Below are 229,258 nucleotides of genomic sequence, written 5' to 3' on the forward strand. Positions count from 1 at the left end.
AAGAAAATGGTACAAGTGCTCTGCCTGCAGAAGTAGAAAACAGGTCTCCATCTCCACACTGTGTAGAAGAGCCTTATGTAAAGCAGCTAAGTGTGCTGTGAAAGGCATATGCTCTGAAGCCAACTTCCTGGGCTCATATTTCAACTTTTTTACATATTAACTGTGTGGCCTTGAACCAGTAACTTAACTTCCTTGTACCTCAGTTTCCTAACTATAAAATGTAAATTAAAAATAGTACCAACCATATATATTGGAGAAGGGCATGGCAACCCACTCCAGTATTCTTGCCTGGAGAATCCCATGGACAGAGGAGCCTGTTGGGCTACAGTCCATGGGGTCACAAAGAGTTGGACACAACTGAAGCGACTTAGCACGCACACATACCAACCATGTAAAGTTTTTATGAGGCTTACAGGCTTCCCCGATGGCTATGGACTTTGCCGATGGCTCAGCAAGTAAAGAATCTGTCTGAATTGCAGGAGACACTGGAGATGTGGGTTCGATCCCTGGGTTGGGAAGACCAGCCCAGGGAAATGGTAACCTACTCCAGTATCCTTGCCTGGAAAATTCCACAGACACAGGAGCCAGGCTGGCTATAGTCCAATGGGTCTCAAAAAGTTGGACACGATTGAATGACTAAGCACACACACACTAAAGCATTTGAAACTAAGCCGATAAACAGTAAGTGCTCAATAAATGTAAGCTGGTAGTATTTCACTTCAATGGTTACTAAAGTCAACACTTGAGTATCCTAAAAAAAAAAAACCATAAACAAAACCATGCTGAGAGAATGCAACTGGAATATTGATAATTATAGATCTCACCCAAAATCAAAATTATCACTTGAAATGTTTTTATCACTTCTTATTCTCTGGCATGCTCCAAGCTTCAACTTAATGTTTTGTAGATTGTTTAATAAATAACTTTTAGTACTATCTGCTTGATACAATCATTATGATTAGAAGTTTAAGAATGCTCAAAATGGGCTTCCCTGGCAGTCCAGTGATTAAGAACCTGTCTGGTAATCCAGGGGATACCAGTTCAATCCCTGGCCCAGGAAGATCCCACACGTCACGGGGCAACTAAGTCCAAGAGCCTCAACTACACAGCTCTTGCGCCTAGAGCCCCTGTTCTGCAACAAAAGAAGCCACTGCAGTGAGAAGGGGCTCACCACACACAACTACAGAGTAGCCCCCACTTGCCACAAGTAAAGAAAGCCAGCCCACAGCAACAAAGACAGAAGCAGCCATAAATAAATAAATACTTTTTAAAAAAGTATACTCAAAAAAAATAAATAAATAAAAAAATAAAAAAGTATACTCAAATGATTATTTCAAGTAAGCACAAAAAAGTTAAATTATACCTGGCATTCTCCATTAAAGATGATAGGGAAATAGGAAATATTTGATCAAAATTGACTATATAAAGCAAAAATGACAATGTACTATGGGTTTTAAAACATGTAAAAGTGAAATGTATGACCAAAATTGTACAAAAAGTGGCAGGAAAGAATTTGAAGCATAACATTAAAAAACTATTACAATATGGAAGTAATATAATCTTAGCTGAAGGTAGACTGTGATAAGTTAAAGACAGATATTGTAAATTCTAGAACAATCACTAAAAAAAATTAAAAAGAGATACAACTAATAATGCAAATAGTAGTAATAAAATGAAATCAGAAATGTGTGACTCAATCCAAAAGAAGGTGGGTGGTAAAAGAGGAGGAGAACAAGGAACTGATGGAAAACAATAGCAAGATATTAGATTTAAATTCAATCATACTAATAGCCACATTAAATATAAATAATCTAAAACACAAAAGTAAGAGACTGACAGATTGAATAAGCAACAAGATCCAACTAGGGGTTGTCCATTTCCTTCAAATAAAAACAAAAGTAAGACAAATAAGAAAAGAGTTGCACGGGAAAAGAATTTCTTTAAGAGGATAAGCATATTTTAAAATGAATCAAATTTTTAAAAATTTTTTTTAAAATTTAAAAAAATAATAAAATAAAATGATCAAATTGGCTTTCTAAAAATTAAATTAAAAAAAAATGGATATATTTTAACATACAACCAAAAAGAGCATTAGTGAACAGGTATAGAGTGGAAAAAATTATCCAGGAATCATCATAAAGAAATAGAGGATAATTGTGAAAGAGAATTTAACAGAAGTTACAAGAGTACAATGAGAAGGACTAACATAAATCTAACTTGATTTCCAGAAAGATATGAGGGAGAGAATTTGGCAAAGAAAATATTTGATGACAGAAGAGTTAAAATTTTCTTAAAATATAGTACTCACTCACAGATTCAAGAAATCTCACAAATTCAAGCAACATAAATAAAAAGAAATCTATCACCAGGTACTTCAAAATAAAACTGCAAAAGACTCAAGTCAGAGAGGATTTAAAAAGTGGTCAGGAGTGAAAAATTAGACTGACATATAACATTCATCTGTGGAAAAAAAAAAGTAAGCTGGAAGACAATGAAATAATAGAGTACTAAAGAACTAGTGTCTCCAAAAATACTTTCGTTAATATGTCTAACAGTGAAATGTTATATTTCCTTTGAGATTGGGAACTGAGATAAGAGTGTTCATTATCACCACTTGTAGTGAATATCATGCTGAAAATAATAGGTCAGTGCCATAATTAAGGAGAAACAAAATTATTATTACAGATGGCATGGCTACAAACACAGAAAATACAAAAGAATCTATGGGCAAATTATGACAATTAATGAGAGCTCAGCAATGTAGTTGAATATAAAATTAACATAAAAAAACGAGCTGCATTTTTACAAACCTGTAACAAATAGATGAACTTTTAAAAATGCCATTTCTAATAATATTTTTTAAACATACCTAAGATTAAGCTATCAGAAGATGTAAAAAAACATTGGTGGAGAAAACCATAAACATATTGCTACATATTAAAGAAGGCCTAAATAAATCAACCTGTACCTCAAATTCCTGGCTTAGAGGATTTATTATTGTGAAAGTGTTAATTCTTAAGAAAGAAGATAGAATTTGCCAATTATCAAGTTTACAGTAAAGTTGTTATGATTAAGACAATGTAGTTTTGGCACAGTAACAGACAAACTATAGAAAAGAATGGAGACCTCTGCATAGACAACCATTTGATAAATGATAGAGTCGATATTACAGTTTGGCCCAATGTAATCATGCAGCTCAGTTTCAAGCGGAAAACTGATCTAAGCAAGAAAGGCAAAAAAATAAAGCTTTAAGAATATCACAAAGGAGAATATCTTTGTGACCTTGAGGGTAATAAAAGGATTTTTTTTTTTTTTAAGATTTTCCTTACTGGACAATTTTAAAGGGAAAGAAAATAAACTCAGTTACATAAAAATTAAGAATTCCTCAAACTGTATCATGAGAGTAAAACGCAAACTGTGAAGAGTTATTTGCAACACATACTAGCACAAATGACTAGCATTCAGAATATATGAAGAATACTATTATATTAATAAATAAAGGGGGAAAATAAGATAAAACTGGGGGAAAATAGATAGATGACAGATTCTATCAAACAAGAAACTCAAATATAAAATACTCAACTTCGTTAGTAAAGAAACGCAGATGAAAACCATAAGTTACCATCACAAACCCACCAATTTTGCAAAGTTTAAAAAGCATGGCAATACAAAGTGTAGAAGCAGTGAATCAATGAGAATTCTTATGTACTTTGCTGGGGGTATAAATAGGAATGACTGCTTTGAAAAGTAATGTCTCATTACTAGTAAACTTGTGCATACGCTACTACAGTTTTAGTAATTTCACTCAACATACATGTCCTCAATCAACTCATGTACCTGAACACCTAAATACAAGTATAAGAATAAAAAAGCAGATTGTGCTCACTAACTCCAAACTTAAAACAACTTAAAAGTTTATAAACTGCAGAATGCTAAATAAAATGTGGATACAACCAATGAAAATGAAGGAACTACATCCACATGCATAAATATCAAAATTATAATGTAGAATAAAAGGAGCAAGTTCAAAGAGTATATACATGATCGTTTCATTTATAGAAAATACAAAAATAGGCAAGACTTAAAAAATAAGCATATGCACATATGGATGGCAAAGATACTTTTTTAAGTGAATGACAGACATGAAATTCAGAGGAATTGTTTTCTTCAGGAAGAAAGGAAGGGAACTGAGAACAGGCTTAGAGAAAAATGCAATACACTCTCAATGTTCTTAACTTGGTTGATATGTGAAAGGGTGTTTATTATTAAAAATTTATATATGCATTTAATGGAGAAGAAAATATCAATCCACTCCAGTATTCTCCAATATTTTTGCTGGACACTCCCATGGGCAGAGGAACCTGGTGGGCTATAATCCATTGGGTCGCAAAGAGTGGGACATGGCTGAGCGACTAACACACACATGCATTTTAAATGCTCTTACATTCATGCGATAGATCTCAAAAGAAAATAATAATAATAATAATAATAAATCTTTACTTCCAGACAAGATAGAGTAACAGAGAAAAGACTACTGCCTGAAATAATGGACTAAAAAATGGACAAAACATATGACACAATGATTGCCAAACACCGAACACCAGGCATAGAAGGAAAGTGATCCCTGAGAGGTGAACCCGACAATTGGCCTAGCTTATTACTTTGACAGAGTTTCTAACTGGAGGAGCAGAGCAGGGTCTCAAGCAGGGTCCAGGAAGAGTTCCTGAGTTGAGCTGTAAGAAAGTCCCCGGAGACCAACATTGCCAGAGTTCCCAGGGCCAAATACCAGGGAGAGCTGCATGGAGACAGAACCCCAGAGATCTGCAGAGTCCCCTCTGAGAATTCATTCCAAATCTGATGAATGCATGCAAGTGAGGAAATCATCCAATTATGGGCGAAGAACCACCTGAAAGGATCAAGGGAATAACACTGGGCATGGGAAAAGTCACACCCTGCAGAATGTTGACTGAGTGTCCTCTATGCTAAGGGAGTTGAAAAATAAGTCTTATCTTTACAAAGACCTGTCAGATAGATAACACTCTCATTTTACAGAAAAGGAAGCTGAAGCTCCAGAAGGGAATAACTTTCACAGGATTACCAAGTTAATAAAAGTCAGTGTCTGCAACCAAGATTTAAGTCTTCTGACCAAAAACACATGCCTTTTTGCATTTTGCTAGACTTTCTTTCTTTGCACCACGGCCTGGGGCTGCAATCTGCAAAGAGAATGAGCTTTTTTTTTTTTTTCCCTTTACTTACTTTTTGGAAATTTCCCTTCTTTTCATAATGACTTGGGAAAAAAAAAAAAAAAATGACCTGAAACTGGCACTCAGCCCTTACAATGCATATACTCAATATTTCTCATAAATGCTTCAGTTTTCCTTCATCCTTTCAAGGTCAACTTTCTTTAGAGGAGGGTTACAATTTTATTCAAATTATTTAAAAAATGAATTGAGTACCTACAGGGCATCAGAATAAACTTTGTAAAAACATGTACATGGAGTCTTAAATATTGGTTTTTTGGTTTTTGCTTCTCATGTTTTGGCTGCACCACATGGCATGCAGGATCTTAGGTCCCCAGTTGGGGATCAAACCTATGCCTTCTGCAGTGGAAGCGTGGAGTCTCAACCACTGAACCACCAGGGAAGTTCCGGAGTTTTTAAAATGATTCGTTTTCTACAAAATCCTTTCTATCTTTAAGAATGTTAGTTAAATCTGGAGGTTTTAATTAAGTCATCCCTAAAAGCAGGCGTTCCTGGTCGCTCAGACGGTAAAGAATCGGCCTGCAATGCAGGAGATGTGGGTTTGATCCCTGGGTCAGGAAGATGCCCTGGAGAAGGGAATGGCCACCCACTCCAGTATTCTTGCCTGAGAAATCCCATGGACAGAGGCGCCTGGTGGGCTACAGTCCATGGGATCGCAGAGAGTCAGACATGACTTAGCCACTGAACAATAACAACAATATATAGAAAAGCACTAAATTCCTTAACTTGAGATATCTGCTTTTCTTTTAACAGTAATCTTTTGGATTCTGACTACCTGGTCTTTTGTTGCAAAAAATCCTTATATATCCTGGCTTCCATTTTTCTTCTACAGCACAGTCTTCCAGAATTATCTGAGATGCTTAAGTTCTGAGTTTTTTCCACCAAATAAAACGTAACTCTCAGCTTTCAGGTTGGGCACTATTTTTTCAATGGACAATACCAAGGAAGTATACTTAATCTGGATAAATGAATCCTGAAACTAGATTCAAAATTTCACATTTTTGTTTGTGCAGTTTTCCATGGGGACACTAACAGCTTTCTTTGGATTTCCAGTGGGGTCTGTAATACAGTTAAGATAAACTTTGACTTGATACTAGTCTCTGGATCAGCAGCAGCATCACCTGGGATCTTGTTAAAATTCCAAGTGCTCAAGCCTCACCTGGACCTGCTAAATCAGAAACTTTAAGAGTGGGGCCCAGTGATGCACTTCTTTTTTAGTTTTACCAGTTTATTGCTACCAACCCATCTGCCCCCACCCTCATGCACACGTGCTCAGTCATGTAACCCCACGTGGTCGCCATTTGTTGCAGGAAGGGGGACCCCCTTCCAGGGTCCGAAACTGGGCTCTTGTCTAACACTCGGAAAAGAATTGTCCGAGGAGACACGTGCTGACAAAGCAAGAGATTTTATTGGGAAAGGGCACCCGGGTGGAGAGCAGGAGGGTAAGGGAACCCAGGAGAACTGCTCTGCCGCGTGGCTCGCAGTCTTGGGTTTTATGGTGATGGGATTAGTTTCCGGGTGGTCTTTGGCCAATCATTCTAATTCAGAGTCTTTCCTGGTGGCGCACGCATCGCTCAGCCAAGATGGATGCTAGCAAGAGGGATTCTGGGAAGTGGACGGACAGGTAGTGTCTCCTCTCGATCTTTCCCGAACTCTTCCGGCTGGTGGTGGCCTATTAGTTCCGTATTCCTTATCAGGATCTCCTGCCATAAAACAACTCATGCAAATGGTTACTATGGTACCTGACCAGGGTGGGCGGTTTCAATCAGTGTGCTTCCCCTAACAACTCCCCCCTGAGAGACTTCATACTCAAGATGCTTCTTGGGAATTGGGGCGGAGGTCTCTTTCTTCTGTAACTTCTTCCTGCTGTGTCGGGGCGTAGGCCTGCCTAGCAGAGCAGAAGTCTCTCTCTACCTTTCCTGAAGCTTGAGGCCTCCAGGATGAGTGGAGCCGGTATTTTATGCCTAAGCATGCGGCTAGGTTTTGGGATATCGTGGCTGTAAATGAGGGCCCATTGTCACTCTGAAGTGACTGAGGCAGCCCAAACCTAGGCACTATCTCCTTCAGCAGAGCCTTACAGACTTCTGTAGCTCTCTCTGTCTCAGTAGGGAACGCTTCGATCCATCCTGTGAATGTGTCAATAAAGACTAGCAAATAAGAAAACCCTTGGGTCTTTGGCATGGCTGTAAAATCTACTTGCCAGTCCTCTCCTGGGTATGATCCCCGATGTTGGACAGGTTTAATTAGAGGAGGTGGCAAGGGTCTGGTTTTTGAATTATTTCTTAGACAGGTATCACAATTCTGTGTGACCTGTCTAACAACCTTAGCTAACTGGGGATGGTAGAGAATAGACTTAAGCAAGATTTCTAGATTATCTCTTCCAAAATGGATGCTCTTATGTAAGGGGTTAGTAATTTTCCAAACCTGAGAATCAGGGAGTATTATTTGGGCCTGATCAGTCTGAAACCACCCATGTGACCCAATCTCCCAGCCCCGCTCAGCACATCGGGAATGTTCCTCTGGGGTATAATCTGGAGTCAGGGTTTCCTTGGGAAAAGGGGGCAGATAGCAGTGGCAGAGGTAGCTTTCCTGGCAGCTCGTTTTGCCTCTTGATCAGCTTTCCTATTTCCCTGGGCCTCTTTTTCTTGCCCCTTTTGGTGACTCTTGCAGTGGATGACAGCTAATTTTGCAGGAAGTTTGACTGCCTCCAGGAGCCTGAGAATGAGCTCTTTGTGTTTAATAGGAGAGCTTCCGGCACTGAGCATCCCTCTTTCTTTCCAAATTGCTGCATGGGCATGCAGAATGAGGAAAGCATACTTAGAGTCCGTATACACATTAATCCTCTTTCCTTCTCCTAACTCCAAAGCTCTTGTCAGGGCAAAAAGTTCAGCTTTCTGGGCTGAGGTGTCTGGGGGAAGAGACCCACTTTCTTTAGTTTCTTTTAGGCTCACTACTGCATATCCTGCTTTCCTCTCTCCTTTTTCTACAAAACTGCTGCCATCTGTGTACCAGTTTTCCTCTGGGTCAGATAAAGGTGTCTCTGATAGGTCCGGGCGAGAAGAGTATAACTCGTCTATGATTTGTATGCATTGGTGATCCAGAGGGGAAGTAGGGGGATCTGGCAGTAAGGTTGCTGGATTTAAAGTCTGGCAGACCCTCAACCTTATTTCTGGAGTGTCAAGGAGGAGGGCTTGGTATTGGGTGATCCTTCCCCCTGTCATCCACCTGTCCCCTTTAGTTTCCAAGACTGCTTGCACCTGGTGAGGCGTATACACTGTGGTGGGCTGACCCAGGGTCAGCCTAGATGCCTCCTTAACCATAAGAGCGGTGGCTGCTACTGCCCGGAGGCAAGTGGGCCACCCTCTGGCCACCTCATCTAGTTGTTTTGAGAGATAAGCCACGGGTTGTAATACGGGCCCCATCATCTGCCCTAACATCCCAAGAGCAGTTTTTATCCTTTCAGAAACATAGAGTCTAAAAGGCTTTTCCAGGTTTGGGAGGCCTAAAGCTGGGGCTGTAGTGATGGACTCTTTTAGGGCATTAAAGGCCACCTTGCAGGTCTCATCCCAGTCGAGTGGCTCTTTCTCTTTCCCCCTTAACTTTTCATATAGGGGTTTGGCCAGATTGCCATAATTAGGAATCCAGATCCTGCAAAACCCGGTCATTCCTAAAAATCCCCTAAGCTGTTTTTTTGTTTGGGGGTACGGGGTATTCAAGATGAGGGATTTCCTCTCGGGGGTCAAGCATTCTTTTTCCTTCTGTAATTATAAATCCAAGGTATTTTACTTGGGTTAAGCTAATCTGAGCCTTCTTGGGGGATACTCGATAACCCTTTTCATATAGGAAATTTAGAGTTTTAATAGTGTCCATTTGAGAGCTGGTAAAATCTGGACTAGCTATGAGCAAGTCATCCACATACTGTATTAGACTACTGTTCGTTAAAGTTAATTCCCTTAGTTCTCTCCCCAAGGAAGTCCCAAAGATATGAGGGCTATCCCTAAACCCTTGTGGTAGTCGAGTCCAGCAGAGTTGTATGGTCTCTCTCGTTTCCAAGTCCCGCCACTCAAAAGCAAAGAGTTTTTGGGATTCAGGATGGAGAGGAATGCAAAAGAAAGCATCTTTAAGATCCAAGACTGAGAAGTACTTGGCTTTTCCTGGGACTTGGGATAGGAGGGTATACGGGTTTGGGACTATGGGGTGGATGGGAACCACAGCTTCATTAACAGCTCTTAGATCCTGGACGAATCGATAAGATCCATCTGGTTTTTTAACGGGCAAGATTGGAGTATTGCAGGGGGACTCACAGCTGATTAGAATTCCGGTATCTCAGTATTTGTTAACTAATGGTCTAAGACCCTCAAGAGCTTCTGGTTTTAAGGGATATTGTCTTTTCCAGGGGTAGGGAGCATTTGGCCTCAGAGAAATCTTTACCGGTGGAACATTTATGGCTAAACCAGGGCTGGAGACATCCCACACCTGGGGATTGACCTCATCTAGGAAAGGGACAGACTCTTCCTTTTTTACCTCTGACTGTAAATATTTAGACACTAGGCAAAGAAAATTATCGACTTCTACCTTTCCCCAAGTCACTTTGGTTTGGAGGCGGCAAAGAAGGTCTCTCCCCAGTAGGGGAGCAGGGCAACCAGGGATGTATAAGAAAGGGTGGGTTCCTTGCCAATTTTCCACCTTACAAGGGAGGGGCTTAGTAAAATTCCGGCTTTGGGGTTTTTCATCTACCCCTATCACCATTTTAGTCTGGGAGTCTAAAGGTCCTAATCGGAAAGGAAGAACGGAGAAGGCAGCCCCCGTGTCTAGAAGAAAGTTTACATCTTTACCTTTTATTTGTAGAGTCACCCAAGGGTCGAGAGGAGTGATCTGGATCTCACCATTCGCGGGGGTTTCTCGAGCCGCTGGGCACCGTCAGTCCTGGTCGCCCAGAACTAACACAGAGGGAGCAGGTGTAGGGGTCGCCATATGCCTTCCCTTAGGGCGATATGGACACTCCCTTTTCCAATGTCCATCCTCTCTGCAGTAGGCACATTGGGTGCGGCTCAGCCGCGGTGGATTGTTAAGATCTTTTTTTTCCTTGCTCTCCCCGGGACTCTCGCATAGTGGCAGGATGAATCAAGGCCAGGATTTTAGCCTGTTGTTGGGCCAAGGCCTGGGTCTGCCTCTCTATTCTCCTATCTTTTTGGACTTCTTTTTGCTCCCTTCTTGCTTCTTCCTCCCGGTCCCTGTTCAAAAACACCCTATTTGCCTCCTCCACCAAATCGGAAATTGGGGTCTCTGGTCCTTTTCCTAGTTTTTGTAATTTTCTCCTTATGTCTGGGGCTGCCTGGGTTATGAAGGAATGGGCCAACAGGACTCGTCCTTCCATACTTGTTAAATCTGTCTCGGTAAAGTTTTTAAAGGCTTCTGTGAGTCTGCCCAAAAAAAGAGCTGGATTTTCATTCTCTCCCTGTGTAACCTCTTTTATCTTATTATAATTAACAACCTTTTGCACACCCTGGGTCATTCCCTGTAGTAGGCAAGTAATGAGGTGTCTTAAGGATTTCTTTCCTGCCCTTGTATTAGGATCCCAGTCTGGCTCTGTCGAGGGAATTGCCTCTTCGGCAGGGGCCAGACTGACATCTACCCGCTGTCTTTCATCAGCCACTTTTTTAGCCTGATCTAGGATTCGAGCTTTTTCCTCATCATTACAACACCGGGTGAGGATGACCATTATATCCCTCCAGGTGAGGGAGAAGTTAAGGCTAAGACGCTCAAATTCATCCTTAAATTTTTGGGGGTTCTCGGAATATGAACCCAATTGTTCCTTGCATTGGGTAATGTCTTGCATAGAGAACGGAACATGAACGTGCATAGTTCCCCCCTCCCCATCTGGTACCTCTCTTAGGGGGCAGATTTTGTCTGAGGATGACCTTTCCTTCTGTAGAGGACAAAGCTTACTTCCTGATCGTAACCCCATGGGGGAGGGGACATATGGAGGAGGAGCCGAGGCGACTGGGAGTGACTCCCCTTCTGATCTCATGTCTTCCGGGCCCGGGGCTCCTGACTTCCGGGCGTGTCTGACCCTCCCTTCCTCGTGGCCTCTCTGCTGAAGCAGGGGAGGTCAAGAGAAGGTCAAGGGGATCTTCTGTTTCAGGCCTTGCTAAAAGGATTTTGGAAGAGCATTTATCGAAGTCCTCAAGCTTATATTTTTCCTTTTTTTCAGAATCCTGGTAGAGGGCCATAAAGGCCTGAACATAGGGAACTTTCTTGTATTTACCCACACGTTTGCAGTATAGACTGAGCTGTAAAATGGTGTTGTGTCCAAGTGATCCTGACTGGGGCCATTTTTCCCCTCCTCCCAGGGAGTAAGTAGGCCAGTACTGAGTACAGTATTTGATAAGTTTTTTCTTTTTTAACCCTCCCAGTTGGTGTCCCTCCCAGTTGGCCAAAAGACAACCGAGCGGGGTGTCTAGAGGGAAGCTAGGCTTATTTCCCATTTTAGCGATGGTATAGCCTATATCTCGTTCCCAAGGGACCAGTACTGGGGCGGATGCCTCTATATCTGACTCTAGAGAGACTGTAAGCTCTCTCCTGGTCCCAAAGGGCCTGATTGTATAAGCGCCAAAGGAAATGTTCGGTAGTAAGCACAATCAATGGGGCTGTAGGGCTGGTCCCAAAAGGTAAATTAACCCCTAAGGATGTATCTAGGGTGTTAATTTTCACCCAAGACCAGGTGCGACTATACTGAACCCCGTCAATCACTTCCACGTGGAAGCACTCAGCCAAATGCGCAATTAAATGGCTGAATTTATAGAAACAGGGCACCCGATGGAGGGCTTCTAACGCCCGATCGTCTCCCCAGGAACAGAAAGCACAGTTGATGGGGAGCAGAGGGTGTAGCCTCTCTGAAAATCTCTTACAAAGACCCAGAACTTCAGGTCCGAGTATTGACAGACAGAGTAAGCGGAAATAACTTGGGTCTTCAAAGAGAGGGGAGAGGGCCAGGTTGAGAGAAAAGGAGTGGGACGAGACAGGAGGTCTAGGAGTGGGGGAGAGAAAGAGAAAAAGGGGTGGCCTTACAGACGTCTCCTGCCACCTGCAGACACCCAGGCGTTACGGGACTTTTCCCTGGGCTTCCAGAGAAGGGAGGACTGGAACTCGGCCCCACCAGAACCAGAATTCGAGTTCTCTGCCAAGAGGAGGTGATCAGTCTCCAATCCTCAGCTTAAGCTGAGGCCCTTCGACCAGATTCCTGCGTCCAGGACCGGGGGACTAGAAAAACGGGAAGGATAGGAAGGGCTAAGGAGAGGAAAGAGAGAGGGAAGGGGAGGGAGATCAATAAAGTCTCTTGTTCCTTACCGGTCGGGGCACTCTGGCCAGTTGTCCGCGTCAGGAGGAGACCAGGGACAAAAGGGTCCCAGTTGCGGCCGCTGGGTCTGGTCCATTGGCAGGCAAGCTGGCCCCTGAGTACCCCGAGTGGTCAGGATGTCAGTCTCAGCGAAGAAGATATCCCTTCGTGGTCGCCATTTGTTGCAGGAAGGGGGACCCCCTTCCAGGGTCCGAAACTGGGCTCTTGTCTAACACTCGGAAAAGAATTGTCCGAGGAGACACGTGCTGACAAAGCAAGAGATTTTATTGGGAAAGGGCACCCGGGTGGAGAGCAGGAGGGTAAGGGAACCCAGGAGAACTGCTCTGCCGCGTGGCTCGCAGTCTTGGGTTTTATGGTGATGGGATTAGTTTCCGGGTGGTCTTTGGCCAATCATTCTAATTCAGAGTCTTTCCTGGTGGCGCACGCATCGCTCAGCCAAGATGGATGCTAGCAAGAGGGATTCTGGGAAGTGGACGGACAGGTAGTGTCTCCTCTCGATCTTTCCCGAACTCTTCCGGCTGGTGGTGGCCTATTAGTTCCGTATTCCTTATCAGGATCTCCTGCCATAAAACAACTCATGCAAATGGTTACTATGGTACCTGACCAGGGTGGGCGGTTTCAATCAGTGTGCTTCCCCTAACATATGCAGCCCACCAGGCTCCTCTGTCCATGGACTTTTTCAGGCAAGAATACTGGAGTGGGTTGCCATTTCCTTCTCCACAGCAATGCATATTTTAACAATCACTCCAAGAGGCATCACTTTGCTGACCAAGGTGCGTATGGTCAAAGCTATGGTTTTTGCAGTGGTCATGCATGGATGTGACAGGCCATAAAGAAGGCTAAGTGCCGAAGAATTGATGCTTTCCCATTGTGGTACTGGGGAAAACTCTTGAGAGTCCCTTTGACAGCAAGGAGATCAAACCAGCCAATCCTAAAGGAAATCAACTCTGAATATTCTTTGGAAGGACTGATGCTGAAGCTCCAATACTTTGGCCACCTGATGTGAAGAGCCCACTCACTGGAAAAGACCCCGATGCTGGGAAAGACTGAAGGCAAAAGAAGGCAGTGGCAGAGTATGAGATGGTTAGACAGCACCACTGACTCAATGGACATGAATTGGAGCAAACTCTGGGAGATTGTGGAGGACAGAGGAGCCTGGCATGCTGCAGTCCATGGGGTTGTAAAGAGTCAGACATGATTTAGCGACTGAACACCACCACCAGGTGACTCTAATGCATACTCAAGTTCAAGTACACGGCTTTCTACTTCCCTTGGATTTGCCTCTAAACCCCACTAGTTCTCATCCTGCTGAAAAAGTTTCCCTTATCTCCTCAGAGAACTCCTCTTTTTTTTGGACCTTGTTCAAGCTCATCTTTAATTCTACTTAATGCTGGATGCTTCCCAAGCCTGGAAGAACTAAATTTGATTTCTTTCGTCATCTGAAAAATAGCCACCTCCCCCCACTCCCAGCCTAGCCCAGCACAGGATATTCACATTGTTTCTTCAAAGAAAAGTAAATAAATACAGAAAACCAGAATCAAAACTTCAAACAAACCACAAAAAGTACTCGGTATGTGTTTAGATAACATGTGCATAAATATGTGACATGTTTATTTTATTGTTTTAGAACTTCTGGACAAAAGGAACTCTCACTTGTATATACTCTTGGGCAACTGAGCAGCTAAATACATTTTTAAAATACTGGAGAATAGCAAAAATAGCCCTAAATCATGACTCTGTCTGATTATCTGCTGTAAACTCAAAGGGCTGGACTGAATCAGTGTTCATGTAATTGCCTGCATTTAAAATGTTCATCAGAGGTTGTATCCCCATGGTGCGCTAGCTACCGCATGGAATATATGACAGCTCTGACCCTTCTTTCCATGGTCGCTTCCCTGTGGCATTCTGGCTTCTGACTTAGCTTTCCTGGGAAGAAAAACTAAAAACTTTCTTGGTCCTGAGCCATGCTCTCATCTGGGATAAAGATTAAGAAAGAGGAAGGGAGCTTTGTTCAGATTATAAATGCCAGATGCTGCCACATTAATAGCCCGACACATCCCCACATTTGCTTTCTTTAAACATTTGGTTCTCAAATCCTCCTCTCTAAAGAATGTGCTGGTAACTATCACATGTCATGGAGGAGTGGCCCCCTGAACGTGTGAACACTTACTCTAAGACTGTCCCCGATAGAACACGGGGAAATCTTCCAGCCTTATTGTGTTCTATCAGCTTTCACGTAGCTCAGGGTTTCCCAGATTGGAGACTTTTATACCCCAGGGAACCAGGAGAACTGTGAAAGGGGCCACCATGGCAACTTCAAGCCAAGAGGACATAAACCACCATCAAGAAAGGCATTTTGCCTCAGAGTGAGTATTGATAATAGGAAACTACCCAGTTATTACAAACGAAAGAGCTCTTGGATTGTTTTCCCTCCAAAAACTGAGGAAGAGTAAATGGGTCAAAGCTGATGTGCAGAAAGAAAGTAACAAAGAGAAATGTGAGTGAGTGATAACAAAACAAAAAAGAGAAAAAAAAAAAAAAACAGTCCAAGGAGAGAATGTGCAGGAAGTAGGCAACGAAGAAAGGAAAATAGTACAACAGAACCAACTCAGTTGCTAAACCAGTGTTTTTAACTACAGGAACAATTTTAGGCATGGCTCCAAGGGAGAAATAGTTTATCAAGGAGTCCAAGTAAGACTTATTGGGTCAGTATTACTGATCTTTCCTTTGGCCTTAAGCTCAAATACGGTTTGGCCAGCACTGTTTCTGATTCTGTCTCTAGGTAAAACCTTGAACTTTTGTTCAGTTGGATTTTGTTCAGATGGATTTTAACTTTTAAAAAAATATTACATTAAAGTATCATTTATCTTGAGTACTAAGATTTTGGTGCCCTTTAAATTTTTCACCCAAAGCCAGTGTCCTATGTATCTTTCCCTAATGCTGGCCCCATAGGTCACACTGTTCTTCAAAATTTGATTTGACACCATAAAAGAAGAGATAAAGAAACAGAGATACTTCTTTCAAGTGGAAAATCTAATTAAAAAATGTTCCGGGTTCAGGAAAATATAGACCTTGGGAAGGTATTTTCACAAATTATACGGTTGGAGAAACGCTGGTACCTTGAAGAATTAGATGTGATGGCTTATCTGAATAAAGTTTCTTCTGAAGGTTCACTTACAGCATCGAGCGAAAGCCAGGCAAACACTCTTCTCATGGCTCTCTTGCTCTGTCACAAATATGAGGCCCTAAAGTGAAACCAAAGACGCTTGTCCTTCCAAGTCTAATGAGAAAGGCAAACCAGGATGTAGCAACTCCCAGGTTTAAACTGCAATGTGAAGCTGACAAGCTTCTCTCAGAAGCCATATAAGAAGGTTCAAGAAAAACATGCTTTGAGTGTTTGTTTATCTGTTCATGTGAGACAGGAGTATAGATGTGGCGGGGGGGCATTCATACATACTGAGTCTGGATCTATAGACTGCAGGAGGAGACCACAGAAATGCATTTGGATGAAGAAAATCCCTGTAGAGTTAGAGTGACCAACTTGAAGAACTCTGATCTCATGCTCCCTTTAAAGAAATGTACAATATTATGTTCATATTGCAAAGACGGGTGACTGAATTTGAGTACATGCAATTAACAATAATAGTGTTTATTATCTTGTTATCATTTGTCAAGGGAACAATGACAGAGTATCAAGCATTTTACTTATGTTATTTTTTTATACTCATAATAACCATGAATGAGAGACTAGACTATCTTCATTTTCCACGTGAGGAAACTGAAGCTTAGAAAAGTGATCTGCCTGCAGTCAAATCAAGCAGTGTGTGAACTGTAGGTGGAGCCAGATTTTTAACCAGAGTCAATCTAATTCCAAAGTCACCGTTGTTGTTGTTGTTGTTCAGTCGTCCAGTCGTACCTGAGTGTTTGCAACCCCATAGACTGCAGCACGCCAGGCCTCCCTGCCCCTCACCATCTCTAGAAGTTTGCCCAAGTTCAAGTCCATTTTGTTTCCCTCTAAACCAGGGGTCTGCAGAGTATAGACCACATGTCAAGTCTGCTATGCCACCTCAGTCTGCAAATTAAGAATGGTTTTTACATCTTTAAATGGTTGAAAATAATCCAAAGAAGTTTATTTTGTAAAATGTGGAAAATTACATGAAATTCAAATTTCAGCATCCATAAATAAACTTTCATTGGAACACAGCCATACTCATTCATTTTCCTGTTCTCTGTGCTGCATGTAGACTACAATGGCCGAGTTAACTAGTTGCTAAAATATGTACTATCAGGTCCTTTAAGACAGCATCATCCTAATTTAGTAGTAGCATTTTTTTAAAGGTCTTTTAAAAAAAATCCCAGCCCTCCCCCACCAAAAAAACCCCATTGAAAAATGGACTGAAGAACTAAACAGACATTTCTCCAGTGAAGACATACAGATGGCTAACAGGCACATGAAAAGAGGTTCATCATTATTAGAGAAATGCCAGTCGAAACTACAATAAGGTACCATTTCACACTGGTCAGAGTGGTCATCAAGAAAAAGTCTGCAAATAATAAATGCAGCAGAAGGTGTGGAGAAAAGGAAACCTCCTACATGGTTGATGGGAATGTAAACTGGTGCAGCCACTATGGAAAACAGTATGGAGTTTCCTTAAAAAAAAACAAAAAAAAATAGAGCTAACATATGATTTAGCAATCCCACTCCTGGGTGTATATTTAGATGAACCTATAAATCAAAAAGATACATACACCCGTATGTTCACAGCAACACTATTCAGGATAGCCAAGACATGGAAGCAGCCAAATGTCTATCAACAGATGAATGAGCAGAGAAGATGTGGTACATAAATACAAAGGAATACTACTCAGCCATAAAAGAGAATGAAATAATGCCATTTGCAGCAACATGGATGCAACTATCCTACTAAGTGAAATAAGTCAGAAAGAGAAAGATAAATACCACATGACATCATGTACATGTGGAATCCAAAATATGACACAAATGACCTTATCTATGAAACAGACATAGAGAGCAGACTTGTGGTTGTCAAGGCAGAGGGAGGGCAGGGAAGGAGTGAATTGGGAGTTTGGGGTTAGCAGACCCTTTCTTTCCTCGTCATAGAGATAACCACATCCCTGTTCTGCTCCTACAAGAGTTAAACCTCCCTGCTTGCACCTCTAGCCTGCAAGAGAAATTTCATTCCCGCTTAATTATTCTACCTATCAAGTTTCTTACTTTCTTCTTTAATTCCAGTCTACACAGAAGAGAAAAATCTAAACAAGCACATAGATGTGACCGCTGGTTTCTTGATAAGTCGTGAATTTTTGCCAATCCCATGACTGATTATAGGAATTATAATGAAGCCAAGAGCAATCACACTTAAGTAGCAGTGAGAGAATATTTTTTTCAAGCTATATAGTTCTATGAATAAAAAATAACAAAATTAAGGCAAGGTAAACACTACCACACCACAACGCAAACGAGACGAAGATGCTATTGCAAAATTCTATTTAAATACCTAGTCTTGAACATCTTCTTCCAATGGATTTCTGCTGTCTACATTTCTTATGACAGTCACTCTGCTGACATGGCATCCCAGACATTGTGCAAAATGTTCTGGGAAACCAAGAGTCAGTTCTCAGCATCCTAGGTCTAGCCCCCAAGCATTATTCATAATGCTAGTGTCATCATCAGGAGCCAATTGTCTTCCCATAATCCCCTTCAAAGAGTGGAATGAAGGAAAGCAGAGAAATGTGGATCCCAGGGACATCAAAGGCAAGGCTGCGAGCAAAGCTGCAGTCCACAATGACCACCGCGAGGGAATCTGTTTCTCTCGCTCTTGCCCTGACTCTCAGAGCATCCTCCTTGGATCTTCCTTCACTTCTTTCCAGTGCTGCCCTCCAGCTCACATTTTTTTTTTTTAATGACTCTTGCCATACACTAAAGGAACTGACTGAACAATAATGAAGTATTATTAACAGAGCTGGTAGAATGCTCCTCCTTGGATAATGAAATAGAAGTTTATGGGCCAAAATAAGTTTTCTTAGGTAGAAATTCTACTCGTTTGCCTAATCTTCAGTGGTTTAATTTTTTCCCCTAATCTGCAGCCTTCATTCAAATCATTGTTTCGCAGGGAAAATATTCTCAGCAACCTAAGTACACAACCAATTTTCCATGAAAAAAAACTCCATTTCTCCATTCCCCTGGCCTCCCAGATTTCTGACACATTTGATATTTTCTAGAGTCTGCCAAAGTCCAGGGAGCACCAAAAATACCTCATGTGCCAGTCTGGTTTTCAGACCGACCTGATAGGATGCAGCTGAATTTTGACAGGCTAGCAGAAAGGAAATGACTTAAATCAGAAGCAGGCTTGGTTTAAAATTGTCTTGTCTGGCTGTTTTCTTTTTTTCCTAGATGGTTCCAGAAAAAATAAATACGATTCTTGTGACCGTCTACTCTGCGAATTGTTTTTTCCCTTCTTTGTCATTCTCTATGTGAATCCCACTGGGCCGCTGAAGAGAATTTTCCAGGAGTGAAGGGAAGAGAAGAGCCAATGAAAAGGCTCAGTTTGGAAAAAAAAGAAAAGACTCAGTTTGCTCCTACTAACCTAACTGTTTGGCTGTTGGGTTAGACAGTAATAGGATCATTGTTGAAGGCTCACTAGGTTCCTTGACCTCAGGAAAAGAAGTCTCTTTTCGTCTAGAACCAAGACCAGTTTGCAAAGTTCTCATTAAGGCTCTTCAGGACCAAACCTTTAAAAGTTAAAGGACGTAGGAAGAAAAACAAGCTTTTAAAAAAAAGACAAATCCCAATGAGAGCAAAGATAACCCTTTAAAATGCCGAGAAGTAGCTGAGTCAGGCCCTGTCAGCAAGCCTCACGGAGGCCTAGGGACTTGTAACAACACGATTTCTTTCTTTTTTTTTTTTTAACTTACACAGCAACTTTGATCCAAGGATCTCAAAGTCTTCTACAAATCGCCTAACGCTGCATGGGGTAGGGACTGTGGTTCAAGGGGCTTGTTTCTCTAAAGTGGGGTTTCTCCTTCTTGGCACTACTAACATTTTGAACTGGATAATTCTTTGCTGTGGGGACCACCCTAGGCTATAAGGGTTGTTTAGCAACCTCTCTGACCTCTACCCACTAGATGTCAGGAGCACCACTATCCTTCCCCTGCTGGTGCCAACCGAAAAACTGTCTCCACTCACTGCCATGTGGTCCGCAGGGGGCCAAAACGACCCCAGTTGAGAACCACTGTCCCAAGCGAACAAACCAAGGCATAAAGCAGTCAATGAGCTTACATAATAGTGTCCAGCCACAGTGAGAGTGTTAATTGCTCAGTTGTGTCTGACTGTTTTGGGACCCCATGGACTACAAGCTTCTCTGTCCATGGAATTCTCCAGGCAAAAATACTGGAGTGGGTTGCCATTGCCTTCTCCAGAGGAACCTTCTGACCCAGGGATTGAACCTGGGTCTCCGGCATTGCAGGCAGATTCTTGACCTTCTGAGCCACCAGGGAACACCTAAAAAAGCAGTCGCTAAACTGCAAAAAGAAAATGATGACTCCCGAGTGCCAAGCCTGTGACCCTGACTGCCACTGTGTCCACCTCGGTGGAAACTTCACAAGTCCCTAACTTATTCCCCTGAGACCCTAATTTATTCCTCGAATTGGTTAGTTCTGAAAATACATCCACTAAGACTGAATTGTCATGATCAATTTTCCCTTGTGCTGCGCTAAATCCCTGAGTGGACTGCTTCTGTCTGACTGGTCTTCTCCTCCCTGGTGTCACTAAGTCATTTCTGAAACTAACTCACACTCAAAGAGAGCAAGTCTGTACAACATGAAATGAACCAGAAGCAACCCTATAACTGAACATGCAAAATCATTGATAGTTTAAATCCTTCATTAAGAGCAGAGCTGCTTGTGCACAGGATCAGGTGAGATGAGGAGCCCGCAGGATGACTGAGCCGAGCAGACAAGTACTTTTCAATGTTATTATCTGATAAGTCCCACAACTTCATTAATTTTTGCCACAGCACTGCTTGAAAATGATTGCAACATGGACTTCTGTTAACTGATTTATTAAACAGAACATATTTGCATAGACGTCCTTTGCTGTGTCAGTGCCTGTGTCTTGATAATTTACAAAAAGCCCGTCCCCTCCCTCTTCCTCACTCACATTGGTGTGTGAACTTGTTGCTCTCCCCAGGTGAGTCAGCGAAGTCAGGTACAGATTAACTGGAGCAATAAACCACCTCAAGCAGTTTGATACCAGAGACAGGTGTAAGAAATTATTTTTAAACCAAACTCTGCAAGACACGCAAGAGAAACAGGCTGGCAAGCTGGTGTAACTATTACACAAAGCTGGGTGTAAGTCTCCATCACTCAGCTCGATATTATTCAGTGAATATACATTGAGGACACACTGGCTCCAAGGTCCTGTGCTGATTCTACGGAGAATACGAGACCACCCACAGTTAGGCTCTGCTTCGACTTTTTTTTTTTTTTGCATAGGCTAACAGATAAGCTATTGCATATGCATAAGTAATTATCCTGTGAGGCAGAAGGTAATCAGTGCTTTAAAGAGGCACATGCATCTGTTTTTGGCATTCACAATTTTGGGTCTCATTATACCACAGAGAATTAAGTTTTTATCATGAGAGGGCAGCTGGGATGGTGTAAAAGGAGCTGTAAATTTAGGGTCCCCAAAAATCTGGGCTGAATCCTGGTTTTTTTTCTCTCTAGATTCACACCTCTGATCATATTACTTCACCTCTCTGGGCCTCCATTCTTTGTCTATAAAAAGAGAAGAATGCCTCAAGGGTAATGGTGAAGCTGTTCAGTCACTCAGTCATGTCCAACTCTTTGGACTGCAGCATGCCAGATTTCCCTGTAATCCACCATCTCCCAGAGTTTGCTCAAATTCATGTCCATTGGGTCGACGATGCCATCCAACCATCTCGTCCTCTGTCATCTCCTTCTCCTGCCTTCTCTCTTTCCCAGCATCAGGGTAGTTCCAATAAATCGGCTCTTTCACATCAGGTGGCCAAAGTATTGGAGCTTCAACATCAGTCCTTCCAATGAATATTCAGGGTTGATTTCCTTTAGGACTGACTGGTGAAGAGCTCAACTTTTGTTAAAATTTCAGCGGAGACTTCCCGGGTGGCTGAGTGGATAAGAATCTGTCTATCAATGCAGGGGACATGGGTTCAAACCCTGGTCCGGAAAGATTCCATATTCCACAGCAAGTAAGCCCGTGGACCACAATTACTGAACTTGTGCTTAGAGCCCACTAGCTGCAACTACTGAGCCCCTGTGCCCAACTATAGAAGCCCGCGCGCCGAGAGCCTGTGCCCTGCAACGAGAGAAGCCACGGCAACGAGTAGCCCCCGCTCACAAGTAGAGAAAGCCCATGTGAAGCAACCAAGAATTAGCAATGAAAAATAAATAAAAATTTTAAAAACTTTCAGAGGAATGTTATCATCTCCAGGGCTAGGATTTCGTCACAGCTATCCTGTTTATTGCTCACCTTGTGCAAAGTCCTTTAGCCATCTTAACAGAGACAACGTCCTATGAAATAGGCGTCCTTTATTTTCTTCCTTTTATAGATAAGGGAATTGAAGGTCAGAGAGGTTAAGTGATTTGTCTGAAATCACAGGTGACATTCAGACTTTTGAGTCAACTGAACCCAGGCCTACTGAACTTGAGAGCATGTGGAATTTCCTCATCACCATGCTGCCATTTCACCATAGTCTCTAGTTTGTGTGAAAGAACAGAAAGTATAAAGAAGCAAGTTAACATGGCACTGGCTGAAAACAACCATCAAGGAAAATCTTGATTTAATATGTTTTAAGAAAAAAAAAAAACCAAAGTTACCCTCAACAAAATTAAGAGAATGACTGAGAAAAAAACAAAACAAAAAAAAGGTGTGAGGATGTTTGCAGAGGTCCTGATTCTACCCTTTCTCTGTTTCAACACTGGAGCAGAATGAGGGCCTGAAAACCTTGGGAGTTTTCCTGGGTTCATGACTGTATTCAGAATCTAGCATGCCTCAAAAGAATGAGAGAGAGAAACAGAGAAAGAAAGGGAGAGAGAAAGAGAGAGAAAGGAAGACCAGGCTATTGCTGTGCTCTGGAGTATGAAGATGAGAAAGTATTTAGCTAGTTCCCCTAGCCAATAAAGATATTTTCTTTTTGGCAGATCATAGTGTGACATATCAGATGGAAATCACCTATTCTTATGCTTTACAGATTGAAAATGGTGCTTTTCTGGGAGAAAATAGGGAGACACCAAATCATGAAAAATACTGAAGGCCAGTAGGATTGAGAGACTCTGGTAGAAAGTAGTCTATCATGGGCTGGCTATATAAATTCATCTCATTTAATTCTCAGGGCAATGTGATGCAAGGCCCAGGCTATATCACTATTTTGCAGATGAAAAAATCGAGGTGCAACAACCCTTGTGTTTTACCCAAGGTGTCTCTGGAGTAGTCACTGGTGTAGCTTTATCAGAACCAGCCTCCATCAAGGCAAGGGAGTCCTCTCTGCCTCCCAAGCTGGGCCTGCCTTGTTGCCTGAGCACAGACTTATCTCCCAGTCACTCTGCGTTGCTCTGCTTGCCCTCCATCAAGCATGCAGAGTGCACCTAGAACTGGTACATAAACAAGTATACACAGGAGTTCCAGCTTCCCAGTTGGCTCAGTGGTAAAGAATCCTCCTGCCAATGCAGGAGATGTGGCTTCAAACTCTGGATCAGGAAGATTCCCTGGAGGAGGAAATGGCAACCCTGTCCAGTATTCTCGCCTGGGAAATTCCATGGACAGAGGAGACTGGTGGGCTACAGTCCATGGGGTCGCAAAGAATCAGACATCACTGAGCACACATGCGCAGTATTTCCAATGACTTATGACCTTGGAACAGACCAACATTTAGCAGCCAACTCCCTGCTGCTGCTAAGTCACTTCAGTTGTGTCCGACTCTATGCGACCCCATAGACGGCAGCCCACCAGGCTCCTCTGTCCCTGGGATTCTCCAGGCAAAAACACTGGAGTGGGTTGCCATTTCCTTCTCTAATGCATGAAAGTGAAAAGTAAAAGTGAAGTCGCACAGTCGTGTCTGACTCTTTGTGACCCCATGGACTGCAGCCTACCAGGCTCCTCTGTCCATGGGATTCTCCAGGCAAGAGTACTGGAGTGGGGTGCCATGTCCTTCTCCAAGCCAACTCCCAGTCATCTGCAAAAGGCTGGCACGTCTCCTTGGCAAACTCCAGTCACAAAGGTGCATTCCCACATACAAGGGAATCCTTCCCACCATAGAAGGGAATCTTCATCTCGGCTTAAGCAAAGAATTAGGAAGATGAATCTTTAAGAAGAAAGGAAACACAGGATGCCTCCAAAGCCAGAGAGAAATCCATTCTTTCTGGGTGATCTATTGACCCTCCTTCATTAAGGCATATCAGTGGGGTTACCTGGAATCTCTAACCTTACACCAGTGCTGAGAACTCTGTATTAATCTATTTCATACACAATGAAAATAAGTCTCAGAGGTTAAGCAACTTGCTTCAGGCCATATAGATGGTAGGTGCCAGCACTGAGTCCCTTCAACCTCGCTTACCTTTGTAGGCCTCCCCGCCCCATAAAACAAACAACAGCGCGCAATGAACAAGAAATACTCCTTCTCTTTGAAAACACGACTAAAAATAATTAAAACTTTGGCCTCCATTATCCAGCCTTATCCCTTGTTGGCTACCTATGGTGAATGTTACATTTTATTTAGGCCTATTTATCCAGTAACTTTCAGGCCCTGTCAATGTACCAGCCCATTTACTAATATTAGCTCCAATATTCAAGAAGCAGGTTGATTCAAAAACCTGATTCCTCAAAGGTACTTACTGTTGCTGCAGGTCCAACAGGACAGAGTCATTCGGACCCACGTGCTCTATAAGCTACGGGGCTTCTGACTCCAGATCTGTCCTTCTCCATGAGCCCGGCAGGCAAAGCCCCTTCCAGCTGTGCCTAGTTAAGACTTAGCCTGGAAATAGGCTTTCCAAGGCCAGCAGTCTCCAATTTTAATCTGAACTAGGAAAACCTTGAGGGCTTTTTACGACCTGGGTTACTGGGCTCTTGTTGTTGTTGTTGTTGTTGTTTAGTCGCTCAGCTGTATATGACTCTTTGCGACCCCATGGACTGTAGCCCGCCAGGCTCCTCTGTTCATAGGATTTCAAGGCAAGAATACGGGAGTGGGTTGCCATTTCCTTCTCCAAGGGATCTTCCCGACCCAAGGATCGAACCCACGTCTCCTGCGTTGGCAGGCAGGTTCTTTACCACTGAGCCACATGGGAAACCCTCCTGGGCTCTACGCACATAGATTCTGATTCAGCAGATCTGGGGGCGGGGGGCGGGGGGCCTGAGGACTCTGGCCTTTCTTTCAAGCTCCCAAGTGATGCTGAGGTACCTGGTCTGGACACCACACTTTGAGGATCACTCTGATAGACCCCCTCAAACCTTGTCTCCAGGATTCTCCATTTCCAGAACAGGAGGAGACAAGATAAATTTGAGGCAAGAGTGTGTTTTTGCACCAGAACAAGAACCAGGCCTGTGCCTCCCTTTCCCAGGGACTTTTATCCCAGAACTTCCAAAGGCCCAAGGGGCCTTTCCAATGACCGGCTAACTCAGTCCCATCTCTTTAAACACGCCACACAGGGGGAGAAAAGGAAAATAAAATTGAAAAGACCATCTGAAGAGCAGAGTAAGTCCTCCTTGCCTCTTAAAGGGGACTCTGCAAGTGTTAATTGCTCAGTCATGTCCTATACTTTATAATCCCATGGACTGTAGCCTCTGTCCATGGGATTCTCCAGGCAAGGGAGGATTGCCATTCCCTTCTTGAGTGGATCTTCCCGATTCGGGTATCGAATCTATGTCTCCTACATTGCAGGCAGATTCTTTACCATCTGAGCCACCAGGGAAATCCTAAGGGGACTTTGAGCAGTAAGAAGAAAATGCTAACCTCCTAGCCCCTCCCCCAGAAACTCCACTCCTTAGCGTGAAGGCCCAGTGACTGTTCTTCCTTTTTGTGGGGGAGCCAGATTAAGTTTAGATGTGTCACTCTCAAGGTTCATAGTCTCCTATGTCAGACAAACTACATTTTGCAAATTACCATAAACTATTCTTTCAGAAGTTTTATTTCACCCTTCCAGAGAATCAGGCACAAAAACAAATCAACACACGCACACATGGTACCTCCCCAGTTATTTTTTCTCTTTAGGCCTATAGTTTCCGAAAGTACTTTCACCACGCAGATAAGAGAGGCTGGGGTTAATTCTACAACTTAGTGGATGGTTGCTGGGCTAATGATTGATTTTTTTCACCTCAAATGACATTCAATTAAGAAACATGTATAAATTATCAACTGTTTCCAGCTTGAACAGTAATTTATAAAGTTGTAGGGACGAGAACTTGTAAAATATTTTGAGCCTGGAAGATGTGTTCCAGGCTGGAATGTCTGTGGGAAACAGCCTCTCCATGAAGATTTCCTGCTCCAAAATGCCTGGATTAATTACCGTAATCAGCTTTGAGGGAAAAGGGTGCAGCATCTCATGTCTGGCAGGACACTGGTAGGGTTCGTTGGAAACTCGAATGCAAGCCAAACGCAGCAAAGCCAGGCCCCTTCCATTCAGCGCTGGTCCGGCTCCAGGGAAACGCCTTGGGCTTGGGACAGCTCTGGAAAGGCTCTGCTCTAGTTGGCACTGAACCCAAGTCCATTTCTTCTTCTGCTCCCAGGTCCCCTGAGAGAATGAGTCAGCTTCAGCCTGGGAGGTGTGGGCTGTAGCTGAGAGCTGGAGGACCCTATCAAGAATAACCCAGTGCAAGGATTTCCCTGGTGGCCCAGGGGTTAAGATGCCAATGCAGGGGGCACAGGTGAGATCCTTGGTCGGGGAACTAAGATCCCACATGCCCCTTGGCACAGCAAAAAAAAAAAAAAAGACATTAAAAAAAGAATAACCCAGTGCCCTGCCAGCTCTTCACTGAGAGACTGTCCTTCCAGAATTCCAAAATGAAATGAAGCACTATGGAAAAGAAATATAGTATGTACTGACAGTATCCTGCACAGATTTTTTTAACATACATTTTCTTATTTAGTTCTCATGTTAAACCTGCAAGACAGAGACTATTGCCTCTTCTGTTACACATAGGGGAAAAGGGTACTCAGAGAGGTCAAGTAATATGCCCAGCATTTCACAGCACATGATTGACAGAACTAGGATAAGGACCAGAGACTGTTTCACTCCAAAGTAATGAGTTGCCTACTAGATCCCTCTAATTATCTACAGGGAGAGGAAAAATTCAAAACAGGTCTACAATATTTATTTAAAGCAATTCATACATTGAGTAGAAAACAGGCAGTAAGCAGGTTTTTATCAATGTCAAGGAGCGATTCCTACTACTAGGTCCTTGGGCAATATTTTGAAGTAGGTAATATTAGGTTTACAACCTTCCCATCTCCCAGCCTCCCTCTCCTTCCACCCAGGGCCTGCATCATCTCCTCTACCAGAGCTCCCTTCCAGCTCCTGGAGTTTTCCAGAACTCTGATGAGGTCTCACATTCAGTCATAAAGACCAGGAAATACTACTAGGGTCTCCTCTACAAGAAAAACAGAACAAAATCATCTAGGGACTTTGCTGGTGGTCCAGTGGCTAAGACTGTGCTCCCAATGCAGGGGGCCCAGGTTGAATCCCTGGTCAGGGAACTAGACCCCCACATGCCACAACTAAGACTTCATGTGCCCCAACTAAAAACTCACCTGCTGCAACTAGAAAAGGTCTCTCATCCTGCAACTAAAACCAGGCTCAGTCAAGTACGTACATAAGATAGGCCAACATCTCAGAGAGACAAACATCTTAAAAATGAATCCTTCCCTTCCAAACATCAACCTCTTACCAATATTTCCAATGCCTCCATATACCCTGGCTCAACTTGTGAAATGAGAGTACAATGCATCTGAGTAATTTGTACCGCTTGAATGACAAATGAGGTCAACTCTTCCAAGAGAGATCTGTATTTTAGAGCTTTCGGTGAATTTCTAATGTTACATGGGGAATTCTATGAGCTGGGAGAGATTTTCCTTCCCGACTCACCAACTTTTCACATTTCCCAAGCAGTTAGGGGACTGCTTGCCCAGACATCAACCATATGAAAGTCTGTCAAATCTGGTTAATGTGACCAGGTTTTGACTCAGTGAACCTTCCCGCGGCTGTTGTTTTCATTCAAATAAACAGATTAAATCTTTTCATGAACACTTCCACCTAGGAATGACATCATGCCAAGTAAACCCTCTGGAGTCAGGGTAGCCATGAGACTTCCTCAAATTCTAGAAGAGTTGAATGGTGTTGTTTCTGCCCCCAAATATTTCATTAAATATCAATATTTATGTAACCAAAATATTAGGTCACCAAACTTTTAATTTTTTATGCAAAGTAGTCAAAATATGTTCTGTTCAGACATGTTACTTGCTTGGGATTGTTGAATAGCTGGTAAGACCTGTCTTGCTTATTAGCATCAGAGCACACACAGCTAGACAGCCAGAGCAATTTTGAGAAACTGAAATGTTAAACTGAGTGTTTACTTGTGAAGCCAAAGCTACACCAGGCTTTCTTTCACTTATTATTAAGGAAAAATTGCCTGTGTGTTTAAAAATTCAATGCTATATCTTCTGAAGCAGAATGGATGCCTTTACTGATGTGGAAGGCCAAATTTGCTTCCTATAATAGCTGGGAATAAAAGGAGGGAGAAATATAAATAGTGGGAAGAGGAAACATAGATATATGTTGGTAGAACATAGGAAACATAGATAGGAAACTCTGCCATTTGCCCTTTATCACCTAATATATATTCTGTTCAATCACTGGTTCTGAAAGATATCTGCTCTAGGGATGTGGTAAGCTGCTGCTGTTGTTGTTGTTGTTGTTGAGTTGCTAAGTCATGTCTGACTCTTTGCCACCCCGTGGATTGCAGCACACTAGGCTTCCCTGCCCTTCACCATCTCCTGGAGTTTACTCAAACTCATGTCCATTGAGTCAGTGATGCCATCCAACCATCTCATCCTCTGTCATCCCCTTCCCCTCCTGTCCTCAATCTTTCACAGCATCAGGGTCTTTTCCAATGAGTTGACTCTTTGTATCAGATGGTCAAAGTATTGAAGCTTCAGTACTATATCAGTAATATCAGAACAGAGTATTGCTCCTAGGCCTCTTCTGTACATGTCATACACTTTAGCACATGCACGCACACGCACTCGCGCGCACACACACACACACACACACACACACCATGCTCCTACCTACCTACCTCTGAGTCCTTACCAGTTCCCCTGTCCTTGGGCCTTTGCTCGACTGTTTCCTCCTCCAGATACACTCATCCAACCCTCAATTTTCCTCCCACTAATTAAATGCTACTCATTTCTCAGGGCCCATTGCAAATGTTGCTTTCTTCAAAATGTCTTTCCTGACCCTTCTCAAGGGGGACACATTTCTCCCTATTTGAGCCACTCAAGCACTATCTTTGGATTTACCAAATGGGCCTTCTATCACAGTTATTTGTGTCAAGAACTGTCATTGGCCCCCTCCTAGAACTCCCACCAGAAAGGGATCCATGCCTCACCCATCCTTGCATCTGTAGTGATGCTCGGCACAATGTCTTGAGCACAGAAGCTATTCAACTGGTATGATACTGAATGAAAGTGAGAAGAAAACTGAGGAAGGGTGAAGATGAGACATAAACCTGGAATATTCTCTAATTTCCCCCTTAGAAAAGAGGAGCCTTTTATTTTTAGGCTTTTTTTTCTTTTTTAATTGGAGGATAATTGCTTTACAATGTTGTGTTGGTTTCTGCCATACATCAACATGAATCAGCTGCACGTAAACACACGTCCCCTCCTTCGAGAACCTCCCTCCCACCTCCCACTCCAACCCTTCTAGGTTGTCTCAGAGCACAGGGTTTAGGCACCCTGCATCATACAGAAAATTCCCACTGGCTATCCATTTTACAGATGATAATGTATATGTTTCAATGCTACTCTCTCAGTTCATCCCACTCTCTCCTTCCCCCACTGTGTCCACAGGTCTGCATCTCCATTGCCGCCCTGCAAATAGGTTCATCAGTACCATCCTAAAGAAGGATCCTTTTTAAATACTTCCCATCTTCCAGGGCTCTTTCCAGCCTTGCTTTGAGTATGAAATTCAGCAGATCATTCTTACACATTCCCTGTAGTTATTTGTGATCCTGAATAGAGGTGAGAATGCTGGTCTAGAGAAGTAAGAGTGGGCAGAGGCCACTGCTCACCATGCAGAACAAGAAGTACCAGGAGGCTAGAATTTCAATAACTGGAACTGTTTGCTCATCCCCCACATATACTTGCATTGTGGCCTTGAAGGTCAATCTCTACATCATGGCTTTATGTCTAGTCCAAAACAATTACAGTTCATTTGTGACTTTTTCGCAGTGGGGAGCTCCAGCAACAGACTCTAGTATCCTGTGGCTTTGTAGTCTCCTCCAAGCAATGTTATATAGACAGACCTAATTTTTTAACCTCAATCTGGGCTCGACTCCACAGAGCAGCATCTCAGACATGTTGGGAAAGATGTTTTGATCCCTAAAATAATGAGGGAAAAGGCCTGAGAGATGTTCTGAACAAGTTTAATATTTCACTAAATGTTGCAAGGTCTCTGAAATCCTTATGGCAGTAAAACGCCAGAAAGAAAATTCTGCATTGCAAGAATGTCTAACCGCTAATGGCTGATCCAGCCATTTATGAAGAGTGCAAAATGGAATACCTGAAGGAAAGGGAAGAATTTAGAAAAACTGGACTTACTACCAAGAAAAGGCTACAGAAGCTTCCCACAAGCATGCAGGCAAATATTCAAATGATACTCAGGATTTCCAATGTTCATGGAAATCATAATCACCTAAAATAATGGACCCAAGGAAATATGTTTGCTTTACCCTTAATTATGGAAATAATTTAATCAGAAATAAAGATTAAAAAAACAAACAAACGTTGACTTAGGTAGCAATCAGGAAAGATTCTCTTTGTTCAGCTTATTAACAGTGCCTGATTACCCTTGGGACATTTTAATTCTACTGAGTAACTTGTTATTTATGACATGACTTATTGCTAAGTCTTATCCGATCAAGACCCCATGGACTGGGCTCCATCAAGCTCCTCTGGTCATGGAATTCTCCAGGCAAGAATACTGGAGTGGGTTGCCATTCCCTCCTCCAGGGGATCTTCCCAACCCAGGAATGGAGCCCAGGTCTCCTGCATTGGCAGGCGAATTCTTTACCACTGAGCCAATTTAGAAGCTCTGGTTGCAATGCAGACATTCCCCTACCAGGCAGCCTCACCCAAGTCCTGCTGCTGTGGCTGTTCTTCCCACAAGTACCACTGCCCAGCGGGGGTCAGGGGCCAAGCCTGCTGTACCCAGAGGGCGAGTGCTCCCAAATGGCCTGACCTACGGAGCAGGAGAAGAAGTCAGTGCGAGGCTTCCAGCAGACTTCGGCCCCTGTCCAGGAGCGATGTGAGGTTAAGGAAAGGCTCACCCTTGGCTTCCCTGCTTCTATCATGGACATTTCTGTGTAGTGTGTTCCAACCCTACCACCCTTCTCTTCCTTCACCCCCCTCCCACCATCCTGTGAGCTTCGCCAACCTTGGCTCCAGCCAATAACTCTCTTCCAGTCCCCCTCTTTGTTAAGGCATAAATGCTAGGGTCGTTGGGTTTCCCTGGTAGCTCAATGGGTAAAGAATCCGCCTGTAATGCAGGACACCCTGGTTTGATTCCTTGGTTGGGAAGATCTGCTGGAGAAGGGATAGGCTACCCACGCCAGTGTTTTTGGGCTTCCATTGTGGCTCAGCTGGTAAAGAATCCGCCTGCAATGCGGGAGATCTGGGTTCCATCCCTGGAATCGAACCCAGAGAAATGTTCTTAAATGATACAAAGGGAAAGGCTATCCACTCTAGTATCCTGGCCTGGAGAATTCCGTGGATTATGTAGTCCATGAGTTCACAAAGAGTGGGACCCGACTGAGCAATTTTCACTTTTTCACTTCGATTTCATTATCTAAGATCTAGCTTGGAAATAGAGAATTGGATGGTATCTATTTCTTCTTCTTCAGCTTCTCTAATTGGTCCAGATTTTGGTAGAATCACAACTTGTTAGTTTTCCCAGGGAAAAGGTCAACTAGAGGTTCAGGATGCAGACCTGGGAGAGCCCCACGACAGGGTCAGTGCTCTCAGACCAGAGGAAGAATCTTTATCCAACCAGGCATCCTCAGGGGCGGCTTCTAGATAAATCAAACCCAAGAGAGGAGAAATAATTTTCTTTTTAGCTAGTCCACAGGTGTGCCTCTCTGGCAGCCCTGCACCCTCACCCCACAACACCATCTGGCTCAGGACTGAATTTCCCAACCTCAACATGAGCCCCTCTTCCCATGCGCCCCCTGCCTTTGTTACCTGGCAACAAAAGCCTGTACAGTATCATGGACCTACTAAACAGCACAGGAAACTCTGCTCAAGACTCTAAGAATCTAAATGGGAAAAGAATTTAAAGAACAGATACATGTGTATGGATAACTCAATCACCTTGCAGTGTACCTGAAACTAACACAACACTGTTAATCAACTAAGTTCCAATATAAAATAAGACTTTTTAAAAAGCCTTTACAACAAACTCTGCCGCTTTCTTACCATGAGTGAGAAAATGCCCCAGCCTCCCCACATCAATGTGCTTTCACCTATGAAAAAGGGGGTGTTCCCCAAGTGATAGCAGCTGGAAGAGAAGCCAAAGGGCCCCAAGACCATGTTAAGTTGCTTCAGTTTCCCCAGGGGCCACCCTATATGATCCTTAGTTCTTCCAAAGTACCTTCAGTTCTTCTCCAATAATAAGAGCTGTTCACAAAGGTACCATGCCCACACATCACACCCCATGGCAGGCGGCATGCTGGCTGGTATGCCTGGAAGTGTCAATGCCCAGAAGCTCCTCAGACACATCTGGGAATTCTTCCCTAGGATGGGAGGAAGGATAATAGACCTTGTCCCCATCTGTTCCCCTACCCTGATTTTCTTTGGCAAATTAGCGAGTTGTTTAGTCACTGCTGCTGCTGCTGCTGCTAAGTCGCTTCAGTCGTATCCAACTCTGTGCGACCCCATAGATGGCAGCCCACCAGGCTCCCCCATCCCTGGGATTCTCCAGGCAAGAACACTGGAGTGGGTTGCCATTTCCTTCTCCAATGCATGAAAGTGAAAAGTGAAAGTGAAGTTGCTCAGTCGTGTCCAACTCTTAGCGACCCCATGGACTGCAGCCTACCAGGCTCCTCCATCCATGGGAGTTTCCAGGCAAGAGTACTGGAGTGGGGTGGTACTGCCTTCTCCGGTTTAGTCACTAAGTCATATCTAACTCTTTTGAGAGCCCTTAGACTGTGACTGCCAGGTTCCTCTGTCCATGGAATTTCCCAGACTAAGAACACTGGAGTGGGCTGCCATTTCCTCTCCAGGGGATCTTCTCCACCCAGGGATCGAACCCACATTTCCTGTGTCAGCAGGCAAATTCTTTCCCACTGAGCCACCTGGGAAGCCCAAATTAGCAAGTACAAAGGAAAAAAGACAAGGGCAGTAGTTAAGGGCAGGGTCTTGAAGTCAGGAAAGTCTGAGCTCAAACTGACAGTGAGAACTCAATAATGGTGGTCATTACCACTATTGTATGAGGACTCCGCTGAGCATTGTCATATGTGTGCGTGGCGCCCCCTGGAGCTGCTCACATCAGTGCCTGCAAGGACATTTTACCCCATAGCTCTGGAGAGGCTATGGAGAGGCTCCTTAATTTAAAAGTCCACATGAAGAAGGTAGACAGCTAGTGGGCAATTCTCAGCAGCAGCAATTCCATTTCCAATTTTGCCCATGTATAAATTTGTTTCAGAGCAATTTTAGAGCTACAGAGGAAGTAATTCTCCTTTACAATTTTTTTCTGTATCAAGGGAATATAATGACACATTCCAGAGCTTACTTAAAAGGAGACTCACATTTTTATTTTTATTTATTATTCATTTTTTAGCTACACTGCTGGGGCATGTGGGATATTAGTTCTGCAACCATGGATTGAACCCACACCCCTTGCAGTGGAAGCATGAAGTCTTAACCACTGGACCACCAGGGAAGTCCCAAGATTTGTATTTTTAATCTAATAAATACTTCGTATGTTTTCAGTGAATACTGTAAAAAATAGAAAGGAACTTTATTACTGTAAGTTCATGTCAGGAGACACTACCTAGAATTTCTGAGTATGAAACGGGGTGTTAGGCATGAATAGAAGAGATGTTATGCAGATTAGATATAATTAGACATAACGATTAGACATAATCGTTATCATCAAGGAGCTTCTAGTGTCAAAAGCAGAGATTCTTAACTGAGGGTTATGGATGAACCTCGGAGGACCCATAAAGCTTCTGAAATTGTATATATAATTGTGTGTGTGTTTGTGGACAATTTCTGGTCAGAAGGCCCAAGGCTTTCTTTAGATTCTCAAAGGGATCCACAAAAAAATGTATGTCTAAAAAAATAAAAAGGTTAAGAACCACAGACCAAGACAAAAGAATCATTAAACTGGAGGAACGTTTCTATGGAATGACACAAAAATAGACTATTCACAGTCATCTAATTTTGGGTTTTGCCTACTGGTATAGATAAAAGACAAGCTTAATTCTTGGCTTGCTGAATTTAAAGATAGCCTGAGTCTTTCATTCCTCTGTAAACATGTGATTTTTCAATACATTTGGATTTCTCAGAATTTGTTCACAAAACCTGTGCCAAGATCTATGGCCCCCTTGGTATCCCATTTGGGCTGCCCTGAGCCTCACAATAATTTAGAACTTTGGCAGCAACACAGCCTTAATGAATGAAAAATGCAAACCTTGCAAATCCCTTTGCATTGAAATCCCCTGGAGTCTGGATGCAGACACAGTTCCAAAAAGCCTGCCTTTCCAAAGATGCAATTTACCGCCCTTAGAGGTTTGCTGTGGGCCACCCAAAGCACATAGGCCTGATTCAAACAGATTTTATCAGCCAAGCAGATATGGGGCTCTTTATGGTCAAATGGGGAAATCTGTTGACATGAGAAGTTTCATGATAAGTCGCATATTATCACTACACACTTCAGTTTGATTTGCACAGGGTCAGCGACAGAACTGATCTCTGCCTCCACATAGCTCCAGTGCATTCCTCCACCATATGTTGAAGAAGGAAGGAGACTTTTAGCTGGTTATACCCTTGTATGGGGTTTTCTTCATAAAAACAAATGTATATTGAGGAAGAAGCCACCACTGAATTCTCACGGGGAGTAGCCAGGAATTTCCTTCCTTTCATAGACTTGAGCTCAGTGAGGTGAAGACTCTGGGGAGATGCTGCAAACAGAAAGGCTGCCTCTTTGTTAGCATATGAAAAATAGGCTTTCCTGGGGCGTGGGGGTACTACTCACCCTAGAAATGGGATTTTTATTTCCCCATGCAGGATAGAGATTATAGTGCAGGTATGGAATCTATTATCCAAAACCCTTGAGGCCAGATGTCTTTCAGGATTTGGAATCATTTAGATTTTCTAAAAGTTAATAGGGAGGAATATACATAGACTAGATAAACAATAAGGTCCTACTGTATAGCACAGGGAACTATATTCAATATTCTGTGATAAACTATAATGGAAAAGAATATATATATGTACATATATATATGGATAACTGAATCACTTTCTTGTATAGCAGAAATTAACACAAAGCTGTAAATCAATTATACTTCAATAAAATAAAATTTTTAAAAAGTTAATATGGAGCATATACTCTACACCACAGGATGGGACAGCACCCCATAATCAGATAAACTTCAGTTTTTCTTTCTGCCACCATCAAAATATTGATCATGTCTCCCCTCGTGCTACCAGGATGGGTACAAGAACTATAAAAATATTATTCTTGTACAAGGACAAACAAGAGAGGGAAGAGAAGGAAACTGATTTCTCCTCATGTCTCTCTTTCTTACCACGGAGAAAAAGTCTTTCCTAAATGCCCCAAGATGACTTCGTCCAAACACTACTGCCCAGAACTGGATCTGAGATGTCATCTAGTACAAATTCTTGGTAAAAATTCATTCCCTACATTTTGAAGGGATTATATCCTCTCTAAGTATGCTGCAGCTATAGCTGAAGCTACTCAGGAAATACGTCAGGAATAGTATTGGAGACCCTGATGCTGGGAAAGATTGAAGGCAGGAGGAGAAGGGGACGAGAGAGGATGAGATGGTTGGGTGGCATCACTGACACAACGGACATGAGTTTGAGTAAGCTCCGGGAGTCGGTGATGGACAGGGAGGCCTGGCGTGCTGCATGCCATGGACTTGCAGAGAGTCAGACACGACTGAGCGGCTGAACTAAACTGAACTGAATGTTATTAGTAGATATTGGACAATACTGGATATTATTAGTGACTAATATTAGTCACTTAGAAGAGTGACTAAGATCACTAATGGTGACTACCACCCAGATTATATAAGATAAGCAAAGCAGGGTCCTAGTTCCTAGAAAAGGAACAGCAGAAACTGCCTAAACAGCATCTGATTAAAGTATGAACCATCTCTGACCTTAATCTATGTGTCTCCTCTAAGAAGCATCTGCGGACACTGAAATTTAGACTTGCTACTCAAGTACACAAACTAATTTTTATTTATATAACCAGTGGCAAATACAGTCCTATCTTAGAACTTGATATTAAGGCATGGTGCTCTACTTGCAACAATGTAAGGGAGGAGGATGATGGTACAGGGAAAAGGGGAAAGAAAGTGGAAAATGAGGTAATAAAGAGACAAGCTATAGACCAGACTAGGTGATCAGCAAACTGTGCCCCTTGGGCCAAATCCAACCCATTACCTGTTCTTATAAATAAAGACTTATTGGTATACAGTCATGCCCATTGGTTCACAACAGTAGAGTTGAGTGATTGCAACAGAAACCATACAGCTTGCAAAGCCTAAACATTTGCTATATAGTCCTTCCCAAAAAAAGTTTGATAATCCTTGAGCTGGATCAACTCACCAAAGCCAGGTATAAGAGAACAAATATAAGAAGAAGATGCTCTCCATTCTCAGATCAAGAACAAGTCCTGGAGGAACTAACAGGGATTCCAATAGATGAGATCACACGGCAACAGGGAATCTAGGTTAAGTGTCCTAAACTAGTCACAGCATAGCCATAGATGCCATAGCATCTTGGAACTCACATGGCCCTGGTCATTAGAAAGAAGGAAATAGCCAGGGAAAAGCTGGGTCCCAGAGTTGACTGCAGGACCAAAGGATTAAATAAATGACTTGGGTAGGAACTCTCAGTGAAAGCCAAGATAGACGCATGGTTCTTCCAAATGGGTTTATAAAGGAGGGAGCAGTGGGAAGCAAATGTGTGTGTTGTGGGGGGCGGCGGGGGGGGGGGGGGGGGCATAAATTCAACTCTGAAGGCAATATCCCCATACTGAGGGTGAGAGCCCCTTGGATGAGCAACTACAAACCAGGAAAATGAGTGGTCAGCTCAGATGTGCAGCGCAGAGCCAGAGCTTGGATATTATATTTGCAATAAACCTGCAAGAGAGCTGAATCGTAATCCTTCGCTGGTTACAGGGAAATCTGGGACTATTAAAATGATTCCTGCCTCAAGTTAGAACCATTCTGGGGAGTATCTGGGACCGAGTGAGCCATATGGGGAGAGCTCAGCAGCTCAGCTGAGAGTCACTGGGAGCAGAAGCGGCAGGGACACTGGGAAGAACAAACCTAACTACTTCCATTGGGGGCAATCACTTGACACTGTTGACCTAGAAATACCACCCTCTACTTAGACAGCATTAAAGAAAAACCAATTATTTTTCAACTCTGTATTTTCAAGATTCCCTTCTACTTGTGAAAGTACAAATCCATCAGCTATATCTTTCTTCCCAACTCTGTACTTTAATGATGTTGTTGTAACACGATGCAAGATGATATTTAGCTTAATGTTTCCTGGTGGCAGCTGGAAAGGCACCTTAACATCAATATTTAAAAAAAATACTTGGAAATTGCATTGTGAGATGGGCTTCTGGCACACAGAGAATCCACCCTATGGGGTGAGGATTCTTACAGCTCCATCAAAGAGGGTGTTCCCTTCCGGCAGGCAGTGTCCTTGACTCTTCCTGTTCTTCTGCAGTCCAGGTCTCATAGGAAAGCTGCCCTAATCCTTGGAGATTTAGGTAAACTTGGTTTGAACTCCCAGAGTTATAGCTTGTGTGAGTTCAGGGCCTCCGAAAGTTTTCCCAAGAATTCCTGGCCTTTTAACCTTCTGGTTCCTTCTGTCTTTGCTCCTACATCTGTTTCTCTAATCTGAATTCCATCCTGTTGTGGGTTGAATTATGTCTCCCCAAAAAATGTGTTAAAGTTCTAACTTCCAGTAACTCAGAATGTGACCTTGTTTGGAGGGAGTCTTTGTAGAAGTAGTCAAGTTAAGATGAAGCCATAAAGGTGTACATTAATCCAATATGACTGGTGTCCTTCTAAAAAGGGGAAATTTGGACACAGGGGTGGACCATCAGAGAGGGTTAATGAAGTGGAGAGATTCAAGGAAAAGATGGCCATTCTCAAGACAAGGAATACCTAAGGTACCAGAAGCCAGGAGAGAGCCTTCTCCAGAGACTTCAGAGGGCGAAAAGCCCTGCTGACACTTTAATCTCCAACTCCTGGCCTCCATATCTGTGAGACAATGCAATTCTGCTGTTTTAAGCAGTCTGACGTGTGGTCCTGTTTTATAGGAGCCCGAGGAACCCAACGGGGATCTTCCCGACCCAGGGATGGAACCCAGGCTTCTTGTGTTACAGGCAGATTCTCTATTGTCTGAGCCACCAGGGAAGTCCAGGAAACTAAAACACATGTCTTATATGCCTGGACTCAGAGCTCTGCCCCTTGCCTTGAGGCGCCAGCAAATCTGCTCAGGCAGGCCTCTCTTGGATTTACCACTGAGGTTCCCCAGAACACTGCAGCCTGTCCCTCACACTCCTTCAGAGACATTTCACTCTACAGGAAACCTCCTGGGAACTAGGAGGTTTGGGACCCTGACCAGGCCCATCTGCCATCTCAAAAACTCCTAGAGGGACCTGGTGGGCTGGTGGTTAACAAACTACCTTGCAATGCAGGGGATGTGGATTTGATCACTTCTCAGGGAACTAAGATCCCACGTGTCTCCGGGCAACTAGACCCAAGAGCCGTAACTAGGGAGCCTGTGCACCTCAACTACTGAGTCCACGTGCTCTAGAGCCCACACTCCACAACTAGTGAAGACCACGTACACATACCACATCCCCCGCCCCCCTCCAAAAAAAAACCTCCTGGAGTTCTAGAAAAGAAAACCTCTCCCTTTCATTTCAGTATCATAAGGTTTAATCCTAGGGTTTAGGTTTCTGTTTAGATTTGCACCTACAAGCTGTTGTCACTCTCAAAACAATGGTGCAGCAAGATCTCAGTGTTCTAATGAGGAGGTGGAAAGGGAAGAAAGTCTAGGACCTTTCCTTTAACTCAGACTTAGACTGACCAGATGGAGGAGCTGGTCCTCAGCTCTCTTTACAATAAACTCTCAGCATGATCAGGAGGGCATAAACCAAGTGGCTAATCAAAAGGGCCTACTTAATCTGTATGAAATACAATGGTCAAACATGCCAGGTCATCTCTTAAGACAAGTTGTCTTTTCTTCTCCTTGATCTAGATTAATGATAAATATCAAAGCAAGATCTTTGACGGTAGCACACCACTGGTTATAGAGATCAAAGCATAAGCTCTAGGGATTTCCCTGGTGGTCCAGTCTGTTAGAATCCACCTTCCAATGAAGGGGACATGAGTTTAATCCTGGTTGGGGAACTAAGATCCCACATGCCACAGGGCACCTAAGCCCGAGCACCACAACTAGAGAAGCCTGTGTGCTGCAGTGAAGACCTAGTACAGCCAAAATTTTTTTAAAGTAATACAATTTAAAATTAAAAAAACGAAAACAAAAACATGAGCTCTAGGAGCAGACAGAACTGATTTTGAATCACAGCTCTACCACTTTTTGACTCTATAACCTTGGACAAGTTCCACAGCCTCTGTTTCTTTATCTGTAAAATGAAAATAATAATAAAAATCATAGGATTATTACAAAAATTACACAAGCTAATCATGCCACATAATATGCAACAAAGGTACATCTAGTCAAAGCTATGGTTTTTCCAGTGGTCATGTATGGATGTGAGAGTTGGACCATAAAGAAGGCTGAGTGCCAAAGAGTTGATGCTTTTGAATTGTGGTGCTGGAGAAGACTCTTGAGAGTACCTTGGACTGCAAGGAGATCAAATCAGTCAATCCTAAAAGAAATCAATCCTGAATATTCATTGGAAGGACCGATGCTGAAGTTGAAGCTCCAATATTTTGGCCACCTGATGCAAACAGCCCACTCATTGGAATAAACTCTGATGCTGGGAAAGACTGAGGACGAGGGAAGAAGGGGGCAAGAGAGGATGAGATGGTTGGATGGCATCACTGACTCAATGGACATGAGTCTGAGCAAACTCATGGAGACAGTGAAGGACAGGGAAGCCTGGCGTGCTGCTGTTCACGGGGTCCCAAAGAGTTGGACACGGCTTAGTGACTGAACAACAACAACAATCATGCCAAGGGTTTAACAGAGTGTCTGCCTAATCCTTCCAGAAGTTGTCTCTTACATATTTAAAAGGGCCATCTTGGGGACTTCCCTGGTGGTCCAGTGGTTAAGACTTCATGCTTCCACATAGAGGGCACGAGTTCCATACCTGGTCAAGGAATTAAGATCCCACAGGCCTCAAGGCAAAAAAAAAAAAAAAGGCCATCTCTCTAGGCTAAGTTGTTGGAGGCTTGGGGGAGGCCTCCTAACTGTTGTTAGGAATTTTGTTTGGTTGTTGATAATAGGGATTTGAAATAATGGTTTAAACAAAATAGAAGATATGTCCTCTTTGTTTTTCTTGCTCCATCTCTCACTTCCTCTCCCCTTTCCCCTCCCTATTTCCCTCCCTCTCCCTTTCAGAGAAATAGAGGGCAGCCCAGGGCAAATATGGAGGCTCACAATCACCAGGGAATCAGGATCTCTACTCCTCTCCTCTTTGCTTGGTCCTCCTCATCACATTGTCTCCTTCCTCATGGTCACGTCATAAGAAAAGATGGAACTCAGCCATTATATGCGCATCACAGACAGCTGTCTGTCTTCTGGAAGGAATCTTCTCAGAGTCTCAACTAACAATTTCTGTTCACACTTCATTAGCCGAACCATCAGTCACATGATCACAGCCAGGTGCCAAATGGGCTAGGAAAGGTAGGCTTTTAGCCAGGCACTTTGCCTTTCCAAATAAAATCAGAATTCTCTTTCTGAGGAGGAAGAGGGGAATGGATTTCTACAAGCTGCTCTGGTCTCTGGAGTCCTTTTCCCTAATTTAATCTTCACACAGGCTTGAAGATGGAAAGGACCTGGGGCTCAGAGAAAAAGAACAATCACCCAGAGGGGCCAAGAGATGTCAGATCTTAGTTCCCCAACCAGGGAGTGAGCCTGTGCCTCCTGCAGTGGTAGGGCGGAGTCCTAACCATTGGGCTGCCAGGGAAAGCCCCTACTGTTCCTCATATTAAAACTGTTCTCCTTACCTGGGATTCAAAGCTCTTCAGAATCTTTCCAGACTTCCTTATCAATGGTCCCTATCCTCATCTTCCTGCATCTGGGCCTTGAGGATAATTATTCTCTCCACCTAGAATGTAGGATTCTGATCTCTTATCTGCCCACATTGTAACCATCCATCAAAGTCCAGCTTAGATTCTACCTCCTCCACGGAGCCTATGCCCACTCTATGGAAAATGTTAGTTGCTCAGTTGTATCTGACTCTTTGTAACCCCATGGACTATAGCCCCCCAAGGCTTCTCTGTCCATGGAATTCTCCAGGCAAGAATACTGGAGTGGGTAGCCATTCCCTTCTCCAGGGAATCTTCCTGACCCAGGGATCAAACCCGGGTCTCACATGGCAGGCAGATTCTTTACCATCTAAGCCACCCGGGGAGCCCACACCCACTCTATAGTTAACACTAATTTCTCCCTTTCTCTGAACACTTCTTAGAACATAATAGCTTGTCCTCGTCTTTCTGCAGTTGGTCTTTATGGCCTTCCTGTCTTACAGTTGTAGTTTTCAAACCTCAACTACTATTTTACCTCTGGGTTTTCCTACTTCTTTCCTCCCCCCACCTCATTTAAGCACATAGTCAGACCTGGCCACAGGAAAGGAAGCAGAAACAAAAGAAATCTCTGGTTTTGTGTCCCACTGATGAAATTTCCAGAGTGATTTTTAAAATGAGATCAAAGTGAGGAAAGACTAACAGAGGATCCCCCGGGACTGGGTGGGGAGAGGAGGAGGAAGCAGTCCTCGGCCAAAAGACATCAGGCAAGTCAGAGTGTTTCTCCACCTGTTTTCAGGCAGAAGCCTGGGGAGGGAGCGAGACCTCTGAGAGGTGTGGGGTCTGGAAGCCACAGGCATCTGTGGTATGCTCACTGCACAGGGCTCCAGGGAGAAGTAAGCCCCCAGAGAAGCTCTCTGAAGACGGGTCTGAGTGGATAAGGACCAGAACATCACAAACACTTTTAATCTCAGGTTGGCAAGAAGGAAGCTGAATAATTCCAGGGCTTTCCAGGCACAGCATGGGATTATTCAAGAGATTTACAGGACCTAAAGGAACCAGGCAGACCTTTAGAAATGAAGGACATCTTAGTGGCCATCTCTATGCAAAAGCGACAAGCATGGTGGACACCACATGAACACATCACTCAAGGAGCAGATGGACCTCTCCCAACACTTGCCCACTATTTATACCCTTTAAATCTTAGATGACTTACAGATGAACTCTACTGGACTCTAAGCTTCTGCATGGCAGAGATAGCAAAAGCTAAACTGTGTTTCCTAGAAATTTGAGTTGGAATCTCCAAGTGGTATATTCCTCTAAACCAACCCACTGATAACCTGAAGCCTGGGTTACTACACTTTGAACTTGGGAGAAAAATAAAAACTACCTTATCCCCTGCAGGCAGTGGCCTGCCGCAGGGTCTAGCAATGCCTGCATGGGACTTTATGAAGGAGGTCGCCATTATGTCATTAACTCCACCAAAATTTGGCCCCAGGTAAACAACAGGGAGGGAACATAGCTCCACCCTTTAACAGAAAATTGGATTGAAGATTTACTGAGCATGGCTCCGCCCATCAGAACAAAACCAGTTTCCCCCTCAGTCAGTCTTTCCCATCAGGAAGCTTCCATAAGCTTCTTATCCTTCTCCATCAGAGGGCAAACACACTGAAAACTCAATCACGGAAAACTAACCAGTTTGATCACATGGATCACAGCTTTGTCTAACTCAATGAAACTATGAGCTATGCCTTGTAGGGCCAACCAGGATGGACGGGTCATGGTGGAGAATTCTGACAAAACATGGTCCACAGGAGAAGGGAATGGCAAACCACTTCAGTATTCTTGCCTTGAGAATCCCATGAACAGTATGAAAAGACAAAAAGATAGGACACTGAAAGATGAACTACCCAGGTCGGTAGGTGCCCAATATGCTACTGGAGATCAGCGGAGAAATAACTCCAGAAAGAATGAAGAGACGGAGCCAAAGCAAAAACAACACCCAGCTGTGGATGTGACTGGTGATGGAAGTAAAGTCCGATGCTGTAAAGAGTAATACTGCATAGGAAACTGGAATGTTAGGTCGAGGAATCGAGGCAAATTGGAAGTGGTCAAACTGGAGATGGCAAGAGTAAACATCGACGTTTTAAGAATCAGTGAACTAAAATGGACTGGAATGGGTGAATTTAACTCAGATGACCATTATATCTAATACTGTGGGCAAGAATCCCTTAGAAGAAATGAAGTAGCCATCATAGTCAACAAAAATGAGTCTGAAATGCAATACTTGGATGCAGTCTCAAAAACGACAGAATTATCTCTGTTCGTTTCCAAGGCAAACCATTCAATATCACAGTAATCCAAGTCTATGCCCCAACCAGTAATGATGAAGGAGCTGAAGTTGAACAGTTCTATCAAGACCTACAAGACCTTCTAGAACTAACACCCTAAAAAGATGTTCTTTTCATTATAGGGGACTGGGATGCAAAAGTAGGAAGTCAAGAAATACCTGGAGTGCATGCTTAGTCACTCCAGTCGTGTCCAATTCTCTGCGACCCCATGGACCATGGCCCACCAGGCTCCTCTGTCCATGGGATTCTCCAGGCAAGAATACTGGAGTGGGTTGCCATTTCCTTCTCCAGTGAAAAAATATGAAGTGAGTGAAGTCGCTCAGTTGTTTCTGACTCTTTGCGACCCCATAGACTGTAGCCTACCAGGCTCCTCTGTCCATGGGATTTTCCAGGCAAGAGTACTGGAGTGGGTTGCCATTTCTTTCTCCAAATACCTGGAGTAACAGGCAAATTTGGCCTTGGAGTACAAAACGAAGCAGGGCAAAGGCTAACAGAGCTTTGCCAGGAGAACGCACTGCTCATAGCAAACACCCTCTTCCAATAACACAAAAGAAGACTCTACACATGGACATCACCAGATGGTCAATACCGAAATCAGATTGACTACATTATTTCCAGAAAAATACGGAGAAGCTCTATACAGTCAGCAAAAACAAGACCAGGAGCTGACTGTGGCTCAGATCATGAATTCCTTATTGCCAAATTCAGACTTAAATTGAAGAAAGTACGGAAAACCACTAGACCATTCAGGTATGACTTAAATCAAATCTCTTACGATTATACAATGGAACTGAGAAAGATTCAAGGGATTAGATCTGATAGACAGAATGCCTGAAGAACTATGGACGGAGGTTCATGACATTGTACAGGAGGCAGGGATGAAGATCATCCCCAAGAAAAAGAAGTGCAAAAAGGCAAAGTGGTTGTCTGAGAAGACCTTACAAATAGCTGTGAAAAGAAGAGAAGCTAAAGGCAAAGGAGAAAAGGAAAGATATTCCCATTTGAATGCAGAGTTCCAAAGAATAGCAAGAAGAGATAAGAAAGCCTTCCTCAGTGATCAGTGCAAAGAAATAGAGGAAAACAATAGCATGGGAAAGACTAGAGATCTCTTCAAGAAAACTAGAGACACCAAGGGAACATTTCACGCAAAGATGGGTTCAATAAAGGACAGAAATGGTATGGACCTAACAGAAGCAGAGGATATTAAGAAGAGGTGGCAAGAACACACAGAAGAACTATACAAAAAAGATCTTCACAACACAGATAATCATGATGGTGTGATCACTCACCTAGAGCCAGACATCCTGGAATGTGAAGCCAAGTGGGCCTTAGGAAGCATCACTATGAACAAAGCTAGTGGGGGTGATGGAATTCCAGTTGAGCTACTTCAAATCCTAAAAGATGATGCTGTGAAAGTGCTGCACTCAATATGCCAGCAAATTTGGAAAACTCAGCAGTGGCCACAGGACTGGAGAAGGTCAGTTTTCATTCCAATCCCAAAGAAAGGCAATGCCAAAGAACGCTCAAAGTATTTCACAATTACACTCATCTCACATGTTAGTAAAGTAATGCTCAAAATTCCCCAAGCCAGTGCAATCAAAATGTCTACAAACAATAAATGCTGGAGAGGGTGCAGAGGAAAAGGAACCCTCTTACACTGTTGGTGGGAATGCAAACTAGTACAGCCACTATGGAGAACAGTGTGGAGATTCCTTAAAAAACTGGAAATAGAACTACCATACGACTCAGCAATCCCTCTGCTTGGCATACACACCAGGGAAACCAGATCTGAAAGAGACACGTGCACCCCACTGTTCATCGTAGCACTGTTTATAATAGCCAGGACATGGAAGCAACCTAGATGTCCATCAGCAGATGAATGGATAAGAAAGCTGTGGTACATATACACAATGGAATATTACTCAACTATTAAAAAGAATGCATTTGAATCAGTTCTAATGAGGTGGATGAAACTGGAGCCTATTATACAGAGTGAAGTAAGTCAGAAAGAAAAATACCAATACAGTATATTTACGCATATATATGGAATTTAGAAAGATGGTAACGATGACCCTATATGCGAGACAGCAAAAGAGACACAAATGTAAAGAACAGACTTTTGCACTCAGTGGGAGAACGCGAGGATGGGATGATTTGAGAGAATAGCATTGAAACATGTATATTATCATATGTGAAATAGATCACCAGTCCAGGTTTGATGCATGAGACAGGGTGCTCAGGGCTGGTGCACTGGAATGACCCTGAGGGATGGGACAGGGAGGGAGGGGGAGGAGGGTTCAGGATGGGGGACACATGTACAACCATGACTGATTCATGTGAATGTATGGCAATAACCACCACAATACTGTAAAGTAATTAGCCTCCAATTAAAATAAATTTTAAAAAAAAAGAAATAAAAAAAATTCTCCAAGCCAGGCTTCAACAGTATGTGAACCATGAACTTCCAGATGTTCAAGCCAGATTTAGAAAAGGCAAAGGAATCAGAGAACAAATTGCCAGCATCCACTGGATCACTGAAAAAGCAAGGGAGTTCCAGAAAAACATCTACTTCTGCTTTATTGACTGTGCCAAAGTCTTTGACTGTGTGGATCACAACAAACTGTGGAAAATTTTTTAAGAGATGGGAATACCAGACCACCTTACCTGCCTCCTGAGAAATCTGTATGCAGGTCAGGAAACAACAGTTAGAACTGGACATGGAACAACAAACTGGTTCCAAATCAGGAAAGGAGTACGTCAAGGCTGTATATTGTCACCCTGATTATTTAACTTATATGCAGAGTACATCATAAGAAATGCTCAGCTGGATGAAGCACAAGCTGGAATCAAGATTGTCGGGAGAAGTATCAATAACCTCAGATATGCAGATGACACAACCCTTATGGCAGAAAGTGAAGAAGAGCTAAAGTGCCTCTTGATGAAAGTGAAAGAGGAGAGTGAAAAAGTTGGCTTAAAACTCAACATTCAGAAAACGAAGATCATGGCATTTGGTCCCATCACTTCATGGCAAATAGATGGAGCAACAATGGAAACAGTGACAGGCTTTATTTTGGGGGGCTCCAAGATCACTGCAGCTGGTGACTGCAACCATGAAATTAAAAGACGCTTACTCCTAGGAAGAAAAGTCATGACCAACCTAGACAGCATATTAAAAAGCAGAGACATTACTTTGACAGCAAATGTCCATCTAGTCAAAGGTATGGTTTTCCCAGTAATCATGTACAGATGTGAGGGTTGGACTGTAAAGAGAGCTGAGAGCAGAAGAATTGATGCTTTTGAACTGTGGTGTTGGAGAAGACTCTTTTGAGTATCCCTTGGACTGCAAGGAAATCCAACCAGTCCATCCTAAAGGAAATCAGTCCTGAATATTCATTGGAAGAACTGATGCTGAAGCTGAAACTCCAATACTTTGCCCATCTGATGGGAAGAACTGACTCATCTGAGAAGACCCTGATGCTGGGAAAGATTGAAGGTGGGAGGAGAAGGGGACAACAGAGGATGAGATGGTTAGCTGGAATCACTGACTCAATGGACATGAGTCTGAGTATGCTCCAGGAGTTGGTGATTGACAGGGAGGCCTGGCGTACTGCAGTCCATGGGGTTGCAAAGAGTTGGACATGACTGAGCGACTGAACTGAACAATCCCACTGCAGGGAGAGAAAATGATGTCAGCACTGTAAAGGTCCCCTCGTTTCTCTAAGGAACAGGGGCTGCTGAATGGGTGTACAGTGGCCACATCTCACCTTATCACAGTAGGGCATGTGGTTCTTTGCAGTGACGACCATCTCAACCAGGCCTCAGAGCTCCCACTTCTGCACCAGAGAAAGTGGACTAAGGGTCTTCACTGAATGTTCTCTTTTTATACTGTTGTTAATGTATAAGTTTCTATCAATTTACTGATATTTTTTAAGTATCTAAAATTGAAAGTGTTGGTCAGTCAGTCATGTCCAACTCTTACCCCATGGTCTATAGCCCATCAGGCTCCTCTGTCCATGGAATTCTCTGGGCAAGAATACTGGAGCGGGTTGTTAATCCCTTCTCCAGGGATCTACCCAATCCAGGGATCAAACCCAGGTCTCTTGCATTGCAGACGGGCTCTTTACTGTCTGAACCACCAGGGGAGTTAAGGGCAGGATAAAAGAAAGAGAACAAAGAAGTTTCTTGGTTGGAATACAAATGTGTGTGTGCTCAGTCACTTTAACCATGTCTGACTCTTTGTGACCCTTATGGACTATAGCCTGCCAGACTCCTCTGTCCATGGGATTCTCCAGGCAAGAATATTGCCATTCCCTTCTCCAGGGGACCTTCTTGACTCAGGAATCAAACATGCATCTCCTGCATTGTAGGTGGAGACATGCTAAACATGCTCTTTACCCACTGAGCAATCTGGGAAGTCAGAATAATACATTAGTGCTTATATTTAAATGACATTAGAAAAAAATATGTAAAAAAACTGTAAAAGTATGCATGGGTTATAATAGTTTCATTCTCCAGTACAAAACTGCATACATTTTTGCAATAATTGTATGAAAATTCTTAAGGTATGAAATAAGAGGAAAAAACATTGGCTAGAAAGCAGTGCCATTTTTGGAAACTGCCAAGTCGTATACAGATTTTAAACATTTTAACTTCGTTTTTATTGATTCAAAATGGCCCACAATTATAATAAGATAGTAACTATGGTTTTTGTTTCAGCCTCTGCTCATGGCCAACTTCAACTTTTTGTCATGCAACTAACAATTTGAAGATCATTAATCCCTTACCCAGGAATTCAAAGCTGTAAATGTTTCCAGATAAATACATCATTGTTTATCTTTGAGAAAATCTCTGGAGTTAACATTCTCATAAAAAATGAAAGAAAGTCCACAATAAAACATATGGCTAAATTATCAGCTATAACTTGTACAAAAATAATTTTGACAATGAACATAGATAGACATTGGGCTTCTCTGGTGGCTCAGAAGATAAAGAATCTGCCTGCAATGCAGGAGACGTGGGTTCAATCCCTGGGTTGGGACAATCCCCTGGAGAAGGGAATGGCAACCCACTCCAGTATTCTTGCCTGGAGAACTTCATGAACAGAGGAGCCTGGCTGGCCATAGTCCACGGAGTCGAAAAAGAGTTGGACACAACTGAGCAACTAACATTCTCATAGCTAGGCACTGGGTTTCAGAAACCACACTTTTTAAACCAGGGAGTTTGGAAGTCTGAGGTGAAAGAGCTGACAAGCATCTCCATGGCAACCAAACACTGTTGGGGTCTTCTGTGCACCCCCTTACCAGACTTGCACTTTGGATTCTAGTTGCTATTTAGATTTGGCATCTCCTTTTCTTTCATGCTTCCTGAGCGTGGCTCTTTGAAGATTTATAGGTCGAGTAATAACCTAGTCTTTAGTGGCTCTGTCTTTGGTGCTATCTGGATCAGCATATTTATTTTATTAATTCATTTCTTTTAAAAGTATTTATTTGGTTGCACTGTCTTAGTTGTGGTACATAGTATCTAGTTTCCTGACCAGAGATTGAACCTGGGTCCCCTGCATTGGGAGTGCAGAGTCTTAGCCACTGAACCACCAGGTAAGTCCCTCAGTATTTCTACCAAGCAGTTTGGAGGAAGGTGGAGGTGAGGGAGAGGCTTTCTCCAAGGTAACGAGGTCAGTGAGGACAATCAGGCAGCAAAAGTCATTCATTCATGCAGACAAGAGCAGTTCTAGGCTGAGTACTCTGTAAAGAAAACTGGATTCTCCAAACTTCCCTCCTGTTTTACTGAAATTTCTATCTGTAGTTGCCCCAAGTTCCAGTTATTCCATGTGGTTTGTGATTCAGTTTTGTCCCTGGCTACAAATTTCTAACATTCCCATCTCAGTACCTTTTACAAAAATATCTGCTGCTGACTCGGCTGTCTGACCACAGTCCAGCCTTCTAGAAACTGGGCAACATATGATACCCAGTTGAAACTCTAGTCACTGGCTATGCTCCCCAGACTGAGCTTCAGACAAGCCTAAGCATGCTAGAGTACAATAGAACAATGTTTTCAAATGTGTGGATGACACAAATTGAGGAGGGATGGTGAATGTGATGGAGACTTTAAAAAGCTCTTGAGAGGCTGGAAGCCTGATTCGAGAGCAACAGAATGAGATTTAACAGCCATGAGTTTGAATTCCAAATACCATCTCATTAATATAGATGATGGAAAAAATGGCTTGACTATTTTATGTGAAGATACGGGGTGTTTTGTGGATCTTAAGTTCAGTGTGACGTGACTTAGCTGCTCTAAAAGCTAATCTTCTTGTGGGCTGCATTAATAGGATTGTGTCCAAATCACGCCAGGCAATAATCTCCGTAGACTCAGCTTCAACTGGTCAGGCAACAGCTGACTACTCTTGTTGTGACCTCCGTTCTACAAGGGGGTCATTACCAACCACAGATAATTCCAGGAAAGCAGACCAGAATGGGGAGATCTGGGCTGTCCACTGCACAGGGAACTGTTGCACCAACTGTTTAGCCTGAGCAGTGGCTCTCTTATCTGTTAAAACTTTTAAAAAATTATTTATTTATTTATTTGGCTACACCAGGTCTTAGTTGTGGCATGTGGGATCTAGTTCCCTGCCCAAGGATCAAACCCAGGCCCCCCTGCATTGGGAGCTCAGAGTCCTAGCCACTGGACTACCAGTTTTAGGGACACCCCTAAAACTCCTTTGGCTCATCAGAAAACTCAGCTGGCTTAGGCAAGAGGAGGGTCATAAATCCTAATGATAGACAGGGCTGCCATTCAGATGAGAGACACAGGTACAGCTCTGCTAGTTGTTTATCTCTGGCATCTGCTCTGATTCATAGGTTCCCATAGCATACTGGCTTTAAATATTTTGAATATCACCCCTAGAAACAGAAGAGCCTCAGAAAATCCAGGGCTAGGGATACCAGCTGAGCTTTAGGAAGGGCTCAGGCCAGGAAACGAAATGTCACTGGAAGGCTTGGCAGTACCAGCTCTATGCTCCTCCGTCTGTTTCATTCTTCTCTGTCTGTATGAGACAACTTTCTCCAATCTCTCTAGTCTACTTGTCAGAAACTGACTTTGTCTCCATCCCAGCTCCCTGTTCCCAGCAGAACTTGGCTTAGCGTGGAATGGCTACCATCCCTATCAACTGTGGTCAAGGGCATGGAGTATCAACACGTCAGACAAACATGGCTGCTAGAAACCCATGCCTATGGGAAATTCCCTAGTGGTCCAGTGGTTAGGATGCCGCACTTTCACTGCCAACCCAGGTTTGATCCCTGGTCAGGAAACTGAGATTCCCCCAAGCCATGTGGAACAGGCAATAAATAAATAAATAAACCGTCCTCTATGGACTGAGATGGGGCAGGCAAATACTCAAAATGTTTTGTATCACTTTTTAACTTACTTTGATGTCAAAGCCCCTTTGAAAAGTTGGAGAAACATGTTTTCCTTTACACACACACACACACAACTTTGCTTATGCTTTCAAGAGATTTCTAGAACCTTGGAATACATTGATGAACCCCAAAATAAGATACCCTGGCCTGGAAATGAAATACTTAGGGAAAAAATATGAATGTCTTCCTTCAAATTGCTGGAGAATTGTTGGGGGAAGCGACTAAAATTATGTAAACCTGCCTGCCAATATAGGAGATGTAAGAGACGGTTCAAGCCCTGGGGGGGGGAAGATACCCTGGAGGAGGACATAGCAATCCTCTCCAGTATTCTTGCCTGGAGAATCCCATGGTCAGAGGAGCCTGGCGGGCTACAGGTTGCAAAGAGTCAGACAGCACTAAAGTGACTTGGCAAGAGTGCACAGTGGAAAGCTTAGAATGCTATATAAAAATGAAAATGTGGTTCCCTTTGGAGGTAATATACTGGGTGATTCTTTTTTGTGAGTTTCCCAATTATCCTGCCAGGAACATAATATGTTTAGTTTTTCTTTCTTTTTTTCTTCTTTTGATCTTTCAGCTGTGCCATAAAGCATGTGAGATCTTTGTTTCCTGATCAGGGATCAAACTTATGCCCCCTGCCTTGGTGACAAGGAGTCTTAACCACTGGACCGCCAGGGAAGTCTCTATATGGTTAGTTTTATAACCAGATAAAGCATTTTCAAAAAGAAACAGAATCAAATTTTCAAATGCTTCAGACAGAGTTGAGAACAGTGGGTAAAACTGATAAGAACACAGATTTTAATTCAGTAATATTGGCTGCCTTAAAAGTAATCACTATGTCCCTGAATCTAGCCTTTTCCCTCCTATAATCTGTTCTCAAAACAGAAGCCAGAGTATGTCTTTAACTTGTGTTAAAACATAAGTCAGAGTATGTCTGTCTGCTCAGCATCCAGCAACATTTCCCCCGCCAGTTCAAAGAGTCAAAATCCTTGAGTCTGGGGATTCTGGAGTGGGCTGCCATGCCCTTCTCCAGGGGATCTTCCTGACCCAGGGAGCAAACCCAGGTCTCCTGTGCCTCCTGCACTGAAGGTGGATTCTTTACCGACTGAGCCACCAAGGAAGCCCCACAATGGACCTACTCACTCTCTTTTTCTCATAGGAGATATCACCTTCTAAAATATTATGTAAAAGTTTTACCTTCTGTTGCTCCTCATTTGAATGTAAGCTCCTTGAAGACAGAGGATTTTGCTGTTTATTAATTTTTTTTTTTTTTTTTTTTTTTTGGTTTGCTTAATCCCAAGTACCCAGAACAGTGCCTGGCCAACAGTGGATACTCAGTAGACACCTGTTGGAGGAAGGCAGGAAAGGAGGAGTAAAAAAAGACTTGTGGTGGTCAAGCAGAGACAGAGTGGGTTTCTCAGGAGGAATTCCTGATATGGAGAAGCTTGGACAACTTGGAAGTTTCACTGCCACAACTTGGAAGATTCTATATGATCCGACTCTTCCCTTCTGCCACCACAAACCAGATTTTTACTGAGATTACTTGCCACGTGTCTTAGACAGGAATCCTCTGGATACAAGGAAGAGAAACCACTCAGGTTATATTAAATATTAACTTTAAAAAAGGAAAGTTTTAATTTAATGCATAGAATCTAATGGATTCCAAGGGCAAGAACTCCAGGGTGGCCCTGGAGAAGCTGAAACCAGAATTATTTCTCCCTTTCTCGTACTTCTGAGGGAGATTTAATCTCTCCCTCAATAGACATCTCATTTCTCCTTCCTGGAGAGTGGCTAGACCTCCCAGCTTCAGGAACCTTTAACTAATTAAAGTCTCAGTCTCCAATCCAAATTCTTCAAGAGTGAATCTGATTGGCTTATCGATTGTTTTTCCATACATCAAGTGGTACCCTCAGCTGTCATCCCAGGCAAGAGCATCAGAGAGTGCAACCACAACCAAAGAATCTACCCTGGTGGGCTTGGGAAGGCAGGCAGTTCTCAGAGAAGAAGCACAAGAGCTGAACAGGCAAATTGGCCAGCACTCCAAGGCTCCACCCCGCTGGAATCTAACTGCACTAACATTCTCAACAATCTAATTTCATTTCCCCAGCAATTTCCTGTCTGGAAGAGGTTGCTGATTTCTTTGAAGCTAAAATCGGCACATCCTTCACTTATAAAAATAATAAACAGCTTTCTGAGAAACTTCTGAGGACATTTTTCTACCACCTGCACAATGAGAGGACTCATCCCTAGATAAGAGTGGCAGAGACTTTACCCTGAAAGAGAGCTGCAACCTGTCACAAAGTTCTGCACCGTGAACACAGATGTATATATAACTGCTTTTCATAAGCTTTTTCTAAAAAAAAAAACAAGAAAAGAAAAAAAGGAGGCAATAACACAAATACAGAAATATGCACAAATCACAAGTGTTCCACTGAATGAATTTCCAACAGTGAACACACTCTTGAAGCCAGCACCCAAATTGAGAAATCAACATTATCACCCAACTTCCCATTGCCCCTCACACACACTATTTCCTGACTTCCATAGTTTAGTTTTGCCTAAGTTTATAGCCTCTGGCCCCTTTTTTTCCTAATGGATTGGCTATCTTCTATTTTTAAAGCAACTTTATTGAGGTATGATTGACATGCAATACAGTAGATATATTGAAAGTGCACGGGTTGACAAATTTAGGTCTATGTACACATCAAGAAACCATCACCACAGTCAATCCCACTGGCTCTAGACAACCACTGATTCATCTATGGTTGGATCAATGATGTCATATCAGTCTGTTTATATTTCTAGAATTTTTTATAAATAAAATCACATTCAAAAACCACTACAATATTGTAAAGTAATTAGCCTCCAACTAATAAAAATGGGAAAAAAATCACGTTCAGTTCAATTCCTCAGTTGTGTCCGACTCTTTGTGACCCCATGGTCTGCAACATGCCAGGCTCACCTGTCCATCACCAACTCCCGGAGCTTGCTCTAACTCATGTCTATTGAGTCGGTGATGCCATCCAACCATCTCATCCTCTGTCATCCCCTTCTCCTCCCGCCCTCAATATTTCCCAGCAATCAGGGTCTTTTCCAATGTGTCAGTTCTTTGCATCAGGTGGCCAAAGTATTGGAGTTTCAGCTTTAGCATCAGTCCTTCCAATGAACACCCAGGACTGATCTCCTTTAAGATGGACTGGTTGGATCTCCTTGCAGTCCAAGGGACTCTCAAGAGTCTTCTCCAACACCACAGTTCAAAAGTATCAATTCTACGGCACTCAGCTTTCTTTATAATCCAATTCTCACATCCATACATGACTACTGGAAAAACCAGAGCCTTGACTAGACTAACCTTTATTGGCAAAGTAATGTCTCTGCTTTTCAATATGCTGTCTAGGTTGGTCATAACTTTTCTCCCAAGGAGTAAGCATCTCTTAATTTCATGGCTGCAGTCAACATCTGCAGTGATTCTGGAGCCCAAGGAAATAAAGTAATAAAGTCTGCTACTGTTTCCCCATCTATTTGCCATGAAGTGATGGGACCAGATGGCACGATCTTAATTTTCTGATTGTTGAGTTTTAAGCCAATTTTTTCACTCTCCTCTTTCACCTTCATCAAGAGGCTCTTTAGTTCTTCTTTCCTTTCTACCATAAGGGTGGCGTCATTTGCATATCCAAGGTTATTGATATTTCTCCCAGCAATCTTGATTCCAGCTTGTGCTTCATCCAGCCTGGCATTTCACATGATGTACATACACTTTTATTTGGCTCTCGCTTCTTTTACTCAGAATAATTATTCTGAGATTCATCCATGTCATTACACGTATCTCTAGTCCATCCCTTTCTATTGCTAAGTAGTAACCCACTGTACAGATATATGACACTTTTTGTATCCATTAAACATTAAGGCATTCAAGTAGTTTCCAGTTTGGGGCTATTTAAAATAAAGGGGCTGAGAACATTGGCACAAAAGTTTGAGTGAACATATTATTTCATTTATCCCGGGTATTTAGGAGTGGAATGTTGGGGTCATATGTTACATGTATGCTTAATTTTATAAGAAACTGCCAGAATGTCTTCCATTTTACATTCTCATAAGCTGCCTATGAGAGTGTCAGTTGTTCAATCATCTTAACTCTTCAAATTTTGTTGTTGCTATTCAGTTGCTCAGTAATGTCCGACTCTTTGTGACCCCACAGACTGCAGCACACCAGGCTTCCCTGTCCTTCACCATCTCCCAGAGTTTACTCAAACTCATGTCCATTGAGTCAGTGATGCCATCCAACCATCTCATCCTCTGTTGCCCCTTCTCTTCCTGCCTTCAATCTTTCCTAGCATCAGGGTCTCTTCTAATGAGTCAGCTCTTCACAGCAATTGGCCAAAGTATTGGAGCTTCAACTTCAGCATCAGTCCTTCTAATGACTAACAATCACAGAAAACTAACCAAACTGATCACATGGATCACAGCCTTGTCTCATTCAACAAAACTATGTAGTATGTGCCATGTGGGGCCACCCAAGATAGACGGGTCATGGTGGACAGTACTAACAAAATGTGGTCCACTGGAGAAGGGAATGGCAAACCACTTCAGTATTCTTGCCTGGAGAAACCCATGAACAGTATGAAAAGGCAAAAAGATATGACAGTGAAAGATAAACTTTCCAGGTCAGTATGGGCCAATATGCTACTCGAGAAGAGTGCAGAAATAACTCCAGAAAGAATAAAGAGTTGGAGCCAAACCAAAAACAATGCCCAGTTGTAGATGTGACTGGTGATGGAAGTAAAGCCCAATGCTATAAAGAACAATATTGCATAGGAACCTGGAATATTAGTTCCATGAATCAAGGTAAATTGGTCAAACAGGAGATGGTAAGATTGAAATTGATATTTTAGGAATCAATGAAGTGAAATGGACCGGAATGGGCGAATTTTTTTTTTCCCAGGTTCTTTTTCCTTTTTTTTTTTTTTTTTCGTTTATTAGTTGGAGGCTAATTACTTTACAATATTGTAGTGGCTTTTGCCATACATTGACATGAATCAGCCATGGATTTACATGTGTTCCCCATCCCGATCCCCCGTCCCACCTCCCTCCCCATCCCATCCCTCTGGGTCTTCCCAGTGCACCAGCCCCGAGCACTTGTCTCATGCATCCAACCTGGACTGGTGATCTGTTTCACACTTGATAATATACATGTTTCAATGCTGTTCTCTCAGATCATCCCACCCTCGCCCTCTCCCATAGAGTCCAAAAGTCTGTTCTATACATCTGTGTCTCTTTTTCTGTTTTGCATATAGGGTTATCGTTACCATCTTTCTAAATTCCATATATATGCATTAGTATACTGTATTGGTGTTTATCTTTCTGCTTACTTCACTCTGTATAATGGGCTCCAGTTTCATCCATATCATTAGAACTGATTCAAATGAATACTTTTTAACGACTGAGTAATATTCCATTGTGTATATGTACCATAGCTTTCTTATCCATTCATCTGCTGATGGGTATCTAGGTTGCTTCCATGTCCTGGGTATTATAAAATAGTGCTGTGATGAACATTGGGGTATACATGTCTCTTTCAGTTCTGGTTTCCTTGGTGTGTATGCCCAGGAGTGGGATTGCTGGGTCATATGGCAGTTCTATCAGAACAGGCGAATTTAACTCAGATCACCATTATATCTACTACCTTGGGCAAGAATCCCTTGGAAGAAATGAAGTATCCATCATAGTCAATAAAAGAGTTTGAAATGCACTACTTGGGTGCAATCTTATAAATGACAGAATGATCTCAGTATATTTCCAAGGCAAACCATTCAATATCACAGTAATTCAAGTCTATGCCCCAACCACTAATTCCAAAGAAGCTGAAGTTGAACAGTTTTATGATGACCTATAAGACCTTCTAGAACTAATACCCAAAAAAAAAAAAAAAAAAGGTCCTTTTCATCATAGGGGACTGGAAAGCAAAAGTAGAAAGTCAAGAGATACCTGGAGTAACAGGCAAATTTGGCCTTGGAGTACAGAATGAAGCAGGGCAAAGGCTAACAGAGTTTTGCCAAGAGAACACACTGGTCATAGCAAACACCCTCTTCCAACAACACAAGAGACAACTCTACACATGCACATCACCAGATGGTCAACACCAAAATCACATTGACTATATTCTTTGCAGCCGAAGATGGAGAAACTCTTTATAGTCAGCAAAAACAAGACCGGAAGCTGACTGGCTCAGATCATGAACTCCTTATTGCCAAATTCAGATTGAAATTGAAGAAAGTAGGGAAAACCATTAGACCATTCAGGCATGACTTAAGTCAAATCCCTTACAACTATACAGTAGAAGTGACAAATAGATTCAAGGGATTAGATCTGATAGACAGAGTGCCTTAAGAAGTATGGACAGTTCACGAAATTGTACAGGAGGCAGTGATCAAGACCATCCCCAAGAAAAAGAAGTGCAGAAAGGTAAAATGTTTGCAAGGAGGCCTTACAAATAGCTGAGAAAAGAAGAGAAGCTAAAGGCAAAGGAGAAAGGTAAGATATTCCCATCTGAATGAACAGTTCCAAAGAACAGCAAGAAGAGATGAGAAAGCTTTCCTCAGTGATCAATGCAAAGAACTAGAGAAAAAAAAATAGAATGGAAAAGACTAGAGATCTCTTCAAGAAAATTAGAGATACCAAGGGAACATTTCATGCAAAGATGAACACAATAAAGGACAGAAATGGTATGGACCTAAAAGAAGCAGAAGATATTAAGAAGAGGTGGCAAGAATACACAGAAGAACTGTACAAAAAAGATCTTCATGATCCAGATAATCACAATGGTGTGATCACCCACCTAGAGCCAGACATGCTGGAATGAGAAGCCAAACGGGCCTTAGGAAGCATCACTATGAACAAAGCTAGTGGGGGTGATGGAATTCCAGTTGAGCTATTTCAAATCCTAAAAGATGATGCTGTTGGCACTTAATATGCCAACAAATTAGGAAAACTCAGCAGTGGCCACAAGACTGGAAAAGCTCAGTTTTCATTCCAATCCCAAAGAAAGGCAATGCCAAAGAACGCTCAAACTATCGCACAATTACACTCATCTCACAAGCTAGCAAAGTAATGCTCAAAATTCTCCAAGCCAGGCTTCAACAGTACATGAACTATGAACTTCTAGATGTTCAAGCTGGATTTAGAAAAGGCAGAGGAACTAGAGATCAAATTGCCAACATCCATTGGATCACTGAAAAAGCAGGAGAATTCCAGAAAAACATCTATTTCTGTTTTACTGACAATGCCAGAGCCTTTGACTGTGTGGATCACAACAAACTGTAGAAAATTCTTTAAGAGATGGAATACCAGACCACCTTACCTGCATCCTGAGAAATCTGTATGACAGTCAAGAAGCAACAGTCAGAACCAGACATGGAACTACAGACTCGTTCCAAATCAGGAAAGGAGTACGTCAAGGCTGTATATTGTCACCATGCTTATTTAACTTATAAGCAGAGTATATCATGCATAATTCTGGGCTGGATGAAGCACAAGAAGGAATCAAGATTGCCAGGAGAAATATCAATAACCTCAGATAAACAGATGATACCACCCTTACGGTAGAAAGCAAAGAGGAACTAAATAGCCTCTTGATGAAAGTGAAAGAGTAGAGTGAAAAAGCTGGCTTAAAACTTAACAATCAAAAAACGAAGATCATGGCATCCAGTACCATCACATCATGGCAAACAGATGGGGAAACAATGGAAACAGTGACAGACTATTTTTCTTGGGTTCCAAAATCACTGCAGATGGTGACTGCAGCCATGAAATTGAAAGATGCTTGTTCCTTGGAGCAAAAGCTATGACAAACCTAGACAGTATATTAAAAAGCAGAGACATTACTTTGATGACAAAGGTCTGTCCAGTCAAGGCTATGGTTTTTCCAGTAGTCATGTATGGATGTGAGAGCTGGACCATAAAGAAGGCTGAGTGCCAAAGAATTGACGCTTTTGAACTGTGGTGTTGGAAAAGACTTTTGAGAGCTCCTTGGACTGCAAGGAGATCAAACCAGTCAATCCAATCAAACTACTCCTAAAGGAAATCAGTTCTGAATATTCACTGGAGAAACCTGATGTTAAAGATGAAGCTCCAATACCTTGGCCACTTGATGTGAAGAACTGACTCACTGTAAAAGACCCTGATGCTAGGAAAGATTGAAGGTGGGAGAAGAAGGGAAGGAATAACAGAGGATGAGATGGTTGGATTGCATCACTGACTCCATGGACATGAGTTTGAGCAAGCTCCAGGAGTTGGTGGTGGATAGGGAAGCCTGGTGTGCTGCAGTCCATGAGGTTGCAAAGAGTTGGACAAGACTGAGCAACTGCGTTGAAGTGAACTGAATGAATATTGAAGACTGATTTCCTTTAGGATTGACTGGTATGATATCCTTGCAGAACAAGGGATTCTCAAGAGTCTTTTCCAACATCACAGTTCAAAGCATCAGTTCTTCAGCATTCAGCCTTCTTTATGGTCCAACACTAATATCCATACATGACTACTGGAAAAACCATAGCTTTGAGTGTTCGGATCTTTGTCGGCAAAGTAATGTCTCTGCTTTTTAATATACTGCCTAGGTTTGTCATAGTTTTCTTCCAAGGAGCAAGTGTCTTTTAATTTTGTTGCTGCAGTCACCATCTGCAGTGATTTTGGAGGCCAAGAAAATAAATTCTGTCACTGTTTCCATTGTTTCCCCATCTAGGTGCCATGTAGTGATGGAACCAGATGTGATGATCTCCTTTTTTTGAATGTTTTCAATCTTAAGCGTTTTAATATGTGTGTCCATGGGGCTTCAAAGAGCCAGACACGACTTAGTGACTGAGCACAGTAGGTGTGTAGTGGTACCTACTTGTGATATTAATTTATGTTTCCCTAATGACTGACGATGTTGAGTACAGCTGTTAATACGGCTTACTTGTCATCTGTGAGTCTTTTTTGGTTACATATATATACATACAAATCTTTTGCCCATGTTTTAATTAGGCTGTCTATTTCTTATTATTAATTTTTGTATAGTGCTTTATTTTGGAGACAAGCCCTTTATCAAACATGTGATTTGCAAATATTTCCTCCCCCAACTTGTGGCTTGTCTTTTCATTCTCTCAATGGTCTTTCAAAGAGCAGAGATTCTTACTTTTGATAAAAGACCAATTTACCATTTTTTTTCCTTTTTAGATCATGCTTTGGGCATCATATCTAAGAGATCTTTGCACAACTCAGTCACACAGATTTTCTCCAGCAGAGAAAATCTTTCTGCTTGTTCCAGAAGTTTTCTTTTTATCAGGTTTTACTTTTATTATTTATAATCTATTCTGAGGTATATCTGTACATTTGCTGCAAGGTATGGTTTGAATTTGTTGTTGTTGTTCTTGCATTTTGATATCCAATTGCTTCAGCATCAATTATTGAAAAGACTATTCTTTCTTCTTTGAAATGCCTGTGCACCTTTGTCAAAAATCAATTGACCATATTTGTGTATGTCTATTTCTGGACTGTTCTCTGTTCCATTAATCCATTTATCTATCTTTTTTCTTTCCTTTTCCATTATGGTTTATTATAAGATATTGAATATAGTTCCCTGTGCTATGCGGTAGGACCTTGTTGCTTATTTTATATATAGTAATTTGTATCTGCTAATCCCAAACTCCTAATTTATCCTTTACCCCAACTTCCCAATCGGTAACTATATGTTTGTTTTCTATGTCTGTGAGTCTGTTTCTGTTTTGTATATAAGTTCAGTTGTATCATTTTCTTAGATTTCATATATAAACGATATCATAAGATGTTTGTCTTTGTCTCCTTAATTCACTGTATGATAATTCCCAAGTCCATCCATGTTGGTGCAAATGGCATTGGTTCATTCTTTTTTATGGTTGAGTAATATTCCACTCTGTGCGTGTGTGTGTGTGTGTGTGTGTGTGTGTGTGTGTGTGTGTGTGTGTGTGTGTGTGTGTGTGTAACACATCTTCTTTATATATTCATCTGTTGATGGACATTTAGGTTGCTTCCATGCCTTGGCCATTGTAAAGGTACTGCTATGAATATTGGGGTACATGTATCTTTTCGAATTAAGAGTTTTCATCATTTCTACATACATGTCTAATAGTGGGATTACTGGATCATATGGTAACTCCAGTTTCAATTTTTTCACATTTCTCTATCTTGATGCCAGTACTACCAAAGACAGTACTACACTGTCTTTATTAAGGTGGGTTTCTATGTCTTCAAGTCAAGTAGCATAAGTTCTCTAACTTTGTTCCTTTCCAAAGTTGTAGCTACTTCGGTCCTTTGCACTTCCATATGATTTTCAGAATCAGCTTATCAATTTTGGAAAAAAATGTTTGCTGAGGTAGTGATTGGAATTGGTGTTAAATTTACAGATTATTCTGGGAGAAAACTAACAACTTAATAATATTGACTTTCTATTCATGAACTAAGTATATCTTACTTAGGTCTTCTTTAATTTCTCTCAGTGATGCTATGTCTTGAATCTATGGATTTACAGTTGCAACAAATTTGGATAATTTTCAGCCATTATCTTTTCAAATATTCTTCTGTGCTTCCCACTTTGGAGACTCCAACTATATGTATACAGATTCTTCAAGCTGGTCCCATTTTCAATGATGCTCTGTGCAATTTTTTCAATCTTTTTTTTTTTTTCTTTCTCTGTTCCTATTTCTCTAGGTCTAAATTCACTAAAACTTTCTTCTGTGATGTCTTATCTGCTATTAATTGCATGTAGTATGTTTTTCCTCTCAGTCATTATAATTTTCATCTATAAAAGTTTGATTTAGGTCTTTTTAATATCTTCCATGTCTCTATTTAACATATTAAATCATTGCTCTAACTTACTGAACATATAATATACATTTGTAACACCTATTATATGTTTGTCAAATAATTTTACCATCTATATCACTACTGGGTTGGCTTCAGCTGAGTTTCCTCCTCATTTGTGAGTTATATTTGCCTGCTTCTTTGTAATTTCTGATCAATGTCAAATCCAGAATTTTTGATTATCAAATCAGATGTTATAAACAGTGAAAGAAGCCTGCACTTAAGGCACACTAATCAGACTTTGACAAATTTTACAAAAATATGTGATATATATTTATACTAAAATGAAATTATCTTTAGATTTAGGAGAGCAGTCAGTTAACATTTTTAGCAGATTAAAGGTATATTAAATAGTGGGACAAGCTGTAAATGGAGAAAACTGTGGGCACAACTGTAGAAAATGAGTTGGTGTTAGATATTTTTGCTTTCCTATGAATATCCCGAGCTGTGATTTAGGACAGAGTTAAGTTTCTTGGGAGCAGTTTGAACCTACGGCATCTTGCTATCAAGTTTTCTTAGGCAGAGTCACAGCAGCATTTAGTCTAGAGATACTTTTGCCCCACGCCTGAGACGAAAATCCTATAGTACTTTGTGAATTATGATGTTTTCCCCTCTGGCCGGGAGGACAGGAACCATTTCCACCCTGGATGGTTCCCTGGGGATTGTTCCCTATTGTCCTTTCCAGTGACTCCCGCTCTAGTGCCAGGGAGTTTCTTTACCTGCATCTACGGATCCATATTCAGTTGGAGATGTTTGGGGACGCCCGGAGTGGGGATCTTGAGTGCTCTCTCTGTGTAGCTCTTTCCTATCTGGTCTAGCGTCCTGCGGCTTCAAACTGCATTAGCCTCCCGGAACTCCCAGATCCATCTCCTTGACTCAGACAGGACTCCAAGCGCCCTGTGCAGTGGCCTAGAAAGTAAAGCAGTAAAGGATGATGACTGTGGTGCTCACCTTGTGTGTTTCATATATTTTGTATCTTTTTATAAAGTTGTCTCAGTAGGGTGGGGAACTCTATTCTCTTCTACTCCAGCTGGGTTGCAAGCTGAAGTCATGGATTGTTTACCATCTTATTGATTCTGAAGCATGTGTGTGCGCTTAGCTGCTTAGCTGTGTCTGACTCTTTGCAATGCCCTGGACAGTATACCACCAGGCTCCTCTGTCCATGGATTTCCCAGGCAAGAATACTGGAGTGGGTTGCCATTTCCTCCTCCAGGGGATCTTCCTGACCCAGTGATTCAACTCATGTCTCCTGTGTCCCCTGCATTGCAGGCGGATTCTTTACCTGCTGAGCCATTGAGGAAATCAATGCTGACCATTGATTCTAGGATTATTTATATATTCCAACTACAAGCCCTTTGACAAATACAGGAATTAAAATATCTTCTTCCACTCCATGACTTGTTTCTGTATTCTCTTAAACATGATTTTTTTTTTCATTTATTTTTATTAGTTGGAGGCTAATTACTTTACAATATTGTAGTGGTTTTTGTCATACATTGACATGAATCAGCCATGGATTTACATGTGTTCCCCATCCCGATCCCCCCTCCCACCTCCCTCTCTACCCGATCCCTCTGGGTCTTCCCAGTGCACCAGGCCCGAGCACTTGTCTCAGGCATCCAACCTGAGCTGGTGATCTGTTTCACCATAGGTAACATATATGTTTTGATGCTGTTCTCTTGAAACATCCCACCCTCGCCTTCTCCCACAGAGTCCAATAAACATGATTTTTGATGAAGAGATGTTGTCAATTTTAACACTGCCCAGTAGATTACTTTTAAACTCTAAGATTAGTGCTTTCTGTGTCTGTTTATTTTTCCCAAAGTTAAGAAGATAGTTCTCTGTGTTTTTGTTTGGAAATGTCCTAGTATTTTTTTTAATTTTAATTTTAAAATCTATAATGCATTTGGCCTTGATTTTTGCATATGCTGTGAGATAGGAAGCAAGACTCCTTTTTTTTTTTTTTTTACATGAGTATCCAATTTACCCAGAACCAACCACTTACTGAAAAGTCTATCATTGTCTCACTATAGTGCAGTCTCAATTTTGTCATCCATTTAACGACCATACATGCGTGGGTCTGTTTCTTGGTTCTCTGTACATACAGATTTAACCTTGGCCTGGTAAACAGCATTGAGATGAAGCAGTCATTTCATAATTTTCAGTTTAAAGGAAAACTGAGTTAGTTTTTCTCCTTTTTTTAAAACAAATTTTGTTTTTGTTATTTATTTTTTTTGATGCCTGGACAGGGACTTGAACCCTAGGCCCTCAGATTAAAAGTCTGATGCTCTACCGACTAGGCTATCCAGGCACTCTCCAGCTTTTCTTAATTTAACTTAAGTATACGTAAGTTTTAACTTAGTAGACAATTGTTTTTCATCCAAAATAATTTGAACATAAGAACTGAGTAAATGTAATTATATTAAGTAACTCTAACACTATTAAATATAATGTTTTTATGTCATAATTACCAAGGGATTTTGGTTTACAAATTTATAAAATAAAAACTCTCAATAAGTAACCTAAATTTTGAAATAAGTTTGATACAAAATTATGCAATTCAGGCAGTGTTATCACAATATTTTAATTATCATAGCTCCTAATAAATTATAACTGAAATATCCTAAAACAAACTATGTTATTCCTTTGTGAAAAGACCATTTTCTCACTGTATCTATATAAATCTTATTTCAAGGATATTTTCATTCCAAATTGTTTCAAGACAACTTCCTTAGAAATATTTAGATGTGTGAAAATTTCAATGCATAAAGTTATTTATTAATTTAAAAATACAGCCTCACTTCTGTTTTTTAAAACTTAAAATGTCCTCTTACTAAAGGAATATATTTTTGTTGTAGAAAAATCATCAAATATACATAAGTGGAAAATTTTAAAACAATCCCATCTTTAGGTAATAATGTAAAGTTTGGTTTATCACTTTTTGGAGTCTGGTTATTGGGAGGCAATTCCTACCTGTCTTAGCCCATTTGGGCTTCTATAACAATAAAACCATAAACTGGGTAGCTTATGAAAAATAGAAATTAATTTCTCACAGTTATACAGTCTGAGAAGGTCAATATCAAAGGTGCCAGCAGGCTCCTCCTGTGGAAAAAGCTCAACGTCTGGTTCATGGTTGGCATCTTCTTGTTGTGACCTCACATGGTGGAAGGGAGCAAGGGACCTTTCTTCCCCTCTTTTACAGAGTCAATAACGCCACTCATGGGGGCTCCATCCTTATCACTGAGATCACCTCTGCAAAGATCCACCTCCTAATATCTTCACCTTGAGGGTCAGGATTTCAACATATGGACTGTGTTGTTGTTCAGCCGGTAAGCTGTGTGCAACTCTTTGCGACCCCATGGACAGCAGCACACTGGGCTTCTTTGTCCTTCACTATCTCCTGGAGTCTGCTCAAATTCATGTCCTTTGAGTCAGTGATGCTATTTAACCATCTCATTCTCTGCCACTCCCTTTTCCTTTTGCCTTCAGTCTTTCCCAGCATCAGGGCCTTTTGCAATGAGTTGGCTCTTCACATCAGGTGGTCAAAGTTTTGGAGCTTCAGCATCAGTCATCCTTTAGGATTGACTAGTTTGATCTCCTTGCAGTCCAAGGGACTCTCAACAGTCTTCTCCAAAAGCACAATTTGAAAGCGTCAATTCTTCGAGGCTCAGCCTTCTTAATGGTCCAACTCTCACATCTGTACATGACTACTGGAGAAACCATACCTTTGACTTTTGTAGGCAAAGTGATGTCTCAGCTTTTTAATACACAGTCTGGATTTGTCATAGCTTTCCCTGCAAGGAGCCAGTGTCTTTTAATTTCATGGCTGCAGTCACAATCCACGGTGATTTTGGAGCCCAAGGAAAGAAAATCTGTCACTTCTTCCTCTTGTATTTGCCATTAAGTGATAGGACTGGATGTCATGATCTTAGTTTTCCTAATATTGAGTTTTTAGCCAGTTTTTTCACTTTGCTCTTTCGTGTTCCATCTGCTTATCTGAGGTTGTTGGTATTTCTCCCAGAAATCTTGATTCCAGCCTGTGATTCATCCAACCTAGTATTTCACATGATGTAATCTGCAAAGAAGTTAAATAAGCAGGGTGACAATATACAGCCTTGACGTACTCCTTTCCCAATTTGGAACCAGTCCATTGTTCCATGTCCAGTTCTAACTGTTGCTTCCCGATGTGCATATAGGTTTCTCAGGAGAAACTTACCTAGGTGGTCTGATATTTCTATCTCTTTAAGAATTTCCCATAGTTTGTTGTGACTCACACAAAGGCTTTGGCATAGTCAGTGAAGCAGAAGTAGATGCTTTTCTGCAATTCCTTTGCTTTCTCTATGATCCAATGGATGTCGGCAATTTGACTTCTGGTTCCTCTAACTTTTCTAAACCCAGCTTGTACATCTGGAATTTATTGGCTCACGTACTGCTGAAGCCTAGCTTGAAGGATTTTGAGCATAACCTTGATAGCATGTCAAATGAGTGCGACTGTATGGTAATTTGAACATTCTTTGGCATTGCCCTCTTTGGGATTAGAACAAAAACGGACCTTTTCCAGTCCTGTGGCCACTGCTGAATTTTCCAAATTTGCTGGCATGTTGAGTGCAGCACTTTCACAGCATCATCTTTCAGGATTTGAAATAGCACAGCTGGAATTCCTCCACTAGCTTTGTTCACGTAATGCATCCTAAGCCACTTGACTTTATACCCCAGGATGTCTGGCTGTAGGGGAGTGACCATCCCACTATGGTTATCTGGGTCATTAAGATGTTTTCTGTATAGTTCTTCTGTGTATTCTTACCACCACTCCTTAATCTCTTCTGTTTCTGTTAGCTTACCATTTCTGTCCTTTATCGTGCCCATCCTTGCATGAGATGTTCCCTAGATATCTCCAATTTTCTTGAAGAGATCTCTAGTCTTTCCCATTCTGTTGTTTTCTTCTATTTTTTTGCATTATTCATCTAAGAAGGCTTTCTTATTGCTCTTTGCTATTGTCTGGAACTCCACATTCAGTTGGGTGTGTCTGTCCCTTTGTCCTTTGCTTTTCACTTCTTTCCTCAGCTATTTGTAAAGCCTCCTCAAATAACTACTTTGCCTTCTTGCATTTCTTTTTCTTGGAGATGGTTTTGGTCACTGCCTCCTGTACAATGTTATGAATCTCCTTCCATAGTTCTTCAGGCACTCTGTCTACCAGATCTAATCCCTTGAATCTATTTGTCACTTCCACTGTATAATCATAAGGAATTTGATTTAGGTCATAACTGAATGGCCTAGTCATTTTCCCTACTTTTAAAAAATTTAAGACTGAATTTTGTGATAAAGAGCTCATAATCTAAGCCACAGACAGCTTCAGGTCTTGTTTTTGCTGACTGTATAGAGTTTTTCCATCTTCAGCTGCAAAGAATAAAATCAATCTGATTTTGGTATTGATTATTTGGTGATGTCCATGTGTAGACTCGTCTCTTGGGTTGTTGGAAAAGGGTGTTTGCTATAACCTGTGTGTTCTCTTGACAAAACTGTTAGCCTTTGCCCATCTTCATTTTGTACTGCAAGGCCAAACTTGCCTGTTAATCCAGGTATCTCTTAACTTCTTACTTTCGCATTCCAATCCCTTATGATGAAAAGGACATCTTTTTTGGTGTTAGTTCTAGAAGGTCTTGTAGGTCTCCATAGAGCCAGTCATCTTTAGCTTCTTCTCCATTAATGGCTGGAGAATAGAGTTGGATTACTGTGATGATGAATGGTTTGCCTTGGAAATATACTGATAATTCTGTCATTTTTGAGACTGCACCCAAGTACCACATTTCAGATTCCTTTGCTGACTATGAGGACAACTCCATTTCTTCTAAGGGAGTCTTGCCCACAGAATCCATTACAGTAAATATAACGGTCATCTGAATTAAATTTATCTATCCCTGTCCATTTTAGTTTACTGATTCCTAAGATGTTGATGTTCACTTTTGCCATCTCCTGCTTGACCATGCCCAGTTTACCTTGATTCATGGACCTAACATTCCAGGTTCCTATGCAATATTGTTCTTTACAGCATCCAACTTTACTTTCTCTTTACTTTCACATCCACAACGAAAGTCCTCTCCACTTTGGCCCAGCCACTTCATCCTTTCTGGAGCTACTAGTAACTGCCCTCTGATCTTCCCCAGTAGCATACTGGACACCTCCTGACCAGGAGGGTTCATTTTCCGGTGTCATATCTTTTCACTTTTTCATACTGTTCATGGGTTTCTCCAGGCAACAATACTGCAGTGGGTTGCCATTTCCTTCTTGAGTGGACCGTGTTTTGTCAGAACTCTTCATTATGACCCGTCCGCCTTGGGGAGCCCTGCACAGCCCCTTCATCATGACAAGGCTGTGATCCATGAAGGAATTTAAGGGACAGAAACATTCCAACTGTAGCAATACCCAAGCATCTTGACTTGAGCACTATCCCATAACCATGTCAGCAGCAAGCAAACATCTAGGTCATCAGCCACCTGATCAAAGCCTTTCACATCCTTCCACTCATTCCACAAATATGTGTTAAGAATTGCTTATATGCCAGGTACCCTGGTAAGTGTTAGGGGTAAAAATAAAGTGACTAAACAAAACAGGCATGGTCGTTTTCCTTAATGGCATCCAATATCTAGTGAGAGGAGTCAATACCAATAAAATAATCTCACAAAATGATGTGAGACAACAACTATGATATCAATTTCTTTTAACAGGACAATAAGATGGTAAAGTAGGGAATATGGTGCAACCTGAGTCTGAGAAAAGTCTTCCTGTGGCAGAGATGGGTGACCCAAGATCTGAAGGGTGGGCAGGAATGAACCAGTCCCAATAAAATGAAATGAGAGGCACATAAAGGTGAGGGCAGCATGCCAGGCACAGAACAGTAAGAACACAGGCTTTGGAGGGGGAAGGAAGATGAGTGTGTTTGAGGAAACAGAAGTGGAAGAATGCCTGAGTGAATGAGCACAGGAAGAAACAAGAAAGTGGTCCAGATGAGGCAGGATAGATACCTGCAGACGGCAGAGCCCATGCACATCATGTTGGCCATGTTAAGGATTTAAAAATATATATACAATTGATTCTTCCTTTATTTATTTACTTGGCTATACCAGGTCTTAGTTGCAGCATGCTGGATCTTTGATCTTCATTTGTGGCATGCAGGACTTTAGTTATGGCATGTGAACTCTCAGTTGCAGTATGTGAGATCCAGTTGTCTGGCCAGGGGTCAAACCCAGGCCCCCTGAATTGGGAACACAGAGTCTTAGCCACTGGACCACCAGGGAAGTCTCCAGGATGTTGGGTTTTATCCTATGCTCAGTTGATAGCCATTGAAATGATTTTATTTGGGCTTTTTGAAGATGTCTTTGACTGAAAAGTGGAGAATCTGTAGAGCAGGGGTAAAGAAGATACATTAAGCATATGCCCCAAAATCCAAGAGAGAAATGAAGTAGCTTGGAAAGGAGTGGTAGTACAGAAATGGATAAAATGGAAAAATAATCCACAGGCAAGCTTATCCACCTTTGGTAATGGGTTGGTGATAGAAGATGAGAAAGTAAAGTACAGAGAATGACTCTCAGAGAAATAAAAAGACAGAGTTGATCCAGCGAGAGCTGAGGAGGAGATCATGACTCTGATTTGGTTGACATTGTGGAGCTGAGTGGTATGTAAAGAAGGCAGTTGTATTTACAGGTTCATGATTCAGAAGCGAGAACCCAGCTGGGGATGGAACTGTCAAATACTACCCACATGAGAAAGCAGTAGATGAGAAGAGTGGTGGGCTAGACTTCAACATGCCAAGGGCCAGTAGAAGAGCCTCCCAAGAAATCAGAGTGGAACAAGGGGACAGGAATATCCAAAACCATGATGTCTCAAGGGTCAAGGTACTGAGAGTTTTAGGAAGGTGTGACTGAAAAATATGAAGTCTGAAAATTCTCATCTGATTTAGCAATGTGGGGGTCATGAGTGGCAAATATAAGAGTGAAACTGGAATGGTAGCCAAAAAGAAACAGATTGAGGAGGAGTGGAGGATGAGCTAGAGAGAAACTATAGCAACACTCAATAGAAGTCTGGCTGTGAAAGAGAGAGAAAGGCTGTTAGAAAAAAATGTAGCTAAAAAGCAATATATGATATAGAGGATTTTTTACATTGTCTTAACAGAAGAGATGTGAAGATATTTAAAATGGGATGGATAATTTAACTTGGGTTCCAATAAAAACTAAAGAGAACTGTAATCTGTTGTCTACAATCCTTTTGTCAAATACAGTGCAGCCAACTTTCATTTTAATGATATGGTAGTTTATTCAGAGGAATGGTGCTAACACTCAGGAAGAATTAAATAATCTGCAACTGCATGCTATTGGCAATTTCATGTAAGAATCTTTTCACAACAACTATTTTAAAAGGCTTCATACTAATGGCTCCCTTTCTTTTAAAAAAAAAGAGGTGTGTGTGTGTGAATGTACGCCCAATCAAATCATGGTGGTATAAAGCAAAGGTTGGTAAATTATGGTCCTTTGGCTCAATCTGGCCTGCTACTTGTTTTTAAGTTGTATTGCAACATACACAATGACAGAAAAAATTACATGGAGATTACACTATTTAGCTATAGAGAGAAGAGATCATTGATAGGGTTATGTTCTTGAAAAGATGTAATAGGATGAAATTCAAAGCATAAGTGGAGGGACTGACCTTTCAGAAGAGGAAAGTAATGCCTTTGATTTGATATGGGAAGGAGGGGGTGGGAGGAGTAAAGCTGGCATGTGGGTTTTTACGTCTGATGGCTAGTGGTTGAATAAGTTTCTGTCTGAGCACTTTGCTTTTCTGATGAAACTATAAGATTTTTGTTTGATGGGGAAAGTGGAAGGTTTGGACACTTGAGATATCTGAAAATGGTTTAAGCACTAATGCAAGCATCATTCATAACAGGCAAAAAGTAAAAACAATCCACATGTCCATTATCTGATAAATGGATAAACAAAATGTGATACATCCACATAATGGAATATTATTTAACATTATAAAGCAATGAAGTACTTGATGCATACACAACATGGATAAGCCTGGACATTATGCAGAGTGAAAGAAACCAGTTACAAAAGGTCACCTACTGTATGATTCCATTTATATGAAATGTCTAAAAGAGGCAAATCCACAGAAACAGAAAGATTAGTGGTTGTCAGGGATGCAGAGGGAGGGGGAACAGGGTTTCTTTTGGGGTGATGAAATATTCTGAAAGTATATAGAGAGGCTGAAGAATTTTGTGAATATACTAAAAACCACTGAATTCTACACTTTAAAAATGTGAATTTTATGGTAGGTGAATTATTATCTTGATAAAGCTGTTATTTAAAAAGAAAGAAAGAAAGAAAATTTTGTAGAGTCGAGTGCACTGTCCTGATAAAGGAGTGGGATTGCCAGTAGCAGAGACATGGATGAAGATAAGGAAGCTTGTTGCACAGGCCCATATGTGAGTAGGGAGCTGCTGGAAGAGGTAGCATCTCTGGGTTGGGAGGGGAATTCAGGGTGCACTCAGGAGGCATATCCACATAAGTGAAACGGAAAGTTGCTCAGTCCTGTCTGACTCTTTGGTGACCCCACTGACTAAGAAAGTGAAAGTGAAAGTCACTCAGGTGTGTCCAACTCTTTGCCACCCCATGGACAGAGGGGTAGCCATTCCCTTCTCCAGGCCATCTTCCCAACCCGGGAATCAAACTAGGGTCTCCTGCATTGCAGGCAGATTCTTTACCAGCTGAGCCACCAGGGAAGCCCAGGAATACTGGAGTGAGCTACCGGGGATGGGAAAATCACCGTGTATGGGTGCATGCTAAGTCGCTTCAGTCGTGTCTGATTCTTTGCAGCCCTATGGACTGTAGCCAGCAAGGCTCCTCTGCCCATGGGATTCTCCAGGCAAGAATACTGGAGTGGGTTGCCATTTCCTCCTCCAGAGGATCTTCCCAAACCCTGGATCCGGAAGATCCTCATAAGAGACATGTTTTCATGTCTCCTGCATTGGCAGGAGGGTTCCTTACCACTAGCGCCACCTGGGAAGCCCAAATCACCATAGAGATCTCAAAGGAAAGGCAGCTCTATCTCCAAGGCTCCAGTAATCTGTTCCTCATTCACTTCCTCATTCTAGATTCATATTCACATTTTTATTTGTAATTGTATATTCTTTCCCTTTAAAATGACTCCTCAAAATGAATATGGACCTCCCTGGTGTCTCAGCAGTAAAGAATCCACCTGCCAATGCTGGAGAAGCAGGTACAATCAGGAAGATTCTCTGGAGAAGGAAATGGCAACCCACTCCAGTCTTCTGGCGGGCTACAGCCTGTAGAGTCACAAAGAGTTGGACACAACTTAGCGACTAAAGAACAACAACAAAACTGTATGTGCTTCAGGTTCCAGAAAACAAAGATCTGCCCCTGCAGATAGCTGAGGATCTATTTGAGGTCACTGAATCTGAATTTATGGTGACATTGCTCATTCTGTTGCTTAACTTGCTCCAACCACGCTCGGCTGTTTCGGTGTCAGAGGAAGTACAGTCGGGTTCACCCAGGGTTGGGGTTTTGTGGGTTGGAAGCATGATATTTGGACAACATGTTATGTGGATGACAAGATTCAACCTGGAAAAGGGGGTGAGTGTGAGACAGAGGGGTCTGGTGGGTCACGGAAAAGCAAGAGGTATCAGCAGGCTAGAAAGCTGCTGGAGAAGATTATAGAGGAAGAACTTGAAAGATCAAGTTGGAAAATGGAGTGATTGGGAAGTCTGCTGCTGGAGGTGAGACAGAGTCCACGAAGGGGTGATGGTCTAAGGTGATTTGAAGATCACAGAAGGTGATAACTGTCATTTGCTCTGAGGAAAAAATCTATACCCTAAGACCATCTCCAAGCATCTGCGCACTCTGTCTCCTGCCCGTGTCTGTCCCCTCACCCAGTGCAACGTCCCTCTCACTTGCCTCCCTGCTGCCTTCCTTCAGGTTCTCAGGCGTTTCTTCCAGCCTGAAGACCTGGGCATCTGACAGCTTCCCTGTTGTCTGGAATACTCTTCTCTGCTGCTTGGCTAGGCCATTTCTACTCATCTTGAAGATCAGAGTTAAGTCCATTTCTCAGGGAAGTCTTTCCCCCTACTCACCCTTCTCCCAGAGGGTAGAGCCCCGTTCAGACTCTTGGCTTTCCATTCACGGCATTTATCAACTGTATTGTAGAAGTTAAGGGGCTGATTACTAGCAAAATGTTCTTCTCTAGGACAAAGGGGTGAGGTAATAGGTTTGGTAACCTCTCTTTGTATCCTGGGTCCTCAAGAACTTGTACACACAAAGACATTCCATGAGTATGTGTTGTATGCATGAAATTTAAGACACTGATGTGTAATACTGTTTCCCAGCACACTTTTTTTCCCCCCGGCATACTTTTTAACATATAAAGATGTAAAATGCAGTTTAACAAAAGAATCTAAAAATGGCGTATCATGTAAAGATAAAGCCAATTTCCTGTTTAACACACATACTTGAAGACGTATTATCTTCAACCTCTTCTCATTTATTTGATATCTAGAAATAACATAAATGAAGATAGGGAAAGATACTTAATGATTTATTTTTCTTAAATATATATATATATTTGCCTCTGCTGGGTCTCAGCTGCAGCATGCGGGCTCTTTTCAGTTGCAGCTCTTAGTTGAGGCATGTTGGATCTAGTTGCCTGACCAGGGATTGAGCCCGGGGGCCCCCTGCATTGGGAATGAGGAGTCTTAGCCACTGGACCACCAGGGAAGTCCTTGGTTTCTTACATGGAAATGAGTTAATTCAATCCCTTATTTGAAATAATGGAAAAAATTATTGGAACACTCCAAAGTAGTACACAATATACATACAGTTGACCTTCTAGATCTTTGGGTTCCTCAACCAACATTGGGTAGGAAATATTTGGGAAAAAATCTAGAAAGTTCCAAAAAGCAGCACTTGAATTTGCTGTATGATAGCAACTATTTACATAGCATGTACCTTGTATTAGGTCTTATAAGTAATCTAGAAATGATTTAAAGTATACGGAAAGATGTGTTTAGGTTACATGCAAAGACTATACCATTTTGTACAAGGGTCTTGAGCATCAAAAAATTTTGGTATGGGAGGGGTCCTGGAACCAATTCCCCAAGGATACAGAGAGATGACTGTATCACAACTTTTCATTAAAAAGAATATGAATACACACACACACACACACACACACATATACACACACATACATATGTATAACTGAATCACTGTGCTATACACCTGAAACTAACACAACATTGTAAATAAATTGTTTTGTTGTTGTTTAGAGGCTTAGTTGTGTCCCACTCTTTTGCAACCCTGTGGACTATAGCCTGCCAGGCTCCTCTGTCCATGGGATTTTCCAGGCAAGAATACTGGAGTAGAGTGCCATTTCCTTCTCTATACTTCAATTTTTAAAAACGAACTTTAAAATAATAGGAGTGGTAGATTATCTAGCAAACAGTTAACTATGAAAGAGAGGACCAGTCTCTGCAATGCTAATTTTAAATACTTTGACTCAGTACACAGACACACTGCTTGTGGTAGAAGTGGAAAACAAATTTAATGATTTATTTTCATATGGATGGTTTGTGGTAAAACCCGAGTTCACATAAAAATTGCTTTGGTTTATTAGTTGCCATAAAAATTACACTCACTTGTATTCTAACATTTAAGAAAAACAATGACCTCCTGACTTGTTTTTTCTCTCTCAGTCCTCCTTATGGTTATCCCTTTGATCTTTTCACAAGACAACATCTTTACAACATCTTTCACATCTCTGGCTAGCTGCCTCTTTAAGGAAGACTTCTCCCCTAGTATCTGACCTAGTTCCACCCTTATTATTCTTCCAGTTTCTCCCAGGGCACATTTATCACAATCTGTACTTGGGTTGACCCGTTAACCGTCTTATGCCACCACAGAAATGTCACTGCTCTGAGTGCAGGGACCTTTATTTGTCACCACCCCAGCACCTAATTTCCTACTACAATTGTATAACATTTTCAAACTCAAGAGGAACTCCAGAATATGAATGTTGTATTAACAAGAACACGCCTGAGGTTATTTTTTCCAGAAACGTTTGGCACTTTTATCTGATTATTTACATCACGTTCCAACATCTGTCTGGGGGCTTTGTTTCTCATAAATACATTGGAAAAGATATTTCTCTTACAGGATCGTGTTAATCTCAGGACCAGGTATCATAGCCATTGTAAAACACACGCAAGAAAACAAATAGAATTAGGACAGCCAGTAAGTTTCCCTTTTCTGGTCCAACACCCCAAGGGTTGATTTTAAATAAAAGCCAAGACAAATGGAAGAAACTGGCAACAAACGGAGGGAGTGTAAGACTTCAAAATGCCCCAGAGATAGATCCAACTGAATCCTTTGGGTCCACTAAGCGCTCCCACCACTCAGGCAAGGCTGCTCCGGGGACCAGCACACACCAGTCCGGGAGGGTCCCCTTCTACCTCCCCTGCAGGCTGGTCGCCTTGGCGCGCTCCCAGAGACCTCGCCCTCCGGGTCTCTGCCCTTCAGTCTTGCGGGCAGAAACCCCGGGATCGCAGACTCTCCAGGGCGCGCGGTCCTCCTCCAGGCTGTTTCGCTTTCCACGCTGTCAAGTACCCGCCCCCAACTCGCGATCTCCCGCACAGAACAAACTCCGAACTGACACTCGGCTGAGCCAAGATGGCAATCCAGAGACTTGAACCTTCCAATGTTCCTCGGTCGCCCGGGAACCCGAGATGGCATGGCGTTACCCTGGGCGAGGCCTCGCCGCCTTCCTCGGCGACCAGCCCGCCGGGGGCTCCGGGATCCAGGGCCGCCGGGGGGCCGAGGACCCCTCTCCAGCGTCCCGAACTACAGATCCCAGGGTGCCTCTCGGACTCCCGCGCCCTCCCTCCCTCGCTCCCTCCCTCCGCGCGTCTCCTCCTCCCTGGCCCTTGTTGTTTTGGCTGGAAGCGCTCCGGCGGAGTTTCAGAGAAAGTCTGGGCAGAAACCGGAGCCGGCCCGAACGTGGGAAGGGGAGGAGGAAAGAGAGGAAGAGGGAGCCGGGAGGCCGGGAGAGGGAGGGGTCGGGGCCGGGGGCCGGGCCGCCCAGAACCTGCCGCGCGCCCTGGGGTGGGGGAGGCGGCGCAGGAGCAGCGCTAGGGGACGGGACGGGGGGCTTGGTCCCCGCGGCCGAGGAGCCCAGCGCCTCGTTCTTCTGCCGCCCTCTGCTTTCCCTCTCCCGCGGCGGCGGCCAGCGCGGACCCACCCTTCGGCGGGACCTGCGCTCTGCCCAGCGACGCCTAGCCGGCGGCTCCCTCCGTGGCCCGGGACCAGCCCTGCGCCCGCTGACCACGGGACCCTCGCGGCTTTCCCTTTCCTCGCCGCGGTCCGGGCGCCTCGGGGAAGTGACCCACCCTCCCTCCAGAAGGAGGAAGGAGGGGATACCGCCAAGCGCAGCGAAACCTAGAGCCGGCCAGTCGGAGTGGGCACTGCGCGGGGGTATTGTGTGTGTATGAGCGTGTGAGACTGTGTGTGTGCGCGCGTGCAGCGTCGTGTCTGTCTCGGAGTGCGCTCTGGGAGGTCCCGTCCCGAGGGGGCGGAGCGCAGGGGGCCGAGGCTCGGGCTCCGCGCCGGGGCAGAGTCCCGTGGAGCCCGAGCGCAGAGGAGGCGGCCGGCGGGACGGCGCGCCTGGCGGCCGGGCGGGCGCACTGAAGGGAGGCCTGGGCATCTTCGGCCCGGCCGGGGCCCCTGCCCCGAGGTGTCGGCCTCGGCGGCTCTGCCCGCTTCTACTCACGTCCGCGGACCTGCCTGCGGGGAAGAAACTCCAACGCCAAGAGCCAGAGCGCCGCGGAGCCGGTCCGCCCCGTCCGCCTGGGGTGCGCCGCGGGAGAGCGAGGTCCCAGCCGCTGCACGGCCGTCCCGCGTCGAAGGTGTCGGGAGCGCGCCGGGCCCGGAGCCCGAAAGGCGCGCACCATGAGCGGCGGCGAAGTGGTCTGCTCGGGATGGCTCCGCAAGTCCCCCCCGGAGAAAAAGTTGAAGCGTTATGTAAGTAGAGCTCGGCCGCCGTTACCCTCCCCGGACGGCTCGCGTGCCGACTGCTCCTCTATAGTCGCCATCCCTTCTCTGTAGGCCCCTTCCCCGGCAGGCTGGGGACCCAGGCTGGACACTCATGCCGGGCCTCCGCTTGGCCGGGCATCTTTCTTTCTCCGGATTGCAGACTGGAGAAATCTCTTTCTCCATCGGCCCTTAGGAAGGCCTGGTATGGCCAGCTGAGCGCCTGCTGCGTGCTTTTATTGTTCCTTTTAGCAGGGGCGAGGGGGAGAGCATTCTCCTTTCTTTAGACCTGCACCGAATTCTCAGGGGCTGCTGTGTAGTCAATTTCCTGCACTGGGAAAACCACGGAGGTATTAAAACTCACCAGCCCTCTCTTTGGTCCGCTCTCCCTCCCTCCTTCCCCACGGGATGGTTGCGGAAAGCGGACGGGAGACCTGGGAAGTTGGCGTTAGAGCCGAGCATCTCCAATCCGCTCCACAGAAAAGAAAAAAAAAAGTTATTACGCGCCCTACCGTTTGCTTAGCGGGGTTCACACTTTTTCGGTTTTGAATCGAGGGACGTTGGAGTTTGGCCCGAGAGCCTTGGCAGTTTGCTGCGAGAGGAGGGCGCTGGGGGGAGCCTGATGGCTGGTGTTCGGGCGCCTTGGACACGCTGTCAAACCCCGTGGGAGGGGACAGCCGAGGCCAGTTAGGAGTTCTGCGTGTTATGGTCCTTTCCCAGGCCACCAGAGTTGCTTCGTGGTATTTGTGTAATTGATACAAGATGCTGATTATGTGTTAAACCGTTTTAGCCGTTAGGGGAAATATTCCTTGAAAGAACCAGCGTTACTTCAGCGGAAGTCTGTGTCCTCTTTGGGGAGTCTGGGATCTTATCCCCTTCTCCCCCATTGATTCTTCTATCGCTGCCCCCTGCAGAGGAAAGAAATGACACCTATGCCCTGGCTTATGGAGCAAATATTTGTCTAGTAAAGTATGTCTCAAAAGCACAATGTGTGCCCCCTTAAATATAAATTTGCTAACGGGGGAGCCTAATAATGGACCCTGTTTCTTGTGGAAGGATTTCTACACCCAATGCGAAAGCTCGAGGTAACCCTGTTAGTCACTGTTTGATTGCATAGAACGGAGTGAAGTGCAATATTTAACTTCGCCCACAACTCACCAGTGAGTTTCTGGTTTACTTGCTGCCAGGATTTGCTATAGGCAAGTAGTTCTCCTTTAAGGATGTGATGCCACAAATCCTAAGGATGTTCTAAAGAGATTTTTTTTTTTAATTCTTCCAAATCCCGTCTCTCCATCTATCACAGTTTGCCCAAGTATTCTGGTAAATGCGGTAACTTTATTCTAAAAGTTGGGGCGAGAGGCAGTGTTTTTTTCAGCTGGGAGTTCTATGTGTATGTGTTGTATGTATGTGGGGAAAGGGTGTGGTTTGATAGATGTATTTGTTTTGAGAAGGCACTGTTTAGGAAATGATTGATCTTGGGCAAACTAAAGAACACTAAGGTAGCTGGAATAGGTAGTGGTAATAGGGATTTAATGCCTTCTTTCACATGTTTGGTTTATAGCTCTCTCAAAAGGTGCCATACACTGAACTAGGGACCATAAAATTAAAAAACAACAACAACAAAAAAAGAAAAACACAGTAGGAAAGAAGCCTTGTCTCTTGGGCTTGCAATATGTTGTACTACAAAAATTCAGCCCAAACTATTAGGTCTTAACTGGGACCAAGAAAATAGAAATTCTAAATTTAAGAATTTTAATATTTCATCTGATCATTACAACAGTTTTATGAGGCAGTTATTATCTGTCTAACAAATGAGAACACAGTCTACAGAACCAGAGTGTACCAGAAGCAGGATTTGAACCCAGATCTGCCTGCCTGACTGGGCTTTAAAAGGTTAACGCCTCTTATCAAGTTTAAGTGGCGCTCAGGCTGGGTCATGTGGATAGGACCTTTCAGGTTATGCCTTTCTGTGAGTCTGTGAATATAACGTGCAAGGAAGAGTGGACTGTGGGTCAGAGGTGCAGTGCTGAAGAAACTCAGGATGAGCATATGTAGAAAAGGAAGCCAGATTCATGTCAATGTATGGCAAAAACCACCACAATATTGTAAAGTAATTAGCCTCCAATTAAAATAAATAAATTAATTTTTAAAAAAGGAAAAGGAAGCCAGCCACTCCACATGGTTTCTAATTGTGTGCACAAGCTGAGCCCTATGGCCACTTCATAGATGTTTTCAGGGACAAGCTCATGTAGACTGAAATCATAGGATACTTCAGAGGAACAGTGGGCTCGCTCAGTTGTTGTCGACTGAGGGCAGAATATGCCTAACAGCTGAGAGAGGCAGGGCACTAGGGTTTTCTTTCCACACTAATCAGTCCATGGAGACAGCCCAGGAAGACTGGGGAGAATGGCTGCCAAAATTGAGGGGTCCAAGAGAGTTACTGGAGTCTTATAAGCTAAATTGAGGCTTGTCTTATATTTGCACTGTCAAGCTGATTGCCCAAAAGATTTGACATTTCCCAGTGATTGCTGTTTGGCTTGATATTCAGTATAGATAGTTTTGGCTAATACACCTTTACCCCTCAAAGATATAGGCATATATATATATATATACATGCATCTCCTGTGCTGGGTTTGGTTTTCATGTAAAATCTTTATTTTCTGGATGAAAGGAAACATTGTTAACCACCCAACAGGCAAAATGTTGCTTGATAATGGTTTTGAATGAACAAATTCTCTGTGATAAGATATCTTGGTTGCCTGGTACTATAATCGCTAAACAAGACTTCAGAGAGTTTGGGCATTGATTTTGGGAGGGAACACTTGGCTCAGAGGACTTTGATAGTTGTCTCACTGTTTTCCAGTGTTTATAAGAGGAGTTCAAGCATTGATTAAGAGAATCCATCAGGGCTTTTAAGTGACAAAATATTGTTTTAGTCTTATCTCCAAAGTCATCTCAAGTTATGGCCCCAATGCATTCTGCTTACAACTCCATTTTATGTTTGCTTTTTTTTTTTAAATTAGCATTGTTTTTGCATATTAGTATGTCCATCTGCTATGGAAGTTTTTCTTGAATTTCCTAAAGAGTGTGAAAGTAGCATAAAAGATAGTAAGAGAAAGCCTAGTGAGCGGATTCTCCAGCCATATTTTTAAAATCATTGTATTGGTTTGTTTATTTGGGGCTGTGCTGGGTCTTTTCAGCCCTTGCTGCAGGGGCTTTCTCTTCTTGCAGAGTGTTGAGGCAACCCCCCAGTTGTGGCACGGGGGCTTCTTACTGTGGCGGCTTCTCTTATTGCAGAACATAGGCTCTAGGGGCACAGACTTCAGGAGCTGCAGCACATCGGCTCAGTAGTTGAGACTCTTGGGCTCCAGAGCGCAGGCTCGATAGTTGTGGTATGCGGGCTTAGTCGCTCTGTGGCATGTGGGATCTTCCTGGATCAGGGATTGAACCTGTGTCTCCTACACTGATAGATGGATTCTTGTCCACTGCGCCATCCAGGAATCCCTCTCCAGCCTTTTTGTCTCTCTCTCTTTTTCTTTCTATATTTATTTGCAAAAGGGTAAGAACCTCTTGTATGTGTTTCGCCCTCTGTATTTTTTAAATATAGAATGGAAGTGAAGATTTTCCTGCTTTCTGGCAGTTTTGCTGCTGCTGTGTTGCTGTTTTTTCCTGTGTTATATATCAAACAGCTGTTTTCTTCCTCTGCTAGGGACCTGCGTAGAATCACATGCAGATCAATGTCACCAAGGTTATAGAAACCAAGTAAAATCTTGATAGTATACACTCAACAGCGGCGCTCAGATTTTTAAAGAGCTGTTTAAAGACAAATCAACCATTTGAACTAATGATGAGTTTTTATCAGCAGTTGAAATTGTTGCTGAGATAAAAGGTAAGTCTTGAAAACAAAGGACGGCTTCAAGCCAGCTGGCCATCCCCCTGTCTCTGCAGGGGGAGCTTCCCTGTGGCCCGCCTCAAGCCTGGACACCAAGGTTGGGCCCCTCCACAGCCCAGCTGTCCACCTTGGGCTGGTGCGTGCTCTCAGCAAGAGAGCCTGCATCTGGCCAGGGTGAGGTGGCCTGCTAGGGGCCTGCCAGCTGGGTAGCAGGACCTCAGCTGGTTCTTGGGTGTGTAATCCATACCCAGCTTGGACTCCACTCTTCAGCTGTCAGTTTGTAGAATGGCTTCTGTCTGGACATGTGGTTCTGGGAAGGGGCTTATAAACAGAAATAGCATCTTCCTCCGGGTGGGCACCTGCCATCTTACATGGAAGAGAGAGGCATGAAGAAGGCAAAATAGCAGCATCTGCTTGTTCTGGGACAACCCAGGAGCTGGGCTAAGGTCCCTGCTCAGGACTGTCACCACCACAGAGAGGACCGTGATGTCTGGAAGCTCTTCCTGTCCTTTTTTGGCAATCCCCAGTAGCAGTCAGCCGATTCTGAAGTCTTTGCCTACAGTGACTGAAGGAGCATCATGGTTCTTTTGAAGGGAATTTTTTCCTGCAGTCCTCACGTTAGTGAACATTCAGATTTTGAGTGTTTTCTTTTTACCTTTTCCGGTAAGGCAGGAACTTTGTTTCTCGTAACAAAGATCATCAACTAGCAGTTACATTAAGTCTTTATGAAAGTTGCTGTGGTTTTCGTCTCTCAGTCCTGTCCGACTCTTCGCGACCCCATGGACTGTAGCCCGCCAGGCTCCTCTGTCCATGGGATTCTCCAGACAAGAATATTGGACTGAGTTGCCATTTCCTTTTCCAGGGGATCTTCCCGACCCAGGGATCAAACCTGAGTCTCCTGCACTGGCAGACAGATTCTTTACTACTGAGCCATCAGGGAAGCCTTATGAAAGTTAATGATAGTTAATTCTTTGTGGTGCCTGGATTAGTGATAAGAGTTGCCGAATCCTTAAATCTGATTGTTGTCTTTTGGGATTCAAAATTACTCTTAGGAAGGTGTATCCATGTGGAGGATAGTTTTAGAAGTCTGTTTTTAATTTTTTTAAATTGATCATCTTTGAACAGATACAACAACGTGGCAAGAATTATACTTGGATAATCTGGTTGACGGGAGAATTGGTTATTTCAGTGTGATTTGCCATAATAGGTCTGCATAAAGAACATGAAAGAAATAAAATGACAAAGCAGTTTTAAGACTAAGTAAATTTCCATATTTTGGAGAGGACATAAAAAGTATGTAGATAAAGTCTTGATGATTTTCAGGGTGAGGATGTCTAAGAGTAAGTGCCAGCACTCTTTATTTTCTTATAGAGACTAACACACGAGAAGGCACATCTTAGCAGGTGGATTACTACTTTATTTTTGAAAGGTTTTGGGTAAATTGTGCTATGGTAAAAGGAACCCTTGACTGAGTGTCAGGACCCAGAATTCGCCAGGGTTTTGCCACTGTTCACAAGACCTTTGGATGCTCATGTGAACTTCTGATTCTCAGTTTCCTTATCTGTAAAATGGGGAAGGAGTGGGCAACACATCTATTCATTCTAAATTCTCCTAGCATCTCATGTTCCTCTTCTCAGATGTTTCCTTGGGAGGGAGGGGCAGATGCAGAGCTTCTCAGTAGACCTCCTTTTTGGGGGGAAATAAATCTTAATTTCCTGTTCATCTTAAATGGTCCAGTGAATGTATTAGACCTGCAGAAGCAGAATTCTCTGGGAACCCTCCAGCCCTTCCCTTAATGGAGTGAAGGCCTCCTGAGCCCAAGGCTGCCGAGTGCAGGTGCTGGGCGCTGTGTCTGTTCAGAGTGGAGGCTCACCAAGTGTCTGTTGACTGAATTAATAAAGAGGTGTCTCTGGAGCTTTTGTAAATCTGCCCATTGTGGCATCCAGCAGAGGGAAAGGCCCAATCCCTTCCCGTAAGGAGTTCCTAATCTTGGTGAAGGCAAGCTGTAAATGCACTTTCCTTTCAGTCGTTTTACAGGAGCTGTGTTTATGAGGCCATGTAGGATGAATTGTCAAGTGGTTGATACAGACAATAACTGCTTAAGAGTTCAGAGTAGAGGGGAGGGAGGTGGAGCCAGTCAGGGAAGACGGCCGGAGTGAATTTCAGGCTCTATTCTTGGAAGAATCCAGGTGCTGCTGACAGAAATAGCAAAATCAGAAGGGAAGCCTGGTTTGAAAGGAAGAATAGGGACTTGGTTTGGAGTTCAGACATCCCAGCGAGAAGGACGGAGCACCTCCGTTTCATGCGTGGAGTTTGGACATCAGCTGTAACTTGCAGTTTGAGAAGGTTCAGTTTCTGCCATGACCTCATGCTGCTGATGGGCTCCTGACCACCAGTGAATTTTCTATCCCAGGCGAGAAACAAACCAAACAGCTCCACTTGTCTGTCACCTGAACCTATTAAAATTCCAAGGGACGTGTGTTATTTAAGATTTCTTTATGTCTGTTTGGAACTAAATAATTCATGCTGGCAAGCATTTCGTTTACAACAGAGAGGGAGCATGTTCTGGTGGGAGGGAGAATAAAAGAGCCTTTGATTCATTTGCCTCAGGGTTCCCGCGGGAGGGCCCAGGCTGCCTTGGGCTAGCATCTTATTTTGGACTTTGGAAGCCATCTTAGCTCAGCTGCGTGAGTGCCAGCCAGTGCTGGAGGAAAAGAGAATAACCCCATTGGATCATATGAAACCCCCTCCTGACTGCGGATGGAAGGGTTTCTCCCATTTCACATTCCTTGCATTAATATGGTGGCTCACTTCCCCCAAGTGAGAGCTCCATCTGAATCTGCCACTTGCACTTGGATTGAAGTCACAAGGCTTCAGGGACTCTGCCTCAGTCCACGAATGTACAGGAAACTTACCAAGACCTGGGTCTCTTTCTGCTCCCCGTCTTAGGCAACAGGCACAAATAAAATCAGCGTTCTTTTCTTCTTTAGATTACTGCTGGGGAAAAGTGGCTCATTATACCATGGATTTCCCCGGTCCTTAAATAAGTAGCCTCTTCATTTGCCAATGCTGGGGGAGCCCTAAAGAATCGGAGATGGAGATGCAGGCCTGTGGAATTACTGGGGAAAGGCATTTTAGGAACTGGAAAACTTTTTCCCATTCTAGGCTTGTCTGTGTAAGCACCTCACCTCCTACAAGAATGCATTAGCTGGAAAAGAATCTTGTCTATTTTAAGCAATTCTTTTATTCATGGAAGCAAAATGCTTCCTTACTGAAAAGTTCTCATTGCTGAATGCATATGAAGTAGAACCCAGTAACTTTTGACCCTCCCACAGCCTGCTATTAAAAAAAAAAAAAGTTAAGACTGCACCCAAATGCATGCTTGGTCGTTATCTGGGTTACATTAGCCCTTGAAGCATTCTGATTACAACTTGTAGCTGCCAAGCCCTGTCCTGCAGTGTTATCTGGTACAAAAATTTTCCATGTGGTTGTTTTTAGCAGAGCTACTATATGCAAACTGCACGTGAAGATGTGAGTTGCAAAGAAATAGAACTTCTAGGAGGGGAAATGTGAGTGATCTTACATTGTTTTTTCTACTCTTTAACTATTCTTTCTCTGTGTTTCGGAGATTTTTATCATATTTCCAAACTGAGTTTTATTTTTATACACTGGAAAGAATGCCAGATTTACCACGAGTTTTTCATTTGGTGGTAGTTTTTTTTTCTCCCAGCTTTTTTCTTTGAATTCATACTTGGCCTAGGTAATTCCCTCTATGTTCAAAACAAAACAATGTCCTAAAAGGAAAAAAACAAATGGCTACATTGTTCCATGAATTAAAAACAATATACCGACAGTCCAAACATTTCTCTTCAATGTAAAACTCTTTAGTCATTTTTTTAAGGAAGAAAAATACTAAACTTTGCTTTAACTATCCTGCTTCATTGTTTTTCTTTTCCCTTTTTATTTATTTTCCTTTGTCTTGACTAATGTTTAAATTTTTTGGAAAAGTTTTAGTTCTTTAAGAATATCACACATGGAGAAAGAAAACATTAAAATTGCATTTTACTTTTTCATCCTCTGGTTGGAAGAGAGGGGGAAATGTTAATTAATAATAAGGGTTTGTAACTGACTTTCTTGTTGCTTGGTTAAATTGAATATTTGTCGTTATTGCCTAGAGATATTTAGCTGTTATATGTGAAATAAGCAGGTAAATATAATTTTAGTTGAGGTTTGCTTTTGTGAAATACAAAATGCTGGGTAGTAGCATCAGGGCATGGAGAACTCTGTTGTTAATTTATTGCATTTAATATTCTGTAAGTATTTCGTATTCAGTATTTATTGTAATTAATACATCAGTTACCCATTGCTATAGAACTATACCTGCTAATTTTTTTAAGTAGGCATGAGGTAGAAAGCACTCTTTTCCCCAGGAATCCCAACCCTCTTGCTCTCTTCCCCTTCGTTTCCACTTTTCCTCTGTAGTAGAAGCCTCACCACCAACATCACAAAGTATTCAGGTCAAAACCCTTACACACATGCTCTTTTACCTTTTCCCTGAAATGGGGGAGAGTTATTTATGTCCTTTTACGTGGTAGTCAAGACTGGGAATCAGTGTTCCAGCCGGCAGGTTGATTGTTTTTCTCTCCCAAAATGCACTTTTTAGTTACCACTGTTGGGAAATGTAGGCTACTTTCTGACTAGCCGGACTCCTCGCTGAAATGACTACCTAGTTCAAGAATGAAGTACCTGCTGCGCTTTCCCACCCCAGCCGATCACACATTCCCATCGGTGCCCAAGCCAGAGTCATCGTAGCCAAGAGAAAGTGCTTCTGATTGGGGATGACCGCTTGATTTGGGGGAAAGACGTGCTTTAATCTTTGCTTCTTAGAGGAGAGACACTTGGTAAAATACTACCCCAAATGTTTTGAATTCCGTTGGTGTTACCTAGAACTTGATGAAGAAGGCTTACCTCTTGGGCTAGGGAAGTAGTACTTGCAGTGGTCTTCTCTGGTGGCTGAGACGGTAAAGAATCAGCCAGCAGTGTAGGAGACCTGGGTCTGATCCCTGGGTCGGGAAGATCTCCTGGAGAAGGGAATGGCAACCCACTCCAGTATTCTTGCCTGGAGAATTCTATGGAGAGAGGAGCCTGGCAGGCTACAGTCCATGAGGTCGCCCAGGGTAGGAAATGACTGAGCAGTTAACACACACACACACACACACACACACACACACACACACACACTCTGGCAAGGTTATAATTGACCCCAAAGTTGTGTAGGAGGATTGGATTTTACAAGTTCTCCCTGACAATTTCAGATTTAAATGGTTGAAGTGTTGGGAAAAGGTAAAAGGAAATACTGAGCTAGTAAGAATGTGGACTATTTGAGAATTAATTTGTTCCTGGTGATGCTGTTGTGCTTGCGTGCTCAGTCGTGTCTGATTCTTTTGGGACCCCGTGGACTGTAGCCCACGAGGCTCCTCTGTCCGTGAGATTTTCCAGACAAGAAAATGAGTGGATTGCCATTTCCTACACTAGGGATCTTCCCAACCCAGGGATTGAACCTGGGTCTCCCACATTGCAGGCAGACGCTTTACCATCTGAGCCACCTGGGAAACTGGTGATGCTGTTACATAAAACCAAAGCCATTTGAGTAATCTTCCCAGGGCATCTAGGTCATTTACCTCTGAACAAAAGTGTACAAAATTTAATTCATGCTATTGGACAGTATTCTTTCTTCCTTCTCTTCATTTAAGCAGTGAAATAGTCCGAATGGGAAAAGCATACCTGGTGTATTTATAGTTTTAGCATATTTTTTTCTGGGTTTTTTTTTTTTCATAATGACCCATAGTATACACAGTAGAAGATGTGTACACATGATCTATTTACAAAGCAAATTATGGCTTCATCTATCATTCTTTGGTGTTTGAAATAGGATATTAATTTCCAGAGGACAAAGATGGCATTTGTTCTCTGGGTCTGAAATGTACAGTGTGGTACCTGGCACAGTCTTTTGAATAGCATGACTGAGTGATTGTCAAATTTTAAGCCTGAAATTATAAATCATCTCAATGTTTCTCAATCTTTTCTAGCCTGTTTTTCTATCACATGTTATTTGAGTGTCCAGCGGTTTTTAATCCAGTTTTATTTTCTATGATTTGCATTACAAAAACAATCACCATATCGAGTATCTTTCCCTATTACACTTATCTCCTTCTTCCCTAGCGGAGAGTTCAGCCTCCTCTTTTTACAGGAATTGGCCTCCGGGAGACTTCATTGATTTGTCCAAGGTCATACAAGTTAACCAGCTGTTCTGGCAGGGCCAGATCTCTTACTTCAGAGGTCAGGCCCTGCAGTCCTTGATGGAGTGCTGGCTGAGAATAAGGCCTTGGGAGGAATTCAGGAGAGGCCCAAGAGGGCAGGCACTGCCTCTACCTTAGAGGAGTCCAGGGGCTGCTGGGGACATAGAAGGCGCTGGGTAACGCAGATTATGCTACGATCAGTGGTGTGTGGTGCCAGGCTCTAGAAGAATTCAGCCAAGGGAGGTGAGTTCAAGGACTCGAGGAAAGTTTTATGAAGGGTTCGAGAGAGATTTCACCAGGACGGTAAAAGGTGGATTCGGTTTTCAAAGACAGGGCTAGGGTGAGACTCCTTCTGTTCCTCCCTTTCCCAGCCAGACTCATAGGTGGGTTGTGTCCACTTGCCCGCTGCCTCTTCCTTACCAGCTGCTTATCTTGTCATGGAATACAACCCGGGTCTTTTTCCTCCCTTCTCATCTAACCGATTCCCACGAAGGTCCCCCGTGGTTGCCCAGTCTAGCAGGACTAGATCTGAACGTTTCATTTTTATTTACTTACTTACTGGCTGCTCTGGGTCTTGGTTGCTGCACGCGGGCTTTCTCCGGCGGTGGTGAGCAGGGGCTACTCTCCGTTGTGGAGCGCCGGCTCTGGGGCTTCAGGAGTTGCGGTCTGTAGGCTCAGCAGTTGTGGCACATGGGCTTAGTTACCCCTCGGCGTGTGGCATCTTCCTGGACCAGGGATTGAACTCACGGTCCCCTGAATTGGCAGACGGATTCTCAACCACTGGGCCACCAGGGTAGTCCGATCTGAACTTGTTAATTCTTATTTTTCATGGCACGCTTGACTCCACTGTTGGAGATGGTCAGTCTCAAAGTACGCTCTGCCCTGTGCCTTCCTGATGTCAGGCTCTGGTTTCTGGAAGTGTTAGTGCTCCTAAGGGGTCTAGTGCCCGCCAGCCCTGGCTGGTCTCTTCTCTCATGTCACGCTGGTAGTAGCTCTTCGTCCTTTGGGAGTTCATGAACCTTTTTGAAAATTTGGTAATAGCTCTGTGTTCTTCATTTTCACAGAATTCTTTTTTTTTTTTTCTGCCTGACTTGTCCCCACATCATGGTGGTGGTTCAGTATTTTTTTTTAATGAAGTGTAGTTGATTTACAGTTTTGTAACTTTCAGGGATACAGCAGAGTAATTCAGTTATACATATTGAATATATATATGTGTGTATATGTATATTCTTTTTCAAATTATTTCCCATTATAGGTTATTACAAGATATTAAGTATTGTTGCCCATACTATACAGCAGGTTCTTCTTGGTTATCTATTTTATATGTAATAGTTTCCATAAGAATTGATGCTTTCGAATTGTGGTGCTGGAGAAGACTCTTGAGAGTCCCTTGGACAGCAAGGAGATCAATCTTAAAGGAAATCAATTCTGAATATTCATTGAAAGGATGGATGCTGAAGCTGAAGCTCCGATATTTTGGTCACCTGATGTGAAGAGCCCACTCACTGGAAAAGACCCTGATGCTGGGAAAGATTGAAGGTGGAAGGAGAAGGGGACGACAGGATGAGATGGTTGGATGGCATCATCGACTCAATAGACATGAGTCTGAGCAAACTCCAGGAGACAGTGAAGGACAGAGAAGCCTGGTGTGCTGCAGTCCATGGGATCACAAAGAGTCTGTTCAGTTAGCAACTGAACAGAAGTGTCCCTAGAATTCTTCCAAACCGATGCACAAACCATATTGTCTTCTTGCATGTTTCCTAACCTTTTAAAGTCCATCTATGGATCTTAAAGTCCAGTGAAATGCCCCTGAATTATATGCTGCTGATTCAAAGATACACTTTCAGCCCATTTCTCACTCCTCATCCATGGCTCTGACGGGATGATTCCTCAGTGCTTCGACCCCCACGGCAACGCAGAGCCGTGCTCACCATCCTCTCCCTAAATCTGTCCACTTGTCCTCCTGCTGTTCCCCTCTCTCTATATTCAGTCACGCCACCTTCCCTGCAACCCTCCTCTCCCCTCTGGCTTAAACCAGATGGTTTTCTTTGTTTTCTCTTTCTCTACACCCAGTGACCAAATCCTGTCTGTTTTATCTTCCAAAGATCTCTTGACTTCTTGACCTGTGTGTTGCCTAAGCTGTCTTTTTGCCTTTCTGCGGGATTTTTGCAATAGCAAGTCCACTGCCTGGCTCCATCCTTCCTGAGTTGCTTCAGTTGTGTCTGACTCTTTGCGACCCCAGGGGCTGTAGCCCACCAGGCTCCTCTATCCATGGAATTCTCCAGGTAAGAATACTGGAGAGGTTGCCATGCCCTCCTCTAGGGGTCCTTCCCAACCCAGGATTCAAACCTATGTCTTTTGCATCTCCTGCATTGCAGGTGTATTCTTTACCACTGAGCCACTGAGGAAGCCCATCACTACCAATGCATAGATATTAATATAGTGATATCTATTGACATATAGATATTTGTTGTTTAGTCACTAAGTCCTATCTGACTCTTTGCAACCCCACAGACTGTAACCCTCCAGGCTCCTCTGCCCATGGAATTCTCCAAGCAAGAATACTGGAGTGGGTTGCTAGTTCCTCCTCCAGGGGATCTTCCCAGCCCAGGGATCAAATCTGTGTCCCTTACATCTCCTGCATTGGCAGGTGGGTTCTTTACCACTAGTGCCATCTGGGAAGCCCATCCTGTGTCCTTCCAAACTGTCTTCATCAGGGCAGCCAGCACAGCCTTTCTGAAACCCAGATCTGACCGTCCCAGTTTGAGGCTACCCTGCAGGGTTTCTTTGCTCGGAGGAATGCCCACACCCCCTCTCTCTCACCTGGCAGGGCTCTCTGAGATGTGGCCCCTGCAGGTACTTCCTCCTCTTTCACGTGCTCCGCTTCAGTTGTTCTGAACTCCAGGTCCCCACTTGGCCTCGTGATCAGTCACTCTGTCCTTGACCTGCACTGTGTGCTTCTCTCTGCCGGGAATTCCTGGCCCCACCCTCTGTGCCTCCACTCCCAGGCTACCCCTGGAGCCTCCCCTGACCTCCCCCCACCAGCATCGCTCACTCATGCGGACCCCGTGGACCCAGAGTATCTGTTTTGTTCTCCTTGGATGCTTGGTCATTCCTGCGGCACAGCACCCATCACCACAGATTGCACTTGTTTGTTTAAATCCTTGCTTCCCATTTAGAGGTCAGGTCCACGTGATTATTCTTGACCCCCTGGTACTTTTGCCCTTGTGGGTTCCCTCCCCCCCCAAAAAAAAAATTTATTTTACAATCATGTCCAGGTAAAGATGAATATATTCCAAGCTGGATTTATTAGTAGGTAGCCGTTATTCTTATGATGTTCATTTTTTATTCTGATTTTAAAAAAAATACCCTATTAAGACACTTTTCATGGTCTCCTTAAAGTCTTATGGGCTCTAACACTTGGTGACCTGTGCCTGATGGATATCTTGGCTCTGTTAGGCGAACAGAAATCCTCTGGTGATAAAGTAGACAGCTGATTGATTGTGACTAGGACAGGCGAGAAGCCCCCTCAGTTATTTTCCTATGTGGCATGTCTGTGGTGGTTTGAATAGCTCCCTAATGTATTACGATTGTGTACTATAGTCCCTGGTAATCAAAAAATATATTTTAAAAACTAGATTCGTGGACTTAACAGTCATTTTTGTGTGTATGTATGTGTGTGTTATTTAACTTATATGTAGAGTCTAGGTTGGTCACAGCTTTTCTCAAAAGCTTTGACACCATTTTAAAAAGCAGAGATAGTACTTTGCCAGCAAAGGTCCATCTAGTGAAAGCTATGGTTTTTCCCGTAGTCATGTATGGAATGGATGTGAGAGTTGGACCATAAAGAAAGCTGAGCACTGAATAATTGATGCATTTGAACTGTGGTGTTGGAGAAGACTCTTGAGAGTCGCTTGGACCGCAAAGAGATCAAACCAGTCCATCCTAAAGGCAATCAGTCCGAATATTCATTGGAAGGACTGATGTTGAAGCTGAAACTCCAGTACTTTGGCCACCTGATGTGAAGAATGGACTCGGTGGAAAAGACCCTGATGCTGGGAAAGATTGAGGGCAGGAAGAGAAGGGGACAACAGAGGATGACATGGTTGGATGGCATCACTGACTCGATGGACGTGAATTTGAACAAGCTCTGGGAGTTGGTGGTGGACAGGGAAGCCTGGCGTGCTGCAGTCCATGGGGTCGCAAAGAGTCGGCCGGAAATGAACTGATTGTGTGTGTACGTGTTAGTGTTAGTTGCTCAGTTGTGTCCAACTCTTTGTGACCCCATAGACTGTAGCCCTCCAGACTGCTCTGTCCATGGAATTTTCTAAGCAAGAATACTGGAGTGGGTTGCCATTTCTTTTTCCAGGAAATCTTCTTGACCCAATGATCGAGCCTGGGTCTCCTGTGTTGTAGACTGATTCTTTACCATCTGAGCCACCAGGAAGATCATATACATATATATATATAGATAGATAGATAGATAGATTTGAAAGCAAAAATCATGAGATCTTTATGATGTCAAAAATATGGTCCTCAAGCTAACTCACTAATACGAACATTTCCCCATGATGTGGCTGTGTGCAGCAATGACTTTCAGTGCTAGTGGGATGGTGATTTTGCCCCACTGGGAACATTCGGCAATTTATGGAGATGTTTTCTGGTTGACGCCACTGGGGGTGCTACTGGTGGCTGATAGGTTGAGGCTGATATGGTATGTGTGCTCAGTCATGTTTGACTCTTTGCGACCCTGTGGACTATAGCCCACCAGGCTCCTCTGTCCATGGGATTTCCGGGCAAGAATACTCGCGTGGGTTGCCATTTCCTCCTCCAGGGGATCTCCCCAACCCAGGGACTGAACCCAAACCTCCTGTGTCTCTCTGAGCCACCGGGGAAGCCCTGGTTGAGGGAGAGATGCTGCTAAACATCCAGCAGTGCCTGGGACAGCCATTGCAACCAGGAATGCCCCAGCCCCAGATGCCAACAGGGCTGAAGTTGGGAAACGCTCACGTAGAGGTATCCTTCATAAAACCTGGTTCCGACAACTGTGTAATTCATTTGCTTTATTTCCCCATGTTTCCTTTAAAAGCCATAATTCAGTTGCAGGACTATGTTGCAGCCCTGGACCCAGGCACTTCCTTTTCTGGCTTTAATAATATTGAGAAAAAGCCGTTTAGACGGCTGAGCTGTAGAACCCCAGAGTTTGGGTCTGGAACAAGGGTTCCAGTGAGAGACATAAATCTTTCTCCCATGGTACATGGTCTGTTATCATTTATATCATTCCCCCAAATACAGGTTTGTGTTTTTTTTTTTCTTTCTGTGCTGCTCCTAGCTGGAATACAACCAATTGTTGTCTGGGTGGGGAGGGGGATGCTGAGTCATTTATTCATGCTTTTTATTACCTCTTGGCTTGAATATCACCCTTCATTGTTCACAAGCCGCTCAGCTTGTTTACTTTTTATAAATTACATGTAATCAGTCCCCTTGCAGGTCTGGCTACTGTAATTGGCAGCAGCCACGGAGCAGGGCTGACGAGCCTGCATTTGTGCTGATGTCTCAGTTCAGTCTCCACACTTCCTTGCCGCTTCCATCTGTATTTCAAAAGGAAGGTGATCAGAGCTACCACGCTGCTCTGTCTTCTTGGCCGCTGGGATGGCACTTTATATAGTCCCATAGAGTCCCTGTGTCCTTTGGTGGAGGAAGAATCAAGGATTTGGGGGCAGTGGTCCTCAAGCTTTCGTATGCAGACCAATCACCTGGGTGACTTCTGAAATAAAAATTCTGCACCCCACCCCTCTTTTGAAACTTTTAGTAAATCTCGGTAGAGGCCCAGAAAACTGTACTTGCGATTCAGATCCCTGCTGATTCTGATGTAGGTAGTCTTTAACTGATACTCCGAGAAATGCTGAGTTAGCATGGAGAAAAAAATGCCAGAAGAAAGAAAATCCCATGGAAGTAAATGTGTATAGAGAGTGGGATAGACAGGCAAGAATCGAAACTCAGAAGGGAGTTTTCTGTGAGATGAGGGCAATATGCCTGATGCTTTTTTAAAATGTGCTTACAAAAATAATAAAAGAAAAAATATGTGCTTAGTGTTTTCCTGCCTTGATTTTGATCAAACTCTTCTTGATGACAAAAGTGAAAGGGCATTTTTGGAAAGGTTAGAATATGAGAAAGTACCTAACCATTGCCAAGAAACTCAAAGATGTTACGAAATCAAGGAAGCTATTGTGTAGGTATCGATTTGAAAAAGAATGTGCATTCCTGAATTGAGTTTTCTGAATGGCTTAGAGACTAAGAGGAGAGGTGACAGAGGATTAACTCCTTGCCAGAAGTTCTGGTTTTTCTGGTTATTGGATCTGAAAGCATATTATTAAAATATAGTCCAGATTTTCTGGGATAGTTCTAATTTCAGATATTTTTTCCCATTGTCATTATAGTACATGTCTGATTTGCCCCAATTTTTGATTAGTTGAGATGTGGTTGGTTTGTAAAAGGGCCTTAAAATAGTTCTGCTTGACTACAGTTCTGTTTTCAAATTTCTGTCTCTGTCTCTCCCTGTGTGTAATATATATATTCTAATCTATTTCTTTCAACCTAAACTTGACCATCATCAGCTTTTGTTAAATCCTTCCTACCTCTGCTCTAACCATCTCTTCTTCAGGGTGTTCATCTTTGCATTTACTTTACCCTAACGAGCTCTGTGTCAAAGTGCTCATGTTTCCACTCTGGGAACCCAGATTGTACTGTGGTCTTTTCACCACCCTGAGCTGGCTGACCTTTCCTCCTTCCTTTCTTTCCCCCCAACCTTCTTACTCTCTTCCTTCCCCTCATTTCCTTACTCAGGAACCCTTCAGCCTCTTAGATACGCTGTCCATCTGCCCACAAGATCTTAGAGAATCTTCCCATCTGCTTTGTAAGTGTTTAGTATCATTATTGTTATTAAATGAAGTGTCTACCACACCCTTTCATTGCACTGAGAGTTCAAGTTCAAGTACGTAGAGTTAGTAGATCACTTTGTTCCCGAAGTGAATAGAAGGACTGTGGCTGACTGGTGGTGGGGTCCTGGAACCAGTTTCTGCCAAGAAAAGCTAGACTACTGTGACTTCTGTCCTGCGTGAAGAATCGAAGGCTGGGCTCCCAACTTGTTCTTTTTATTCCAGGTGACCTTACTGTCTTGCTTTTCTGAGTTTTAAATCTGTATACTTGGAAGACCTCTTTTCTTAGGAGTCTCTTGATATTTCTAGTTATTTTTTCTAGAATTTATTCTAACCCATATGTTGTTTAACATAGTGGTAGATGTTTCCAATGAATATTTAACTTTGCTGAAAACAAGTATAAATGCTCTTAGGGAGAACCACAACATTAAGTAGTCATCCAAGTGCAGTGTAAAAACATACATAGCTTATAAATTTTTAGTGGGAGTCTTTTAACTTAAAAATTTCTGGTTTGGGTTCAGCATATAGGAAAAAAAAGTTATAGAGTATTTATTAAAAAGTTATGAAATATTAGCAGAAGTTGTAAAATATTAGGTAAATAGAGGTATTGCCCTTTACTTAAGTTACTAAAGGGAGATGTCTTTCTCAGAATTAAATAAGAGTATTATTTAGTTTAGTATTAAACTAAATATACATATTTAACTTCTAATGATTTTATATTTACTTATATTTAAATAGAAAATGCTTAGATTAACTTAAAATTCATAGGATGTTGGTATTTTGTTTCTGTGTTTTAAGACATCATTTTTATTTAGTGCTCAGGTGTATTTAAAAGTTTAGTGTCTCCTTACTGATTTTAGTGGTTCTTAAACAACTAAAAGATAAATCTTTTATGGTAGGTTTTATGTACACTAAATATTTAAGCAAGTGTGATTTTTATTCCTAAGCTAGAGAAATGCTTGTATGTTGAGAAACCCATGTTCTTATTAACTAAGGGATATTGGAAGATGGATATGGAAGTATTTTTAATGTTTCAGATAAAGCTCTAGACTTGCCAACATTCCTGTTTGTAGAGAGTCTGTTGTGTTTCTAAACCATAATTTTCCAAAGCAGAACAAAATTGTATAACTTTGAGATCTTTATTGAAATACTTAAGGAGAAGAAAATGGCTCACGGATGGTAACTTTTCTTAAAGTAGTGAAAGGAGAAAAACCTAACTACTGATCCCATTCTCAGTGAGAAAAAAGAGGACCTAAGGAATTGCGGCCACGGTTGAAGGCCAGTTGGTTTCAGCAGGCAGGGGAAGTCATGGACACAGACATCCTGACACCCAGCCCGGGGCCAATCCCAAGCGGCCACATCTGCATCTTCAGTGTGCTGTTGTCTTTCCAAAATTTGAGCATTTTAGCTGCCCTGGAGAGCTGTGACTATATGATAGATGCAGCCCAATTTCTTACTTTTTTTTTAAATTATTTTTAATTGTAAAAAAAAATCCCCACATAACATAAATTTTACCCTCTTAACTAATTTTTAAGTGCACCGTGCGGCAGTGTTAAGTGTATTGACATGGTCCTGCCACCCCAGTCTGTTTTTGCTTCTCTCTCTTGTCTCTGGAGCCTTGAAAACATCTGAAGGGCCTTTAGACCGGCACCGTTTGGGAAGGCCTGCATCTCACCTGCCTTTGCTCCTTTTTTGTACTGACTGTGTGCTCAGGCGTCTCTGACTCCTTGTGACCCCTTGGACTGTAGTCCACCAGGCTCCTCTGTCCATGGAATTTTTCAGGCAAGAGTACTGGCATGTCTGCGTGCTAAGTCGCTTCTGTCATGTCCAACTCTCTTCCACCCTATGGACTGTAGCTCATCAGGCTCCTCTGTCCAGGGGATTCTCCAGGCCAGAATACTGGAATGGGTTGTCATTTCCTCCTCCGAGGAATCTTCCCTACCCAGGGATTTCACATGAGTCTCCTGTGGCTCCTGCATTGGCAGGTGAATTCTTTTACCGCTGAGCCAGTTGGGAAGCCCTCCTTCCTTGTAGTAGGAAGTTAATTGTGTGGAATTTGCTCACCTGATCCCCACAGATGATCCTACTTCATTGCCCATTGGAAATCCCACGCCCCTTTCTGCCCCAGAGGAAAAATTCCTTCCTGATTGTAGAGTCTGTGCTCAGTTTAACATTCAGCATATGAGCGTGAGTCACCCTGGGTAAGCATGTAATCCCATTTATACCTTTCTTCCAACCTCCCTTTAATTTTTAACTTAAGATACTGGATCCTGATTTCCTGTGTAAGGCGCAGTGATTTGGGAACTAGTTTAGGGACCAGGCGATGTTGAGATTTTTTTGGAACTGGCACTTTCCATTCTGCTGACAGTGAAGCTGCCTGGCCTGTTTTAATATTCAGACTATGTGTGGAATGTCTGTGTGGATGAAGAAACAAGTTGAAGCTTTTTGGGAGGCAGGAAGAAAGGGGAGTGAAACTTTTTAGGTAGTCTGATTTTGTGGGGGAAATGTTAAGGTTTTTAGAATACAGGCTAACTAAAAATAAGTGGCTGTTTGGCTTTATGATTTCTTTGAGTATACAAAGGAAATACTTGATGTTGGGCTAAAGAGCTAGCGTTGATTAAGTTTATTAACTGATAAATTAACAAATTAGTAAACCTGCCTGTGATTTGCAGTTATTATCGTTCCCAATGTGTAATCACTAATTCTGTTTCTTCATTTGTGGAATCAAACATATGTCACTGGGAAGTAGTTTTTCTTTTTTTTAAATTGATTTTTATTGGAGTATAGTTGCTTTTCAATGTTGTGTGAGTTTCTATGGTACAGCAAAGTGAATCAGCTATGTATACATATATCCCCTCCTGCTCTTGGATTTCGGAGAGTTGCTTTTAAAAGAATACTCGTAAAGCACCTTGGAATCTTAAAGATACTTTGAATATGGTACTGAAAGAATGTAAATCATTAATGCTTATATTTTTATACTCAAAAATACTTATATTTTTATACTCAAGAAGAATATGGAAGTGGGGGTGAATTGAACATTCAAAATATTCCTTTTGAAAGACAACATACATTTGAGCAAAGCCATTCTCCCTAAGTGCTTATTTTAAATTGGCAGTCACTTAGCCAACAGTCAGTAATCTCACTTAGCAAGTGTTTGGCACGCCTGTTTTAACCTGCACAGGTTCAGTTCACACAAAGAAAGGGAGGGTGGGGTGATGTGATGGGAGCATCCTGGTAGCCTCATTAACATATCTGGAATAACTATTTGAATATTTGCCAGCTGAGCTAGGCAACCTGGAGGCCTGCCAGGTGAGCCATGGGAATTTCTGGGAGGAGTGTGGAGATTGGAGCCTATCAAATGTTTTTCTTTTTGGAGGGGAAACATCTTAGAAGATGCCGTTTAGGATACTTCCCTTACCCTCTGAACAAAATAACTCTTTTTTTCCTCCCCTTCAAATTCTGCAAAAACTTCTCTTTCCACCACCTTTTTGTACTTTTTCAGAATAGTACAGTAGGACTTGTCTCACAGATAGCTTTTGGTAATCTCTCTGGGGTGAGTTTGAGTTCCTGCTCTGCCTGGATTTTTGTTTCTGCAGAATTAGTCCTGAAGCTGTTTCCGTGAGGCTCGCCAGGGCAACTCCTCTGCAAACTTATCATGTGGACACAAATGATGGGAACAGGACAGACAGGATAAACTAGGGCGTCTGCGGAGTCAACTCCTACCCAGTAGATGCTCAGATCATGAAGATGGCAGCCTGGCTCAGCTCTGTGCACCAGAGAAGTGGTCTTTACAAGGTTCTGTCTGGGGGGCCTTTGACTTTGCATTGATAGCTGTCTGGCTGCAACCACAACTGTGGGCTCTAAAACTAGTCAGTAGAGTAGTCAGTTGAAACCAGAGGTTCTCAGGTATCTGGATATAGTACGTTTAAAGGTGAGATGAGGCAGGGCTCCGTTCTCTAGCTCTCATTTAGGGGAGAAGTATATTGGGTTCCCACCAAGACTTCCCTGGTGGCTCAGACGGTATAGAATCTGCCTACAACGCTGGAGACCCGGGTTCCATCCCTGGGTCAGGAAGATCCCCTGGAGAAGGGAATGGCTACCTGCTCTAGTATTTTCACCTAGAAATTCCGTTCATAGAGGAGCCGGGCTGGCTACAATCCATAGGTGTTGCAGAGAGTCAGACATGACTGAGCAACCATCGCTCACTCACATACTGATGCTCAGGAGTATGCTCGGGAGCATCAAAATCACTAGGGAGCTTTTCCAAAAACCATTTACTTTGATTTTTTTTTCCCCCCGTATTGCATTGAAGGGTGGGTAGGGATGACCAGGAAAGGTGGCATTTAAATCTGCAATCACTTGAAGCTGTGGGTGCTTGCCACAGTGTGGTCATTTCCATAGTTCAGGCCAGTTTGCTACCCTACGTCCTCCGTACGCGGTGGAAAGATACAGCCTAATGACTCTAGTGCTCACTCCTCCTGCGACAGGATTTGCAATCCTGTGTTAAATGTACATTTAATAGGCTTGTCAGAAAAGGTGGTTTTTTTTTTTTTTCGCCTCCTGATTGGAGCTGTGTGTGTGTGTGTGTTTAATCTCTTCAAAGTTAGTCCTTAAGACTGATTTTTTAAAAATATTTATTTATTCGGCTGCAGTGGGTCTTGGTCATGGCATGTGAACTTTTATTTGCACCATGTGGGATCTAGTTTCCTGACCAGGGACCAAACTCAGGCCCCCTGCATTTGGAGCACAGAGTCTTAGCTACTAGACCACCAGGGAAGTCCAGACTGACTTTTTAAAATCACAAATATGGAGTATCAAAACCAGGAAAGAACAAATTTGATCATAGCTATCAAAAAAAAAAGAAACTTAAAAAAATGTGAACCTGAAAAAGAACTCTGGTGCATTAAACTGAGCCCTAAATTTTTTACAGATATTATAGTGAGCCTATATATTTACATTTTGTATGCCAGTCATTTATAAATATATATGCTTTTAAATGTCTAGACCACAGTTATTAAATTTCAGTCACCTTTTGTTGAACTTCACTAATTTCTTTGTAGTTTTTTCAGTGTTGTATGTGATTTTTATATTTACACAATCACCATCTACTCATAACTAATTATAAAGATAAAACTTTGATTCTTTTTTTTTAATATAATATTTTTTTTGGCCCTGCCACTTGGCATGCAGAATCTTAACCCTGGCTCTTGACAGTGAGAACATGGAGTCCTAACCACTGGACTGCCAAGAAATTCCTAACTTTGAGTCTTCATAGCTTTTTTTTTTCCAGTTGATTCCTAACAGCCTGTTTAAAAGAAAAATATTTATAGATGATTGTAATCATGTAATTCATGAAGCAATGTAGGGTTAAAATGAATAACTGTTAGTTCAGTGTTTTTCTTTTTTATTATAAAATGTTAAATCTTATATTCTTGAGGCTTCTCTATTGTGTCAGTTTCTCATATTATAGAATTAATACCATATGCAATATTACCAGTTTCACCATTTAGTACATCTTCAACATCTCTGAGGATGGTAGATATATAAGATGTTTTTTTAAACAAGTACATGTCTGAAATTATAGTACAGTTTATTCAAGTCATAGAACACATTGGTAAAACTTGAGTTCTGGCACTTGGCCCACATTTAAATTGATAACATATGTGTGTGGGAAAAAGCAACTAGGTACTGGTGATCTCTTTAGAATGTGTTAATATTGTTAGGTCCAAATGTGAGTTATTTGGTAGGTTTACCAGCTTAAAAAAAAAAACTAAATGAAATCTAATATTACTTTTGTGTCCCTTTTAATTGATTTTAGTGACTTGTTTTAGTTGCTAAGTCTTGTCCGACTCTTTGTAATCCATGGACAGATGGAGCCCACGAGGTTCCTCTATCCATAGGATTATTCAGGCAGGAATACTGGAGTGGGTTGCCATGCCCTCCTCCAGAGAATTTTCCCACCCCAGGGATCAAGCCCTGGTCTCCTGCATTAGCCGGCAGATTTTTTACCATTGAGCCACCAGGGAAGCCCTTTAGTGACTTATTAGTCAGTATTTGTGGGGATACATATGATAAACTTTGGGAGGTTGGTTTTTGTCTTCTCCTTATTCTACACGTGAAGTTCTAGGCGGGAGCAGTGAGTGGAAAGGCTGTCTTCAGGTGTCATGAGGTGGAACCAGTTTAACCATCACTGCAGCTCATCCTTTGTAAGCTCCCTCCTCAGCTCCCTGGCTTATTTACATGTTATATAATCCAGACTGGCTTGTCCTGTTTGGTGAGTTTGTTATAAACTGCCGGGCTAAGTAAACGTGGGCTAACATTTTAAATGGATTAAAAGTTAACCAGTACTTAAGGAGGGACGTAGCAGAGGGGCCCAGCTGTCAGGGGGCCCAGGTTCTGCCTCCTGGGGTGGGGGTGGGTCCATTTCCGCTTCCCCTTAGGAATGGGAAATCCACGTGAAACTATAGCAACGCCTGGCCAGAGGACCACTCTTCAGTGCGGATGACAACCAGCATGCTTTGTCCGATACTAGAAACGTCAGATCCTGAAAGCGGGTGTTAATGGTGTCCGTTAATGAGCTGTGTACACAAGCACAAACGGACACACCATACCAGTGGGACCATTTTCATCCATCTGTGCCCAGTACGAAAACAACGAAGGAGGAAACGACTAGATGACTGAGTCTTGTCCCCTTCTGAGTTCAGTGCACGGTGAGAGAACGTGTCCACATGCTCTGTGTTGAGCATTTTAGGTGCCTGCGCCTGGCAGGGTTATGCTGATCTATGGTGTGTAACTCACCCCCGATTATAGGGTTATTGCATCCTCGGACCTTGTCTGTCGAACTTTCTGGCAGATGTGCACGGTCTCTTGTGTGACTTCTCTGAACCCTCTGTAGGGCTGCGTATCCCATTCCATGTTAAGTGTGTCTTTTTCATACTCAAGAGATGCTGGTTCCATCCCTGGGTCAGGAAGATCCGTGGCCTGGGAAATGGCACCCCACTCCAGTCTTCTTGCCTGGAAAATTCCATGGGCAGAGGAGCCCAGAGGGCTACAGTCTGCTGCTGCTAAGTCGCTTCAGTCGTGTCCGACTCTGTGCGACCCCATAGACGGCAGCCCACCAGGCTCCCCCGTCCCTGGGATTCTCCAGGCAAGAACACTGGAGTGGGTTGCCATTTCCTTCTCCAATGCATGAAAGTGAAAAGTGAAAGTGAAGCTGCTCAGTCGTGTCCGACTCGTAGTGACCCCATGAACTACAGCCCACCAGACTCCTCCATCCATGAGATTTTCCAGGCAAGAGTACTGGAGTGGGGTGCCATTGGCCTTCTCTGGGCTACAGTCCAGGGGGCCACAAGGAGTTGGACACGACGGAGCGACTGAGCACACACACTTCCCACCTGGAAGTTGGAATCCCCTCGTGGATATTCTTAAAGTCTTCCTTGAATGCCTCTCCCTTCCATACAGGGCCTTTCTGAGGTTTGCAGGGCTTCCCAGAGCCAAGAGAGTTTGTCAGCCTAAAGTGATGGTGATGACCTCCACCTGCCCTGGTACAGCCTCTCCCTCTCACATGTGCCCATCTAGGCACTTCTCTCTGAGCGAAAAGACCAGGGAATGCTAACTCAAGATTTCAGTTAACAGCAACCCACTCACCCGCCATGAGTCACTCTTAGTTTGAAATATCCTAAAAAGAGGTTCTTATTTCTTAAGGTCAGGAGGGTTGCAGCATGCTTGATTTTTCAGTATCTCTGGTTAATAATGATTTTAGAGAGTAGAAGAGGAAATGGTTCTTTTATGAGTGTAGCATAAAACTGTATGGCCTCGTGCAAATGATCTAACTTCATATGAATCCTGTCTTATAGACAGAAGCTTCCTTTGTATAACTAGATTCACCACTCTGTCCTTCTCTGAAATACTGAGAGGAGAATAATCTCATATGTATCACATACATTTTTTTTTAAAAATCAGCGTTGAGAGGCAGGAAAATTACCAAACAGTCCACATTCTTCCAATTCTGATTTTTTTACATCATTTTTGGTGTTTTAAATCAAAAATACATTTTTCTGTCCTTTTTATTTTTTGAATTGAAACCTACATCCATGGAATTATCATCTTTATAGTGGTTGACTACTGGAGTTTATAATCAGAAGATTGTGAGACCTTTGGAGAACAAAATAGAAAATAAAATTAAGTTTAGGAAATAAATTTTTGTTGGACATTGCAAAAATAGAAAAAAAAAAAAAAAAAAGTGGGTGAATAACTGGCAACACAAACTTTTTCCTGTAAGTTCCTTTTTCCCAAACTCTTGCCATCATACTAAAAAAAGTTTTCTTGTGCATTGCTTTTTTTCTCAGAATCCTGCTGCTTACTGTTAGAATTTTTTCATATGCCAAAGTTTTGTTTTTCATGTGATTTCTACTCATGAAATCACATGAGTCTTATTGGGAAGAAAACATGTTTTTTTTCAAAGTACAGTGGTAAGGGACTTCCCTTGCAGTCTAGTTAAGACTAGTTAAGACTTAACTAGTTAAGACTAGTTAAGACTCCAAGCTCCCAATGCAGGGGGCATGGGTTTGATTCCTGGTTGGGAAGCTAAGATCCCACATGCCTCATGGCTAGGCCAAATTTTTTTTTTTTTTTAAGAAGCAGTGGTAAAAGTTGCTGATAATAAGCCAAAAGGAAAATGAAATATGAACTTCTATACAGTTTATAGTGAGTAAGGGAAATTATTAATAAATGCATTATCCAAGGTGAATGAAGTTAGATTATTGTCGGGGACATATCAATTCTAATTAAAGATAAAGGATATAAGTACATTTTTCTAGTTTCAAAAATTACACTTTTCATTTCCTATCTGGCCTTTTCCCCAAGGAGGTGTGTTCTTAAGACTTTTCTCTCAGTCTAATAAAGGTGATGCTATCGCCTGAGCTAGCTTAATGGAATGCTATCATAGTTTCTTTGGAATAATCAAGCAGAGAGATAAAAATTCAAGTCTTTGGAGGAAGCAACTGGGATTCCTGAGCAATAGGATACCTTAAGCTTGTGAGAAAGGAACTGAATGCTTTTTAGGAGATGGCCAGTGTTCTGTATCTCTCAGTCTGATTGGAAAAAAGAAAAAAAAAAAACAAAACACCATATTTTAGGTACTACTATTAAAACGGCATGCTGATGCATTCATCCTATCATTCCTTGTAAGAAATGACTTCAGAAATGTTCAATAGCATCTTGTTCGGCCTCTCACTTTGATTGCCTGACGTACTGGTAGGATCTCACTGTATTTGTTTGCTCTGTAAATCTTACGGTGGCCTTTGACCCAAAGCAATAAAGTGTCACGTGACTTGGTATATCAGACAGGATCTTCAGTTGTAAGGAACAGAAACCTCTGGCTGATTTCATCAGGAAAAAAAGTTTCTTCAGGCCTTTAGGTAGCTCACAGCTTCCTTGGGAAAGCCGAGAACCTAGCTCTGTGGAACCTTGTCAACCAGGAACAAGGCCACTGCATCAGCTTTTCAGTTGTTCATTCCTGTCCCTCCTCTCCTCCACCCCAATGAGGAAATGAATGCAGATGGAAGCTCAAAGAGGAAATGATCCCTCATGTGTCTAAATATTCTTCCTTTTCGGCTCTCTCTGCTCCCCACTCAGCCTTGCCCCATTCGCCTTTCTGATCCTTCAGTGTCCGTCTTCCCTACTAGACTGTAAGCCCTGGAAGGATAAAAACCTGTGGATTTTGGTCTCTGCTGTGTCACCCAGGGCTCTCATAGTGCCAGACATACAGAAGATGCTCCAAACAGGCATGCTTAGTGGCTGAGTGAAGGACGGGGGGCGAGTTTGGGGTGGCGGGGAGAGTAAACCATCATTTCTCTCTGTCATTCCTGACAGCTTTGCCCTGATCTGAGTTCTTGCTCATCCCCGAATTGCTAATCTTTTCTTTTTTTCTTTTTTGACCACACCCATGTCACCCACCGCACCTTAGTTCCCCAATCAGGGATCGAACTCGTGCCCCTTGCATTGGAAGGCCAAGTCTTAACCACAGGACCTCTGGGGAAGTCCCCCCACATCCCTCATCTTGAAGGAGCCTGCCTTCTGGGCAGCAGCAGGATGCTTCCTGCAGAGGGGTGCTGGACACTGCCATGGCATGGTTTTTTGCGCAGTGGTCAGTCTGTTGGAACTATATACTTAAGGAAGTTTTTGTGGGCCGGCCAGAGACATGAGCCATTATGTACCACGTTGTTTCTATGGGAAAATGCATTCTGAGCTCAAGTGAAGCTACTTACAAACTTTTGAATACACCCTTCAATTAGTAGAGGACTATCATTGCATGATCTCATGTTCAGGCTTTTATTCATTACTAGTATATAAATGAACAGTAAGCCATTTCTTTGTCAGAGGAGCAGAGCCAGAAGTCTTTCCTTCTGAGAGGATAAACGACTACATTAAAATGGATTTCCTTCATCCAACAAACATGATAGTTTGTTTCAAATGTATTTAGAGTGCCTGGCACATCCCGAGCTTTGTAAGAAGGACACACAGGTGAATCAAATAGGGATTGTCTCCTGGTGAGTTCACAGTCAGGTTTCCATTTAAATAGGAATTGCCCTCCTATAGCACCCAAGGTCACTTCCAGCCCTGATATTCAGTAATTCTGTAGTTTTGAATTGCTATATTCATTTGCCCATTTTTCTTGTCACACATGATTCTGTTATAAAATGTATTTGTAGTTAATAATGGAGAAAGCATAATGACATTCATGTTACAACCTTTAAGTCATTTTGAATTTGTTGTTGAGAATGAAAAATCCAGGAGTAGACCATTTATTTATTTTAAATATTTTTATTTATTTCTTTATTTGGCTGCTCTGGGTCTTTATTGCAGCTTGTGTGTTCTTTAGTTGCAGCTTGCAAATTCTTAGTTGCAGCATGTGGGATCTAGTTCCCTGACCAGGGATCCAGCTGGGCCCCCTGCATTGGGAATGTGGCATCTTAGCCAGTGGACCACCAGGGAAGTCCCAAACTGTTTATTTTTATTCCAACTTTTTGTCATGGAAAGAATGAAGCTGGATGTATCATGAAATTGACATAAAACTAGAGCAGTGGGGCTTTATTTTGAAACTATACATATTTCTTGAGGATAATATGTATGGGTCTCAGGTTTAACAGATATTCTTAAAATGCTCTCCTGTAATTTTCAGAATTTTTGCAGCAAGTATGTATTCCTCCTCCATTGTCACCATCACACACATACACACTTACACTTGCATACAGCACAGCGTCTCTTCAGATCCGTGAAAATATTTTAATGTGATGTCCTCCTTTCCCCGAGTCATTTACCCACACAGCTTAATAAATACTTGATGAATGGAATCTAGTTTCTGGGAACTGGAATGTGGGAAATCTTGATGTTTATATAAAAAATTCTACAGATATTTGTAAAAAATACTTGGAACTCCCTGGAGTAAAAAATAATTGGGTTGTGTGGAAATAGTCTTGGCCTGGCTTAACGCTTGGAAAAGTTACCTGGTAGGTAGTTTCAAATTATTTGAACCATTAACTTCTTTGATCTCTTATTTTGAATTAAATCTTATAATTCAGGTAATATATTAATTATTTCTGGCAAGTGAATTAATGACTGTTTTCTCTCAGGATCTGGAGAGAAACAGGTACTATGTCTAATTCCAGGAATTCCATTTAGTGATCAGGGTTACAGGACAATCCCTGACTTAATGCTTAAACTTGAATTTATCGTACAATTTAGAGTGTTATTTTTTCGTCTCTACAATAACTACTAACAAATTATATATTTCCTTGCCTTGTTGGTTTCTTATTCATCATTTTGGCAGTTTTTCTTAATGTAAAAATCAATCTTTAGCTAAAATCTGGTCCCCATAGTTATGAGAAATTGAAAACGCACATTTGAGGAGAGTTCAGTTTTAGTGATAGAACAGTTCATAAATTATTCAGCAGTTTGCTTCTGTAAGCCTTTCAGTTTTCTCTGCTGTGCTGTTTAATACAGAATGTTAATTCATGCAGGTATACATCCCACTGTTCCTACTGACAAAAAGAGATCATTATCTAACGTGGGCAAGAACCTTGAATTATTAAACTGGATGTATATTAACTTGGTTTAATCAATACTTATTATTCTTTCACCATTATAGAAATGAAAGGTAGAGACACTTCTGCCAGTTTATTGGAAGATTGCTTTTAACTAAAGTTCCCCTTGTAGGAGAAAGTCAGATTACTGCAGAGTAGTGAACCAACTTTGAAATGAGGGAAATGCTGTTCTTGACAACTGGCACATAACAGGCACACAGTGAGTGATCCTGTCGCTTGTGCCGCGTTCAGGCTCAGAAGTTCAGGCCACTTCACAGTCTACAAGTTGGCCCATTGTGAGACATTTTCCTTCCATCTGTGCCTTCCATAAGTACATGCCATGGTGTAAAATTGGTAAGCCTTTTTTTTATCATTTTTGTGCTTCTGTATTATCTTTTTCACCTTCATTTCCTTTTACTTATAAAATGGACATTTAACTAGACTTGTACTCGTGATGAGTCAAATTTGGCTTCTCCTAAGTTCATTGTGTATATCGCAAAGCACAAAATCAGGAGATTATGGTACATATGACCCAGAAGAGGAAACTGTTATCAATAGCTTTCTAAAGTTTTTGAGTCTTTCTCAGAGGAAGACAGAATAAATTAAATACCAGGGATTTCCCTGGAAAGTCCAGTGGTTAAGAGTGGTTAAATTAAGTGGTTAAGTTAAGACTCCATGCTTCCACCACAGGGGATGTGGGTTCAGTCCCTGGTTGGGCAACAAAGATCCCACATGCTGCACAGTGTCACCAAAAAGCAATAAAAATTATAAAAAAAAAATTAAATTCCAGTATCAGGCCACTTTCTATAATTAAGAACAAAAAAAATGAACCATCAACACACACAAAACTGGCATCTGAAAGTTTATGATCGGTCTTTTTTATTTGGTCTTAGAAAACATATAATGGAATACAGTCCCCGAGTTTCAATAAAAATGGCGTTCAAAAATTAAACCTGATGCTATATAAAGGACACTGATTTCTTACAGTAACTACTTTGTGCTCATGTTAAAAAACTTTGCGTAGCTTATTTTGTCATTTATTTTTTAGTACCCGAAATGCATCTGATTTGGAAAGTTAAGATAGATTCATTTCTTCTAGGAAAGTTTTAAGACAGTGAACCTTACTTAAAAATTTCAACCTGCTGTTAATGTTTTGTGTTATATAAGTATGTGGTATTCCTCTGTACATCATTGATACATATGTCAAAGTGAAAATACGTATAGGGCACTAGCCTAGGCATTAAATTCTATATAAACATGAATATTAAATGAATTGATTTTATTTTCTATTACAGCTCTATTGAGGTATAAGTCACATACTATAAAGTTCACCTTTTTATGTAAGGGCGCAGTTCACTGGGTTTTAGTAGATTCACAGAGCTATATATCCGTCACCACTATCTGACTCCCGAACATTTTCATCACCTTAAAAAAAGAAATCCCATAACATTATCAGTAATTCCCATCTCCCTGCAACACACCTCCCTCCAGCCTTAGGCAACCGCTAATCTACTTTCTGTCTATATGGATTTGCCTATTCTGGCTGTTACATATAATGGGATTATATAATATGTGGCCTCTTGTAGTATCTGGCTTCTTTCACTTGCCTAATGGTTTTAATGTTCATCCCTGTTGTTGGCATATATCAGAACATTACACCTTGTTGTTGCCAAATAATCTTCTACTGTATAGCTATTTCACAATTGGTTTATCCCAAGTGGGTTAAATTTACTTTTTAATTGAAAATTTTGTGATCCTCACGACCCTCTGCAATTCTCCAAGGCTGTTTTCTCTTTCCTCCCTGTGTTCACATCCCATCCTTTTCATGGCTGGGCTCTCACTATACTGTTTCTTGGTTTGGAGACTGCCTCCAGGGCTGCTTCCTTGTGTCCACAGTCTGTTCTCTATGTCTGCATGTCCATGCCTCCCCCTCATATAGGTTCATTACTACGGTTCGCCAGGTTTCCATACATAGGCATTAATATACAGTATTTGTTTTTCTGACTTACTTCACTCTTTGTAACAGGTTCTGCGTTCATCCACCTCATTAAAACTGACTCAGATTCATTCCTCTCTTGGCTGAGTAATATTCCACTGTGTATATGGACCACGTCTTCTTGACCCATTTGTCTGTTGTTGGACATCTAGGTTGATTCCATGTTCCAGCTGTTGTAAATAGCAGTGCTGTGAACACTGGGGTACATGTGTCTTTTTTGATTATGGTTTTCTCAGGGTATGTTCCCAGCAGTGGGATTGCCGAGTTAGGTGGTCGTTTCAGACACGACCGTGTGTGAAATAGACAGCTGGTGAGAAGTTGCTATATAACACAAGGAGCCCAGCGTGGTGCTGTGTGATGACTCAGAGGGCTGGGGCGGAGGGAGGGCAGGGAGGCCCAAGAGGAAGGTGATGGATGTATAATTATGACTGATTTGCATTGTTACATGGCAGAAACCAGCACAACATTGGAAAGCAGTTTTCCTCCAATTAAAAAATACATGAAAAAAGAAGCTACTTCCTCTTAGAATGTTTTTTCCTTGATCCCTTGAGTGATAAATAACCTCTCTTCCTTCAGATCGTCACAGTTCCTTGTGCCATAGTTTCAGCGTGTGCTTTTCATTACTTCAGTTTAGCCACTCAGTTGCGGCCGACTCTTTGCGACCCCCATGGTTACTTACTTTCCCTCATTTCAAATTTTAGTGCCTGAGACAGGAACATTTCTGTTGCTATTAGAAATAACCTTGCAAAAAAAAAAAAAAAGAAACAACCTTGCAAGTAGCCAAAAGTCAGTAAATATGGGCTTTCCTGGTAGCTCAGATGGTAAAGAATCTGCCTGCAGTGCAGGAGACCCGGGTTCAATCCCTGGATTGGGAAGATCCCAGTAACCCACTCCAGTATTCTTGCCTGGAGAATTCCAAAGAAAGAGGAGCCTGGTGGGCTGCCGTCTGTGGGATTACAAAGAGTTGGACACAACTGAGCGACTGACAACCAGTTTTTAAATTGGTGAGTTAAATCATTGGCGATCACCTGAGTGTCATAAGACTAAGGCCATAATTGATAATTACTCTTTCTAGTCAGGATGCCAAAAAACTGAACCAGGAATTAAGGAGGATACCTACATTTTTGGAAATAGCTGTATTCTCATTATTAGCACAGTGACCCAGTGCCTAGCATATAACTGGAACTCAATACATGTTTGTTGGACTGAATCCAGGGTCTGGTAGGAGGACTGGGGAAATCTTCACTGTCTCTAGAAAGGAAATTCTATATTTTATCAATATACTTAGAAGCCCCAAATTGAAATGGGAGAGAGCAAGAGTGAGAACATACGTTGGTCCAGTGAGGAAAATGTTTGGAGCGTGTCTCTTTACAGGAGAGCCCCAGAGCAGTTGCTTTTCACTTTGATATTATATGTGTCATGTTTGGATATGTCCTTAAATGTTTGCTTTTTCCCTCTTCCCTTCCAGAGGAATAAGTTCTAGGAACCAGTTACCACTGAAGCCTCAATAAAACAGGCTGTCATAAATTTCCCCCTAAGAGCAAGGGCTTGAGGGCCCATCTTTCAGCTTTTTTTGAAGCTATGTTTAGACTAACATTACATCAGGGCTTGAGCTGCAAATTCTGAAGTGGTGGTGGTTGCTCAGTCCTGTATGACTCTTTGCGACCGCATGGACTGTAGTCTGCCAGGCTCTTCTGTCCATGGAATTCTCCAGGCAAGAATACTGGAGCAGGTGGCCATTCCTTCTCCAGGGGATCTTTCCAACCCAGGGATCAAGCCTGGGTCTCCTGCTTTGCAGGTGAATTCTTAACCGACTGAGCCAGTTCTGTGGCAGATCTAAGTTCTGCTGATGAGGCCATTCACAGAGGCTCCCCTCGGGTGTAACAGGGGAGGGACTCTGCTTCTAGGCTAGTGTTTTCAGCTCCATCCACAGGACTTTGAACAGGAAGAAAGATGTTACTGGTAGGTCCTGTTTTTTTGAAGGAAGAAAAAAAAAAAAAAAAAAAAGACAGAGGTTCCTGCCAGTGTAGCAAAGAATGTCATATTCTAGTGCCAATTACTTTACATGGTCAAAGGTCAGTGAAAGGGAGCCCCAGGCAGAACAGGACAGCTGCACACTGTTGGAAGAAGTAAGCACCTCAACTCTTAGGATTCACTTAGTTTCTGTTTTCTTTTAATAACAGTGCTTTCCCCCCGCCGGCCCCCAAATAGGACTGTACTGTTTCTGGAGTAGATGATGCTACCCTATCATCCTATGATTTTCCAAAACTTAGATATTTGAGCAGTTTGAAAACTTGTTGCAGGAGGAATTATAATGAAAGTTTTAAGGCTTTAATTTTTTTTTTTAAGGCTTGTATTTTGTAAAAAAAAATTTTTCATATTTTCTTCATATGAATCTTATACTTCTTTTGTTTATTTTTGACGGTGCTGGGTCTCTGTTGCTGGGCACAGGCTCTTTGCACGGGCTTCAGTAGTTGAGGCTCACGTACTTAGTCACTCCACTGCCTGTGGCATCTTCCCTGACCAGGGACTGATCCCATGTCTCCTGCGTTGGCAGGTGGCTTCCCATCCACTCTACCCCCAGAGAAGTCGTATGGCTTTCATTTTTATCTTCTCCATTTCTGCCTATCTTAAGTTGCCACAGATGCCAAATTTCTATAAATATGTACAATTAAAAATAATTATGATATGCAAGTCATCGTTTTCGGCAGTAGATTCCTATGGAGGTTTTTCTTCATCTTTTGGGCAGTTCTCAAGATTTTGCTCCTCATTATTTAATAACTTAAAAAACAGTCTTTATCTTCTTTTGTCTAAATCCATCTGGGTTTATGTGCTGTTTTCCCACCTGATGTTTTGTTTGCTTAATGCTTGCTGTGACACTAGGCCATGAAAAGAAATACTGGTTCTTACCAAATATTTTCATTCATTTTGTACTACTCTGTTGGCAGTAAGAAAAGACACTTATTTCCCTACTGGATACATTCCTTATAAGATAAAAATCAATGCAGGTGAAAACATGCTATTATTCTAATTTCCACAGAAAGGCAGCCTCCATAAAAAGAGATGAAGAAGAGACATTTGGTGGTGTTTGCTCATTTTCATAAACTCGTTTTTGGAGGAAGAACATAATATATACATGATTTCCTGTTAACGGCTGTTGGTGTCCAAAGTCTGATACTGTTGTGTGACAGCCTGCCACGGCTTCCTTTTTCTGAAGGAGGGATTGACTGTGAAGCCAGTGTGCTTGCTTCACGGGGAAGCTGCTGTTACAGAACGCAGAGGAAATCGAACCGCTTAAGTGGTTGTGCTGAGACATGAGACGGGCTGTAAGCTGTTGCAGGCTGCACTGCCTTCCCAGTGTCGTGACTGGCTTTGAAAGCTGGATTCAAAGCCGTGAAAAGCCTAGTGTTATCATAGCAGCACTGAATGAATGGATGAGATGATGGAGTTGGCTGAATAGAAAGGAGGCATGTCTGACAATTAGAACTGTGAACCAGAGCCCTCCAGAACCCGCCCGTCCCTGAGAGCATTCAGACAGACCCTGGGTGAGTCCCCGTCTCGCTGGTACGTGGGTCAGGCCTTGGTGGGAAGCAAGTGGCACGCTCCAGTTGGATAATCTGAGGCACACTGGATCAAAAGACTGCTTACCCAAAGGCGAGCATATACGGATGAGTAGGAGCCTTGGGCAAGGGCCAGTGCCCGCACCTGAAGAGGAAAGAGGAAGGAATATTCCCAAACCCCAGGAGGGATGGCTGTGTTGAGATGGATGCCTTGCAGGAGGTGAGGTCTCTGGTCAAGGGACGCATAGGCCTGCAGCCAGAGGTTCAGTCCCTTACCCTCCGCCTTCTCTCTCTCTTATCCCCGTTGACCAAATTCATCCCAAAGCCAGAGAACCAGCCGTGACACAGGATGTAGTCTTAAGTTCGCCTCCCCCAGCTCAGAGCAGGACAGGCAGGACCAGGTGGAGGGTAGATCTAGTGGAGGGTGGATCTAGTGGAGTGGGCTGGAAAGTGTCCAGCCCAGATGTTAAAGGGGATATCCCAGTCATCCTCACTGATGCCATGTAACTTGTTTCTATGAAGAATCTCAAGTCTCAGAAGTATTTGAGGTTACCCGGTTCAGGCATCAAGAACTGGATAGGAATAGGAAGTGCAGACTTCCTATTTATCTAGTTTAGTAGATGAATAGACATCTAGTGTAATATTTGCAGCTATAGAGAACAAAACCTTACTTGAAGGAGCAGCTTGTTCTGTTGTGGAACAGTCCTAATGATCAGGGAGGTTTTTCTTGGATTGAAAGTCCCTTCCTGTAACTTAGAGTGGTTGTTTGTTCTCTCTTTGGGAGCTGCTTAGAACCAGGCTGCTGTCTTGCCCTTTATCTCTTGTCCCCATTATAGTTTTTTTGTTGGTTGTTGTTTAACGGTCATTCATTTGTTCAGTATGTATTAACTGGATGTCCACTAGGGGCCAGGACTTGTTCTAGGTGTGGGATATTCAGCTGTGAACAGCACAGAACTCCTCCTGCATTCATGAGACTTGTGTTCTAGTGGATTGAAGTGGACACTGGGAACAGAAATGTGCAATGTGATGACCGACCAGTGGTGCTAATTGCTGGGCCTGAAAGCTGTTCGCTTGGTTCACGTGAGAAACCTAAGTTCGTTATGAGTTAACTGTTGCCAAAAAGCCCCATTCCATCTCAGGCTGTGTAAACAGAGTGCAGACACAGAGGTTGTGTTTCCTTTGCTTTCTGATTGTCCTCCTGGACCTGGAGTGTTGCCTTTACATTCTAGAAAGTCATTGGCGAACCTGAACTCTTTCAGGGGATGTTCCCAGGATAAGTCTTTTTTTTTTTTTTTTTTTAATTCAAGTATAGTTGATTTACAATGTTAAATTGTTAATTTCTGTTGTATAGTCAAATGGCTCAGTTATACATATATATTTTTTCTTCATATTCTTTTCCATTGTGGTTTATCACAGGCTATTGAATATAGTTCCCTGTGCTCCCGAAATAGCCTTTCAGTACTTGAAGAAAGCCATCATCTCCCCTAGAGAGTGTTCTTTAGGCCAGACCTTCACAGTTTTGTCAACAGTTTCTCAGATGCTATGATTTCTGTACACTTAACTATCCTGGGCTTTCTCTAGATAATCAATTTCCTCTTGAAAAACTGCTCCCAGGGTTTACCTCCATTCCCTAGATGTGTTTTCAACTTGGGTGTCACCTGGTAGACTGTCTCTTCCCTTGATCTGCTTATTTAATTTTTGTAATGCAGCCATGGATTGAATTTGCTTTTCTTTTTAAACAACTGTGTTACTTATGACTCTCACTGTTAAAATACTGTTAAGTCTCCAGTGTTTCTTTTGGTACAACTGATACTGTACTTAAATGTGGGGCTCTTATCTATCTCTATTAAAATGTCATCTCATTGCTGTCCATGCAGTCTTCTGCATTCAGATTCTTTTGAATATTATCTTTCATCTGACTTCATGCCATCTATAAAATTGATAAGGGTATTCTCAGACTTCTTCTAAGTGATTAATATAAGTACTCAGTTAAAAAAGAATAATGACACAAGGCCATTCCTTCGGGTTACAGTTCAATAATTAATATTCTTTGAGGATGGTATTTCAAATAATTGTCACTCCCCTTAACTATGATGGGCTTCCCAGGTGGCTTAATAGTAAAGAATCTGCCTGCCAAGCAGGAGACACAGAAGACATGAGTTTGATCCCGGGGTCAGGAAGATCCCCTGGAGGAGGAAAGGGCAATCCACCCCAGTATTCTTGCCTGGAAAATTCCATGGACAGAGGAGACTGGAGGGCTGCAGTCCATGCGGTGGCAAAAGAGTCAGACATGACTGAGTGACTGAACAACAATCCTTAAGTATGTCACCCAGCTCACATATCTTCATTTTATTCAGACCTTTTGGAAAAATGCAGAGACATTTTCTTCATGGCATTTCTCTCTGACACCAGGCAGGCTTACCAAACAACATATTAGGGTAATTTGACATGACATTGGAAATACACTAAGCTACCAACGTTCCCTTTTACCCCGAGTCTTTGACATCTGTCCCGTAGGATTGTATTTGAATTGATACCAGGCTTCCTTGTCTGTGCTTTCGTTTTTTTGTATGTGTCCTTTTTTCTGGAACCTCTGCCTTCATGTGTGGTGAGCTTGCCTGTAGCGACTCCCTTGGTTCCTAAGGATGAAAAGTGGCCTCTGCTCCCTCTTTTCAGAATGGGCCCCAGTTGCCAGTTTTAAGTCTCTCCCTTGATCAAATCTAGGACATTGGGGTCAAATGGAAGTTGAATAATTGAGCCTTCTGACTTTGGTGAAGGTTGTATCATCTTTCCCAGGATTATTATTATTATTTTTAATCTTGCTTCTGATGAAGCTTAAAGACAGCAGGAGGAGATGTGGTGGTACCAGGATTGCTGCCGCTTCTGGCTCTCCCTGGGGCCTCCCAGGCCCGCTCGCAGGGCAGCTCGCACACGTAGCCTGAGTTCTCGTGCCCAGAGCATTATGACATGTTTATGGTTTGGCTGTTAATTCACAAGCTCCCTATAAGATTATAAGGTTTTCTTAAGAGGTTACCTTTGTTGATAGGTTAGAAGAAAGGCAAACTTGACTTTACCGATCCTGGGAATATTTTTATTTCCCAAAACATAAGGTATCCTGTTTTCTGGGAGTTTCTAGATTTTAGTGTAGAACATCTTCATTGACTGGTGATTTTAGTCACTAAGTTGTGTCTTACTTTGTGACCCCATGGACTGCAGCCCACCAGACTCCTCTATCCATGGGATTTCCCAGGCAAGAATACTGGAGTGGGTTTCCATTTCCTTTTCCAAGGAATCTTCCAGACCCAGGTATTGAACCTGGGTCTCCTGCTTGGCAGGCAGATTCTTTACCACTGAGCCACCTGGGAAGCCCTAGAACATTTTGGCTTCACTCAAATGCCCAGGAACCTGTCCACCTTGCTGGTCATGTGACTTTAAAGGGGAGAGTTACTGAGACTGTCCCTTGCCTCTTATGGGCCACAGTGGGCCAGAGTGTGGTTAAACTCACCAAACTTGCCAAGTCACATGACTTTTAGCGGAGGACTAGCCTTGATTACAAGTACCAGAAATGCACTTGCGCTTATTGGAGGGTCGGTGTGTTACAAGGATCAGTATACCATCTAAGTTGATAGACTAGAAACAGTTTCACAGTTTTTGTTGCCTTTCACAAGCTCCAGAGAAAAGACTGTGTTCATCTGGACCACACTGGTGGGAATCTTATACTTTAGATTCACAGAGTGTGTTTGGATTTTCCAGATTTGACTGTGTCAACTTTGTCCTGGGTATCATATTTCTTTTCCTTTTGACCATCGCTGATGGTTAGTTGACTAAGAAAGTGGAAGTGACACTTTTGCTCAGTGCCCAAGGCTATCCCGAGGCTCCTGTGGGCATCGTCTTCCATCAGACATTCAGAAGGGTCACCACAGCGTAGCAGTCATGGCTTCGGTGAACACTGATCCTGTTTTGTACTGTGTCCTGGCGTAACTCGCTCTCAGAAGTGCCTTGGTTTGGAAGAAAAATTGTATGGTTCCCTTGGGTACATCCCAGAGTATCCTAGAAAGCAGTGGTTCCCAAGCTATAGTCACAGCTCTGACCTCTGGACCTTCCTTACTCACCTTTTCCCACAAAAAGATGCCAGGATGAACTTGTAGGACCAGAGCACCCAGCAGTCCTTGGAATACTGTTGGTTTCCCTGGAGGCACATTTGATGGTATGTTCCTTTAGAAAGATAAAGCTGCTCTTCATGGCAGAGAAACAACTTTCATCATTTTGATAGATGGAAAAACATCTTCTCAATGGAACTGAGTGTTCTAGTTGAATTTATCTGTTTAAAAACTTGCCACTGAAAGCTCCTTGGTAAATCTGCTGATTAAATGAAGATTTGATACCTCATGGGTCTTTGAAAGAACCTATGTGCTTTCGCAAGCCGCATCACGTCTTGCTACATCCAGAGCACTGGCCACTGTTCATTTTCTGTCTCCTTCACTCGGTGGTAGCACCAGGAAGGCAGGGACTAGGGCTTATCCATCCTGCCTCTAGCATGGATCATTCTGTGGGTTTGGATGAGAGGAAGAGAGAAATAGGGGGAGAAAGGAAGAAATAAACCCAGTTGCTTTCTGCTTTCCTGTTAGGAGGTGAAGCATGCAAACTGTCTGTCTAGGAATAGGAAAGGTAGTAACTATTCTAGCAAGTGGCTTCCACAACTTTCTGAATATGATGGCCATTTAGTTTCCCGAGTTTGTAACCCTACAACTCTAGCACTACTGATGGTGCTGGCCTAGATGATTCTTGGTTGTAGGGCTACCTGCCCATGGTAGGTTGTTTAGGTAGCAGCATCCTTGGTGTCTACCCATTTGATGCCAGTAGCACACCACACTCCCAGCTGAAACAAAAATATCTGCAGACATTGCCAAACATCTGGCAGGCGGCAAAATAGTCCCCTCTCTACCCGCCCCCCCACTGAGAACCACTACTCTATAGGAGCTCATGTCTAGGATAAATGCAGACCAGAGAAACCCAGCAAATAATAAAACTCTGGAATTGGAAGGGAACTTCGAAATCATAAAGCTTATTTCCCCACTTCTCCCGATACCCCCCACCCCCACTCTAACATACCATTTTGTACCTGAGAAAACTGTAGCCCAGGGCAATAGGTGAATAGAAAAAAGAATACAAGTATGAGCGATAATACTGATTTATACTGGAGGCTTATTTAAGATTGTTTACAGATTGTGAAAGTGTATCTTCTTTCAAGCAACTCATAAGAAAACATAAGCTTAAGGAAATAGATAAGAAAGCTGAATAAAGATTCACATCACAGAAAATTGAAAGGCTACCACCACGGAAAAAAGAAAAAGTTTTTATGGAATATTTTTTAGATTAAAAAAAGAGCAGAGCAAACCCACTAGCATGTGACTGGATTTCTGGCACAGCCCTGTGAAGCTGTATAGGATTCATATTAGACTGTTTTAAGCACATATATATATATATAAAGAAGCAGAAGAGTATTTAAAGTAACAGTAATTGGGCTTTTTCATAAAGTGAGTTGCTTATAGATCTAGATAGCTAGACAGTGGTCTCCCCCATGAGTTATTTCCACTGTAGGTTAATTTGTGTTTTATAAGGGCATTTGCTATCTTACTGAGAATTCTCACAGAAAAGCAAGAACACTGAATTAAGTGTTAGCTGCTGTGGTTATTTTAAGACTCATCTCAATAACCAAGAGGATTCAGTTCTCACACTTTGTACCTTTTGACTACAAACAGCTTTAAAGAGGTTTATGTTGTACTTCATCAAAAATTATAGAGGATCAGCCGACTGAGACGCTCGGGGACTGAAATTGGGCAATTCAGAGTTTCTCATGCGTGTAAGCTGCCTTTTGTTTCGATCCCTATCATTCTTAGTCTGTCTTTTTCAAGTTTCTGCTGGAAGGACTGTCCTGAGTGAGGGCAGAAGAGAAATGGCAGGATCCTGAGGCATGGATCCGCGCATTCACTCCTATCTGAGGTAGGGTGAAATGCGACTGACAGATTGTTGCCTGAACTTTTGGTTGAGAGTATTATGTTTAGACTCCACCTGATTGCGCTTTCTTGTGGTTTCAATTTGGTTTAAGCATAATCCACATCTGAACCCACACAGCAGAAACTTTTCTGAGAAATCGTGGATAAATCCATCTTTAAAGAATCAAAAAGCATCAGGTGAACCTATTAATGGAATTTATCCCAATGTTCTGGTCATCTGTGTTCTTGAATAGACCCAGTGGTCCCAACCCTGTTCTGATTTATCTTTTTATATATGCTGGACTTGTAAAAAATCTTCTTAAATCAGCACCTTGATTCTTGATGAGAGAACTTTCAACCATGTAATGTGTTGGGTCATTTGCTGAAAATTCAGCACTGGAAACTTACCCTTCTGCTTTTAGCATTTGAAATCCTTGGCAGGGAAACATTTTTCTTAGAACAGATCTTTTGAGGGGCTGTAAAGCAGTTCTCCTGGCAAGAAGTCCTTTCTGAACTTTTTGGATCATTATAATATTATGCTGATTTATCTAAAACATGGATTCCAACTGTAGACTCCTGGCAGATATGTGCATGTCAGATGTCTTGGCACAGTTCTAGGGTAGAAGGGGACTTTCCCATTTCTTTATGTAATCCACACTTGTCACATGTGGGAGTATTTGGTGAAATCTCTTCTATTTATGCTGAAATTCTTAGCTTTTCATACCGGACATGATGCTCCATGAAAACAGGTTCTGTGTATGCCTGTATACATTTAAATGAAATGGAAAAGAAAAATTAAATCCAAGAAAATGCCTTTAGTTTGCAGGGGTGATTATTTTTAGGCTGTGTTCATATGCTCCAAAAGCTCTCTTTTATTTTAAGTCAGGTGACTGGAGCTTGGAACAGAACTTCCCATAGAAACAATAGGATAGCATGTGTGATGCTGAAGTTTCCAGACTAGCCCTTAAAGCTTAGTTAACCCGTCGTACGCTAACATGCTTTGCAGCAAAGGGACAGTCCTATGCAGTGTATCAAAACACTGTTTAAATATAGGGAACAAAAAAAATAAATAAAATAAAAAAAATAAATATAGGGAACGGACTTGTGGTTGTTAGGGGGAGGAGACGTGGGGAAGCAGAGGATTGGGAGTTTGGGAATAACTGATGCAAACTATTCTATACAAAACAGATATACAGCAAAGTCCTAGCGTATAGCACAGGGAACTATATTCAGTAGTTTATAATAAACCATAATGGAAAGGAATGTGGAAAAGAATATCGATGTGTGTGTAACTTCCTTTGCTTTAGAGCAGAAATTAACACAACTTTGTAGGTCAGCTATACTTCAGTAAGATAAATTAAAAAAGCAAATGCTGTTTCATGATTTTCAAACTCCAGACTATTTCAGTGCTAGACATTAAAACTGGGGGGAAAAAATTAATGCATAAGAATATGTTTGTTTTCTCTTCAAATGTGGGTTTTGAGGATAAGTAGTTCTAAAGAGACTTGGCATGGTGGAAGAGCCCCAGGTGAACCTAAAGACCTTTTCTATAGCAGTTTGAACCTCTTAGAGCAGTAAGTCAGCCTCTTGGACTTCAGTTTATTCAAATGCCGTGAAGTAGTTGTAGGGATCAGAAGGGATCAGAGCAGAAAGCACACAGGAAAGTGATTTGTAAGCTGTAGAGTTCTGTTCACACACACAGACACAGTGTAAGTTCTGCTGTTCTTTTCTTTAACTGTGAGAGTGCTGTGACCAGGCTCTTTCTTTCTCCTGACACCCTTGTATTGGTAGCAACTCTCCTGATGTTTAATGACAAATGAGATCCCAGGTAGCTCACAGACACAATGAGTAGACATTCTTTTAAGGTCTTTGGGAGACAATAGCATTTGCTTTCTGAGACGGTTAGTTGGAATTTCCTAAGTAGTCGCTCTCTCATGCTCTCAATTTTCTAGGCTGCAAACCGCTCCATTCTCTCCGTGTCTGAGTATGTCTTTCTTAATCACCTTCTCAAGTTTCAGGTTACATAGCCGGGCTCCCACTCCAGGCTGGCCTCCCAGTGGCCCTGGCCTCTTTGTGACCCGCGCCTCTGGACTCAGACCAGCTCTGCAGTGTCGGCAGCCCCTGCCGTTGACCAGCTTGCGCGAGGGGCCCCCTTCTGCTCAAAGCTTCGCTGGACACCAAACAGGGGCGGCCTGGCTGGAGGGACCACAGCCTGGCGAACATATTTTTGATGGTACAAACCTGGTCCTAGACTCTGATCCTAGAGGTAAAATTCCAAGTGCTGTGGGCCTCATCCCCCACCCAGGAGCTTTTCTGGGGGAAGTGGTATTAGGAAAGGAAATGGGGGCTCAGTGGCCCTTGCAAAGCCAGTCTTTCCCATCCCCCACCTCATTCACTGGGCCAGGTCAGGTGGGACTATTTGTAATGTGTAAAATTCACAGTACCCCACCAAACAGGCACATTAAAAGGGGCTTAGTAAAATATTGTTTTTTGTGTCAAAGTTGTAAATTTCAGACCTAAACAGAATAACATTTAATGTTGGAAGCAATCATAGAGGTCAGGAGCAGAGAAACCTCAAGCTGGACCAGTAAACCAATGTACAGATGTTTCATGGCTTCAGATCTTGAGCCCTTTCAAAGGATATCCTTAAGGCACTACATCTGGGCCTCCCTGGGTAGGGAAGATCTCCTGAAGAAGGGCATGGCAACGCACTCCAGTACTCTTGCCTGGAAAATCCCATGGACAGGGGAGCCGGACAAGCTTCAGTTCATGGGGTCGCAAAGAGCTGGACACAACAGAAACAACTTATTAGCACACTCACACACTCTCTGTTCTGTGTGCAAAATTGGCACTCACGTGCCCAGCTGTTCATTGAAATCCCAGAATCTACCTAACAGCCTATACAGATCAGAAAGGAAGTAGCAGGTAGTCTTACCATACCACCTCTGATTCCCTTCTCCCACTGTAGACAGAATTACTACCATTTATTAAGCAGAACAGTTTGTAGGAGCTGCAGAAGCCAGACACAGACACACTTTCTGCTCTGTTAGAACTTGCAATGCTATGTTATCTCACATCATTAAGGGAGTCCATTCGGGACCACGCAGCACCACTTAATTGGATATTAGTGTTTCTCCTACTGATTCTAGCAAAGATTTAGAAAAGATCCTTTACTTCTTGGGCCTTCGTTTTCTTATCCATAAAGTGAGGATCTCGAAATCTGAAGCCTTCATATCTGTACATTTTGTGAGTCACAGTCTCCTGCTACTTTTAATCATCAATCTTTTGATTGCTTTTATTCTTTTCATTTCAAGAAACTCTTCGCTAAGATACAGATCTTCATTTATATGCTGATATGTGACTGGCAACTTGAACTTTAGAGAACCACAGGCTGGGAAAAGTGGGGAAATGTATAATGGTCCAATTCTTCCATTTGAAGGCAGAATACAAAGTAATTTGGATTATTGTACACCTCATGAGTAAAATAGACTATGCCTGCTTTTGAATATCAGAGATTTAGAGCAGCAGTTCCCTGCCTTGTGGGCACCAGGGACCAGGTTTGTGGAGGACATTTTTTCCATGGGTTGGGGGAGGGGCCTGGTTTCGGGATGGTACAGGCCCATTCCATTTCTAGTGCACTTTATTTCTATTATTATGACATCAGCTCTACCTCAGATCATCAGGCATTAGATCCTGGAGGTTGGGGACCCCTGACTTAGAGAATGTAAAAAAGTTTTTGACTTTACAGAGGGATTTGATCACAGAATCCTTTTCTATAGCAAGTTCCTCCAGTGCATTTAAAATGTAATATGATTTGCAGAGGTTATGTGCACCAGAAATATCCAGTTCTGTACATTGATAATTCACTCTTCAGCAGTGCTGAGTATGTACACAGAAAATGTGCTTTCTGCTAATTAATTGGAATTTTCTGCAGTGTAAGAGGGTTTCTTTTTTTGGCTGCTGTGTTGGAATTTTACTGCCGTTTTTTTTCCCCTTGGTGTTCCTCCTGATCATCCAGGCAGCATTCATTTGTGAAACAATTAGCTAAAATCAGGGAGTTCACCTGTGGCTGTTGGATGCCTCCCCCAGTTAAGGGATGAATCTGTGACTGAGGCAGGAGACGCCTTCTGTAGTGGCGGGAAAACGGAACAGGTAAAAAACAGATTTAGGTTCAGACGCCAGCACTGCTTCTCACTAGCCTCACGCAGGATACTTAACCTCAGAATCTGATTTTCATCTGTACAATGGGAATTACAATAACAATGCTGAGATCATAGGATATGTGTGTGTGTGCGCACGCTTAGTCGCTCAGTCATGTCCAACTCTTTGCAACCCCACGGGCTATAGCCTACCAGGCTCCTCTGTCCGTGGGATTCTCCAGGCAAGAATACTGGAGTGGGTTGCCATTGCCTTCTCCAGGGGATCTTCCCAACCCAGGGATCGAACCCAGGTCTCTTGCATTGCAAGCAGATTCTTTACCAGCTGAGCCACTCGCAGGATAGAAGAGAACATTCCTCTTTTCTGAAGGGGCTGACATAAAGTAGTGCACTCCATGGAAGGTAGCTCTCTGCCTTTCCCCTCCAGCCCCTGGAGCAGCCAGAAAGCAGCAGCAAAATTGCGGCCTGTGGAGTAGCAGTGTCTGAGAGCTCAGCGGTCCCCAACCTTTTTTGGCACCAGGGACTGGTTTCGTGGAAGACACAATTTTTCCACAGACCAGGGAGGGGGAGGATAGTTTCGGGATGACTCAAGCACTTTATGTTTATTGTGAACTTGATTATTATTACATTAACTCCATCTCAGATCATCAGCCATTTTTAGATCCCAGAGGTTGGGTATCCCTGGGTTAAGGTCCAGAGGGCTGGAGGCACTAGCAGGATTTAGCACAGGGTAGCCCGGTGTCATGGTTAAGTCATTGGCCAACCAGAGCCTAAGGGCCTGGGTTCAACTATACTAGCACTGTGATCTTCAGGAAAGTCACTCAGCATTTCAGTGCCTCAGTTCTCAGATCTGTAAACTAAGGCTAGTAGCACTTATGTCAGAGAAATCGCACGTGTTAATTTGTGTGCAGTGTACACAACCGTTTCTGGCACATAACAAGTCCATGTTTACTGCAGTCTATTACCATGAAAATCTTTTTGTTGTTGTTCTTAGAGTATCATGCAGACTTTCAAACCGTTGCGTGAAATGACTATAGGTTTTCCAAAGAGAGCAGATTATTTTCCATCAAGGAGGATCAGGGCTTGGCCAGCAACTTGCACAGCAGATAGATTTGCTCTTAGAAGTCTGCTCTGGTCTTTCATCTTTCTCCCCGCCTGTCCACTCTGTATGGCTTTTGTTATTAATGTGGAGCAGTTGAAGTCACTGACTTGGGTGCGGGCCAGGCCAGTGTTTCTGAGGGCGTATATTACTTTCCTGGGCTGGTCCTGAATAGGATAATGGATATCAGAGGTATGGCGAAGCTGTCCTTCTAGGCACGAAAGGTGTGTTTGCCATTTTCCTCGTAACTGATGCTGATGGACCAGAATCTTATGTAGTATCTTAGTAATTTTTTTTTTTTTCTCTTACCCTGCAAACCTCTATCTCTTTTTTTAGTGGTCATTTGACTTGTTTTCGATTTAGACAGACTAACGCTGATTTGCTGTACATCTTTCTCCATTGTTGTTCTATGGTTGAAAATCTTCTCTTCAGTTAACTGAATGTTTGTTGAAGGCAGGTAAAATTTCTCCCTGAAGCTGTATATGTCTGGAGTGTTTGTGTATATATAAATAGATGTGACCTTTGGGGACTGTTCACTCTATATTGTCTTTTTCTTTCTCTGTAAGTAATGTAACCCTGTGGGGAAAATATTCGTTGAAATAGAGAGTGAAAGTGTGTTTTTCTCACGTATCATGTTGCTTGAGAACACGCTTTTATTTTCTGTTCTGCTTTTGTGTTAGGGGCTTGGGAAACGATGTTTTTGTTGTTTTGGAAAGACAGTGGAATTTTATCAGACATTTTCCTGAGCCTCCCTACCTTCACTTTTCCTGAAATATTTCTCTCAAAGTCCTGTTTTCCTCTGTTAAGAGGTACCGTCATTTAAAAAGTACTGGAGCTTGCTTGGCCTAGGCCTTTCTGGTGATTCGTTGACTTTATAAAAGAAGAGACTGTTTGTCTGAGAAACAGCACTTGAGGGATCATATGACCATTAGTGTGAAACTTGGGGCAATGATTTGTTAGCTGGAGCCATGACAATCCTTTTTTTCTCTTTTCATATCTACAAACAAATGTGTGTCTCTGGGCCCTCGGCGTTGCGACGAGGGGCGGGAGATAACGTCCTCCAGGGTTAGACTTGATTCTGACTTTTGTTCCCTAATTGTGGGGGTTTTCTGTGGTTTTAGTAACTCCCATTGTGAAATAGAAACTGATTTCTAGTTGGTCTTAGCAATGGCTAAATTGTGACAGGCACGTCTTTCTTGTCAGTCTCACAGTTTTCTGCCGTTTCCTCAATCTGTAAAGCAGTACTTGGGAATTTGAATTCCTGGAAATATTTTTCTTCCATAATGATATGTCACAGGTGTCTGAGTGCTATACGCACTGCCTACTCCATTTTTAATGTCAATTTAGTGGAGATAAAACATGGATAATAGCTGTGGGTGTAATGAATCTGGTCCCTCTCCCCAGTGGCTTCCTACCTCCATATGTTACAGTGCCCCTCTGATCTTGCTGAAATGTCTACTGTTATAGCACTGCGATTTGGTCTTTCATATGGGAGTTTCTGAGATTTTTCTATATGGTTTGGACATGAAATAGCTTGCGTAAGCCATATTCTGCATCTTTTCCAGAATGCAGTAAAAGGAGAAAGCTTTGCTTTTAGTGTCATGTTATTCTTTATATAGTCCAACTTTTTTAAAAACATATTTTTATGATATGTTGGAAAATCTTGAAAATGCTCAGATGACAATAAAAATTACTTACAATTTTACCACTCAGAGAAAAACTGCTATGAAAATATTGAGGTATTTACTTCCAGACTAATTTTCTATGCTTATTTATATGGATAGGTAGTTATTCTTCTGCAAGATTGTCTGTAAACCTTTTTGAAACCTGCTTTTTAAAAAAAAAAAAAAACCTAACAATATATGTAAGAACTTTTGTCACATCCCAAAAATATTCTTTGAAAACATGGTTTTAAATAGCTGCACAGTTTGTCTTCCATTGTAGTTTGGTTCTGAAAATACTTGTTAAAGATGTGCCAAAGAAAAAAGTGCATTAAAAAAGTAATTGAGAACATGTTAATTTTGTGCTTTACTCATGATAAACATTTCTGTAACAAAACATTTTCTTTATGTAGTTCTTGGTATAGTAACAACTAATTATAGTGCTTAACTTTTGATTGGCCATTCACAGCTGATTAAACAAGTGAAGTTTTGTCAAATGAACTTTTCCTATTAAAAAAAAAAATCAGACTAGGGTCGTCCCTAGCAGTACAGTAGTTAAGACTCTATAGTTCCATCAAGGGGCACAGGTTCGATCCCTGATCAGGGAACTAAGATCTCACATGCCACATGGCGAGACTGGAAAAAAAAAAAAAAAAAAAGAATTTTGAAATAGTTCTTCCTTTTAAACTTGAAATAAGATTAAAATCTTCTTCACCTGAATTTCGGGTTCACCTGCCATTGACTAGGCTGTAATATGGGGATGAACTTGACTTTCCCTGGGCCTCCTGGCTGAACAGGTCTGGAACGGCTGAGCAGTCAGGGAAACAGAGCCAGATGGTCCCCACGGCAGATGCCAAGCCCCCAGCAGAAGCGGCTGCTCCACCTGACAGCTCGGGGTCATCAGCAGACGTCGGCGGCCTTGCTCACCCTTTCCTGGAGAGAAAAGAAGCCCTTCCCCTCCTCTGGCATATTTTGAAATGGCTTTGCAGGCTCCCTTCAGCCTGGGGTAGCAGGTGTCGAGACAGTTAACTTCTAATAGTCAGTAAAGGAGGAGGTGGTGGCAGAGCTGGAGTCGAGTTGGCAGCCCCTGTGGCTGTCTCCTGAAAGCCACAGCCTGACATTCTCAAACTGTATCAGAGGAATCTGGGTAAGTCATGTAACCTTGTGCCATGCTGGCATACTTGGCTTGTGGAGGGGAGTAGTGATGAAACCAAATGGAGATCTTTGTGGCACTTTTCAGTTTGAGTACTGAAGCCTGTAGTCACAGAGCCATCTCTAAAAATCACCCTGGATTTGACTACTATGACTTGTCCTGGACACGAGGGAGCTGCTGATGTGAGCAAAAGAGTGTGCCGGAGAATCATGTATCCCTGAGTATATATCTCTGCAGCTACTTAGGAGTAGTGTGGTACGAGCATATGTTGTAATCTCTCTGAGCCTCGTCTGTAAAAACTGATGAGAATAAGAATTGCTTTCAAGTGAGCTTTGTATTTTGTCAGTGCATGGCACAGAGTAAGCTTTTGCTCAGTATTGGTTCCCATGATGAGGATAGATGCGTGCTTTGATGATTGATAGATTTGTTCCGAGTCATCCAACCACTGTGTGGGCTCTTGACTGATGACTGATCATTCAGTAGCCCAGCCCTGCTGAATGCAGCTTCTTTGTGCACTGAGCTAAACTTGACTATGCAAAGCTTTATAAAGAGATGCCTCAAAATACAGTGACATAAGTTAAAAGGCTTGGGGGCTTTTTCCTTTTCTATCTCAAAACAGTCCACATGGTCCATCCTGGAGGACTGGCAGGGAACCTCAACAGACAGATTCCTTCCGTCTTGTTTCTCTGCCCTTCTGTGGGAGTCCCCCTCTTCATAGTCAAGGTGACTCAGCCTGACCTCTTTTCAGCCCTGAGAAGGGACATGATGTAGATGTGGTATAGATCATTTTCATTCACATCCTATTACCAAACTGTCATGCCACCACAGCTAGCTGTAAGAGAGGCTGGAAAATGTCATCTTTAGCAAGCCAGACACCCTGCGAAAGCTTCTGGTACTATAGAACGGGAGCTGGCCAAAAATTTCCTGAACATCAAATCGGCCAGCTACCAGTTATCGTAAATAAAATTGTGTAGGCTTATGGGTACCAAAGGGGATGGTGGAGGGTACAGGGGAAAATTAGAAATTTAGAATTAACATACACATATTGTTTTACGTATAACAGCTAAACATCAAGGTCCTGCTGGAGAGCACAGAGAATTATATTCAGTATCCTATAGTAACCCATAATGGAAAAGAGTTTGAAAAAGAATATGTATATATATATGTACATATGGATAAATTAATCACTTTACATTTGAAACTAATATAACATTGTATATACCTCAGTCTACCTAACTATACCTCAGTAAAAATCAATAATGCTTTGAAAACAAACTGTATAGGAACCTAGCCACACCCATTCATTTATGAATTGTCAGCAGCTGCTTTCATATTACCACGGAAGAGGTGAGGAGTTGTGAGAGAGATCTTAATTGCCTGCAAAGCCTAAAGTATTTTAAAAATCATTTCGTTCATTTATTTTTGGCTGTGCTGGGTCTTGGTTGATGTGCGGGCTCTTCTCGAGTGTGGTATGTGAGCTTCTCATTGCAGTGGCTTCTCTTGTCGCAGAGCTGGGCTCTCGGGCACTTGGGCTCCATAGTTGTGGCGCATGGGGTTAATTGCTCGGCAGGAGGTGGGATCTTCCCAGACCAGGGATGGAACCTTCATTGGCAGGCGAATTCTTCACCACTGGGCCACCGAGGAAGCCCCAAGGCTAAAGTATTGACTACCTGGTGCTGTCCAGAGGTTTGCTGACTTCCACTACAGAAAAAGGGGAAATGACTGTTAGGGGAGCAACATGTAGGCTCTGGTAAGCACGTAAGTCACTGCCTTGGAGATGCAGAGTTAGGGGCTGAATCTTATGAAGACTGATGACCCCTGGGAGAGTGGGTGGCTGTGCAGGTAGTCGTTAAAGAAGCAGTATTGGGAAAGCTATAAGGAGCCAGGTGTGAAGGAGCCTGGTGGAGGTGAAGGGCGTGAAGACAGGAGATGGCTTCCTGAAGTCAGCTTCCATCTTTAGAGCAGAGCCTCGGATTTCAAGTACCCCCTGCTCCCTTCCTGCAGCCCACTCCTTTGTCTTTTTTTTTTTTTTTTTCCCACTGCAGCACATGGGATCTTAGTTCCTTGACCAGGGATTGAACCTGTGCCCCCTGCATTGGAAGGCAGAGTCTTAACCAGTCCTCTGTCTTGCACGTGATGCTTGCTGCATTCCCAGTGCCGCTACCAAGACGGCTCTTCTTTTCCCATAGTCTCTTCACTGGTTCCCCTGCACAGAGCCTCAGCCTCCAAACATCCAAGGGAACTCCTTTCAATGTGGCTTTTATGTTCCTCCCCATTAAAGGACTTCCAGGGGGTACCACTAGCTACTCAATACAGACCCAGCTCCTTTGTTGGTCACTCCAGATCTTTCCACTCTTTGGCCCTAGTCCTGATCTCCTATCCTATTTTCCTTACAGCCTTATACACACACTCCAGTCTCCAGCCTCCCAGAACTTCCTCGTGCCCAGTCTGCACTTGGCCATCTCCATGAACTTGCTCCCATTGTCGTCATCGTCTTTTTAAAAATATTTAAGTATTTATTTATTTATTTGAGTCAGTTCTTGGTTACCGCACTTGGGATCTTTACTTCCAGCATGTGGGATCTACTTTCCTGACCAGGGATCGAGCCTGGGCCCCCTGCTTTGGGAGTGCAGTCTTAGCCACTGGGCCACCCAGGAAGTCCCGCTCCTGTTGTTTCCTCAGCCTCACACTGTTGAAAGGCTGGCTTTGGGGACCGAGGCCATGGCTGGTACGGGGTAGGCATGTTCACAGCTGGGCAGATGTAGGGGCTGTCTTCCTTTCGATGCTTTTCATGTTTAAATTTGCTTTCCAGCTGGGCCCTGTCTCCCACCCTGAGGAGAAACTCTCCCGCCTCTAATGCTTCTAGCGCTTCCATGATCTCTCCCAGCATGGCATTTGCTGCTTCTGTGCAGGATTCAGAGTCATCCCGTCTGTGTTTCTGGTCTCGCAAAAGTTGTCAGCTCTCTGAGCCAGGGTTCAGATTTACCTGAGCCCTGCCGTTTCACTTTTGCCCGGTAGGTGCCAGTCAGTTGTCCACTGATGCTCTTTACAAGTGAATGCCTCGCACGAAAGAGAGAACTGACTGACCTGGAGGAATTTAGGTGCAAACGAAAATAGGGCTCTAATTATTCTGTGGAACCTAAGTGCCACTTAAGATCTTCAAAACTCAGAGCAGTTTTGTAGCGAGTTTTTAGAGAAAGGTCACTACATTGTGAAAGTGTTTTCTTCAGACCTGAAGTAGTATTTGAATGTGTTCTTCTTTTTTTTTTTTTTAACCTGAGCCATGTGGCTTGAGGGGTCTTAGTTCCCTGACCGGTAATCAAGCCCCAGCCCTTGACAGTGAAAGCCAGAGTCCTAACCCCTGGACCATCAGAAACGTCCCAAGAGCTGATGCTTGAAGCACCCCTGCAGATAGTGCTGGTAGCCCCCTCTGATGGACGGATGTTGGCAAGGATGGAAGGGAGGGGCCTTCCTTTCTTATAATCTATGCATTTTGCAATTCTTAAGGAATGAAACAACTTATTCTGTAATTTTTACTCAAGCTTAAGTTAGGATTAAAAAAACCACCTTCTGTCTCCTAACTTGTCTTGTACTTACTATTCTGTGTCCAGGGCCTGGCACAGTCATCAACACACAGTAAGTATTCAATACGTACATGCTGAAGGAATAAATAAGTCGACTCTGGCACTTAGTCATAAGAGCTTTCTGGAAGATGAAATGGATTCTAAAGCAAATTGATTTTTTCCGGGGGTGACATGGAAAGACAAGAGGCTTATCCTTCCAATATCCCTTGTGCCCTCATCCTGCCAACCTCTTCCAGTATACATGTCCCTGGCATGTCTCCTGGTTATAGTTTTAAAAGTTTTGTGAGGAATGAAGGTGTGTGGTCTTATTATTACTAAAAAGAACACTCCAGTGTTGGGTAAGGGTTTCATGGCCCCTTTCATAATAAGCAAAATACTAAACATAGCCAAAGTGCGTTCATTATGAATTTTTCCTGTGTGGGAGCATTTGAGTGGAGGCACAGATCTGGGCTGTGTGGGTCAGATCCTAGAATTTTGGAAAGGAAGTAAAGTTTCAACCAGAAGCCTCTTTCAACTTGGCCTTCTGTCTGATTCCTTTGAAGTTGAGGAGGGGGGGGTGTTCTACAAATTTTAATCTTCAACAGGCAGTAAATTAACAGCATCTGTGAGCACACCAGATATAATTGATACCCCTTCATTTTGAGCTGATAATGTATCTGTTCTGGTTATGTAAGAGATAACAGAGAAAAATCTCAGTCAGAGTGAGATGATTTACAAAAGGATCTGTAGTGGACACTGTAGTGTTGTGGGTGGGCGTTTGCATCAAACAAACCTGCAGTTTTGATCAGTGCACCATGCTTTTGTCCTTGGAAGAAGTCCCTTAGTCCCCCAAGTCTGCGTTTCTTCACCTGGAAACGGGGAACAGTAACTTTATTTACCTCAGAGGAAAATGTCCCGCTGTGTAGCAGTGCTGTGGTGATTGTGATAAAACCCATGCTGTTGGAACAAAGAGACCCCGAAATGCAGTGAATTAAAGAAGATACAACTTTAGTTAGTGCATCCAGGCCTGCAAGGAAAGGCAGTCATGCTCCTTGCGGAAATTGTTCCGCCAGGCCCAGGTTTTTTCCACTTTGTGACTCCATCCTCCCCCACATCGTAGAGTCCATCTACATGGTCAGAGCAAGGTAATTAGCACTTCTGTGTCCAAGCTTGGGGGGAGGGGAAAGAGTGTGGAGACGCCATGCCCCATATCTTTAGGCTCAGCCCCAGAAAAGGTATACACCCCTGAGGTCACTCTCCCTTTGGTAGAATTAAGTCACCTGGCCACATCTGGCTGCCTGAGTGGGTTGGAAGTGGGATTTCTAACCAGGTGGCATGGATCCAGGCATTCATAATAGAAGGATGGAAAAACATACCTGGGGGAACAGGGCTTAATCAGTGCAACCATTATTTATTTATTGAAAAATAATCGGGTTGGCCAAAAATTTGTCCGGGTTTTCCTATACGATTTTAAAACCTGAAGGAACTTGGTAATTTTTCAAAGAAGGGTTTCAATATCCTTGCTCTAGGGGAAGAGGAATGAAAAAGCTGTTGCAGCACAGAATTTGTGTGTCCCCTAAGAGGTTAGCCCTAATGGGGTTCCCTGGTGGCCCAGTCAGTAAAGAATCCGCCTGCAGTGCAGGAATCAATCCCTGGGTCAGGAAGATGCCCTGGAGAAGGAAAATGCAACCCACTTCAGTATTCTTGCTTGGGAAATCCCACGGACAGAGGAGCCTGACTGGTTTCAATCCATGGGGTCGCCAAAGTTGGACACCACTTGGCAACTAAACCACCACTAAGTGGTTAGCTGCTTTTTGAAGGAAGGGATCCTTTAAACTACAAATCTAGGTGAGCCTTGAGGGAGAGTAGCAAGGATTGAAAGAAAGATGCAGAAGGGGTAGAGATGTGATGAAAGGGAGGGAAGGCTGATTAGCTGTGCTCTTCTTGAACGGCCCGCTCTGTGAATTAAACTGAACCCCTTAGCTTACCAGGCAAGGGTAAAGGACAGTAGCTTGTAGAGAGACGTTTTCTAGGAGCAAGAAGTTATTTCAAAGCACAGAGAAAAGAGTTGCACAGAGAGGCCTTATTCATCTTGAGTTTTCTCTTTCAAACACATACTTTGTGTTCCTGTGTCCATGGGATTCTCCAGGCAAGAACAGTGGAGTGGGTGGCCATGCCCTTTTGCAGGGGATCTACGCAATCCAAACCCAGGGATCAAACCCAGGTCTCCTCCACTACAGGCAGATTCTTTACCATCTGAGCCACCAGGGAAGCCCTTGTGCTATGTAAAGGAAAAAATTACATAAATATTCTCTGAGGTTCTCTCTGACTTGTCACTGTTGCCAAAGAAAAGACAAAGTTGAAATACAGGAGTTTCTGCATTTTAAAGAAAGTAATTCAAACCAAATTCAAAGTAATTCAAAATCAGTTTCTAGGTTCTACATATATGCATTAATATGTGATATTTGTTTTTCTGTTTCTGACTTCACTCTGTATGACAGCCTCTGGGTCCATCCACGTCTCCACATTGTAAAGCAACTATTTTGTTATTGTTTAGTCACTAAGTTGTGTCCAACCCTTTTGTGATCCCAGGGACTGTAGCCCACCAGGGTCCTCTGTCCCTGGCATTTCACAGGCAAGAATACTGGAGCGGGTTGCCATGCCCTTCTCCATGGGGTCTTCCCCACCCAGGGACTGAACCTGTGTCTCAGATTCTTTGCCACTGAACCACCTGGGATGCCTACTACGCTCCAATTAAAAAAAAAAGTACTTAAGGGAAAAGAAATGAACTATTAAGTAAACAACTTTTCTCAATAGAAGAAATGCGCAGATTCTTCAACACAGCCAAGTTGGGAGTAAAGATCTCAGAGCAAGTGTTTTTAAATGCTTAGAAAAATGATCTCCATGTTCTTTTATTCTTGTGCATTTACCAGTTGTTAAGAAACAGTTAGAAGGAATGAAATAATGGCCCAAGTCTCTCCATTATATTTTTAAAAACTTACAATTTTAGACTTGACAAATAACTTACTTTAGACTCTTTTGTACTCAAGTAATGCTCATATGTGAGTTGGCATTGGTTTTTGTTTTTATAAGTAACCCTTTGCCTAACCACTGAAAATTGCTGCATTTATTTTAGGCCAATGGTCCAAAGTTGATAGCAAAGATAGAAGTGAGACTGTTTTCTCAGTTTTTATTTTTCCCCCACCAAAATGACAAAAATAAATAACAGCTTATACCTGGAACCAACTTTCATGTGTTTACTTCTAAGGAAGTAACTTTTCTGTGAGGTGGGGTTCTGTAGATTGACCTGTTTGACCTGACTTGGAGAGTCAAAAAAAGGGCTTAAATTCTTAGTTTCTGATTTCATTTAGCAAAATGATTACTGCACTATCGAAATAGAGCTTTTGTTTTTTAATTAATTTATTTATTTTAATTGGAGGATACTTCCTTTACATTATTGTGGTGGTTTCTTGCCTTTCATCGACATGAATCAGTGCACATGTGAACAAAAATAAATAGAGCTTTTGTTTTTTAAAGGAAAATTAAGTTGTAGTGAAATATATGGAACCTATAAATCTTATTTCAAAAATTCTGAAATCTTAAGAGGGTGGTAGCTAGTGATGATATGTTAATATTTTATGTGAATAGGATCTTGCCGGAGGCCCAGGAAGAATTCCAGTGGATGAAGTTCAGATTCTCAACAATTTCCAAATTCCACAGGGGTCTTGAGCTAGGCGTTAATTAGCTGCCCTTCTTTAGTTTCTGACATTGAAAATAATGAATATTTTGATAATTCAACAATGAACTAGGGATGAAAGACTTTGAAAAAGAAGGCATTTCTTTAATATGCAGATGCCAGGGACTTCCCTGGAGGTCCAGTGGTTAAGACTCCACACTTCCAACTCTGGGGGTGGGGGTTCGATCCCTGGTCAGGGAACTAAGAACTCAACATGCCATGTGCTACAGCCACAAATAAATGCAGATGCTTTTGCTAGGTGTCAGAAAGCAGAGTATGATAGTAGTTTTGTCCAACAGATAATGGGAGGGATATCCAGAGTTTTCTACTTGTGAAATACTAGGTTGCTGAGGCTCACTTCAATTTTTTTTTTTTTTTGGTAAATTCCCATCAGTGATAACTATACATTCATGTCCATAAGCTCTGTGTCCTTCCTGTGTTCACAGTCAGTTCAGTTCAGTTCAGTCGCTCAGTCGTGTCCAACTCTTTGCGACCCCATGAATCGCAGCACGCCGGGCGTCCCTGTCCATCACCAACTCCCGGAGTTTACTCAAACCCACGTCCATCGGGTCAGTGATGCCATCCAACCATCTCATCCTCTGTCGTCCCCTTCTCCTCCTGCCCCCAATCCCTCCTAGCATCAGGGTCTTTTCCAATGAGTCAGCTCTTTGCATGAGGTGGCCAAAGTACTGGAGTTTCAGCTTCAGCATCAGTCCTTCCGATGAACACCCAGGACTGATCTCCTTTAGGATGGACTGGTTGGATCTCCTTGCAGTCCAAGGGACTCTCAAGAGTCTCCTCCAACACCACAGTTCAAAAGCATCAATTTTTCAGTGCTCAGCTTTCTTCACAGTCAGCTCTCATATCCATACATGACCACTGGAAAAACCATAGCCTTGACCAGACGGACCTTTGTTGGCAAAGTAATGTCTCTGCTTTTTAGTATGCTGTCCCTCAAACCCCCTACAATTCTTTGATTCTGATGTTGTTTACATTTTCTTTTTTTTTCAAGTTGAACTATAGTTGCTGTACCATATTATGTAAGTTATAAGTGTACAGTATAGTGACCCATAAGTTTTAAAGGGTATGCTCCATTTATAGTTATTATAAAATATTGGATATATTCCTTGTTTTGTACAGTATATCTTTGTAGCTTATTTTATACTCTTCATTTGTACTTCTTAATCCTATACCCCTGTGTTGTCACACCCTCTTCCCTCTCCCTACCGGTAACCACTAGTTTCTTCTCTATATCTGTGAGTCTGCTACTTTTTTGGTATATTCACTAGTTCATTGTGTATAAGTGATATCATACAGTATTTTTCTTTCTCTGTCTGACTTATTTCTGTTAGCATGATACCCTCCAAATCCATCCATGGCTCTGCAAATGGCAAAATTTTATTCTTTTTTAATGGCTGAGTAGTATTCCATTGTATATACCACATCTGCTTCATCTGTTTGTCTGTTGATGGACAGTTAGGTTGCTTTGAAGATGTTTGCATTTTCTTTTCCTTTCCTGTTTTACAGTCCATGGAGTTGAAAAGAGCTGGATATGACTGAGTGACTAACACTTTCACTTTCACTTACTGTTTTAATGGCATCCCATCATCAGTAGCTATTGGACATTCATGGACTACAGATTATGAACCACCTGTCTGAAACCTTTCACCTTTGCTTCTATCTGAGCTTGTCTAAATGAAAAGTAGTGACTCATATGAATTAATAAAGTCATATCCCAGGGGTCAGCAAACTCTAGCCTGTAGGTCTGATTGTGTCTGAGAAGGCTTCTTAACCTGTGTGTGTGTGTGCACGTGCGTGCACATGTGTTACTCACTCCTTTGTGTCTAACTGTTTGCAACCTAATAGATTGTAGCCCGCCAGTCTATTCCTCTGTTCATGGACTTCTCCAGGCAAGAATACTGGGGTGAGTTGCCATTTGCTTCTCCAGGGGATCTTCCCAACCCAGGGATGAAACCTGGGTCTCCATCGTTGCAGGTGGATTCTCTACTGTCTCAGCCACCAAAGAAGACCTTTACATTTTTTTTTTAAATTGTAAAAAAAATAAAAATAAAAAGAAGTAGAATATGAGACAAGACCATGTGTAGCCTGCAGTGCCTAAAATATCTGCTGTCTGACCCATCACAGAAAAAGTTTGCTGCCTCCTGTATCATGTTAAGTGGTTAAGGTATAGACTCTAGGGTCAGGGAGACATTGGTTCAAACCCTGGCTTTACCATTTGCAGCAAGTTAATTTCTCTGTGATGCATTTTCTCTTCTATAAATGGGAATCGTTACAGTGCCAGCCTCACAGAGTTGTGGCGAGAACTGTGTTAATGTTTAGTGTTTAGTACAGTGCCTGGGTTTTCCCGAGTAGCTTGGCCGTAAAGAAACTGCTTGCAATGCATGAGACCCGGGTTCAATCCCTGGGTCAGGAAGATCCCCTGGGGAAGGGAATGGCAACCCACTCCAGTATACTTGCCTGGAGAATTCCATGGACAGAGGAGCCTGGAGGGCTGCAGTTCATGGGGTTGCTAAGAGTTGAACACATGACTGAGCAACTCGCACACACACAATGCCTAGTACTTAGTACTCCATAAATGTCAGCGATTATTAGTACTGTTGTGGTGGGAACTCACCTAGATTAGCCTTTGCTTTCGGCTGGTGAACAAGCAAATTATCCAAGACCATTTTCAGCTTAAGACCCATTTTATTTCTGATAGTGCCGACTTAACTGAAAAAAGACATCAAGACAGACCCATGCTCAGATGTTAAAAAAAAATGCTTAAAAGCATACAAGGAAATAATAAAGATACCTTCTTTTTAGGTTCAGAAAAGAACATTAAACGTGACACTTTAAAACAAAGCAAACAGACTTTCTTCGATGTTACTTATGACAAGCTTGAGAAGAACTCAAGTGGAAATGTGAGCAGTCAGAGAGAGGATGATGGTTAGAGAGAGAAAAAAGAGGAAGCAGGAACAGGAAAGGCTGTCAGCAGAAGAAGAGAAAGGTTATATCAGAAGGGGAAGGCTGGCGGGCTTTCTTCTGGATGATCAGTGTTACTATGTCTCCTTCCCCTGGGAGCCCACCTTCCTTATTCTGTGTATCCAGTTTAATTGCTCCTGTTTGAAGGAAAGCCTGTCGCCTTGTGTTTGATCATTTTCCTCTGCAGAAGTAAATTTTCAGCTTCAAGTCAAGGACTGTTTACAGAACACACATTGTATGTAAGGTATGTTCCTTCATCAAACTTGTCACATGTATATGCAAAATCATCATATTTTGTATATTTATTTGTGAAGCCAAGTAGTTGTACTACCCTTAGCCAGTTGCCTTCATCACCATCATTCTTATTCTTAACATTTGTTGAATTTCTAAATACTTTTCTTCATCCTCTCTAGTGCCCCTTGATTCGCTCCCAAGTTGGGGAAGAACAAACTTTTTCTTACAGAAAGTAGAAAGTGTTAAAAGAAACACACCAAAAAAAATGATTGAAGTAAAATTCATTCTTTTTCCTTCTGTTTTACTTGAGTTGTTTATTCTGTTTGTGGATATGGCAGCAGAGAGATGAGTGGTCCAGAATTGGTATTTGATGATGTCAGGAGACTAGAGTAATGGCCTCGCACGGAGATAACATAGCAAAGTCTTGCATTGATTATTACCTCATCTTATTAGCTGATGGAGACCTTTGCAAAGACGAGATCGCAGAGCTTTTCAAGCATGCAACTTCCAGGATCCAATCCCTAGAGCTTGATAATCGTCACTGCCCAGTGGGACTGTATTAGGAATAGTGGTGGCTTCCTGTACTAAACTCCGTTTTATAGGAGAGCTATAATCACCTCCCGTCTCTCATTCAGATTGTTCAGATAACGTTATCACTTTCAGATTGACTTTGGTTTTCCTTCGTAGCAGTTACAGAATTAAAATCAGTCCTGCTCATTTGCTTGGGTTTGTCCTCCTCTGCTAGAATTTACATTTGCTGAGGTAGGTGAATTTCTGTTTTTTGTGTTGCTTTGGTGTTTTTGGCCAAGCCGCATGGCGTGCATGTGAAGGATCCTAGTTCCCTGTTCAGGGTTGAAACCTGTGCCTCTTGCAGTGGAAGTTCAGGGTCTTAACCCTTGTACCACCGGCGAAGTCCCAGTTTTTGTTTTGTAAACTACTAAACGTTTCTCCAGGAGCCAAAATAGTGGCACCTGAAGTTACTAAGTAAATATTTTTGGATGAGTGAATGAATGAATGAATAGGTTAAATACAGTTATTTGTCATTTCCACTGAAATATCCTCCCCAGACACATGTAGGTTGTCAGCTGGCGTGATTCTAGCCATTTTTGTGCTGAGAAGGATATTTTAAGAATAAATTTTGAATGAATTCTGTTTTAAACCCGTGAACAGTTGAGCACATAAAAGAAGCAACATAAAATCCATGTTTTCATGGGTTAATAATATTGTAACAGCTTCAGTCGCTCAGTCATGTCCGACTCTTGTGACCCCATGAACTGTAGCCCGCCAGGCTCCTCTGTCCATGGGATTCTCCAGGCAAGAATACTGGAGTGGGTTGCCATTCCCTTCTCCAGGGGATCTTCCTGATCCAGGGATCAAACCCAGGTCTCCTGCATTGCAGGCAGTTTCTTTACTACCTGAGCCGCCAGGGAAGCCCAAATAACATTGTAAATGGTGAGGTGTAAGACTGCTAGATACTCATGACTCAGGCAGTTAAAGCCTTTAGTTGTCACTAAAAATGTTTGAGAGGGGTTTTAAAATACAGTTGTCCCTTGGTACCTGAGGGGGAGGTGTTCAGGACCCACCTCGAATACCACAATCCATGGATGCTCAAGTTCTTTATATAAAATGGCTTATTGCACATCCTCCTGTAGACTTGTTTTTAAAAAATTTATTTAACTTTCGGCTGTGCTGTGTGTGCGTGGCTTTCCCGTGGGCTTGCTCTAGTTGCAGCAAGCAGCAGCTGCTCTTGGTTTTGGAGCTTGGGCTTCTCATTGCAGTGGCTTCTCTCACTGTGGAGCACAGGCTCGAGGTGTACAGGCTTCAGTAGTTGTAGCTCCAGGGCCCTGGAGTGCAGGCTCAGTAGTTGTGGCACATGGACTCAGCTGCCCCACGGCGAGTGGAATCCCATCCAGGGGTGGAACCCGTGTCCCCTGCATTGGCAGGCGTGTTCTTACCGACGGGTGCCACCAGGGAATTCCCCTCCTGTAGACTTTTAAGTCATCTCTGGATTATCTGTGATACCTAGTACAATCTAGATGTTGTGTAAATAGTTGCTGGAACAAATTGAAGTTTCACTCTTTGGAACTTTCTGGAGTTAATTTTTTCCAAATATTTTTGATCTGAGATTGGTTGAAACTATGAATGAGCAACATACAGATATGGAAAGCAGACTGCATTATTTTCCCCTTTATTCGAAGAGAATAGCCTAATAAGTACCCATATTTAAAACAGTGTTCTTTCCAGGAGCAATTGATTATACAATGTTATTAACCACTATGCTCTGCTGCCATTTTTTAAAATCAGTTAATTTAAGAATTGTTTTTATTTAAGTATAGCTGATTTACAGTGTTGTGTTAGTTTCAAGTGTAAAGCAAAGTGATGCAGTTATACAAATGTGTGTGTGTGTGTTTATTTTCAGATTTTTTTCCATGATAGGTTATTGTGAGATATCAAATACAGTTCCTTGTGCTATACAGTAGGGCCTTTTTAAACTCTGTTTTATACATAGTAGCATGTATCTGTTCATCTTAAACTTCCAAACTATTCCTCCCCCATGCTCATCCCCTCTTGGCCACCACAGAGTCTGTTCTTAATGTCTGTAAATCTGTTTCTGTTTTGTAGATGAGTTCATTTGTATCATATTTTAGATTTCACATGTAAGTGCTATCATACCGTATTTGTCCTTCTTTTTTGACCTCACTTAGTGTGATAATTTCTAGGCCCACCCATGTTGCTGCAAATAACACTCTTTTTGGAGACTAAGTTGTATTCCACTGTGCATATATATATATGTGTGTGTGTGTGTGTACATATATATGCCACACCTCCTTTGTCCATTCATCTGTCAATGGACATTTCGGTTGCTTCCATGTCTTGGGTATTATAAATTGTGCTGCTATGAACAGTGGACATCTTTTTTGCTGTCATCTTCTAAAGCATACCTTCCATATACCCTTTCTTAGGGTTTGGCTGTAACATAATGAGGAGTAAATCAAGACGGAGGAAAGCGTGGCCTGCGGGGCCTGGTGGACCCACCCTGGAAATCACAGAAGGAACTGCTGTTGAAGCAGAAGGTTGGGGCAAGGGAGGACTCAAGTAGAGTGGACCTAGGAAAGGAGAGGATTGATGAAACAGGCGTTACAGTGGGAGGCTTGGGAAAGGTTGATGATCTGATAAAGGGAATTGATGAAGTAGAAAGCAGAGACTCCATTAAACCTTAACCCGAGGAGCATGCTTCGTTGTATGGCCTGGGGCTAATGATGCTGACCCTGCACACGCTGAGAAGCCAATGCAGTCCTAGTCCCAGGGGCCGTGGGGAGCAGCATATTCACGGTCAGAAGAGTATAAATGCCCAACACTAGAAAATTGAGGTGGTTATAGGACAGAATGTGTTATCAGCCTTGATAGTGTGAGAGTATGTGGATAGCAGATGAAAATTAGGCAGTAGGAGGTCATTGAGGAAAGATGGAGGAGGGGATGAAAACAAGTTTTTCCTAGAAAATTACACCCTATGCCTGATAAAGCACAACGGTGGCTTAGTATGTGGTACAGAATCCATCTGGTCGAGGGGCTGAACTGGGGTTATCACTACTTCGGGAGGAAGTGGGGAAGAGGCAGTAGGGGAAAGTGAGCTGTCAAGGCTAGACCTCCATAGATCATGTCTGAAAATGAGAAGTCATGTAGAAGCATAGTATTTGCAAATAGGATGTATCTTTTATATACTAGGAAGAGACTCAGTTCAGATGGTTCAAATGCAGACCTTAATGAAGAAACTGTTTATGGTGCTGTGGGTTGGGCTTACATGAGGGTCCTGATACCCTTAGGGCTGGAGGGACAGGAGAGGAAATAATAAATGCTAATTTAAAAAGCTGTATATACCAAACCCCTGAGCCCTGAAACAATGAGGAGTAACCACCCAGGGGCTCTGTGCTCAGGAATTAGGTAAAGCTGGGAGAGAGGGCGATAAATACACTCACCTCTTCCCCAGACACAGAGACAGGTGGAGAATGGATCTGTGGTGAGGGGTTAAACCAGGAATAACCAACCCAGGGTAACCACCAAGAGAAGCCCAAACCAGGACTAGCTTCTCTTTCGAGTCCAGCTCAGGGTGAGGATGCCAGCAGTGGGATTATAGTATTGTGTGATAAGCTCTTCTGTACAGCTTGATGTTTGACCTTCTGCAGGTGTGAATTTAATAGAACATTTTAATATACATACCTTTATTCAGCACCTATCATATCATCCGATGTGCTAGAAGCTTGGTGGACTGGAGAGACTCAGTCTCCTCTTAATTCCTTATTGTCTCCTTGGAGAGAGAAGATGCTAAACCAACCATCAAACAAAATAATCAGTATAATTACAAATTATGATGAATGCTGTAAGTTTAATTTCATAGCATGCAGAAAGTTAGCACTACTTGTATGAACTTAAGTCTTTAATAGGGATACTGCACTGATTTTTAAAATATAATTATTTGAGAACAGGAACAGTTCTTTTCTTGAGTAGCTTGTTGAGCTCAAACGGCATGCTGCAAATCAGATCTACAAACACAACAGCTGTCTCATTTGTTCCCTTGTTACTCATTTTAATGAATCACTTGAACAGACTTCAAAACGTTAAATTAGATATATAAGCATGCTTGAAGACTTATATCATAATATCATATTTCAAATTTAGTAGTGATATCATTGTCTAAACATAGTAAGTTTTAAGAAAGTCAGTTTTTTAGCTACTTTGCCCTCTATAAATAACGTGGTAGTAAAACACACAGCAGATAAAAATTAACCGAAGAATCCATAACATCCAAGTATAGAGAGCTGGGGAAGTTCCCCCACATCCCTTCTTCCTGACATAGGAACCTTGATGCTTGGAGTAAATCTTTTGAGGGTCCTCAGAGGTGGAAATTTGCTGCTCCTTGCCTTTGTAGTAGGGAACTGAGCAACAAGAAAGTTGGGAAGGCATTACCAGCACAGAGTTTTCCTCTGTGTTCTTGATACTTCCTGTTGCCGAGGGTTTGTCCAAAGGGGAAAGGTAAAGGAACAGAGGAAGATGTCTGTCAGCTGTCTTCTCATTCCTCTTGCCTTTCATAGCATTCACAGCAGGCTGAGAACAGAAAAAAAAAAATGTTACCTCTTGTGTTCCTCTACCCTGACCATTTGCTTATTAAAATAAACCTTGACTACTCCGTCTCCCCTGATTTAGGCCTCTCTGTTTCCTCCATGAAAAAGCTGGTGAGGGTGTTTAAAGCTGATAACTGTGTCACATATAAGATATAGTCATAAATCACTGGAAATGAACTGTTTTTAGAACCTGCCAGAACTATCACACTAATGCACTTCTACAAAGGGCGGTAAATGTGATCATTAAGGGAACTGTTTATCTTAGTCCCTTTGTTCATCTCTGAATGTTTTTTTGGTATGAATCCTCTTACTTGTTTTATATACAGTTCTGGGAAACAGATCTTACCAGTGCAGGAGTTTTAGATGTGCAAGTCCATACATACGGGAGAAAAATCTAGTATCACATCTCTGGAGATTATTTTATTTAAAATAATCATAAGTTATTTAGCATTCTGATTCTTTCAGAGGTTAAGACGTGGAACCACTGGGTCACTGACACCCCGAAACGCTGAAGACTTGTATCTCCCCTTCAGGAGTGATTGCCAGGTGTTTTGTTCAGTGAGTGAAGTTTGTGTAGCTCTGGCCGGTGGGCTTGCAGAGGTGTGTCACCAGTCAGAAGGAGCGGAGGGGCTCACGTGACTGGTTGTTTACATAAGTCAGTAGCAGCGTCTGTCATCTTCATATTTAAAGAACTGTACATGTTAGTGCGAAACTCGGGTATAAAATGGGCCGCCGGTTTGGAGGCGAGTCGGCTGCTGCAGCAGATGAGATCATAGACAAAACCCACACCCCTCTCCAGACAGAAAGATCCCCATGGAGATAAGCCTGCTTTCTGGGAGGAGTCATCAGCCACGTCTGCCATCCCTGTTAAGCGTCTCTGTTTCACTTTACCTGTCCCTCGATTTGAAGTGCAGTGAAAACGAATACAGAGCTTGCCAGAGGCATCTTTGTGGAAGTGATTCTGTTTTAGCCACTCATGTCAAAGGCACCTGAAAAACACCTGAGGTTAAAGCAGGCTGACCAGGTGAACTTAGAAAGTAGCAGTTAGTAAATTGTCTTCTTAAATATCCAGAAACCCATATGCCACCTGGGTGCAATCTAGAGATGCCAACTTTTCCTTAAAAGGTAATGATGAAAGGTCCAAAGGTGCATAAGGAAACAGTGAACCTACCTAAGTTGATACAAGAGTTTTGTCTTCGGAGCAAAAGTGTTGAATACGAATTTAGAAGTTAGCTTTCTGTCCTTGAGGAACTGATTCATAGAAGTCCAAAGTAATCTCCTTGTGCCTTGCACTTTGGGTTCTATTTGGGGTTTTCCTGATTTCTGAAGTGCCTGCCTCTTTTATGTTTTCTCTGCTCACGAGGGCTCCACTAGGGGGCAGAAAACAGAACGGAATACAGAGGAAACCAGTGCACTGCCTCTGCTGTAATGCGATGCCCTGTGTCTGCTGCTCTTTCTGGACACCTTGGGGAAGGTCTTTCTGTTTTGTGTATTTCACATAATAGCATCTATTTCATGCTATATATTTAAAGTGTAAATGCTTATTCAGGCTTAATGATAGTTTCTCAATTAATTCATCATCACAGTATATTTCTTTTGCTTTTCTAGCGTGTTTCTGGCATCGAACCTCAAACCACTAATTATTATTTATGGACGACCATAATGATGGTCCCTGTGAGGTTCACCTTATCCATGAATACTGTTCTTCATTCATTCACTCAGGAACCACTCATTGGGTTCCTACTTTTGTCAAGCCTTGTGTGTGTTAGGTTTTGAGACGAGAGCAGTGAAGAGAGAGTTCTTAGGAGGCTGCACATGGCAAATGTTTATGTGCAATTGCTCCCCAAGCCATTTGGTGAAAGGACTAGGCTGAGAGGACAAAGAAGGGATTCCTTTTTTTTTTTTCCTTTCAATTCTTTTATAATTTTTTAATAAAATTTTTGAAGGTTATACTTCATTTGCAGTTATTATAAAGTATTGATTACATCCCCCATGTTGTACAGTACATCCTGGTAGCCTGTTTTACAGCCAGTAGTTTGTACCTCCCTCCCCCCACCCCCACTTCTGCAAGGAATTGTCCTCCTCCCCGCAAGGAATACGTGATGGCTACAATGCTGGGTAGTTTTTATTTCTGATTATCCCTTACCAACTGCTCCTAAAGATTAGAAAACCATATGGGGTTGGTGTGGGGACCTCAGTGACAGGTCTAGGAGACTAGCTAAAGGTCTTTTTTTTTTTTTCTTTCTTTCTTTCTTTGTCTTTGCTCCACCAAAAATTAGATCTAGTTACCTGAAACTCATTAACCTCTGCCAGCCTAGGGTTACAGAATATTAATCTTTAAGTGAAAACCTCGTTAATTTGTCTTTTCATGGTCAATTATTCAACAAAATATAGAACCGGTGCTTTTGATTTGATTTTCTTTTATTTTTTAAAGCTAGTCAGGTTTTAACTAGAGATAACTCTTGTTGTTGTATAGTGGCTAAGTCATGTCAGATGCTTTGCGACCCCATGGACTGCAGGCCACCAAGCTCCTCTGTCCATGGGATTCTCCAGGCAAGAATACTGCAATAGGTCACCATTTCCCTCTCCAGGGATCTGTCTACCCAGGGCTCAAACCCTGGGTCCCCTGCATTGGCAGGTGGATTCTTTACCACTGAGCCACCAGGGAAGCCCAGAGATACTTGGTTTCTCCTCAGCTTCTCTATTTTTGGACCGAACTATCCTATGTTCATTGTAGGTAATGTATAACTAGATTGCCTAATCTTTTAATCTTAAGGTATAAACATTTATTCTGAGAATATCTTCAGTTTACAATGCCTAACATTAAGTTGAAGTATCAAAAAGTCTTTTTTTCTGGAATAAATTCTTTTTCTGTTAGATTTAATAAATCATTCTATACAGAATGAGATTGCCATTATTGGTAAACAAATGCTACCATTTCTTTCAAGAAGATAATACATGTTTATTTTCATCATTATGTGCTTAGAGCATCAGCTGCATACTGTACAAAATTAGACAAGGCCCAGTAGGACATCCTTTGAGTTATAATTAAATATCTTAATTGCTAGAGTGTATCTGGGATTCTATGCTAAGGAAGCCCATGGTGAATAAATGTCCTGTGTTTTTATAGTCCTTAGGTGTGTTTTCTTTATCAGGTTTCAGAAAGCATTTCAGTGAGGGCTTCACCTTTATTTCTGTAAATCCTAGCATGAAAGCAACACCTGGAAAAATTAATGACTCTTAGTGAATGTTAGTGAAATATTAATGAATTAAAATTTTAAACCCAAGAATTTTAAGCTTCTGAAAGTTAGAAATGTGGCTCAGGAAAGCAAAAACACACCATCTGTGTTTTAAAAGTTAGCTGCTTAGCACTGACACATATACACTGCCATGTGTAAAATACATAGCCATTGAGAAGCTACCGGAGAGCACAGAGGCCTCAGCTTGGTGCTCTGTGATGACAAGAGGGGGATAACGGCGGTGGGGGCACAGGAGGGAGGGGACGCACAGGAGGGAGGAGAATATCTGAAGATATTCTCAGAATAAATTGTAAAGCAATTATCCTCCAGTTTTTTAGAAAAAGTTAGCTGCTTTGAAAGTATGTATGTACATGAATAAAAATTAGATGAAAATATGGAAAAATGTATTTTTGATGGTGGTAGGATTATATATAATTTCCTCCAGTTTTTCTGTTGAATTTGTCGTTGATTGTAGTTTATTTTGTTAAGAAAATGCCTATACAATTTACACAGTTTTATTCTGGAGAACACTTCTCTTGGATCTCAGATAACTTCCAGAAATATGGATTCTACATGTGAAGTTTATAATATACTAGTATAGGGCTAAGTCTGTTGCTATAGGTTTTTCTTTTTCTTCTTTTAATAGCTGAGTTTTTAGAATTAAATGCAGAGGATAAAATCTAAACAAATTCTATCCAGCAATTAATAACAAAAAATAATTTTTCATAACTTAGACTGAATATTTTTTCCTACACTAATAGCATACTCCTTTGAATTTTTTATAGTCTTAGCACACCCTACCCCTCCTACCAGCAATCCCAGTTGATAAAGCATTGTGGGTTTTAGCTAGAAATTTCCCCCTGTGTTTGAGCTAGAATGACTTCACTTTTTAGGAACAGGACAAGAATTAGAACTATTGCCTTTGGGAATTTCCTGGCAGTCCAGTGGTTAGGACTCTGTGCTTCCACTGCCAAGGACACAGGTTCGATCCCTGGTCGGGGAACTATTAATAAGCTCCCACAAGCCATGTAGCACACAGCCAAAGAATTGTTGCCTTTAACATGCCTACACTACTCATGGACCAAGTGGGGTACAGGGACTTTTACACACATGTACATATTCCATCTGACTCCCTGTCTACATGTATCTACTTCAGTAGCACCTACAGTCTTAGGAACGGGGCAGGGACTAGATCAGAGAGTGGACATACTGGGTGGAAAAATATAGGCAGGATATCCTCTTTCAGAATTTCATGACAGGCTGATCCCACCATAAGGGTTTGTGGTCTTCTGAAGCCCTCTAATTAAACAGAGGAAGCGATACCATTTTTTTTTTCCTACTTGTCCTCTCCCTTCCAGATCTACACCACCTTCACTCTAGTTAAATACCACCAATTATATATTTAAAGTAAAAGCCTGAAATGTGGATTTCTGTGGCCAAGTGTGGGATGTCCCAGTGACGTCTCTGCAAACCCAGAGCCAATCCCTGTGCTTCGGGCTCAAGGTCTATATTTAGAAAACAGTGTGGATCCTGTATTTTCACAATGTTGTAAACATGTTTGTGTGGCTATTTTTAGCTTCTGCAGACTTTAGTGAACTTCCAAGTTGGCAAGTCAGACACAGTCAGTTGCCGTCTGTTACCTCAGATGCCAGCACTTTGTGAATGACTGATTGTCTTGTGTTTCTAACATATTTAAAGCAGAGACGTGTGTAAGTTATCTTGTGTCAACTGCATGTGACATGTTTATATGTTTTATTATACATATGGTCTTTTTTTTAAAAGCTTTTATGAACTGTATAACTTCAGTAACAGTTTTTCTTGGAGTTTAGGATGAGTTGGGTCCTGCCAGATGGGGCCAGCAGAAATAGCTAGTCTTTTTCTCTTTCCCCCAGCCCTTCTCTCCCAGTCCTCAGCGTTAATTCATGTACTTGTAGATCCTTCCAGTCACGGTTCTTTCCAGTCCAGTGTCACTCAGTTCAGTCGCTCAGTCGTGTCCGACTCTTTGCGACCCCATGAACCGCAGCACGCCAGGCCTCCCTGTCCATCACCAACTCCCAGAGTTTACTCAAACTCATGTCCATTGAGTCGGTGATGCCATCCAACCATCTCATCCTCTGTCGTCCCCTCCTCCTCCCACCCTAAGTCTTTGCTAGCATCGGGGTCTTTTCAAATGAGTCAGCTCTTCGCATCAGGTGGCTAAAGTATTGGAGTTTCAGCTTCAACATCAGTCCTTCCAGTGAACACCCAGGACTGATCTGCTTTAGGATGGACTGGTTGAATCTCCTTGCAGTCCAAGGGACTCTCAAGACTCTTCTTCAACACCACAGTTCAAAAGCATCAATTCTTTGGCACTCAGCTTTCTTTAGAGTCCAACTCTCACATCCATACATGACCACTGGAAAAACCATAGCCTTGACTAGACGGAACTTTGTTGGCAAAGTAATGTCTCTGCTTTTTAATATGCTGTCTAGGTTGGTCATAACTTTCCTTCCAAGGAGCAAGCGTCTTTTAATTTCATGGCTGCAGTCACCATCTGCAGTGATTTTGGAGCCCAAAAAAATGAAGCCTGTCACTGTTTCCATTGTTTCCCCATCTATTTCCCATGAAGTGATGGGACCAGATGCCATGATCTTTGTTTTCTGAATGTTGAGTTTTAAGCCAACTTTTTGACTCTCCTCTTTCACTTTCATCAAGAGGCTTTTTAGTTCCTCTTCACTTTCTGCCATAAGGGTGGTGTCATCTGCATATCTGAGGTTATTGATACTTCTCCCGACAATCTTGATCGCAGCTTGTGCTTCCTCCAGCCCAGCGTTTCTCATGATGTACTCTGCATATAAGTTAAATTTAAGCAAGGTGACAGTATACAGCCTTGATGTACTCATTTCCCGATTTGGAACCAGTCTGTTGTTCCATGTCCAGGTCTAACTGTTGTTTCCTGACCTGCATACAGATTTCTCAGGAGGCAGGTCAGGTGGTCTGGTATTTCCATCTCTTTCAGAATTTTCCACAGTTTATTGTGATCCACACAGTCAAAGGCTTTGGCATAGTCAATAAAGCAGAAGTAGATGTTTTTCTGGAACTCTCTTGCTTTTTTGATGATCCAGTGGATGTTGGCCATTTGATTTCTGGTTCCTCTGCCTTTTCTAAATACAGCTTGAATATCTGGAAGTTCTCCGTTCACGTACTGTTGAAGCCTGGCTTGGAGAATTTTGATCATTACTTTACTAGCGTGTGAGATGAGTGCAATTGTGTGGTAGTTTGAGCATTCTTTGGCATTGCCTTTCTTAGGGATTGGAATGAAAACTGACCTTTTCCAGTCCTGTGGCCACTGCTGAGTTTTCCAAACTCGTTGGCATATAGAATGCAGCACTTTCACAGCATCATCTTTTAGAATTTGAAATAGCTCAACTGGAATTCCATTGTCTCCACTAGCTTTGTTCATGGTGATGCTTCCTAAGGCCCACTTGACTTCACATTCCAGGATGTCTGGCTCTAGGTGAGTGATCATACCATCTTGATTATCTGGGTTGTGAAGACCTTTTTTGTATAGTTCTTCTGTGTATTCTTGCCACCTCTTCTTAATATCTTCTGCTTCTGTTAGGTCCCTTCCATTTCTGCCCTTTATTGAGCCCATCTTTGCCTGAATCATTCCCTTAGTATCTCTAATTTTCTTGAAGAGATCTCTAGTCTTTCCCTTTTTACTTCCTATTGCTCAAAGGTTATAAGACTTGGGCGGTGTAGAGGGAGATGGAAAGTTGACAGAAAAAAGAAAGCCGGGCTCTTTTTAGGGCCAAGACATCATAGAATGGGCAAGATGGTACTGATTAGTTGAAAAAGAGGGCTGAAAATTAGTTGAAAATTAGTTGATCATTAGTTGAAAAATGATCAGCAGCTTTTTTTATAGGGTGAGATGATTATCTGGATGTCACGTGAATGAAAGTGTTTCCCCCAAAGAATCACGTCTTTCCAAAGGATAATGCTCCCCTCTTTCATTGAAGGGGGGCGGGGGTGGGGGGAGCATCCCTGTCAGCACTCGGGCTCAGTCTTCTATGGTCCCACCAAAGATCCTCTTCATTCATTGTCAGTGGAGTAATTTTTGTGTCATGTTCGGCTTTGTGCTTACTTCTCTTACTTCTCTTGGGTGAGATTCTTCTTCCTTGCCTCTTGAACTTAATGTGCTTTATAGTCAATGACTCCAGAATGCATAATTCATCTCTTTGGAAGTATATCTTTCCAAGGAAGCCTTTCATTGCTGCATACCTTTTGTTCCGGAAGCTTTAGATTGAGTTTTATGTCAAGAAGAAAATTATACAAAGCATTATTCTGGCTCATTCAAGATAAATGTAATTATGGAAATTGAAATTTTGTTTTGTACCACTTTATGCTTCTCCTCTACTTCTTAATGTGAAAGTGTTGTTTCCAAAGTGTCATCCAGATAGCAGTGTTTTACTTTATTGTGAATTGTGAATGTTCAGTACAAAACGGGAGAAAAGGAGAATGTTTTTCTATGTTTTGCTGGAAACTAAAAATGGTAGCTTTATTCCAGAATTAATTATTAATTTTGAATTGAATAGCTAAACAAGAAAGAGTTTAGGCCCTTGTTGGGTTTATCAAAGATAAGTTTTTTTTAATTTCAAAGTGTTATTTGTGTTATATTTTTTAAAATGTCACTATTTAAGCAAGCATGTTCTTTTCCCAAGGATAATATTAATGAAAACAGTGCAGGGGACATGCATTTGTGGGGCACAGTAAAATCAGGAAACATATTCACATAATCGTCAGCATCTCAGGCACAGCAGCCTACAGTAACATTTCACAATTTTAAACATTCATTGTGGGTTTTCTTATTTAGAACTGTAACCTCTTTAGCAATTGGTATTGCCTCTTGCTCAAGCCGAAGAAATAGACTTTAAAGCAGCACTGTCCAATGATAGCAAGTACACGCATATGGCTAAATTAAATGAACTGGAAAATCCACTCCTGAGTGGCACCAGACACGTCTTAAGTTCTCTGTAGCTGCATGTGACTTGTAGCTGCTGTGATGGTCAACATAGCCATTTGCACCATGCCAGAAAGGTCTGTTGGACAGCATTGCTCTGAAACTGCGCTTAGAATTTGTTCCTGTGCTAGAAATTATGGTGATTTTCAGATGTGATAGCAATTTCGTACCACTGAAACAACAAAATTTAAAGTTCTCACATCTTATTCTTCACTTAAACATGTCCCTTGACACTGTACTTCTTCATAGTACATGCCTTGTTGCCTTTATTCTCCTAATGATATTACATCCTGCCCTCAGAGACAGGAATGTCATTACACACACACACCCCAAAGTTGAATATATAGGAGAAGAGTTGTATATATAATTAAATATACTAACATAAATGTTTTGTAACTAAAATATGTAGCTGCCTCGATACTGTAGGGACTTGTCTGAAGTTGTGGTCTGAGGCTGTCGTTCCAGGATTGTAGCACACTGGCTTGGTTCCATATGGTTCCGTATTGACTTGTATCTTGACTGAGTAGTTTCACTTTTTGTTGACTGAACCTTGCAGAGGAGGAGATTTGACGGGATTTGTAGCTGAACTCTTAGAGCAACGAGAAGACCCACTGTCGGTTTGGCATAGCATTGATTTACACAGAGACTAGGTTCGTAAAGAGCAGAGACGGCATCTTCAGGGTCACCAGGAGGCATTGATTCATTCATTCATTTGCTCAGGTAACAGCTGTCACACTTGTCTTTTAAGGCACCACATCCTTGCCTGCTTGGCACTCTGCTGAGCGCTCAGATGGAAGAGAAATGAGACAAGGTCTTGGGTAGGAAACCGCTGTTCAGAGGACTTCATGACGGTCAGGAGAAGCATACTCAGATAGAAATTTGCACAGGTGCTCTGGATACCCTGGAGCAGTCAGCTTTACCTGGAGCAGGTCATAGAGTGCCAGAGAAGGTGTTGATGGACAGGAAGGAGTTGCAGTTTCCCTTCACAGCAGATCCCAGTTACTCCAAAGTGGAAAAGATTAGTTCCTGGCCAAGCCCTCTCAGTGTTTGGAAATTTTTCAAACCATGGGGGAGGGGGATCTTTAAAATGCCATTCAAAAGCATCATTTTAATGACTGTGTCAGACTCCTTCATAGAAACGTATCTTAATTTATTTCCTCAATTTCCTACTGTCACCAGTTTGCTTCCTGGTTTGCTTAGGAGTGAGGAGTTTCCCAGGACGTGGAATTTTGACTTGTAAAAACAGGGATGGTCCTGGGGAAACTGGGATGGTTGGTCACCTTACCTATTGTTGCATATTTAGATTGTTTCAAATATTTACTCATATAACCAACATTGTACTGAGTGCTTGAATGCCCTATGTATTTAGCTGTCTTTTGGATTATTGCCTTCAGTGAGACTCCTAGAGATGAAATGAATGGTTTGATGACTCTGGACCTGTGTAAAGCTCACAGCCCTTTATGGTACTTTTGCTGTTTTCAGCTAAATTGGGAGGAATCTGTCTGGACATTTGTGCTACCTCTGCTTCCATGGATTCTTAGGGAGATATGCAAAAGACACAGCCAGGTACACACTTGCTCTGGAAGTCACTACAGCTGCCGTCCTAAATCTCCAGCTAACCAGATAACATAGGACTCCCAAATACCTTTCACCTAGGCCAAAGGCAGGCTGAAGGCTGATCCCTGAAGTTGAGGTGGACTCGCTGACGCCACCGTCCTGTGATCACACACTGATGGGAGCGCACTGGCTCTTGGAGTACTTGGTCACAGGCCAAGGGTGAGATGACATGAAACCCAAGGCAGGCGGTCTTTCTTGCCAGTGCAGGTTCACTATGAAATCACCCCAAGCCTTCATCCCCAGCCTCACAGGATGTTGCAAGTTTATCTTGCATCCATGTTAGCCAGTCTCTTGCCTCTTAGCTTCCTCCTCGTCAGGGTGAGGAAACCTTGGAAATTCACAGGGTTAGTGTGTCCCATAACCCTCACACTTGGAAATATGATGAGAGATGAACTTGTATTCACAAGTGAAAATATATATTCAACCTGCCCCACCATGCTGTGTTGAGAGGTGACCTACCTTCCTGAGGAATTTTAGGAATGAATGTGCCTAGTTGGGGTCCAGAGTCTCATATTAAACTCTTCTTTGTAGTAAGAAGTAAAGGCAAGTCCTGTTTCAAGCATTCTTATCATGTGTCCCCAGGAGTCCTGTGAACCCCTGAAACTGCAATATTATTTATGTGCCTTTTTTAAAGAAAAGGTTATATTGCTTTTGTAAGATTCACAGAGAGGTCTAATGATCCCAAAAGGTGTGAGAACTAGTTTGTGTATGTAAAATACCAGGGAGGTTTTGTCGTTGCTGTTTTGTTTATTCCTTTGATATAGGACTTCCTCCAGAGTTTTGAGGTAGGCATCAGTTTAGCAATGATTTCAACAAGTAAATGAGATGCACTTTCATTAATCATTTAAAATTCCCTGAAATTTTTTTTCCAGCTACCATAGTGTTTGAGTTAAATTTGATTTTTGTTATTTTTGCTAGCTTTGCTATTATGAAACTGCTTTAGGTCCAGCTAATTTGCTTTTGTCCAGACACTGTATGTAAACCCCTATTTAAGAAGTTTGTGGCACAGTTGTTAGCCTACCTCTAGGCATTGTCTTGCATTATTTTTGGTGTATTCTTTTGTTTATATTACTAAGCTAAAGTTAGCACAGATAACACTAGGCTAGAAGATGGTGACAATAGTTTGAAAACAGGAAATTTTAGGCTTGTGTGTGTTTGGAACAGATGATCTTAATGACAGAGCCAATGGAGTGGAAACTTCCACTGAGCCTGTTTTTTCCTTATTTTGCTCTATGAGAAAAGATGGTGCTTCCTGGAAAACAACTCAAGTATTTTAAAGCAAATGGTTTTCTTTTGTCCCTGCTTCATGGCTAATTTGTTTTTCTTTATTTTATTTACCCTAGTTGTATTATTATTCTGGAAAGTTAATGTTTTTAATAGGAAAAGTAATTCCCAAAGTGCTTATTTTAGATATTTAAATATCTATGTATATGACTGTTTACTGACATGGAATGTTAAGACCACCAGACTTTGGGAGAAGAAATTTGTTTCTCTATTTTAAGTGCTTCCAACTTTCCTTTTTTTTTTTTTAACCCTCTAAATTCCAGTTTTTAAAACAAAGTAGTTATACTTTGTCTAAGCTGTTTCCTGACTAAGACTCAGTCTCTCCAGATGTATCCTGGAATTCTATATTTAAAAGAAAGGCTAAATTTATTCACTAACTGCAGAATGAAGAGGAATATGCATTTCCATACAGATGTAAGCTCTTTTGTCTTGTGTACATCATTCCTAGATTTTAAAATATTAATTAATAGGCATCCTTTTTTAGAGCATTTTGAAGCATAAGCTTTTTAAAAATGTAATATTTTTAAAATTATAACAGTACTGAATGGAAAGTCCTTGAAAAAAAATCAGACACAAAATTATAAAAATATGAAACTAGTCTGACCCTCCCAACCCTATTCCTGGAATGACCGCAGTTAACACTTCCGATGTATCTCCTTCCAGACCTGCCCTCTAAACACAGTTTATACATACATACAAGATCATTTCAGACAAAATGGAATCATGCAATTCTGTAGCTTTTTTTTTAAGTTTAACAATTATCTTGTGAGTATTTTTCATATATGTGCTTCCCAGGTGGCTCAGTGATAAAGAATTCGCCTGCAAGAGATGCAGGTTCGATCCCTGGGTTGGAAAAATCCTCTAGAAAAGGAAATGGTAGACCACTCCAATATTCATGCCTGAAAAATCCCATGGACAGAGGAGCCTGGCGGGCTACAGTCCATGGGGTCACAAGAGTTGGAGAAAACTTAACAACTGAACATGCATACATTTTTCATATATACGGATTTGTCTCACTTTTTAAATGTTTTGCATCAATTTATTATTGTATTTATATCTCGAGATTTATTTAAATTTAATCATTACCCTGCTGGTGAAGTTTAGATTAAAACCTCCCTTATTAAAAAATAGCATTTTCATTTAGTGAAATACCTATCTTTGTTAACATTTTACAGATTTCCAAGATTGTACATAAATTTTGAATTCACAGTTGTGACCTTCTTTCCTTAAATTTCAGTCGTGAAATACCTTTTAAGAGATTTCAGAATAAGAAAGTTCCACTCTTTTTTTCCACCAATTTCCTAGGATAATAGTGGGTTAGTAAAATTACAGTGGTGATGTTTCATGATGGAAGGGTGGTTGACTCAAGAATATAGAAAGTGCTATTCTTCAGCTTGTCCGGTCAAGGTCAAGTTGAGGATTCAGCGACTATGACAGACCTGCAGACCTGGATGGAGTCATTAGAGGTTTTTCTGAACCACCCGAAGGGAACATACTACCTAGGACCTGTGTGCTGAGATCTCAGAGAAGCAGGAGCAAGTAGGTTAGGTGCCTTAGCTCAGAGCAAGCTGAGGGAAGTTGCAAAGAAGAGTCTCAAGCTAACTCTTGAAGGCAGAGTAGGGTCGTTGGGTGAGAGTAAGAGGATGTGTTAGACTGAAAACAACAAAATGTGTGTGTTGCCTGGAGAGGCAGGGAGGGTAAGTATTGTTTTGATGTATAATAAGTATGGTTTTGTACACCGACCTTAGTTTGGGCTACCCTAGTAACAACAGTGGACTTCTTATTTTCTCTCCCTGAGGTCTTTTCATTTAAGTTCACTGGCTGTCCGCAGCAGACACAAAAAAGTTTAAGGAATGGTCTCAGCTTTCAAAGAACTGGATGTCAGGTTGGGAAAATAATTCATGAGTATTTGGAACGTTTGGAAATGTACATAGTAAGATAACTGTAGCCCACCAGGCTCCTGTGTCCATGGGTCTCTCCAGGCAAGCATACTGGAATGGGCTGCCATTTCCTCCTTCAGAGGATCTGTCCAACCTAGGGATGGAACTCAGGTCTCCTCATTGCAGGCAGACTCTTTATCGTCTGAGCCACCAGTGAAAATGACAAAATAACAGATGGTTCTAAGCTATCCATAGCCATGCAGAAGACTTTTGCGAAGACTCCAGAGAGCAGGTGTGGCAAGACAAGGGAAAGACTTGAACAGAACTTTGAAGAATGGTTAGGTTTCCAATAGTAGAAAGGAGTTCAAATATACTCTCTAGTGGGGTAAATACTGTGGACAAAATTGAGGAGAGAACAGATAAACTGCTTTGGTGGCAGCAGAAGGCTTGAGAAGAGAAGGAATTAGATAAAGTCTTAAAAGAACCTCTATACTTGTTTGTTTGCTTAATTCTTTTTCGAAAACCAGCCTAATTCTGTCTGAGCACATTTGAATCACCTGGTGAGCATTTGAAATGCCCTATGCTGAAACATCCCTTTTGGTGCAGTGGTTAAGACTTTACACTTCCAATGCAGAGGATTTTGGTTCGATCCCTGGTCAGGAAACTAAGATCCCACATGCTGCATGGTGTGGCCAAAAATTAAAAAAAAAAAAAAACAAGAAAACCTCTCATAGCTGTAGAGTTTTAAAACAGATGAATTTATGGTTTATGCACCTCTGTCTTTGCTGAATAATTCTTCTCAGCCCAGTTGTTAATGGACTGGGAAGATTGCAGTCATGTCAGTATCCCTATAATGCATAGAGAGTGTGAGAACTTCCATATTTTCATCCGTGTCTCCCTTGACATATTCAGCATTGCCTGAGCACCAGCCTAAGACTAGGAGAAGATGAAAGGTGAAAAGACATGGCTCCAAGTCCTCAAGAAGCTCACTTGTAGGGATGTCAAACTCTGTAACCGGAAATGAGGGGGAAACGGAGAGCTTGAAGGGGACCATTCAAGGATGGTTTCCCAAAGTCTGAGCTAAATCTAGGAATGGATTATGTGCTAAGGGCCAGAATGTATCAGGGCCAGAGGCAGTACAGAAGCAGAGTATTAAGGGACCTGCATGTATTTCCAATACAGTTGAAAGGCTGAGCAGCAAAAAGTGGGGCTGGAGAGATAGCAGAAGCTGGAGAGCCCCGTGTTCTTGCCAGAGAGAGTTTGGCTTATCCTGCAGGCAGCAGGCAGTCACCGAATATAGGGGATAGGTAAAAGCAATAATGCAAATACTCTAAGCATTGTAGATATTTAGTTTCACTGTCTGATGTAAATATATGTCCATTGGGATTTGTGCACTCTCTGTGGCTGTTCTCTTTTGACTTTCATATAGTAGCCAAATTTAATCTTGAAGCCCTGAGATGGGACATGGGCATCAGACTGTGGTGCTTTTAAGCTGCTTCAAAATGCAGACCTGCTGGTGCAATCTTATTTTAACGCATCATTTATTCAACTTCAGGTTGAACTGACTGTTGCATGTAGGCAATGACAGCAAAATAAATGTTTGCATAGCTCCCTTAACCACACCTGCTCTTTAGCCAGTGGGTAAAATGATTTTTCACATGTATTTTGTTTAAAATGGCTTTGAGTGTTTCCTAAAAAAATGTGTCCTTGTTTGGTCCGTTCCTGCAGTGTAGAACTGGTAAGGCAATGTACAGCTTTCTCTGGGGCTACCAAGGCAGCAAGGATAAAAATAGGGCAAACTTTAAGAATCCCAGATATTTTCGGATAACAAAGACTGATTTATGTGGACCGAGTTTGTGCTCAGACAAAACATAGAGAAGCTTTTGTGCTGCGATTAGCGAGGGTGCTGAGGTCAGTTCTCTTGTTGAGCATCAAGCTTTATTCTGTGGCTAAATCACGCTTTGTACCCTAATCCAGAGAACCTTTGTATCTGCCTTATTAAAGTGTGTAGTTTATGTAATTGCTTTTGTTTTCCCATTTAAGCTGTGCCAGATTCAATGAGAGTGACTCATTTTGTGACTGAGACAAACACTCGCATTTGGACCATGTTAAAAATAAATAAATAAGTGGCAGGTGCTGCTGGGCTAAATTCTGTGTTTTCATGTTGTAATTTCCTGCTGCAAGGGTTCATCTCTTAGATTATGTCTTCTCGGCCTCTGTCATCGCTAGCCCCAATCTGCCCAGTGCCCACGATTCACTGCTGCTCGTTTCTTGGCTGTTTATTTTCATTTCCAAGGGTCTTTTACATGTTAACAGTATCATTTCAAGAGGGAAACATAGAGATGGATGGGGGAGCTACAGTCAGCCGGATGATCAAGAGTGATATGAGAACTGTAGCAAAGGGACGTATTGCATTGTTCTCTCTTTTTGTTGTTTTCCCAGGGGGTTTTGTGCGTGTGTTTTGGCAAAGCTCGCTTGTGTCTACTTTATTATATATGCATTCGGCATTGGAGCTCTTTTTCTCAGGTGGAAGAGGTTTGGAAAGCATGCCTTTCTATTCAGGGTGGCCCATGTATCTAATCTAATAACCTGAAAATTGTGACGACTTCACAGTCTTACGGGAATTCTGTTTATTGTATAAATATTTCTATGTACTTGGCCCTGGGCTATGCATTGAGTATGTAATGGCAAATAAAATAGACATGGCCACTGTCTACTCAGACTTTACGATCTGCTTGGAAAGTTAGATACTAAATAAAGAAATACAAAGAAAATTTGATCACAGAATTATAAAAATCAATACATAGGTAAGTGATGAGATCCCTAAAATCATGCCCTACTCTACACTAGGGAGTGATGGGTTGAGGGTGGTCAAGAAAGAGAAACCTAAAGGTCAAAGTCTGCCTGGCAAAGAGAGGAAGGAACATTCTGGACTTAGGAAGCAGCATGTGCAAAGTTCCCGAGACAGGAGACAGTTTGACATCCTATAAATCATATGATTAGCAGGAGAAGGGACAGCTGATTAAACTTAAGAGAAAAAAAAAATGACTGTATTTAAGAATTTAGAGATGAACTATACAAGCACAACAATATGGTAGCATTTAGTATAGGGGCAGATAACCTTGCATACTGGCTTCCCTGGTCGCTCCGATGGTAGAGAATCTACTTGTGATGCAGGAGACCCAGGTTTGATCTTTGGATTGGGAAGATCTGGAGAAGAGAAAGGCAACCCACTCCAGTGTTCTTGCCTGGAGAATTCCATGGACAGAGGAGTCTGACGGGCTACAGTCTGTGGGGTTGCAAAGAGGTGGACACGACTGAGCAAATAACACACAACCCTGCATACATCTTACAGCCTGAGAGCTGCACTGAAGGACAGGATAGAAACTGATGCCTGTAATATTTAGTCTGAGTCATAGGGGGATGCGTGAATTATGTTCAATGAATTATGTAGTAAGGCATTTTAGAAAGATTTCCTTGCACCAACCACATTAAAGTTTTAAAAAGTCATTTCTGTATTTAAAGACAGAACTTTCACCATCTGGAGAAATCACTTACAAAAAGATAATGATTCCTTGATAGCCCTGGATAAGTGACATAATACTGTGTTTTCCTTTTTCTTTACTTGTCTATTCCTTTTTAAAGCTTACTGCTTGATAAGGAGGTAGCCATGAGGGCATGATTTTTACTAAGAGATGATATTTATTTATTTTGAAATAAATAGACTTATGAATGGATTTTTATAATCCAGAATCCAGTGCTAAATTCATGTGGATTTAACACTTTATAACTTTTCAGTATTATCTAAAGCATCTGTAGAACTCCAACAGTGCCTTCTTCTGGACACTAATCATTTGCTTTTAACTTTGAGCTGCAGTCAGACTGAGAAATTAATTGAAAATCTTGATGATAGGGTCTTCCCTGGTGGTCCAGTAGTTAAGAATTCAGCTTGCAATACAGGGGACACAGGTTCAGTTCCTGGGCAGAGAACTAATATCCCACATGCAACGGAACACCTGACCCCATGCACCACGCTAGAGAGTCTGTGCTCCACAACCAAAGATCCTGCATGCCGCAGCTAAGACCCAGTGCAGCCAAATAGATATTTTTTAAAATCTTGTTGATATTAAAGAAGTACATATATAATATTTTAGGTCTTTGTGATTTTTCTACTTGATCTTCTCATTAAAGGATTGCATAAGTTTTTCCATGAAGGAATACCAGTCCATTTGACAGTTTGTTGTTATTGAGTCACTAAGTCACGGGGTCCGACTCTTTTGCAACCACTTGAACTGTAGCCTGCCAGGCTCCTCTGTCTGTAGTCCTGCATATATTTTACTAGGGTTGCTATATTCTCAAATATTTGCAAGTATGACGAGTGTTTTCTTCATAGCCAGTAGATTCTTGGAGAGAAGAAATCATGAATTTCCTATCATTTCTTCACACAAATAACCTAGCATGTCATTTATAGTATAATCAATAACTTATGAACTGATTATTTCATTGATTTAGCTCTTAATATATCTAAATTTTCATGGGTGAATTCAATTTAAAGAATCTTTTAAAATGTGAAACCTGAAGTTATCACCCTGGTTGATTCAGTTATTGGAACAGTTGTCCGAATTATTATAGACCACATGAACTGGGTTTTGCACCACTCCAGTCCCTTAATTTTCATTTTCTCTGCCTCAGAGAATTGTCACAGCTTCCTAGGTGTGACTCCATCAATGAACTACAAGTCAAAATTAATTCGTGTCAGAATTTATTTAAAAAGGTGGTCATTATGGAGGCTGAGACTAAACACCTATTGGAGAAGTGTATGTGGGTTTTAGTTAGTCCTTCTCTCGATTTACATGTATTTTTCAGGATAAAATAAAGCAGGTTTTAGTGGATACTGCCATGCCTTTTGTGTTACAGATGCCAAGTTCTGCAAAAGAAAAAAAAAAATAGAGACCCTATCATGTCACTACATGTAGTAGTCCTTTCAGTGATTATAAATTTTGTAGATTTTTTTAAACAAAGGGATCAATATGTTAATGAAGAAACAGAAGTACTATTTGGGGAAGGGGGATTGGCCTACGTTATGGTACCAATGTCATGAACATTCTTTGTCTGATTAGACTGTTGTGTGTGTGCACTCAGTCATGTCTGATTCTTTGCGACCCCATGGACTGCAGCCCACCATGCTCCTCTGTCCATGGAATTTTCCAGGCAAGAACACTGTAGTGGGTTGCCATTTCCTTCTCCAGGGGATCTTCCTGACCCAGGGATCGAATCCATGTCTCCTGTACTCTCAGGCATATTCTTTACTACTGCACCACCTGGGAAGCCTGAATAGACTATAGGTGGAGCACCAAACTCATATACTGCTCTGAAGAAAATTTCTGAACATGCTATAAGCATAAAGCTGTCAGTAACCTCCCCCCCAAGTTATCACTGGAAGAGACATACTCTGTCTTGTTACACTTTTCCAAAATTAGGGGACTGAGATGTGACTGATGCTCCATCATGTTCTCCAGATGGGCTGAAGTGGACAATGTCCATGAAGAAGATTTGATTCCCTTGGGGTGCATACGTTACTGTTTCTCAGTTCTTCCACTTCCTGGTGGTCTGACCTTGTATGTTCAGTCTAGAGCAGAGAATGACTCTTGGTAGGTAACTTGAATCTTGCTAAAATGGGCCCTTTTTGGTCTGACTGCCCACTCAGGAAGACCCTCACAGAAGAGTAAGGCTTCATTTTGTCTCTGGACAGAGATGTCGGGTTTAAAAACTGATGAAGTCAACTGTTTCAGACAATTGGTTGCATTTTTTTTTTTTTTATTTGATCAATGTTGAGGTTAAAGAGGATAACAGTGAAAGACTTTCTAGGCTTCTTTATGCATAATATGAAAGTCCTTTGCCCTTTCTTGAACTGAGTTGTATATTTCTGTTGTTACCATTAAGTTGTAGGAGTTCTGTGTATATTCGGTACATTAATGTCTTATCAGATATATGATTTGCAAGTGTTTTCTCCCTTCCTGTGAGTTGTGTTTTCACCCTTTGATCATGTCCTTCTTTAAAATATAGACGTTTTAAATTTTGATGCAGTCCAGTTTATCTGTTTTTTTTTTTGTTTCCTATGCTCTTAGTGTCATATTCAAGTAATCATTGTCAAATTTAACATTGTGAAGCGTTCCCCTATGTGCTTTTCTAAGAGTTTTATAGTTTTAGCTCTTACATTTAGGTTTTTGATCCATTTTGAGTTAATCTCTGTATAATGTAAGGTGAGGGTCTAATTTAATTCTTTTGCAAGTGGATATCTGGTTTTTCCAGCACCATTTACTTTTTTATATTTAATGAAAACTAAATCTTCCTTGATTTGTTGACTTGATAGTACAGTCAGTATAATGTCTTCTAATATCAAGCAATGTCTTCTAATACTTTATCAGATGATAGAGCATAATAAGTGTGTATACACACACATTATTGAGTTAATTGACTAGACACCAGTAAACTTGGCAGGAATGGTAGATTATTCTATGAAAACAAAACATCATATGTGACTTTCTCTAGTCAATGATTTTGTAAATTTGATTTGACAAATGTGCATCTGAAAAACTTCTCTCAGCTTAACACTGGGTGGATATTTTTGTTTTGTTCCTAGGCATGGAAGAGGAGATGGTTTGTGTTACGCAGTGGCCGTTTAACTGGAGACCCAGATGTCTTGGAATATTACAAAAATGATCACGCCAAGAAGCCTATCCGTATTATTGATTTAAATTTATGTCAGCAAGTTGATGCTGGATTGACATTTAACAAAAAAGAGTTTGAAAACAGCTACATTTTTGATATCAACACCATTGACCGGATTTTCTACTTGGTAGCCGACAGCGAGGAGGAAATGAATAAGTGGGTTCGTTGTATTTGTGACATCTGTGGGTTTAATCCTACAGAAGAAGGTAAGTTCAGGATTTTGTGATTCACCCTGAGTTCTCCTTTATTACTGCATTTTAAAAGCCATTATAAAATTCATTGTTATTTCAGTTACACAATATATTTTTTAGAATAGTAACAACATGTAGAAAAAGCACACCTCTCAATGTCTACAGAGAAACTTTATGTAAATTTTAGAAGGAAAGACTATCATTGTGGGGCAATGTCTAAATAAGGTCCTGAAGATGACAAGAAGGCATACTTAAAATTTAAGAGTGTTTCTTGAGTTCCAGTGTAAATACTAAGTTAAACCTTAACACTGCTGATACTTGATATTTCAACCTATTAAAATAACATTTTCATGCAACTTAATTCTTCAGAAGTTTTTTGAACTGAAGTATAGTTGCTATACAGTATTATATGTCACAGCTGTACGATATAATGGTTCACGGTTTTTAAAGGGTGTGCTCTTTATAAATAAAATATTGGCTATATACTCTGTGTTGTACAATATATCCTTACAGCTTTTTTAATGCATAATAGCTTGAATCTCTTAATCCCCTTTGAATCTCTTAATGCCCTTATCTTGAGGTCCCTTAACCTTATCTTGCCCCTCTCCCTCCCCACTCCCTACTGGTAATCACTAATTTCATCTCTGTATCTGAGTCTGCTTCTTTTTTGTTGTATTCACTAGTCTGTAACATTTTTTAAATGCCACATTTGAGTGATATCATAAGGTGTTTGTATTTTTTTTGTCTGACTTATTTCACTTAACATAACACTCTCCAGGTCTATTTATGTTGTTGCAAGTGGCAACGTGACTTTTTCATGACCAAGTATTATTCTATTATATATATTATATTGATGGTATATATTACAGTATATCATATCACATCATGATATAATACATACATTATATTCCATTATATGTATATATATAAACACCACACCCTCTTTATCCATTCGTCTAATAATGGACACAGGGCTTATTTTTAAACTCTATTGGATTGTGGAGTTATGAAATAGCCAAGGTGACTATCAATACCTATGAAAAGAAAATTGAGAATCAGTCACAAAACATGATGAAAAAGGAAAAACATCTCAATTTACTTAACACAGATGCCCTATAAAGCATGTGGAGGAAGAAGGGACCTGAGTTTGGAAACAGGTAGTGAAGAAAAGCTTCTTAGAAAAGACCAATTGTGAACTGTAGGCTTTTGAAGGAAGTAGTATTCTGTCTACATGAATGAAAGGAGGGATGCAGAACCTGCAGGCTTAGGAGCTAGGGAAGGATGCAGTGGTGAAGTAGACTCCTCCTTGGTTGGAGAAAAGGACTGTGAATGATAGAGGCAAGGGAAGAGTTTCTTAAGTATCTAATATTTGGGTGCCTGTCCTGGAAGAACCTATGGCAAAAGTCATGTACGGATGTGAGAATTGGACCATAAAGAAGGCTGAGTGCCAAAGAATTGTTGCTTTCAAACTGTGGTGTTGGAGAAGACTCTTGAGAGTCCCTTGAACAGCAAGGAGATCAAAACAGTCAATCCTAAAGGCAATCAGCTGTAAATATTCATTGGAAGGACTGATGCTGAAGCTGAAACTCCAATACTTTGGTCACCTATAGTGAAGAGTCAAATCTCTGGAAAAGACCCTGATGCTGGGAACAATTGAGGGCAGGAGGAGAAGGGGGAGACAGAGGATGAGATGGTTGGATGGTATCACCAACTCAGTGGACATGAGTTTGAGCAAACCCAGGAGACAGTGAAGTACAGGGAAGCCTGGAGTGCTGCAGTCCATGGGGTTGCAAAAAGTTGGATGTGACTGAGCAACTGAACAACAGCCTGGAAGAATTGAGTGATTAAAGACCTCAAGAAGAATTTTACAGGTGGAATTCCTCTTACAAATAGCTGTGAAAAGAAGAGAAGTGAAAAGCAAAGGAGAAAAGGAAAGACATTCCCATTTGAATGCAGAGTTCCAAAGAATAGCCAGGAGAGATAAGAAAGCTTTCTTCAGCGATCTGTGCAAAGAAATAGAGGAAAACAACAGAATGGGAAAGACTAGAGATCTCTTCAAGAAAATTAGAGATACCAAGGGAACATTTCATGCAAAGATAGGTTCGATAAAGGACAGAAATGGTATGGACCTAACAGAAGCAGAAGATATTAAGAAGAGGTGGCAAGAATACACAGAGGAACTGTACAAAAAAGATCTTCATGACCCAGATAATCATGATGGTGTGATCACTCACCTAGAACCAGACATCCTGGAATGTGAAGTCAAGTGGGCCTTAGAAAGCATCACTACGAACAAAGCTAGTGGAGGTGATGGAATTCCAGTTGAACTACTTCAAATCCTAAAAGATGATGCTGTGAAAGTGCTGCACTCAACATGCCAGCAAATTTGGAAAACTCAGCAGTGGCCACAGGACTGGAAAAGGTCAGTTTTCATTCCAATCCCAAAGAAAGGCAATGCCAAAGAATGTTCAAACTACCGCACAATTGCACTCATCTCAGAGGCTAGTAAAGTAATGCTCAAAATTCTCCAAGCCAGGCTTCAGCAATACGTGAACTGTTAACTTCCAGATGTTCAAGCTGGATTTAGAAAAGGCAGAGGAACCAGAGATCAAATTGCCAACATTCACTGGATCATCGAAAAAGCAAGAGAGTTCCAGAAAAACTTATATTTCTGCTTCATTGACTATGCCAAAGTGTTCGACTCTGTGGATCACAATAAACTGTGGAAAATCCTGAAAGAGATGGGAATACCAGACCATCTGACCTGCCTTCTGAGAAACCTGTATGCAGGTCAGGAAGCAACAGTTAGAACTGGACATGGAACAACAGACTTGTTCCAAATAGGAAAAGGAGTTCGTCAAGGCTGTATACTGTCACCCTGCTTATTTAACTTATATGCAGAGTACATCATGAGAAACACTGGGCTAGATGAAGCACAAGCTGGAATCAAGATTGCCAGGAGAAATATCAATAACCTCAGATATGCAGATGACACCACCCTTATGGCAGAAAGTGAAGAGGAACTGAAAAGCCTCTTGATGAAAGTGAAAGAGGAGAGTGAAAAAATTGGCTTGAAGCTCAACATTCAGAAAACTAAGATCATGGCATCTGGTCCCATCACTTCATGGGAAATAGATGGGGAAATACTGGAAACAGTGTCAGACTTTATTTTTTTTGGCTCCAAAATCACTGCAGATGGTGATTGTAGCCATGAAATTAAAAGAAGCTTACTCCTTGGAAGGAAAGTTATGACCAACCTAGACAGCATATTAAAAAGCAGAGACATTACTTTGCCAACAAAGGTCTGTCTAGTCAAGACTATGGTTTTTCCAGTGGTCATGTATGGATGTGAGAGTTGGACGTAAAGAAAGCTAAGCGCCGAAGAATTGATGCTTTTGAACTGTGGTGTTGGAGAAGACTCTTGAGAGTCTCTTGGACTGTAAGGAGATCCAACCAGTCCATCCTAAAGCAGATTAGTCCTTGGTGCTCATTGGAAGGACTGATGTTGAGGCTGAAACTCCAATACTTTGGCCACCTCACGCAAAGAGTTGACTCATTGGAAAAGACCCTGATGCTGGGAGGGATTGGGGGCAGGAGGAGAAGGGGTCGACAGAGGATGAGATGGCTGGATGGCATCACCGACTCTATGGACATGAGTTTGAGTAAACCCCGGGAGTTGGTGATGGACAGGGAGGCCTGGCGTGCTGCGATTCATGGAGTCGCAAAGAGTCGCACACGACTGAGCGACTGGACTGAACTGAACTGAACTGATGGAGCTATCCTGACCTTTTAGATTCCTTGTCTGCTTCTCCACTTCTCTTCTTTTTAAAACAAACACTAAGAATCTGTGTAGGGGACTCCAGTATTAATATAGGTTTGCAGAGCCAAAAAGTAGAAATAAAGGTGGCCCGAGGTCTTTGACCCTGTTATCTTCATGGTTACACTCACATCGACAAGTGTGCATTTCCAAATATATGTACTTAGGAGCACTGGAGATTTGGTGAGGGGTCGAAAAATTGTATTAACAATCAACATCAAGATTTGGATTGAAGTGAAACAGTCATCATCTCTAATTAGCTCAGGTCAGCACACTGTTTCCTCTCTGGCCAGGCAGCCCCCAGGAGAAGGAGGCTTCTAGGACTGGGATTGGCCCAGTGGGGAGGGGGGAGCCCCTGCTGAGGGACTCCAGAATGCTCAAGGGAAAACAGCACTGAGAAAGGGAAGGAGGTGACTGATTTAGACAGGAGGCTAATGACAGAGCACTTCAACAGAGTTCTACTGATTAAAAGCCTCAAGAAATTGTTGCGCATAAGGAATTAAAGCTTTGGTTGTTTTTTGTAAAGTTACTAAATATGTTCCCAGTTCAAGTGGACCTGTGGGTATTATTTCTTAATCCAGTTAAACTCCTTTCTTGCTTGCATACATGATCTGTAGTTAGAGTGCAGTGGAGGATTTTTAAGTTGAAGTCACAAATGAGATGGCTCTTTTTATTTTTTATTCAATGTATCTTTTATTTTTTAATTTTATTTATTTTTTAAAACTTTTTATTTTATATTGGAATACGATTAACAATGCTGTGTTTCAGGTCTGCAACAAAGTGATTCAGTTATATATATACATGTGTCTATTCTTTTTCAAATTCTGTTTTGTATATATGTATTTTTTATTTTTCATTGAAGGATAATTGCTTTACAATATTGTGTTGGTTTCTGCCATACATCAACATCAATCAGCCATGCGCTGTGCTGTGTTTAGTCACTCAGTCATGTCTGACTCTTTGCGCCCACCAGGCTCCTCTGTCCACAGGGATTCTCCAGGCAAGAATCTTGGAGTGGGTTGCCATGCCCTCCTCTAGGGGGTCTTCCCAACCCAGGGATCAACCCATGTCGCCCACATTGCAGGCAGAGTTTTTACCATCTGAGCTACCAGGGAAGCATAAATCAGCCATAGGTATATATACATGTGTACCCTCCCTCTTGAGTCTCCCTCCCACCTCCCGTCCCGTCCCACCCGTCTTAAGTTGTCACCGAGCACTGGCTTGAGCTCCCTGAGTCATACGGCCAGTTCCCACTGGCTATCCACTTTACGTATGGTAATGTGCACGTTTCCACGCTGTTCTCTCCTTTCATCCCACCCTCTCCTTCCCCTTCTGTGTCCACAGGTCCACTCTCTATGTCTATGTCTCCATTGCTGCCCTGCAAGTAGGTTCATCAGTCCCATCTTTCTAGATTCCATAAATATGCATTTGTATATGACACTGTTTTTCTTTCTGACTTATTTCACTCTGTATAATAGGCTCTAGGTTCATCCACCTCATTAGAACAGACTCAAATGTATTCCTTTTTATGGCTGAGTAATATTCCATTGTATATATGTAACACAGCTTCTTTATCCACTCATCTGTCAATGGACAACATGGCTCTCTTTTTAATGGTTATTTAATAGGCAGTCAGTAATAATAATGATTTATTTAGACACTGTATAATGGATTGTCCGCTAAAATAATTTAAGTATTTGTATAGTCTTTGTGTCAGTGTTGTTCTTTTACCTGCTACCTTTTCAGTTTAGAATTTGTTTGGGGGGATATGAAGTCAGACTTGTGTTTCCATTGGTACAGATTCAGCTGATCTGAAGACTCCAGTAGGTGTTCTTCTGTCTCTCTGTCTGTTTTCTTTATAATTCTCCTAGTTAACAAAGGATATTATGTGCCCTCTTAGTACATTCTTCGGTCAACGAATGTGAGTGTGTGATTTTTTAGAAGCACTTTCATAGGGTGGTTAGAGTTGACAACCCCCCAGATGAGGATGTCTAATGCTCAGATATCCCAAATTAGCTTTACAAGTGTTAAGGCATAGAGTCTGGTTCATTTGTCCACTGTAGAATGGTTCTTATCATCTGGGAACTTGATGAACACCCACCCAGTCAACTCTAGGAAGTAGGTAAGTTTTGTCTGCTTTAGAAAACTGATTCATTAATCTACCTAATTATTTGAGTTTGCCAAGGATCTGCTAGGCTTTGGGCATTCATTCAACCAATATATATTAGGTGACTAGTTAGGGAGACAGATGAAGTATTACAGGCAGAGAACTGAGCATCTTATGAGAGAATATTCATACACAGAGTAATTCATTACAGTTGATAAATATTCTTGCCTAGAGAATCCCATAGACAGAGGAGCCTAGTGGGCTACAGTCCATAGGGTCAGAGTCAGACACAACTGAAATGACTTAGCGTGGCACGGCACAAGTTATACGCATATGTGTCTGTGTATGTATACATATGTTTATATTTATTTATATGTCATACTTCAGTATATATTAAAATATTAATATGTAACCTATATTAGTATAGTTGGTATAATTAGTATAATCTATATAATTAATATAATGTGTTATATAATATATAATATAAAAGTATACATATATATTAAAGTGTGATACCATGAGAGTGTGTAAATACACTTCTTACCTTCATAGAGTTTACAGTAGTGCATGCATGCTAAATCACTTCAGTTGTGTCCAACTCTTTGTGACCGCAAGGACTGTAGCCCACCAGGCTCCTCTCTCCATGGGGTTTCCTAGGCAAGAATCTGGAGTGGGTTGCCATTCCCTACTGCAGGGGATCTTCCCAACCAGGGCATCAAACCCACGTCTCTTAAGTCTCCTGCATTGGCAGGCAGGGTCTTTACCACTTGCACCATCTCAGAAGCCCAGTCTAGTCGTAGAGGGACAAATGCTAGGAAATATGATGCAGGTTGATAGGTGCTCTGCTAAACGGAAAAAAAAGAGCAGCTGATTTTTGTCTCAGGAGGGCCAGGAAAAGCCTCAGTAGTTTTAAATGGCTCTGTGACTATAACTGACACTGTACTGAGAGCTTAATTTTTGTCCTTAACAGAGCGGTTTCAGGGGCATTAGTAGTCAGAATCGGTTACAATGCCTGTTTTCACTTCGTAAACTTCCTAGCATGGGGAGGGGGAAGTTTCAAAACTTGAAAGCCACCTTTCCAGTAGCAAAACTCAGATCCTTATAAAACAGATCAGAAGTGTATCTGTCTTGAGTGAAGCTCTCAGTTTGTGAACTTGTAATCTTCACAGTATCCATGAAGCGGGTGGTCATAAGAAAATGTATGATTAACACTGATGAAAGAAATCAAAGAGGACACAAACAGATGGAGAAACATACCGTGTTCATGGATTGGAAGAATCAATATTGTCAAAATGGCTATTCTACCCAAAGCAGTCTATAGATTCAATGCAATCCCTATCAAGCTACCAACGGTATTTTTCACAGAACTAGACCAAAGAATTTCACAATTTGTATGGAAATACAAAAAACCTCGAATAGCCAAAGTAATCTTGAGAAAGAAGAATGGAACTGGAGGAATCAACCTGCCTGACTTCAGACTCTACTACAAAGCCACAGTCATCAAGACAGTATGGTACTGGCACAAAGACAGAAATATAGATCAATGGAACAGAATAGAAAGCCCAGAGATAAATCCACGAACCTATGGACACCTTATCTTTGACAAAGGAGGCAAGGATATACAATGGAAAAAAGACAACCTCTTTAACAAGTGGTGCTGGGAAAACTGGTCAACCACTTGTAAAAGAATGAAACTAGAACACTTTCTAACACCATACACAAAAATAAACTCAAAATGGATTAAAGATCTAAATGTAAGACCAGAAACTATAAAACTCCTAGAGGAGAACATAGGCAAAACACTCTCCGACATAAATCACAGCAAGATCCTCTATGACCCACCTCCCAGAATATTGGAAATAAAAGCAAAACTAAACAAATGGGACCTAATGAAACTTAAAAGCTTTTGCACTACAAAGGAAACTATAAGTAAGGTGAAAAGACAGCCCTCAGATTGGGAGAAAATAATAACAAATGAAGAAACAGACAAAGGATTAATCTCAAAAATATACAAGCAACTCCTGCAGCTCAATTCCAGAAAAATAAATGACCCAATCAAAAAATGGGCCAAAGAACTAAACAGACATTTCTCCAAAGAAGACATACAGATGGCTAACAAACACATGAAAAGATGCTCAACATCACTCATTATTAGAGAAATGCAAATCAAAACCACAATGAGCTACCATTACACACCAGTCAGGATGGCTGCTATCCAAAAGTCTACAAGCAATAAATGCTGGAGAGGCTGTGGAGAAAAGGGAACCCTCTTACACTGTTGGTGGGAATGCAAACTAGTACAGCCGCTATGGAAAACAGTGTGGAGATTTCTTAAAAAACTGGAAATAGAACTGCCATATGACCCAGCAATCCCACTTCTGGGCATACACACCAAGGAAACCAGATCTGAAAGAGACATGTGCACCCCAATGTTCATCGCAGCACTGTTTATAATAGCCAGGACATGGAAGCAACCTAGATGCCCATCAGCAGATGAATGGATAAGGAAGCTGTGGTACATATACACCATGGAATATTACTCAGCCGTTAAAAAGAATTCATTTGAATCAGTCCTAATGAGATGGATGACACTGGAGCCCCTTATACAAAGTGAAGTAAGCCAGAAAGATAAAGAACATTACAGCATACTAACACATATATATGGAATTTAGAAAGATGGTAACGATAACCCTATATGCAAAACAGAAAAAGAGACACAGAAATACAGAACAGACTTTTGAACTCTGTGGAAGAAGGTGAGGGTGGGATGTTTCAAAAGAACAGCATGTATATTATCTATGGTGAAACAGATCACCAGCCCAGGTGGGATGCATGAGACAAGTGCTCGGGCCTGGTGCACTGGGAAGACCCAGAGGAATCGGGGTGGAGAGGGAGGTGGGAGGGGGGATTGGGATGGGGAATATGTGTAAATCTATGGCTGATTCATATCAATGTATGACAAAACCCACTGAAATGTTGTGAAGTAATTAGCCTCCAACTAATTAAAAAGGAAAAAAAAAAAAAGAAAATGTATGATTAATCAAATTCAGTATGATTAATCAAATTTGATGTATATATGCTGAGTTGGTTACCAAGAATAGCTACGCTAATCACAAATGACTTTTCTGTTCATTAAAGCAAGTCCCTAAGAGTTTCAATTTGCCAATACTTTTTGATTTTCGATCCTGAGCTAACTCTGAATTCAACTGTGTTTATTTTTTCAATTCTACAGTTTAGATATTTTACAAATTCATCTTGGCCATCTCCCAAATAACCACAGTTAGAAAGGTCTTAACTAGGCTGTGTTAGAGACTTGAGTTTCACAGGTCTTCATTGTGTCCTATCAGGGATCCACACAAATAGTTTATTTTACTCCATAATTTTGGTTTTTGATGCACAGTACCAAAACTGCAAAAAGGCTTTAAAGCCAACCACTGCATTTCCCTATTCATTTGTAGTAACTGACTTTGCTAGATGCCTTTTTAAAAATTCTGCATCTTTAAAGATTTGTATCAAATTCTAAACTACAGAGAACTGCTGTTACCCTTTGTGATCACATTTATACAGTTGAATATGACAAGGCAAATATCAAAATGTCTTTGTTCTTCCATTAACTTTACTACCTGCTTTATACTCTCATGCTTCCAGATAGATCTCACCCCCACTCACGAAATAATAGGTGCTTTTGTCTTTACCTAGATCTGTCCCCTGAGCCCTGGGCTCTTCCCTTTCCAGACAGCCAAACTTGCTTCTACTCTTGGCTTAAAATTAATAACACAAAATGATTTTTCACTGTAACTAGTTTCAGTAGACATGAAAAGAAATAGACTATGCTTGGCATTACAGTCTGAGAACATAACTATCCCCGATCCCTAGGAGAATAACTAATTTTCTCCTGAAAACAAAAGGAAAGGGGAAAAATCTGACCTGTGTTTTGATTCCAGGAACCTCTCAAAATATCGTTACCATGTTATTTCCGCCGCCCCAGGTGACCATTGCTATTATTGAATACTCAGAATGCTGGCAGGCTGAATCTGTTTTTCAATTCTAGCTCATTGCACTGTGTGTGGTTCCTATGAATGCTTTTATTTAGTAGTCTGGAGACTTAGAAACTAATTTCTTTTGTTTTTCTTGGAAATGTGCAGTTTTATTTTTGTTTCTACACTGAGGTGGAAGCTATAAAATCTGCTAAACAAGTGCCAGGAAACTCAGCCTTAGGGCTGAACACAACTTGGTGCAAAGGCTCCTGGTCTCATTTCAGGTGCACGTTTAAAAAATTGCCTCTTAATCAGTTGAGTTGCTTTTCTCAAAATGCCTGGGTAATACTGGCTTTAAAAAAAAATAATGTGATTCTCTGATATTCCTCCTTTTAGAAAAGTAGATAAACTAATGTGTGAGAATATGCACCTGCTCCCATTTCTGCAAAGCACTGCTTCTTAATTGGGGAGCTTAAATTTCCTTTTATTTACTCTTTTACTCAACTATAACTTAATTACTGTGAAAGGTACAGTTCAATACAGTGTACAGTTCAATACAGTTTTATTTATCCATTCTGTATCTATATGTAGAAATAGAAATCTGTGAAACTGGCCACTCAAACCAAGAAATGGAACAAATCCAATCCCCCACAAGGTTTTCTCATGCGTCTTCCTTGTAAAAACACAGAAAAAAGTTCAAATGCAACCATTATTTTGCTTCTCTCACTACAGTTTTGCCGATGCTTGAACTCAATAAAACCATTGAGTCTGACTTTTTTCCAGTAGTAAGTCTGTGAGACCCATCCATGTTCCATGTGGCATTCTACATCCTATGTAGCCCTCCACTGTGTGAATATATTGTAAATTATTTTATTACCACATGCTTGGGCCTCCCAGGTAGTGCTCGTAGAACCTGTCTGCGAATGCAGGAGACATAAGAGACACGAGTTTGATCCCTGGGTCGGGAAGATCCCGTGGAGGAGGACATGGCAATCCACTCTAGTATTCTTGCCTGGAGAATCCCATGGATCCCATGTAGCCTGGCGGGGCTTGAGTCCATGGGGTTGCCAAGAGTCAGACACGGCTGAAGTGACTTAGCCTGTAAGCACCACTTGCTCAGGTGGGGTGTGTCAATAGTTTCAAAATCAGAGGGTCTTGTCATGTCATTTTTGTAACCGTCTCCCTTACCAATAAGAAAGAGTGTCATTGCCTCCCTGGGCTTAAGCTCATGCTCCATTTGGTTAAAAAATATATTATTTTGAATATTTCAAGGCATTATCTGGGCACCCCATCCCATCTTGTGGGAGGGACACTTACTCCAGAGGATTATGGTTCCAGAAACCATAATGTGCATAAAGGTAAAAAAAAAAACCTGTGCAATAAGGTAGGGATCCTGTGACCCAATCTATTATTTGTGGTTCTCCTCAAGAAGAATCTACTCCTGTTCACTGGAAACTTGTTAAGACTTAACAGTCCTTATGAGCTTTCTAAGTAAAATTCAACGAAGAGTTTGCTACAGTAGCTTATTGGGCCTTTACTACATGCTAATGATTCTCGTCATGGCTTCTGAATTAAGAGACAGGAAATAATTTTACACACAGAAGCACACCCTATGCTGATGTTTGATTCCCAGAAACATGATACTGGTATTACTTAGAAAGATCAGTAAGTCAGAAACCCAAGTGAGGCAGAAAGTGATAAACACAGTCTGCTCAACTACTCATAGGGTTAAATGGGGGCTAATGCCATGTCTTTATAAGGTCAAAGAGAAGGTTCTTCTTTCAGACCAGTTGGTTAACTTTGGCTAGAAATCTTCTGTTATAGAATATCTAGACACCATGTCATACTGGCATTGAAATGTACAGAGTTGAGTATGTAGTCAAATTACCATGAGTAAAATCATCCCAAACACTAAATGTTGAAAATGGTCCATTATCTGAGTCCCAAGTTATTAATGCTTTTTGGAACGATTGGGATTGCTGTTCATGGCTGTTTGAAGGTCTTTTCTTCCATGAGCTTGCTAGTAAACATAATGGAAGTTTCTCTCTAATTCTTGCCACTTAGAAGTATACCCAAGTCTTCCCATATCATGAACAAGATAGTAAAACAATCCCCATCCCTTTTTTTTTTTTCCCTCCTTCCAGAAAATTGAGAGACTCTTGCATCATTCACAGGTGGCAGAAATGGAAGGTTAAAAATGAAACAGTCCCATTGTGTTAATAAAAACAAGGCAAGAAAAAACTGATTGCTTAGCTGGGTGACTGTTTTCCCACTTAAGATGAATCACTCCGTTCATGTGGTATACAGCCATCCAGTGTGGTTTTTGCTATAGGAAAAGTGTATCCATGAAAGCAACCACCTGGAAAAGTTATTTTAGGAATTACTGTGGAAAACTAGAATTCATACTGTTTTCTACAGTAATGTTTTTGCCGTGTTTGGTTTGATTTTGTTTGGTCAGAAGTAAACACTGAACTGGATTGTACAATTTCACCAAATCTCTGTGGTAGAAGAAAGAAGTATGTGAAATATACTTGTAAACACACCCTTTAGGGTACATGGGATGCAGCAGCTACTCTGTGATCTCTCTGCTGCTTTTCTTGCCTCAATGTTGCATGTATTTTTCTTAAGCTCTTTAAAGGGTAAATATTTTTCATAGTTTTCTGAAGTTGAACACTGCACGAGGATTTACTCTGATTCACTGAAAAATCTGTGGCATTTTAAATCCCCTTGAATAAATCTCTTTATATTTGTAACAGAATCAAAGCAGTAAAAATTTCATGAGGTTTGTTATAAACACTATAACCAACATCAGACATGATGAGGTTCATGTGAGTTCTCGTGAAATTATGGCATTATCTCATATAAATGTTGGAAAGTTTTATTTTTCCACCATCTTCTGTTCTGGCCTTTCATAAATAAGAAAGAATGAATGAATGAATTCCTGTCATAAGTGAACGTCACTTAGTCATGTCTGACTCTTTGCGACCCCATGGACTGTAGCCCATCAGGCTTCTCTATCCATGAAATTTCCTCTCAGGCAAGAATACTGAAGTGGGTTGCCATTTCCTTCTCCAGGGGATCTTCCCAACCCAGGGCTTGAACCCACGTCTCCTGCATTGACAGGTGGATTCTTTACCACTGAGCTGCTGAGAAGCCCAAAGATGACCATGAAGTGAAGTGAAAGTCACTCAGTCATGTCCAACTCTTTGTGACTCATAGTCCATGGAATTCTCCAGGCCAGAATACTGGAGTGGGTAGCCTTTCCCTTCTCCAGGGGATCTTCCCAACCCAGGGACTGAACCCAGGTCTCCCACATTGCAAGTGGATTCTTTACCAGCTGAGCCACAAGGGAAGCCCAAGAATACTGGAGTGGGTAGTCTATCCCTTCTCAAGCAGATCTTCCTGACCCAAGAATTGAACGGGGTCTCCTGCATTGCAGGCAGATTCTTTACGAACTGAGCTATCCGGGGTGAAAGATAGAATACTCACATGTTATTATTCAGGCTTTACCATTAGGATATGAGCTTCTCTGCCTAGGAAGAAGAGTTTTGAAATAAGTTACTTAATCCTGGCTGTAGTGCATATGTGGATGTTAATGTTGAATACATAAAGACCTCATCAAAAGCATGTGGGCTTATTCTATAGAATTCAAGGAAGATAGAACGGAGGTGTAGCCCTTCCCTAGGGAATTGACAGACCAAATGACCTGCCTGTTATTCTATTCTGTAGAACATTTTAAGTCTTCTTACCATGTTTTAGCATCTTTAGGTAATGTTCTGTTGTGAAAAATCTCAGTTTCAACCAGCCTTTTCTATTCTAATATAAACAGATTTGTATATTTGAATATGAGCATTTATCCTTTTTCCCTGGATTTATAGCCTCATATTGCTAACCAGACTAACAGAGAGTTTTTCTCCTGGGTCCTCAATAATTTCCTTGGTTGTCAGTGAATACAGTGAGATTTTTTTTTCTAGGCTTTCCAGTTGTTTTCAAATTACTTCATATTACACAGTTTAGCTATTTTCTTATGTCTTCTCAGAATGCAGTTAAGTGTTTAATAAATTACTACTTTCTCTGCCGAATGCTTTTGCATGAAAATACTACAGAAATCCAGTAAATGGAAAATAAGGCTATGAGCTGAGGGAAGAGGTGATACCTTAAAGAAAAGCTGTTTTCTTAAATGTGAGTCCTGGAACAAGACTGGTCAGTTGAGAGGTACAAAGAAAAGAATGAACAGCAGAATAAACATGGGAGAAGAGCTGGCCCTGGTGTACACAGCATCATGTGCCTGTAGATACCATACAATAAAGTGGGTCTCCTTAAAAGGCTGGCTTGGCTTAGAAAGGTTGGCTTTTCCACTTGATTATCATGGGGAAAAAATCTACTGCTACTTGTGCTAACATCTCCATTTCCAATAGCCTCAAAATCAAAGTTTTCAAGGCAATGTTAACCATGGCTTTTTTTTTTTTTTTTTTTTTTGGTGGCATATGGAATCTTAGCTGCCTGACCAGGGATTGAACCCAGGCCCCAGCAGTGAAAGGACTGCCAGGGAATTCCCCACCGTGGCTTTTTTTTTTTTTTTTTAAGAGCATCTGGAAGAAAGAGCCCTATCTTCAGATCTCTTTTAATGAGAACCAATAGTTTTCTGTATCAGCATTACCATTTACATGGTACAAATTTTAACTGACCTTGTCCTAGTTTATCCAGGTTCTCTGTGTTTCAGCGATTTATCCCCGAACTTTCAAGTAGCTGTGTTAAAGAAACCTTAAAATGGGATGGACAGTGATGGCCACACTTGGGTTTTGCAGATCCTGTGAAGCCACCTGGCAGCTCCTTACAGGCACCAGCTGATTTACCATTGGCCATAAGTGCAGCACCACCGTCCTCCCAGGGGGATGCCTCCTCTGCTGCTGCGCCGCCTCCCTATCAGCTCATCAGCCTTCCACCACACCTGGAAACCCTTGGCATCCAGGAGGATCCTCAAGACTACCTCTTGCTAATCAACTGTCAAAGCAAGAAGCCTGAACCCAGCAGGTAAACCACGCGTGGTGTGCGTGCATCACTTAGGCCCCTTTCCTTGAAACATTTTTAACCCTGATGTGAAGGCTTAAAAGAAACCATCTATAGAAAGTCATCTCTTAGGCTTACACTTCAGGGTGATGTTCCTCTGCTAATGATTTCTGATATTCAGGAGATTTTATTGAAGAAACACATTGTTGATCATTTTTTGGCTAAGAACACTCATGCCTTCATGGCTTTTTTGGAAATCTGTCTCCTGGGTCTTAGTCTTTGTTACGGACTCACAGTGTTACTTGCTTAACAGATGTCACTGATTTATAAATGGTGATCTTGCTCCATTTCTTATGTGATTGTAAACCAGCCAAGGGTCATCTTTTGTTTCTGAAGAAGGAGAGGAATACCTACTGCTAGAAGATTTTGAAAGCAAAACGATTCCATTGCAGTGAGTGTGTTGTGGTTGCTTTGAATCTGTGTGAGAAATTAATCACACAGGTAAAATCCCAATACAGCAAATTCTATGGATTAAACAAATCAGATGTTACTAAAATTTGGCAAAATCAAATATATTGCTAAAAACTTTGAAACTTTCAAATCTTCACACCTGGCAATGAAGCAGAGCTTACCACATGCCTTGACTTAACAGATTTTTAAGTAGAATGAAGTATATGGGTTTCAGTGCTTGACCAAAAGTGTAAAAGCTTTCCCCAAGCCCAAACTGTCACCCTTTTTTTTTTTATTTTAATGTGCCCCATTTTTTAAAGTCTTTATTGAACTTGTTACAATGTTGTTTCTGTTTTTTATTTTGGTTTTTTGGCCGCTAGGCATGTGGGAACCCGCACTCCCTGCGTTGGAAGGTAAAGTCCACCACTGGACCACCAGGGAAGTCCCTCCCTGTCATCTTTATCTCTGCTCCCAGACCCCTCTCTTCTTCTAAGCTAATTATATTTTAATTGATTATTCTTCTTAGTTGATGTTGATAACTGGAAGGCTGGAAGTAGTAATAAGGTTTGAGCCAGAAACAGATGATCATGATGCCTGTGATACCATCAGCAGCTGTATGACAGCTCGTAAGGCTGTTGTTGTTCAGTTGCTAAGTCCTGTCCTTCTCTTTGCGACCCTATGGACTGCAGCACGCCAGGCTTCCCTGTCCTTCACTATCTCCCCGAGTTTGCTCAAACTCATGACCATTTGAGTCAGTGATGCCACCCAACCATCTCATTCTCTGTCATGCCTTTCTCCTTTTGCCCTCAGTCTATCCCAGAACTAGTAATATTGGGTACATTTCTTGTCTTAATTTGCATTATTTAAGGAGGATGTGAATTGCATTGAAATATGAAAGATATTTTTTAAACATATTAGATTCCAGAATTATTTTTATAACAAAAGAAAGATTTTTTTTTTTTTTCATGTAGTAGATGACTGCTATTGGACCCTAGGATCATACAAACTCCTTGTTCAAAAAATTTTACGTAGCATTTGTTAAGATCCATAAATTAGTTTCTAAGAACCATTCCCTGGGATAGCGGAAGAAGCTCACAAAACTTCCAAAGATAAGTTTCTATATATTTGTTATAATGGGATTTTACCTGTAAAAGTAAAAAAAAAAAAATTATAAATCACAAGTTAATAATATAAAATTCTAACTTGATTTTGCTTGTTTGCTGTGAGAATTTAAAATTATACACTCGCAACTTTGTTGCATATGCTACTAACTAAGATTTTATTTTAGGGGAACTCTACAATTATTTTTCCTTATCTGCCTTTTTAAAAGCCAACAGCTAAGTGACAGATTTCAGTACATTTTCTTTTTATGTAGCGTCTTTCATCAGTCTCACTGGTATCACGGCGTTCCTGTTAAATCATTACTCAGATATATTTTGTATCTGTATTTTGCAAACGTGACAGTTTAATAACAAATACTTGTGAAGTATCCACTATGGGCTGTTTGGCTAGGTTCTACAAAGGTACAAACTGATGACATAAGATACAGCGCCCTCAGGTGCAGTCACCTTCAGAGTTGAAAAGTAAAGCATGAAGTACTTGTAGATGAAGGCAAGATGTGAGCATGGCCTTGAGAACTATGTCTGTCCTGCAGGACTGAGCTCAGACTTCTGCTCCTCTGGGAGACCTTCCGCCAAACACCCAGGCAGGGTTACATGTCTGGGTCTTCACAGCATCCTAGTTGTGCCTCTGTGTCTCCACGAATCGGAAGTAACTTGCTAATTGCATTTATTCTCCATTAAACTCTAAACCAGTCAAGGACAGGGAACTTCGTACTCATTGTATTTCTGGCTTCCTCTTCACGTTTGAATTAAATGAAGTGCACATTTTAGAATATGTGTTAGAAATTCCTAGAAAGGACAGTGCATGTGTTTTCGAGATGGAGGGTGAGACACTTCATAGGAGTAGGCTTTGAACCATACCTGGTTGGTGGGAGGAGACCGTCATTAAAAATTTATGTTAAAATAGCCTAAGGGCAAGGGAAAGTGAAAATGAGAGCCCCCAGAGGAAGACAATAAGGAAGAGCGCATGCTTGGAGTGAAGGGTTCCATTGAGCAACCAGCAGGTCATAAGACTGGATGTATAAGGTGGAACCAGGCTATTAATAATAGTAGCCTCAGTGCCAAGTAGAGTAGTTTGTGGGCTTTTTGTAGTTCCCGTAGACTGTAGGAACTCTTAACAGGATTTTCTCTGAATTATATGAGTGACATGAAAACCAGGTTTTGAAAATATTGATCTTCTAACAGTCTTGGTCCTGCAGATGGTACCATGGATATATTGGAAGAGGGAGAAACTGGAGGAAAGAAGTTTACTGAGGAGGATCCAGTGTTGTAGATTTCAGCAGAGACCCAGACCTGAACTTGGGTGGTGACAGTGGGAACAGAGAAGGGGAATAGATAACTTGGGTGGAAAGAAGGACTTTGTGCCCAAGCGATGGTGGTGATCAAAGAGAATGAATCAAAGCCGATGGGGTTCCCAGTTTAGACAATTCAGATAAAGACATTTCTTGTCAAGGCAAGTCAGAAAGGGCCACCAATTTGAGAGGTACATGGAGTTTGATTTGGTACACATGAGCATGGGAACTCTGGGATAAGCAAGTGAAAATAAATTTGAGCCGTTTGCAGATATGGGACTCAGAGTTTGGTGAGAAGATGGGAGTTGTCAGCATTCAGTAGGGATGAAGTTACAGGAAAGGAGGATTTTTTAATGGTATATGCAGTAAAGACTTAGAGGACTGTTTTCTGATAGTCACTTCCAGGTGGAGAGATAGGAAGAAAGGCTTGGTCAGTGAAGCAAGGGCATAATCAGTGAGGTAGAAGGAAAGCCAGGATATTGCAGTCAAGTCCCTGTGATACCAGGCAGGAGGGGAGAGTTTCAGTGAATAAATGCAATACCCAATGCCAGATGTTACCAAGATGTCAGGAAGATATGACCTTGAAAAGAACTATCACAAGTTACTATTTTTTAAATATTGAGTTTAAGTTCCTCCAGGACTTTGAACAACACACATAGGTAGTTAGGGATCTAGTTTAGCATTAAGGAAGGAAAAGCACTCTGATATTGGTAGCTGCATCTTGACTTACTCCCAAATTTTGTGATACCACAAAATACAGACTGAAAACACTCCCAAAGTATAAAAGACACTCTAATGAAATTTCTCAAGGTGAATTATTGTTTGGAGTTGGCTAACCCCATGGCTTGTATTTTGATCCTTTGATCGACATTGGCTAAATATTTGTTAAAGAAAATTAGTAGAAAGGAAGATACGCAGAACCTATTGAGTTGACACCTTGTAGATCACACTGAATTCATTCAATACCAGATCATCATTAGATTTGACAACAGAGTGCCACAGGTGAGCTAAAGAGCTAAGGATCACCTTGATAAGCTATTGGTATGAAGTTTTTGCATGCTCTTCAGAGGAAATGCTTTTCCCAGTGTCGTGTGCCTTAATCATTGACCTTCCTCCGAGTTTTGTACCTTTCTAATTCCAGTGCTTCAGGAATTGTGATTTTATGTGTGGAATTCATAGGTGGAGTTGAGGGTGTGGGCAGGTACAGAACAGGAATTAGGGAGAATGCTTTTGGTTTTGCGGTGGCGGTATTGTTCTCTGGTGCATAATCCTTTAAAACCCAGGGACATTCGTGCTTTTAATCGGATGGATCACACAGACGAAAAAATCGAATGAGAAAAAGCCATGGATTTTGATTGCTAAGCTAGAAGTATATTTACTAAAATGTAGTCCTAGGTCTTCACCGTGTTTACTTTTCTGTCATTAACCATTTTTATTTAGAACGCATGCTGATTCTGCAAAATCCACCTCTTCGGAAACCGACTGCAATGATAACGTGCCTTCTCATAAAAACCCCGCTTCCTCCCAGAGCAAACATGGAGTGAACGGCTTTTTCCAGCAGCACATGATGTACGACTCTCCACCGTCTCGCGCTGCATCCCTCTCTGTAGACTCCAGCCTTTATAACCTGCCCCGCAGTTACTCCCACGACGTTTTACCAAAGGTGTCTCCATCGAGTACCGAAGCAGACGGAGAACTGTATGTTTTTAACACCCCGTCTGGGACCTCGACCGTGGAGCCTCAAATGAGGCATGTATCTATTAGTTATGACATTCCTCCAACACCTGGTAATACTTACCAGATTCCACGAACATTTCCAGAAGGCGCCTTGGGGCAGACGTCAAAGCTAGACACTATTCCAGATATTCCTCCGCCTCGGCCACCGAAACCGCATCCGGCTCATGACCGATCTCCTGTGGACACGTGTAGCATCACACGCACGGCCTCAGACACTGATAGCAGTTACTGTATCCCAACAGCCGGCCTGCCGCCCTCACGTAGCAATACCATTTCCACTGTGGATCTGAACAAATTGCGAAAAGGTCAGCACCGATTGGCTTCTCCCGGGTTAGAGGTTAATGATAGAAAATCTCTCTCTCGTTTTTTTTTTTTAACATTTTCTCCAGTTTTTCTTTTTTTTTTTTTTTTTTAAGATGTTTTATTTGTTTTGTTTATTTATTTTTTAATTTGTTTGCTGCGCTTTGCGGCAGGTGGGATCTTAGTTCCCCCACCAGGGGTCGAACCTGTGGCCCATGCACTGGAAGCCTGGAACCTTAACCACTGGACCACCAGAAAAGTCCCCAAAACCTCTTTTTGTTCTTGGAAGCAGAGTGTGATGTTAAAGGACAGTCCGTTTTTCCTTCAGCGCTGCAGGTATCCCCTGAGATAGCAAAGGTGTCAGAGTCTCAGTAAATCCTGGGAAGTGTGTGTGTGTGTTCGGCGTGTGCCTGTGTGGGTGTTTCGCTGTGAGGAAGAGGAGGAGTTTTACAGCCCTGCAGAAGTGTGGCCTTGGTAATACTTAGGGCATCAGGAAGCCTGCGCCTCTGTTTCTCCCTCTCTCTGCATCCTGGGTGAGCAGACCTGGGGCAGAGGAACAGGAAATGGACCAGCCACAAAGCCTTGCCGGTCGTGCCCCTTCCTGTATTTGTGTCCCATTTCGGCTACTTCTGTGCCACATCTGTTCGGCTCTGTTTCCTTCCTTCCCAGATCAACAGTTTTCACACTGTGTCTGCCAGGTGGTACTCAGGGCTCCGTTCATTTCCTTCCCAGATAACAGTTTTTACATTATGTCTGCCAGTTGGTACTCAGTTCCAATCAAGTCATTCTGCTTCTTGTTTATTTGGCTTTATTTATTTTTAAAGCTGTGAATCTTCTCTCTCCCCTTACCCCTAGTCATTTTACCAATTTCTGTACCGTTGAGTCTGGGTTAGATTCTGAGGTTCTTAGAGGTCTGAAAATTAAAAAAAAAAAAAAAAAAACAAGGTTAAAAGGCACAAACCCTAAAAAGTATGTGCTGACACTTTTGGATTTCATGATAGCGTTATCCAGTTGTTTTAAAGAAGATGAAGATCTGATTGGTGTGTTGTGAATGGTGCTTGTACCAATACTTGTCTAGCCATTCAGTACCAATTTCTGACTTAGTCCTTGAAGTGGCTGTAATGTATCTTGAGGTAGTTATAAGTTAGTGAGATGTAAGTTGGACCCAAGGGTGCAAAAGATGAGGTAATAGAAGTATTTCTTTTTCCGTCTTTAGATAACCTGTCTCAGTGTCATAGCCAAATACTACTACTAGTTAGCCTATAAGTGTCTGTATTTTCTAGTTATTTAATGTTTCAATTTAAGATATTTTTCTTTGCGCATCCTTTTTAAAATTTATGTGTGTGAAGTGTGAATATATGAAAAGAGAGAGGGAAGGTCATGCCTGATTACCCTGAGAACTGGCAAAGATGGGGAGAAAATTGATAGTTTGTTTTCTGTTTTAGATGCTAGTTCTCAAGACTGCTATGATATTCCACGAACATTTCCAAGTGATAGATCTAGTTCCCTCGAAGGCTTCCACAACCATTTTGTAAGTATAATTGACCTTGGCATCATCAAATGTATTTTATCGTCAAAACCTTTACACTTAGGGCCCTGAGACTAAATGAGATCCTGAAATAAAAGTCCCTTCAGATCCACATGAATAGGCATGACTTACAGTTGTATTTTCCTGTTTGACAATAGTTCTTGCTTATTAAAAGAAATGTATGTGTGTTTTAGAAAATCAAAAGCATATTGACAGTGGGAAGTGTATCAAGTGAAGAACTGGATGAAAATTACGTGCCCATGAATCCCAACTCTCCACCACGACAACATTCCAGCAGTTTTACAGAACCAATTCAGGAAGCAAATTATGTTCCAATGACTCCAGGGACATTTGACTTTTCTTCATTTGGAATGCAAGTGCCTCCTCCGGCTCATATGGGCTTCAGGTCCAGCCCCAAGACCCCTCCCAGAAGGCCAGTTCCTGTTGCAGACTGTGAACCACCCCCCGTGGATCGGAACCTCAAACCAGACCGAAAAGGTAAGGAGAGCATGGCATGGCAAAAGGACCAGGGGTTGCCAGTTTAGATCTGCATTTAACTGTCATTAAATCCAAAACACAATCGGGACTAGTAATTCAGAAGTATTTCACATTATCTTAGTCATCCACTTGTTTTATAGTGGTATTCCTTTTTAGAGATTAATAATTGTTTGTCATATGTTGATGCTGTATGTTTTTAAGTCTCCTATCTCTAGAGCAGAGGTTACAAACCAAAATATTCACCAGGATTGGCAAGCCGTGGAAGATAATTAGGAAAAACTGAAAAGCCCTTGCCCCATCCAAATGGAGTAATTAACCATTGCCTGGCAGTGCTTTGTGAACTTGTGAAATTAACATAGCTCCTAGAGGAAAATATTCTGATTATCAAAAGAAGTCCAAAGTTGGGGGTCCTACTTATATTATCTTTTGATTTCTAAGCTGTACTAGCTAATTTAATTATTTGAAACAACAGAACATTGCAGACCACACCACATACACTTTTACAAGCCAGATATGGTCTTTTCTTCCCTTTGGTAACCTCTTCTCCAGAGTATATGATATCAAAGCAAACTTGAGATCATTAGTGCCCTTGACGTCGTTCTTTAAGATGTACAAGGTTGCTTGTATACTCTTTCTATTCTGTCCGTATAACAACTTCTGAAAAATGATTCTACCTTGGCTGGGGTATAAGCAAATGCTTCTGGTCTGTTCTTTTGTCCTGGGCTTCATAAGTAACATTAAATTCTATGGTGGCATGGTTTGTCAAGAACTCGATGTAAAAGAAACTTTTCAGCCAAATTGGTCATATATACCCATGTTTTTACAATTTGGATTCGAGTTGTTAAAACCAGCGTGCTGCTGGTGTGATTTAATCTTGGCAACCAAATAGGTTAGTATGTTGGCGGTGGGATGCGGGGCACCATCTCTGGGACATCCAGCACATTTGAAAAGTCTCATGTGCTGTATGTAGATTTTTTAAAAGCATGTTAATGTTTGTGTAAATTTCTCATTAACCTGGTCTTGGCTCTTTAATAGTTACTCTATTTAAGTTTCCTGTGTGAGACTGAGAGTAGGAATATCTTCAAGAGAATGAGCTTTATTTTGTTCTGCTAAGTAAATGAACAGAGAAAGTGAGTGGCAGCTGAGACTTTGTCCTGCCTTCCCTGCATTTCTGTCCTCTGGAAGGTCTTTGATCCTGCTTGCTTCTCCCTCACATTCTTCCCTTCTTTCCTGTTTTCTTTGATGCTGTCTCCTCTACTTTCTGTGCTTTCTGCTGTCAGAGAACTTCCGCCTCCGATGTGCATCTGTGGCCACGATGCTGCCCCGTGGCTGCTTTTTATGGACCCTCACAGTTTCCACGCCCCCTGCTAATTGCCTTGTTCGTTACTGAGTTACCAGTTCGCTCAGCCACCATCGGATGGGTCTCAGTTGTCAGTCCGCACTGTAGATTGGAGGCCAGCCCACGTGCGGGCTGCCTGTGGGTCTGTGCCCATCTTCGGTTAGACAGCTGGGCAGTCGGTCATGTCACACTCCCGGCCATCCACACAGCCCTGGCAGCAGGGCCCTGATCGGGGCTGGCTACTATAGAAAGGGCGTGAGCATCCCAGGCTTTTTCTGTGATAACTTCTCTTCTTGTTTCTCTTGGTCTTCATTTGCTTTAAAATCTATTTAGACATCACCAGTCATTTTATTCTTTGCCTACAACAAACAAATGTACGTTTGGGCATGGATAGATTTATAATTGAGCCCACAGATGGTGGAAGGATTAAGATGGAAGTGTTATGAACTCTGTGAAAGAGATCTTCATTTCAATGCTCAGATGATTGTTTTCTTGTTTTCTTCTAAATTATTGCACGTGAGCAGCAGATCGCTAGCTTTTGACACCAAACATAACGGTTTTACATCCTGAGGTCCCTGCATAACTATGGAGGTGGAGCGGTTTGGGTGAGGGACAGAGCCTGGAGTCCTTCGGGCTTTGCTCCCCTCTGGCTCAACAGAGCACAGCTTGAAAATTCCCTGTGTATTTCACAGTTCGTGGTTCCATGTGGTAAGCATAACTCAGAATCAGAAAAGATTCCTATTGATATGGAAAAGTTGCAGGATCATGGTCATACACTTTTAGTATCATCTAGGTCTGACAGAGTTCATGGACCCTGGATTATGGTATATATTATTTTATGTACAGAGCATAATAATATGGCATGTGTACTATACATCGTATGTATTGCATATTATACCTTCCTATGTATGTAGTGAAAGTACTGTATGTTCTAGTACATGAGAGATTATCCTAGTGCTCTGAACCAACCTATGGTGACTCTACTATAGAACTTTGGTGGCTCTACTAAAGTTACTTTTGAAGATTCTGTTTCATCTTTAAAAAATTAGCTGAGGGACTTCCCTTGTGGCCCTGTGGTTAGTACACTGTGCTTTCACCGCTGAAGGCCTGAGTTCAGTCTCTGGTAGGGGAACTAAGATCCCACAAGTTATATGGCACAGCAGGGGAAAAAAAATAAACTGAATTATTGAAAGACCATCCTGAGCTCATGGGTCAGATGACTGATTGGGCATCATTGCTTAGATATGAAATAAACTGAAAAAGCACCCAGAATAAAATTTCCACTTAGTTTTTGGCAAAGAAAATTTTAAAAAAAGGAGAACAGGTTTAGCAAAACAGTAAAGAGGTTACTGAAGTCATAGTAATTTAAAAAAATAAGAAGTGTTTTTTGGGTACCAGTTCCGTCAGTCCTCAGCTGTGAGCCTTGGTCAAGTCCCTTGGCCCTCAGGGACTTGGTTTCCTCATTTGTAAAATGGGGATAACAAATCTACCTTGCTTACCTCAGAAAGTTTCCATGATAACTAGTAAATGTGCACGTGCTGTGGTAAGTCGCTTTGGTCATCTCTGACTCTGAGACCCCATGGACTGTAGTCTGCCAGGCTCCTCTGGCCATGGGATTCTCCAGGCAAGAATATTGAAGTGGATTGCCATGCCCTCCTTCAGGGGATCTCCCCATCCGGGAAGACTGTCCTGCATTGGCAGGAGGGTTCTTTACCTCTAGTACCACCTGGAAATACTGCATGCAAATAGAAAAAAAAAAAGTGTGTTTTGCTGTTCTTTAGCACTGCTCTACTTTTGAAAATTAATATATGATATGAGAGGAAGCATGAGAAAGTATTTAATACTGCAGGGCACATGTTATCAACTCACTTTAGAAAGTTATAGCTATTTGAGAAAAACATTTTAATATTCAGATCTTAGAGAAAAGTTTATCCTTAAAATCTTAAACTATAGGAATTTCCTTGGTGGTCCAGTGGTTAAGACTTCACTTTCCAATGCAGGGGTGTGAGTTCAATCCCTGGTTGGGAAACTAAGATTTCATATGCCTCAGGGCTAAAAAAAAAAATAAAAACAGAGGCAATGTTGTAACAAATTCAATAAAGACTTTAAAATACTTTTTCTTAAGTTAATTGCCATACATTTAAAAACAAAAAACTTAATAACCTATAAAACGGTCCTGAAATTTTTCTCACTGTGCATAGTATCTGATGAGTCTGTTTTCATTTCAGATTTTGTGATATCAGATACGTGACTCAATCTGTTATTCTAGTATCTCTTATTAACTAAACCTCATAATAAGCAAACCTAGCACTATAAAATATGGCTTCGTTAGTCAGTATAACCGATTCAATGCCCAGTATAACCAGTTTCTGTGATTGTGGTTTTGGGAAGGGTCTACAGTGGATGAGTGACATTCTAGTCTTGTTTATACCGCCCATTATGGATGTCAGCTGCTGTAATTAGTAGTTAGCAGATGAGTTTTTCAAATACTTCCGAGTAATTGAAGCTACAGAAATACATACATGTTTTAAACACTTATATTTAATGTATTTTCATGGATCCTTTATCTATCACCCAACTGTAGTAGCTATATTTTCACCCATACTATTTCTGTCACAAGAGTATTTGTTCTGAGCCATGCCTTATGTATATTAATAGAGGAGAAAATCATAATTTACATGTATTAAATATTAGGAAAGCAGAGGAGTCATTGGAAATGCAGGACAAATTCTGTTTTGATTGCTTCAATTGAAACTTTCATATTTTAATGGAAAAGCAGTTTTGTAAAGTTTGGGAAATTTCTGTGAAATATTGTGATTTCTCTTAAAGTAAGTCCTTACATAAACCTACCAGCTTTCATCCCTGCACTTCACTAGGCTCATTCAGTCTCTAACATGAAATATTAATAGCAGCTGTTCAAGCCTCAGATATGCTGTCTTTTTATTTTGTTTCATTTGGCTTTGTCCATTTGTGGCTTTCTACAGTAGTTCTGACCACTAGTTGTTGTGCTGGTTTTTTCATAAAAGCAGTGTGAGGTTTTTTCTGGTGTTTCTATACATTAGTTTGGTTAAAGTATCTTCATGTCTGGCTAGATCTCCACCTTGGTGTAGGAAGCACCCAGAAGACATACCGAGCAGCTTCCCTAGGTAGATCCTTTTGGCATACTGGTATCTTAGATAAGAATATTTTTCAAGGGAGCTTCTAAAGAAGTCTTTTGAATGTTGTTAAAAAGTAACATGCTCTTTTAAAGATCGTGTTTGTACTATAATACATATTTGAAAGATGGATAAATGACACCAGTAAATATAAGCAAGTATTAAAGTTTGACTCAAGTCAGATTTGTGGATTGATGGTTACAGTTTAAAGGACATGAGTATAGAGGGCATATTTACAGTACATCCTCTGCCTTTGGGCTTTTTTTCCTTTTCCTGACCTTCCATTATGATGCCTCAGCAGGTAAATGCATCTTCATCTGCAATGCAGGAGACCCAAGTTCGATCTCTGGGTTGGGAAGATCCTCTGGAGAAGGAAATGGCAACCCACTCCAGTATTCTTGCCTGGGAAATCCCATAAAAGGAGCCTGGCGGGCTGCAGTTCATGGGGTCCCGAAAGAGTCTGACACAACTGAGCAACTAATGCTCTCCAATATAATTAGCACAATTATAGTCCCCTTTGTATAAGACCACTCAAACAAATGTAGAAGTTTTCCAGTGTGCTACCGTGATTACTTCTTGGAATTAACAGAGACGACTAATGTTATGAATTAGTTTTCTTCTTTCTTGGTTTTTGAGATGCTTACTGGAAATAGTAGCATCATCTTTGAAACTTCAGATGAGTAAACAGGCTAAGTTAAACCTATAATGATAGAGAAAATAAATTTTCCACTTTGAGTTGAATCTATGTAAGTAAAAATAATACTTGAGTTTTCTCTGGGAGTCCAGTGGTTAAGACTCTTTGCTCCCAACTCAAGGGACACAGGTTTGATCCCTGGTTGGGAAACTAATATCCCGCATACCCTGCAGTACAATGAAAAAAAATTAATAAAAAGCATTTTAAAATAAAATAATACTTAATCGTGTGTGGACTTTTCAAAAAGTATTGCATCTGCTTCTTTGAAGCTTGACACCTCGTATGACTGACAGCCTTGACCATATTTGGAATGATCCACTTTTGAAACAACATTCAGTTGCTTTTTGTTTTTGCCTCTTCAGAGACAAACACAAAATTATAACATTGATCAGATTAAACACAACTATCAGATTAAGCTTTAAGAGATCGACAGTTCATCAAAACAGATTGAAGGGTCTCCCAGTGATAGAATATACCTTCGGATAGGTTTGAGGTCTTGAAGCTGAGGAAGAAAAGGTAATTTAGAAGCTCCCAGCTTACTGGAGGAGGTAGAAAAGTAAACACATTATCGTAATTAGCACAAAAGACACTGTGGTTGAGGTAAGCTCCTGGCACTGCTAGCTCCCTCCTCTGAGGAAAGTCTGAGAGGATGAATGGCAATTAAACAATGATAGAAGATCTTCTAGTTAGAATCAACAGCGTCCCCGGGGGAACACAGGACTGGCTTGGGTGGGAGGGAGGAAGTTAAGAATGCAGGAAAGAATGCCAAAGGCCTGGCATGTGCTGGCTCCTGGTGGTTCTAACAGTCCATGCCAATGAGTTTGGGCTTTATTCTGAGAACACAACTGAAAGGTTTTATGGAGGCAAGTAACATACTCAGATTAGCCTCTAGAAAGTTCATTCTAAGATTTAAGGCTATGATAGGGAAAAAATGGTATTTTTTTAAATGTAAAATGTTATACAATCATACTTCTTCTTCAGCATCTTCTTTGAAGAGTGGTTTGCCGGGTTTTCAAAACCCAGGGGTCTAGAAGCCTCACTTTAAAGATGATCAGACAGGAACACATTAACCAAAGTCCCTTTTGTGGTTCTCATTGCTGCCTTGAGTCAGGGACCTACAGTGATTGTTTTACAAGCTTGGAGGGCGCTTGAAGTTTAGATGGAGGTCATTTAGCCATACGATGTGAGTTCATCATTTTCTGAAAAACAAACCAAGTAAGTAAATAAAGTGCACATTAAAGATGGAAGGAAGAGCTTCAGACTTCAGATTTTGTCATTTTCTTGGCTGAAGGAAAACAAACTATTGTCATTACAAATAGAAATTTAAATTGATATAGGGAGATTAGAGAGAAAGTGAAATCTATAGTAACTCCTAAGAGATCTGCCTCAGCAAGTGGGGAGAGGGAAAACAAAGCAGATACGTAGTGGGTTGGAGAAGCTAAATTCCATTTTTGAACATGTAGTGTGAAAGCCTACAGAACCTCCACGTGGGGGCGGCTTTGTCGATATGCAAATAAGGATCCTGGAGTAGATCTGAATCAGAGGTTAAGACTTATCAGATTGTGTTACCCATGAGGCAGCTGATCACATGATCCAGAGATTGACAATCCTGTGTGAGATTGCTCTTATCTATAAGGGTTACAGTGCAATGGGGATTTCACCACTAGTCAGTACTGTTTGCTAAACAAGATGTGTCATGTCACTTTCTTTGTTCAAAACTAATCTAGCTAAAAAAAAAAATAAAACTAATCTAGCTAAAGCCCACTTGTAATTGCCTTGGATTTAAAGGCTGAGGCTCAGATGAGTTATTATCAACCCTCAGAATTTGAGAAGAGTGTATCCTCAAAGTTGGTTCATTCTTTTACCTTTACTTTAGTATTCTTATTTCTTACTCTTTATTTTCACTTTTCTTAAGTAATCAGAGAAACATTCAAATAAATGTTTGCCTCCAGGCTGTAGAGGAGAAGTACATATACTTTGGATTTTTCTCCTTTCTCTCCTCGTAAGTATTGGGTTGACCAAAAGGTTCATAGCCTGAATTAACCTCTTGGCCAACCCAATCATATTGAGCCATCATTTGAGTATCACTTTCATTTTCATCCCTGGGTTGGGAAGATCCCCTGGTGAAGGGAATGGCAGCCCACTCCAGTATTCTTGCCTGGAAAATCCCATGGACAGGGGAGCCTGGCAGGCTAGAGTCCATGAGGTCGCAAAGAGTGGGAGATGACTGAGAGACTAATACTTGCATTTCTGTCTGGAATGTAAATATCAGGTTGAGCCGGGCAATAAAAATACAAAGAAATGAAGCCACCAAAATGCCTAAGTGACTAGGTTCAATTCAGGACCTTTTCACCTTTAGACATTTGTCCTAAAGTCAACCTGAACCGTTGCATGGAGTAGAAAATACATGTAAATTTTATAAATGCTCTGTAAAAAAAAAAAAATTCACTTAATAAAGTATTCTTCTATGAAGACAACTAAAGAGTACCTCTGAGAGTACCTGTGAGTTAGGGAATTTTCCTGTTTTATAAGCTAGAAAATCATATTTTCAAAAACTTGTAGATTTCGGTCAGTGAGGTGCTTAGCTATCAATGTTGAATCAGCAAACTAATTTTGCCATCTAATATAATAGATGTCGACTCAGTTTTGTAAATGCCAAGAAAAAAGAGAATTTGGTATCGTTGAGAATTAAAGTAGTTTAAATTCCTGATTGAAATGGCATTGCTACCCCAGCAACTCCAGGCTTTCAGTGGGAAAAAGTGTGAGGCCAGTTGCTGGATGGTAAACCTGGACTTTTCATAAGGCTTTTCGGCAGTACTTGTGCATGGCAGAGATTGGGGGCGGGGGGAGGGGGCAGCCCGTTGCAGGGGTGGGGCAGGGAGATAGCGACTGAATTTATGCTCTCCAATTCTCAAATTAAAACGGGAATTCGCTGGTGATCTGGTGGTTAGGACCCTGTGCCTTCCCCGCCAAGGGCATGGATTCAGTCCCTGCTTGGGGAACTGCAAGCTGCATGGTGCATGACCAAAAAACAAAACAAAACAATTCTCACATTAAGTCAGATAATCAGCGGTTCTGGAATCTAGACATCTAATCCTTACAAAATGGCATCCCAGGGAGCCACCGAGTATCCAGGGGAAATGAATGCTGGTCTTGGTTTTGACTTTGGATTTGCAGACATTGTAGCATTGCTTCTCTAGAAGAGTGCTTTCAGGAGATGAAGGAGTAGTCAGATTAAGGTTTTTAAAACATCTCCATCAAATTAAGAAAGTAGGCCTTGGTACTTTCGTATGAGACACCAGACTTCAAAGAAAAGATGTACTTGCTGCCTCACTGTGGAATTTTATCATTTTTTCTTCAATCTGATTTTCTAAGACATGTTAGAAGGAAAACTAACATGGCACATGTTTTTCCTCCATTCCTCCTAATAAAGATAACAACTAACTAGGTGGTTATGTCACTAAAACCCTACCATCTTTTATAACAGTTTGCTTATGACATTGTTGCATGCAACTTTCTGGTTCCTGTGGTTTTAAGCATGAATGATATGCAGTAGCAAGACTGAAATAGTCTACACAAACAAACTCTGTTGATGCTTTTGAGATGTAATGTTTCTGCTCAGGGCTCTGTTGCTTTTTTACAGAATCCATTTTTTTTTTCCAATTAAAAAAATAACATTATATTAAGAGAGTCTTCTTTTTACCAATTAGGTCAAAGTCCTAAAATTTTAAGACCCAAACCCCATGGTTTAGAGCGAACTGATTCACAAACCATAGGTGACTTTGCTACAAGAAGAAAGGGTATGTACTTTAGCACCGCATGCTGGATGGGGTGTTGGGAATTTATTTATTCTGTGATTTTTTTTTTCCTTTAAAAGTAAAGAAGAGTCTTAAATTCTATTGCTGTTGGAAATAAAACTTACCAGCATATACTTTCTAAAGTGAATGCTTCCCGTAATATACAATGAGTCTATTTGTTATTCCATTAACAGCAGCATGTTAAATATTTGATCATGTATGATGTTGTCTTATCCTTTCGCATTATTCTTTTAACCTTTTAGACATCAGTACGGTGATTTCTTTAAGCTTGTGAACTGCTAGTGAGTTCCAACCATCTCCTGTATTTATGTAAGATGTATATATTCTGTTCTGAGACAATATACAATCATTTCCATGGATTCACTATTTTATGCCATTACTTAGAATTTGACAGCTAAACTGCTATTTGTCTTTGGGCTTTAAAAAAATGAAATATCAGAGTTAAATGCTTTCAGTATAAGCACAGTACTTTCTTGTACATGTCCGTCTTAAGAGTATAGATGAACAAAATTATTTTAACTCGAACTGAAGTCAGTGTAGCCTTCAGAAAAATACATTGAATTTTTTTGTATTTGAGTTGACAAGAATACTTTGGCATAAGCCTCATTGAATCTACATAATCCTTTAAAATGGCTACCTGTTTTATAGTTTGAAGGTAATTGTAACTTGGTGTTTCAAAGTACATACAAATGGACAAAGGCTGGAGGAGGGATACCAAGAAAAAAATGAAAATTTTTTTCTTTAGAGTGGTAGGATGAAATGTAACTATAAAATGTTTACCTAATATGTTTAAATAGTCTCCTAAAGTATAATGAATATTAACAGATAATGTTGTTGTAGTTCTTTTGCTCATTTCTGATTCTGGAATCTGAGTCTTACTTTGAGGGCAGAGAGCTCTGTGGTATGTACTAGCAGAGTAATTAATTCTCTCAGTAATTAATTGCAATAATGGGGTAAGTTAGTGAAGACCTCTTACAAATAAAGCTAATGAGAATATTAGCACTTATTTTTACTTAATTTGATAGAGGACGTTGTTGGTTAAAGGAAGCGAAAAATTTGAGGTAGTTGTTTAATTTTATGGCCTTTCTCAGATCTGAGTTTGAGTATAAAGATGTAATTACTGCTTTGTTCTATTTGGTTCCAGACTGGACCTGAATTAATTTCAAAAATTTAATCTTTGATTCCTTTCCCAGTTTTTGGTTTTAGCAAAGTGTGTTTATCGCTTTCTAAACATCATTTTGTGTGTAAAGTTGTACACCTCATGCTTCGGTGTGGATAATGAGGAACATTTTTACATAGAAAATTAAACCTCTGTGTTTGATGATAGCATTAGTAGAAAAAATAAGGAAATAATGAAAATTATAAATCAAATAACTATGAAGGAATTGTGCCACATTACTCTTTCTTGTTCTCATTAAGTTTATAGTCATAAAATATTTACTTCAATTAAGAAGCAACATGTAATAATAGAGCTTTATTTAGACTTTCAGTGAACAGTCAGGAAATTATCTAATTTAGCGATTGTCGCTAATTTTTTTAGCTGTGTAACCTTGGAGAAATCACATAACATCTGTGAATTTCTTTTCATGTGAAAACTAGCTGGTCCTAGGTGTACTGTGGCTATAATAGAGGTGTAGAAAGAAGGTCATGTTTTCCAAATTTCTGTGTACTAAAATCTCATTTTTTCTCTCTTGTTTCAGTCAAGCCAGCACCTTTAGAAATAAAACCTTTGCCAGAATGGGAAGAATTACAAGCCCCAGTTAGATCTCCCATCACTAGGAGTTTTGCTCGAGAGTAAGTCTTTGTATAAAATACATAGCTCAAAAAAAAAAAAAAAAAAAAACATAGCTCAATTGTTCTTTATAATGGAAAGTACCTAAAACAGTGGTTCCCAAAGGATGGTCTGGGGAACCCCCCCTTTTGGGTTTCTGTGAAGTCAAAGCTATTTTCTTTAATATATTAAGATGTCATTTGCTTTTCCACTCTCCTCTCATGAGTGTACACTGGAGTTTTCCAGAGGTGGATAAAACTGGGTGATATCGTTGTGACAGCTAGTAGAGTATGCCTTTGTGTATGCTTGCGTTAAAATTTTTTTCTATTATTTGTAATATGGTGAATATCAATAGATATCACCCTATAAACAAAAGTTCCTTGGGGTTCTCAATAATTTTTTAAGAGTGTGAAAGGTTCATGAGGCTAGAAATTTCTGAGAACTACTGATCTGGGAACTATGGTAGTTTCTAGTAAGGATTATTTAATAAAGATTCATTTACATATATATGTGGAAATAAAAAGAATGTACACAATTAAAAACCTTTATTGATGTGTTCATATTTTATATGTATGAACAAATTTTTTTAAAAAATAGGAATTCTAAATCTCCCTTTTTAAAGCTGTGACTTTCTATTTATCCCCCATATCACTAGCAATACTTTTTTTTTTTTTGCTCTGCACAAGGCTATTAGATGCTCAGAAACATCCCTTTATAGGGAGATGTGAGTTCAATCCCTGAGATGGGAAGACCCCCTGGGAGGAGGACATTGCAACCCACTCCAGTGTCCTTGCCCTAGAGAATCCCATGGACAGAGGAGCCTGGTGGGCTACAGTCCAGAGGGTCGCAAAGAGTTGGGCATGGCTGACACGGCTTAACATCCCTTTACAGAGGCATACTTGCAGATGTAGAGAATAAACTAGGGTATCAGACAGGGTGGGGGAGAGGAATAGGGAAAGGGAAGTAGGAGGTACACACTCCTGGGTGTAAGTAACATAGGCTCAAGAATGTGTTGTACAACATGGAGAATATAGCCAATGTTTTGTAATAACTCTAAATGGAAAGTAACCTTTCAAAGTTTTTTTTTTAAATATCTGTAAGTTTTTTTTTAAATATCTGTTTACAAATAGCTATAAATACTAGTTGTGTGTTTGAACATCTGCAATGAAGTATACTGTAATAAATATGGATAGTAAATGATTGCAAGCTTCCCTATTTCCGGGAGGAACATGCCCTCTCACTGACTCTCGCCGTGGAAGCGAGCTGCGACCTGGGCCGGGGCGTGTGTGTGACGACCCTCTCTGCCGTCAGCTCCTCCAGGTTTCCGCTGTCTCCCCGGCCGGACTCCGTGCACAGCACAACTTCCAGCAGCGACTCGCACGACAGTGAGGAGAATTACGTCCCCATGAACCCCAACCTGTCCAGTGAGGACTCCGTAAGTAGCCTCTTCTCTGCGCATCTCTCTTCCTCAGCTCAGCCTTTCTCCCAGTTCATACATGTTACCCATCCACCTTTCTTGATTTACTTCAGGAAAAAGGACACCTTTTTTTTTTTTTTTGCTTTGTATATATTTTAATTCATTCCACACTGGAGAGTGAGGAATTTGAATAAGAAGTTAAGGAGAGTTTTAAAAATGCTTTTGAAAAGCAGATCATAAAGTCGAAAACAAATATAGGGTCGGAGTGTGATACTATATCTATAAAGTACATATAAGTTAGGTAAAAATGATAAAACAAATTTTCCAGTTATAGTTCTTTTCATATGTACTTGATGTTTGAAACCATTCAAGAAAATGCTTTATACTGGAAGCATTTTATAACGCATTTCTCCAGACTCACATCAGGGAGCTCAGGGTGCTTTTTTTGTGTATTCACTTACACAAAGATCCAAAATCAAGCATTCATGAAATGAATGAAAATTAAGTTATGAAATTCACTTAATTAAGCACCTGAAATTCAAGTTATGGTACATCATTACTAAAGACATATACATTGTAACAGTAACAAAAATATGCTTAATACTTGTATGTATTTTTTTTCAAGAATTTTAGAAAAAGCACTAGTATTTTTTTTTTTTTTTTTTTTGGCCATAACACATGGCATGCGTGATCTTAGTTCCCTGACTAAGGAACCAAACGCTCGCTCTCTGCAGTGGAAGTGCAAAGTCTTAACCACTGGGCCACCAGGGAAGTCCCAACTTTTTTTTTTTTCTCTTTTAATTCACAGAACATTTCACAATAACTCCTAGAATCTTAGGGTTTTTCTAAACTCTTTTGGGAAAACACTGCGTTAAAAACTAGAAGGCAGACACAGGCTGTTCCCAGTTGAGATTAGATAGAGAGCAAACAGACTTTTTTGTTGGGACATAGATTTTAACAATACTTAAGGATGAAAAAAATTCCACTTCTATTAATTATTAGACAGAATACAATTTAAGTAGCAATTCTGAGAAATTCACTTTAGGAACAACTTAGATTAAATGTGCACATCACATGAACTCAAGGGTTCCGTTCATAGCCTGCAACACTGTGAATAATTCTGTATGTTTTCAGTTAGGGAAATTCCAGGTATGAGCTCTGTTGTTGCATTTGAATACAAAATTTCACATACTCCCACACACAGTCCAGCTTGGTTTTTTTATATGAGCATGAGATATGGAGTCATTTAGAGAAAAAAATTTCAGTTTTTCATGAATTAAGATAAAGGCTGGGTTCGGGGGGAGAATAGCTATTTATACTAACTGAGGAGTAATATTTGCTTGCATTTTTTGTGCCCTGCATGTTACTGTCAGTGCTTTTCTAATGTTTTATTAGCAGTAGTTGATCAATTTGGTTTAAAAACCTACTCCTACAAATAGGTCCATGACATTCAGTAATGCAGACTGTCTACTGCATACACATGCCAGCAAACCACACACACACACACTGCATTTGAGTACATGCAACCCAGACCATGTCCTGCTCCCTAGGCTGTGGGTCCTGGGGGCAGAACTTTGTTGCCCCAGAAAGGAGCACCGTTTCCTGATTCATAAAAATGTTTCACACAGGCTGCTGGCAGCTCTGTTTACAAATGAGTGAATAAACTCTGTTTTCCTAGCAATCATCCTTTCCCTAAACCACGTTTTACTATGTTTAACCCAAAAGAAAGGGAGGAGCAGTATGAAAGAATCAACAGAAGCAGATTTATGCAGCGTTCCAATTGTGTTGGTCATTCAAACAAGTATAAAATTGTCAAGTTGATTACATCAATTATGGTTTTCTTCAAAAGTATGAGCCAACATGTGAACAATAGTATCTGTGTGATAGAGGGTACAAGGTGAAAGCCCCTAGTATGTAGTGTCACCTAGGAGAAGTCAGGAACCTTCTTAGTTCAGGTTAGAAGCAGCAAGGCCTGGCAACAAATCATTTATTGGAGCACATTTGAAGACTGTCGTAATCAGAGTAGAGGGTGTATGCAGGGATATAAATTCACATCATCCTTTCCTTTTTACTTAGCATTGATCGTCATGTTCCTAATAGCCTATTTCTTGTCTTCATTTTTCTGCCTCAGTCCTGTTTTGTTCTTGTTGTTTAGTGCTTCCTCTGTTTTCCCTTTTTCTTTTTCTTCTCTTAGACAGTAGCCCTTCTATTGTACAGCCCCTGTTAGGGACAGAAAGATATGGCTAAGAGAAGACAGAAACAAGTGATAAAAATTCCAGATGGTTGGAAAATAGTCTTTGCCAATAGAGTCAGTATTCATAGCCTTTAGTTACCATACTTTGGCATGAAAGCCTTTAAATAAAATGTAGAACTTTAAGAGACGATTTTAATTTAAGAAGATGTGAGCTCAGGTCCTTTCCACCATCTTGGTCAATCCCTAAAAAAAAAAAATCAGAAAACATGGACTAAAGGATCCTATAGTTAAAGAATGTAATTGAGTTCAGATAGCATTGAGGTAGAACTATTCCAGCTAACTATAGCTTGACGTCCCAGGCTTAGTCTGAGCCAAGTGTTACTCTTCAAATTACTTTTAGCTCGCTTACCTAAGCTTTTTTTTTTTTTTTTTTGGTGGTTGTTGTTTTTAAATTTTATTTATTTTTGGCCGCCCTGGGTCCTCGTTCTGCCCGTGGGCTCTCTAGTTGAGATGCAAGGGCTTCTCGTTGTGGCGGCTTCTCTCATTGTGCACCATGAGCTCTAGGGTACATGGGCTTCAGTAGCTGAGGTATGCAGGCTCAGTAGTTGCAACACATGGGCGTGATTGCCCCAGGGCATGTGGAATCCTCCCAGACCCGCAGTCGAACCCATGTCCCCTGCATTGGCAGGCAGATTCCCAACCACCGAACCACCAGGAAAGTCCCAAAACTGTTTTAATCACTTATCTTTCCCCATCCCAAAATACTATCTTCTATGGAGACATTTCTTCAAGCTGTGTTCTCCTAAAATTAATATTTAGGCTTATATAGATGGCAGACGAGTTAAAGCAGCATGTCTCATGAGTGTTTGACAGTTGATTTTACCATATTGTACTTTCAGAATCTTTTTGGCAGTAATAGTCTTGATGGAGGAAACAGCCCAATGATCAAGCCCAAAGGAGACAAACAAGTGGAATACCTAGATCTAGATTTAGATTCTGGGAAATCCACACCACCACGTAAGGTAAGTGAAACCTCTTTCTATAAGTGTACTTAGCTCACGTGTGAAACCTGTAGAACTGTCTCCTTTGAGTGAATTCTCTTAGTATATTTAATTTAAATTTAGAAAAGTCTATTACTTAATGCCTTTTTATAAATCACAAACAACAGTTTTGCAGATTATTTTATTTTTTCATGTCTAATGGCATGGAAGTTACATACTTTGTACTGTCTTGGGGATTATCATTAAAATGCTTGCTTAGAAAATTCTGAAGTTCCACAGTTAATCATGGTCTTCACTCTCTTTCCAATGTTAGTTTACTCAAATTACTCCCTTACTGACTTTGTCCAAAAGTTTTAAGTTTTTTGTTGGTATTGTTATACTCACAAAGTAGACATTATTAGTTATATTCTTATGATATCATGGAGGAGGAAATGGCAACCCACTCCAGTATCCTTACCTGGAGAATTCCATGAACAGGAGAGTCTGGTGGGCTGCCCATGGGGTTGCAGAGAGTCGGACACGACTTAGTGACTAACACATACACACATTCTTCTTATACAGACACTGTCTATTTACACTTTCCTGCGTTAGGAGCACGGAGTCTTAGCCACTGGATCACAAGGGAAGTCCCTAATTCTTAAATATAAGAATTCTAAAATTAGTGGGAAAGCAGAGTACAGTTAGGATAGCGATATCATCATTAAATTGCAGTAGTTGGTGTTATTTTTTTGGTGAACCAGAAAAATTTCAGAAGTCATTCACAGTGTGTATGTGCTCATGTTTTAAGACTGGAGTTCATGCAGAAGCACTCCTTCTTCTGTGGGAACTTACAGGACTTTTCCTTTGCTTTTTAGCAAAAGAGCAGTGGCTCAGGCAGCAGTGTAGCAGACGAGAGAGTGGACTATGTGGTGGTTGACCAACAGAAGACCCTCGCTCTGAAAAGCACCCGGGAAGCCTGGACCGATGGGCGGCAATCCACAGAGTCTGAAACACCAGCCAAGAATGTGAAATGAAAAGACTGCTTTGATGTGTCTGAACAAAAGAGGACTGAACTGTAAAGAGAATTCCTGCTTGACCCGAGATAACTTGACCCTTCTACTCTAGGTAGATCCTCAACTAAGTAGAGTCAAAGTCGGAGGACCTTTCAGGCTTAATCAAGCTGTCAAGACTGTAAATGGTGCTTTGTGGTATCTGAACAATTCATCACATGTAAATAATGTGGGAAAATACTATTGTTTGGCTCCCAGAGAAACATTTGTTCTGTAGTTAACACACTTGTAGTATTACTGTATTTATGCACTTTTCATTTGAAGCATTGGTTTGGGTATTCCCAAGTGGACCTTAACATGATTCTGTTGGGAGTTCTTGTTTTTTCTCACACTACTCTTAAGAGCGATGCTGAGTAAACTAAGCTACTTTCCCATTGAGAAATTGCTCTTTCACCTGCAGGATAACAACATGGCCCGAGAAGTACCTTCACAATCTGCCATTCTACCTGAAACTTCGTGGGGTAATCGTTAGCTTAAAATACAAAGTAGAGTTGAACTCATCATTCAATGCCTTTCAAAGTGCTGAATGAACATCGTGTCCATACTGGTGTCAGGACTTAGTTCTCTGGTTCATGGACATTTAGTTTTCAGCGGTGGAACCTTGTTATATTTTGTTAATTACAGTGTTTTTGGTTCACTGAGTGAAGATTCTGCCAGGTGGGCTCTTACACCTTGGAAAGAGTGAATAATGACACTAACAAGTAAGTGTACAAATCACTCATGGCATGTGGTAAGGATGTGCTTTCACACTTGTTACCATGTATTAAAATTTGCAAAGTGTAGATTATACAGCTAATCAGGTACGTACCAGGCACTGATGTGCTAATACACTGATCAGGTTTATGCAACAAGCTTTAGTTGTGTTCTTGTTAATCCTCTAACGTTGTTGGTTTCCAGTTTGGAATTAATGACACAGTTGATATTCACTGTTAGTTATAGCAACATACTGTGACTTTTAATTAGACAGTCATGCAGATTTATTGCTCTAAGAATGAAATTCTGTCTTTTGACACCATAGTGCCCTTTCTATGGTTTTTTTTAAAACTTAATATTCTTCTTGGCCTTATCCTATTTAAATCCCTATGCAATTAATGTTTTATATCTGCATTGTTTTTTTTTAAATAGATGTTATATAAGTGATTCTCATATGTAGCACCTATATTGCTTTTCCAGTAAAAAAAAACATTAACGATTTTGTACTGTGATTTATATTCACCGTCCCAATTCAAGAAATAGTGGAGCCTTGCTATAATGTGAAATCTTATAGCCATGGACTTCTTCCAACTAGATTTCTGAAACCACCAGAGGTATCATATAATTCTATCTCACCTATAACATGGTCCTGTGACATGGAAATCAAGACCCTACATTATATATAGTGAGGCTATAATTTATCTGTCTTGGCTTTGCAATGTAATTTAGAAAGCAGATATACTTGTTGGTTTGATTGGGTTTTAAATACGTTACATACAATCTCTTATGTACTGATTTGAGACTTACTAACAGTTTTTGGAGGGGGCATAGAGATCGGAGAGCCTACAGCTGAGTCACGTTCCCCCACCCCACTTCGGACCTCTACCTGTTGCCTGAGAACACAGATGTGCCCTGATTTCTGGCCTCTTGGCCACTGTATGGTGCCTGACTTATGTAATGAGTTTATGTCCCCTCCATGAACTAAAAAAACATTCATAACAAGATGAATTGTAGACGAATAACATTTGATGCTTTTAAATGTTTGCTTCTTTTTAAACAGAAACTAAACCCAGAACTGAATTTTGAGGTGGGTTTTTAAATAAAAAAGATTGTTTGAGTTTGGTGTGTGCAAGCTGTTTTATAATGAAACCACAAAATAAAGTAAAAAATCATTGAAATGTTCAACTATCAAAACACACAACACAGTTTTTAGTGTGAGGATACTTACTTGTGTTGCATGGAGGATAAACATGTTTTGAGATTTAGAACATAACAATAGATATGTGACTAATTCAAAGTTAGAAATATTGTTTTAAAAGTGACCTATCAGAAAAGCCTAAGGCAATTATGAATTTTTTAGTGGAATTCCTCAATATTTTACAAGTTATCATTTTTGAAGACCTGCAACACTAATTTGTAGAAATTTTCCCATTAGGCTGAGTAATTTAAGAATTGAAATGTATTAGGCAGTATGTTAAAGTAAATCGCATTAAATACTGGATTAACAAATTAAATGGAAAGACAGTCTCTTACAGAACAGTATCTCCCAAACATTTTTTAGCACTAGAATCTTTTTTAAGTAAACTTTGTATAAGCCCAATACATAAAGCCTGAAAAGTCCGTTTAATCAGTGTAATCATATCTTGAGTCCACATGTATGTCTGCTTGTCTTAGTCCATTACTAAGAATCTAACATTGATCTCTAAGTAACACAAATGTGAAGTTGAGATAGTTGGTGAAGCCTCAGCTGCCAGTCTGTTTCTTTGCCTTATTATTTAAGTACTATCAAGAGAATTTTGATTCATGCAAACGTAAGTAAGTAAAATAATAGGGTTTAAACACACATTACAGGAGATTCTTTAACTAGAGATAGTTATAGTCGTATTCCCAGTTTATCCAAAATAAATTATCCTGGTAGTAGAAATTTATACATAAGCGGTCTCCAGTGTGGTAGAATTTTTACTAAGTTTTTAAACTATGCACTTTTATAAAAACCAAATTTGAATCAAACATTTTTAATACCTATATATGTGTGTGTGTGTATATATATATACACACATATGCGAGCATGCTCAAGTTGTGTCTGACTCTTTGCAACTTCATGGACTGTAGCCCCGCCAAACTCCTCTGTCCATGGAATTTTCCAAGCAAGAATACTGGAGTGGGTTGTCATTTCCTTCTCCAGGGGATCTGCCTGACCCAGGGATCAAACCCATGTCTCTTGTGCCTCCTGCATTGCAGGCAGATTCTTTACCATTAAGCCATTGGGGGAACAGACCCCTTAATACCCTTAATCCCTGCAAGAAGCTGAGTTCTGGCCAGACATGTGTTGAACACCACTTGTTAACCATGTAACAGTTGAGTTATAAATCAGAAGTCTTTTTCAACGTTTATGCTCTCTCCCTTCTAGTCTTTCTTTTGAAAAACTGTACAATTTCATGAAGGTTTGAATCCCAGTGTGCAGTGCCACTTTAAAAAATCAAAATTCGAACTTGAATAATTTAAGCTACTTAACCCACAGGAGGGATCACTCAGTAAGCTATAAAAATGGTTTTTATCTACATGCTATACATTTTCATCTTTATGTTTCATCAATACTGTATAAGCCACTGTAGGCATTTTAGAGACTTCCATGAAGGTACTATGAGTGTGTGTATGTATATATAGCATTGCGTTTAATCATAGACTAATTAGATACAGAAATACTACCATGCTTACACAGTGATGTCATAAGTCATAGTTCCCTCTGAACTCTGTATATTTAATTCATGGGCGCTTATAATCTTCATATTCATAAACTCACTCAAACTGGAAATTGAACCCAGTGTTTGTTTTGCTACTAGTGGGAAGTTGCCTGCATTCCCCCTTTAGCAAAAATAGTATTTTTGTTTTGTGTAGCGATTCACTATTTTATGCCTGGACACTGTACCTTAGGCACAATGCTTAGATACTCCCAGACACTCTTGGTACCTCTTTATTTGACCCATGAAAGCATCAGTGTTAGTATTTCAAGTGAATTGTCTTTTTAAAAATTTTAGAAACAGCAATGTGGGCCAATTCTTTTTATTCCTATCTTCGGGTCATTGTGGTTGGTCTTATCCTCCATTGTTAGATAAGCAGTCAGCTTTTTAACAGGATTGACATAACATGACCAAACCAAGTGGATCCAGAGAGAGGGGGTCATACTCCAGAAAAACAATAACATCTGCTTTATGTAAATCTGTACATAATTTAAAATACTAACAACTGTGAGATGAAAAGCCATGGTACAAATGAATATTTTAGACATCATGGGCTTGTGATGATGAGAAATTACTTGTCAGGTTTTGAGATGATTGGTTTTAATCTGATAAATATGTTTATATATTACTGCAACTTGAAATAATTCATCCTCCATAGGTCTATCTTTCCTTAGGTTCAGTATGGTGTATATTATGAGTTTGAACAGTCTGTTTCATCAAGGGATTAACCTAGCTTCTTGCTTCCTTTACTAAAAAGACATGGCTTTGTGTGAGTTCTTGTAACCTAAATCGATTGTTGATAACCATCCCAAATTTCCACAGCAGAATCTTATGTATAAATTTATTTCTCCCTTCTTTTGTAAAGATCCAGTTGTCGATATTTTCTGCTACCAAATAAAACTTTTCAAACAACTTGGTTTCAAGACCTTAAATAGTTAATTTGGATTCTGAGACTGTGAACCAATAAGGATGTGTAAATTTCTATTTTCAACCCTTCCTTAGAATCTTTATCTAAATCAAAAACATGATTCTGCCGTTAACTATGCTTCCCAGTTCTGCTTCTAGAGGGTCACTCACTTTCTACAATAAAGATCCCACTGACTGAATGAGTGTTAGTTACTCAGTCGTGTCCAACTCTTTGCAACCCCATGGACTGTAGCCCACCAGGCTCCTCTGTCCATGGAATTCTCCAGGCAAGAATGCTGGAATAGGTTGCTATTTCCTTCTCCGGGGGATCTTCCCGACCCAGGGATCAAATTCAGGTCTCCTCCATTGCAGGAAATGTGGATTCTTTACCATCTGAGCCACCAGGGAAACCCCAAATATCCCACTAAACTATGCTAAGATGTTACAGTCATGCTCTAACTAAATACAAAAACCTCCTGAGACTGTTGCCCCATGCATATACCCTTTATTTCTTCATCTGCTCAGTCCTAGTTGCACTTTGTTGAGTAAAAGGCCAGTGAGTGAGAACCTTTGGGTCAGGAAATACATTTCCAACATGACTTGGGAAATTGTAACAGGATCGACCTTTCCATATCTAGGAACATTTTCAGGCGCCTCCAGTGCTTCATTAGACCTCAAGAATTACCGTAAGTTGTGGCAGTGTGCAATTCTGTGTCATTAGATCATATTTGGGAAGTTCGAGAGGGTGACATTTCTGAGATCATTCTTCCCCATCTGTCTGTCACCCTGTACATGGTGAAATCTCTGGATATTTGCATATACCTTCTTTGGGGGGAAAGCTGCTTCTCTGATACCAGTACATGTTTTGAATTAGAGTTTTGTTAGAGTTTTCTGGAGAATACTTTGGCCATTCTGTGAATGCATATCATTGCATATTTAAAAGCTGAGTCAGTAGCAGAAGGCATTTTATTAGCTGTCGTGGTGAGTCACATTCTCCCCTTAGATTCTGTTTTAATATTATACAGTTATTTATTAATAAACACCTATAGAAAATTACATTTCTGAAGTTTGTTCCTATAATTCACTAAACAGGATTTATTCCAACTAATCATGGTTGTGTTGGTGATTCACTCATGGCTCAGTGTGTCTCTGATTTTGTGTGTGATTCCCAAAGTATTTGGAGGACTCAGTATGTGATGGTACAGAAAACAAAAAAGTCAAATAAATGTTTTAAAAGCCTACATTCTCAGGTAGGGTATCAAATGATTAATGTTTCAACTTGACTAAGCTGTGGTGCCCAAGTGTTTGTTCAAACGCTGGTATAGATGTTGCTGCAAAAATGCTGTGTAGATGTGTTTAACATTACAATCAATTTAGGCAAAGCCCATCACCTTTCAGAGGGTGGGTGGTCCTCATCCAATTAGTTGAAGGCCTTCAAAGCAAAAACTGAAGTTTTCTACCAAAGAAGGAATTTTTGCCTCAAGACTGTAACATAGAAATCCTGTGTGAATTTGCAGCCTACTGCTTTACCCTACGAATTTCAAACTTGCCACCTCACAATTGTATGAGCCAGTTCCTTAAAATCTCTTGAGGAGATGGACAGAGAGATAGACAAATAGATTATATTGGTTCTATCTCAGTAGTTAAATAGATACAGGGATGGATGGATAGGTAGATTCTTTCTCCGGAAACCCCTGTTAATTCATTATTCTGAGATATCTATGTATTTATAGAAAGAGCAAGCAATGATTTTGAGGTTTAATTTGAAATGCAAGTTACAAAAACAATTTGAATATGTTGACAATCTACTCCAAAAATGTTTTCTGAAATTAAAGTGTTGAATTTCTGAAGCCATTTACTTACAGTGAAACAGATTTCCACTTCTGTGGACCATAATTTTTTTCTTTCTTTCAGGAATCATTATATTTACATCCCAAAGGAGAGAGAACAGAATGCTAAGAGGAACAGAAAGATTACTGGATTCTTGTTGGATGGTATACAGGATCCTATTACGAACACAAGTTCATTTGCTGCACTTTTTTTGTAGTCTTGGCCCTTGTCATATGCTATGGCTTTAATATGCTTATTTAATTATCCTTGCTTTAAACTTCCCTTTTGTATGTAGAACATAAACCCTATATACCTAAAAACTGTCTGAAAATTGCTTATTTCAATCTTTAAATCAATAACTTTGGAATTCAGACTAAGACAGAAGTACTGTTTTTCCAGATTTTGATTCGACTGGATTGATGGTCTATTAAAAATTAAATCATTTCACCAGAGTAGCTGCTACTTGTGTAGCATTATGCTAGGTGCTGTGGGAGACGCAGAAGAAATCTGCATCAGTCTTATCTTTACAAGGATACGTGTAAAATAAATGATACAGGATGGTCAGTAGTTACTTCTGAAGTACCAACAGTGAGGTACTGAGGCAAAGACCGTTAAAATATAGTAGGTCAAAAGCTTCATAGAAGTGGAGATTGAGCCAAATTTTGGATGACTGGCAAGAAGAAAAAAGAAGTCATTTTATACAAAGATGAACAATATGGACAATTCATTTATCAGTTTGCTATCAGTTTCATTTTCTGAGAAGAGGGGTGTAAAAAGAGAAGAAGTAGAATGCGGAGAACTGTGTTGTGTATTAGCTGTGTGTGCTCAGTCATGTCTGACTCTTTACGGCCCCATGGACTGTAGCCCATCAGGCTCCTCTGTCTGTGGGATTCTCCAGGCAAGAATACTGGAGCGGGTTGCCATGCCCTCCTCTAGGGCATCTTCTCGACCCGGGGACTGAACCCACATCTCCTGTGTCTTTTGCACTGCAGGCAGATTCTTTTACCACTGAGCCACCTGGGAAGCCCCTGTGTGTTAGATGGAAGGTTATAAATATTGTGTTAATTGTCCAATGCTATGTAATAAACCAAAATGTAGTGGCTTAAAAAATAATCATCATCATCCATTCTCACCGTTTCCCACAGTCAGAAGTTAAGGAGTATCTTGGTGTGGCAATTCTGGCTCAGTCTCTGGTGAAATGAAGTCGAATCAGTTGAGACTGCAGTACTCTTGAGATGAAGGATGTGTTCCCAAGGAGGTTAAACCACATGGCAGGGAAGTGGCAGCAGGCCTGTGTCCTCCTCACGTGGACTTCTTCCAGAGCTGCTTGAGTGTCCTCATGGCATGGCTGCTGGCTCCACCCAAGCTAGTGATCCCCGAGACCCAGCAGAGGCTTCCATGCCTTTTGTGACCTAGGTTTGGAAGCCTTACAATGTCATGCGCTCTACTGGGTCATCTGGTCTACTCCCTATTCATTGTAGGAGGAGACATACAAGGATGTGAATACCAGAAACTGGGATTACTGGAAGGATCTTAGAGGCTAGTTTTCACAGAGTTGAGTGTTAAGAGATGACACCAAAAGTAGATAGCCTTAAGGACCAAGGAACTCAAGTTTATTGAGAGTTAAGAACTTTAAGATGTTAGAACATCTTACTGCTCCACTGGAAAGAGTAGGCCACAGGAAGTCAGGAAATAGCCCTGAAACTGCATCTGTGAGTTTAGCTGTGGGTCCTTGTAAATTATAAAGCTATTCAACAGATATTGAGACACTTTATATTTTTTAATATTTATTATTTATGTGTTTACTTGCACTGGGTCTTAGTCGCAGCATGTTGAATCTTTAGTTGCAGTATGCGAACTCTTTAGTTACAGGATATGGGATTTAGTTCCCTGACCAGGAATCAAACCTGGGCCCCCTGCATTGGGAACACAGAGTCTTAGCCACTGGCCCAACAGGGAAGTCTTGAGACGCTGTGTTTTATATTTACACTTACTTAATCCCCATGACACTGCAAAGTAGTTATTCTCTCCAACCTTGAAGTTCCAGCAAAAACAACTCCACAAGGCCTTCCCTTAACTCCCCCACCCAGAGATGCTGCTCCTCCCCTTGAAAGGCTCAATACTGGTAAATCTCTTCTGTTTTTCGTATTTGGCTTTTGTGATAGGATATTAAGTTGCTAGGGCTGCTATCTCAAAGTACCACAGCCTGGGGAGCTTAAATAATGGATTTATTTTTTCACAGTTCTGGAGGCTGGAAGTTCAAGGTCAAGGTGTAGGCAGATTTAGTTTCTTCTGAAGCTTCTTTCCTTGGTTTATAGATGGCTGCCTTTTCACTTGGCCTTTGGAACCCTGGTGTCACATTTCTCTCATTATAAGGACACCAGCCATATTGAATGAGACCCCCGCCCCCCCCCCCCCCCAGCTTTATGACTCATTTAACCTTAACTATTTCTTTAAAGGTCCCATCTCCAAAAACATATTCTTAGGTATGGGGGTTGAGTCTTCAATATGAATTTTGGGACACAGTTCAGTTCATAATCATTAGTTATGTTTAGCTCATCAACCTAGCTGTATGCCCTTAGAATAAAAACTATGTTTTATTTAATATCTGTCTCATCCATCACATCCCCAGCAAGAAAGGATGGCACACTCTTAGGAGTAACTGAAGAGAGTTGAATGAAGAAACAATTGCAAATCTGTGCATTGGGTGAAGGGAAGTTAAAAACCCTTAGTGACAGTAACTAGCCATCACCACTTTTAGATCTAAGGGGCAGATGGAAGGTGATGCTACTGACATCCAGCAAGAGCTGTCCACATTTGAGTCTTAGGTAGAAGGACACAACCACTCCCAAATGCAAACCAGCTGCAAGGGAGTGAGGTTACCTCTCCTATGACTTGCCAGTGGCTAAAAGCAACCAGCAGCCCCAGGAAATGTATAATACACAGACGTCATCTTCTCAGGGCAAATGGCAAGGCAGAGAAGGCTAAAAGCCAACAGAGAAAATCCTTCACAATCTTCATATTTTCATAGTTTCATATTCACATATCAAACCATCAAAGAAATAAAGGGTCTGTGGAAGATTAGCTTGCTTAAACACCTGATCAAAACTCTTTAGACAAAGGTTTGTAATAGAGCTATAGCTTTTCCAGTAGTCATGTACAGATGTGACAGTTGGGCCATTAAGGTCGAGCACCAAAGAATTAATACTTTCAAATTGTTGTGTTGGAGAAGACTCTTGGGTGTCCCTTGGACAGCATCCTAAAAGCAATCAACCCTGAATATTCACTGGAGGGACTGATGCTGAAGTTGAAGCTCCAATACTTTGACCACCTGATGTGAAGAGTCAACTAATTGGAAAAGACCCTGATGCTGGGAAAGATTGAGGGCAGGAGGAGAAAGGGGTGACAGAGGATGAGATGGTTGGATGGCATTACCGACTCAAAAGACATGAGTTTGAGCAAACTCCAGGAAACAGTGAAGGGCAGGGAAGCCTGGCGTGCTGCAGTCCATGGATTCGCAGAGTCAGACATGACTTAGGGACTAAACAGCAACAACCTGTACTTCAGAAGCTGTGAGAATAAAAACTACATTTCCCAGACTTCCTTGCAGCTAGCACTCTGCCCATCATCCACTTTCCACCAGTAACAATCACTTAAATTCAGAAACAGTTCAGTGGAGAGGGAGGCAGAACTCTGCAAAGCATCATTACTATTAAATCTAGCCACTTACATTTGGTAGATGAAGCAGCGTGTTCCTGATCCTTGGCTGACAGCTAAGATGGTGAATTCTGGGAGCCATCATCTGTGGTGGCTCCCTGCACCCTCATGGAACCATGGGCAAGTGATCCTGGAATCAGCCACTAGTGAAGTGGTTTCCTGAATCCAGATTTCTGATTGTTTCCAGGTCTGGCCCTTTGATGGCATTGTCCTGAGAATCATTGCTAAAGGCCATACACACCTGCCAGTGATTGTAAATTCTTTATTCTCTGTATTAAATCCCATTTTGTTTAAAATTGCTAGAGTGGCTTGCCTCTGTTGAAAATTACATTGGGGTCATTTTCTGCCCCTTGCATTCTGGAATATTTTTCCTATTCTCATATTGCAAAACTGTATAATTAAAGAAAATTGAGGGGGAGGGGTAGGAGTAAAACACTCAAGCTGTGTTACTTCCCTTTCTTTGCCTGCAAATGTGCAGCTGGATTCTGCTTTCTGCACCAACTGCTGTTATAAATATCTTCCCAGGTGTTAAACATGTATCTGAATCGTCATCTTTAAAGACTGCATAATATTGTTTTCAGTATTTTAAAATACTCAATGAAAAGATCCAATTTGGATACAGGCGTGGGAAGTGAAACACTAGCATATACTACCACTGGGAACATAAATCGGTACAACTGTTTTTAAAGAGCAGTTTATTATTACAATTTTAATGTCTTAAAAGTATATTTAACCATATAGCAACCATATAGTAACTGAATATCAAGTAATTAACCCTGAAGATTGGTGGCTCAGTGGTAAAGAATCTGCCTGCAATGCAAAAGACCGCCTGCAAAACGCAGGAGACATGGGCTCAATCCCCAGGTCAGAAATATTCCCTGGAGAAGGGAATGGCAACCCACTTCGGTATTCTTGCCTGGGAAATCCCATGGACAGAGGAGCCTGGCGGGGTACAGTTCGTGGGGTCACAAGAGTTGGAGGTGACTTAGCGACTAAACCACCACCACCAACCCTGAAGAATTAAACATGTGCACAATAATTTATCTCCAAGGAACTGGAAGTGTATCCAACATTGGAGGGTCGGTTAAATTGTGCATACATATGTATGTAGTCATTTACAATATACAACAATAATTTTCAAGTGTGTTCCTCAATAAGAGAAACCTCTGAAATAAAAGGGAGTCCAAGTTTGTGAGATCCAATGCCTTTTCACCTTGCTTTAATTAGGGTGCTTCTGTTTCCATGTTGGAAGGTAAGTGTAAAATTCTATTTGAAAACTAGTTTCTGCTACTGGAAAACATTCTAACCATTGTAATAAAAGAATATTTGATGTCATCAGTGGTTTTTCAACATACACTGCTATGTAAAAATTGTCTATGTAACTAAGCATAATATAAGTCTATGTTTGTATGTAACTAACAGGATTAAAATAGCCAGATAGCCCTACAGATATTACAGACATTAAAATAACAATAAAAAGATATTATGGGCAACCTTAGGCAAATTAATTTGAAAAATTTATAAAATGAGCAAATTGCTATTAAAAAAATACTACAGCTGAGAAAAGAAAAAATTTTGAATAGTGCTATATCAACTAAAATGAATTATCAACTAAAATGAATTTTATAGTTAAAAACCTTTTTTACAAAGAGAATTCTGGGCTAAGATAAAATCTCCAATAGATACTACCATATATTTAAGAAAGAATGCCAATCCTACATGAGTTCAAGAATACAAGGCAATACAGCACATTAGTAAAATAAAGGGGAAATACACATAGTCATTTTAACTAATGCAGAAAACCTGTTGATAATTTCAATTGCTATGCTTAGTTTCATATATACTGAAAACAAAACTCTTAGTAACATGAAAAAAAAGAAATGTATTACCAAGAAAAGAATATCTATTTTAAAAATCCATCATCAAACATGATACTTCATAAGATGAAATACTGACAACTTTCTCCTTGAGACCTATAAAGCAAGACCAGTATGTCCACTATTAGCATTTTCATTCATTATGAACTAAGGGACCCTACCAGAGAGAAGTAGGGGATTTGAACAAAATAAATAAAACTGCTACTATTCAAATGATATGATTATGCATGTAGAAAATTCAAGCAAATCTATAGATAAAAGATTGCTAGAGACAAATAGGCAAAAATGAACATTAATATATACTATTTTAAATATATTCTATTTGCCAGGAAGTGATGGGACCAGATGCCATGATCTTCGTTTTTTGAATGCTGAGTTTTAAACCAGCTCTCTCACTCTCCTCTGTTGCTCTAGGCTAACTATAGAATTGTCACAGTGGCCCCTTGGCGGTATGGAGTGCAGCCATGAATGCTTTGGGATCACTGTCCACCCAGTCCCACCCTGAAAGTAAGTTACCCTAGAATACACTGATCCACTGATTATATGGAACTGTCTGTCTCATTTTTTTGGTCTCAGGAGGTCTTCTCAATTCGGTGGGCACTTTTCATTCCCTCTGTCCTTGGACTGCAAGGAGATCCAACCAGTCCATACTAAAGGAGACCAGTCCTGGGTGTCCATTGGAAGGACTGATGCTGAAGCTGAAACTCCAGTACTTTGGCCACCTGATGTGAAGAGTTGACTCATTGGAAAAGACCCTGATGCTGGGAGGGATTGGGGGCAGGAGGAGAAGGGGACGACAGAGGATGAGACGGCTGGATGGCATCACCGACTCTATGGACATGAGTTTGAGTAAACTCCGGGAGTTGGTGATGGGCAGGGAGGCCTGGCATGCTGCGATTCATGAGGTCGCAAAGAGTCGGACACGGCTGAGCGACTGAACTGAACTGAACTGTCTTCCAACGCATAACAACCACCACACCATGTGTAAACCTTGAATGGAGGGGAAAAGCTGTATAAGACGGTTTAGGCACAAACAGAAAATTTTAAGTGGGCTAGAAGCTAAGCGATATTGAGGAATCAGTCAACATTCTCAGGTGTAGTAATAGTATTATGGTACTGTAGTTGAAGTTGGATAACCTTCATCAAATATACGCATTTTGAAATACTTAAAGTGAGAGCGTCTAAAAAAAAATCCTGAAACAAATCTGAAAAAATTGCTCACAATATATACATTTGTAGAGAAACAGATTTAAATAAAGCAAAATATTAATAAATGTTGTCAAGGGATTGAGTACTTTCTGCAGTATTCTTTAACCTTTCTGTTGAAGACTTTGGTTGTAGAAAATTGAAAAATAATTGAAAAGCTAATAGATATTTCCTGTAGAAAAAGAGATAGAGAGAAAGAAAAAAGTGAGAAAGAAAGGGAGAAAGAAAGAAAGAAGGATGAGAGAGACAACAGATTGGTAAGAATAAAGCCTTAAATTCACTGGAATATGTTTTTAAGTTATTAGTATGAATTGCCAATCTCTGAAAATACTTTTTAAATAATGTCTACAATTTGCATATATTCTTTACATCCCTTTTAAAAAGTTAATATTTTAATCTGAATAAGAGCACAAAACAATCTTCCTTATGAATTATTTTTCTATATAATATTTTGAACAAAGAACACAATGACATAGTTCAAAACACAGAAAGCAAACAATATTATGCACCAAAAAGTATTCCCTTCACATTATTTGTTTACCCAGATGTATACTCATAAGCAAATTCATATGTATTAATGGAACTAATAAATTTCTGTTGTTCTTAATGATACTTTGTTTTTCCCCTAAGATTATATTTGCGTATTTCCAGCCGCTTGAGCATTTGTTATTTAGTGGACATCGCCCCCTTGTGCATAAAACTGAATCTGCAAGGCAAATCCAGACAAGGGAATAAACTTATGATTTCTCCCACAGAATTACAAATATAAAAGTTCCTTGAAGCCATATAGTCTGTCATCACACCTTCAATTACTCAGTTATGACCAGCCCCCAAATTTTAACCCTGTCTTGATGCTCTCAAGGAAGGTATCCCCACACTTGCCTTAGCAATCTCATAGGTACTTTGTACTTTTTGGTCTCTAAAGAATTCTCACATCTATATTTTGTTTGATTAGAACAGGAGTTATTGCCCTCCTTTTCTATTGAGATATAATTCACATACCGTACACCTCACTCATTTAAAGTGTACAACTCAGCAGTTTTTAGTACATTCAGAATTGTGCAACTGTCATCACAATTTATTTTAGAACACTTTCATCACTCCAAAGAGAAACTTCTTACCTGTTAGCAGTCACTACCCGTTTCCCCAACCCTACTCATAAACCCTAGGCAACCGCTGATCTATTGTGTCTCTGTAGAGTCCCCTTTTCTAGGCATTTAACATACATAGAACCATATAGTATGATAGGTGGTCTTCTGTGACTTTCTTTGTTCACTAGGCTTAGCATGTACAAGGTCCACCCATGTTGTAGCATATATCAGCATTTCCTTCCTTTTTACAGCTGAGTAATATTCCACTCAGCTACATTTAATTATCTATTCATCAGTTGACGGGCATTTGGATCATTTCCACTCTGACTGTTATGCATTATGCCGCTACAAACATTCAATTGTCCTCCTTTTACAGCTGCAAAAATGGAGAACTTCTGAGCTGAGATGATCCCTCAGAGGCTTACAATAGGAGAGAAGGATGGTCCTGCTCTGAACTGCTCTTTGTCCATCACCAACACTACTCCAACCACAGTACCAGCCATCGCACTCGAGGGCTCCCATCATTCTCCATCTTCCCAACTTTCCCTGAATTCCTGTTACTAGCATCTCCAACCCCCAAATGATCATTCCATCAGCTACCATCTCCCACCCCTTTCCTTTGGCCAAGCCTTTCCTCTGTTTCTGTAAAAACTTTATCTCCACTTCATGCCCAATTTGCCTTGATGGGATGTGGGCTACCCTGAGAATATCATGTTCCCAGCTCTTTTAAATGGAACTATTTCCTGTCAGAGCCCCAGCCCTGGGAGCAGGAAGTAAGTTCCCTTCCTGGCCAACAGTGCTTCAGACAAGACTCCCTCCTCCTCCCAGATCTCTAGCAATTTAGTTTAAGAAACCACTGCACTTGTTGCTACGATCTAGTGACTCCTGGTCACCCGTCTCATTCGGTGGTCATGCCATCTTGCCCCCCACCCTCACTTTAGCGATGTGAGAAGATCGCTGTCTTCTCCTCTTCCCCCATTTCTTCAGGTCTCTGTGTGACTTTAATAGCCTCCTGAGCAGCACATACAGAACACTAGCTTCTCTCGGCTCCTTGAGCTCTAATGACCTTTTCCCTCCACCTCCTTCAGCCATCCAGTGCCAAGTTTCCACGCTAGGGCTCACGGAATCAGACCAATTTACCAAATGAACAATTGGCAGAATTGACTTAATTCCCACTGCTATTAATAAAGTTTACAATCATGTGCCATATTGGATGCGGTAGATTGAATAGCCTTTGATGATTTCCTGTGACATTTTAGTTTTACTCAGCTTTAACTCTGTTCTAACTCCCTGTTTTTGTAGCTGCAGGAAGACAGAGCAGAGAAAAGATGGAGAAGGGACTGGGCAGCATGTGAAGACTAAATGGCAGGGAGTTAGGGGAGCTGGGAAATAGACTCAGGAGGAGAAAGGTGCTACTGACACATTCGTTTTATCAACGCATGTGCTGTGATGTTCTGATTGTGAGGAATTCTTCTCAAACATTTCAAAACCCCTCAGTCTTTTCTCTCTACTCAATATACTAAATTCTCCTCTGTCTTTAGTCTATTCTCTTCTCTTCTGCTCCTGCCTTTATTTACTCCCGTGTTTTCTCTCACCTGGCCCCTCTTAACTCTAAATAGGGCTCTACTCAGCCTATCTGTCTGGAGAAGGCAATGGCAACCCACTCCCGTGTTCTTGCCTGGAAAATCCCCAGGACAGAGGAGCCTGGTGGGCTGCCGTCTATAGGGTCGCACAGAGTCGGACACGACTGGCATGACTTAGCAGCAGCAGCCTATCTGTCCGGTGCCTTATGTTTGCTTTTATGTTTTTGTCCTGAAGTATAGTTTTTGTGGGCTTCCCAGATGGCCCTAGTGGTAAAGAACCCACCTGCCAATGCAGGAAACATAAGAGACTCAGGTTCAATCCCTGGGTTGGGAAGAGCCCCTGGAAGAGGCAACCCACTCCAGTATTCTCGGCTGGAGAATCCCATGGACAGAGGAGCCTGGTGGGCTACAGCCCATAGAGTCACAAAGAGTCGGAAATGACTGAAGCAATTTAGCAAGCACACATAGTTTGTGTACAATATGGTGTACAGCATAGTGATTCATAATGTTTTAAGATTATATTGTATTTATAGTTATCCTAAAATATTAGCTATGTTCCCTGTGCAATACAATATATCCTTGAAGCTTATTTATTTTATACATAATTGTATCTCTGAATCTCTTACCCCTATGTTGCATCTTTCTGCTTCCTCTCTCCACTGGTAACCACTAATTTGTTCTCTGTATTTGGGAATCTATTTCTTTTTCATTGCATTTGCTAGTTTATTGTATCTTTTTCGGGGGCTTCCCTGGTGGCTCAGATGGTAAATCGTCTGCCTATAATGTGGGAGACCCAGGTTTGATCCCTGGGTTGGGAAGATACCCTGGAGAAGGAAACGGCAACCCACTCCAGTACTCTTGCCTGGAAAATCCCATGGATGGAGGAGCCTGGTAGGCTACAGTCCATGGGGTGGCAAAGAGTCGGACACAACTGAGTGACTTCACTTTCACTTTCACTTTGTATCTTTCTGATTCCATATAAATGACATCATACAGAGTTTGTCTTATTCTGTCTGGCTTATTTCACTTAGCATAATACTCTATGGGTCTATCCATGTTGTTCAAATGGCAAAATTTCATTCTTTTTTATGGCTGAGAAGTAGTCCATTGTATATAGATATATTTCAATCACATCTTTATCCCTTCATCTGTCAATGAACACCTAGGTTGCTTCCATATCTTGGCAACTGTAAATAATGCTGCCATAAGCATTGGGGTGCATGTATCATTTCAAATTGGTGTTTTTTATGTTTTACAGATATATACCCAGGAGTGGAATTACTCCACACCATATGACTTTGGGTCATATGGTAGTTTTAATTTTAGGTTTTTTGAGAAGACTCCATACTGTTTTCTGCTGTGTTTGCACCAATTTACATCCCCAGCAACAGTGTACAAGGGTTTCCTTTTCTCCACATGCTTACCAACATTTGCTATTTGTCGTCTTTTCGATAATGTCCATTCTGATGTGAAGTGTATCTCATTGTGATGGACAGTCTATTGAATGTGATAAAACCTCAGGGAGTGGATAAAAGATATATACGGGCTTCCCAGGTGGCTCAGTGGTAAAGAATCAGCCTGCTGATGTAGGAGACACAAAAGATTCAGGTTGGATACCTGGGTTGGGAAGACGGACTGGAGAAGGAAATGGTAACCCACAGCAGTATTCTTACCTGGGAAATCCCATGGACAGAGGAGCCGGGCAGGCTACAGCACGTGGTCTCACAAAGAGTCTGACACGACAGCACACAGACATACACACACAGGTATTTAGTAGGGAGTCCTCACAGTATAGATGTGTACAAAATCCTGGAAATGGATGAATACCTAGGGAGAATGTGCAGTTAGAAAAGAGAGTTGATTGCATGGCTCAGTCCAACACGGAGAAATCGAGCAGAGGACAAGGAGTCAGCAAAGGAGACTGAGAAAGAATGGGTACTAAAGCAGGAAGGAAACACAGAGTATTTCAGGAAAAAGGGAGTGATCAAAAATGTGAAATCCTACTGAGAGGTGAAAGAACAGAGAACCAGCCATTTGATTTGATGCCATGAAAATCACTGATTGACACAAGCACTTTCAGTACGGTGCTGGAGACAGAGAGTGGTTAGGGCAGTCCAGATGGTGCCCAAGTACAGACTTCAATCCGTGTAACAGCCCTTTCAGGAAATTTTTCTATGAAAAGATTAAAAAAAAATTTTGAGGGATGAGATATCAAAGATATCAGAGGGGTTAGTCGTGTGTGTGTGTGGGGGGGTGTGTTTAGAGTATCAGACACTAACCCATGTTCACATGCTGGTGGCAAAGATCTAATAGAGAAGGAAAAATAAAATCTATGATACAGAGAAGAGAAGGTTTAACTGGGGACCTCCCTGGTAGTCCTGGAGGTGTAGCTAAGACTCCTCCCAATGCACAGGGCACAGGTTCAATCCCTGGTCAGGGAATTAGGTTCCACATGCCGCAACTAAGAGTTTACATGCTGCAACTAAAGATCCTTCGTGCTGCAGTGAAGATTAAGGATCCCAAGTGCCGAAACTAAGGCTCGGCGCAACCAAATAAATACATAATTTAAAAAAAAAGGACTAAGTGTAGGAGTAAACTCCTTGAGATGGAATTCAGATGGAATTCAGAGCCCAGGAAGACTTTGATGGAAATAGGAATACTTCACACAAACAGAAAACTCTTCAAAATTTTTACTTGTCCTTTTGTCTGTTTTGGATTTCATGTTTTTCTAGAAATTTGTCCTTTTCAAAAAAATTCAAATTCTTAGAAAAATGTCCATAATAGGCTTTTATTGTCTTTTAAATGCCAGGTGACTCTGTAGTAATGCTGTTTTTCTTTTCTTTTCTTTCTTTTTTTTTTTTTTTTAGTAATGCTGTTTTTCATTCTTGTTATTTTACTGTGCTTTCACTTTTCTTACCTGGCCTTTCTGGGGGTTTGTTAATTTTATTAGTCTTTCCAAAGAGGTAGTTTTTGGCAATGCTGATACTTATTGTACATCTCTTTTCTCTTTCATTAATGTCTAACATTACTTTCACCATATCTTTCCTTTCAGTATGAATTTCCTTTGTTGAGTTTTTTGTAATTTACAGAGATGAATACTTGGATTATTGATTCTGGCTTTAGCTATTATTCTACAATTTTGGAATTTCGTATTTTTACCACCATTTAGTTCAAAATATTTTGTAATTTACATTTTTACTTTTTCAGAGTTACACTGACTAATTACTGAACATGAGAGACTTATAGTAATTTTTAAATTACTGATTTCTAGCTAAATTCCTGTATGATCAGAGAAAATGCTCTTGATTTCAAGTATTTGAAATTTATTAACAGTTGCTTTATGACTCAGCATAGCCTCAAATTTGGCAAATGTGTTCCTGAAAAGAATGAGTACCTACAGTTGGCAGGTGCAATTTTATACATATGTTAATTAGGTCAAGCTTGATATCAGTTTTACATCTATCCATACTGACTTCTTTTTGCTGTTTGTTGTATCAGTTTCTCAGAAAAGAATGTGAAATTTCCCACTTGATGATAGATTTTCCTAATTATTTTGCTTTGTGTATTTTGAGGCTTTGTCAGTAGATGCATACAAGGAGAATTTGTATGTTTTCCTGTTAAATTGCTTCTTTCATCTCTATGAAGTATTGCTTTTTATTTCTAGTAATGCTTCTTGTTATTATGATAACAGTTTGCTCCATGTAAGTATTTGCAAGGACTATCTTTTTCTATCTCTATTTTCAACCTTCAAGAATCCTTATTTTAACATGTGTCTCTTATGAGTGGCATTTAGACTAGTTATATTGCGTTATCCAATCTGGCAACCTTTTTTTTTCCGTTGGAATATTTAGTCTCTTTCTTGATATCTGCCTTGGAGCTGAGTTGACATGCCTCTGGGGATATGCTTGGCTTTGAGTATTACTTTTCTGAAACTGTGTTTTCCATCTCCTCTTTCCTGTGTTTGAATTTTTCCCTCACCAGAGAGCTGGGCACACAGGTTCCCTTTTTTTTTAGGTGGTGCTGTCTAGCAGGCAGGGTAAGAACATACCACTATAAAGCTTTCCCACTCCGCCTAGAGCAAGTGATGGCTGTGAACTTCCGTGGTATAGTCAGCTCTGAATAAATAACTTCTTTTTGTTCTCATTTGTGTAGTCTTCACTGATTTCCACATTCATAATAAGCTACCAGCCTTGAACCATAGGGTTTCTCGTCTTTTACTCAAACGTAATTTGGTCTAACTTATCTGCTGTATCACACACTGGCTATACAATGTATAAACCACTTTACCTTCTCTGTCTGTCTCTCTCTATGCAGAATGGGAACAAATGTTACCCTTTTCTCAAGGGCTAATGGGATCCCATGGACAGAGGGGCCTGACAGGGCTACAGTCTATAACTCAGCAACTAAACAACAATAACAATGCAAGGGCCAAATAAGTTAACACTGTGTTAATAAAACACTTGGACCAGCACTTGGCATGATACACGTAGCTAACAAATAAGCATTAGGTATCACCTTCATCAAAGTGCAAACCTCCTTTCATCTAGATTTTACCTTCCTCTGAGTACCTGGGAGCTTTGTAAGTCCAAACTAAAGGTTCAAGAATAAGTTGATGTTTTATTTTTCTACACTGAAGATTGTGTTTGTGTATATGTTTGTGCTTTGATGGAAGATTGTAGGCGTGTTAAATCTCCTTAGTTGTGTCCGACTTTGTGACCCTATGGACTGTAGCTCACCAGGCTCCCCTGTCCAAGGGATTCTCTAGGCAAGAATACTGGAGTGGGTTGGTTGCCATGCCCTCCTCCAGGGGATCTTCCCAACCCAGGGATTGAAACCCCGTGTCTCTTGGGTCTCCTGCATTGGCAGGCGAATTCTTTACCACTAGTGCCAGCTGGGAAGCCCTACGTGTGTGTATATTTGTGTGTATAAATTCATTTGAAATTAATTAAGTAAAACTGGAAGACAAATTTATTAAAAGTGTATCTTTCTCTTGCTAAAACATGTCATATATGTTTGTGGCCTTGCTAGGGGAAAAAAAAATGTTCTTTCTACCATCTGAAGTTCCTTGTCTGGGGCCCTACAATATTAGACTGACAAAAGCTTAACAAGAGAAAAACCAAAGAGCTTATTAATGTGCTGTGTACAAACTGCAGGAGAAACCTCAATGAAGAGTAATTTAAAGGGAGTGCTTAGAACTTGAGCTTCTACAGTATCTTAAGAGAAGAACAATAAATTTGCTGAGCAGTGACAAGACAAAGGACTAGATTTTAGGCTTTCAAGGGCTGCAAAATGTAGGAAGGTAAATATATGCAGGAAAAGAATGGACTAGGGTTTGTGTAGGTTCATCTTGGTGCTGACTTTCTGTTTTATTTTTTTAAATTTTTACTGGAGTATAGTTCCTTTATAATGTTGTGCTTGTTTCTACCATACAGGAAAGTGAATCAGTCACGCGTATACACATTTCTCCTCTGTGTTGGATTCCTTCCCATTGAGGTCACCACAGAGCCTTCCCTGCGCTACGGTAAGTTCTCATTAGTTATCTATTTTGACAATATACATAGTATCAGTGGTGTGTATATGTCGACTTTCTGTCTTCCTCATAGCTATAAAACTTCCCTGGGAGAGGGAAATCATGGCTTTCTTCATTTTTCAGAAGTTTCTGCTTTTAGCTCTAGAAAGGCTTCTTTCTGCATCTGTTGGTTCTGATTCTCATTTGCCTCCAGATCACAATAATAATCATGCCAAACCAGCATATTTTGGAGTGACAGCTTCTGGTTCAACATCATGAAACTACCATGTGCTACAATGGTAGCCTCAGCGACTGCCCATCTGGGCCCACCTTCCTGACCCCCAGCTTATTACCCCCAGCCCTCAAAACACCCCCAAACTACTGACCCTGTACTGCTGTGTACTCTTCTAGTCTCTCCAAGCAGGCACTGGTATTAGAATAGGAGCATTAGCATGCAACATGGCACTGATCTCACAGGAGACTGTGGCTTAAAAACTCCCCATCAGCCTGGCCGCCATCTTTCTTAGAGCTCTGCTGAAAGCTGAGCGTCTTCCTTCCCAGTCCTCCGTTCACAAGTGTTCACAAGTGTTCCCCCTTTTGTTCACAAGTGTTCCTCCTGCATCTCTGAAGGTACTCCCTGCCTGCTCCTGCTTTCCCCCTTTATCCTTAACAGGTGTTTCCACCCAGTAAACCTTTCATACGTGTCTACTGCTGTAAGGACATGACTACCATATGTAAACAAAATGCCAACCATCTGGAAGATACAATTACAATCACTATTTCCACCTTAAGGTTCTGAGTTGGAATTGAAGTTGCATAAGATTTACCAGTTTCATAAAGGAAATTACAGCATCATGAAAATAAGCACTTCATTGAGAGTTTAATCCAGAATTAAAATTTGGACTATTAATTGGGAGAGTAGCATTGATTATATACAATAGCATGTGCAAAATAGTTAGTGGGAACCTGCTATATAGCACAAGGAGCTCAACTCTACGCTCTGTGATGGCCTGGGGTGGGGGGGCGTGGGGGGATGGGGAGGTGGGGTGAGAGGGCGGCTCAGGAGGGAGAAGATGTATGTATCCATATAACTGATTCCTGTTGCTGTTCATCAGGAATTAACACACCATTGTAAAGCCATTATCTTCCAATAATAAAAAGTTTTAAATATTTGCAAAAAAATTCAGACTATTTCCAAATATCAGTGGTTCATCAATTCAAAGTGCTGAAAGGACTATAGAAGAAGACAGTTCAGTGGTAAAAGAGTTCAGATTTTAAGTGTGCACCAAAAAGTGATAAAAATGACAAGCAAGAGTGGCCTGCAAAGGTTAGAGAGTCTTACAAACTTCTTGTAAAGTCAAGGTCCCTGCTCCATAATTCCTGCTTCTCTTACAAAATAGTGAATGAATGCCCCCTTTGACTTCCGGCCTTCTCTTTAATGTCTGAATGTGAGACTTACATAATCTCCACTTCCTTCCTCTAGCTAGGCTCTGAAGTAGTCCATCTTCCCAGGGCAGAACCAAAAGTGGTGCTATTTTAAGAATGCAACTCAGTGGTCTCTTGACTGGTAACCAAGTGACAGGAATTCCCCCTCCCAAGCCCTCTGGGGCATTTACTGTGGACAGAAGATTACCTTCAACACTTGTGAAGAGCATCTATTTTGAGAGAGGTCAAAAGCTGATGAAGGAAGTTTTAGAATTGACAAGATGCTAAGTTTACATCTGTTTTTATGAAGATTCCCTGGGGAAGGAAATTGTAACCCACCCCAGTATTCTTGCCTGGAAAATTCCATGGACAGAGGAGCCTGGCGTGCTACAGTCCATGGGGTCACAAAGAGTCGGACACGACTGAGCACACACACACACATACGCACACACATACCTAAAGAGCTCAGATGTGAAATTAAAGCTCTCACAAAACATATTTCAAATACAATTTAGCTGAATGTACTTCAAATGCAATTGAGCTTAGAATTGGTATCTAATGAATGAAAATTTAAAGAATCATAGTGCTTGAATGGGAACACGAGTAGATTTACTTTTTAATAAAAATTTTAATTTTCTGTGACACATCTAGACTGCAAACCTATGCTGGAGATGCCAGTCAATGCTTTGCATCTCCAACTCTTCTTCGAGAACCTGCCGCCCATCCTGGCTCCTGCTCAAGAGGCAGGCCTGGGTAACTATATTCGTATCTAGCAGCCGGACCCCTTTCAACACCTAATAAATCTGGAATGAGCATCTGATCTGAGCTGGGTTGATCCATTTCCCAACACTAGGAATTTGAAATTGAAACATTGATAGTAATCTATGAAGTACTAGAATGCACAGCCAACTGGAAACTGGGACAAAGCAAATACATCGTACTTAATTAATCAAGAGCAGAGGAACCAAGACAAAGTGGAGAAAGCCATTCTAGAGAGACATGCAGGAAAATGAATAAAAATATATCCCACAGTGGTTACCAACAAGGACTTGAGTTGAATTCCAGCCAAAATGAATTATTATTCTGATTTTCAATAGAAGCGACATTTTAAGGATAATTTACTTAGATAACTTAATACCTTAGACTTGTAACAAACTGATTCCCAGATATTCCTTGGATGCCTAAGTCATTTTTAAGACATGACATTGAAACATTGATCACTAAGCATAATTTTCAGTGTATATCATTTCACTTTGTATTTTAAACGCTACATAGAGACTATTTCTTTGTGTCTGTTAAATGAACATGCTTACTTTTGCCACTTTATGAAGCCTTATAAAGGATGTGTGTGGCTGCAAAAAGTTGTGTTCTATGTATCCATAAGCTCTGCTAGTTTGCTAAAATGTAGATCATACAGTTCACAATGACTTACCCTTTAGTTTTCTGGAAAATAAAATTTCTTTGGTTAAAGAAAGTGAAAGTGAAGTCGCTCAGTCGCATCCGACTCTTTGCGAGTCCATGGACTATCGCTTACCAGGCTCCTCAGGCGACAGTCCTTGGAGTTTTTCAGGCAAGAGTACTGGAGCGGGTTGCCACTTCCTTCTCCAGGGGATCTTCCCAACCCAGGGATCGAGCCTGGGTCTCCTGCATTGCTTTACCATCTGAGGCACACGCTTTATCATCTGAGTCATAGGGAAGTTATGATTAAAGCAAATGATTGGGATCACATACTTAGGAGCAATAGTTTCAGAGAAATACAACTATGCACATGCTTTTGTTTTTTGAGGAAAATAGTTTTTTCCTAAAGCACCCATTCTCAGGGTTTTGGGCCTACGAGCTCCTTAGCACCACATTTCCGCCAGCAACGTATGAGTGATTCATTTTCTTGGTATACTCACCGGCATTTCATGTTGTCATTGTTTTTAATTTTAGCCATTCTGTTAGGTATGAAGGAATATCTTATTGTGGTTTAAATTTGCATTTTTCTAATGACTAATGCTTTTGAGCATCTTTAATGTGCTAATTTGCCATCTGTATGCCTTTTTCAGCGAAATGTCTCTTCATTTATTTTTCCCATGTTTTACATAGACTGCTTGCTTTTTTTCCTGTTGAATTTTGAGAGTTCTTTATAAAATTCGATACTCATCCTTTGTTTGACATGTGTTTGTAAATATTTTTCTCCTACTCTGCAACTTGTCATCTCCTTGACAGTCTCTTATAGAGAAAAAGCTTTTAATTTTTTATTCAATTTATTAATTTTTCCTTCTACTGATCATGCGTTTGGTGTCAAAGATAAATCTACGCCCAAACCTAGATCCTTAGCATTTTCCCCTATTTTTCTCTAAAACTTTTTAGTTTTCTGTTTTACATTAAGTTTACCATCTATTTTGAGTTAATTTTTGCACAGAGTGTGAGGTGTGAGACTTAGGTCAAGGTTGCTTCTCCCACCACCCCCTCACCCCATGGAGATTTCTCCAGGACCATTTGTTGAAAAACCTCTGCACCGAGTTCACATATTCATTGCTAATTTGTAGAAATATAATTGATTTTTGAATGCTTATTCTTTACCCTGAAAACTTTCAGAATCCACTTATTAGGCCTTTGGATTTTTCTGGAAGATTTCTTGGGATTTTCTATGTAGATAATCGTGTCACTGGCAAATGGAGACAGTTTTATTTTTCCTTTCCAGCACTCACACAGGGGTGTGAGCAGGATCTTAGAGGAAAAACATTCAGTCTCACAAAGTATCGTGTTGGGTTGTAGGTATTTTAGATGCTCTTTATCAAGTGGAGGAAGTCTCCATATATACTTTTTTTTTTCCTGCGAGTTTCTATTATGAAAAGATGTTGAAACTTTGTCGAATGCCTTTTCTGCATTGCTTGATATAATCAAGTGAGTTTTCTTCTCTAACCTGTTAATATGGCAGATAACATTAATTTTCAAGTATTGAACTACTTTTGCATCTCTGGAATAAATTCTATTTACACAGTTCTTTTTATCCATTGCATAATTGTATTTGCTAATATTTTGTTAAGGATATTTACATCTATGTTCATTAAGATATTGGGCTTTCATTTTCTTTTATACAATATCCTTGGTTTGGTATGAGGGTTATAGTAGCTTCATAAAATAATTTGGGAAGTGCATCCTTTTCTATATTTTGGGAGGAGATTGTATAAACTTTGTGTAGAATTGTGTAGAAACAGATGATAGAAATCACCAATGAAACCATCTGGGTTTAGAGATTTCTTTTGAGGAGCTTTTACGTTATGAATTTAATTTCCTAAATAGTTATAACACTATTCAAATTATCTACTTCATATTGTCTGAGTTATTTTTCCAAAAAGTGGTCTATTTAATTTGTCAAACTTATGCTTGTAGTATTCCTTTTATCTTTTTGATGTTTTCAATGTCAGTAACTATGGGTTCTGTTTAATTCCTAATATTGATGATTTGTGTTGTCTTTGTTAGTTTTCCAAACATTTTGTCAGTTTTATCCTGTCAAGAACCAGTTCCTTGCCTTATTTTGTCTAAGTTTTTCTGATTTTAATTTCAGCGATTTCTGCTCTTGCGTTTATTTTTTCCTTCTGCTTACTTTGGATTTATTTTGCTCTTCTTTTTTTAGGCTTCTGAGAGGGAAGCTTTGATTTGAGACTATTCCCCTTTTTGAAAGTAAACATTCAAGTAAGAAGAAAAAAAATTCTTTTTCCAAGGGAGGAAATGCACAGAGAACTTGAATTTTTAACTTGTAAATAGAGGGGAAAAGGCAAGTTTAAATGACGGCATAAATACATGTTCAAACACCAAACAGACAGAGTCACCCACTGATATGAGTTGGTCACCAAACATGAGGGAGATCCATTGGGACTTTACTTAATACTTTTCTTTAATTGAAATCCCCTCATATGGCAAATGACCTAAGTAAGAGAATTCTGAAAAAGATGTACTGCGATCATTGGTATCTAGTGTTGGAAACGCCCATTAAGATACTCACAAACTCAATACTGTTTTATTGTTGTCAGGTAGTAACCAGACTTACTTTCCTAGGTTTTCACAAAATAAAATGAGCATGTGATAAAGACAAGCTCAGCATTCCCCCTGTGTTCTTGATAAACTTAATAAAATCCTTTTTGTTACCATTCAAGGCCAAAATGTTGAAAGAGTCCCAGCTCGTTGGCATCTTTTGTCCTTTGGCAGTTATCTCTCTGCTCCACTCTGCTCAGCACAGCACAAACCGTTCTAGCACACTACATCCAGCAGAGAGAATTTTAGGTGTAGACAACATGTATTTGCATATTTGAGATAAAACTATCATGATGTTACATTATAGTATTTATTTCTGGGAACGTGTTTAAAGAAGTATTTCTTTCTAGTGTTTTCGTGACACTATTCCCTTTACCCTCCTCCTTATTAATAAAAACAGTAGATGACCCTACTCTGACCCTTAGGCTTATGATCCTTCAGTATTAGAACACCTAACACTTGAACCCAGAGCTCAGTATATGTCAGGCACTGTATTAAACACCCTGCATACTCGATCTCATTTAATTCTTATGACATTATTATGTTATAATTAGGTTAATATAACTATTATCTTATGATAATTATAATTCTTATAACATTATTGTAAGAATGTCATCCAAATATAAAGTTGGAATAATAAAAAGATGAGGAAAAGACTGACTTCAAAGAAGTTAAGCAATTTGCCTGAATTCACACAAATATTAAGTTCTTGTACCTACATGAGATTCCAGACTTGCCTGACTCTCCAACCTACTCTTTTTTTTTTTTTTTATTAGTTGGAGGCTAATTACTTTACAATATTGTAGTGGTTTTTGTCATACATTGACATGAATCAGCCATGGATTTACATGTATTCCCCATCCCGATCCCCCCTCCCACCTCCCTCTCTACCTGATCCCTCTGGGTCTTCCCAGGGCACCAGGCCCGAGCACTTGTCTCATACATCCAACCTCTTACTAACTACACTAATCTTATACAATGCTATCAGTTTCAGAACTAGCTGGAAGTTTCAGCCTGTCAGCATTTGAAGAACAATAGCCCTTTGTCATTTGGCCACTAAATGGGCACTACTGTCTGCCACTCGGTTTTCAGACATTGTCTTTTCTGTAGCTCCTAGCTCCCTTTCCTATCTGCTTGTAGACCTTGATCAAAATGTTTCTCTGTCCCTGTGGTTGGATTACTGGGTTCAAACATTCTGTTTCCTCTTCCTCCTTTCTTCTAAGTATCTTTCCTCTGTAATTACCCCCACAGGATTCTCATATAGCTTTCGTATGAGAAATGCAGTCATAGTATGAATGTCTATGTTAAGAAAGACAGGTGTCATTTTGGAGGTAATTTTATTGTTTCTCTTGCTACTTGTTTTTCTTATTGTCAGGCTTCAAGATTCATCCATTTACATATTCAGTGTATTTTTAGGGTTTCCAAACCAAGATCCAAGATATTTACCTGGAGAGTGAAGAAATAGTCTGAATATTAAATACATGTTATACACTTTCTTCTTAATGTCAATATTAAATAAATATCTGTTCCTAAGTATTTGTTGAGTGTATGTCAGTGTCTGTTACCCTAGACACTAACTTTTTACTTCCACATAATCTTTTTCTGGTGAAAGTATTTTTTGAATATTAAAAATAAGTTTGCTCAATATAGTAATATGTAGATTCACTTCAGAAAAAAATAAAAATACAAACTGAAAAGAATTAGGAAATAATGCCAACAACAATCAATTTCAATACTTTTATGATTATCCTTCCAATGTTTTATTCATGTTTTTGAACTTAATTTTTTTCAGTTAACGCTATATAATAAACACTTCTACATTAATGGTTGTTAAAGATCAATAATAGTTCACTGTGTGGGTGTACAATAGCTTTAAAACCATACTTTCTATGTTGGACTCACTACTGCTAGCTTTTTGCAGTAACAGGCGAAGACTACGACAAACATCATTTGTGTATTTTTCTGTTCGTATATCCTTAGATGGTTCTTTATAGTCTCACAAATAGCACTTCTGATGGGCTGGGGGGCGTTTTTCCAGATTTCAATTAAAAAATTATCATTTGATCAGTTAAAAGTTTGCAGGCTTTTGATTCAGAGGAGAGCCCTTCTGTTTGAAATTCAACATAATCAACAGTTTGCTCAAATCTTCACTCTTGAAAAGTGTGTCTCCTCTATTCAATACATACTGATAGAATACTGGATATGGGGATACAAAGATGAATAAGAGCCTGTGCAGGGCAGATAGCAATTTACAGCAGTACGATTTTCTATTGAGTAGAACACGATGTTCTTGATAATCTGCAGCAGATCCGTGCGCAAAAGACCCACAGGCTGTGTTGAGGACAGCGGAAGGCGTAACCACTGGTGATTATTCGAAATATTTCTTAAGGAGAAAGAAATGTACAGAAGTCTGTACATTTTAATTTAATATTTAGTGGTTGAGGAAAAGATACAACCCATAGCCTCTCTTATCTATCGATTACTCATGATTCTCATTTACATGGTGATGGGCAGTTTGCTTATGTTTAGCATGTAAATTCAGAGAAAATATCGTTTAACTCTGTACCAAAGAGAAGTAGAAGGAATTTATAAATGATTCAAACAGCCAACGTGTAGACAAAAAAAATTACACTAACGGGCCCTTTTGCTTAGACAACTGGGATAACTACACCATCTTCAACACACTGGCGTCACACCAATAAGCGGCGGCAGTGAAAGTGTTAAGGCCTGCACAGGCCTCTATGCTGCAGTAGGCGGCGCAAAACCTGGGCAAGTTTTCAGGGAGTGCCGCAGATCCCTGCCAAGCAGGGCAGACGAGGCGCCGGTGGACCGTGAGCCGTTAAGAACGCCTGGAAGACAGCGCTCGCGTCATG

The 229,258-nt window shown here is 41.2% G+C and overlaps 1 protein-coding gene, 2 non-coding genes and 1 pseudogene across 8 annotated transcripts; 2 read left to right on the plus strand and 2 right to left on the minus strand.

Annotated features, from left to right (window-relative positions):
- The first annotated feature begins 30,208 nt into the window (after positions 1 to 30,208).
- Positions 30,209 to 30,588, plus strand: LOC133057943 (COX assembly mitochondrial protein homolog; annotated as a pseudogene).
- Positions 30,589 to 64,247: 33,659 nt separating this feature from the next.
- On the minus strand, positions 64,248 to 64,320 carry TRNAK-UUU (transfer RNA lysine (anticodon UUU)). Its single transcript has one exon. It is a non-coding gene; the product is annotated as a tRNA-Lys (tRNA).
- A 12,574-nt stretch (positions 64,321 to 76,894) lies between these two features.
- GAB1 (GRB2 associated binding protein 1) lies at positions 76,895 to 202,461 on the plus strand. Of its 6 annotated transcripts, none has more exons than XM_061142411.1 (12): positions 76,895 to 77,089; positions 161,230 to 161,524; positions 176,219 to 176,444; positions 176,791 to 176,871; positions 180,724 to 181,325; positions 182,766 to 182,851; positions 183,043 to 183,346; positions 192,245 to 192,334; positions 194,053 to 194,146; positions 195,435 to 195,558; positions 198,634 to 198,756; positions 199,590 to 202,461. In XM_061142411.1, exons 1-12 carry the CDS (start codon positions 77,018 to 77,020, stop codon positions 199,746 to 199,748), a joined length of 2,256 nt encoding a protein of 751 aa, XP_060998394.1. In that variant the 5' UTR covers positions 76,895 to 77,017; the 3' UTR covers positions 199,749 to 202,461. The 6 variants fall into 6 exon arrangements, with proteins under 6 accessions (XP_060998394.1, XP_060998392.1, XP_060998391.1 ...); XM_061142414.1 differs by lacking the exon at positions 76,895 to 77,089 and adding an exon at positions 111,566 to 111,851; XM_061142412.1 differs by lacking the exon at positions 76,895 to 77,089 and adding an exon at positions 111,933 to 112,086.
- TRNAC-GCA (transfer RNA cysteine (anticodon GCA)) lies at positions 86,531 to 86,602 on the minus strand. Its single transcript has one exon. It is a non-coding gene; the product is annotated as a tRNA-Cys (tRNA).
- Positions 202,462 to 229,258: the final 26,797 nt, after the last annotated feature.

This window comes from Dama dama, chromosome 5 (genome assembly GCF_033118175.1).
Source record: "Dama dama isolate Ldn47 chromosome 5, ASM3311817v1, whole genome shotgun sequence".
Classification (NCBI taxonomy): domain Eukaryota; kingdom Metazoa; phylum Chordata; class Mammalia; order Artiodactyla; family Cervidae; genus Dama; species Dama dama.

Bases quoted from the DNA above. Each gene is read 5' to 3' on its own strand.
- GAB1 (XM_061142411.1), top strand. From the start codon at position 77,018: ATGAGCGGCGGCGAAGTGGTCTGCTCGGGATGGCTCCGCAAGTCCCCC. The intron at 176,872-180,723 runs GTGAGTGTGTTG...ATTTTTATTTAG, and splicing joins AGCAAAACGATTCCATTGCA to AACGCATGCTGATTCTGCAA. The intron at 194,147-195,434 runs GTAAGTCTTTGT...CTCTGCCGTCAG, and splicing joins ACTAGGAGTTTTGCTCGAGA to CTCCTCCAGGTTTCCGCTGT.